The 288358-nt window shown below is 45.2% G+C and overlaps 15 protein-coding genes across 15 annotated transcripts; 14 read left to right on the top strand and 1 right to left on the bottom strand.

Annotated features, from left to right (window-relative positions):
• Nucleotides 1-40284: 40284 nt before the first annotated feature.
• adra1d (adrenoceptor alpha 1D) lies at nt 40285-51302 on the top strand (the record flags this gene model as incomplete). Its single annotated transcript, XM_084465700.1, has 2 exons — nt 40285-41245; nt 50704-51302. 2 exons carry the CDS (start codon nt 40285-40287, stop codon nt 51300-51302), a joined length of 1560 nt encoding a protein of 519 aa, XP_084321826.1.
• A 2906-nt stretch (nt 51303-54208) lies between these two features.
• On the bottom strand, nt 54209-55291 carry LOC311340560 (5-hydroxytryptamine receptor 4; the record flags this gene model as incomplete). The annotated part of the gene is made up of 1 exon (XM_084465423.1): nt 54209-55291. The coding sequence occupies one exon, from the start codon at nt 55289-55291 to the stop codon at nt 54209-54211; it is 1083 nt and encodes a 360-aa protein (XP_084321549.1).
• Nucleotides 55292-58951: 3660 nt separating this feature from the next.
• LOC311340558 (uncharacterized protein) lies at nt 58952-102482 on the top strand (the record flags this gene model as incomplete). Its single annotated transcript, XM_084465422.1, has 8 exons — nt 58952-58981; nt 59561-59637; nt 61352-62008; nt 62299-62611; nt 65912-65992; nt 66534-66660; nt 94315-95396; nt 101979-102482. Coding segments are annotated over 8 exons (2871 nt in total), but the record flags the coding sequence as incomplete, so codon positions are not given.
• A 369-nt stretch (nt 102483-102851) lies between these two features.
• On the top strand, nt 102852-104093 carry LOC311340557 (uncharacterized protein; the record flags this gene model as incomplete). The annotated part of the gene is made up of 1 exon (XM_084465421.1): nt 102852-104093. A coding segment is annotated over one exon (1242 nt), but the record flags the coding sequence as incomplete, so codon positions are not given.
• Nucleotides 104094-104510: 417 nt separating this feature from the next.
• LOC311340556 (uncharacterized protein) lies at nt 104511-107651 on the top strand (the record flags this gene model as incomplete). The annotated part of the gene is made up of 2 exons (XM_084465420.1): nt 104511-106484; nt 107373-107651. Coding segments are annotated over 2 exons (2253 nt in total), but the record flags the coding sequence as incomplete, so codon positions are not given.
• Nucleotides 107652-110522: 2871 nt separating this feature from the next.
• Nucleotides 110523-114265, top strand: LOC311340555 (uncharacterized protein; the record flags this gene model as incomplete). Its single annotated transcript, XM_084465419.1, has 3 exons — nt 110523-111584; nt 111963-112448; nt 114191-114265. 3 exons carry the CDS (start codon nt 110523-110525, stop codon nt 114263-114265), a joined length of 1623 nt encoding a protein of 540 aa, XP_084321545.1.
• Nucleotides 114266-114632: 367 nt separating this feature from the next.
• On the top strand, nt 114633-128349 carry LOC311340554 (uncharacterized protein; the record flags this gene model as incomplete). The annotated part of the gene is made up of 7 exons (XM_084465418.1): nt 114633-116721; nt 117088-117803; nt 118443-118511; nt 119055-119984; nt 122469-122657; nt 127122-127869; nt 128327-128349. 7 exons carry the CDS (start codon nt 114633-114635, stop codon nt 128347-128349), a joined length of 4764 nt encoding a protein of 1587 aa, XP_084321544.1.
• LOC311340423 (uncharacterized protein) lies at nt 121434-122279 on the top strand (the record flags this gene model as incomplete). The annotated part of the gene is made up of 1 exon (XM_084465326.1): nt 121434-122279. A coding segment is annotated over one exon (846 nt), but the record flags the coding sequence as incomplete, so codon positions are not given.
• A 494-nt stretch (nt 128350-128843) lies between the features above and the next one.
• LOC311340553 (uncharacterized protein) lies at nt 128844-287809 on the top strand (the record flags this gene model as incomplete). The annotated part of the gene is made up of 4 exons (XM_084465417.1): nt 128844-128905; nt 130382-130500; nt 276070-276749; nt 287804-287809. 4 exons carry the CDS (start codon nt 128844-128846, stop codon nt 287807-287809), a joined length of 867 nt encoding a protein of 288 aa, XP_084321543.1.
• Nucleotides 134826-156183, top strand: LOC311340422 (uncharacterized protein; the record flags this gene model as incomplete). Its single annotated transcript, XM_084465325.1, has 7 exons — nt 134826-135569; nt 138024-138116; nt 139869-139973; nt 140664-140732; nt 153417-153893; nt 154704-155816; nt 156169-156183. The coding sequence occupies 7 exons, from the start codon at nt 134826-134828 to the stop codon at nt 156181-156183; spliced, it is 2616 nt and encodes an 871-aa protein (XP_084321451.1).
• LOC311340421 (uncharacterized protein) lies at nt 157119-185901 on the top strand (the record flags this gene model as incomplete). Its single annotated transcript, XM_084465324.1, has 3 exons — nt 157119-157125; nt 180196-181766; nt 185896-185901. 3 exons carry the CDS (start codon nt 157119-157121, stop codon nt 185899-185901), a joined length of 1584 nt encoding a protein of 527 aa, XP_084321450.1.
• Nucleotides 188897-189535, top strand: LOC311340420 (uncharacterized protein; the record flags this gene model as incomplete). The annotated part of the gene is made up of 1 exon (XM_084465323.1): nt 188897-189535. A coding segment is annotated over one exon (639 nt), but the record flags the coding sequence as incomplete, so codon positions are not given.
• On the top strand, nt 238461-257361 carry LOC311340419 (uncharacterized protein; the record flags this gene model as incomplete). Its single annotated transcript, XM_084465322.1, has 14 exons — nt 238461-238490; nt 238583-238607; nt 242908-242963; nt 243249-243980; nt 244940-245004; nt 245131-245276; nt 248260-248272; nt 248397-248542; nt 250104-250116; nt 250225-250370; nt 253776-253788; nt 253915-254060; nt 257044-257056; nt 257181-257361. The coding sequence occupies 14 exons, from the start codon at nt 238461-238463 to the stop codon at nt 257359-257361; spliced, it is 1725 nt and encodes a 574-aa protein (XP_084321448.1).
• Nucleotides 265422-272510, top strand: LOC311340416 (uncharacterized protein; the record flags this gene model as incomplete). The annotated part of the gene is made up of 4 exons (XM_084465320.1): nt 265422-266513; nt 268344-269390; nt 270999-272048; nt 272496-272510. 4 exons carry the CDS (start codon nt 265422-265424, stop codon nt 272508-272510), a joined length of 3204 nt encoding a protein of 1067 aa, XP_084321446.1.
• Nucleotides 266838-267533, top strand: LOC311340904 (uncharacterized protein; the record flags this gene model as incomplete). Its single annotated transcript, XM_084465808.1, has 1 exon — nt 266838-267533. A coding segment is annotated over one exon (696 nt), but the record flags the coding sequence as incomplete, so codon positions are not given.
• Nucleotides 287810-288358: the final 549 nt, after the last annotated feature.

Genomic DNA, 288358 nt, shown 5'->3' with positions numbered 1-288358 from the left:
TATATATTTTTAAAGCAGATAATGGCAACAGATCCACAATGAAAGATTGAAGAGCTTACAAATTGTCCCTTTTGAAGGACATGCCTGCATGCATGTGTGCCATGTTAATTAATGTCTTCAAAAGGACATATTATATATAAATCATGTAGTTGAGGTATTTTCTTCTCGGGGGATCCCGCTGGAGTGTAAAATTTTGATCATTCAACATATATAGTAACAACCTGGAAGGGTGATATTTATTATAAACAGTGAATTGGTTAACTATTCGCTGTGATCCTAAACTTAATTTGCACAGATGGAGAGAGAGTTTAGGGTCAGGATTTATTTATCAATCAACCTTAACAACCCTTCACAATCTCTCTCTCTCTCTCTCTCTCTCTCTCTCTCTCTCTCTCTCTCTCTCTCTCTCTCTCATATATACATTTTAATAAAGACAACAATCCCCAAGCTGAGTGTAATCAACACACTAAGAGCTATTGCTTGCAGCTGTTGTTGAATTCAAAATAGTTGCTCTGCGGGCGTTCAGAATTAAATGGTAAATAAGAAGTGGTACAGGCTACAAGTTATGTTTTACAGAATACAAAGGAAACAGAATTTACGAAAATGTGATTTAATTAATTATTGTTGATATTTTATTTTCAAGACAGAGTGGGAGGAGACAGGACAGGTGAGAAAGGTTGTTCTGGCGGTTCGCAGGACTGAGAGTTCTGAGAATGGAGTGAAGAAAGCACATCCTCCCCTGATTGGGAGGAAGTATTCTAAGCTGAACAAAACACAGCAGGGGGAGGAAGCACACTTCAAAAGAAGCCAAAGCTTGGGCAAAATGTGGCTACTGCATGGTGACCTGGAAAATGACCTATTTCAAGAGGTTACAGCATAAAGCAGACTTTCAAATGTCTAATACGTGATAGAGAGAATGGGCGGTCAAAAGGACTGAAGGAATATCTAAACCCTGAATATTTGTGATGGCGTCTCTTTCAGATTTGATATTCTCATCATTTTAAAAACTGATTTCCTGCGGAGATTAGTCCTGAACCAGATGGCCTTGATACTACGATTGTTACTGAACTGTCGGTGGACTAAAGAGGGAAAAAAGTAGATGTGAGATGCTTGAGGAGGTCTTTATATCGTCTCACCACCGGTTAATAATACATCTGCTGATCCGCTGCAGGTGCTGAGCAGAACCACTTGATTAAAAAGCTTGAACAGAGTTCAGGAGGTGGTGGTGGGGCCGTGATGAGCAGGGGACGGTTATTTAATAGTCTTAGCTGGTTTGACTTGAGGTAACCATGTCTGTGTATGGATGTGTAAAAAAAGAGAAAAAAAACATGATATTATCCCACTGACACTTTTGTCCAAAGCGCCTTGCCGTGACACAGAGCCTAATCACAGCATACAAATACTACTACAAATAATATTTTACAAAGTAACATGCAACTACAAACAAAAAACAACCTGGATCAGTTTGAGAGGTGAGATGGAAGCAGTGATGCCACTAACGCGCTACTTAGTAACGCGTTACTATAATCAGACTACTTTTTTTTCAGTAACGAGTAGTCTAACGCGTTACTATTTCCAAACCAGTAATCAGATTAAAGTTACTTATCCAAGTCACTGTGCATTACTATTTTTGTAATTTTCCTTATTAAAAATATATATTTGCTTTCTTCTTGCGTCTCGGGGTGACGTACGCGACAAATCACGTTTCCGCCTGAGGACGTCAACTCACGTGTAGTAGGCTATACCGCGACAAAAACGTAATCAACAATGGAGGGAGGAGAGAGATGCGCGTTTTCCAGCTGGAAATACAGGCACTATTTTGAGTTTGTGTCAGCTAAAGTGTAATTTAATCCGGCCCGCCAAATAATATCTAATGTTTATCAGAACTTGCCCGGTTGACGCGCGTCTCGGCGCGGTACTGGCGCATCAACTCCGGCAGATCGCAATCCCCCCCCCGAATGTAACAAATAAAGTAACTTGTAATCTAATTTAGCTACTTTAAAAAACAAGTAATCAGTAAAGTAACTAAGTTTTTAAAGGAGTAGTCAGTAATTAGCAATCAGATTACTTTTTCAAGGTAACTGTGGCAACACTGGATGGAAGTGATCTTGGCAGAACTGCTGGTGCTTTACATGATTATGTGAATACAGTGCGTGATCAGTGACCAATTTAGATTATTTAGGGGGTTGCAGAGGTGATGACCCATCATAGCTGACAAGTGTCAAGAGTTAAGGGTCCTAATCTCCTACAGGAAGCTGCTGTGACCCCTCTAATTTAAAGGTGATTATCCAGAAAAGGGAATCATTGACACTACAAACAAGACATTGGTCATTGGTCAAATTTGTAATCTCAGTTTATTTCATGTGAAAGAAAGCAGCAAAATGTTTGATTTGAATCAACAGAGGCAGGAACTAAATTAAATCCTTAAAAATTAATCGTCACAGCTGAACAGTTGAATATATAATGTGCTTAGTCAGGCTTAGCAAGTGGATTCTACATTCATAGATGAAGGTACAAGGCGATCACTTTTTAATCTATGCAAGCTTTTTCTTTTTGATAACCTGTCCATTTCCTTGTCCTGATAATATATAACCAGGGTCTTTGAGGCCTGAAAAGTGCTATTCCTCAGTCGGTCTCTGTTAAGAAACCATGGCCGTATTCTGCATCCGGGGTGACCTAGAAATTCACCCCGACCCATCCCTCAGGCTCATTTATTACAGCCATCAGGAGAGGTCGAAGGTCGCCTTCAACCACCCGGACAAAGGGAGACTGAAACCCTTATTAAACCTCTCTGAAGATGCTTATCCCTGCTGTCTTTATTAGGATTAGGCTGATACAGGGGAGGGTATGTAAAAAATGTGAATTATATTTTTCCCCTGAATAGCCTCAGAATATAAGAAGAGCCAGATTGAGTTGATACGAGGTGGGTCTATCTCGTTCACTTTACACTCTGAGGAATAAATCAAATCACTTATTCAAACTTAGGTGTTACGATCATTTGAATTATTGCCGTAACCTGATTTAAACTGTTGCAGTGTATTGATCCACTGCTAATGTGATAATTAACAGTAATACAGTCCCTCCCTTAGGACCAGCAGAACGGTGTCTAGAACAGTCGGACCACCCATAGCGACACCAAGTAGATGGGGTCCCAACGCTTCAGAGGATATCTGGTTCTGCCTTGAAGCGTGGCCAAGCTTAGTTAACACAGGGCTCAGCCTAGGGAGCCAGAAAGCCCTTCTAAATGTTAGATCCTGCGGGCCTGACCACATGTTGACCTGGGTAATGGTATCTCAGGGAAATCTAGTGCACTCAATCAGTTTCCCCCGATTGAGACTGAACTGAACATACATTTTGCGTTTCCGCTCGAAATTATGATTGACACTGTAGCTCTCCAACAGACGCATAATGTTGTCTTGAAAAGTCACTGAAGAAAACAAAAGAAAAACAATATTCAAATGGGAAAATTGTTGCAACCTTTTTAGGCGAGAGGGACATTTTAATTTGGCAGAGAATAAGAACTGCATGAATGCAAGCAGAATGTCACCATATTTGTATTATAAGGTTTTTCTTAAAAAATTAAGTCAGGGCCGTTCTTGGTACCAACAAGTGTTTTTCTGGTAATAATGTTTCCTGGCACGGTCACCTGCGTTGGCTTCAGTTTGCTGTTTTATTCCTAAGTGGGAGTACAGAAGTGTGTGGGGATGAACTGTGCAGAATGCAGTGTCGGACCTTCATCATGTCCCCAGACGGTGAGTGGCCACCAGCCGGTTTACTGATGTGGTTGACATTCAGCAAAAGCTTATGTTTGAGGACTTCTGGCCACAGAGTTTTGTTTCACAGCATGTTGTGGTGCTTGTGCTGGTTCTCCTTCTGGATGGATGGTGATTGTGTGCTGGTTAGCTACGGCCACGCACACCATTTCAAACTGAACATGGTATTACACAATCATAGTTATAACTTGGACAGCTGGTATAACAATATTTATGAATGGATTTATGACTTAGTTCTTCTCATGGTGTTCTTTGTCTGACATGAATTGTCAATCTCATCAGATATCTATGAAATTGACTGTAAGTTGTATTTTACAGAGTAGAAGCAGATGGAATTAATATGAACGAAGCGGTTTAATGAAAACCATTGAAAATGATAATTTTTTCTTAGTCAACAGAATGATTTAAACTGAATAACATAATATATATAATAATTACCAAAATATGAACACAACTTGCTGCATTGTAAATTTTCCCACATTCAACAAGTCCCGTTGGATCCCTGGTCGTTTTCTGAGGACACAATCTACTATCTGCCAAATTGCCACACAAGAGCACTTAAACCACCAGACAAAGATTACCCGTCCATTAATCTCCTCCGCATCTTGACTCCTCCAACTGGTGAGACCGCCGTTGTGACCCACCACTTGGGGACAACCCTGGAGCGACCTCGGCATGATCCAACAGGAAGGGAATGCATCAGTCGGAGACGAGTTCCCACAAGCTTTTGACACGACCCCTTGACCCCGCAACATCCCAAGGGGTCTTCTGGCCAGAGTGTGTCCGATACGGGCCGGGCTCTGCTGGACAGGCAAAATAGAGGGCGCTGAGGGACAGCGAGCGGGCCCCTGTGAGAGGGACATGAGCCAGGGACAGGGCTGCAGCGATGGGACTCGTAGCGCGGGGACCTGCAGACAGTTCGACCTCAAAGCAATGGCCTGTGTACGAACCACAAGCATCCTCCTTTTGCATGTTGAAACTTTGTGTTTGGTCGAATAATTGTTAATATGGGCAGAATAAAGTATTGTGGACCCTTGTTTTTGTGTGTTGGGTGCACAATGTTTTAAGACTCTTTTCCTTATTTTTAAAGGCTCTATATTTTACCACCGGCTGTGAATGTGATAAGCCATTACAAGTGGTTTTTGGTGGTCTCTAAGGCACAGGGCAAGGCAGCTTTCCTCTACTGAGCCATTCATGGCTCTCAACCTACAGTGGATGAATTGGCCACTCCCCCCCAGACAGGCCATGAGTGGGCATGTTCAAACTGGCCACTATATGTGACCTCAAAACGGATTGACCTATATTATATCTCAGATAACAATTGATTTACATAGAGCGTTTCATGCAAAACTGGTATAATATGTGTTTTACAAGGGAGGGAGAACATACAATGTATAAATTCAACAATCTGAATCACAGAGATGAGGTAGACAGGTAAACTAAAATTATACTCTGCTTGAAGAAAAGGACCCTAAAAGCACATGTTTCAGGATTGAGTGTAGAACTATGAAGAGATTGCGATTCCCTCAGTACCCCTAGCAGACTGTTCCCAAGGCCGGGGGGGGGGGGCCGGGACCCCAGCTGCCATCCCACCCTCAGAACCCATCAGAGAGACCGATGGAGGAGCCCAGGCGGGGGGGGGGGGGGGGGGGGTTTGAAGAGTTCCGCTTGCTATCTGATTGCAGCAAACCACCTCTTTCATGTGTTTGCCATTTGGAAGCTGTCAGCGTGCACCGGTCCGGTGCCCTGAGAAGGTGACATGACAGAGAGACAGACGTCTCACCAGGGCCGCTCTTTTCCTGGAGCACACACACGTTTCCGGTGTACGTGAGACGTGTATGTGCTCCGTGTGGGGGGGAGCGTGTTGCGTTTCTAAACTGTGAACCTCTCGGATGTGCTGGATCAACACGCCCCCCCCCCCCTCCTGAATGTGTCCTGCCTTTAACCCCGGGCCTAACATCTGGTTTCTTCTGGAAATGAGTCAAAACCCAGAAGCAAGGATGTTGTCTCACTGCCTCTTTAAGGATGACAAATGTTGTTGTTTTTCTGCTTCATATTTCTTTGTGGTCGGCAACATTGGATGGACCCGAGTGTCTAAATACAGTATACGATTTCACTCAGTCTATCTTTTCAACTCTTTTAGCTTATTTTTATTGAAGATATTGGGTTTTAATGAGGAAAACGGTTTATATTGGCCCTGTTTACTTTGAAGTAGGAAAATGGTCCAAATAGGATTTGTATTTTTCGTTGGTTACATGAGACACAGATCTGAGCATAATTCATAATAGCATAATAACTGTTCACACCAACCTTTTTCAAACTCCCTAGATGTAACCACTAGTACTATTACTACAACTACAACTATTTAGTCACACTGTTATCCAAAGCGACTTACAGACAGTTCAGATGTATGTCGTTAGGTGCTAGCAGCTAGGTGGGTAGGAAGAGGATTAAGCATCTTGCTCAAGGGTACATACATAGAATGCTGACAATGGGAATCAAACCATGTAACTCTCATGCCAGCCACGCCACTATACTGCACCCGGATTAATTTGGAGACACTGCAGTGTGGTGAATTGTGGGACAGAATCCCAAATGTGTTGAGTCTGTTTCCGAAAGAAAGCAGGCACCTGGAGAGAAAGCAGGCACCTGTAAAGCATCCAAACCTTTTCATCCCAAGCAGAGAGACCCAATAGCAACAAGAGACATTTTATGAGGTCCGAGCCAAGGTGTACAGTGTACGTGTTGCCTCTTTTCCCATCCTGCTCACAAGATGAGAGTTGATACGAATGTTTCTCTTCACAGCGAGCAAGGTGTTATTGTTTGTTGTCCCTGCAGCTTGCTGCTCCACTTCCTGCTCACTGAGCTGTAGCCTCAGAGCGTTTATAGGTCAAAGCTGCGTAATCCTGTAGTCTCTGTGTTTGTTCAAAGCATAGTATGTCAACAAAATGTATGCAATTCATTGTTATTCTGAATTCCGTGTTTACCAAATGCGACGTGGGAAATCTGAGAATGAATGATAGACGAAGGCAGTTGAAGTTATGGAAATGATTGATAGACAGAAAATGCATGAATAAAAAAAAAAGTCCTGTTATGTCAACCTTTTTCTCTGGTGGTAATGGCTGATATTGACGAGTGGTTCCAGTGTATTATCAAAAGAGTTCACGTGGTTAAGTGGTTTTGGTGATGCCGCTAGACACCATCCAGCTCCCCTAGCTACCCAGCATCTGACACTCTGCCTCGCTCTGCACATATGATATGTTTTGAAGATGAGGCTTCCACTAAACCTCAGGGACCTTCGCAGCTCAACAACGTCACCTGGGTGCCCTGCGGTATACGTCTGACGGCCAGAAGAATCAAGAGGTGTCAATAGGATTCATTCTGTTCTTGGTTTGTTCACAAGCAGAGTGGGATTTTGGAGATTGGTCGCGCGTCATCAGCAGTGTTCTTAATAATGGAGTCTGATAATAAATGGCTAATAAAGGGTGAGATCTGTGGTTAACAACCTTTTTTGACCTGTGACAGCATTTTTCAGGACCCCAACTTCTTACATAGTAATTCATTGTTAACATGAATGATACATTTTGACCCCACCCTCTCGTTTGAGCACCATTTGTGAGTGTGACATTTTGATATTTCTTGTTTTTTTCCCTGTATTTTGTCTTGTTGTCTTTGAGTGCCTAGAAGAGTGAAATATAAATACAATTTATTTATTTGATAAGTTATTCACTGAATTTCTGTGGATACCTATTATAATGTATCATACATTTTTCTGTACATTTTTATTATCATCTGCTTCCCCGCAACATTAGACAGAATCATTAGATAGTTTTTTTGTTAATATGGGACCCTTAATAAATATGCAAAAAGGAATGTATATGAAAATATGTATAGCTTCAACCATCTACCGTGACCTACATCACACTAGGTTGGGGGACATCATGGTTACATAACACAGGATTGTCTGTGTGTTGTAAGCTTCTTGGATGCTCCAAATCCTTCCCTTTGTCCAGTTAATTAGTGGGGAATCCGAGGCAGGACTCGGGGGTAAAATATTTAAAAAACACAGAAGTACTTCACTGCAACAGGCAAGATTAAAAGGGAGACTGATTTTGCAAACCACCAACCAAGGAAAACAAGTGGAGCTAATAGTTAAGACTGAACATATGGTCTGAAAGAACCACCTTGTTACATATTCATGCATATTTGTATGCCTTGTAATTAGTTAATGAATGCTTTGCTTTGCTTTTTGATTGTCTTCTGCTCATCTTCCTGATTCCATTGTTTCTTCCTTCCCGTCGCTAGTTATATTTATTATATCCCTCCAATTTAATTTCCCCTTCTCGTGACATGTTCTCTTCTAAATTTCCCTTTTCTGCTTCTACCTGTGTGTGTGTGTGTGAGTGTGAGTGTGTGTGTAGGTGCGTAGGTGTTTGACTGCCTGCCTGCATGTGTATGTGATCCTATCTTTGTGCATGTATCCATATGAGGGAATAACAACGACTAAATGTCTCAAGCAACTTCCTTCTTGTCAGACTCGACCACCAAATCCTCTCCACCAGAGTGGTGCTCCTACCAGCCTCCAGTGGTTCTTTACATTCAGCTACAGCCCAGACAGGCAGGACTCTCAGCACACCAATAGCCCATAGCAGAGCGATCTGGTGCAGAATACGTCAAACAGGGAGTTCAACTATCATCTATGATGATTAAAACCTCTTCTTCTTGTCTGAAGAAATACTCATACTATTAAATGGTAATATAATTATACTAGACGTTTGTACGTGATTCATTAAAAGCATGCTTGTAAGGGAAATTAGTGTAATTATAGCAACTGAATGCAAGAGTCATGGCCCATGACCCATGACCTGACTTCCGAACTCCACCAAATGGCAAAAAGTGGACGTCATTTTTGAAAAGCCTCATCTGCTCGAGTTGCATTTGTCGAGTGCAGTGTCTGCTCCAGGATGATAAACTGTAGCTGCTCACCTGAGAGCTAGCAGATACAATCGACCTGCCGAGAGAGGAAGCAACAGCATGAAATACAGCTTGTGTTTCCATCTATCACCCACACCCTGGTCGCCTGTCAGCTGCTACAGCATAAACTATAATACTATACTTTTAGTGCACACACACACACACACACTTGCCCTTGGTCTGCTTGTATACAGTGCATCCTTGGCGAGATCACTAGTTCAAGCTGAACTTTATTTGTGCATCTGAAAACAAATGAGCAAGATCAACTTCCTGTTTGCCCCAAAGAAGATTAGAGCCCCCCACATAGTCTCTCCTGCCTGAACATTAAAGTGTCTCTAATGAGCTGGTATAAAGGCCCCCAATGAAAACAAGCTGCACTCCAAGTGGAAGAGCAAGTTGAGCGTGAGGCTGAAGTGAACACAACTGCAATAGCAAATACCACAACGACAACAACAATCGCAACAACATCCACACTTTTAGAGACTGTAATCTGCTCTGCAGCTCACAGACGGTCAACCCAAAGAAGTAGTATCAGCTCCCCACAGATGGATAGAGCAGAGAGGGTGAGACGAGGAGGTTTGGGTGGAGAGGTTGGGGGGAGGAGGTGAGGGGGAGGGCTCAACCTCCCTGCTCTTCTGATGTCAGATGACAGGTCTCGGCTGATACTCTCTGGTTCACCACCCTGTGACAGGTGACAGGTAAACTCACCACAGTGACATCAGCCATGACATTCAGCAATGTTAAAATGAGGGGATGGAGAGTTAGGTACTGATACCTTTCAACATTTGCTATAATTTCTCTGTCCCAAACCCATTTTGTATGTGCCACAGACATGCCAATTTATTTTGTTTTAAGGCGTGTGTGTGTGTGTGTGTGTTTGTGTGTATACATGTGTATGAGTGTGTGTGTTTGTGTATGTAAATGTGTTCATGCGCAGAGGTGTGTATCTTAATGCATGTGTGCATAACATGTACCGGTGTGTGTTTGTATGTTTGTTAATGCATTTGTGCGTGTCTGTGCATGTGTGTGTGTGTGTGTGTGTGTGTTTGTTTCCGTGCAGGCGTGTGAGTGTGGCTCAACCCATCGCTGTGATCTCTGGATGCTATCTGTGTGAACCCCCTCCGGGTCAGACATGATCTGATGACTAAAGTGCTACTTAAGTACTTAACACTGGCCTGGAAGTACTGTTGTAACTGTTGAACATGTATGCTAATGAGCCTGCTGGAAATGTTACCATAAGTGAACTCATCCTTCTTATGACATCATGCTAGATGGACAGGGAAGACACTGAGATGATGTGGGTTGATGATTCCTGCACACACTCTTCTCCCTTCCAGGTGTGTTTTGCATATTTTTTCTAAGTGATTGATTTTCGTAATTTGTGTTTCTTGATTGCCCTCCTTGTTAACTCTCAGATTACTGTGACATGCACTTCTGCAAAAAAAAGAAAATAATGAAGATTGATTACCTGATAAACGTCAGTATGTGTTAAAGGTCTGGTGAAAATTGTGTATGCAAATAGTAATTATCCACACATGCCCACCCACTGACCGTTAAAACGCAAATCCTAATTGCTTATTCTCATAATTCACAGGTTTACATAGAAAATACCGTGACACAAATAACACTAAGGCTGCACACAAAGACGATCACAAAGTTACCAAATTAAACAAAAAAAAAAAAAAGCCATCCATACGTCACATTTCTGAGGGTCATTTTTTCTTCAGTAAAACGTACATGTATGTGGATGTGTAAAAGAGAAAAAGACACTGCATTTTCTCAGCACACAAAGCACTAAAACACAGTTTCACTTCAATCCCTTAAGTACCCTTCAACAGACATTTTCTCTTCACTCAAGGATTGCACTTTCAAAGCAGAAGACTGCTTAGACTTCAAAAACATCCCCATTTATTTTCTATCAATTTCCAATCGCTGTCCTCATTGGAGACATCACCACGTCCTCAAGGTAAGTGGAAGGACATGATGTTCCACTCTGGCGATGGATCTAAATTTGACTCAATCTTGAAAGCCAATGAAGAGGAAACCCAGGAAGACCTGACGAGGCTTCACCGAGCCTCACTTCTTAATTGGGTTTTTCAGAATAAGGCCAGACTTTTCCCAGCGCTTATCTTTATTAAATTAAGATACAAGACCACAGCAGAACGCTGAGTGGATTCCAGTCCATTCCTCTGGAAGCTGATACTCAGGGCTGGAATTTGAAACAGATGAGCGTGGAATGAACATTGATCATGACAATGATCAATTAAAAAAGGAAACCGTTTTGTTTTTACTGCAAAGCCTAAAGTCTTGAAACCTTGGCAACTTAAGACAATATATGTCACTACTAATACATCTAAGACATTTCATTTGAGGGCATGTTGAAACTTTGGAATTCTATTTGAAATGCTCATGCTACTTAAAACCTAAGGCTTTGAGACTAGATAATTAATTCATTAAATTAATACGTCTCAGTAATTAAATCAAATAAGATCCACTCAAGCAGATAATGTGATCAAAGCAACAACCTATATTCAGTCACAAATAAAAGCACCAGACCTGCTTAGCTACATTTTGAATTAAAAAACTGCTGAAACTTTCAGAATTTCCGTCTTTGAAGATAAGACAAAAATGTACACTTTCCAGAAGGAAAATTCAGAAGTTTCTGTAGCAGAAATAACCAAAATCGGAGTATATGATTGCAAAAATATTCTCAAAAATGAGAATATGAGAACAATGTATGAATATACACAATCAAATAAATGGAAAAGAATAAACAATGATCAGTAAACTAGTATTCAGTAAAATGTATTTATTTGTAAGCAATTCCCATCATTTAAAGATTTATTTAGAGCAAGAGGATGTCATGCTGCCACTTTCAGTTAACATCGCTTGTATTTGGGAGTGAATTCACTGCTCATATCTGAACCTATTGTTGTATCGAGGTTGACAGGGGCTGCACTGAGATTAAGTTCACAGGGCCCTTTGTGCCTTACACGCCAGTAAAAAATCCTATTTACTAGTTGTATTTACTGATACAACATTTAAATTACAGCTATTTCCCCAAAACATATGAGCATTAAATAATGCATACTACTAGATTTACACAGTTAAAAATAGTGGAAAAATGAACAGGAAAGTGGTGTGAGATAAAGGGCATGCCGTTAGGGTTAGACTATACAAGTGAGCCACCAAACACCCCCAGAACACCTGTTGCCACCCGGGTGTGAGCTCCACGCGTCTCCCCAGTGTCTCTCCACCTTACCTGAGTCTAGAGGCCCCATCCTCCAGCCTTTGTAACCCGGACTAATGCCTCCTCTCAAGCTAAGTGAATAAATGGCTTGTGCGCTTCTCTTTGGCTCTCCATTTACCAGTCCACCCATCTAGTGTGATTAGTTGGGCCGATTTGCTAACCTGACCTCCGCCCCCCCATCCCCAATCCATCCTGGTGGTAATCATCCCAATGTAGCCCCCCCACAGCCCCTCACCCCCCCATCATCAGTCAGGGCCGAGAAGCTTGAGGTCCCCCCCTCCACAAGGACAGAAGCAAGGTGACTTATGTCTGCTATTAGGCTCACCATAACCCCCTCCCCTCGCCCATGTAAGTGGTGTGCGTGTGTGTGTTTGTGTGCCTGCCGGCATGCTTGCGTGCATGTGTGTGTGTGTGTGTTTGTTTAAAAAAGCCACTCTGGTACTGATACTGCCTGGCGTTGCACTTAAACAATGTGAACACAGAAACACAAAAACACACACACACACACACACACACACACACACACACACACACACAGTCTGTAACCACAGTAAATGGTGCAGAGAGCTAGATTGAAAGTCCATCTGCTTTAATTGAGCAGAATAATGTAAGAGGAGCACTACTCTTACAGTCCCAGTAATGAGGTGTATGGCTTGGCCAAAGATTTAGGCAGGTTTGTTTCTTACAGAGAGACAGACACACACAAACTCTCCCTTCCATTGTTTCTCCCCCTCCCTTTTTATGTTAAATATAATTAACTATTGTTGTTATTATAGTTCAATTTCATTCATCCTTACCAACAGTCAGTAAACAAAAATGTGATATAATATTTTGCATATTTTGTTAGAGCATTCCCTTAATATTGGAACTCGGATCAAAATCCAGAAAAAACAACAAAGCAAACATTTTGTCTTAAGCGTGATGCTAATTAGTACTTTGATTTTGTCCATAAGGAGCAGATGACTAATCAAAACTCCCCGGCGAGGAGATGTTTTGGACGGGAACGCTCCTGAACATGGTTCCAGATGTTGACAGTTAGCCCTCTGGTTCTCAAAGAAAATAAATCCTGTGCAATGGGGAAAACGCTGCGTACGTGTGCTCCATGGCACGGAGGCAGCGGCGGCCCTGCCAGCTCCTCAGCTCTGCTGGAGCCATCCAGCGCCGTGTTTAATGAGCCTTGCGCATCCCGGAAACGCCATCGCCACAGCCAATGGGATCCCACTCCGCTGCCCGTGTTGCTGCGGCTTCCCGTCCAAGCAACAACAACAACGAAAAATAATAGCAGAGCTGTGTTTCTCGATGGAGAACGTCGGCGCAGAATGATCGCGTTAACACTCCCAAGTGATGACATTGGTATATTCACATAGATCGTTTTTTGGAGCGTGCGGAGTGCACATAGCAACAGGTGAAATACACAGCCTTAATGTCTCAGAACCAGAGGTTGTCGCGGGGAGTAAAATCCAAACACAGAAAACCCTTGACCTCTGAACTGGACGTTGGCTGCATGGGTTCGTTATCCATCGCAATTAACTCTCCACTGTTCTATGTAGCTTGTTCTTCTTTCTGCCAAAAAAAACAAAACAATGTCGTTTTGAGGACAACATTGAAAATAATTAAAGGCCTATGTCAGGAATTCTAGAAAAGATGGAGTTTCTTCATGTTTCCAAAGTTGCATTGCTAAATAGTTTAAGAATAGTAAGTAAAAGTTAACTCAAACAACACAAGACATGATGTTAATTTATCAAATGAACAGAGTTTTCAGCAAGTTCTTATCAGTTAATGAATCACTATTGTACCGACTGGTCTCTACTGTATGGCGTCTGTGAATTTAAATGGGCCACCAAAAAGTTTGGACTTGCTTTGTTGTGACCTAATGGAAAATTAAATGTGCAAAGGAATGCATGCTGTTTTATCTTTCACAACTGGCAAACAAAAATTTATGTATAATTTTCTCTGCTACCAGCAGGGTAACAAAGTGAAATCTTCAAAGTCAAAGTCATAGCTTTATTGTCAGTTACTTGTAGACATACAAAGTAGAAGAAGACGTTGAGAAGACATTTCTCACTATCCCACAGTGAACAGATAAAGTGATAGACAAGACAACAGATAACACAAGACATTTCCTAACACTAAAAGCAAACATTGAAGTGCACACCAGAAGGAACATCTACTAATATAAAAAATATAGACAATTAAATATAATAAAATATTATAGAGTCTACTATGTACTACTCAGTTTGTTTTTACGTTTCGGCCACAACCAAACAGAAAAGGGGAGCTTGGCCAGACCAGGGTGTTACATTAACTAGCACCAAAAGGTGATCGGATGAAAGAATATCAGTGTTCAACAGAGGTATGAAAGGATTACCCAAAGAACAATTTGTGACATTTTGAGCACTAACATTAGTTTTGACAGCAGTCCCCATGGCTTCAGCTCCTCTTAAAACACCCCCACCGCTAGCTGTCTGGTTAAAGCTTCATGTCCATGACATGCTCAGAAAGAGCCCATGCAGCCTCAGCGTTGCGATGCATTCCCTAGAGGACGTGTATCGGATCTCAACAAGAGGGCTTGTGATTGTGTGCGTTAGTGCTTTAAGAATTCACATGTGCGTGAATGGCATGGCATGCTGGCCTGCCTGCTCCTTCTTGATATGTTATTATGCTAAAGCCTGGACAGCTCTTCATTTCCAGTAACACCCCATTTGATGACAACACTGCTCACTCGGGCAATGAGCTCTATGCATGCAACACTTCCTCATTGGTCTCAGAATGCTTCTACAAATCCGATTCCGGTGTTACACTGAATTCTGCGACCCACCGAAAAGTGTGACCCAAGGGGGCGCTGTTGAACATTTTCTGAAACATGCACGAGTTTGAAGCAGGCATGAAGTCGTTCTCGATTACTTTGTATGTCTACATTTGATTAGCATTTTACAGACCCATACTCTGGATCAACGTGCTATTGCCCTGTTTCACAAAACCAGGCAAAAAAAACAGATGACGATACAAATGTTATGTTTTAAGCTTGTGCATGTTTCCGCATGTGGACGACTTCATGCCTGTCTACGCTTCAAACTCGTGCATGTTTTAAAAAAAAAAACAGCACCGCCTTGGGTCACACTTTTTGGTGGGTCGCAGAAATCGGTGTAACACCGGAACCGGATTTGTAGAAGCATTCTGAGACCAATGTGGAAGTATTGCGTGCATATAGCCTATTCCTCACTGAGGAACCACCTCTGCAATACACACACAGCATAAGTCACATCTATTGTGCCCTCGGGCCAAATTAAATGACCTTTACAACCAAAGCTCTAACTTACAAATAAACAAAGCTAATTGTTACCATTTGAAACTGTGGACCTTACTGCCCGATGATTAGCTGCCTGGTGTAATATCACGTTGGACCATTACAGAAGAACATGCAACAACGGCGTTCAGTTGTGACAGCAAGGTTTTTCAACAGAGCCATGAATCATGTGTGTTGATTGGTGTGTTTTGGTGATCTCAATTTCCACGTGCATAAGATGCAATAACACATACATCCACGCCGCAACACTGCACTTGTATTCTCTGAGACTTCCAATACTCGGCTGAGAATAGGAACACATAGACATGTAGTGCAGAGAAGAGAGAAAGTGAATTTGGCGTTACATGGTTCATATGGTGTAATTTTGCAAATGAAAGGAACATACAATAATAATAATGTTTTTCAATTAAATTATAATGTAGCCTACACACGAAATAATCGAAGAAGCAAAAGAGCCCAAAAGAACCAACGAATTCATTCTTTAGAATGAAAATACAATTTTGACTTTGTTTCTGGACTATTTCTGCACTCTCTTTGTACATTTGTACATTTCCATGTTTGCTCCAGTGAACCAGTATTTATTTTATTTGACTGCAAAAATCCAGCCAGTTTGTTCCATTGTCTTTCCCATTAGCTGGAGTAGCAGCACTTGGCCATCGCCTTAAGAACTGCTGTTGTTTATCTGCCCTTCCATTTAAAACTTGCCTACCAAGCAGGTTTCGCCATAAGTAGTTGTCCTGCATTTTTAAACAAAACAAAAACTAAAGTCTGAATGCCACATTGAATAGGCCTACCTCTGACCAGCCTCCCATTTTCTGCAAAATCACTCCACTGATAATTACTCAACACATCCAATTATACTTATGTAGGCCGAAACTTACACAGACTTTTCCATAAAAAGGGCTTTCACTAAAACAAAGCATTCCTGTTCAAGGGTAATCACAATGCAGTACCGCTGTGCAGGCCAGTAGAAGTCAAGCACAACGCCATTAGTGGCCAAGCACTTAGTTAAGCTCAGTGAATACCAATGTTCAGAGTGGATGTATGAGTATAAATTTATGTGATTTATGCATATTTTGTTCAAACAATTTTAATTATAGTTTTAATAACCACCCGTGTCCTTCTTTGAGCTCGATCGATTTTGACTCTTTGACATTCAGCTTCCATGGCATTGGACATTGAATGAGAATTAGACATTGAATGTCAAATTTGAGCGATATTTATCGTCTTGACTAATGCCTCCTCTTCCTGGTGACCAGGTGCTCTGTCTCTGTGGACGTCCTTAGAATGACGTAGAGAGTGAGCGATAAACATATGCCATTCGCTTCACACTCTTCCGGATGGAACGAGGACAGCGGCTCATGTCAGAAGAACCCTCCTGAACTGGCACACAGGATTGCACTGCATGTGCATTTCTGCTGCACTCATGCATGTGTTTTTCATTCTTTAAGGTCTAGTGTTAAAGTCCCTTCGGAAAAAAACATTTGCATATTTAAAATATAGAAATGTACTTTACGTTGTCATATGTTATGTGGGGCTCCAACAGCTTCCCGTCCAAGCAACAACAACAATGAAAAAGAATAGCAGAGCTGTATTTCTCAATGGAGAACCTCGGTGCAGAATGATCGCGTTCACACTCCCAAGTGATGACGTGTATTCACATAGATAGTTTTTTGGAGCGTGCGGAGCACACATAGCAACAGGTGAAATCCACAGCCTTAATGTCTCAGAACCAGCGGTTGTCACGGGGTGTAAAATCCAAACACCAAAATATAGAAATGTACTTGTTATGTTATGTGGGCTCTCTTCGGGTGCATATTTATCCCTGGAGATCCCTATGTTCCCAGGGTCTTTTGTTTCCAGGGTTCTATGTAACCCAGATATAAATAGCTGAAAATGTGAAAATGACAAGGGGTCCAATCTTTCCTGGTTCCTATGTTCCCCAGTTGTACATATATGCTCTCCCAGGGTCCTATATTCCCAGGAGTCTACGTTCCTAAGCTCTATAAAGCACGTAATGAGAACCTGAAAACTTTTACTCCATCTCTGTATTCGCTTAGTATGACAGGGCTATTCCGGGAACTCTTCAAAGAGGTTTTTCTGTTCCCCAGCAATATTGAGAGATAGAGGCTCTGAATAAGATAGGCCTACACTTGAGGGAACAAATGTTTGAGAAATACAGCAGAGCTGTATTTCTCAATGGAGAACCTCGGTGCAGAATGATCGCGTTCACACTCCCAAGTGATGACGTGTATTCACATAGATAGTTTTTTGGAGCGTGCGGAGCACACATAGCAACAGGTGAAATCCACAGCCTTAATGTCTCAGAACCAGCGGTTGTCACGGGGTGTAAAATCCAAACACCAAAATATAGAAATGTACTTGTTATGTTATGTGGGCTCTCTTCGGGTGCATATTTATCCCTGGAGATCCCTATGTTCCCAGGGTCTTTTGTTTCCAGGGTTCTATGTAACCCAGATATAAATAGCTGAAAATGTGAAAATGACAAGGGGTCCAATCTTTCCTGGTTCCTATGTTCCCCAGTTGTACATATATGCTCTCCCAGGGTCCTATATTCCCAGGAGTCTACGTTCCTAAGCTCTATAAAGCACGTAATGAGAACCTGAAAACTTTTACTCCATCTCTGTATTCGCTTAGTATGACAGGGCTATTCCGGGAACTCTTCAAAGAGGTTTTTCTGTTCCCCAGCAATATTGAGAGATAGAGGCTCTGAATAAGATAGGCCTACACTTGAGGGAACAAATGTTTGAGGAATCATCAAAGGGCAGCTTAATGGCTCCTTAGGGGAAACTAGCCTAGTGTACATGTTTTGAATCACTATCACACAACTATCACACTTAACGTTAGTCTTTTCACTGATCATCAGACCATGACATAAGTGTCACCTTTTTCAAATTTAAGCTGCTGAAATGTCAAATGCCAATTCAGTGACATTGTTCTAATAGAACATTGGCAATTTTTTGTGACCTCCAAATCAAATTGGTTTTGTTGTGCTTTTGGAAGCCTTGTTCCAATAAAAACAACGGGATACTATATATTCAATATAGGAACATGATACGGGTCAGATTTGACCTGAAAACAACGGGATGGTTAATGTCTGTTAACAGAAAATGGACCTGGGGTACAGCCGAATATGAAGCTAGTTAATTTGTCGTTGTAGATAATGTTATTCAGAGGGTGTCAATTCCAGGTATACAAAGTCAAATCCCTGCCACATGAGCCACCCAGGCAGTGTACACAGGAATGACCCGTCATTAGCTGTGCCTCTAAGCCCTGCCAACCACTGTGCTATCCAATACACACAGTTGACTGAATATACCGGAGAGAACTTTTACTTTTCTAAAACCCAGCAGTTTCATCCAATAAAAACACAAAATCAAAGTCAAGGTGCTCCATCATTTAGTCAGGGCGCTCCAACATGTTCTTGGATTTGCAGCACGCATTGCTTTGAATGCTATGAATATTGCGTTACATTTGTTGAGAAATTACATTTTTCAGTTAGGGGTGCTTAACAGTTATTATTATCCCGGCCAACGGCTATCCATCTGGGACGCAACAGCGAGAGAGCAGAGCCCAAGGCCAAGCTGGATAAATACTTTATTCAAGCCACTTAATAATGGGACACGATGCAAAACCCCTTTTGGGAGCAGGCGTTTAGAAAAATCTAATTATTCTCAGGATTTGTTTTCCAGTGGTGTTGCAGCCGTCTTAAACTGTCGGTCCAGGAAGGACATGGTAAAGTACACAGGATTACCGCCGACGGCTCTGTTTTTGCCCATTGACAGAAGGCAGGGAGCCGGTCTTTCCAGCCGCCTACCACGGGGGAAGGCTCTGCTAACGCATCCCATCCAGCGCCTAATCCATGGATCAAGTCATACAAACTATTTATAACGTCAAACATAAAGCCTACAGCGGCTCAGCCCTCCTCGCCCCACTATCCTCCTCGCGTTGACATATTTATTCAGTCTCAGGTTCGCCGGATTCTGTGATCTGTTCTGTGTTGCCGTCAGCTGTCCCCTTCCTCCTTCCTGCAGGTCACCACAATAAGATCGGCTTGCTTTTGGGCCCCCTCACCTGGGAAGTTCTATGGTTTACCTCTGTGTTCCTGCAGGTTTTCGAGTGTCTGCCCTACACGGAAGGTCATGTAGTGTTGTCTTTATTCATCTATTGATCATCATTGGATATGTATCAGTGGTGGTACAACAGTTGTGATACAACAAATGTCATATAGTCTCTATGGAGGCAACATATATTCTTTATATTGTTATGCCATTTAAGAAAATATGAATGTCAATTTCAACAAGAACACAGAACTTAACAAGAACACAGTCACCGGAGCACATTGGTAAGCATGCTGCGTTGCCCTGGAGCTCCCTGAGGCTGGTCGCTGACTGATCCTGACCTTGTCTTAACCTTGTCCCCGCCATCTCCTCCTCCCCCGTCTCCTCCTCCTCCCCCTCTTCCCTTCCTTCTCCCACCTTCTCCTCCGCCTCCTTCGAGACTCCCAATGCGATCAGCATGAACAACCAAACACGTTTGAACCGCTGACGCAAACTATTAAACAAGATGGACCACTGCACTGAACAGGGATCAATCTCACTTAACGACCATTCAACATAAGATGTGTAAATACTGTACGTGGCTTGTTTTTATTATGATGATGATGGTTCACGTATGGTTAGGAGGAAAACAGAAATATGCATCATCTCAAACTAGGGTTGTTTGTCACATAAACAGCACAGCCAAGATTCCCATTGCAAGATTCCCAGCATTCCTACTGCAGATAATGTGTAGATCCATAGGGTCAGATTGTTCCCACGAGAGGACGGGACTTGTGGTCCCATTATGTCTACTTATGTCTACTAAGCAAAACAAACAGACAGACAGACTGACAGACAGACAGACAAACAGACAGACAAACAAACACACAGCCAGGCCAATAGATCGACTCAGACACTAGGCAAACAGACAGGCTTGGACAGACACACAATGAAAGCAGGCAGAGAGCTGGACAGACAGATATTCTGGCAGACCAACAGACTTCTTCAACAGACATACATACAGGCAGGCAGACAGATACACAGGCAGATACGCAGACAGATGCAAATATATTCAAATAAATTGCATCAAAGTCGGTAGGGCGCTGCAAACTACTATTTACTGATGACCTTTTAGAAAAAAGTAAAAACCCCTCAAATATTTACATGGGGAAGAGGAGGGGAGAGGGGGGGCTAGTAGCCATGCCCTCCAGCAGAGGAAATACCAGGAGAGCCACGCATCATCACCATCATCATCACAACAACACAGGAAGGAGAGCATCGGAGCAGCAGAGGTGGAAGAGGAGGGACAACATCACGTGCACATCAGCCCCCAGAGTTACACATCACTAATTTCCACACAAAGGAACAAACCCAACTTACCAAACACACACAAAGGACCAAAGAAATACACAAACCACCAATGAAATACACAAACCTTTAACCTATTAACCATGCTTGAACCAAAAGACACAAAATCAGGAAATCCTGACAAATCCCTGCTCCACTACTTAGTAGATAAAGCCTATAAAAACTCAAATATGTAACAACTGATAACACACCGTGTTATTGCTTATTTCTGGTCATGAATCATGAATTGTGTTTGCATGAACAGCCACAGGTGCTCTGTCTTTGGAGTATAAAATGAAGGGAATATTAACCAATACCTGGCCATCAATTATTAACCAGCTGCCCACAGCATAAACCTGTCCCAGCACCGGGGATGGCTCCCAGAAAGAGACGCTTGGTTATTGAACCTCTCGTTAAAGATTCTCCTCACAGGCACAAAGAAGGGTCAGTCCAGTATCGGCCATGTTTTTCAAATACATTTCCAACGACAGGAAGTGCACAGGCAGAATGAGGAAATTATGTTATGATGCACAGGGAATAGTTTATTATGTGCATTTCCTGTGCATCATTCACTTTGCTTGTTGTCTTGGTTGGTTGGAAGAAGACACAAGAAGTTAATGAGAGGTGTATGTATGTGTGTGTGTGTGTGTGTGTGTGTGTGTGTGCCTTTACATTTTTTTTTATTATAAATGTGGGACGAATACTGCAAGAATAGAAGGTAATTGCATAGAGAGAAAGAGATGAGAGAGAGAGAGAGGCCTGTTTATGCGTGTGTGTTTACAGTTAAGCAGGAGGTGGACCTGTGCTGGTGTGTTTGTGACACAGCTGTCTGTGTTTCAGTCTGGTCTTGTTAGCCACCCGCTGAGATGCAGGCGGGCGGTGGGCCCTGGGGGGTCTAAACACAACCTGCCTGTTCTAATGCTTTACTCAGTAGGAGCCTCTTACTGATGCTTTAAAACCCTATCATTCCTTCTCCTGGATACCTGTTAAGGACTTATTTTAAGGGTTCATTGAAGGGTTATTTAATAGTTATTTAAAATTTTACATTTAGGGTTCTTTAAAGGCTCTTCAAGGGTTCTTCAAGTGTTACTTTAAGAATTACTTTAAGTGATGCTTCAAGACCTATTTAAGCTTCACTTTGGGCAGTATTTTAATGGTCAGAAAGGCAAGTATGAAACACAAAGCGCATATAGCTTTGTGGGCGGATCTCTGACGCTGTTGCTATTTTAACGGCGGCTAAATAACTCTTGACACAAATCTAAAATGGGTTGGTCTGAAACCCGTAGGTGTGTTTTGGGTGTAATGTGCAATAAACCAATGAGAGTTCCATCTCCCATCCCCTTTAAGAGCCAGCGCATTTGATCTTGATGGGTTGATATTTTGACAGCGCATTTGCAGTCTCCGCTGAGACAGATGCATGACCACATGAATTTCAAACTTCAAATGGCTCAGTTTATGGCCAAATAATAAGCCTAATTCACAAATGGTATAGTGTTTTCTTTTTTGCGGCAAAGACAACACATATATGCAGACGCGGTCCTGTGGCCTCAACTGTAGGTCTATTTAATGATATGCGGCAATACATTAACAAACATAGTTTGTTACCAGCATTGTCGTTATCGTTATATCGTTACATTATCGTTATCGACTTGTGTTCATAATATGCATGTGATTTAAAAGTACAACTTACCGATGTATCAGCTGTTCCTTCCCAAATAATTAAACCAACCATTTACCCTAAAACAAGATTTTGTTTTGGAAGGCTGGGATATACTTTGCTTGAGTTTATTATTGTTATTATTATTACTTTAACGCATGGCATAGCCTACTATACAGTGTTCATTCATGCAGCCCCTATGGAAAAAAAATGTTTCCACAATCCACATGCTATTTCTATGCAGTTTCACACATATGAACAATCTTTGACATCATAATATTTCAATTAGGCTAATTGTTTGCATGTTTGTGCTGTGTGTAGCCTATGTGTGGGAAAGCTTATGTCGCAGTTCTGACCAGCCATGGCATGTCAAAATAACAACACCAACTGCGCTATCCGCTAGTGCATTTAGACCAGGTATTTTTCAGTCAGTGGTGCAATTGCAGTGGCGCAACTTTTAGATCACTCAAATAGCACCAAGTATCATTTGCGCCAGAACATGCCTCTGCTTTTCGCCGACACGCCTCTCCAGGCGCAAGTGTAGTGGCGCCTGTTTGCTGCGGGGGAAAATCAGCTTTGCACCGGGTGCAAACTAGCAACCACACTTGCGTCGGTGTAGAAAGTCAATTAAGTAAGTGCTTCTTCAAAGGTTATTTAAGGGTAACTTGAAGTGCTTCTTTAAGAGAGTTATTAAGGGTTATTTACTTTAAGGGATCATTAAGGGCTCTTTCAATGTTACTTGAGTTTCTTCAAGGGACGTTTGTGGTTTATTTTACTTACCCTCACCAGTCATCACCAGAATGGAGGGGTCTTTGTTGTCGTGGTCCACGTTAATATCCTTAAGAGCCAGAGCAAACAGTAGTAATGTTGGATCAAAACATCTTCTATCATCCATCTTCCATCATCCATCCATACATGGACAGACAAGTAATGTGAAAAAGCGGGGTGAGTGCGTGTGTGTGCGTATGTCCCAGAAAACAAGGTGAGTGGATGTTTAAGTAAAAGACACAGAACAGAAATGTCAGAGCATCATAGTGAAACGGTGTGGCTGAGTGGGAGAGACAGAGAGAGAGAGAGAAAGAGAGAGTGCGTGCGATAGAGAGACAGAGAGAGAGAGTTAAGCAGTCAGCCACCTATACCTTTTAGCCCCTACTCTCCCAACACACGTAGCTCTGCTTCCATTGTTTATTGGCAGTATTGTCGGGTTAAAAATGGAACTCTCTGGGCCCATTGCCATTCGATTACTGCTCTGGTGTTGGATATTTGAAAGCAACATTCTGCGTAGAGTTGAAAGCTGTTTAACCTGTGCTGTCCCCAGATGCTCCACAGCTAAAAGGCTGAGCTAACAGGGCTTTGTTTGGACTTTCACATGAAAAGAACCCTGACAAAACTGTGGAGGACAGTTTTACCTGCCCATTTTGTCCCCTGCTGGGGTTTTGTTCCAGTGTCAGTCATATTATCATGACATTTAGGGGTAATAGTTAGCATGTGGAGATAGTTCAGAGAGGGGATCTTGTCTTTGATACCACCAGGATTATAGAGATGAATCAAGCTCCCCTCACCTATCAATCATTGCTCAGGTAGTCATTAATACTTCATGGCAGACTGAAATCATGGCAGACTGAAGACAGATTCATAGTTTGATGTATGCCTGTATACATTATGTTACCCTTATGTGTTATTCAAATCGTTGAACATTTCAAAAACTGTAAACCATAACCCTGCAAAAGGAAGGACTTTAATGAGGTTGAGGTTGACGCTAGAGAAGGCTAGCCAAATTGGCTCTCAAAAATATGGTTGTTTGTAAGACTTGCTCTTGGGTAGCTGCTATTACAAGACATTCTAAATGAAGAAATGGATAAACTTCCCCATGCATTGGACAGCTGAAATCCAGGAATCAATTTCAGCCTTCGGCTAGTTATGGCTTAATAAATCTCTTTAAAGCGCTATGTGGACAGCAGGCTCCTAATGACCCAGATAACGGGGGGATTACTTGCCGTTAAATCATCACGATAACCGTTTCACCAACAGCATGGATATTCATACCTATAGGTGGACTGGAGGAAAGAGAAAGAGGGGTAAAAACCTTAATTAACTCATTAATGAATTAAGTCGTCATTCTAGAGGCTGAGTATTTTAATAGGTTATGAGTCATCCAATCAGTTAATTTGGGCACAGGTGTCGGAGCGGAAGGATCTTGGTCTGAATATCTAATCAGCTATTATAAATACGCAGAGCCCTTACCGCACACAAGAGAAGTGCTAATAAATTAATCATAGTAATAATGATATCCCACGTTAAATGTAATACACTGTTTCTTTGAGAGGTTGACCTTGCAGGCCATATGCCTTTCCCTTGTGCATGCTTTTATGGGTTATTATGAAGTTCATGTTCACAGTTCACAGTTACTGAACTGCTACATTACTACTTTGATCTTGAAGTGCCCGTCCTGGAAGATGTAATACAATGTCATCTCTTTTCATAGAAAGGAAAAGCCAGATTGCACCCTTGAGAATATAGGAGAGTCTGGTTGCTAATTATTATAATTTCCCTATAAGTGTACTGTGCAATATCCAATCTCTTTCTTTGCTGAGAGTCAAGAGGTTTTATAGGAGCAAGGAGATAAAAGTACTTATTAAAATATTTTTTTGGATCAGACTGGTCTGGATTATTAAAGCATCCTAACACCTCTCCTGGCTTCACTTAAACATCTGTTACTAAATAAAACTTTTCATAAACAAAAGTTCTTTACGTACCGAATCTGTTGACGAGTAATTACCGTGAGGCGAGCACACTCTCAGATGTAAACAATAGCAACATAGCACTTTCGTCTTTTGGAGTAAATGCACGTAGCTTGAGTACAGGTTTTGAGAAGTTTGTGGACAAAAGAAAACTGAATTTACATACAAGTACAAGACCACGATGCGACTGCTGGTGTTTACGTGTGTGGTGAGAGGGGGCTCACACAAAATGCGTTGAGCAGAATCGGCACAATAAAGTAATTTACTATGATTTGATCTGAGTAACTTGATAAGCTATAGAGATGGAATGTAGTATTCCTATTACTATAAAATCTTCTAATATAGAGGCTATAGATAACTATGTTTCAGAGGACAGCAAACAATGAGGCATATTCACATATGGTTCAGTGGTCTCCAAGCAACACACAACACACTTCAATACAGAATCCACCTCACACACACACACACACACACACACACACACACACACACACACACACACACACACACACACACACACACACACACATACACAGTGTTTGAGTTCCTTGGTCCAGTGTGTTTCAGTGTTGATTAGTCTAGCCGGGGTTCTTCAGGGAGGTGATAGGACTGGCTCTCAATGGAACAATTGAGAATCGAAAGAAGAGATATGATTCTCTATGCTTCATTGTCACCAAAACCAGATTACGACAAACAAAAACCAATAGGGGAAGGATCATACAGTAGATGAAGTGCTGCATACAGTGTATTGAGATTGAAACTGTGTGGTAATGAATGTCTTTGCCTTTTGCTAACTCACACAGACAAGCCCCTGTTGAGCGTGACGTTGATGACAATGTAGGCTATGTGACGTACGTACACGCATGGCTTTGGAGCCTCACTTAAAGTACCTCTTTGTGTAGCACATGCATGTATTTGATCCCTACCTGTTCTTGAAAACATCATCTCTAAACCTAACTGCAATATGGAGCTAGCAATAAATATATAGGATTACTTTTAAAGTATTTACAGAGCGCACATATTTTGACTCGCTTGGTACAGGACACAAGTCTATTTTTGTCGCAGATCCTACAACACTATATTGGGTGTTATTAGGCAGGCATGCTAAAAAGATTGCATATTTTGTTCACACAAACCCCACAAGCCCAGTTAATCAAGGCAATGATGTACGTACAAGCGCAGTAATCTGCATGGCTTTGTAGCCTAACTACAAGTCTTCTGAGTGGAGCACTCAGACAGATATATGCATATTTTGTTTTCAGCGAATCAACAATCAATTCAAGCATTACATAGATTCCATTGAACACACACACACACACACACACACACACACACACACACACACACACACACACACATACACACAAACAAACACAAACAGACTTAACATATAAATAATCTATTTAACGATGTCTGAATTTGCTCTTCAACCATCGACTGGATTTATGGCAACATATATTAGCCTTATTTGTATGAAGAGTGACTGACTTGGCAGTGTCTTTGCGCCGGTCGCTCTTGAAATACGGCAATTACACAGAGTGTGTGTCACGATGACTGCCGGGGTGGAGGGAGAGAAGGCAGGAGAGCGAGGGTAGGGCTCGTGGCGAGAGCTATTTCTCTTTCGAATGTCCATTATGGATGGAGCCATGCTGTATGCAATCACAATGAAGGTCTATTTATAGCTGCCCTCAGCCATCCCTCTTCACCACCACCACCTAACTTGGAATGAACCTCCCTCGCACCTCCTCTCCCTTTCTCTCTATCAAGCTCTCCCTTTCTCTCTTTTTAGATCTACCTTCTTCTCCCTCCCTCCCTCTCTCTCTCTTTTTTTCTCTCTTGTGCTCCCTCCTCCTCCCTTCCACTCTCTGTCCTTCCCACCCCCCCCCCCCCCCTCTCTCTCTCTCTCTCTAGCTCTTCCCCTCGCTCTCTATTGCGCAATCTCTCAGTACTCAACGACTTCACGCACACAGACACGCACACACAATCTGCCTCTTTTCCCTGCCTCTATCACTCCGTCTCAGAAAATATCAAACACTATCACCAAACATGGATGAGGAAGTGATTTAAAGTGAGAGTGAGCGAGTGAGGAAAGAGTTACAATATCGGTCAGTTCAGTAGTGATGCAAATTGAATATCTCCCGAACAAAGAAACACATGCAATCACAAGGTATAAAATAATGAGAAAGAATGAAGAAGAGAATCAAGTGTAAAAGTAAGTGAGCAAGTGCGATAACTAGGAGACCTGACAGCGGTGTTTCCTCTCTCTTCTCTCTAACGATTGCCCTTGTGAATAAAGCTGTAGAAGTATAATGAGGACATGGCCGTCTATGTCGTCTGACTTTGACCATAACAAGGTATCTTTTTTTAGACAGTTTTTACGTGCAAAGTTCCAAATCTCACAAAGGAGCGAGAACTTACTAGCGCCGCTCGAAATCAGTTGGACAAGACGACATTGTGTGTCAAACTGGAAACTGGATTTGGGAAGAATGGATTTAGGAAGAATCCCAGACCAGTAGGTGACGAAACACATTAAGCTGGATCTGGATGAACGCCTTGCAGGGACCAATGTTGTGTGGCTCCCTGAACTTCAACCTTTTCCCCTTGTCAAGCTGGAGTTATTATACATTATAACAGTTGAATCATTATACATAATACCAGTTTTACCATTATACATAATATCAGTTTAATCCTACATAACACCAGTTCAACAATTATGCATAATACCAGTTCAACTAGTATACATAATACCAGTTTAATCATTAATATACAATACCAGTTCTACAAAAGCTTCATACTATCAGTTGAACCAATTACACATAATGCCAGTTTCATAATCAATACATATTATGAGGATTTCAATTTAGTTTGAAGTTTGATGCGATTAGTTGAGTCACTGACTGAGCAAGGGAGAGAGAGAGAGGGAGAGAGAGCAACAGAGAGTGACAGAGAGAGCTGTGATGTTTCTTGCATTTTGTTGATCAGAAATAATTTTCAATTACTGGTTGGATAATAAAAACTCTGGAAACCCATTTCCCCTAGACAGACAGACAGACATGTTAAAGTTAACCAAATTACCCAAATAAAACTGGCTCCCCCCTCACTGTTTTCTTATTGGCCAAGACAGTGTGCCTGCCAGCTGGTGATGTCACTTACCATTACATCAGTGGTCCTTGATATCACCTGGATAGTTACTATCACAATGAGATAGTAAGTAAAGATGCTTGCCAACTAACGTGTGCTAAACAAAGAACCTGTTAGCAGCACACAGTTTGCTGCATTAACCTTTAAATAACTCTTAATTCTAGCAGTATATTGGCACCCAACACAAGATTAATAATTCCTTCCAACAACTGCAGAACACATTTTATGACCAAAATAAATAGTAAATATATTTTTGTACACTCAAACCCAGGATAACATACAAAAGAACAAGCGCCCCGGGTCTGGAAAAGGCAGCAGTGGAACTGTATGTAGTGTTGTGATTAGTTGTGTTTGGCAGGCGCCTCCAGATTATGGTAGCCTATTGGTCTAACAGCCATAGAAGCAGTGGCTCTGGGCCTGAGATACAGAACAGCCGTCTATGAGACCAGACACAGCGCCTCGCGGTTAGACTCACTCACTCACTGTGGGGCGAGTTGGAAGGGAAAGAAAAAACACACTGTTCTAGGACGTAACTGGATTATTACATCATCAGGTGAAGCTCTTTTAGAATACCAGATACATATTAAATAATACTTCATCACCCCTTTTTGTGCTATCTAAATATTGAGCAGATGCTTCTTTCTAAAAGGACTTCCAGTGATTTCAGATGCATGTCTTTAAGGAGCAGTCATCTTGCTGGACATTGGGGATCGAACCCATGTCCTTTCAGCTGGGAGTGGGAACACTCTGACCACTGTTGGGTGTTTCACTGTTAGTTAGTTAGTTAGTTTATTAGTTGTCCCCTAAGGGAAATTCTTTTCACAGTTTCCTTTTGTCATTTCTCATTTCTCGTCATAGGCACATAAAGAACATAGATAAAAAAATACTTATACATTTGACATAGATGACGACAGACAGAAGGGGGGCATAGGCACATGTTCACAGTCATTGTTGGGGTACCAGGGGATACATACATTGGGGTTGGGGTACAAGGGGATACATACATTGGGGTTGGGGTACAGGGGGATACATACATTGGGGTTGGGGGACAGGGGGATACATACATTAGGGTTGGGGGACAGGGGGATACATACATTGGGGTTGGGGTACAGGGGGATACATACATTGGGGTTGGGGGACAGGGGGATACATACATTGTTACATACATTATCTGTGGGGTTTTGCTTTGTTGAGTAATGGGATGGCTGAGGGGATATATCACTGATTAAATATTGTTTTAATTTCTCCATGTTGTACAGCACTTTGGTCCACCCTGGTTGTATTTAAAGGGGTATTCTGGAAGATTTTCATTTAAATGTCAGTTTATTCACTTACACAATGGTGATGGAACCCATGCCCCACTGATGAAAGCCCATGCATTGGCGGTACTACGAAAGTTATGTAATGATTGTGGGGTTGACCTGTTTGTATCTCTGGGGAAAATTAACGCTTCTCCAAAGAGGACGAAATGGAAATTTAGAGATTAACACTTTAAATGTGCATTAGAAATACAAATCAACTTACTTTAACCGGACTACCCCTACTCAATCCTGCCCCTGGGATCCATCACCTCCAGTCCAAACGTCTTGTAGAGAGCAGTCGGGAACCAATCAGAATACAGCCCCATGTGGTTGAATGACACCACAGGCTCTTTTCAAATCCCTAGTAAATATCCTGTCTGAGCCATGTAGTTGTGTTTTGCCCTTAATTTCTTTGTGTATTTGTTTGTTGGGGGGGAGGGGGGGCAGCCAGTGAGTTTTTAATTGAAATTAACCCCCCCAGCACAGAAGGCGCTGTTAGAGGTCTCTGATCTCAAGCCAAGGATAAGCTGTATCCCTGGTGGACTCCTCGTGTTTCCCCTTCCGGCTAGCTCTCATTACGACAGCAACAACAATGCATGTTGCCTTACTGAATTAATTCTTGTTTTGGGCCTCCCTGTATTTAGCGTTGTTTAAAACGCGCCGTTCGAGGTCCCACGATATGTTTGGGATTTAATATGAACTGAGCTTCAGGTTAGGAACGAATCATGATCCACAGAGACGCACACATCTCCTTTATAGCTCAGAGGCTTCTGAAATTATTTTGCAGAATAAATAACAAATACATATTGTGCTATTCGAATAACCATGGAAGTCTCATGAAGTATTGTGTAGTGCTGGACACGGTTCAAAGGATGTTCATACTGTGTAAATATGTAAGATCAGAGAAATGTGTGTGAAGTAATTTCCTTCAGTTGAACTCACCAGGGCAGATAATTCCAAGATGGCCAACCGACCTAGGGGTGTCACAACAAGGCTTCAGATGGAATTCATAGAATGGAATTGGAATTGGAATATGGAATTTATACATGTTGTCTGTTTTAGTGACGTCGTTAAAATGTTTTGATTAAAGAAAATAGGGTATATCCTCAGGAACACAACCGGAAGAATCATTAAGATCCAGCAGGTCCGGGCATGCTTTGGCACATTGGTATGCGAAGGACTCATCGAGGGTTGTGTTTGAGCAGGATTTAGCATTCATTTCCCAGGAAGGAATAAGCCTACCCTGCAAAACAGATGAAGAGATGCTAGTTCTGGCTCGGATTCAACCCATGATCAGTATGCAGTACCCTTCAGGACTTGGAGAGAGGGAGGGGGGGGGAGACTCATGTTGCCGTTGCGATTACCAGCCGTGGTGTGAGTATTTCAGCGTAGATTAGAGACGATACCAGCAGCAGAGCCTGTGAAATATCCGCACACAGATTGGGCCAGGGCCGCCAATAGGTGCAGGTTATGATAGTTGAGGGGAGTTGGCGGTGGTGGTGGTTTTGTATGCGTGCACTCGGGGTGAGTTTGGGTTGTTGCTGTCTTGTAACTTAGTTCACATGTGAACTAAGTCCTCGACCTCCTCGACCACGCCCCCTCTCTCACACATCCTGTGGAAGGAGTGCCTGGAAAAGTGCAATAAAAATGCAATGAATTATTGTTACCTTATCATCGTTATGCAGTTGCCTGTTGCTGTTGTTGTTTCTTTGATGGTTTTGCCCAGCAGTGTATTTAAATAAAACAACCGAATGGAATGAGGCATATATTATAATAGGCCAACTTACACTTCTCCTGTCACTGTCCCTACCTTTGAAATGTGAATGTTAAAAGTTATATTTAAATCAACGGTAGATCAGCATTCTGTCATTCTGTCATGTCTGTATTATTTACCTGACTTGTCAGGTAAATCATTTTGTCCCATTAATTTTTCTCCTGTATTCTCAATTTCTGCCTGTGTAAATTATTTTGGTCTTTCTTTGTGTCACATCTGCACACACACACACACACATACACACACACACACACATACACACACACACACACACACACACACACACACACACACACACACACACACACACATACGCACACACACACACACACACACACACACACACACACACACACACACACACACACACACACACTCATTTACATGCACAGCTTAATCCGATTAAAGTCATAGTTCGACTATGCTCTGTAATTGGACAACTGCAATTGTCCAGTTATACATGGCGGTGAGTAAATCAATCCATTGGCCGAAGCATGTCATGCCCCGCTACAATAGGTGGCGCTGTACCCATTTCAACTAGTGGTAATAGAGCCACCAGCTGACTTCCTTACGTCACCAGCAACAACAATCTCAGGCGGCATTCAAAAATATGTTTCAGTAGACAGCTGTCAGTTCAATTCGGGTCCATGTCACCTCAAAATAAATGTTTTTTTCTTCCAATGTGTTTTCGATCTTTATTCATTCATTGCACCGCAGCCGAACTGAAGGGGATATTCTCTGATGAATCTTAAAGACTGCGTCGGGTCTCCAACTCTCTGGTACTTCCACAACAAGTAAAGACGCCTAGTGGGGGTTATCTCGCCCATGGGGTAACTTAAGGAATTGGGGGAAAGGAACTTTGGCTTTGACTCTCTGAAGTCCAGATTGAAGCGAACATGGAGGAGAAAGGGATAGTTTTCGTATGCGGGCTCCACTGCATAGGTGATCCAAAAGCCGGTCGGAACAATGGGATGTCAGAGCGGAGGGTTTATTTTTTCTAGTGGGCTGTAGGACCAATGGGAATTTTTGGGGTTATTGAGAGGTTGGAACAATGGAGCGTCAGAGAAATGACATGGACCCGAAGTGAATTGACAGCTGTCTACTGAAAACAGCCCCTCCGTCGCCCGTCCGTATACGGCATTCCCCCAATTCCTCCTCCCCCATGGGCGAGATAACTCCCACTATAAGTCTTTACTTATAGTGGAAGTATCAGAGAGTCTGAGAACCCAACGCAGTCTTTAAGATTCATAATATCAGAGAATATCCCCGTCAGTTCGGCCGCAGCACAATGAATGAATAAAGATTGTTAACACTTCGGGAGAAAAAAACTTTTATTTTGACAGATGTGCCCGTTACAGTTACTACTTTACAACCTTGTTGATGACCCACATTTAGAAAAACATGTACTTTTAATTCAGCCTTGGGTGAAATCGAAGCGTAGTGTCTGTGTACTTCCACCTGCACTGAATGAAGGTGGACTTGAGAAGCTCAAGCAGTGATGAGCAATTGCTTGTGGAGCTTCAGCACATTAAGACCTGGAATATTGTATGCCATGCCAATGCGCGCTCTCGCGGCCGGGGATACAATTCTTATAGGGGGTAACTACATTCACCGGCTTCCTCCATCTTCTGCGCCACCTTTTTAAATACAACAACACGACTATCGTCTCCTTCTACTTCCGGCTCACAGCCCCCGGAAAAGATCTCGAGCATGTGCAGAACGCATAATCCAATCCCAATCCTTACATGCATGCTTAATGCGAATACTGTTGAATAATCTAGGGGTCTTAATTTGACTATGAGAAACCCAATTCGATTCAATTTTAGCTCAACTAAGGTGTATACATGCACTTAATAATGCTTAATAATGCACTTAATAATTCAATCATAGTTTGACTAACCCAATAATTCGACTTTCTTGAGTGTCATGTAAACGCACTGTGGAGCGGGAGACGGGAAACACATGCAGTGTAAATATGTCCTTCGAGTGACCCGGTAAATCTGAGTTGATTGCTGAGCATGACCCAGAGGGGGTCTCTAGGGTACACACTGTGCGTGTGTGTGTGTATGTGTGTGTGTGTGTGCAACCCTAATGCAATGGGACCCTTTCTCATGCCACTTTCTCTCTTGTGTGAGAGAGAGAGTCAGAGAGAGAAGGAGAGGAGGACACACAGACAAAGAGAGGGAGATATCCAAGGTAGCAGAGAGGGAGATATATAGGGATGAAGAAGGAGGGAGACATAGGGTAGAGAGAGAGAAAAAGAGCGACGGAGACGGGAAGGGAAAGGGAAGGAGCGAGTGAGAGACCCTGGGACAGAGAAGAGTGAAAGAGAGAGGTAAGAAGAGAACAGGAGAGAGAGAACATGTCTTTGTGTGCACTAGCTTCGGTCTCTGGGGTCCTCTATCATTATTATTATTATATCTCTTTCATTATTAGGGGGTCCAAACCAAAAGAATATCCTTGTTGTTGTTATTACGCATGTAGTCCTTTCACTCGATTACATTACCTAAGATTAGATCAGATAAAATGTGTTGTCATTATGCAGAGTACAGGTAGGAAGCCAATGAAATGCAGTTAGCATATAACCAGATGTGAAAATGTAGTATACAGCAAATGTGAGAGCTACAGCAATGCTTCAGTTTGAAGTTTATTGATTCATACAGCACCTTAAAGAAAACACATGCCACAACAATAAAGCACATACAGTAGCAGAAGAAGCAGCAATTAGGCAGGGAATCAGAATGAAATAATATGCAGGGAGACCACCACTTTGCATAAGAAACACTAGTATAAACCTTTTTTAGATTATTGCTGTGTGTGTGTGTGTGTCTCTGTGTGTTGATGCATATGTGTGTGCATGCATGTATGTGTGTGATTATGTTTGCATCAATGTATGTGTGTGTGTGTCCACCATGTTGTGTACAGTGGGCTCCAACTGGACAAAGGTCTGAATGATGTGACGTTCTTAAATTAATAAAAAAAGGTTGAAGGGGGAGTCAGAACTCAGACTGAGCTCGTGTTTGTCCTGCAGTCTGCTCGTTTCTGGAACATTCTCACCATAGCTACCAAACACACACACAGACACACACACACACACACACACACACACACACACACACACACACACACACACACACACACACACACGGCTCAAACAGCTTCGCAGGGTTCCACAGGAATCCCAAGACGTCTGAACATTGTGTTCTTGGTTCTCTGCTTGCCCCCTTAACATCCCAACATTTCCATCCACGGTGGTCGTCCCCGGCAACAGGCATAACCGCCCAATAACCTGTCCAATTACCCTTTTATGGTAATTGAAATTCCCTCCCGAAAGATTTATGAGAGAAAAGCATGTTTCATAGAGTTTTCTACGATTCCTCTTCAGTCATGAGGAACCAACAGTCATTAGCTCATTTCAGCTGATGGAGCACAGAGAGATGTTACACGCAACAGTTCACCGTCAGGTTAATGCATGGAGCACAGCCGTCCAATCAGAGCTCAGAGCTCCAGGGACGGCAGGAAGTGTTACCGTTGGTTCGCCCTGACGGAGGGTGAAAATAGTCTGTAAGTACTCTGAGTTTCACCGATGCGGGACTCTACGATTACAAAGATACTAATTAGTCTAATCAATAATCTGGAAAATATGAATTACGTCTGAATTATGTCTCAGGCATGACAGCCATTTTGTTTGAAACTAAAGGAGTTTCAACTGTCACAGGATTCATGTTTTCAACCAGAATATAAATGTGATTTGTTTGCAAAGAAATACCAAAAATAACTAGGAACATCTTTACAGAAATTGACAGACACAAATACTGCCATTTACAACATCTAGTATATTAAGGTGACCAGATTTCTGAGACAAAATCCGGGGACATTTTGGGTTCAGCGGTGTAAAAAACATGTGTTTTTGTCATAGAAAACTGAAACGGGGGTCGGACGGAATTGTTGACGGGGGGGTGCGAGTTTGTGGAGGGGGGGGGGGGGGGGGTGCAGGTTTGCGGGCGGACGGGATAGTTGACCGGGGGGTGGGGGGGGGGGACAGGCCGGGGACAGGTCATATACCGTCCAGGTATACCGACCAGACCGTCCCCGGAAACCAGGGACGTCTGGTCACCCTATAGTATATACCTATTAAATATCACAATGTAGATCCCCAGAAGACTTATAAAATAACTTTTGGAGGACATATGTACGTTATTTCCATGTAGTCTGCTTAGCAGGGCGGATACAATGAAACCATTTAAATGTCTCCGGTCAACAGTCTCCAAAATAATCTCCCAATGTCCCTTTTATGACAGTAATGACAGAAAGAATAATGATGTTAGTACATTAAAGAGATGAATAAAAAAACACTCTCAAAGATAGACAGACGGACAGACAGACACACACACACAACCACACACACAAACACACATACACACTCAAATAAACAAACACAAATCAATTACAGCCAAGCAACACACACACACACACACACACACACACACACACACACACACACACACACACACACTGCTCCATCAACAGGGAGAGTTGATCAATAGAGGCTGAAGGATGCCAAGTGACAGGGGAGCCATGGCCAGCTGCTGCTACGACTGGCGGGATTGGGACCACTTGCCTGTGGGAGGGGCTGCCCACACCACAGAGGACGTCAAAAGGTGGCCAGGTGTAGCATCTCAGGCTACTACTCAATCAGCTTTCGGTTCCCTCTCACCCAATCAATTGGGGTTCAGTCTCTCAAGACAAAGTTTTATGTTAAATATTCCAGATGCTGGACATCTGGACATGGCTACACCGGATCCAGAAATCCAGAGCCAGACCTGACCAATCATGACACGGTGTTATGCTATGCATTATAATAGCCTGCTATGTTTTCTGCAGAGTTCTACAAGTACAGAGTGTCGTGATTGGTCAAAATTGCACCTTGGACCTTGCATCCAGTTCTGGACTTCTGGAACCGGTGACGAGTCGGGGGAGGTCACTCTGGTTTGAGTCACTTTACTCTGGCTTAAGTCACTTTTCAGTCACCGGCTTGATTCATATCTCCCTTGATATCATTGTGGACCAAGGACCAAAAGTGGACCAAAATAAAACAGATGACATTGCGTGAATAGCTCCGGTGGACAAGTAGCACCGTGCAGGTTTGAATAACAAGATGATGAACTGTCTGGCAGCCAAGCTGTGGAAGAGCTGCACAGCTGTGTGTGTGACCCAGGTCTAGGCAGTTTCTGGGACCTGGAAGGTGGCTGATCAGAGTGGCCCCCAGAGAGAGTGGACCGGTCCCAGGGACAGACTGCAGCAGATGCAGGCATGTAGTTGGCCAAAATGGGATGGATTGATTTAGCCTGCCCTTCCACGGAGTTGGAGATGAGTGAACCTGGCAACCAGGCTGGAAGTCTTTTCACAAAAAAGTGGGAATTACATTTGTTCAAATATGATGAAAGCAAAGAATCAAGTGACGAGAGAACGAGACTGGCTTACATGTCCGGAGGCATTCTGCTAAACGGTGGGTTTGATTCTGACTCCCTACAATTTTCTTTGGAATGAAGTTAATTTGAGTATGGTACTTGGAGGAAATACATGAAAGAGGGAAATGTCCTGCAGTGAATCAATGTTGAACTCCAGTTAGAGATACCCCTCTTCTAAGACTCAGTTTTCTATGAGCTTTTGTGGGGTGCCCTGAGAATTAAATAACAGCAGTCTATCCTCAGCTCATCCTTAAACCCTGTGGGGTTTAAAGATGAGCTGAGGATCCTAGTGGAGTCTATCCTCAGCTACTCCTATTCATAGTGGAGCCTATCCGCCTAACCATGTTCCCTCACGCATAGTGGTGTCTATCCTAAGCTTCCCTCATTCATAGTGGAGACTTCCCTCAGCTTATCTCATTCATAGTGGAGACTACCCTCAGCTTATCTCATTCATAGTGGAAACTACCCTCAGCTTCTCTCATTCATAGTGGAGACTACCCTCAGCTTCTCTCATTCATAGTGGAGTCTACCCTAAGCCTCTCTCGTTCATCGTAGAGTCTATCATTAGCTAATCCTTTAACACTGTTCCTCTTTTTGCCTTTCTTCTGATCAACATCCAATCCACAAAATAAACAACAGATACACCAATATACAGTGCGTGTAAGTGTGTGTGTGTGTGTGTGGTGTGAGTGTGTGTGTGTGTGTGTGTGTGTGTCCTTGTTCCAGTGTTTTGATCTTCCATCTTGTGGTTCTGTCTTTAATCTCTACACCTTCTTTCATTTCTTGTTTTTCTCAGTCTTGCACTTTCATAATCTTTAATCTTCCTCTGATCGATTTGTTTTTCATCCTGTTAGGCTTCTTCCTATAACGTAAAGTGAAGCACTGGTAGTGTATTAGTACATTATTACATATTATTTCATAACATTATTGTGAATATTGTTATTAGTAGCAGCAGTAGTATTAGTATAAAGTATTTACCTGACATACAAGTGATTTTGTATATCAGCAAATTAATTACTGCCTTGTTCCTGACTACTTCTAGTGCAGCTACTACATAGAATACCATTTAGTTCATTGTATTATACGCAGCATATGGAATATTGCTTCTTCACACACACTCACACACACACACACACACACACACACACACACACACACACACACACACACACACACACACACACACACACACACACACAACCACAACCTTCATTGTCTCGATCAGATTTCCAACACCAGGTCAAGCAAGCCTCCTGAGGTCGCCACAACGGGAATAGAACCGGGTCGTCTGTCCTCCCACCAGCAACCACTGGCATTCAACAAACGTGTTCCTTCTACCACTAGGAAAAGACACACTAAAATACCACTAGGAAAACGACACAATAGATTACCTCTACCAATAGGAAAACAACACTATAAAGTACCTCTACCACTACGGTAACTACAATATAAAGGACCTCTACCACTAGGGTAACTACAATATAAAGGACCTCTCCCATTTGGAAAGCTACAAAAAAATACCTTTACAACTAGGAAAATAAAGAACAAAACTTGAATCTATTGTTTCCTGTCTTAAAAAACAAATATTTGTAATGTCTGTATTTAACATTATAGAAAAGTTTAAAATGTGTTGTAAAGTAACATGTTCACCTAATAAGTGTATACATTTGGATGTGATGTTACACATTTACAATCATTATAAACAAATCAAACTAGATGAAAAGTCTGAGTTTTCTCCCCTCCTGCAATAATAGCAGTTATTTCAGAATATAACAGGTTGAACCTGTAATATTTGGTCCAGTGAACACAAATGAGTCCTCATTTCCTTTGAGTGTTTATGTGTGTTTGCTATTTGCATACGAAAATAAACCAAAAATAAAGTAAGAAAGAAAAAGCCCAGAACAAAATTATACAAAACATTGCCATAATAGGACAGTGTTGGTTTAATCAGATCGCCTGGGAAGGAAATCAGAGTGGTGGGAGATGACCGTCCTCCTATGATTACAGATCAGGTTCACATGAAAATGTGTTTTCTTTACAATTTCTGTCTTCAAAAATGTAGTTAAATTTGTATTTTGTTACAGTAATTAAAGAAGGAAACTTGCCGCTACCGATTGAAAATCTGTCCAAAATCTGTCCTCAAGGTTCTTGCTTATCTTTCTGTGACCATTTTCTCACAACTGGAATCCGACAGGCAAACAGAAACACGTTGGTCTGTTGGGTTTCGACAGACCCTTGACCTTTGCCCTCTTTGACCCTGCCCATCTACCTCTGGCCCCAGGGGCCCCCAGGACACACGCCACCAGGGCCCCTCCCTACCTGGGGCCCACTCTGTACATCAAGCCTGCCCGGGGACTGCAGCTGCACAGCGTCACTGGACAATGTTCACAGCTGCCCGCCCCCCAACCCCCCTCCAACCTCTGCTGTTGGCTCTGAGCTGCACTTCAGTCCCATCTGGTCAGGCTAGCGTGTAAGCTACCAGTTTGAAGGGGCTAGGCACGCTAGGGTGTCGATTATAAAAAAAAATTATACAGCATTAAAGATTACATTTATTTTATTTAAATTCGTTTTAGGATTATGATGTAGGTATTTGAAGCTCCAGATGCTGGTCTCACTAACTTCCACTATAGGTTAGATAGGATCTAGGCCTACTTTATAGACGCTACAATGGGAGCCACGGCAGCAAGCACAGGACAATACAAAAAAAAGGAAGAAAAATAAATAGAAAAATAGAAATTGGGACCGAAAAATATAAAAATGTTTGCAGTAAATATTTTTAACTACAGTATGAGTATAATGAGTTATATGCCAACAGTACAGTATACAAACTATTAACGTCGCCATGAGCCCCATACATGTCCTACGTCGTACTACAACGAGCAGAAGGCTATTGAATCGTCCTGATGAATCAGAGTAGATCTGCGTGCCGCGCGTCACCACCGCTCGGGACCGTTATGACTCTGCAGGCTGCGTGACGCGCCAGTGAATCCACTTGGCGGGGAGGAGCGGACTTCAGGCACACTATGCGTGCAGGCGGTGGTAGTGTGGGGAGATGCGGGGAGAGTTGGTGGATAGGGTGCCCAGGACGCCACCAGCGGTGCGTCTGTGTGAGGACTTCACCGTGGCATTTTCTTGACCGTCACAATTTTTTTTCTTTTTTTTTTCCCAAATCGTTTACATTTTTTTTTACTACTTCAAAGCCTACTTATTGACCTATTTTTGGACCTGGCATTTTTAAGAGGAAAACTTTTAGCATTCGAACGCATGTGGCGCTTTGCCTCGTGCCGTTCTTTGTAGGAGACAATCTTAAGGAAAAACAAACAGGCCTACATTCTCGTCGCAAGAAGACCTGCACGAGTGCGTCATTGGACCGCAAGTTATTATTTCGCCAGTAGTAATCACTCAGGACTCGTACTACTATGATGTCAAGCGCCGCGCTGTTTTCGATGGGAAACAAACTTTGACCACCTCTTCATGGAGTTTCAAAATGACCCATTCTAACTTCACGGAAGACGGAAGCGACGATGGGATCTACTCGGGCGAGGCGCTCAACGCCTCCCTGGACAACCAGACGCACGCGGGCGGCAACCGCACGACCTGCAGACCCGCAGAGGTGGACTCCCAGGTCATCGTGGTCGGCGTGTTCCTCGCCCTGTTCATCCTGGTGGCCATCGTGGGCAACATCCTGGTCATCCTCTCGGTGCTGTGCAACAGGCACCTGCAGACGGTCACCAACTTCTTCATCGTCAACCTGGCCGTGGCCGACTTGCTGCTCAGCATCATCGTGCTGCCCTTCTCCGCGTCCCTGGAGGTGCTGGGCTGCTGGCTGTTCGGCCGTGTGTTCTGCAACATCTGGGCCGCTGTGGACGTGCTGTGCTGCACCGCGTCCATCCTCAGCCTGTGCGTGATCTCCATCGACCGCTACATCGGCGTGAAGCACTGCCTCAAGTACCCCGCGATCGTGACCGAGCGGCGGGCGGCAGTGATCCTGGTGGTGGTGTGGCTCTCCTCCATGGTAATCTCCATAGGACCGTTGCTCGGCTGGAAGGAGCCGCCGCCGGAGGACGAGCGCATCTGCAGGATCACGGAGGAGCCCTTCTACGCGATCTTCTCCTCGCTCTTCTCCTTCTACCTGCCGCTCATGGTCATCCTGGTCATGTACTTTCGGGTGTACGTGGTGGCGCGCCGGACCACCAAGAGTTTGGAAGCGGGCGTGAAGCGGGAGAGGAACAAGTCGATGGAGGTGGTGCTGCGTATCCACTGTCGCAGCGTGCTGGGCGACGTGCGTCCGGACGGCTCCAAGAGCAGCAAGCAGCACCCGTTCAGGAGCTCGCTGTCGGTGCGCCTCATGAAGTTCTCGCGGGAGAAGAAAGCGGCGAAAACCTTGGCGATTGTGGTCGGCATGTTCATCCTGTGCTGGCTACCCTTTTTCTTCCTTCTACCACTTGGTAACGTTCCTTCTCATTCTCTTTTATACAAAGGCTATATTGCCACAGGCTACGTAATATTGTGAGCGATGGTGATGGAATTCTCAGACAGTCAACGTAATGACACAAATCACATCCCATTAATCTTTATTTTTATTATATAATTAAATGATAGGCTTACATCAAAACACACACACACACACACACACACACACACACACACACACACACACACACACACACACACACACACACACACACACACACACACACACACACACACACACACAATCCATATAGCCAGGAGAAAATCTTCAGCCTGCATTAAAATGTGAACATCACTTAGGGTCAGTGATTGAGCTTTCACTACAGATCATTCACAGCACTGAGCATTTTAATTTTTTCATTAATTCAAATGTATTGCACTAAGCAATCAATAAGCAATTTCATGCTTGCTTATTGATTTGGCCCAGATGCATTTCACCACCAGTCAGATGTGATCTTGCTATCTGACATGGAGGTCTTCCTCAACCTTGAAGATCCAACAGTAGTCCTAGCATATTTAGCTGCTTATCCCCCCCCCCCCCCCCCCCCCCCATCTCCTCATACTCTTCCACACGTGCACACGTATACACGTCCCATCCCCAGAGTTTGACCTCCACCCCCCCCCCCCCCCCTGGTGTTTTATAAACTGGTGATTTATAAACTGGCTTAATGACAAGAGTAATTGACCCGAATGAACCAGTCACTTTCCTGGTATTCTTCTCAGTGAGAGGCTGAAAGAAAAAAACAGAGATGAGGAGCAGAGAGGAAGGAAAGGGAGGATGTAGCTCCGCTCCACACTTCGTAGATAACAACACAATTAGTGATTCAAACTCTGGGCTTCAAAAAGACTTAATACCCTTTTGGAAAATTACATGATTGTTATTCCTCATAGACGACAATTCTCTGTTTGATATTCTCTCTGTTTCTCTATGTGTGCGTGTGTGTGTGTGTCCGTGCGATGTCTGCGTGTGTGTCAGAGTGTTGGTTTAAAGTGCATTGGAGGGCATCATCTTAACAAAGGTGCATGCAGCAGGTCCCAGTGTTCTCTAACCAGTCCCTGTCCACATGAGTGTTCAGAGCTACCCTGTCTTGGCATCGCTACAGAATCCCTGCCAAATATCTACCATTTTCTATGGAGAAATTAAAAAGGAGAGAGAAAAAGGTTTGATTTTATAAGTAACTTTGGTCCACTGTTGTTCTGATTTCCCTTTAGATTGTGTTGGGCAGGAACAGAGGAGAATGGGGAAGGGGGGCTTGGCCAAAAGGAAATGCTTATCTGAAGAAAATAGCACTTAATCTACAATATATATTTTTTGTTAGATCTTAGGGTGTTTAAAGTGGCAGATGAATCAACTGCTTGCATATTTTAAATAAAGATTCTTCAGATCCTAAATGAATCTGTTATGTATTCAGTCAGCACTGCAGGATTCAGACTTACAGGGTTGTTTGAAACTACAACTTTTCCTATAGTGTTGTCTTGTTACGACCGATTTGCATTTAGCTCCTAGCTTTCAATACAGGAAACAATATTTTCTTGGATGTTGTGCGTGAAACACTTCCCAGAATGTTGAACCTTTCTTGAAATGAAAATCCAAATCATGTATTTTCAACATGAGAAAATACACATTGGTGTGTATGTAGCACTGGGGCTGACTATTTGGCCTAAAGTTAAGGTTTTTTATTTACAATATACTATTAAATATGTCTGATTCCAATGTGATGTAATTTGTACATAACATTAAAAGTCCCAATATATTGACATTGAGGTCTAAAATCCTGCTGTATGTCAAGGCGAAACGACAAGGTTCTGTGTGTGTACACAAATACATGCAGCCCTCTCAGAGCCTAGCAACGTGTCAGCCTTCTATGCAGAGGCTCACATCGTCACACAAATACAAAAACCCTTGTTGGACTCAACAGCCTCAACTCAGGCTAAGGCGTAAGGAAACATTCCTACTACCATGTTCTTGTGCAAGCACTGCATAGTGCCATGGCCAGATCTATAGGCTGGAAAGGGCCCGGTATGCTTAAAATTAAATGGAAATCAGCATGCATAGGCTGTTGAACATGTTCATTTTTACAGGGTACAATTTAGTCATAACATTAATGACAACTTAATGACATTAATGACATGAGTCGCCGTGGGAGAAGACTTGTCCCAGGTGACTACAAATGAAATCATTCATAACTGCAGGCAGTGGCGTAAAGGGGGAGGGGACATGTTGGAAAAAGTGTTCAGTACCCTTGCGCACACTAAAGTGATCAAAGTCCAATGTGCTGCTTTGATTTGATCCCAACCCTGCCATTTCTGTCGGTGCAAAAACTGCAACTTTCCCTATTGAGAAGACAATAACATTTATTGTGGTCTATTGTGCAATTGATTAGCTGTGATCCTTCTCGGTGCAGGGGGTCATCTTCCATCCCACCACATCGTCATAGCAGAGAAAGAATAGACCGGGATGAAGGAACAAGCCCAATCATAAACCAGGGCGATTGGAATAACTTTACAATGCCCTGATTGGCTTCTTCGTTTTCCTCCCCTCCGATGAAAACGCAATCATATTAAATATGCAGTCATTATTGTTCAAGGTCCTCCATTGCCAGTCCTTTCAACAATTGGCCTTTCTAGGTTTGAGCCTGACAGCCGTTCAGAGATACGGTGGTCGTATTTGTCGTATGACTCAAAGCACTGGGTGAGATCCCCAGTGTGAGCAGCTTATCTGTATCTCTACCTGAAATCATGTCCTTTTGGATAAAATAAAAACTTAACTCAATAGTAAATTTAGGGAAACATTACAGGACAAGGAGCATCGTAACATCTGCTAATAATGAATTAAATATAAATGAAAATATGTTTTGTCGTGAAACTGTTTGCCGTTTGATTTGAGTGCCATAGAGTTTTGGTTGTTGTCCTACATTCAATTACAACAGTTGACAAAGGCACATCCTGTTCCTTTGATCAGTGGAATTCATCATTTTGTCCAACATCCGTTATATTTGTACATTTTTGTCCAACATCCATCATACTTGTACTTGTTTCCTGTCTTTTGGTTAACAATGGAAGTTATGGGGTTTTGCCAATTTAACGTGTGTTGGACGGACAGCGTTTTAGATCCAAACACAGAAATCTGAAGGTTACGGCCATAAGAAAGCAAAAGAAGACGAGACATGCTGGCCTTGTTATTGAAGGCAAGCTCTGCAAGCGGAATCATTTGAACTAGACGGGACACTATATGTTTAAATATTTGTTTAGTCTGAGTCTAATTCTGTGATCCGTGATAAGATGCAACATTTTAAAGCAAAAATGTATCTGCAGCAAACAGGCAAAACCCATGCATGTAGGCGAATTTCAAACCCATAGAACATGTGTCTGGATGGGTGCATGCTGTGCATAGGCTGTGAGGAAGGAATTTTTGCTTTGCACCAGCTTGCGTAGTTTACTCACTGCAACTTTAACAGAGGTTTGAGTCCCATGAAGCATTTGGCTAGCAGCGCTTTACATGCAGCTACTCTCTGCGGCCCTGATCATCACTGATCACCACTGATCACCGATCATGAGTTAACCTTGCGTCTCCGAACGGAGGCGTGCGTAGGGACGGCGGTGGAACGTCAGTTCAGTCGAGAAGGGTACTCCCTCAGCAACATTACACTCTTATTGTAGGCCCGCTGTTCTCCAAGGCCATGTCCTGGCTCCAACATAGAAAATAAAATGTATTTTGCATTTCGAAAGTGTGAAGTGTGTGAACTTGCCAACTCATCTTAGCCCAATCTATGTCAAAAAGAAAATTCTCCAAAAGGCTGGATCTTGAAAACACACACACACACACACACACACACACACACACACACACACACACACACACACACACACACACAAACACCTTCATTATCTCCTCAAGTACCCCTCTCTTCAAAGCAATCAGCTTTCCAACACTGGATAAAAGTGTAATAATATTCTAACAGACAGTGGGCAGGTCAAGCAACTACTTATAGCCTCCTGAGTTTGCCATAACAGGAATTGAACCGGGTCCTTTGTCCTCCCACCAGTGCCCACCAGCGCCCACCGGCGCTCAACGAAGAAAGTTGTTTCTTCAACCTCTAGGAAAACTACACAATAAAGTACCTTTACCACTAGGAAAACAACACAATATAGTACCTCTTCCCACTAGGAAAACTACACAATGAAGTTCTTCTACCACGAGGAAAACTACACAATATAGTACCTCTTCCCACTAGGAAAACTACACAATAAATTACCTCTACCATGAGGAAAACTACACAATAAAGTACCTCTACCACTAGGAATACTACACAATAAAGTACCTCATCCATTAGAAAGAACGCAATGAACATATTTAAATGCTTACATTTTTTTAACTATATGTTACAAATATTTGTAGGAATTTGTATTATTATGGAGTAGTATTCAGTAGAAGCAGAATACCTTATGTCTATCATTAAACATTTATTGACATGCTGTAGTACCAGACAGTTGAATGTTTTTATGTTATGATTAAATTATTAAGCTATAAATATTAAATGTTATATTAAATATTAAATGTTCTTTTTTTTTTTTTTTTTTTTTTTCTTGTTTATTTGAAAACAGGGACAGTGCACATTAATAACATTACTGTAAATGCGCCAGAATTAGCCAAGAGGCTATTTTTCATCTGTAGTCCCCAGACGGATGTTAAAAAGTCACCCTTTTTCACCTGTTCTTTCACACACAGGCCCAATTTCCCATACAGTTCATGCACTTGAGTTCTCTCTCTCTCTCTCTCTAGCAAACAAACAAAAATGAAATGGTGCATGTGTATATATATATATATATATATATATATATATATTTATATATGTATGCACACGCAGCACCTTTTCATTTTTCTTTTGTTTGATTTTAATTGTCCTGATTTTCTTATCATCTCACCTCATCTTAGCCTGTGGATATTTATGGATCTAACCAAGAATCTAAGTGCTGGGAATAGAGCAGACTAAGCACTACACTATCCCACACCCCTTTGCCATCTCAGATGAAGATGGTAGGTGTGGTGATGCAGAACAATGAGCATGGGCCACAGAGGCATAGGTCACTGGTCCCCAATACGGCCAGGCTCTATAGCGCCACACCTTAAGGTAACAGCCTGGGAAAGGTAGCTTTTCTTTCGTGTGTAAGTGTGGCCATAAAGGTAACCGTTCTCTGGAGAACAACATTCATAATCCTCATGGGTAGCAAGTGAGAAGTGAATCACTGTGATTCTGTTGGGCAGGGTAGTGTTTAAGTGGTGGATAGGACGGTGGATATTCCCCTGTGGGGAATGGGGTATGAGGAATTGTTTGGATACCCGATTTGCGCAGCCTTAGCATCCTTTAGCGAGTTAGCTACAAGTACATAACTATGGGATTCCGCTGGTGAAGCAGAAGGCCTACAAAGTCCTTTTAATTTATTTATACAAAAATCATTAGGTTCGCCAAAAGCCTATGCTTCTTTCTTCATGTTTAGCAGTATTTCATCATCCTGTTCTTGAGTTAGATCGTGGGTGAAAGCTTATCCTGTAAAATCAGCATCCTGTCTTGAGCGGAGTGGTAGGCCTGCAGAACAGAGATTCCACCAAACAAAAATTTATTTTTGACTTTCTTCATAGGCAGGGTGCAGACGATGCGTGTATAAGTTCAACACTTGGCAGAAATACAAACACAGAGAACAACATCGACAGAACCGTGAGAAGACGTGAGAAGACATGAGAGACGCCTACTCGATGCGAAAAAACACCAGTGCCTGAGGTGACCTGGAACTGAGGGGTATTTAAGGGAGTGTAAAGGGATGAATGAACCACCGAGACACAGATGTCTGACACTGACATTCTGACACTGACAGTCATTCATGTAACATATATATAATCGTCTAACAAATAAGAAAATGAAAGTCTGAATGCAGACATGCTCACATCTGGGTGAGTCACTTTCTTTCGCTTCGTATTTGTTTGGACTAATCATGTTGTTTGAGGCGGGGATCTGTTAGCGGGTAATTGGCAAACACAAACTCAGCCAGTACTTGTAAACTGTAACAAAGTGTCTGTAAACGTTTCACAATCAACACTGTGTGGACTGCAAAAATATACTTACCAAATCCTCTTCTGAAAGCTTCATCCACTAATCAAATCAACCTTTTTCTTCGGTGGAATATCTTCTCATGAAAACAAGCGTCACGCCACCCCTTCCAGTTGTTCGTTTCTTAGCCCAGACTCTGCCAACTGCCTCCGGAAGTTCTGCTATAACATACTAGGACTGCTGGATCCAAGATTATCCAAGGCAAACAGACATTGGTGACTAGTTTGTGGTCATGTATTGATAATATATTATATTATCAATACATGATTTGCGGACATACTAGTTTGTGGTCATGTATTGATAATATAATATATTATCAATACATGACCACAAACTAGTCACCAATGTCTGTTTGCCTTGTTTGACACTAATATGTAGTATATTCATTAAAGTAGAGTGTGTATAAATGCAGCTGAAACAGGATCTTTATTAGAGAGCTAAAGGCCTTCATCATACGGGTGTAATAGTAGAGGCGAACACAGATGTATCTCACGACCTTACTAAAGGCCACTGGCATGCCTAGCCCATAATGAACTAAATGAGCTACACCTGTTTTTGCCCCCACTATTACACCTCGGTGATATATGCCTGGACATTGTTAGATAGCCTACAAGCTAAGATACATCTGTCCCATAGATATATATACTGACTAGATATCGCCTGAGCAGCGCTGTTCAGTGGAACGTATGCGTCAACAATGCCACCATCTTGCCGCAGGGTAACCACCCACCTGAATGAATGAAGTCCATGGGGTAGAGGTCCTCTCACACTCAAAATCACTCTAAATCCCCTTATTTTAAGGCAATCTTCAAGTGGGTTGGGTCAAACGTGTGTTTGTGGTAATGATAGTAAAAATAATTGATAAATATATATACTTTTTTATTATCATTACACGTCTGACGTATGTCAGAAACCCTTGAAACACTTGAAGATTGCTTAAAAGGAAGGGGATTTTGAGTGATTTTGAGTGTGAAAGGACCTCTGCCCCATCTGACTTCATTCATTCAGGTGGGTGGTAACCCCGCGGCAAGATGGTGGTATTGTTGACGCATGCTTAGAAGCCGAATGCAATATGTAGTCTGTATGTATATAATATATATATGTATCTCTCCAGCACAAAGAGTGCGTGTGTGTGTGTGTGTGTGTGTGTGTGTGTGTGTGTGTGTTCTGGGTCAGCTGGACGGCACACATAATCATGAGGCTATTTCAGATCCACAGAATCTTGCTTTCATCTGGGAGACGCAATTATGAGCAATTACCTCCCACTGACGTTCGCCAGGAAACAGTAGAGCTACTAGGCTCTGGGTGAACCAAGCATGCTAGCATGATGGCTAACAACAATGCTGTGTGGCAGCCTTTCCAAACCTTTTTAAGCCGGGGCCCAGTAGATCTTGACCCTCAGCCTCTGGGGCCCACTTAGACCTACATAAACAAACTTGAGTAGATATACAAAACTAGAATGACCAAATGAACACAAATGTCTTAATGAAGTGGATTTTAAGCTTTCAATCTGCAGAAGAAGTGCATGTTAAAACAGTCAATATAACTGTTTTTTGGAGTGTGGCCCAGGAGCCATGATCCACAGCTTGAGAAGCGCTGCAGTGTAGGGAAAAGTAGCTCTGTACTCTCACATGATGGGCCACACTAATATTTAGAGGAAATGGCTCTCCATGAACTGCACTTAGTTTTTACTGTTCGGCCCAATCGCCAAAACCTTCCAGACCTTGTAAGTGAGGTTAATTTGGGATTCAACAGCTGATATTGAATTAAATTAAGTATTCAGAGAATAAAAATATATAACTGACAAACTGTATTTGTCCTCCTTGTCCTTGTATATAATATACCACGGCTATGAAGGTCACTGGATGTAGCTGTTAGCTTAACCCACTGCAGGGACAAAGGGTGCCATAAGACACATTCTGGGACCAACTCGTTTTCAAAAATACAATAAAAATTTTTTTTAATATATTTTTATAATATTTAAATATATATGCATCCATAATGTAATAACATGTATAATACAAATGTTCTATCAACATACACATTATGCATTTATACTGAGATGAGTTCATTCCCCCAGGCAAAATTATTCCTCTGTTTGACAAACCATGCCAAACCTATTTTTGCCTCACATTAAAATTGAATCATCTAATTTTCCACCGTTTTTCTGATTATGATTTCCCTTTGGATGATGAATGTCCCTTTTGCAAATAACATTATTCCCCACATAAATTACAGCCTGCATTGGAAAATGAAAGTTTCAAAGAGGACTTTGGTTGTTTGATCAAATCAAAGCATGTATTAGTTGCAATAAATAGGCAGTTTTTTGAACGTAGCTCTTTATACATGCATTTGATTGTAATCATGAAGAGAAAGTGGTTAAAAAACTAAGGAACATTGTTGCAATAGTCCATCATGATCCAGCTTTACGTGTATGCATAATTTTTTGTGTGTGTTTGAATTGATAAATAACCTTTAATAGCTATATATCAATGTATATATTTGTTGATATAGTTCTCATCGCAGCTACTGTATGTATTTATATTTATGTCTATAAATATACAGTTTATTTCAGTTCTTATATATCTTTGTTATATATATATATATATATATATATATATTAGGGGTTGCAAAGACTGGTCGACCCTGCCAGGAGACGTCGACTAGTGTTTGGCACATAATTTCACACACTACCAATATGGCGGTTGCAGAAAAGACAGCAGTTGGTGACTTTTTGCCGCAGCAAACACAGACTTACACTTCAAGTGTGTGGAAATATTTCAAAAAAGATTACATAAATAGCATGGTTACCTGCAAAATATGCAATTCAGTTCAAGTACAACAAAAGTACAAGCAAAATACATTTTTGGACAGCCCTTCTATCTCCGTGTTTTTTTTTTTGTGTGTGTGTATATGTGATGACGTCATCGACGACTAGTTGACGACGTGTCGACTTCATTGATAGAAACGTTGACTTAAAAAAATTAGCAGTCGTGCAACCCCTAATATATATATATATATATATATATATATATATATATATATATATATAATATAATATAATCATGACATATGTTTTCATATGTCATGATTATATAAGTATATTTGTGTTCATATGTCATGTTATATAAGTATATATAAGTTATATAAGTATTTGTGTTCATACATGTCATGGTGATATAAGTTTATCTGTGTTCATATATGTCATGGTTATATCAGTTTATTTATGTTCATATATGTCATGGTTATATTAGCTGATTTGTGTTCCCATAAATCCTGGACCCATGTTGTGCTGTGTTCTCGTCCACCTCCCCCCGTCCCCTCAGGCTCCCTGTTCCCGGCGCTGAAGCCGTCCGACACGCTGTTCAAGGTGGTGTTCTGGCTGGGCTACTTCAACAGCTGCATCAACCCCATGATTTACCCCTGCTCCAGCCAGGAGTTCCAGCGCGCCTTCACCCGGCTGCTGCGCTGCCGCTGCCAGCGCCGCCGCCGCGTGCTGCGCCGCTTCTACGACCAGCGGTGGCGGACCGCCGTGAAGGGGATCCAGAGGGACCGCATGGGGGGGGGCTACGGGCCCGCCGCCGCCCTACACGGCTCCACCGGCAGCGGCGGTGGCGGCGTGGGGTCGCTGGTGTATGCGACGACGCCGTCGGCCGGGAGCTCTCTGCACTTCAAGGGCTGGCGTCTGTTCCCGCCCCTGCAGACCTCGTCCTTCCAGCTCAGGGAGAAGATGAACAGTCTATCGAGGAAGATCACGATGAGGGGGGGGGGCTCGGCGGGCGGGACCGGGGGCAGTGCCGGGTCCTCGCTGCACCGGAACGACATCGACACGGTTTCCATGAGGATGTACGGCGAGTGTGAACCGGGTGGCTATCAGGTCTGTGACTTCCCAGACTGCTACGACCTGAAGGAGACTGACATTTAAAGACTCGGGTGGAGGAGGAGGGTGGTGCTGATGGCCCTGAGACGGGGCACAGAGAGGAGGGTGGGGGATCGTTGGGAACCCACAGAGCCAGACATGCGGACGTAGCTCCTTGATGGTAGAAAGTATTTTACACTGTGACTTTGACTTGGGGTTTGGGGTTGAGCTGATTTGAGCTGCAACAAATGATTATGTTATTTATTACGGGGAAGAACGTTTAACTGCTTTGACAACCGCTGTTGGTCGACAGTTAGCAGTGAGCTCAATTTGACCGTCCTTGTTATGTTTAAGTATTTTGTTATTTCTTACAAAGCATTTGTCAATCCAGCTCTGTCAAATAAACAACAGGGGGATGGAAAAAAAGAATGACAATGTTATATATACATAAAAGGTGTGTGAGCTTTGAATAGCAGTGGAAGGAATTTATTAAGCTTGAAGCTTATTTTCCACCATGAATGTGCTGCAACATCATAATGGATTGAATGTGATTTTTGCGGGTGTTTGGTCGAGATATAAGAGATTAAATAGACTTCCTGCTACTGTCTGTTTTATGGGCCAACAAGCTTCATTCATCTATGATTGGAGACCTCACAGAGCTCCACTGTAGAATAAACCACCCTGAAAAAAGAAAAAAAAACATGCTTGGTTTCTGCTGCTTTCATCCGCTGATGGGCTTTGGGTTTTGTAAATATGAGGTGCGAAGAAAAAAATAAAAATGATAAACGTTTCGTTCTCTTGGATCTTATCCTCAACTGTTTTCGATAATAATAAATTGCATGTATACATCACTTTTAAACAGTGGTGGCAGTCTGGTTGATCAATGCAGCTTAACCGACGATGCTATCTTCACCCGTTACAAATATAATTAGTCAAAATCACTTCCTTTTGCAGATTCTTCCTAAGACAATTTTGCATTAACACACCTGCCACAAAGGTCATCATAGCAATGTAGCACGTTGGTCTTTGTGATACACCATTTTGTAAACTACTTGTATGGCGATTCACTGTTATTTTGTCCACCAACTAGAGGAAAGTGCTATATGGCCAATGTTTGCATTTGTGGCAGGGGTGCAAATGCTAAATGATCTTCAGCAGAATTGTTTCTTACAAGTAGTTTTGACGATTGATATTGTTACAGATGTTTTAGTGACTTAGAGACTAGCCAGGAGAGAAGGTTAGGATGGATCGATCAACCAGACCGGTATTGATCCAAAGCGCTTTACACAGTGTGTGGGGGATATCACTCATCCACCTTTCACTCTAGAAACATACGTCTTTATTCAACATGAATATTAAATATATTATCTATCACAATGGAAGGCTATGTCATTCCAACCAGAGCTTTGTCATCTTGCCCCGTTGGCACACAAAGGTCAAATAACTCAAGCGTCTTGTCTAGCAAAGTCATGATTAATTAAAAAGTCTTTGAATGATTGTACTAAAGAAATCAAGCAGGTTGACATTATGTGAAACACAGAAATACTATCAAGTAGTTCTGGGTTTGGATTCTTACTGAATTAACCTCAGTGTCTGTGTGTATGTGTGTTATGGAAGGTGTTATGGAAACCATACCAGTAGACCAACAAGGGATTTGCCATCACCACAGATTAAATATCCAACATATAGTTCATATTCTCATAGGTTCCTACAGTTGAACTGACTTGGCACAATACCCACTAAACTACCACTTTGCCCTGCCCTACTTATCTGAAGGGTTCAGCATTCTTCAAACACGATATATAACATTGACACCAAGCATTTCCAATGGGTAATGCAGTCCAAATTAAGAGTTAAGAGTTATTAAGAGTGAATTATGAGCTCATGTGGCGGCCGCCTTGTATTGCACAATTGAACAATTGCATCTTTAAGATGAACCTGTGTTTCAGCACGGCTTTGTTCATGATGCCGCAGGACGCTGTGTTTGTGTGCCAATTGGTTGAACATCTGGCAACCCGGAGTACTCAACACGAGGCCGAAACAAAAACAAACCTCCAGACATGGAACAGAAATTTCAAAGGAGAACAAAATGTTTGTTCATTTCTTTCTGATGACATATGCATTTTATGATTTAGTAAAGCTTATTTATTACATATATAACATCTTTAAATAAACCATGACAGCTGGGATTAAGGATGCTGATTATGTTAATATTTCTATGACATTTTGTGTATTATACCTGAGTCAGAGTCGGGCCATCTAAATAAAGTGAAGGGGCTAAAATGTTTGCATAACATTACATAACAAACTTTAGGATATTATTTGTTCTTGGGGCATTGTTCAGCATTATGTCACATTTCATGCTTTATGAAACAACTATTGAAAAGTAAGGATGAAAGCAAACCAGATTTCTTTCTTTCCTTCTGTCATTTTATAGTGTTAACTATATGAGCCATTATTGTTCCTGGTTTGCATGGCTCCAGCCCCTGGGGCTGACACCGGCTGTTGGGTCAGAGCCACTTCCCCACTGAACATCTCTTTCAGACACTCGTTGTTGGGATGCTACTTCCATGCAATTTTACATCAAAAGAAAATGGGAATCATGTCAACTTCAGAAATTCTAATAATTGTTGAGATATGAGGATAATTAAATTGAAGGTTTTATTTTTGAAGTTATGTCAGCCTAATGTTTCTGAAGTAAGACGACACATTGCAGCTTTGAAAATACTGGAGACACTGTACAAATCCACAATCACATAATCCACTTGTTCATCAGTTTTAGTGGGCTATTTTTTGCATTGCAAATGTGTTCTTTAATGAATTCCTTTATTTTCTACTTGTGTTTACACTCCTAAACCAATCTAAGATAAGCGTTTCGACTAAGGCCTTTGTGATGATGAACGAAATGGGACATAATAGGATCCTAAGTCCCTAAATCCAACACCAAACAAACAAAAGCAACAACATGCGCTCTACTGCTGATCAGTGCGCTCAGCCCCCTCCTCCCTGGTCTGAGAGAGGTCTATTCTGGGGGACGTGCCGGGCAGGCAGATCCTACAACCCATGATCATGAGGAAGGCCCTGCGGAAGGAGCGGTTGAACAAGCCGTAAAGGAAGGGGTTGAGGGAGGAGTTGATGTACCCCAGCCATAGGAACACGTCCCACACCAAGGCGTGGGTGCTGTGCTGGATGAAGGGGTCCACGATGTTGACGGTGAAGAAGGGCATCCAGAAGAGCAGGAAGACCCCCATGATGATCCCCAGGGTCTTGGCCGCCTTCCTCTCCCTCCGCATGGCGTTGCGGTGCCGCTGCTTCTTGCTCGAGTCCTTCCCCACGCCGGCCGCCATCTGGCTCTCCATGGCGCTGATCTGCATGGCCTGCCGCTTGGCCGCCTTGTAGATCTTCCAGTAGGCCACCAGCATGACTGCCATGGGCAGGTAGAACGCCACCAGGGAGGCCGTCACGGCGTAGGCGCGGTTCACCAGGAGCACGCACACGTTCGGGGGCAAGGGGACGTCCACGCCGGCCGCGTGCAGGCCCCCCATGATGGGGCCGAAGGAGATGAGCATAGGCACGGCCCAGCAGCCCACGGTGAGCGCCGCCACGCGGCCCCGCGACATCACCAGCGCGTAGAGCAGCGGGTTGCACACGGCGTGGTAGCGGTCGAAGGCGATACAGCTGAGGTGGAAGATGGAGGCGCTGCACAGCATGACATCCAGGCTGGAGTGCAGGCGGCAGAAGAGGGAGCCGAGGCGCCAGCAGCCGTCCAGGGTGCGCAGCATGCTGAAGGGCATCACCACCAGGCCCACCAGGCTGTCGGCCACCGCCAGGGACATGACGAAGCAGTTGGTAGGGGACTGCAGCTGCTTGAAGTAGGCGATGGAGAGGACCACCAGCAGGTTGCCGACCACGGTGCAGACCACGGCGGCGCTGAGGAGGCCGTAGAGCAGCAGGCGGGAGGCCTGGTGGCGCTCCATGGTGCAGGGGGGCGCGGTGCCGTGGAGGCCGGTGTCAGAGGGCTCGGTGGCCCGGGTGTTCAGGCTGCTGTTATCCATCTGGGTCTTGTGAGGGAAGAGAATCCAGGAATTGAATGAGGTCTGACCAGTTCAATACAGATAACATGAAATAGTAGGCGTAATAGCACAAAAACATCCCCCCACCCTCCTCCCCTGAGTTCTGTTACTTTTGGGGTCTCAAAGTGTAGCGAGATGGAAATTCCTTATTAGTTGGTTTCACAACCGTCTAAACATTTCTATTGATAGACACATTTATCTAAATCCCTGTTTGGTGATCTCACCCAAGTGAGACTATAAGCCTGTCAGACTGAAACGCTGCTCTCTTATCTCAAACATTCACCGTCTTGTTTGGTTGTCGAGGGAAACCAGATTCTGCTCTGTTTTATTCGATTGTCATTGTTTTGATACAAAAGAGACGTATGATTAACTTTGGCAAGCGTACTCTAAACTGGGGAGAGTTAAAGCTAAATCCATGTTAATGCAATCATGGAACTGATTTGCTGTCAAACGGTGCACTGGCTGTCATGGCCTGGAGACAGCCTTTTTTATAACACCGTCAGGTTGCGCAACTTTTATCTTGGTGCCGCTCTCAGTGGGAGTTTCCTGAATGCTCTCCCTTAAGGCAGCTGCCATCAGGTTTGTTAGAGCAGAACTCATTGCCCCGACAGACTGTGACAAACTTGTCATTCTCATACTACGGGATATATTTAAGGCATTTAATGATGCATTATATTTGATTATACTGTGTATTTATTTAGTTTACTGGTGTCATTTAGATAGATTATGTTTTTTTATCAATCAATCAATCAATGACAGAACAACCAATGAAAGGTACCTATATTTTTGTAATTTTGAGTTATTACATTGATATCAAAGTTACAAAGAAAGTTACCATGTTCCTGTTATGAAACACGTTTAACACGTGAGAATACACTTATAAGGTGCATTGGAAGCGAGGTCAGTACTAATGTAATATACCTTATTAATAGTTTTATATTAGTTCTTATTAATCATATAATTATCAGTCTGAATTTATATGGTAAACTCAATATACAACATATTTGTCATAGTTATCATTATCATGGTATCAGGTATCATTAGTTATTTATAGGTGCTTTGAGTTAACAATAGTAATTATAATACATCATATTTTTCTTTGCTCAGAAAACATATATTTTCCGTCAATTACGTTTTATTTATTTATTTCCGCTTCCAACTTCTTTGATCTCTAGCCCATCAAGGACAGATAAAAGCTGCAACAGGAATGGGAGACTGAGTGTCGAAGTTCACGACCTGATCAGAAATGACACTGCATCATCATTACAGAACTATGTGTGTGTGTGTTCTGTGTCTCAACACGGCAAGCAGACGCCTAGCCACACACCCTAAGGACCACTGTGACCAGTGTGTGTGTGTGTGTGTCTGTGTATACGTGTGTATGTGTGTGTGGATGTTTGTGTGTGTGTGTGTGTGTGGATGTTTGTTTGTGTGTGTGGATGTTTGTGTGTGTGTGTGTGTGTGTGAGAGAGTCTTATCTGTGTGGTGGTGTTTGTTTGCCTGACTGTTTGTAAGGATGTCTTGTTGTTTGTCTTTCAGTCCACCCGTCCCCGCAGGTATACTCTCGACTCATGTGATCATCAATTCTTCAGCCTTTTAAAAAAATAATAATAATAACCTTGATCAATAAGAGTTTGGTTTTGAAAATAAAACATAAATGCACTCAATGAACAACCAAACAATTCGTATTAGTCAAGGAACATTTTAGACGCAACATGATTACTTTAATCCTTATCCTTATACAAAGATACGTAAACCTGATGTATGTTTCGTCTCAATGCCAGCTCTGTCAAAACTAAACTTGGACACAAAATAGTACTTGTATATGGTCTGTCCCCAGTCTGTTTTCATAAGATTGCCTCCGTCCAAATTTCTCTGCCTATTAGTCTCATTGTGGAATAAAAAGAGGAGAACGCCTTCCACTCAGTAGTAAATCATGTATATTATGTGGAAACAAACTGTTCATCAACTCCACCATTTAACTTTTGAGAGTGTATCACCATCGCCTTGTCAACATGGTGTGAGATCAATTATGATAATACATATTATTGTGACGACAATCGTTTTGGTAGGTTATAATGTATGGGGTTGACAAACTGCCTTGTTCACAACATAATGCAAAAAGAAATAAAAGATTATTCTACGGCATTCTATCATGTCCAACTCATTTGTATTGAACAACATTCTTATCAGTTTCCCATACCCCAAACCCTTATCTTTACCCTCGTCAGGTTATTGTAATGAAAGGGAGAATGCATATGATCTTTATGATCAATAAGGAGGTTTTTACTTTACTTAGTATTTTAGGGTACCATTTTATAACTAGAAAATGCATTTTCTGCAGAAAATGCAATGAGTGCTGGAGTGCAAAGTGTGGTTGACATGTTTTAGTAAAGCCACATAATTTAAGACGTAAAGAAATGTTAAATTGCTTAAATTGAGTGAAGGGATTTTTTGAACAGTCTAAATGGAACCACCATTTAAAAAAATGGCAAATGGTTGGAAACAAATAAAGTGAAGAACTAAACAAATAGCTTATGTGATCAAGTTTGAAATACATTTGAGATAAAATATAGAATAGCTGAGCTGCTCTGATAGTGTGTGTGTGTGTGTGTGTGTGTGTGTGTGTGTGTGTGTGTGTGTGTGTGTGTATGTGTGTGTGTGTGTGTGTGTGTGTGTGTGTGTGTGTGATAGCTAGGGCTACTTGGAAAAGTATATCTGTATAAGCGTATCTCTGTGCGTATCTATTTAAGAGAGTAGCGGAGCCAGTGCGTAGTATGCGTACGGAATGAGTAGTGAGAGAGGGTGTGCAGTGATCGGAAAGCAATTAACGGGAAGAACAGAGAAGGGTGTTTGAGTTGTTAATGCAGCATACGTAAATGTACAGTTGTTTGCAGCTAAGCAAATAAAGCGGCAGCATCACAGAGAAGTTTCCAGTGTCTTGTTGCCAGTGGACTGATTGAACTGACAGGGTTTAGCTCCGTAGTGTCTAGAAATCTCCAGCCCTGGAGAATAACCTACCTGGGCTTCGCCGTCCTCCCATTGAAAAAAATAAACATTTAAAAGTAGAATATTTTTAAAAATATCTGAAAGGAAGCGCGTAATTACAATATAATCTGAACATTTACAATTGGTATGGAGTCTCTAGGTGAAAAAATGTGGAGATACGTCCCAAAGTTTGTATAGAATAAGAAGAAAGAAGGATGGAAAGAAAGAAAGAAAGAATAAAACTTAAGAAGAACAATAGTTGATGAATTCAGCCCCCCCCCCCCCCCCCCAAAGCATTGAATAGAGGTGTTTCATCCTTACCCTAACAGTTCACGTCAAAATAAACAGAATCATAAATTGAACACATAGATATTTAAACACCAGGAACTGGTGCAACAGGACAACAGACAACAGGCTATCAACCAACATTTTCTGTTATATAATAAAAATCACTTTCTTTCAACCTATCACAGCTTTTCAATCAAAAAATCACAAACGCAGTTCATATTATAAACAACATCAGTTTTTAATCAACTCACCTGCAAGGACACAATGGTTTGTTTTCATGATGGCGTCATCTCACAGCCGCTTAATCTTTCATAAGGTTCTGTAAACGGAGAGAACCTCTGCTGTAGGGAACATTCGCGACAACACATGCAGGAGCAGAAAGCGACGTGCGAACTGGTACAGGCACTGGCATAATCGGGCAGAACCTTGCACATCCGTGTGTGAGTGAGTGTTTTAACAGGCATCAGTGCATTGCCGCTGATGTGCAGCGGGGCTTTGGTCTCATGCCGGTCGCTTTGTGTCTGAATTTCTCAGTCATGTAAAATGCTGTTATTAAGGATATTAAAGACAAATTGACATGGTTGTTTTGAACATAATTGTGGAAACTATTTTATAGATTGTTGTTCAGGTAAAGAAATATGATGTAAGGAGGAACAAGACTTGTAATGCACTTACAAAAAGACAGGCACTACATAATGATAATATTTATCTCATAAATAAACAAAATCAAACATCAAAGCAACAAACAAGGAGAGATTGAAAATCGACACTAAATGTTGAGAAATATTCTACTACTATTACTACTATTACCATCCTACCACTGCTAGTAAAAAAGAATACTAATTACATTAATCATGCTCTATTAAATATAGTAGATGACATATAGTGCTCGAGGAGTGAGGCTGAAGCAGTAAGCCTACTTGCAGTGTATTCCTCCCGCGAGCATCCCTGATCACTCCCTTTCATGTGTCACAGTGTGCGTTGGAGCACGGCCAAGTGCACCGGGCCCTGAATACCTCGGGTCCGGGCCAGATGCATCTCAAGTGTGGCAAGTATGCTCTAATTAAACATCCAGGGATTTTCAAATGAAGGAGGATGCATTAAAAGGCAGGTTGGGTTGCGAGGGTTTTGTGTCATTCATATATCTAATGGTTGCACGCTCAATGGCTGATGGACGACTGGCTGCACATCTGCTGCTTTGTCCTGTGAGCGGTGAGCAAGTGGAGGTCGATCTCTGGCCTTTGTTTACCGTTGGCTGAAGAGGGGCAAACATAGAGAGTCCTCTTGCAGGATTAAACATATCATTAATGACAGAGCCCGCTGTTTGCTAACAGACACTTGCTGCTTGAGGAAGCGAAGCAGAGAGAAAGCGTTTTTCCTGAGTGTGTGTTCCTGAGTGTCAAGCCTCTTTTTAGAGACCATACCAAATGCTTTTTAGGTTAACAATCAGATGTTTATGTGTGATTTGGTATGCTTTGATTATTACCAGCCGTAATAATCTGATCAGTCAGTGTGTTAGTAGCTAGATATTTAGTTCTTCATAGTTAGTTAGTTATAGTTAGGTCATCTTTTCCTTAGTTGCAGCTATTTCATTCCTGAAGTGAGCTGAACTATTTGTTGTTGTTTAATTTAAATAATGAACAAGTTGATTGACAGTGTTTCAACATCTCCACATTTGTCAATACTTCGCTAACCATTCAGCTCTCACTTCAGCTGAGTATGACCAATCACGCTCCCTTCCTCTGGGGCTGACCAATCCATTCTTACCTGGATCAGAGAAGATCCATATTTCCCCAACAACTATGGACTTTTATGGACTTTATTTCAAGAGCTGAATTGAGGACAAAGGGCAAAGGTGTTTTGCTCCGGGGTTAATTCTTCGCCCTCTCTTAAGCAGCAGCAAGGAAAAAGGCCCCATAAACACATTATCGTGTGAGAGAAGCAGTGGATGTGATGCTAAGCCAGTAACTTAAAAAGTAGACTCATCATAAAATATTCTATATTTGAATTGCTATTTGAAATGTTCTAAACTGCTTTTAATCTCCAAGATGAAAAAAAAAATCCTAAAATATAGTCTAACACATCTGTCATAAGGTCTGCTTTAGTCCATGGAAACCTTCAGTTTCAAATAAACATTTAAATTTGTTGGCATTGAATAATTGAGCAGTTTTGTATCCATTCGGCCATTTCTCTTCACACATCTCACAGCCTCTCTCCTAGCGTACCGCATTAGCCAGAAGCCATCAACCTTTATGATGAGACAGTTTCCTAACTGTCGGTTTATATTGCCATTAATGATAAGATAATTTATGAGCCATGAGTTACGACCACGTTCACCCATTCACTCGAGAATGTGGCTAGATAACACCTTTTGTCATAAGGACCTGCTATAACACTCAAGACTGACCTGACAGTGATAGCATCCTCATCCTGCCTTCCCCATTCCTTCTTGCACCCACACTGAAAAAATTTAATTTGTGGTAGAGTAAAATATATTAAACTAACTGTCATAATTTCTACATTGTAATATTAAAATTCAATGAGCAAGAAAAAAAGGCTGGAGGATCACAGAAGGAGACAAAGGAACAGGCCAACGAGCTAAACCTGTTTTAACAGATTTAACTCACTCACCAACTGGGGCCAGACCAACACCCCCCTCCCCCTCCTGCACTACTCAACTCTCTGCTGCACCACAAGACCTGGGCATGGCAGCTTTTGCACCTCCCCTCCCAGCACCACCCTCTCTCTCCCCTTCCACACTACCAGGAAGGCTGGACTAATGTCCAGCCCAGAGGGCAGTCATCCCCTCACCACACCCCCAACTATCCCAACAACCCCAACCATCAACACCAGCCACGTGAGACTGCAGCTCACCAGGACCAGGACAAACAAGGCCAGAGGACTGGACGACATCAGCCCGAGGGTGCTCAAGGTCTGTGCAGAGCAGCTGGCAGGAGTGTTCACACATCTTTTCGGCCTCTCCCTGAGGCTGAAAAAGGTGCCACCACTCTGGAAGACATCCTGCGTAGTCCCTGTGCCGAAGAAGGGACGACCCAGCACTCCAAAAGACTTCAGACCTGTGGCTCTAAAGTCACAAGTCATGAAAACCTTCGAGAGGCTGGTCCTGAAGCACCTCAGGCCCTTGGTGCGGGACTGCCTGGACCCACTGCAGTTTGCGTACCAGACTGACATTGGCGTAGAGGATGCCATCATCTGCCTGCTTCACAGAGCTTACACACACCTGGAGAGGCCGCAAAGCATGGTGAGGATCATGTTCTTCGACTTCTCCAGTGCTTTCGACACCGTCCAGCCAGTCCGGCTGGCTGAGAAGCTCCAAGTGATGCAGGTGGATCCTGACATGGTGGCATGGATTACTAACTACCTCACGGACAGGCCGCAGTATAGCAGGCTGCGACACTGCTTGTCAGATGTGGTGACAAGCAACACCGCTAACCCTAACCCTAACCCCAGGGAACTGTACTTTCACCGTTTTTGTTCACCCTCTACACCTCGGATTTCTACTACAACTCCCGTTGGCCTCCATTGTTGGATGCATCACAGACAATAAGGAGGAGGAGTATAGGTAACTAGTTGAAAACTTTGTAGGATGGTGTGACAGGAACCACCTTCAGCTCTACACCGGTAAAACCAAGGAGCTGGTGGTGGACTTCCAGCCCAGAAAGAGCCCCCCCAATACCTGTTTCCATAAACAGGGAGGGGGTGGAGATGGTGGACACCTACAAGTTCCTTGGGGTGCATCCAAACAATAAACTGGACTGGTCAGACAACACAGAGGCCCTCTACAGGAAGGGACAGAGCAGGCTGTTCTTCCTGAGGAGGCTCAGGTCTTTCAATGTGTGCACTAGGCTGCTACAGATGTTCTACCATTCTGTGGTAGCCAGTGCCACCTTCTTTTCTGCAGTGTGCTGGGGAGGAGGTATCGGGAGCGGAGGTGCCAGCAAGCTGAATAAGATGGTGAGGAAAGTGAGCTCTGTGGTGGGGATGAAGCTGAACTGTGTGGAGGCTGTGACAGAGAGGAGGATGAGAGAAAAGCTGCAGGCGATCATGGACAATCCCTCTCACCCTCTCTACGCCGAGCTGAGGCAACTCAGGAGCACGTTCAGTCACAGACTCATTCAGCCACGTGCCTCAAAGCGCTTGGGGGGCTCTTTCATCCCATCAGCTATCAGACTTTACAACACCTCAACCCCCCACTCTCAACACCTCCAAGCCCCAACACCTCCTTTTTCTCGACTTGATTAAGGACTAAACCCCACACCTCAGGACTGATTGTTGTTTAAACCTTGTTATTTATTTCATTTTTCATTACCTCAGGAACCCTGCACATTGGCACATTTATACTTATAGTCATATTTATTTTTTAATGCACAAGTCACCTACAAACGGACAGTTACATGTATATAGTATGTTTATCTTATTCTAATAGTTTTTTATTATATTTTATTTCAAATTGGTAAATTTATTTGTATATATACTCTTGTTTTTGCACTCTCTTTTCCCACTGTACTGCTGGTCACTTGTGAATTTCTCCTAAGGGGGATTAATAAAGGGCTATCTACAGTATCTATCTATCTATCTATGAGAACTAGAATTTGTTAAGTAAAAATTTAAATTTATACTTTCTTACATATGTAATAAATGAACTGTGTGGGAAGAGTAAGTTTTATTATAGATTTACTCATACTATTTAAATATTTTATAGTCACTGCACATAAACCTAAAAGTACTAAGTACATTTTAATCTGAAAATATAGTGTGTTTAAATCCGCACATGCGCCTTTGGACAAGACAAGATACCCGCGATAGGCACAGAGGTCAGATGATTGGTGCTTAACGGAGGTGCTGCGTGGCTGAGTTATCTCGGGTAAGTTATTGCCTTTCTGTTTTAAATGTGTGATTATATGGCCAAACTATGGGTTGTGTGCATTTTGATAGTTTAATTCTTGTTTGTATGATGCAATATAACACTAATTAACTAACATCATGCAGGAAAGCTCCTCCATTTATCTCACTTCTTTAACATTAAAACTAACGTTAAAGGCATACAAGTTGCCATAGAGAGGGTTAGTCATTAGGAGAGGAGAATAAATGTAGTTAACGTTAGCCAAACAAGTCATCTTGTCAGGTTAACGTTAGAGTAACGTTAATTTAGCTGGTGATGATTAGGCTCAAGCTGCCTATTTCAGTGGCTAAGTTATTTAAAATGTGGTGCCAGTGTGTAACGTTTCTTATAGCTATTGAATATTGTGCAGCAAGTAACGTTAATTTATCGAAGCTAGTCTGCACAGTAAGGCATATATATACAGTCTATGAAGGAAACGAATCACGTTGTACCAGACGGCAGTACTAATGTCGCCGCCGCCATATCGGGCCGAGACTGGCTTGTTACAAGTAAACCCGCCAGGGGAGCTGCGGTTTTTCTGGATAAAAAGCACTATAACGTTTACATTTCTCAATCGATTTCAATGAGTCGTTTTTATCTAGGTGGAGTAGAAAAAACCCAGTTTACTTGTATTTGTTTACAGGCCAGTAAAATGACAAATAAATTAACCTTGAACCAATATGGCTGGGACATAGAAGCATGCAGCATGCAAGGGCCGAAGCAGCTCAACCCTTCACTGTATAATGTTAAATATATGATTATATCAACATACATTTTAATTTTGCTGCTTTTTATCAGTATATTAAACTTAATTGAATATTTAACCAAGTGGAAAGCCTCTCGTGTGAGTCCAGTCTTGTCAGTTAAGTTATAATACTTATTATTTAAGTATAATTAACAGGTTAGGTTAAAATGTTATAAACACATGTTTCTATCAACAGGAAGCAGTGAGTTGTGGTATTGCAGGATGAGCTAGTTGAGTGTAAATTGAGGGCAAGTAGGAGTAGTAGGAGGAGTGATTGGTCTACCACATTAGTCTCATTCAGGTAAGTAGAAATCTATGTATGCATGATATAATTTTGCTGTTGTTATCTTTCCCTATTCTTAACTGCGTAATGTAATATAAAATTGTGGCTAAATGTTTTATATAATTTTTTTGATATCACAAATTGTGTCTGTTCATTTACAGGGTGACCTTACTCTTAGGATGAGCACATTGGACAAGTCTAGGGAGGAGGACAGATTGACGTGTTTCAACGCTGGTGTCATCAGGGAGAAACAGTAGGCCTGTTATGAGATGGTCATGCAAAAAATGCAACTTTAGACTAACATCAGACTATTTGGCCCAGTTCCTGATGTTGTACTTGAAATCGTGAATCGTTTGTCAATTCAGATCAAGGAGGAATTCAGGAGAATAACTACAATTTCCCTGGAGCAGAGCTTCATGTACAAACTTGACCACTACACACCTAAACTTATGCCCTGATGAAGGCCAAGGGAGGTGTCGTGGGGACCAAGCTGAGACGTGAAGCTGTTATTGCCTGGTAAAGCTTTTACCTGGTAAAGATATATATATATTTTTTTTTTTTAATGACCTAATGTAGGGTCGAGAGGTAGGCAGACAAAGGTATGGAGATATTCCACTCAGTGATGGCCCAAATGGTACATTGAAAAAGCAAACAAAATCTTATATAATCTGGAAGAACAAACTAAATGGATATTTTTCAATGATTCAAAGTACAATCACAAAAATGAAACATGCTCTGGGGTTACAAAGCCATAGCACTGTAAAGGTGCAGAGGCACACAATTTATGGCCAGTGGTGGAAGAAGTATTCAGATCTGCTGTACTGCTTTACTGCTGTAATAGTACTAATACCACACTGTGAAAATACTCCTTCCTTGTGGCAAGCACAATTCACTGACATTTTAGTAGACATGTGGCTTTTACATCTCAGGTCATGTGATGATCATGTGACCTTTTTGCGTGTATTTCTTGCCAGAGTTAACTGATGATGGTGTTTGGATGAACACCAAAATGTCTTGTTGATTGTTTCTTTTTAGTCCAGTGATTTCATTCTAACAGTTTACAACCTGGATGTCTTAGAAAATGAATTTACATAGACACTTAGTCATTCAGTTTATCACAAACATTCAAATTCAAAATCACCACATTTGGAGATACGTGGTTTTCACTGGACAGGAAGGGGATGTAATAACTGTAGTAACTAAAAATCGGTCACATAAATGTAATGGAGTAAAAAACACATTATTTCCCTCTGATATGTAGTGGAGTGCAGCCATCTTGTGCCATTTTTGCAAATGTTTTACTAATACCAGCTCACTAAAATAGATTTGACTCAATTCTATTTTTATTTGTTTCTTAATAAAATTATCTTAATTTTTCTTGTAAATTGTATGCAGGAGGACAGCCGCAGTGATGCCACACAACACATCCTCAAGATCCTGGTCGTCCATGGTACTGATGGAGAGGATCCAGTGGATGTATCCATCCTTCTTGAAGGAAAGGAGATGTTGAAAGGATGTGGCAGTACTGCTAAAGCTTGCACATTTCTTATGGGGCTGATTTATGCCCTCAACCTTGCATATCCCCCAACACTGCGCTACACTTTTGAGGTGTTTCAGAAACTTTTGCTAGAACTGGATGGGATTAAGCTGTCCCCAAAAGTACAAGCTTTAAAGTTAAAGTTGCTGTCTTAAATGCTACCGCCATGGCAAGTACTGTACAACCTCGGCTGCTGGTAAAATCGGTCACATAAATGTAATGGAGTAAAAAACACATTATTTCCCTCTGATATGTAGTGGAGTGCAGCCATCTTGTGCCATTTTTGCAAATGTTTTACTAATACTAGCTCACTAAAATAGATTTGACTCAATTTAAGGTAATCTGAGCTATGTTTAATGATGTTTTTAGCACATGTTCATTCCGCCCTGATAATGAAGTCACTTTGAATGATTCAAACAATTCTATTTTTATTTGTTTCTTAATAAAATTATCTTAATTTTTCTTGTAAATTGTATGCAGGAGGACAGCCACAGTGATGCCACACAACACATCCTCAAGATCCTGGTCGTCCATGGTACTGATGGAGAGGATCCAGTGGATGTATCCATCCTTCTTGAAGGAAAGGAGATGTTGAAAGGATGTGGCAGTACTGCTAAAGCTTGCACATTGCTTATGGGGCTGATTTATGCCCTCAACCTTGCATATCCCCCAACACTGCGCTACACTTTTGAGGTGTTTCAGAAACTTTTGCTAGAACTGGATGGGATTAAGCTGTCCCCAAAAGTACAAGCTTTAAAGTTAAAGTTGCTGTCTTAAATGCTACCGCCATGGCAAGTACTGTACAACCTCGGCTGCTGGTACACCCCAACTCACTTCTCCATCTTGTAAAAGACTGGAACAACAACTTGCAAAGACAGCTCCATTGGACCCTCTGCTCACATACATCAGCCTGTCTTTATATGGACCTTCCACTGTCCAGATACATTTTTACATACATTTTTAATCACATTTATTTTACTTGCAATAAAACATTTTTTGATTGCAGTGTCGATAGTTTTGCTCTCAAATCTATTTTTTGATTGCAGTGTGGAAAGTTTTGCTCTCAAACCTATTCTGTTTGATTGCATAATAAAGACACAAATTTACTTCCATACACCCGGTCGTCCGGGTGTATATTACTATTACGCAATTAATAGTAATATAGGAAGGATTACTAGAGAAATTAATTAATTTTTCATGCCATTTACTTTCCATTTCTTTGAATATTCTTAATTAGGGAATTAATAAAATTAATGAAGGGAATTACAAAATTAAGCCAACGCCAAGAATACTACGCATTAGACTGGACACGAACACGGGTCTCGCGTATCACAGGGCAAGTGCTAGACCATCCACCCAACTGCTGATTGCTGATTAAGAAATAATACATAGATGTGTAAAAATGTGTTGAAAAAATAGCCACAATAACAATAGATAGCAATTCATTGAATTATTTCATTTGCGTCATTTAATCTTAGACCCTTAGTGAAAATATACGCTGTTTGTGTTCATATAGGCCTATGTACATTTATGACAAAATTGTGAGGACTAGGTTTGGCGGAACCTTCTGATGGTACAATTGTTGCTGACAGATGGATTTCTCTGAAACACTGCTCAAGTTAGCCTGACAGTTAACCTGCTCCCGACCAGGTTAGTTTGGTCGGATAAATTGCCATGGTTACTTAGCGGAGATTCCCTTAAGTCACGTTCATGGAATGCAACTCTAGCTGAAAGAAGCCCGGCTTTGCGTTTAGCTTGATGGTTGTTTGGTCAGATAAGTTGCCATGGTTACTTAGTGGAGATTCCCTTAAGCCACATTAATGGAACGCAACTCTAGCTGAAAGAAGCCAGGCTAAGCAAAATAAGCCCGGAATACCCCCCTGATCTTTCTGTCATTGATGTTTATTACAGGTAAGGAAAAAAATTAACATTTTATTCTTTATCTAGAACTGTTAACACCTTTTAGCTGTTGATGAAAATGTTTTAATGCATTAAGGTTTTAATTTTGCACTTAAAGTGCACTTGAAGTGCACTAGTCCAGAGTGCCGGTTTGAATGTCGCAATTGCACCATTTCAGAGGGCTGTAAGGTTTTGATTGAATATTTGAAAAGCACCATTCCAGATCTGTGTTGGATTTGAGCAAAGTAATTTTACCAAGCAGTTAAGCATTGGTTGTTAATGTTGCAATTCTAAAAATATTGCAATTTAGAATTTTTGTTATGTCAATACTACCTAGCTCTGTCAGGTTAAAACCTCATCTCCTGTTGTTTTTGTCATGTGATATGCCCTTCTAGATTTTATGCCTCCTGGGGTGAAAAACAAATGCCAGTCATGCCACTGTTACATTTATGGCTGCTGAGATTTAGTCGATTTGAAATAATGTTAATTCTACATGGTTGTTCCAAATGATCGGACGTTTACTGAATGCACCTTAAGTACTTGTTTCCAGACTTTACCAGGTGATGTGAACATTAGTGACAAAATAAACAGTTTAATGGTAATGGTAATGTATTTTAGTTGTGTGATTTGTGATAAAAGTATATTAAATGCATAGAGAAAATTATTACATTTATTTGGTCAAATTAGCAACATTTAGATAATTACAGTGGGTAATATAAATTCATACAACTAAGTAATTGAAAATGTCAAACTGTAAAAAATGTAATAAAATCGACTTATTTACTTCATAACAGTAAATATTACAGATAAATAAGATTTACTTAATATTTTGACGACAGCGACGTTCCTGTCTATGAAAAAAATAAATTTACTTTACTTAATTAGTTTAAATAAATATAACTTATAACTTAAATATAATTAAGTAACATTTACTTAATATCTTCAAAATGATAAGTTTAGTGGTAAGTACATTTTACTTGATACTTGCAAGTGAGTTGTACTTGATATTACAGCAGTAAAATTTACTTAAAAAGTACTAGTGCAAATTGTTACGAGGATTTTATCAAGTATATCCTACAAGTTCTTTTTTTCAGTGCATCTGCCCTGTATCAACTGTAGTTTGGGACCATAAAATCATTATTATGGTATCCCACCAATTTTGCTGATGGAGGGTAGGAGGGCGGGGGTAGATCCTCAATGGGCTCTTACCATCCTCATCCCAGGTTCTGATCGGCAAAGCGAATACAACTATACAGGCATCTCAATGGTTTCCATACGGAAAAAAAGTAAACCTGATCACTAAGAATGATCATTAAATGACCCGATTATACAGAAGATTGTACATTCCAATGAATTTCATTGTTGCTATAATTTGTAGTTTGACATCGATGATATTGTCAAAGTGTATAGGACATCCAGGGAAAATACAACAACGTGAAGGAAACAACTTGTATGGGGCGGAGACAGGAGTGTACTATGCAGAGATATTTCCCCATAGGACCAATTTTAGAGGAGTTCTGGACATGCAATTGTGTATTTTTTCAATATCCGGGTGAGCAGCCCCTTGGCTCAATGCTAGCTTCTGGTTGGTCAGTTGCTGGATTCTAAATTAGAAGAGCTTCCTTCCCCCTAACACCTAAGACTCTGACAACACATGGAGACGGTAACATGCAGAGAACAAAACTGTGACAGGCTTTGATAATTCCATATAAGTATCCTGATCTACATGGCTTATCTTTGTTTATTTGTGTTCATCTTATATGTAAAGAGTGCTCTTTTGCGATTTTTTTTTATTTGTAAGGGTTTCTTGCACAAGCCTACCTATAGCTAGACCGGTGACAGAAGGGTTTGACCCTACAACCTTTCAGGAGTCATTCACCCTAGACTATCCTGCCACTTTTCTAAATATAATAATATGTCAGGTAAAAGAGTGTTAAATGCATAGCAAGTGACCATTATATTTCCTTTCATACATTTTTACTGCACTTTTTCATTCAGTTTAATTGTGTCACCATTATCTATCTCTTTTTCCATTTTTAATCTCAAAATCCTTTCCAGCAGACATTTCCCTTTTACCTGTTACACTCAATCCTTGCTGCCAACCTTTTCTTCTTTTTATTCAAGATGGATGGCCATTGTGATAAAGCAGAAAGGGTGCTGTCACATAACAATGAGCCCAGCGTTTCAGATCCTGTCCGTGCTCATTTTAACTCCCTTTTTCTCATGCCGTCTTTACCCTTCGTATTTCGCTCTCGCATTACATCTATATTTCGTATCCTCCACATATCCTCCACTACCATCAAACATTGTGCTGATGAACTGACCTCAGTACTCACAGACATTTTTAACTGGTCTCTGAGGGAATGCAGAGTCCCTATATGTTTTAAGTCTGCTGTTATCATTCCTGTGCCCAGCATTACTTAATTACTTATTACTTAGAAAAGATTGTATGTGACTGTCTGTCCAAAGCGGTCAGTCTAGACCGCTTCCAGTTTGCATACAGGACAAACAGGTCCATTGAGGATGCTGTGACCCTTTGTATTCACTCAATTCTACAACATCTTGAGGTAACTACGCAAAGGTACTTTTTATAGATTACAGCTCTGCTTTTAATAGGATTTTACCCAGCAAACTTTTCTACAAACTCATTTCTACAAACTCCAAAACAGAACGTGTGTCCAGAACGCCTTGTGTCATTGGATTTTAGAATTCCTACTGCAAAATCAATAACAAGTTTTCAAAGATCAAGTACATTAGCACTGGTTCCCCCAAGGGGTGTGTATTATCACCACTTTTATATTCTCTGTACACAAACGATTGTGTATCACTCACTGAATCAGTGAAAATGTTTAAATGTGCTGATGACATAACTCTGGTAGGGCTGATTTCTAGTGGTGATGAAAGTGCCTACAGAAATGAGGTCATTTTGCTAACCGAATGATGTTCCCACCACAACCTAGAGCTAAATTTCACAAAAACTAAGGAGTTTGTGGTTGAATTCCGAAGGCAGGGGAAGGAGACCCAGCCCCTGTACATCAATGTGGCGGTGGTGGAATTCATTCATTAAGGAAATGAGAAATGTCCCAGATGAGCCCCTAGGACAACACCCATCTTACTTTCCAATTCCACTGGGCGGGGGGTAACAACAGCCATCCTTTCCAATGCACACCTTACATTCACATATTTGAAGGAAAACTACCAACTACCATAATAAGGATTGCGCCACCGAAACACAGTGCACGTCAATAACTTTCAAAACAGCTGCAAAAAAAGTTGAACGTGAAGATCATACATTGGAACACATTCAACACATTGGAAAAATATTAAAATTTGGGATCTGGATGGGGATCCTGCACAAAGACGGAGTACAAGCTGTGGACATTGGGGATTGAACCCAGATCCTCATGGCTGGGTGTTGGATGAACAGATTCCTGGTTTTGTTACCTCTTTACGACAAGGCTCCGGTGCTTGGCTCTGGCAGGACATCACCGCTGTCCAGCCTCTCTCTCCTGTCCTCTCCTGTCCTGTGCTGCTTCTGCTGGCTACAGCAGAAGCAGTACTCCTACCGGCCTTTGCCCTCCTCCACTCTCCCTGTGATAAGACACCAGGGATTAAAACTAATGACGTCCCGTCATCCCGGGGACGTAATTAATTGTCATCGGGAGGATCAGTGTGTGTGTGTGTGTGTTTGGATGTGTGTATACATGCAAAATGTGGTTAAACAGGCATATATTTGTTGTTAAACCATCACTTGCCCTAGCAAGATATTTATTTGCCACAACAGGGTTACATTTCTGCTGCACATCGGGGCAGGGGGAACATCATGCTGGCAGACATATCATGGCTAGGACGTTTTCCCTTGCTACATCCTAGTTGTTGAAGTAATATCTGGGGGAAGATGTGGAACTCAATGGTTGTCATTCTGCTTGTTGTCAATGAACCATCTGGGTTAACCCCTTTGGAAATCCACACAAGGCACGACAGGAATCAGCTACAGGGACGGACAAGGAATTTGCTGAAACTGGAATCGTATAGAACCGACATTGAAGCTAAACTCGAGGCTAACAAGGCTATACCAAAGTACTGTGATGGACCACATCCTTCCCAGGGAAAGAAGTATAACTGGGGGACAAAACCACATATCTTAATTTCTTCTTTGATCTCCTTTACCCCACTGTCAGAGGCAATACAACACTTTTAAAGGAGACTATTTGTCATCACTTAAGACTGCTCCCTTTGGCCAAACTGTCTGAGCTCCCTCCTTCTCTCTCTTTCTCCTTCTCACTGTCTTTCCGCATCCTGTAGAGCCCCTTTCCTTGCCTGCTTTTTCCTTCTCTCTGGTTTTTATTAAAGCGCTGTGAATGTATTATACTATAGGTCAGCGGTTTTCAAAGTGTGAGGCGCGCCTCCCCTGGGGGGCGCCAGAGGGTTTCAGGGGAGGCGCGGCGAGAGAAAAAAGAAAAGAAAAAAAACTGTAAACATCTGGCGAGTGGCAAAATGGATCGATTTTTAATATCTCAAGTGGAGAATGGCGAAACACAGCAACTCTAGCCTACTCTCAACCAAAATAAAACTAATCGCCGCCCGGTGCAGCAGTGTGAACTGCCCAGTTTTTAGAACGTCTCAGCCCGTCTCGTCGCAAGGAGTTGCGAGTTGCAAGCAGTTGCGTCGCGAATCTTTGGTCTGAACTGGGCTTTAGCATTATAAGCAGTGGCGGTTTTAGGCACGGGCGAAAAACGAGACACACGAGAAAGAAAATGATCCGCATTTTCTATTATAATACCTCAACAACTCCGCCAGCCGGTAATCGCGCCCCCCCCCCCCCCCCCCCCCCTCCCCCTCCCCCCCGTCAACAAATCCGCCACACATTGCTACCTGGTCTGTGGGAAACACTGGCAGTGGTTCCCACACATAGGCCAATGTGTTACCAATGTGTGGCGCTGCGCCACAGATTGAACAACGAGCGCCACAAATTGATTCCGCTTTTCTTATTTATTTTTACTTACGCGATTTTTAAATGTAACTCCGCCAGCCCGTAATCGCGCCCCCGTAATGCTGCCAGTCCGACATGTTCCCATTCCTACAGTCCTGTGCGCGTATGCAAATTAGCCATGTGCGCCAAACAGAAGAAGGGCCCTATCTTGCGCCCGGCGCAATTGACTTTCTACACCGACGCGTGTGTCGTTGCTTGCACCCGGCGCAAAGCTGATTTTCCCCCGCAGCAACCAGGCACCACTACACTTGCATGTTAAATATTATGTCAAAGATTATTCATACGTGTGAAACTGCATAGAAATAGCGTGTGGATTGTGGAAACATTTTTTTCCCTGCATGAATGAACATGAATGAAGTATAGTAGGCTATGCCATGCGTTAAAATAATAATAACAATAATACATTCGAGCAAAGTATATCCCAGGCTTCCAAAACGAAATCTAGTTTTAGGGTAAATGATTTGGGAAAGAACAGCTGATACAGCGGTAAGTTGTAGCCTACTTTTAAATCAATGCATCTGCAAACACCGTACAGCAAACACATATGTTCTTGACCCAGACATCGTGTACAAGCCCATTACTTTTAGGATTGATGAGTATTTGATCGTGAGAAAACATAGTTTTACCGCGAGTGAGTATTTAATAGAATGAATGAATGCGGGTGATGTTTGGTGCGCGTGTGTGTGCGCGCCCATCTGTCTAAACACACGCAAATTAAACACGTAAGTGTATGAGAAGGAAATCGAGTCAGTCGACCTGCGATAAGCAGCTGATTCTGAACGGACTCGTCTTCGAGATGGACGTGTTCTAACGCATTTTTAATCAATGAAATGTTAACACAACAGTATATATCTGACCATTTAATTTTCGAAATTTTAGGTGAAGCCGAGCTTCCCTTGCAGTAGAGAAGTCGCCACTACGAAAGAATGCAATGCAACTAGCGGGATCTAAACAAACTAAGCTCCAGCGAATTACTACAATGCAGAAGTAGTGGAGAATGGCGAAACACAGCAACTCTAGCCTACTCTCAACCAAAATAAAACTAATCGCCGCCCGGTGCAGCAGTGTGAACTGCCCAGTTTTTAGAACGTCTCAGCCCGTCTCGTCGCAAGGAGTTGCGAGTAGCTACTTGGTCTGTGGGAAACACTGGATTGTGTTTTAAAAAAAAAAAATTTAAACATACAGATGTTAAAATGTGTTAAAAAAAGATATTTAAGCACATACACAGATAAAGATGATTAAAATGTTTTTAAAATATGTTTAAGAACATACAAAAATGTTTAAGATGTTTATAAAAACAAAGATGTGTATAACATTTATTGTTTAAAACCTTCTTTAAGCCTGTGTGGAACATACAAAGCAACAACAATAACAGTAATAATAGCAATAATAATTAGGGGGGGTGAAGGGGGGGCGGTATGCTTTTGAGTTCTCTTAGGGGAGGCTCACTATCCCACACTTTGAAAACCCCTGCTATAGGTGCTATTTCTGCTGTTTGGGAGTGAAGGTGAAGTCTGGGGGTAAGAGTGTGACCTCCCTCACTAGAGTAACTCAATCACATAAATCCAGTAGTTTTGGTCTGTAAGGTACTACAGCCCTCTTCTGGTGTCTCTATTGTATTGCAAGTACCCTACACAGAAACCTAACTCTTAACTCAATCTTAACTCAAGGGCAATTAACACACAAAGGGACATTTTATAATGTCTGATCAACAAAACATTACAGTCCTAAGGAAATTATTACATGATCAGAACTTGGTGAATACAAGATACGTCTCCCAAATGCAAGACAAAGTCTGGGATTCAGCTAAAGAATGTCCATCTTATTTATTAACAAGCCATGTATTCTCAAAATGAAAAATATAAGGCACGCAAAGAACAACTAACAGAAAACAAATATGCATGTTGTAAGTAAAGTCTCAGATCCTTAATAAGATTACAGATTGCAGCTGCTAAATTCTGCACCGCAGTTAGGCCCACGTAATATTCAACTTATTAATAAAGGTGGCCGCATCTTACCTTTACTTGAAAAATAGAAAAGGCACCGCCTTTTCTATTGTGTTTCTACTGTGTACATTATATTGTGTTCTGTTTAGATTATGTTTCAATAAGCCTACATATATTTAAATTGAAGAAAGGCATAATATTGAATATAGCATACCTCATGAAGCTATATGATGCAGTTACGTCATACAACAAAGAAAAGCAATGTCATAAAACCAAGCATATTCGTATTGGAATGCAGCCTTACTGCCCTGCATTCCTGGTATGTTTATCCATCTCGTCAAGGACTCTTGTTCTGTATATTGAACCCTGTATTGTATTATATTGAATGTGTTCAATTAATTTAATGTACTATATTAAATAAATTAAGTTTACACCCTACCACTAGCTCCTCGTCACTTCCTTTGCTGTCCCATAACGTTTTCCATACGACCAACATGCTGAACCTTAAGGTGGATGTGCTGTATGAGCAGTAGAAGACCAAACTGGGTTTCACTCATGTTTGCTAACACCATGATACTGTGGCTACAGTGGGCACAGGCTCACCAGAACTTTTTATTTTTCTAGGTTTTTATTGGCTGGTATGGGTCAGAATTGTGTATTGGGTCACAATTCAATATATATAGAAAGTATTTTAATGGGTATTATTATGTTCTTATTATAATATAAGGATAACTTAGAGTAATGGAGTGACACAAGAATGCAGGTCGATTACCATCCAATTAATTCAGATTTACTCAGGGGAGACAATGTTACAGGTTACACTTAACAGGGGCCGTAGAGTGCCTAAGGCATGGAAAACCTGTTATGTATCCATTGCATACATAACAGGTATGACTCAAGAAATCTGGATCCAATATATGATTAACTCTGCAGTGTGTACCGAATAATGCCTGCATCCACTGTGGACTATAATAAAGGCTATATACCGATACAATTTATTATCTTGCTTGATAAATAGCTGCAGCAACGTCTTTCTGATATTTAAATTAGGCTATAGAATGTTCTGTGCTGAAAGGCAGATACAGATGATTTTTGTAATGTTATTTGTGTATGATGTTGAAAGATAAAAAATTAAAAAATCGAATCAAAGTCAGGCACCTGTTGTGTCTATTGCATTATTATTATTATTATATGAAATGTTCATTGATTAAATGCCTTTTCCCAAATGAAAAAAAAATGGTTCTAGCTCACAACTTATAAACATACCCTTAAGCAGTTTAGCATTCTTCAAGAAATTCAAATTCAGTTGGATAATGCAGGATATATCATGATTGGTCAATACCAAAATTGGAATGTGGTTCACTGAGAACATTTTGCTTTATAAAGAGAGGATTAAGTTGACAATAGAAAATGCATGACTAAAGAATGCTGTTGAAATATGAAGTACAGGCAGATCAGAACATCATCTTTATTGTGTGGGTATAGTGTTCCATTAACTTTTCTTTACCGTTTCTTTGAATCTTACCAAACATCTATGTTTAATTATGCTTGATTATTTGCACCTGTTCAAGTTTGTGAGGCATTCTGCTGTTGTTAGGGTCCGGGCAGCTAAGCTGCCGGGAACCTATTGTATTCCTAGGAATTCTTTCTTCTTCTTCTTCTTCTTCTTCTTCTTCTTTCTTCTTCCAAGGAAGTCATACTTCCCATGGGTGAAAACTCACCAAACTTTGCACAAAGGTCCAGTCCCATGCCAGATTCACTCAACTCCAAGGACATGTGCCCCCCCCTCCTAGGGGGGGCACAATAAGCGTTTAAATTTAAAAACTTAAAAAATTCCTACCAAACCAACGGTAGATGCTACAGTGTTGAAACTTCACCACAATGTAGCCTCAATACTGCTGAAACTTTAGTCCACTTAAACTCATTACAAATTATGAAGTCCATCACTCTGTTTTTTTCAATAACTGTAAAACTTTTAAAATGTATCTCCTCCCACAATTTTTGCTCAATTGTCACCAAACTTGGAACAGAGCATCTCCAGACCGTCCTCAACAAAAAAAAAACAAAACAACAAACTTGTTTCTCGGATTTTTGATTAAGCAAAAATTGATCCTACAGTGCATGAAAACGTATGACTGTAAACAGTACTGTAAACGTATACCATCAAATTCTTGATAAATACATTTTCAATCTTCCTGAAAAAAATTGAGAATATTCTGGAGTCATGGTTGATGAAGTTTGGCAAATATCAGAATTTTTGAGAACATTTTGAATTCTGCTCTCATGGGAACAACTGCAGCCAATGTGAGAGTGGAATTTTTAAACATCATATTTTCTCTTATGAAGCAAAACACTTATCATTAAAAACAAATCACCAACATTTCCATGCTGTCAAGATGCAATTTATGTATTATCAGATTTTTGTTTAGATGACTGAATTTCTGAAATTTTGACTGCACGACAGTGAATGGCTTACTCAATTTGTGAAGCCACTGTTGAAATGCCACTTACCAATTAGCCAATTAGCTCAGTGCGATAGACAATGGACTTTGGTTCCAGAGGTTGTGGGTTCAATCCTCAACTGGTGCAAATTGAACATTATAAGGTCAACTGTCCTGTCTTCCTGAGGGGTGTTCCACAAAGCCGGTTTTATCACTTACCCAAGTTAACCCAGGGTTAGCGGCAACCCTAGGTTTTCCGTTCCAAAATGACCACGGCATGTAAGTTGCTATGGAAACATATGCTCTCAATCAAACCTGAGGGGTGTTCCACAAAGCCGGTTTTATCACTTACCCAGCTAAGTTAACCCAGGGTTAGCGGCAACCCTAGGTTTTCCGTTCCAAAATGAACACGGTATGTAAGTTGCTATAGAAACATATGCTCTCAATCAAACCTGGTCGGAGCAGGTTTTGCGCAGGTTAAGTTTGGAAGATAACCCTGTTTTGCTCAGAGTAGGCTATTTAAACCCGCGTTTATCGCAGCTTTTACGTGTTCGCCTGTTGATATCGGAGCGCAAATAATTCGTGCAATTCACAGAGATTAATTAGACCACGGCTCGACATATTGTCCTCTCCGGATGACTTTTTGCTGGAGAGATATAGTTTTTCACGTGATTCTTTGATATATTTAAATAGCCTTCTCCAACCCTACATTGCAAATGTTACCAATCGTGGATCTGCCCTCAGTTCACTACAAACAATTTGCATAGCTTTCCGTTTTTTTGCGACGGGTAGCTTTTTGTACAGTGTAGGAGATGCTGAGCATAACCGGTGCTGTGGAACCGACAGCTCTGGGTTAGTCGGCACAGGATCGGACAACCTAGAGTTCAGCGTTAACTCTGTGTTTGTTAAACCTCCGTTCTTGGAACACCCCTCTGGTCGGAGCAGGTTTTGCGCAGGTTAAGTTTGGAAGATAACCCGGTTTTGCTCAGAGTAGGCTATTTAAACCCACGTTTATCGCAGCTTTTACGTGTTCGCCTATTGATATCGGAGCGCAAATAATTTGTGCAATTCACAGAGAGATTAATTAGACCACGGCTCGACATATTGTCCTTTCCGGATGACTTTTTGCTGGAGAGATATAGTTTTTCACGTGATTCTTTGATATATTTAAATAGCCTTCTCCAACCCTACATTGCAAATGTTACCAATCGTGGATCTGCCCTCAGTTCACTACAAACAATTTGCATAGCTTTCCGTTTTTTTGCGACGGGTAGCTTTTTGTACAGTGTAGGAGATGCTGAGCACATAGGCATACCGTCTGCCGCTCCGTGCGTCTGTCTTGCGCTGAAGCGGTTGTTGCGTAACTTCATGGAGTTTCACCAACTTGCAGGTCAGCATTATCTACTTTAAGTGTTCCCAAATGGCTCCGAAATTATCCTTGTTGACTTTTCATCTGGGTGTTATATTTCAGGATTTCCTAATGTAATTGGGTGCATTGATGGCACACATCCAATGTGAGCAATACATTTCAACAGGGTGCGTTGCATTATGAACATATCATAGACCTCATATAATTGTTGTGCTTGTGCAAGATAGCTCAAAGTTTGTATTTGATCGCAGGGCAATTCGATGGGGATCTCCTAGGAGATCGAGGGTATCAATGCCTCCCGACGCTCATCACCCCGTACCCTAATCCCGCTCCTGGACCACAGACAACATTTAACCTGGCACACAGCAGAACCCGCGTTAAGATTGAAAATACATTCTGGATATTGAAGTCCAGATTCCAATGCCTACGTGGACTAAGAGTTTGTCCGGAACGGGCATGCGATGTAATTGTTGCATGCGCCGTCCTCCACAATATAGCCACTCTGCGCAAAGAGATGCCTCCCCACTTTACCCGTTCCTCGAGGAGGAACACATTCGCAAATGTTTGTAAGGGCTGACAAAGGATGCGAGACCACATTTGCAGAAATCATTTAAATAAAAAACAATAAAAAAAAACACTTTTCTTCCATCATTTTTATTCTTTAGTTGCTGAGGGAGGAAAAAGAATAATTAGTACCTTGATCGGTAAAATATGCGGCCCGTTTCGCCATTTTGATCAGGATTTCCATGATCCATACATCACGTCTTTATAGGTTTGCCATGAACGCGCACAACCCTGTGTTAACCAACCCCGTGTTGATTGAACTAATTCATAACCGGTGCTGTGGAACCGACAGCTCTGGGTTAGTCGGCACAGGATCGGACAACCTAGAGTTCAGCGTTAACTCTGTGTTTGTTAAACCTCCGTTCTTGGAACACCCCTCTGTTCTCCTGTTTGTTGCTCAGAATTTGCCAAAATTAGCCCGGACCCGACCCATTGCTGCGCAGCAGCTATAATTTTGGTCTGTTATTGCTTGCTATATGCTATTTTTCACTGAGAACATTTGTTTCAGCTTTACGGAGCTACACAGAGAATGAATGCGTCACGTTGCGTTGGGTCACGAACGGTTCTGGGTTCAAACTCTAACCTGTGTAACCATCCGACAGGTGATATTGTTGACCATTTGTTGACCAGAATTATTAAAACAACTGCTTGGCCGGTAGAGGTTCTCACTTTGGCAGGTGAAAAAACATAAAATTCAAGTAGTTAATTTTGGACCCTGTCTGTGGTATCCTTTCACAATGTACAAAAACAAAAGTACAAATTTATTGACACAAATAAGAATGAACTTATAATACATTTATTTTCATTGAGTTCCTACAACAGTGACAACAACATCCTAAACACAGCAACATACACACAGCAAGACCGTAAGCTGCCGAGAGAGTTTGAAAAGGGAATCAAGGCTGCATTTACTGATTCAATGTCCTGAGGTAGGCCTACATTCCCGTTGACAAGAGAATGTCTCAAAGCTAGGGGCTTTTCCGAGGCTCTAAACATAAACCTGATACCCATCCACTAATGCTCACCTTAAACCCTGTATTATACAGCGATCATAACAATGTCAAGGTCAGACAATGAGTGTTATATTAGTCAGCAAGTGGAGCAAATCCTTAGTAGATTAACATTGACATTCCATGATGTTAAGCACAAGTGAGAACATAAGTTAAGCAGTGAGTGGAGATTAGAGAAGTTGGAAATAAATTGAAAATGTGTAAAGTGAAAAATAGGTTACTGCTGAAAGATTCAACGCCTTGATTTACTGCAGTCTAGTAGGCCTACTTAGCTTTTTGACAAAGCTTCTTAATTAGAGTTGTGTGGTTGAACCTGATGATCTAGGTAATTCTATGGTCATGAAACAGCTTAAAAGAATGCACAGGGGTCCCCAGGGGTCCGCGGTGCATTGCCAGGGGGTCTGTGAAGTGTTTGCTACAAAATATGTGAAAAAACAAAACTAACCCTTTCTGTTTAAGAGTATGGATTAGTGTCACCTTATATCAGTGCTTTTTTCTTGTCTGTTAACACTACTTGATTTGATCAATCAAAAAGTTGATGTTGCACTGTTACATTGTGTTCCACTGTGTTGCTACAGTTAATTGTACACTCACACACACGCACGCACGCACGCGCGCACGCACTCATGCACACACACACACAGAGACACACATATGAAAATGGCTAAACCTATATTTCCATAATACATAGTATTTAAGTATTTCTCAAAACATTTGATTCTCTATGTGCATTGCCTTTTACGGCATCCATGCATTTTCATTGTCTTTTAGCACTATACTTAACAAATAGCCTGTTGCACTATTATTGCACTGTTGTTGCTGTTCATTTTTACTTACTCACCCACCCCTTACCCTCTTAAACACACACACACACACACACACACACACACACACACACACACACACACACACACACACACACACACACTTTAGCTATGATTCATGATATACCTACTAAAACAATTGCCTCTCAATGCATTGGGTTTATTTGTGCAAAGTTATATTGTCTGTTACATCAATGGTTTTTGCACTGATTGTTGTCACTGTCCTTCATTGTTGTTTGCTGTGATGAATTACCAAATGTCCCAAATCTATTTGTATGTATGTGGCATAAATTTTGGTACACACAATTCATTTTTTTGTAAATCTATCTACATATTTAGCCTGGAAATCCAGACCTACATCTAGAAAGCTTTAGGGTCTGGCAACGAGTAATGAAAATGGCCTAACTCGAGGGGCGGAACCAAGCATGTGTGACCGGCTGAATCTGCATTGTGTATTTTTTTTTAGTAAAGAAGTGACCCGGGATCTCAGTCTGGACTGGACATCCAACGTCCATTTATTGTTTGCCGCTGAAGATAAATAATAAACAACAGCTTCCTTTCAGAAAGTGCCCTTAAACAATCCTCCAACTCCTATGCAAAGCACACAGAGGGGGAGGGGTACTAGCATGATTACACGAAGGTCAGGTGCATGCTAGCATATTGTAATAAAAGATAAAGTTCTCCAAAACACTGCAATCTATACATTGATATTTACATGACAGTTCCATTAAACAATGTATAGTCAAAATAATTAATATAAATAATGGTAAAATGGTAGACCTATAAGATGGTTAAAGATTTGATCACAAGGGGGGAAATAAATGCACACACCTCTTCCCAAGAGAATCAGAACAAAAGGGAAGAGGGCAGGGGGGGACAGGAAACTTCTGGGGTTCTCAGAAATGTGGGCGGGAGTACAGAAGGAGGTGGAGCTAAATCAAAGAACAAAATCAAATAGAAAGGGGCACATAAGGCAGCTGGAAAGCTAACCTTCAGGTAATACAACTGTAAAAGGCAATTTTGTGTAATTATAATTAAGGGATATTACACCCTGTTACACATGCATTTGAAAATATCACTGCACGCAATTGGATAACACTACGACCAATCGGAAGAATACAAGGGGTGACGTATCCAGAACAGCATTTTAAGCATTACATATAGGCTTGTCACAAGCCTATAGTAATGCTAGTAATGGTATAGTAATGATTAAAATTAAATAATTGACCAGAGGGGTATTCCATCAAAGTCGCTAACGAAAGCGGCGCTTAGTTGATTAAGCCCGGTTAGAACTAGCGCCAACTTCCACTTGAGGCTTAAGCCGTTCCATCAACGCAGTTCAGCCGCGCCTTGCTCAGGTTAGTTCAAGCCAGGCTAACGTTATCCTGGATTACGCGCGTTCACGAGATATGTAACCAGCCCATAACCGTGAATGTCGAATCATGGATCAAATTTTCCAAAATGGAAAATAAATGCCATTTATTTTCCATTTCTTTGAATATTCTTAATTATGGAATTAATAAAATTAATAAAGGGAATTACAAAATGACGCCAACGCCAAGAATAGGCCTACTATGAAATACTCGTCGCGAACTCGGGTCCGCCCACCCAACATTCACCCAGCCGCTGATTGCTGATGACGCGATAATACATAGATTTATATTTAGGCCTATATGATAATAGATAGCAATTAATTGAATTATTTCATTTGCATCATTAAATCTTATAGGCCTACCCTTAGTGAAAATATACGCTGTTTGTAGCTACTTCATATAGGCCTAGGCCTATGTACATTCATGACAAAATTGTGAGGACTAGGTTTGGCGGAACCTTCTGATGGTACAATTGTTGCTGACAGATTGATTTCTCTGAAACACCGCTCAAGTTAGTCTGACAGTTAACCTACTCCCGACCAGGTTAGTTTGGTCGGATAAATTGCCATGGTTACTTAGCGGAGATTCCCTTAAGTCACGTTCATGGAACGCAACTCTAGCTGAAAGAAGCCCGGCTAAGCGAAATAAGCCCGGCTTTACGTTTAGCTTGGTTGATGGAATAGCCTACCCCTCGGCGGGTCGGGAGCAGGTTAACTGTCAGGCTAACTTGAGCTGTGTTTCAGAGAAATCCATCTGTCAGCAACAATTAGGCCCCTACCATCAGAAGGTTCCGCCAGTCCTCACGATTTTGTCATGAATGTAGGCTACATATATGAAGTAGGCCTACAAACAGCGTATATTTTCACTATAAAGGGTCTAAGATAAAATGATGCAAATGAAATAATTCAATCATTTGCTATCTATTGTTACTGTGGCTATTTTCTAATACAAATCTATGTATTTTATAGCGAGAGCAGAGAACAGCGGTTGGGTGAATGGTCTAGCACTTACACTGTGATACGCGAGACTCGAGTTCGCGTCCAGAGTATTTCATCGTAGGCCTATTCTTGGCGTAGCCAGGCTTCATTTTGTAATTCCCTTTATTAATTTTATTAATACCCTAATTAAGAATATTAAAAGAAATGGAAAATAAATGGCATGAAAAGTTATTCGATTTCTCTAGTAGGAAGTAGGGCCTAATCCTACCTATGAACCCCGGACCACTGGGTGCAAGTCCGACACGTTAACTCGAGACTATCTCCCTGCATTCAAATCCGTGTTCAATATTAAATTAAAATATGTTACGATTAATAGGCCTACTACTTATGCATTCAACAGATCGCCGATTTTTGTGCCAGGCAGCCTCCCTGTTTGTATTAATGGTTACGGTGTTCCCTTTTTGAGTTATTATATGCGTGTCATAGACCTCCACAAGCAGCTTCTGTTCGCCGCTGGAAAAGATTCCGCTCGGTCCTTTTCGGACATTTGATCCATGATTCGACATTCACGGTTATGGGCTGGTTACATATCTCGTGAACGCGCGTAATCCAGAATAACGTTAACGAGGCGTAGCCACGGGAGGGCCTGGGGCCTGCCTAATTCTCTCTCTCTCTCTCTCTCTCTCTCTCTCTCTCTCTCTCTCTCTCTCTCTCTCTCTCTCTCTCTCTCTCTCTCTCTCTCTCTCTCTAAAATAAATCTGGTGAGTCGCTTTGGCGGCATGTGTGATTCCGATGACTTAACTTTGTAATTTAATTCAACATTAGGGTTAGTAAAATATAAATATTTAAATTAATATGAAAAAATATGGCTACATGGCTATAAAATACAGCCTGAAATAAATAGGCATAAATGCTGTTTAAGAAAAATATTCATTGGTTAAACTATATTGACACATTTATTTATTAACATTGAACATGCCAGACACCTAGTTCGCTCATGCGCTAATACAGACTAGTAAGACAGGCTATGTCAAAAGTCTGACTAACCTCAATGCATTCAGCGTCATATTCAACATTTTTTGGTTCCGTGTAGGCCTTTAGCTAGACAGACAGCTGCGAAGGAATCTGAATTCGTTAAATACATGCGTGTGGTAATAGGCCTACGTTTGTGTTTAAAATACCAAATTTAGACCAAACTTAGACTTACCAGATTAGAACTAAAAGCAATGTAATCGAAAAGGCACCACTCTTAAGAGTTTCTATCGATTAGTAGGCCTACAGTGCATTGTGTTCTGCTTAGATTAGGTAAGGCAAGGTGACTTTATTTATTTAGCACTTCATGCTTCACATACAATAAAATGAAGTAATAAAATATATGAGTAAAAGAAACAAAAGCAAAGTAAAATGAATACAATTAAATAATATAATAAAATAGCAAAGTGCAATGTAAGATTTAGAAGAAAGCTAAAGCAAACAGAAAAGTCTAGTCTAGAAAAGCAATAATAATCTATTACATTATATCATCTTGGAGCTCGGTCTCCGCTGATTGGACGAATACCAGACATTGGAATGCAGTCTTTCTGCACTGCATTGAGTTATGCGTGATGCTCTAAGATCAGGTATTTTGACGTTAACAATTCCGTAGGAGGGAAGAGCGTGAATTTGCAGGCGAATATATCCTGGCAAGTGTATTCAGATTGAAATAATATATGTATATTGCAATAGGACACATTTGTGTGGCATCCTAATCACAATTACAGGACTGATAAGGTAAGCTTAATGATTTCCATTAAATATGATGTTATGTTATAGGGGTAGGACTATATGCATTTGTAATCCATGGGGTATCAATGTTAAACGGTGAATGTGTCTCCTCATAAGCCAATTCAAAGGAACGAATGTTTAAACGGCATACAATATCGAAATAAAGTCAGTAGTCTACACATTGCCTGTATCTGGGCCTTTATGGTAGGCCTACCCATACGACCTAAAATAAATCTCAAAGTTGCATTTGTTGACTAATTATCAAATGTGGAAGAGGTGATTGCGTTCGCTCAGGGTAATCCAGTCAGGGCAGTAGGAATTCTGGGCCCCCTGAAAGAATATCGGTGTGGGCCCCTCTCCCCCATTCATTGCCACCTTAAATGTTCTATGCCAAATAATAGGCATAATTCACACATGGAATAGCGTTTTCTTCTCCAACTTCAGAAACACTGATTCGTCATGTAAATTGCGGCAAAGACAATAACACATAGGCCTACGTGCAGGGCAGTTGCTAGGAATTCTGGGCCCCCTGAAAGAATATCGGTGTATTATATATATGTGTATATATGTATAAATAAAATGTTAACCCATTACATATTTAGGATAATTTCAATGCATCATGTCAGTTCTATGTGGGTTATCTTATATCAGATATTTTTAAATATATTTTTTAGTCCTCTCTACCTGTCCCCTCAGCCTCTTAGCAGCATCAGACAGGCTGGACTGCTGCTCTGAGGCTACAAAATATTTTATATTTAATATAAATTACTATCTATCACGTTTGTTCTGTCTTTTATATTTTCCATGAAAAATGCTGTCTAGTATTACCTGTTCAGCATCGGACTGGCTTATCTCTTCTGATGCTACAAAAAAAAGAAGGGGTGACTTTATTGCTTGGACTAACTTACACAGATCATGCTTGAATTTACATGATGATTTTCACAAATTATATTTGTGATTTGTCATATGGTTTAATAAAATTAACTAGAATAATGATGAATTGGTTTAAGCTTGTATGTTTGCAATCGGCATTGCAAACATAGCACAAATAGCTAAATGATTTATGTTGCAAATTAATCATTAGATCCACCTCTCTCTACCGGCTGCAACTTGTGTCTGTCCTCTAAATAGGTAGTTTATTTTGGCACATGTGGCGGAATCTTCCTCCAGTGCCCTTATTTTTTTTAATCAGGCTTTTTCGGCTACTCCTTGGCTTTTTCTGCCCTCCACAATCAACGACGTCGCTTCTGTCCGCTGATTCTCTTCTGTTAAAGACGCTGTTAAAGACGCAACATGGGCCAAACCAACTAAAATAATTGGGAGGGGTGAACTACCGTACATTGTATAATCCATATTATATATACTGCGATGCTGGGGCTGAAATTTCAGATGAATTAAGTCTACTTTAGGAGAAGATAAAATAATGGTCAAAGTATTTTTTTTCTTTCACCCAAGCAGCCCAAAATACATTTGAAAGTGGACCGGCCCAACGGGAAACCTCCCGAACGTCCCGATGGCCACTCCGGGCCTGGGTGTGGGTATTTTATTGTATTTAACAATCAAGCACTGATATGCAAAAAACTAAGTGTCCTGGCTCAAGATAGTCCACATGTAAATATGTAGCATTTAACTTAAATGTGCAAGTGAAACAAAGAGCACATGGAATACGTTGTTGTAAAACAAATATCAAAAACAACAACAAGCCTAATCTAATCTCAATTAAAGTTTAAATTGGCTTGTTTGCTCACTGTAAGTCTCAACGCTCACTCACTTCCGATGAGGAAGAACCATGGGAAGAACCAGGCACGTGCACACATAGGGCCCTAGGGGTGCTTGAGCCCCTGCCCTTTTTGCCTCGTATTAAAAAGTGCCCTCTGAGTGTTCTTCAACAATCGCGCCCGCAATAGCGCTCGTCCGCGATCCAACCCCCGTTAACAATAGCCCCTCAAAACTCCTGACTGTGCACGTCCCTGGGAAGAACGAACCGCGGTGTGGACCAAACCATTTTTTAAGAAGGGGCCAAGGGGATTATTGAAATAATTAAAATTACAATATTGTATGATTTGTGGCTTTGTTTTAATTCGGATTCATTCATAGGAATATATATTAGTTCAGTGTATGCATAATCATTTTGTCATAGAGGCTACTGGGGGCTGTGTGTGGGCCCTAGCGGGCTGTGGGCCCTTATAATTGTCATAACCTTTCCCCCCTATACGACGGCGCTGCCTGCACTGCAGCTGCAGGGGGCGCCAATTGGCCAATTCTGCACACAGGGATATGATAGATAATAGAAAACCGCTTCGCGTGGCAGATAATTATTTTTAGTGCTCGTGCCGCCCCCCATGTGTCATGAAAAAATGTAATATTAATAATTTGTTATTTGAAGAAGGTATGGAATTCATCCAATTAAGTGAGGCTACATTCATGCAAGTAGAAATAACCCCCCTAGAAATAACGTCCTGGCCACGCCACTGGGTACAGGGGCAAAATACAACTTATATGTAGATCGATCCCAAGTGCAGATTATACATTTGGTCCCTCTACCCCTTTTTACGAGTGTTTGAAGAATACATAGCCTACGTAAGACGATTGCCCTTGGTTTAACAAACATGTGATTAAAACACATTTTCTAACATATCAAACAATAACTAATCATAATAATGATTAAAATAATGAATATTTTTATATATAATTAATACAATTTAAAGAGATGTTTTCGGGGTCATGGCTAAAGTCACATCACATAGCCGACTATACAGTGAAATGTTATATTACACCTATTTTAAACATGGTTTCATGAAGACACTCAAAATTAAAAGCCTAGAATATGGAAAGAGGTCAGACAAAAGGGAAGATAAAGGCTACTACCACATAACCGCTCTGCTTGGTGTAGCTCTATTTTTACATCTGCAATTGCTCACTGGATGAATCAGGGCATACATTTGGATGCTCTAGCCCTACAGGAAAGGCTAAAAAAGCATAATAAAATGCTCCATTGAAATGCATTGGAAACACAAGCTAGATATTCATCCAATTTCATAGCCAAGGGATCGTAATTTAGCCATAAGACCTTTCAATCAGGGGGCATCTTGGAAATGCTCTGTGAAAATCTTTGGTCGCTTAGTGAAAAGTTGGACCCTATCCCTAACCCTAACCCTAACACTAACCTTAACCTAGCATTTGCTGAGGCTTTATGAGTCACTTCTTTTAGGGCTGGAGCCCCCAAATTGAGAATAGTCTATATTTACTAATCTTATTAAATGATTAAATGATTTAGCCGGCTTTTTCCTCAAACCACAGTGCACTGGTTGCCATAATGACATTATGTGGCCGGAAATGGTTTTGTTTTTGACACAATCTAGGTTTCACATTTCTCTTAGTGACATATATAGCCCTCAGACTGATAAAGTATTTTATTAATTAAAATGTAATGCCGCCTCCAAAACGCTCAGAGTTTCCGGGAGTTTTGAAGGTTCAGACCTTAAAAGGAAAGTGCTTTGAACACTCCTTTGGGTCGGAAGTTTTCGCTCAGAGTTTCGTGCGGAAGCAAAGCAACCGGAGTCCTCCGAGTTCACGTCACAACAATGGATGCCCATTTCACTGTCATTACATTGATAGACTAAAGTGAACTTGCATTAAGCATTAAGAGGCAAACTTAACACCCATTCTAACATTTGCATTGCAATACATTGCTTACAATTATAAACAACCCCCTAATAAATTCTCAACCATCACAAGCAGTTCTAATAACTGATTCATCTGATTCAGCAAAGAAGCGCAAAGAGGCCCCTGCGGGCATCCATACTTGTTGTTGTTATGAAGTCTAGTCTCAAGAACTATTTTATGTCATAGCCTACTCACTTCTGAAGGGCGTTTCCTGAACGCTCTTATTTCGGAAGAAGGGAAGGTTTACGTAAAGACACGTAAGAGCTTCCGAAATGCCAAGCTGTTTTGAAGGCGATTTTTTATCTTTAGATTAGTAAATGACTGAAGTGCACTATTGGAGATAAAGAAAAACAAAAAAGTGAACTGTGTTTACATTGTATACATATATTGTATATATTGTATATATATGTATATATATATATATATATATATGTATATATATGTACCTCATCACAGCGTTCCACTCCTATCACAGGAAACAAGAATCAATCATTTCAGGGGTTGTTCCAAATATTGTGTTCATATTACATGTTCACGCTCATGTATTAAATACAGGATATATGTGCTGTATTTATGTATGTATGTGCATGTTACAGAAAATTGAATAATGGCCATTGGTCGCCAGTGGCCACAAACACATGGATATATACGAGAACTTGGGTGCAGGGGAATTCCGAACAAAAAGGTAGCTCATGGTTCCACATGTTTTAAATACATGTTGTGTAATAAAATATATAATTTTGGTAATTTCTTAAAGAGAATTTATCCTACTCCGATTTTATTCCCTCAAGACCCCAAATGAGCATGAAAAACGCCACGAGCAGTTTAACTAACCAATTAAACATCATATACAATCAATACAAAATTCTGGCAAGACCCAAAATAATATTTGTAATAACTTACAAACTGAATAACTTTTCGTACCATTGTATGAGGATACATCGCTGCAAAAGGACCAAAGGTTTAGAGCGAGGAGTGTAGCAATTTTAATAATTGTGTTATTGTGCTTCAATCGCTTGAAGTTTGTATCGCTGTCGCTATACTGCTATCCTGTCGCTATACTGCTATCCTGTGATATTTAGAAAAAATGGTGCGATGAGTAATCACTTTGACAAACGATTAAATGTTGGCTTATAGGTGTTGCATGACTAGAATGTCCTGCGGGAACTAGCTACGCATATAAACTTAACCTCATCCATGTTGACATGTCTGCCAATGTGTGTGTGTGTGTGTGTGTGTGTGTGTGTGTGTGTGTGTGTGTGTGTTTGTATAGGACTTAGAACAAAACTTGGACAATATTAAAATCATAAATTATATAGAGAGATGAAGTGACAATGGCTATTTAATGAAATGTATTCCACTGAATAATTTAGAAAGTGGAAACTAAATAATGAAGATATGCATGCACATTTAAAAATAACTTACCAACTAAGGGAAATAGGCATTGTTGTCGTCGCTGAACATAGGCTGTAAAAGGGATGCAAATGAACAGTAAGAACAAAATGATTAAAAATCAATGGGGAATGTAATACATTTCTTTAACTAATTTAATTGTTGGTAAAATGTTTAGCTTCATTCTCAAATACACAACTCACAAAGGGAGACCTTTCTCTGCAATAGTTAAAGCAGCTACGGACAACAATACTAGCCTGGGGACCTTCCTGATAACCTGACCTCACATTCTGTTTTGCTACACGGATCATTCTGAACATTCTGAAAACATGTGCCGCGATCACGGTGCACTATTCAGAATGGCGAAAATGAATTTTCCGCCAAGAAACTCTGCTGATGGATACCCTGTTATTTTTTAATAGTTTTTGATTAAGTATATTTCTGCAATAACTGCACTTAAAGCTGTGTTTACTTGACTTAGGTTAACGTTGATGCTCCTTGCTTCAGAAAACTCCATTTCTGTTTTATCAGCATTGGCCTGTATTTTACAACAGCAACTATGATGCAGTCCCTGATTGGCAGTAACATCATCAACTATGACTCAGTGCCTTATTGGCCCCATTTAAATTGTAATTTTAGGAAATCGGTGTGGGCAAAGAATGCTTCAGACTGATTAGTGTAGCGAAACAGCACGGCCTCCAGGCTACAAGAATACATTAGTTGTCATCTTTATGATTATTACATTATTGATACATATTTCTACAAACATTGAATAACATTTTAATGTGTCCTTAGGTTCAAAAGTAACACGTTTAAATATGAAGGCATTCAGAATCATATTTATAGGTAAGTCTTATAACAAAGTAAATATTTTCAGGTTGATGGTTAAATTAAAAAAAAATCTAAAACAAACATGCATTTACCAACCCAAGCAGTTTTAGGAATTGCAAATGCTACAGCAGAGGGTCCCACGACAGCTAATGCAGGGCCGACCTCTAGAACTGAAAGACCAACAAGTACATCTGAGGAAATCAAGACTAGTACAATGGGACCCCCCGTCATCACGCCAATACCATCAACAATAATCCAACCCGCAACTACAAGACCAACAAAAACTAAAGGACTCACAACAACTACTGCATCAAAAATGGCAACTGAGAGACAAACTATGACAAGTGTAACGACAGCAAGAACAACTGCTGCACCAACATCGACAACTGCTGCACCGACGACAACTGCTGCACAAACGACAACAACTGCACCATCTACAACTGCTGCACCAACAAAAACAATTGCTGCACCAACGACCACAACTGTTACACCAACGACAATAACTGCTGCACCAACAACAACTTCTGAACCAACGACAACAACTGCTGCAACAACAACAACAACAACTGCTGCACCAACAACAACTTCTGCACCAACAACAACAACAACTGCTGCACAAACAACAACAACTGCTGCACCAACAACTGCTGCACCAAGGACAGCAACTGCAGCACCAACAAAAACAACTGCTGCACCAACGTCAACAACTGCTGCATCAACGACGACATTTGCTGAACCAACAACTGCTGAACCAACAATGACAACTGCGGCACCTATGAAAACAACTGCTGCAACAACGACAACAACTGCTGCACCAACGACAACTGCTGCACCAACGACAACAACTGCTGCAACAACAAACACAACTCCTGCAACAACAACAACTGCTGCACAGACAATAACTGCAAGAACAACGACAACTGCTGCACCAATGACCACAACTGCTGCACCAACAACTGCTGCAACAACAACTGCTGCATCAACAACAACTTCTGCACTAACAACAACAATTGCTGCAACAATTACGACAACTGCTGCACCAACGACAATAACTGCTGCACCAACGACAACAACTGCTGCACCAACAATGACAACTGCTTCACCAACAACAACAACTTCTGCACCAACAACAATTGCTGCAACAACAACGACAACTGCTGCACCAACCACAACAACTGCTGCACCAACAACAACAACTGCTGCACCAACGACGACAACTGCTGCACCAACGACGACAACTGCGGGACCAACGACAACAACTGTGGCACCAATGACGACAACTGCTGTAACAACGACAACTGCTGCACCTACAACAAAAGCTGCTGCACCAATGACGACAACTGCTTTACCAAGGACAGCAACTGCTGCACCAACAACAACAACTGCTGCACCAACGAAAACAACTGCTGCACCAACGACAACTGCTGAACCAACGGCAACAACTGCTGCAACAACAACTGCTGCACAAACAAAAACAATTGCTGCACCGACGACCACAACTGTTACACCAACGACAATAACTGCTGCACCAACAACAACTGCTGCACCAACAGCGACAACAATTGCTGTACCAACGACGACAACTGTTTCACCAACAACAACTGCGGCACCAATGACAACAATTGTTGTACCAAGGACTACAACTGCTGCACCAACGACGACAACTACTTCACTTACGACAACAACTACTGCCCCAACAACGACAACTGCTGCACCATCAACAACTGCGGCACCAACGACAACAATTGTTGCACCAACGACTACAACTGTTGCACCAACAACGACAACTGCAGGACCAACAATGACAACTGCTGCACCAACAACAACAACTGCTGCACCAACAACAACTGCTGCACCAACAGCGACAACAATTGCTGTACCAACGACGACAACTGTTGCACCAACAACAACTGCGGCACCAATGACAACAATTGTTTTACCAACGACTACAACTGCTGCACCAACGACGACAACCACTTCACTTAGGACAACAACTACTGCCCCAACAACGACAACTGCTGCACCAACAATGACAACTGCTGCACCAACAACAACAACTGCTGCACCAACAACGTCAACTGCAGGACCAACAACGACAACTGCTGCACCAACAACAACAACTGCTGCACCAACAACAAATGCTGAACCAACAACGACAACTGCTTCACCAACGACAACAATTGCTGCACCAACGACGACAACTGCTGCACCAACGACGATAACTGCTTCACCAACTACAACAACTACTGACCCAACAACTACAACTGCTGCTCCAACTACTGCTGCACCAACAACAACAACTGCTGCACCAACAACTCCGACTGCTGCACCGACAACTGCTGCACCAACAACAACAAATGCTGCACAAACGACTACAACTGCTGCACCAGCAACAACTGCTGCAGCAACAACGACAACTGTTGCACCAACAACAACTGTTGCACCAACGACAACATTTGCTGCACTAACAACGATAACTGCTGCACCAACAACAACAACTGCTGCAACAACAACAACTGCTCCACCAACAACAACTGCTGAACCAACAACAACTCCTGCACCAACAATGAAAACTGCTGCAGCAACGACAATTGCTGCACAAAAGACGGCAACTGCTGCACCAACGACAACTGCAGAACCAACGACAACAAATGTTGCACAAACAATGACAACTACTGCAACAATGACAAGAACTGTTCCACCAACAACAATAACTGCTGCACCAACAACAACACCTGCTGAACCAACGGCAATAACTGTTGCAACAACAACAACAACGGCTGAACCAACAATAACAACTTCTGCACCAACAACAACTGTTGCACCAACAACAACAAATGCTGCACCAACTACAACAAATGCTGCACCAACGACAACAACTGATGTACCAACGACGACAACTGCGGCACCAATGACAACAACTTTGGCACCAACATCTACAACTGCTTCACCAACGAAAACAACTGATGCACCAACGACAACTGCTACACCAACCACAACAACTGCTGCACCAACAACGACAACTGCTGCACCAAAGACGACAACTGCTGAACCAACGACAACAAATGTTGCACCAACAACGACAACTGCTGCAACAATGACAACAACTGTTCCACCAACAACAACAACTGCTGCACCAATAACAACACCTGCTGAACCAACGGGAATAACTGCTGCAACAACAACGGCTGAACCAACAACAACAACTTCTGCACCAACAACAACTGTTGCAACAACAACGACAAATACTGCACCAACGACAACAACTGATGCACCAACGACGACAACTGCGGCACCAATGACAACAACTTTGGCACCAACAACTACAACTGCTTCACCAACGAAAACAACTGATGCACCAACGACAACAACTGCTACACCAACCACAACAATTGCTGCACCAACAATGACAACTGCTGCACCAACAACAACTGATGCACCAACGACAACAATTGTTGCACCAACGACTACAACTGCTGCACCAACGACGACAACTTCTGCTCCAACGATGACAACTGCTGCACCAACAACAACAACTTCTGCACCAACGATAACAACTGCTGCACCAACAATGTCAACTGCAGGACCAACAACAACAACTGCTGCACCAACAACAACAACTGCTGCACCAAGAACAACTGCTGCACCAACGACGACAACTGCTTCACCAACTACAACAACTGCTGCCCCAACAATGACAACTGCTGCTCCAACAACTGCTGCCCCAACAACGACAACTGCTGCTCCAACAACTGCTGCACCAACAACAACTGCGGGACCAATGACAACAACTGCTGCACCAACAACCATAACTGCTGCACCAACGACTCCAACTGCTGCACCAATGACAACTGCTGCACCAACAACGACAACAGCTGCTCCAACAACTGCTAAACCAACAATGACAACTGCTGCCCCAAGGACAGTAACTGCTGCACCAACAACGACAACTGCTGCACTAACGACCACAACTGTTACACCGACGACAACAACTGCAGGACCAACAATGACAACTGCTGCACCAACAACAACAACTGCTGCACCAACAACAAATGCTGAACCAACAACGACAACTGCTTCACCAACGACAACAATTGCTGCACCAACGACGACAACTGCTGCACCAACGACGATAACTGCTTCACCAACTACAACAACTACTGACCCAACAACGACAACTGCTGCTCCAACTACTGCTGCACCAACAACAACAACTGCTGCACCAACAACTCTGACTGCTGCACCGACAACTGCTGCACCAACAACAACAAATGCTGCACCAACGACTACAACTGCTGCACCAGCAACAACTGCTGCAGCAACAACGACAACTGTTGCACCAACAACAACTGTTGCACTAACGACAACATCTGCTGCACTAACAACGATAACTGCTGCACCAACAACAACAACTGCTGCACCAACAACAACAACTTCTGCACCAACGATAACAACTGATGCACCAACAATGTCAACTGCAGGACCAACAACAACAACTGCTGCACCAACAACAACAACTGCTGCACCAACAACAACTGCTGCACCAACGACGACAACTGCTTCACCAACTACAACAACTGCTGCCCCAACAATGACAACTGCTGCTCCAACAACTGCTGCCCCAACAACGACAACTGCTGCTCCAACAACTGCTGCACCAACAACAACTGCGGGACCAATGACAACAACTGCTGCACCAACAACCATAACTGCTGCACCAACGACTCCAACTGCTGCACCAATGACAACTGCTGCACCAACAACGACAACAGCTGCTCCAACAACTGCTAAACCAACAATGACAACTGCTGCCCCAAGGACAGTAACTGCTGCACCAACAACGACAACTGCTGCACTAACAACCACAACTGTTACACCGACGACAACAACTGCAGGACCAACAACGACAACTGCTGCACCAACAACAACAACTGCTGCACCAACAACAAATGCTGAACCAACAACGACAACTGCTTCACCAACGACAACAATTGCTGCACCAACGACGACAACTGCTGCACCAACGACGATAACTGCTTCACCAACTACAACAACTACTGACCCAACAACGACAACTGCTGCTCCAACTACTGCTGCACCAACAACAACAACTGCTGCACCAACAACTCTGACTGCTGCACCGACAACAACTGCTGCAGCAACGACAACTGTTGCACCAACAACAACTGTTGCACCAACGACAACATCTGCTGCACTAACAACGATAACTGCTGCACCAACAACAACAACTGCTGCACCAACAACAACAACTGCTGCAACAACAACAAATGCTCCACCAACAACAACTGCTGAACCAACAACAACTCCTGCACCAACAATGAAAACTGCTGCAGCAACGACAATTGCTGCACAAAAGACGGCAACTGCTGCACCAACGACAACTGCAGAACCAACGACAACAAATGTTGCACAAACAATGACAACTACTGCAACAATGACAAGAACTGTTCCACCAACAACAATAACTGCTGCACCAACAACAACACCTGCTGAACCAACGGCAATAACTGTTGCAACAACAACAACAACGGCTGAACCAACAATAACAACTTCTGCACCAACAACAACTGTTGCACCAACAACAACAAATGCTGCACCAACTACAACAAATGCTGCACCAACGACAACAACTGATGTACCAACGACGACAACTGCGGCACCAATGACAACAACTTTGGCACCAACATCTACAACTGCTTCACCAACGAAAACAACTGATGCACCAACGACAACAACTGCTACACCAACCACAACAACTGCTGCACCAACAACGACAACTGCTGCACCAAAGACGACAACTGCTGAACCAACGACAACAAATGTTGCACCAACAACGACAACTGCTGCAACAATGACAACAACTGTTCCACCAACAACAACAACTGCTGCACCAATAACAACACCTGCTGAACCAACGGGAATAACTGCTGCAACAACAACGGCTGAACCAACAACAACAACTTCTGCACCAACAACAACTGTTGCAACAACAACGACAAATACTGCACCAACGACAACAACTGATGCACCAACGACGACAACTGCGGCACCAATGACAACAACTTTGGCACCAACAACTACAACTGCTTCACCAACGAAAACAACTGATGCACCAACGACAACAACTGCTACACCAACCACAACAATTGCTGCACCAACAATGACAACTGCTGCACCAACAACAACTGATGCACCAACGACAACAATTGTTGCACCAACGACTACAACTGCTGCACCAACGACGACAACTTCTGCTCCAACGATGACAACTGCTGCACCAACAACAACAACTTCTGCACCAACGATTACAACTGCTGCACCAACAATGTCAACTGCAGGACCAACAACAACAACTGCTGCACCAACAACAACAACTGCTGCACCAACAACAACTGCTGCACCAACGACGACAACTGCTTCACCAACTACAACAACTGCTGCCCCAACAATGACAACTGCTGCTCCAACAACTGCTGCCTCAACAACGACAACTGCTGCTCCAACAACTGCTGCACCAACAACAACTGCGGGACCAATGACAACTGCTGCACCAACAACCATAACTGCTGCACCAACGACTCCAACTGCTGCACCAATGACAACTGCTGCACCAACAACGACAACAGCTGCTCCAACAACTGCTAAACCAACAATGACAACTGCTGCCCCAAGGACAGTAACTGCTGCACCAACAACGACAACTGCTGCACTAACGACCACAACTGTTACACGGACGACAACAACTGCTGCACCAACGACGACAACTGCTGCACCAACGACGATAACTGCTTCACCAACTACAACAACTACTGACCCAACAACGACAACTGCTGCTCCAACAACTGCTGCACCAACAACGACAACTGCTTCACCAACGACAACAATTGCTGCACCAACGACGACAACTGCTGCACCAACGACGATAACTGCTTCACCAACTACAACAACTACTGACCCAACAACGACAACTGCTGCTCCAACAACTGCTGCACCAACAACAACAACTGCTGCACCAACGACTCCAACTGCTGCACCGACAACTGTTGCACCAACAACAACAAATGCTGCACCAACGACTACAACTGCTGCACCAGCAACAACTGCTGCAGAAACAACGACAACTGTTGCACCAACAACAACTTCTGCACCAACGACTACAAATGCTGTACCAATGACGACAACTGCTTCACCAACAACAACTGTTGCACCAACGACAACATCTCCTGCACTAACAACGATTACTGCTGCACCAACAACAACAACTGCTGCACCAACAACAACAACTGCTGCACCAACAACAACAACTGCTGCAACAACAACAACTGCTCCACCAACAACAACTGCTGCACAAAAGACGGCAACTGCTGAACCAACGCCAACTGCAGAACCAACGACAACAAATGTTGCACAAACAATGACAACTACTGCAACAATGACAAGAACTGTTCCACCAACAACAATAACTGCTGCACCAACAACAACACCTGCTGAACCAACGGCAATAACTGCTGCAACAACAACAACAATGGCTGAACCAACAACAACAAATGCTGCACCAACTACAACAACTGCTGCACCAACGACAACAACTGATGTACCAACGACGACAACTGCGGCACCAATGACAACAACTTTGGCACCAACAACTACAACTGCTTCACCAACGAAAACAACTGATGCACCAACCACAACAACTGCTACACCAACCACAACAACTGCTGAACCAACAACGACAACTGCTTCACCAACGACAACAATTGCTGCACCAACGACGACAACTGCTGCACCAACGACGATAACTGCTTCACCAACTACAACAACTACTGACCCAACAACGACAACTGCTGCTCCAACAACTGCTGCACCAACAACAACAACTGCTGCACCAACGACTCCAACTGCTGCACCGACAACTGTTGCACCAACAACAACAAATGCTGCGCCAACGACTACAACTGCTGCACCAGCAACAACTGCTGCAGAAACAACGACAACTGTTGCACCAACAACAACTTCTGCACCAACGACTACAAATGCTGTACCAATGACGACAACTGCTTCACCAACAACAACTGTTGCACCAACGACAACATCTCCTGCACTAACAACGATTACTGCTGCACCAACAACAACAACTGCTGCACCAACAACAACAACTGCTGCACCAACAACAACAACTGCTGCAACAACAACAACTGCTCCACCAACAACAACTGCTGCACAAAAGACGGCAACTGCTGAACCAACGCCAACTGCAGAACCAACGACAACAAATGTTGCACAAACAATGACAACTACTGCAACAATGACAAGAACTGTTCCACCAACAACAATAACTGCTGCACCAACAACAACACCTGCTGAACCAACGGCAATAACTGCTGCAACAACAACAACAATGGCTGAACCAACAACAACAAATGCTGCACCAACTACAACAACTGCTGCACCAACGACAACAACTGCTGCACTAACGACCACAACTGTTACACGGACGACAACAACTGCTGCACCAACGACAACTGCTGCACCAATGACAACTGCTGCATCAACGACGACATTTGCTAAACCAACAACTGCTGAACAAACAATGACAACTGCGGCACCAACGACAACTGCTGCACCAACGACCACAACTCCTGCAACAACAACGACACCTGCTGCACCAACGACCACAACTGCTACACCAACAACTGTTGCACCAACAACAACTTCTGCACCAACAACAACAATTGCTGCCCCAAGGACAGTAACTGCTGCACCAACAACGACAACTGCTGCACTAACGACCACAACTGTTACACGGACGACAACAACTGCTGCACCAACGACAACTGCTGCACCAATGACAACTGCTGCATCAACGACGACATTTGCTAAACCAACAACTGCTGAACAAACAATGACAACTGCGGCACCAACGACAACTGCTGCACCAACGACCACAACTACTGCAACAACAACGACACCTGCTGCACCAACGACCACAACTGCTACACCAACAACTGTTGCACCAACAACAACTTCTGCACCAACAACAACAATTGCTGCAACAATTACGACAACTGCTACACCAACGACAAAAACTGCTGCACCAACGACAACAACTGCTGCACCAACAACGACAACTGTGGCACCAACAACAACTGCTGAACCAACGACAACAGCTGCTGCACCAACTAAAACAACTGCGGTACCAACAACGACAACTGCTGAATCAATCACAACAACTGCTGCAACAACTGCTGCAACAACAACGACAACTACTGCAACAACGACAACAACTGCTGCCCCAACAATGACAACTGCTGCTCCAACAACTGCTGCCCCAACAACGACAACTGCTGCTCCAACAACTGCTGCACCAACAACAACTGCGGGACCAATGACAACAACTGCTGCACCAACAACCATAACTGCTGCACCAACGATTCCAACTGCTGCACCAATGACAACTGCTGCACCAACAACGACAACAGCTGCTCCAACAACAACTGCTGCACCAACGACGACAACTGCTTCACCAACTACAACAACTGCTGCCCCAACAATGACAACTGCTGCTCCAACAACTGCTGCCTCAACAACGACAACTGCTGCTCCAACAACTGCTGCACCAACAACAACTGCGGGACCAATGACAACTGCTGCACCAACGACTCCAACTGCTGCACCAATGACAACTGCTGCACCAACAACGACAACAGCTGCTCCAACAACTGCTAAACCAACAATGACAACTGCTGCCCCAAGGACAGTAACTGCTGCACCAACAACGACAACTGCTGCACTAACGACCACAACTGTTACACCGACGACAACAACTGCTGCACCAACGACAACTGCTGCACCAATGACAACTGCTGCATCAACGACGACATTTGCTAAACCAACAACTGCTGAACAAACAATGACAACTGCGGCACCAACGACAAATGCTGCACCAACGACCACAACTCCTGCAACAACAACGACACCTGCTGCACCAACGACCACAACTGCTACACCAACAACTGTTGCACCAACAACAACTTCTGCACCAACAACAACAATTGCTGCAACAATTACGACAACTGCTACACCAACGACAAAAACTGCTGCACCAACGACAACAACTGCTGCACCAACAACGACAACTGTGGCACCAACAACAACTGCTGAACCAACGACAACAGCTGCTGCACCAACGAAAACAACTGCGGTACCAACAACGACAACTGCTGAATCAATCACAACAACTGCTGCAACAACTGCTGCAACAACAACGACAACTACTGCAACAACGACAACAACTGCTGCCCCAACAATGACAACTGCTGCTCCAACAACTGCTGCCCCAACAACGACAACTGCTGCTCCAACAACTGCTGCACCAACAACAACTGCGGGACCAATGACAACAACTGCTGCACCAACAACCATAACTGCTGCACCAACGACTCCAACTGCTGCACCAATGACAACTGCTGCACCAACAACGACAACAGCTGCTCCAACAACTGCTAAACCAACAATGACAACTGCTGCCCCAAGGACAGTAACTGCTGCACCAACAACGACAACTGCTGCACTAACGACCACAACTGTTACACCGACGACAACAACTGCTGCACCAACGACAACTGCTGCACCAATGACAACTGCTGCGTCAATGACGACATTTGCTAAACCAATAACTGCTGAAGAAACAATGACAACTGCGGCACCAACGACAACTGCTGCACCGACGACCACAACTCCTGCAACAACAACGACACCTGCTGCACCAACGACCACAACTGCTACACCAGCAACTGTTGCACCAACAACAACTTCTGCACCAACAACAACAATTGCTGCAACAATTACGACAACTTCTGCACCAACAACAACTGCTGAACCAACGACAACAGCTGCTGCACCAACGAAAACAACTGCGGTACCAACAACGACAACTTCTGCACCAACAACAACTGCTGAACCAACGACAACAGCTGCTGCACCAACGAAAACAACTGCGATACCAACAACGACAACTGCTGAATCAATCACAACAACTGCTGCAACAACAACGACAACTACTGCAACAACGACAACAACTGCTGCACCAACGACAACAACTGCTGCACCAACGACAACAACTGCTGCACCAATGACAACAACTTCTGCACCAACAACAACAACTGCTGCAACAACACCTACAACTGCAGCACCAAATACGACAACTGTGGCACCAACAACAACTGCTGCACCAACGACAACAACTGCACCATCTACAACAACTGCTGCACCATCGAAAACAACTGTTGCAACAACGACCACAACTGCTACACCAACGACAACAACTGCTGCTCCAACAACAGTTGCTGCACCAACGAAAACAACTGATGCACCAACGACAACAACTGCTACACCAACCACAACAACTGCTGCACCAACAACAACAACTGCTGAACCAACAACTGCTGCACCAACAACAACTGCGGGACCAATGACAACAACTGCTGCACCAACAACCATAACTGCTGCACCAACGACTCCAACTGCTGCACCAATGACAACTGCTGCACCAACAACGACAACAGCTGCTCCAACAACTGCTAAACCAACAATGACAACTGCTGCCCCAAGGACAGTAACTGCTGCACCAACAACGACAACTGCTGCACTAACGACCACAACTGTTACACCGACGACAACAACTGCTGCACCAACGACAACTGCTGCACCAATGACAACTGCTGCGTCAATGACGACATTTGCTAAACCAATAACTGCTGAAGAAACAATGACAACTGCGGCACCAACGACAACTGCTGCACCGACGACCACAACTCCTGCAACAACAACGACACCTGCTGCACCAACGACCACAACTGCTACACCAGCAACTGTTGCACCAACAACAACTTCTGCACCAACAACAACAATTGCTGCAACAATTACGACAACTTCTGCACCAACAACAACTGCTGAACCAACGACAACAGCTGCTGCACCAACGAAAACAACTGCGGTACCAACAACGACAACTTCTGCACCAACAACAACTGCTGAACCAACGACAACAGCTGCTGCACCAACGAAAACAACTGCGATACCAACAACGACAACTGCTGAATCAATCACAACAACTGCTGCAACAACAACGACAACTACTGCAACAACGACAACAACTGCTGCACCAACGACAACAACTGCTGCACCAACGACAACAACTGCTGCACCAATGACAACAACTTCTGCACCAACAACAACAACTGCTGCAACAACACCTACAACTGCAGCACCAAATACGACAACTGTGGCACCAACAACAACTGCTGCACCAACGACAACAACTGCACCATCTACAACAACTGCTGCACCATCGAAAACAACTGTTGCAACAACGACCACAACTGCTACACCAACGACAACAACTGCTGCTCCAACAACAGTTGCTGCACCAACGAAAACAACTGATGCACCAACGACAACAACTGCTACACCAACCACAACAACTGCTGCACCAACAACAACAACTGCTGAACCAACGACAACAACTGCTGCAACAACAACAACAAGTGCTGCATCAACAACAATAACAACTGCTGCACCAACGACGACAAATGCTACAAAAACAACAACTGCTGCACCAACAACGACAACTGCAGGACCAACAATGACAACTGCTGCACCAACAACAACAACTGCTGCACCAACAACAACTGCTGCACCAACAGCGACAACAATTGCTGTACCAACGACGACAACTGTTTCACCAACAACAACTGTGGCACCAATGACAACAATTGTTGTACCAACGACGACAACTGCTGCACCAACGACGATAACTGCTTCACCAACTACAACAACTACTGACCCAACAACGACAACTGCTGCTCCAACAACTGCTGCACCAACAACAACAACTGCTGCACCAAAGACGACAACTGCTGAACCAATGACAACAAATGTTGCACCAACAACGACAACTGCTGCAACAATGACAACAACTGTTCCACCAACAACGACAACTGCTGCACCAATAACAACACCTGCTGAACCAACGGGAATAACTGCTGCAACAACATCGGCTGAACCAACAACAACAACTTCTGCACTAACAACAACTGTTGCACCAACAACGACAAATACTGCAACAACGACAACAACTGATGAACCAACGATGACAACTGCGGCACCAATGACAACAACTGCTACACCAACCACAATAACTGCTGCACCAACAACGACAACAGCTGCTCCAACAACTGCTAAACCAACAATGACAACTGCTGCCCCAAGGACAGTAACTGCTGCACCAACAACGACAACTGCTGCACTAACGACCACAACTGTTACACCGACGACAACAACTGCTGCACCAACGACAACTGCTGCACCAATGACAACTGCTGCATCAACGACGACATTTGCTAAACCAACAACTGCTGAAGAAACAATGACAACTGCGGCACCAACGACAACTGCTGCACCAACGACCACAACTGCTACACCAGCAACTGTTGCACCAACAACAACTTCTGCACCAACAACAACAATTGCTGCAACAATTACGACAACTGCTACACCAACGACAACAACTGCTGCACCAACGACAACAACTGCTGCACCAACAACGACAACTGCGGCACCAACAACAACTGCTGAACCAACGACAACAGCTGCTGCACCAACGAAAACAACTGCGGTACCAACAACGACAACTGCTGAATCAATCACAACAACTGCTGCAACAACTGCTGCAACAACAACGACAACTACTGCAACAACGACAACAACTGCTGCACCAACGACAACAACTGCTGCACCAATGACAACAACTTCTGCACCAACAACAACAACTGCTGCAACAACACCTACAACTGCAGCACCAAATACGACAACTGTGGCACCAACAACAACAACTGCTGCACCAACGACAACAACTGCACCATCTACAACAACTGCTGCACCATCGAAAACAACTGTTGCAACAACGACCACAACTGCTACACCAACGACAACAACTGCTGCTCCAACAACAGTTGCTGCACCAACGAAAACAACTGATGCACCAACGACAACAACTGCTACACCAACCACAACAACTGCTGCACCAACAACGACAACTGCTGAACCAACGACAACAACTGCTGCAACAACAACAACGACAACAAGTGCTGCATCAACAACAATAACAACTGCTGCACCAACGACGACAAATGCTGCAAAAACAACAACTGCTGCACCAACAACGACAACTGCAGGACCAACAATGACAACTGCTGCACCAACAACAACAACTGCTGCACCAACAACAACTGCTGCACCAACAGCGACAACAATTGCTGTACCAACGACGACAACTGTTTCACCAACAACAACTGTGGCACCAATGACAACAATTGTTGCACCAACGACTACAACTGCTGCACCAACGACGACAACTACTTCACTTACGACAACAACTACTGCCCCAACAACGACAACTGCTGCACCAACAACAACTGCGGCACCAACGACAACAATTGTTGCACGAACGACTACAACTGTTGCACCAACAACGACAACTGCTGCTCCAACAATTACTGACCCAACAACAACAACTCCTGCTCCAACAACTGCTGCACCAACGACGACATCTGCTGCACCAACAATGACAACTGCTGCACCAACAACAACAACTTCTGCACCAACGATAACAACTACTGCACCAACAACAACAACAACTGCTGCACCAACAACGTCAACTGCAGGACCAAAAACGACAACTGCTGCACCAATAACAACTACTGCCCCAACAACGACAACTGCTGCACCAACAACAACTGCGGCACCAACGACAACAATTGTTGCACGAACGACTACAACTGTTGCACCAACAACGACAACTGCTGCTCCAACAATTACTGACCCAACAACAACAACTCCTGCTCCAACAACTGCTGCACCAACGACGACATCTGCTGCACCAACAATGACAACTGCTGCACCAACAACAACAACTTCTGCACCAACGATAACAACTACTGCACCAACAACAACAACAACTGCTGCACCAACAACGTCAACTGCAGGACCAAAAACGACAACTGCTGCACCAATAACAACTGCTGAACCAACAACGACAACTGCTTCACCAACGACAACAATTGCTGCACCAACGACGACAACTGCTGCACCAACGACGATAACTGCTTCACCAACTGCAACAACTACTGACCCAACAACGACAACTGCTGCCCCAACAACTGCTGCACCAACAACAACAACTGCTGCACCAACGACTCCAACTGCTGCACCGACAACTGTTACACCAACAACAACAAATGCTGCACCAACGACTACAACTGCTATACCAGCAACAACTGCTGCAGAAACAACGACAACTGTTGCACCAACAACAACTTCTGCACCAACGACTACAAATGCTGTACCAATGACGACAACTGCTTCACCAACAACAACTGTTGCACCAACGACAACATCTGCTGCACTAACAACGATAACTGCTGCACCAACAACAACAACTGCTGCAACAATGACAACAACTGTTCCACCAACAACGACAACTGCTGCACCAATAACAACACCTGCTGAACCAACGGGAATAACTGCTGCAACAACATCGGCTGAACCAACAACAACAAATTCTGCACCAACAACAACTGTTGCACCAACAACAACAAATACTGCACCAACGACAACAACTGCTGCAACAACAACAACAACTGCTGCACCAACAACAACAACTTCTGCACCAACAACAACAACTGCTGCGCAAACAACAACTGCTGCACCAACAACGACAAATGCTGCACCAACGTCAACAACTGCTGCACCAACCACAACAATTGCTGCACCAACAACGACAACTGCTGAACCAACAACGACAACTGCTGAACCAACGACAACAACTGCTGCACCAACAACAACTTCTGCACCAACAACAACAACTGCTGCACAAACAACAACAACTGCTGCACCAACAACTGCTAAACCAACAATGACAACTGCTGCACCAAGGACCGCAACTGTTGCACCAACGAAAACAACTGCTGCACCAACGTCAACAACTGCTGCATCAACGACGACATTTGCTGAACCAACAACTGCTGAACCAACAATGACAACTGCGGCACCAATGAAAACAATTGCTGCAACAACGACAACAACTGCTGCACCAACGACAACTGCTGCACCAACTGCTGCAAAGACAATAACTGCAAGAACAACTCCAACGGCTTCACCAACAACGACAACTGCTGCACCAATGACCACAAATGCTGCACCAACAACTGCTGAACCAACGACAACTGCTGCAACAACATCTGCTGCATCAACAACAACTTCTGCACTAACAACAACAATTGCTGCAACAATTACGACAACTGCTGCACCAACGACAACAAATGCTGCACCAACAACTGCTAAACCAACAATGACATCTACTGCACCAACGACGACAACTGCTTCACCAACTACAACAACTGCTGCCCCAACAATGACAACTGCTGCTCCAACAACTGCTGCACCAACAACCACAACTGCTGCACCAACGACTCCAACTGCTGCACCAACGACAACTGCTGCACCAACAACAACAACAGCTGCTCCAACAACTGATTCACCAACAACAACAACTGCGGGACCAATGACAACAATTGCTACACCAACAACCACAAATGCTGCACCAACAATGACAACTGCTGAACCAACAACGACAACTGCTGAACCAACGACGACAACTTCTGAACCAACGATGACAACTGCTGCACCAACAACAACAACTGCGGTACCTACAACAACAACTGCTGCACCAACAACTGCGGCACCGACGACAACAACTGTTGCACCAACGACTACAACTGCTGCACCAACGACAACAACTGCTTCACTAACAACAACTGCTGCATCAACGACAACATCTGCTGCACTAACAACAACAACTTTGGCACCAACAACTACTACTGCTTCACCAACGAAAACAACTGATGCACCAACGACAACAACTGCTACACCAACCACAACAACTGCCGCACCAACAACGACAACTGCTGAACCAATGACAACAACTGCTGCACCAACAACAACTGCTGCACCAACAACAACAATTGCTGCACCAACGAAAACAATTGATGCACCAACGACAACAACTGCTGAACCAACAACAAGAACTGCTGCACCAACGACAACAATTGCTGCAGCAACAACAACTTCAGGACCAACAACAACAACTGCTACACCGACGACAGCAACTGCTGGACCCACCACAACATTTGCAGTACCCACAACAACTGTTGAACCAACGACAACAACTGCTGGACGAACGAAAACAACTTCTGCACCAACATCAACAACTGCTGCACCAACGACAACTTCAGGACCAACATCGACAACTGCTGGACCCAACAAAATAACTGCAGGACCAACGACAACAGCTGCTGCACCAACGTCAACAACTGCTGGACCACCGAAAACAACTGTTTTACCAATGACAAAAACTGCTGGACCACCGAAAACAACTGATTCACCAATATCAACAACCGCTGCACCAACGACAACAATTGCTGCAGCAACAACAACTGCAAGACCAACAACAACAACTGCTGCACCCACTACTACAACTGCTTCACCAACAACAACAACTGCTGCACCAACGACAACAACTGCTGGACCAACGACAACAACTGCTGCACCAACGACAAAAATTGCTGCAGCAAAAACAACTGCCAGACCAACAACAACAACTGCTGCACCCACTACAACTACTGGAGGAGCAACAACCACAACTGCTGCACCAATGACAACAACTGCTGCACCAACGACAACTGCTGCACCAACAACAACAATTGCTGCACCAACGAAAACAATTGATGCACCAACCACAACAACTGCTGAACCAACAACAAGAACTGCTGCACCAACGACAACAATTGCTGCAGCAACAACAACTTCAGGACCAACAACAACAACTGCTACACCAAAGACGACAACTGCGTCACCAACGACAACAACTGCTGCACCAACGACAACAACTGTTGCACCAACAACAACAATTGCTGCACAAACAACCACAACTGCTGCACCAACGACAACAATTGTTGCACCAACGACTACAACTGCTGCACTAACGACGACAAATGCTTCACCAACGACAACTACTGCCCCAACAACGACAATTGCTGCTCGGACAACTGCTGCCCCAACAACAACTGCTGCACCAACGACCACAACTGCTGCACCAGCGACTCCAACTGCTGCACCAACAACGACAACTGCAGCACAGACACCGACAACTTCTAAACCAACAACGACAACTGCTTCACCAAAGACAACAACTGCTGCCCCAACAACGACACCTGCTGCTCCAACAACTGCTTCACCAACAACAACAACTGCGGGACCAATGACAACAATTGCTAAACCAACAACCACAAATGCTGCACCAACGACTACAATTGCTGCACCAACAACTGCTGCAGCAAGAACGACAACTGCAGCACCGACAACGACAACTGTTGCACCAACAACAACTGCGGTACCTACAACAACAATTGCTGCACCAACAACTGTTGCACCAACGACTACAACTGCTTCACCAACAACAACTGCTGCACCAACAACAACATCTGCTGCACTAACAACGATAACTGCTGCACCAACAACAACAACTGCTGCACCAACAACGACAACTGCTGCAACAACAACAACTGCTCCACCAACAACAACTGCTGAACCAACAACAACAACAACTGCTGCACCAACAATGACAACTGATGCAACAACGACAACAATTGCTTCACCAACAACAACTGCTGCACCAACAACAACATCTGCTGCACTAACAACGATAACTGCTGCACCAACAACAACTGCTGCACCAACAACGACAACTGCTGCAACAACAACTGCTCCACCAAAAACAACTGCTGAACCAACAACAACAACAACTGCTGCACCAACAACGTCAACTGCAGGACCAACAACGTCAACTGCAGGACCAACAACGACAACTGCTGCACCAACAACAACAACTGCTGTACCAACAACAACTACTGCACCAACAATGACAACTGCTTCACCAACGACAACAATTGCTGCACCAACGACGACAACTGCTGTACCAACAACAACTGCAGCACCAACGACGACAACTGCTTCACCAACAATAACAACTTCTTCACCAACGATAACAACTGCTGCACCAACAACAACAACAACTGCTGCACCAACAACGTCAACTGCAGGACCAACAACGTCAACTGCAGGACCAACAACGACAACTGCTGCACCAACAACAACAACTGCTGCACCAACAACAACAACTGCTGCACCAACAACAAATGCTGCACCAACGACGACAACTGCTTCACCAACGACAACAACTACTGCCCCAACAACTGCTGCACCAACAACAACAACTTCTGCACTAACAACAACTGCGGCACCAACGACAACTGTTGCACCAATGACTACAACTGCTGCATCAACTACGACAACTGCTTCTCCAACGACAACAACTACTTCCCCAACAACGACAACTGCTGCTCCAACAACTGCTGCACCAACAACAACAACTGCGGCACCAACAACTACAACTGCTGTACCAACGACAACTGCTGCGCCAACAACGACAACTGCAGCACCAACAACGACAACTTCTAAACCAACAACGACAACTGCTGCACCAACAACAAGAATTGCTGCACCAACAACGAATGCTGCACCAACAACGACAACTGCTTCACCAACGACAACAATTGCTGCACCAAAAACAACTGCGGCACCAACGACAACAATTGTTGCACCAACGACTACAACTGCCGGATCAACTACGACAACTGCTTCTCCAACGACAACAACTACTGCCCCAACAACGACAACTGCTGCTCCAACAACTGCTGCACCAACAACAACAACTGCGGCACCAATGACAACAACTGATGCACCAACAACCACAAATGCTGCATCAACTACGACAACTGCTTCTCCAACGACAACAACTAATGCCCAAACAACGACAACTGCTGATCCAACAACTGCTGCACCAACAACAACAACTGCTGCACCAACGACGACAACTGCTTCACCAACGACAACAACTGCTGCACCAACAATGAAAACTGCTGCAGCAACGACAACAAATGTTGCACCAACAACGACAACTGCTGCAACAATGACAACAACTGTTCCACCAACAACAACAAATGCTGCACCAAGAACAACACCTGCTGAACCAACGGCAATAACTGCTGCAACAACAACGGCTGAACCAACAACAACAACTTCTGCACCAACAACTGCTGCACCAACGACAACAACTGCTACGCCAACCACAACACCTGCTGCACCAACAACGACAACTGCTGAAGCAACAACGACAACTGCTGAACCAACGACAACAACTGCTGCACCAACAACTGCAGCACCAAAGACAACAATTGTTGCACCAACAATAACAACATCTGCACCAACATTGACAACTGATGCACCAACAACAACAACAACTGCTGCACCAACAACGTCAACTGCAGGACCAACAACAACAACTCCTGCACCAACAAGAAATGCTGCACCAACGACGACAACTGCTTCACCAACGACAACAACTGCTGCACCAACGACAACAACTGTTGCACCAACAACAACAATTGCTGCACCAACAACCACAACTGCTGCACCAACGACAACAATTGTTGCACCAACGACTACAACTGCTGCACTAACGACGACAAATGCTTCACCAACGACAACTACTGCCCCAACAACGACAATTGCTGCTCGAACAACTGCTGCCCCAACAACAACAACTGCTGCACCAGCGACTCCAACTGCTGCACCAACAACGACAACTGCAGCACAGACACCGACAACTTCTAAACCAACAACGACAACTGCTTCACCAAAGACAACAACTGCTGCCCCAACAACGACAACTGCTGCTCCAACAACTGCTGCACCAACAACAACTGCTGCACCAACGACGACAACTGCTTCACCAACTACAACAACTGCTGCCCCAACAATGACAACTGCTGCTCCAACAACTGCTGCACCAACAACCACAACTGCTGCACCAACGACTCCAACTGCAGCACCAACGACAACTGCTGCACCAACAACAACAACAGCTGCTCCAACAACTGATTCACCAACAACAACAACTGCGGGACCAATGACAACAATTGCTACACCAACAACCACAAATGCTGCACCAACAATGACAACTGCTGAACCAACAACGACAACTGCTGAACCAACGACGACAACTTCTGAACCAACGATGACAACTGCTGCACCAACAACAACAACTGCGGTACCTACAACAACAACTGCTGCACCAACAACTGCGGCACCGACGACAACAACTGTTGCACCAACGACTACAACTGCTGCACCAACGACGACAACTGCTTCACTAACAACAACTGCTGCATCAACGACAACATCTGCTGCACTAACAACGATAACTGCTGCACCAACAACAACAACAACTGCTGCACTAACAACGACAACTGCTGCAACAACACCGAGAACTGCTCCACGAACAACAACTGTTGAACCAACAACAACAACTGCTGCACCAACAATGAAAACTGCTTCAGCAACGACAACAAATGTTGCACCAACAACGACAACTGCTGCAACAATGACAACAACTGTTCCACCAACAACAACAAATGCTGCACCAAGAACAACACCTGCTGAACCAACGGCAATAACTGCTGCAACAACAACGGCTGAACCAACAACAACAACTTCTGCACCAACAACTGCTGCACCAACGACAACAACTGCTACGCCAACCACAACAACTGCTGCACCAACAACGACAACTGCTGAAGCAACAACGACAACTGCTGAACCAACGACAACAACTGCTGCACCAACAACTGCAGCACCAAAGACAACAATTGTTGCACCAACAATAACAACATCTGCACCAACATTGACAACTGATGCACCAACAACAACAACAACTGCTGCACCAACAACGTCAACTGCAGGACCAACAACAACAACAACTCCTGCACCAACAAGAAATGCTGCACCAACGACGACAACTGCTTCACCAACGACAACAACTGCTGCACCAACGACAACAACTGTTGCACCAACAACAACAATTGCTGCACAAACAACCACAACTGCTGCACCAACGACAACAATTGTTGCACCAACGACTACAACTGCTGCACTAACGACGACAAATGCTTCACCAACGACAACTACTGCCCCAACAACGACAATTGCTGCTCGAACAACTGCTGCCCCAACAACAACAACTGCTGCACCAACAACCACAACTGCTGCACCAGCGACTCCAACTGCTGCACCAACAACGACAACTGCAGCACAGACACCGACAACTTCTAAACCAACAACGACAACTGCTTCACAAACGACAACAATTGCTGCACCAACGACGACAACTGCTGTACCAACAACAACTGCAGCACCAACGACGACAACTGCTTCACCAACAATAACAACTTCTGCACCAACGATAACAACTGCTGCACCAACAACAACAACAACTGCTGCACCAACAACGTCAACTGCAGGACCAACAACGTCAACTGCTGCACCAACAACAACAACTACTGTACCAACAACAACTACTGCACCAACAATGACAACTGCTTCACCAACGACAACAATTGCTGCACCAACGACGACAACTTCTGTACCAACAACAACTGCAGCACCAACGACGACAACTGCTTCATCAACAACAACAAGTACTGCCCCAACAACGACTACTGCTGCTCCAACAACTATTGCACCAAAAACAACAACTGCTACACCAACAACAACAACTGCTTCAACAACTACAACAACTGCTGCCCGAACAACGACAACTGCTGCTCCAACAACTGCTGCCCCAACAATGACAACTGCTGCACCAACGACAACAGCTGCACCAACAACGACAACTGTTTCACAAAAGACAACTGCTGCCCCAACAACTGCGGCACCAACAACAACAACTGTTGGACCAACGACTACAACTGCTGCACCAACGACGACAACTGCTGCACCAACGACAACTGCTGCACCAAAGACAAAAACTGCTGCAACAACAAACACCACTCCTGCAACAACAACAACTGCTGCACAGACAATTACTGCAAGAACAACTACAACGGCTTCACCAACAACGACAACTGCTGCACCAATGACCACAACTGCTGTGCCAACAACTGCTGAACCAACGACAACTGCTGCAACAACAACTGCTGCACCAACAACAACTTCTGCACTAACAACAACAATTGCTGCAACAATTACAACAACTGCTGCACCAACGACAACAACTGCTGCACCAACAATGACAACTGCTGCACCAACAACAACAACTTCTGCACCAACGACGACAACTGCTGCACCAACGACGACAACTGCGGCACCAACGACAACAACTGTGGCACCAATGACGACAACTGCTGCACCAACAACAACAGCTGCTGCACCAACGACGACAACTGCTTTACCAAGGACAGCAACTGCTGCACCAACAACAACAACTGCTGCACCAACGAAAACAACTGCTGCACCAACGACAACTGCTGACCCAATGGCAACAACTGCTGCACCAACGACGACATCTGCTGAACAAACGAAAACAATTGCTGCACAAACGTCAACAATTGCTGCATCAACAACGTCAACTGCAGGACCAACAACGTCAACTGCAGGACCAACAACGACAACTGCTGCACCAACAACAACAACTGCTGTACCAACAACAACTACTGCACCAACAATGACAACTGCTTCACCAACGACAACAATTGCTGCACCAACGACGACAACTGCTGTACCAACAACAACTGCAGCACCAACGACGACAACTGCTTCACCAACAATAACAACTTCTTCACCAACGATAACAACTGCTGCACCAACAACAACAACAACTGCTGCACCAACAACGTCAACTGCAGGACCAACAACGTCAACTGCAGGACCAACAACGACAACTGCTGCACCAACAACAACAACTGCTGTACCAACAACAACTACTGCACCAACAATGACAACTGCTTCACCAACGACAACAATTGCTGCACCAACGACGACAACTGCTGTACCAACAACAACTGCAGCACCAACGACGACAACTGCTTCATCAACAACAACAAGTACTGCCCCAACAACGACTACTGCTGCTCCAACAACTACTGCACCAAAAACAACAACTGCTGCACCAACAACAACAACTGCTTCAACAACTACAACAACTGCTGCCCTAACAACGACAACTGCTGCTCCAACAACTGCTGCCCCAACAATGACAACTGCTGCACCAACGACAACAGCTGCACCAACAACGACAACTGTTTCACAAAAGACAACTGCTGCCCCAACAACTGCGGCACCAACAACAACAACTGTTGGACCAACGACTACAACTGCTGCACCAACGACGACAACTGCTGCACCAACGACAACTGCTGCACCAAAGACAAAAACTGCTGCAACAACAAACACCACTCCTGCAACAACAACAACTGCTGCACAGACAATTACTGCAAGAACAACTACAACGGCTTCACCAACAACGACAACTGCTGCACCAATGACCACAACTGCTGTGCCAACAACTGCTGAACCAACGACAACTGCTGCAACAACAACTGCTGCACCAACAACAACTTCTGCACTAACAACAACAACTGCTGTACCAACAACAACTACTGCACCAACAATGACAACTGCTTCACCAACGACAACAATTGCTGCACCAACGACGACAACTGCTGTACCAACAACAACTGCAGCACCAACGACGACAACTGCTTCACCAACAATAACAACTTCTTCACCAACGATAACAACTGCTGCACCAACAACAACAACAACTGCTGCACCAACAACGTCAACTGCAGGACCAACAACGTCAACTGCAGGACCAACAACGACAACTGCTGCACCAACAACAACAACTGCTGCACCAACAACAACAACTGCTGCACCAACAACAAATGCTGCACCAACGACGACAACTGCTTCACCAACGACAACAACTACTGCCCCAACAACCGCTGCACCAACAACAACAACTTCTGCACTAACAACAACTGCGGCACCAACGACAACAATTGTTGCACCAACGACTACAACTGCTGCACTAACGACGACAAATGCTTCACCAACGACAACTACTGCCCCAACAACGACAATTGCTGCTCGAACAACTGCTGCCCCAACAACAACAACTGCTGCACCAACAACCACAACTGCTGCACCAGCGACTCCAACTGCTGCACCAACAACGACAACTGCAGCACAGACACCGACAACTTCTAAACCAACAACGACAACTGCTTCACCAAAGACAACAACTGCTACCCCAACAACGACAACTGCTGCTCCAACAACTGCTTCACCAACAACAACAACTGCGGGACCAATGACAACAATTGCTGCACCAACAACTGCTGCAGCAAGAACGACAACTGCAGCACCGACAACGACAACTGTTGCACCAACAACAACAACTGCGGTACCTACAACAACATCTGCTGCACTAACAACGATAACTGCTGCACCAACAACAACAACTGCTGCACCAACAACGACAACTGCTGCAACAACAACAACTGCTCCACCAACAACAACTGCTGAACCAACAACAACAACAACTGCTGCACCAACAATGACAACTGATGCAACAACGACAACAATTGCTTCACCAACAACAACTGCTGCACCAACAACAACATCTGCTGCACTAACAACGATAACTGCTGCACCAACAACAACAACTGCTGCACCAACAACGACAACTGCTGCAACAACAACAACTGCTCCACCAACAACAACTGCTGAACCAACAACAACAACAACTGCTGCACCAACAATGACAACTGATGCAACAACGACAACAATTGCTGCACCAAAGACAACTGCAGCACCAATGACAACAAATGTTGCACCAATGACAACTGCTGCAACAAAGACAACAACTGTTCCACCAACAACAACAAGTGCTGCACCAACACCAACAACTTCTGCACCAACAACAGCAACTGATGCACCAACGACGACAACTGCGGCAACAATGACAACAACTTTGGCACCAACAACTACTACTGCTTCACCAACGAAAACAACTGATGCACCAACGACAACAACTGCTACACCAACCACAACAACTGCCGCACCAACAACGACAACTGCTGAACCAATGACAACAACTGCTGCACCAACAACAACTGCAGCACTAACAACAACAATTGTTGCACCAACAACTACAACTGCTGTACCAAGGACGACAACTTCTGCACCAACGATGACAACTGCTGCACGAACAATAACAACTTCTTCACCAACGATAACAACTGCTGCACCAACAACAACAACAACTGCTGCACCAACAACGTCAACTGCAGGACCAACAACGTCAACTGCAGGACCAACAACGACAACTGCTGCACCAACAACAACAACTGCTGTACCAACAACAACTACTGCACCAACAATGACAACTGCTTCACAAACGACAACAATTGCTGCACCAACGACGACAACTGCTGTACCAACAACAACTGCAGCACCAACGACGACAACTGCTTCACCAACAATAACAACTTCTTCACCAACGATAACAACTGCTGCACCAACAACAACAACAACTGCTGCACCAACAACGTCAACTGCAGGACCAACAACGTCAACTGCAGGACCAACAACGACAACTGCTGCACCAACAACAACAACTGCTGTACCAACAAAAACTACTGCACCAACAATGACAACTGCTTCACCAACGACAACAATTGCTGCACCAACGACGACAACTGCTGTACCAACAACAACTGCAGCACCAACGACGACAACTGCTTCATCAACAACAACAAGTACTGCCCCAACAACGACTACTGCTGCTCGAACAACTACTGCACCAAAAACAACGACTGCTGCACCAACAACAACAACTGCTTCAACAACTACAACAACTGCTGCCCGAACAACGACAACTGCTGCTCCAACAACTGCTGCCCCAACAATGACAACTGCTGCACCAACGACAACAGCTGCACCAACAACGACAACTGTTTCACAAAAGACAACTGCTGCCCCAACAACTGCGGCACCAACAACAACAACTGTTGGACCAACGACTACAACTGCTGCACCAACGACGACAACTGCTGCACCAACGACAACTGCTGCACCAAAGACAAAAACTGCTGCAACAACAAACACCACTCCTGCAACAACAACAACTGCTGCACAGACAATTACTGCAAGAACAACTACAACGGCTTCACCAACAACGACAACTGCTGTGCCAACAACTGCTGAACCAACGACAACTGCTGCAACAACAACTGCTGCACCAACAACTTCTGCACTAACAACAACAATTGCTGCAACAATTACAACAACTGCTGCACCAACGACAACAACTGCTGCACCAACAATGACAACTGCTGCACCAACAACAACAACTTCTGCACCAACGACGACAACTGCTGCACCAACGACGACAACTGCGGCACCAACGACAACAACTGTGGCACCAATGACGACAACTGCTGCACCAACAACAACAGCTGCTGCACCAACGACGACAACTGCTTTACCAAGGACAGCAACTGCTGCACCAACAACAACAACTGCTGCACCAACGAAAACAACTGCTGCACCAATGACAACTGCTGACCCAATGGCAACAACTGCTGCACCAACGACGACAACTGCTGAACAAACGAAAACAATTGCTGCACAAATGTCAACAATTGCTGCATCAACAACGTCAACTGCAGGACCAACAACGTCAACTGCAGGACCAACAACGACAACTGCTGCACCAACAACAACAACTGCTGTACCAACAACAACTACTGCACCAACAATGACAACTGCTTCACCAACGACAACAATTGCTGCACCAATGACGACAACTGATGTACCAACAACAACTGCAGCACCAACGACGACAACTGCTTCACCAACAATAACAACTTCTTCACCAACGATAACAACTGCTGCACCAACAACAACAACAACTGCTGCACCAACAACGTCAACTGCAGGACCAACAACGTCAACTGCAGGACCAACAACGACAACTGCTGCACCAACAACAACAACTGCTGTACCAACAACAACTACTGCACCAACAATGACAACTGCTTCACCAACGACAACAATTGCTGCACCAATGACGACAACTGCTGTACCAACAACAACTGCAGCACCAACGACGACAACTGCTTCATCAACAACAACAAGTACTGCCCCAACAATGACTACTGCTGCTCCAACAACTACTGCACCAAAAACAACAACTGCTGCACCAACAACAACAACTGCTTCAACAACTACAACAACTGCTGCCCTAACAACGACAACTGCTGCTCCAACAACTACTGCCCCAACAATGACAACTGCTGCACCAACGACAACAGCTGCACCAACAACGACAACTGTTTCACAAAAGACAACTGCTGCCCCAACAACTGCGGCACCAACAACAACAACTGTTGGACCAACGACTACAACTGCTGCACCAACGACGACAACTGCTGCACCAACGACAACTGCTGCACCAAAGACAAAAACTGCTGCAACAACAAACACCACTCCTGCAACAACAACACCTGCTGCACAGACAATTACTGCAAGAACAACTACAACGGCTTCACCAACAACGACAACTGCTGCACCAATGACCACAACTGCTGTGCCAACAACTGCTGAACCAACGACAACTGCTGCAACAACAACTGCTGCACCAACAACAACTTCTGCACTAACAACAACAATTGCTGCAACAATTACAACAACTGCTGCACCAACGACAACAACTGCTGCACCAACATTGACAACTGCTGCACCAACAACAACAACTTCTGCACCAACGACGACAACTGCTGCACCAACGACGACAACTGCGGCACCAACGACAACAACTGTGGCACCAATGACGACAACTGCTGCACCAACAACAACAGCTGCTGCACCAACGACGACAACTGCTTTACCAAGGACAGCAACTGCTGCACCAACAACAACAACTGCTGCACCAACGAAAACAACTGCTGCACCAACGACAACTGCTGACCCAATGGCAACAACTGCTGCACCAACAACGACAACTGCTGAACAAACGAAAACAATTGCTGCACAAAAGTCAACAATTGCTGCATCAACGATGGGAACTGCTGAACCAACAACTGCTCAACCAACAATGACAACTGCTGCACCAACGACAACAACTGCTGCACCAATGACGCCAACTGCGGCACCAACGACAACAACTTTGGTACCAACAACGACAACGGCTGCACAGACGAAAACAACTGATGCACCAACAACTACAACAACTCCTGCACCAACAACAACTACTTCTGCACCAACAACAACAACATCTGCTGCACCAACAAAGACAACTGCTGCACCAAGGACAACCAATGCTGCACTAACGACCACAACTGTTACACCAACAACAACAACTGCTGCATCAACAACAACTGCTGAACCAATGACAACAACTGCTGCAACAACAACTGCTACACCAACAACAACAACTTCTGCACCAACAACAACAACAACTGCTGCGCAAACAACAACTGCTGCACCAACAACTGCTAAACCAACAACGACAACTGCTGCACCAACGACAACTGGTGCATCAACGACGACATTTGCTGAACCAACAACTGCTAAACCAACAATGACGACTGCGGCACCAATGAAAACAACTGCTACACTAACAACGACAACTGCTGCAACAAAGACAACAACTGTTGCACCAACAACAACTGCTGCAACATCAACTGCTGCACCAACAACAACTTCTGCACCAACAACAACATTTGCTGCAACAATTACGACAACTGCTACACCAACGACAACAACTGCTGCACCAACAATGACAACTGCGGCTCCAACAACAACAACTGAGGTACCTACAACAACAACTGCTGCACCAACAACTGCGGCACCAACGACAACAACTGTTGGACCAACGACTACAACTGCTGCACCAACAATGACAACTGCTTCACTAACAACAACTGCTGCACCAACGACAACATCTGCTGCACTAACAACGATAACTGCTGCACCAACAACAACAACAACTGCTGCACCAACAACGACAACTGCTGCAACAACAACAACAACTGCTCCACGAACAACAACTGCTGAACCAACAACAACAACTGCTGCACCAACAATGAAAACTGCTGCAGCAACGACAACAATTGCTGCACCAAAGACGACAACTGCTGCACCAACGCCAACTGCAGCACCAACGACAACAAATGTTGCATCAACAACGACAACTGCTGCAACAATGACAACAACTGTTCCACCAACAACAACAAATGCTGCACCAAGAACAACACCTGCTGAACCAATGGCAATAACTGCTGCAACAACAACGGCTGAACCAACAGCAACAACTTCTGCACCAACAACTGCTGCACCAACGACAACAACTGCTACACCAACCACAACAACTGCTGCACCAACAACGACAACTGCTGAACCAACTACGAAAACTGCTGAACCAACGACAACAACTGCTGCACCAACAACTGCAGCACCAACGACAACAATTGTTGCACCAATGACTACAACTGCTGCACAAACGACGACAACATCTGCACCAACAATGACAACTGCTGCACCAACAATAACAACATCTGCACCAACAATGACAACTGCTGCACCAACAACAACAACAACAACTGCTGCACCAACAACGTCAACTGCAGGACCAACAACAACAACTGCTGCACCAACAACAACAACTGCTGCACCAACAACAAATGCTGCACCAACGATGACAACTGCTTCACCAACGACAACAACTACTGCCCCAACAACTGCTGCACCAACAACAACAACTTCTGCACTAACAACAACTGCGGCACCAACGACAACTGTTGCACCAATGACTACAACTGCTGCATCAACTACGACAACTGCTTCTCCAACGACAACAACTACTTCCCCAACAACGACAACTGCTGCTCCAACAACTCCTGCACCAACAACAACCACTTCTGCACCAACAACAACAACATCTGCTGCACCAACAAAGACAAATGCTGCACCAAGGACAACCAATGCTGCACTAACGACCACAACTATTACACCAACAACAACAACTGCTGCATCAACAACAACTGCTGAACCAATGACAACAACTGCTGCAACAACAACTGCTGCACCAACAACAACAACTTCTGCACCAATAACAACAACAACTGCTGCGCAAACAACAACTGCTGCACCAACAACTGCTAAACCAACAACGACAACTGCTGCACTAAGGACGACAACTGCTGAACAAACGAAAACAATTGCTGCACAAACGTCAACAATTGCTGCATCAACAACGTCAACTGCAGGACCAACAACGTCAACTGCAGGACCAACAACGACAACTGCTGCACCAACAACAACAACTGCTGTACCAACAACAACTACTGCACCAACAATGACAACTGCTTCACCAACGACAACAATTGCTGCACCAACGACGACAACTGCTGTACCAACAACAACTGCAGCACCAACGACGACAACTGCTTCACCAACAATAACAACTTCTTCACCAACGATAACAACTGCTGCACCAACGACAACTGCTGACCCAATGGAAACAACTGCTGCACCAACGACGACAACTGCTGAACAAACGAAAACAATTGCTGCACAAACGTCAACAATTGCTGCATCAACAACGTTAACTGCAGGACCAACAACGTCAACTGCAGGACCAACAACGACAACTGCTGCACCAACAACAACAACTGCTGTACCAACAACAACTACTGCACCAACAATGACAACTGCTTCACCAACGACAACAATTGCTGCACCAACGACGACAACTGCTGTACCAACAACAACTGCAGCACCAACGACGACAACTGCTTCACCAACAATAACAACTTCTTCACCAACGATAACAACTGCTGCACCAACAACAACAACAACTGCTGCACCAACAACGTCAACTGCAGGACCAACAACGTCAACTGCAGGACCAACAACGACAACTGCTGCACCAACAACAACAACTGCTGTACCAACAACAACTACTGCACCAACAATGACAACTGCTTCACCAACGACAACAATTGCTGCACCAACGACGACAACTGCTGTACCAACAACAACTGCAGCACCAACGACGACAACTGCTTCATCAACAACAACAAGTACTGCCCCAACAACGACTACTGCTGCTCCAACAACTACTGCACCAAAAACAACAACTGCTGCACCAACAACAACTGCTTCAACAACTACAACAACTGCTGCCCTAACAACGACAACTGCTGCTCCAACAACTGCTGCCCCAACAATGACAACTGCTGCACCAACGACAACAGCTGCACCAACAACGACAACTGTTTCACAAAAGACAACTGCTGCCCCAACAACTGCGGCACCAACAACAACAACTGTTGGACCAACGACTACAACTGCTGCACCAACGACGACAACTGCTGCACCAACGACAACTGCTGCACCAAAGACAAAAACTGCTGCAACAACAAACACCACTCCTGCAACAACTGCTAAACCAACAACGACAACTGCTGCACCAACGACAACTGGTGCATCAACGACGACATTTGCTGAACCAACAACTGCTAAACCAACAATGACGACTGCGGCACCAATGAAAACAACTGCTACACTAACAACGACAACTGCTGCAACAAAGACAACAACTGTTGCACCAACAACAACTGCTGCAGCATCAACTGCTGCACCAACAACAACTTCTGCACCAACAACAACATTTGCTGCAACAATCACGACAACTGCTACACCAACGACAACAACTGCTGCACCAACAATGACAACTGCTGCTCCAACAACAACAACTGAGGTACCTACAACAACAACTGCTGCACCAACAACTGCGGCACCAACGACAACAACTGTTGGACCAACGACTACAACTGCTGCACCAACGATGACAACTGCTTCACTAACAACAACTGCTGCACCAACGACAACATCTGCTGCACTAACAACGATAACTGCTGCACCAACAACAACAACAACTGCTGCACCAACAACGACAACTGCTGCAACAACAACAACAACTGCTCCACGAACAACAACTGCTGAACCAACAACAACAACTGCTGCACCAACAATGAAAACTGCTGCAGCAACGACAACAATTGCTGCACCAAAGACGACAACTGCTGCACCAACGCCAACTGCAGCACCAACGACAACAAATGTTGCATCAACAACGACAACTGCTGCAACAATGACAACAACTGTTCCACCAACAACAACAAATGCTGCACCAAGAACAACACCTGCTGAACCAATGGCAATAACTGCTGCAACAACAACGGCTGAACCAACAGCAACAACTTCTGCACCAACAACTGCTGCACCAACGACAACAACTGCTACACCAACCACAACAACTGCTGCACCAACAACGACAACTGCTGAACCAACTACGAAAACTGCTGAACCAACGACAACAACTGCTGCACCAACAACTGCAGCACCAACGACAACAATTGTTGCACCAATGACTACAACTGCTGCACAAACGACGACAACTTCTGCACCAACAATGACAACTGCTGCACCAACAATAACAACATCTGCACCAACAATGACAACTGCTGCACCAACAACAACAACAACAACTGCTGCACCAACAACGTCAACTGCAGGACCAACAACAACAACTGCTGCACCAACAACAACAACTTCTGCACTAACAACAACTGCGGCACCAACGACAACTGTTGCACCAATGACTACAACTGCTGCATCAACTACGACAACTGCTTCTCCAACGACAACAACTACTTCCCCAACAACGACAACTGCTGCTCCAACAACTCCTGCACCAACAACAACCACTTCTGCACCAACAACAACAACATCTGCTGCACCAACAAAGACAACTGCTGCACCAAGGACAACCAATGCTGCACTAACGACCACAACTGTTACACCAACAACAACAACTGCTGCATCAACAACAACTGCTGAACCAATGACAACAACTGCTGCAACAACAACTGCTGCACCAACAACAACAACTTCTGCACCAACAACAACAACAACTGCTGCGCAAACAACAACTGCTGCACCAACAACTGCTAAACCAACAACGACAACTGCTGCACCAACGACAACTGGTGCATCAACGACGACATTTGCTGAACCAACAACTGCTAAACCAACAATGACGACTGCGGCACCAATGAAAACAACTGCTACACTAACAACGACAACTGCTGCAACAAAGACAACAACTGTTGCACCAACAACAACTGCTGCAACATCAACTGCTGCACCAACAACAACTTCTGCACCAACAACAACATTTGCTGCAACAATTACGACAACTGCTACACCAACGACAACAACTGCTGCACCAACAATGACAACTGCGGCTCCAACAACAACAACTGAGGTACCTACAACAACAACTGCTGCACCAACAACTGCGGCACCAACGACAACAACTGTTGGACCAACGACTACAACTGCTGCACCAACGATGACAACTGCTTCACTAACAACAACTGCTGCACCAACGACAACATCTGCTGCACTAACAACGATAACTGCTGCACCAACAACAACAACAACTGCTGCACCAACAACGACAACTGCTGCAACAACAACAACAACTGCTCCACGAACAACAACTGCTGAACCAACAACAACAACTGCTGCACCAACAATGAAAACTGCTGCAGCAACGACAACAATTGCTGCACCAAAGACGACAACTGCTGCACCAACTCTAACTGCAGCACCAACGACAACAAATGTTGCATCAACAACGACAACTGCTGCAACAATGACAACAACTGTTCCACCAACAACAACAAATGCTGCACCAAGAACAACACCTGCTGAACCAATGGCAATAACTGCTGCAACAACAACGGCTGAACCAACAGCAACAACTTCTGCACCAACAACTGCTGCACCAACGACAACAACTGCTACACCAACCACAACAACTGCTGCACCAACAACGACAACTGCTGAACCAACTACGAAAACTGCTGAACCAACGACAACAACTGCTGCACCAACAACTGCAGCACCAACGACAACAATTGTTGCACCAATGACTACAACTGCTGCACAAACGACGACAACATCTGCACCAACAATGACAACTGCTGCACCAACAATAACAACATCTGCACCAACAATGACAACTGCTGCACCAACAACAACAACAACAACTGCTGCACCAACAACGTCAACTGCAGGACCAACAACAACAACTGCTGCACCAACAACAACAACTGCTGCACCAACAACAAATGCTGCACCAACGATGACAACTGCTTCACCAACGACAACAACTACTGCCCCAACAACTGCTGCACCAACAACAACAACTTCTGCACTAACAACAACTGCGGCACCAACGACAACTGTTGCACCAATGACTACAACTGCTGCATCAACTACGACAACTGCTTCTCCAACGACGACAACTACTTCCCCAACAACGACAACTGCTGCTCCAACAACTGCTGCACCAACAACAACAACTGCGGCACCAACAACTACAACTGCTGTACCAACGACAACTGCTGCGCCAACAACGACAACTGCAGCACCAAAAACGACAACTTCTAAACCAACAACGACAACTGCTGCACCAACAACAAAAATTGCTGCACCAACAACGAATGCTGCACCAACAACGACAACTGCTTCACCAACGACAACAATTGCTGCACCAAAAACAACTGCGGCACCAACGACAACAATTGTTGCACCAACGACTACAACTGCCGGATCAACTACGACAACTGCTTCTCCAACGACAACAACTACTGCCCCAACAACGACAACTGCTGCTCCAACAACTGCTGCACCAACAACAACAACTGCGGCACCAATGACAACAACTGATGCACCAACAACCACAAATGCTGCATCAACTACGACAACTGCTTCTCCAACGACAACAACTAATGCCCAAACAACGACAACTGCTGATCCAACAACTGCTGCACCAACAACAACAACTGCTGCACCAACGACGACAACTGCTGATCCAACAACTGCTGCACCAACAACAACAACTGCTGCACCAACGACGACAACTGCTTCACCAACGACAACAACTGCTGCCCCAACAACGACAACTGCAGCACCAACAACGACAACTTCTAAACCAACAACGACAACTGCTGCACCAACACCAACAACTTGTGCACCAACGACTATAACTGATACACCAAAGACGACAACTGCTTCACCAACGACAACAACTGCTGCCCCAACAACGACAACTGCTGTACCAACAACTGCTGCACCAACGACAACAACTTCTGCACCAACAACTACAACTTCTAAACCAACATCGACAACAGCTGCACCAACAACGACAACTGCGGCACCAACAACTGCTGCACCAACAACAACAACTTCTTCACCAACAACGACAACTTCTAAACCAACATCGACAAAAGCTGCACCAACAACGACAACTGCGGCACCAACAACAACTGTTGCACCAACAACAACAACTACAGCACCAACAACAACTGCTGCACCACCAACAACAACTGCTGCACCAAGAGCTACAACTGCTGAACCAACTGCAACAAGAATAAATGCTACACCAACAACGGCAAATGCTGCTGCAACGACAACAACGGTTGCACCAAAGACGACAACTGCAGCACCAACGACAAAAACTGTTGCACCAACAAAGACAATTGCTGCATCAACGACGATAACAGTTGCACAAACGACAACAACTGCTGCACCAACAATGACAACTGCTGCAAAGACAACGACAAGAAGTGCTTCACCAACAAAAACAACAACTGCTGCACTAACGACCACAACTGCTGCAACAATAACTACAACTGCTGCACCAACGACAACAACTGATGCACCAAAGACAACAACTGATGCACCAACCACAACAACTGTGGTACCAACGACAACAACTTTGGCACCAACAACAACTAATGCTGCACCAACAACGACAACTGCTGCACCAACGACAACAACTGGTGCAACAACAACGAAAATAAGTGCTGCACCAAGAACAACAACAACTGCTGCACCAACAACGACAACTGCTGCAGCAACGACAACAACTGCTGCACCAAAAACAACAACTGCTGTTTCAACGACGACAACTGCGGCACCAATGACAACAACTGCTGCAACAACAAAAACAACTTCTGCACCAACAACAACTGCTGCACCAATGACCACAATTGGTGCACCTTCAACAATTGATGTACCAAGAACAACAACCGCTGAACCAATGACAACAATTGCTGAACCAACGACAACAACTGCTGCAACAACAACAACTGCTGCAACAACAACAACAACTTCTGCACCAACAACAACAACTTCCGCACCAACAACAACTGCTGCAACAACGACAATTGCTGCACCATCGACAACTGCGGCACCAACGACAACAAATGCGGCACCAACGAAAACAACTGCTGCACCAACGACAACAACTGCTGCACCAACAACGACAACGACAACTGCTGCACCAACGACAACAACTTCTCCACCACCAACAACAACAACTGCTACACCAATGACAACAACTGATGCACCAAAGACGACAACTGATGAACCAACGACGACAACAGCTGCAACAACAACTGCACCACCAACAACAACAACTCGTGCAACAACAACGACAAGAAGTGCTGCACCAACAACAACAACTGCACCAACGACAACAACTGGTGCAACAACAACGAAAAGGAGTGCCGCACCAACGACTACAACTGCGGCATCAATGACAACAACTGCTGCAACAACAAAAACAACTTCTGCACCAACAACAACTACTGCACCAACAACAAAAATTGCTGCACCAACAACGAATGCTGCACCAACAACGACAACTGCTTCACCAACGACAACAATTGCTGCACCAAAAACAACTGCGGCACCAACGACAACAATTGTTGCACCAACGACTACAACTGCCGGATCAACTACGACAACTGCTTCTCCAACGACAACAACTACTGCCCCAACAACGACAACTGCTGCTCCAACAACTGCTGCACCAACAACAACAACTGCGGCACCAATGACAACAACTGATGCACCAACAACCACAAATGCTGCATCAACTACGACAACTGCTTCTCCAACGACAACAACTAATGCCCAAACAACGACAACTGCTGATCCAACAACTGCTGCACCAACAACAACAACTGCTGCACCAACGACGACAACTGCTTCACCAACGACAACAACTGCTGCCCCAACAACGACAACTGCAGCACCAACAACGACAACTGCTGCACCAACACCAACAACTTGTGCACCAACGACTATAACTGATACACCAAAGACGACAACTGCTTCACCAACGACAACAACTGCTGCCCCAACAATGACAACTGCTGTACCAACAACTGCTGCACCAACAACAACAACTTCTGCACCAACAACTACAACTTCTAAACCAACATCGACAACAGCTGCACCAACAACGACAACTGCGGCACCAACAACTGCTGCACCAACAACAACAACTTCTTCACCAACAGCGACAACTTCTAAACCAACATCGACAAAAGCTGCACCAACAACGACAACTGCGGCACCAACAACAACTGTTGCACCAACAACAACAACTACAGCACCAACAACAACTGCTGCACCAACAACAACAACTGCTGCACCAACAGCTACAACTGCTGAACCAACTGCAACAAGAATAAATGCTACACCAACAACGGCAAATGCTGCTGCAACGACAACAACGGTTGCACCAAAGACGACAACTGCAGCACCAACGACAAAAACTGTCGCACCAACAAAGACAATTGCTGCACCAACGACGATAACAGTTGCACAAACGACAACAACTGCTGCACCAACAATGACAACTGCTGCACTAAGGACCACAACTGCTGCAACAATAACTACAACTGCTGCACCAACGACAACAACTGATGCACCAAAGACAACAACTGATGCACCAACCACAACAACTGCGGTACCAACGACAACAACTTTGGCACCAACAACAACTAATGCTGCACCAACAACGACAACTGCTGCAGCAACGACAACAACTGCTGCACCAAAAACAACAACTGCTGTTTCAACGACGACAACTGCGGCACCAATGACAACAACTGCTGCAACAACAAAAACAACTTCTGCGCCAACAACAACTGCTGCACCAATGACCACAATTGCTGCACCTTCAACAATTGATGTACCAAGAGCAACAACTGCTGAACAAACGACAACAATTGCTGAACCAACGACAACAACTGCTGCAACAACAACAACTGCTGCAACAACAACAACAACTTCTGCACCAACAACAACAACTTCCGCACCAACAACAACTGCTGCAACAACGACAACTGCTGCCCCAACGACAACTTCTGCACCATCGACAACTGCGGCACCAACGACAACAAATGCGGCACCAATGAAAACAACTGCTGCACCAACAACGACAACGACAACTGCTGCACCAACGACAACAACTTCTCCACCACCAACAACAACAACGGCTACACCAATGACAACAACTGATGCACCAAAGACGACAACTGATGAACCAACGACGACAACAGCTGCAACAACAACTGCACCACCAACAACAACAACTCGTGCAACAACAACGACAAGAAGTGCTGCACCAACAACAACAACTGCACCAATGACAACAACTGGTGCAACAACAACGAAAAGGAGTGCCGCACCAACGACTACAACTGCGGCATCAATGACAACAACTGCTGCAACAACAAAAACAACTTCTGCACCAACAACAACTGCGGCACCAACGACAACAACTGCTGCGCCAACAACAACTGCTGCACCAACAACAACAACTTCTGCACCAACAACAACAACAAATGCGGCACCAACTACAACAACTTCCGCACCAACAACAACTGCTGCAACAACGACAACTGCTGCACCAACGATAACAACTTCTGCACCAACAACGACAATTGCTGCACCAACGACGACAACTCGTGCAACAACAACGACAAGAAGTGCTGCACCAACAACTACAACTGCTGCACCAACGACAACAACTGCTTCACCAAGGACAGCAATTACTGCACCAACAATGACAACTGCTGCACCAACGACAACAACTGCTGCACCAACGAAAACAACTGCTGCACCAACAATGACAACTGCTGCACCAACGACAACAACTGCTGCAACAACAACAACAACAACGGCTGCACCAATGACAACAACTGATGCACCAAAGACGACAACTGATGCACCAATGACGACAACTGCGGCACCAAAGACAACAACTTTGGCACCAACAACGACAACTGCTGGACCGACTACACCAACTGATGCACCAACGACAACAACTGCTGCACCAACAACGACAACAGCTGCAACAACAACAATTGCTCCACCAACAACAACAACTGCTGCACCAACAACGACAACTGCTGCACCAACGACAACTGCAGCACCAACGACAACAACTGTTGCACCAACAACAACAACTGCTGCACCAACGACGACAACTCGTGCAACAACGACAAGAAGTGCTGCACCAACAACAACAACAACTGTGCCAACGACAACAACTGGTGCAACAACAACGAAATTAAGTGCTGCACCAACAACAACAACAACTGCTGCACCAACAACGACAACTGCTGCAGCAACGACAACAACTGCTGCACCAAAGACGACAACTGCTGTTTCAACGACGACAACTGCGGCACCAATGACAACAACTGCTGCAACAACAAAAACAACTTCTGCACCAACAACAATTGCTGTACCAACAACAACAACTGCTGAACCAACGACAACAATTGCTGAACCAATGACAACAACTGCTGCAACAACAACAACTGTTGAAACAACAACAACAACTTCTGCACCAACAACAACAACAAATGCTACACCAACAACAACAACTTCCACACCAACAACAACTGCTGCAACAATGACAACTGCTGCCCCAACGACAACAACTGCTGCACCAACGACAACAACTGTGGCACCAACGACAACAAGTGCGGCACCAACGAAAACAACTGCTGCACTAACGACAACAACTGCTGCACCAACAACGACAACTGCTGCACCAACGACAAGAACTTCTCCACCAACAACACCAACAACAACGGCTACACCAATGACAACAACTGATGCACCAAAGACGACAACTGATGAACCAACGATGACAACAGCTGAAACAACAACTGCTCCACCAAAAACAACAACTTGTGCAACAACAACGACAAGAAGTGCTGCACCAACGACAACAACTGGTGCAACAACAACGAAAAGAAGTGCCGCACCAACGACGACAACTGCAGCAAACAAATCAGCAAAAATGACAATTTCTGGACAAAGAAAATCAACTGCAGGACCAGGAACAATAACTGCAGGACCAACAATGACAATTGAAGTACCAACAATGACAACTGTAGGACTAACATCTACCACTGAAGGACCAACAATGACAACTGCAGGACAAACATCTACAACTGAAGGACCAACGACGAAAACTGCAGGACCAACAAAAAATGCAGGACCAACAACAACATCTGCAGGATCATTAACTACTACAACAACACCCACAACAATTGCCGGACCAAATATTACAACTGCTGAACCAAAAACTAGTACAGCAGGACCAACAAAGTTGATGAACTTGGAACAAAGTTTATCAACTGCAGGCCCAAGAACAGCAACTTCAGGACAAAAAACTGAATTAGCAGGACCAACAACGACAACTACTGAGCAGACAACAACTACAGGAACAACCACAACTACTGTAACTACAGTAACTATAGAAGGACAAACAACTGCAAGAACAACAACTACGACAGCAAAACATGCAACAACAACTGAAGCACCAACAACAACTGCAGAATCATCAACCACTTATACAGCACCAACCATGACAACTGCTGAACCAACAACAACCACTGGAGGAACAATGACTACAGGAGGACTCACAACTACTACAGTCATGCCAAAAACTGCAGGACCAACAAGAAAAACCTCAAGATCAACAACAATTGCAAGACCAACAACGACAACTGTTAGACTGACAAGAACTGCCAGATTTAAATTTACTACTGCAGGGCCAACCACGACAACTGCAGGACTAACAACTTCTCAAGCACGACCTTCAACCACAACTGCAGGACCAACAACGACAACTGCAGGACAAACAACGATAACTGCTAAACCAACAACAACAATACCAATACCAGGATTAACGTCTACTACTGCAGGACCAACCACAACAATTGCAGGATCTATCACAACTGCAAGACCAACAATAAGAATTGCAGGACCCACAACAAGAATGGCAGGCCCCACAACTATAACTGCAGGACCCACTTACACTTCAGAAGAAGGGACTTTGGAGATGACATTTAGTTTAATGCAGAGATTTATAGAACAATACTCAGACCCTACTTCCACAGAATATCAGGTCCTTCATAATAATGTTACAACAGAGGTGAGATATTAATGGTCTTTTGACGTTTTACTCAAATCAATCATTTGCATTTTCTAGTCATTATTGCATGAATTTGATTATTAATCACAATATTATATTATCTACATTAGGTAGACAAAGGCTTCAAAGCACATTTCCCACAGAGTTTTTCCAGGAGTGAAGTTACATCTTTCAGGTACGTATTTAATAATTGTTTTAATCTTTTATTAAACGTCATAATCACCATCATAACGACGTCATTTACCCTTTCAGAAATATGCATTATACAAATAATAAAAATTCTGACAAATAAACTTGAGATGATTTACTTGAAAAAATCCTTTTCCTCTATTTCTTGTTTCTAGTAATGGATCAGTCGTTGTGGACTTGAAACTGATCTTTGAAAACACATCAGTTGTTCCCAGTGAAAGCATTGCAGTGGAGGCATGGAGGGACTCAATATCCAGTCGCTTTGTTAACCTTAATGTTGACATATCCACTATTGTGACAAGTAATCATGACACTACAACCACAACCATAACAATAGGACCAACCATTATTACTGCAGGACTCGCCGCTACTACTGTCAGACCATCAATAATTAGTGCAGCACCAACAACTACTACAGCTGGACACACGACAACTGCTGAACCATTAACCACAACAACTGCTACAGCAACAACGAGAACTGCAGGACAAACCACCAAAACTGCTGGACCCACCACAACATCTGCAGGGCCCACAACAACTGCTGAACCAACGACAACAACTGCTGGACCAACGACAACAACTGCTGCATCAACGACAACAATTGCTGCAGGAACAACAACTGCAGGACCAATAAGGACAACTGCTGCACCCACTACAGCAACTGCTGCACCAACAACAACAACTGCTGCACCAACGACAACAACTGCTGCACCAACGACAACAACTGCAGCAGCAACAAGGAGAAATGCAGGACCAACCACCACAACTGCTGGACCCACCACAACATCTGCGGGGCCCACAACAACTGCTGCACCAATGACAACAACTGCTGCACCAACGACAACTGCTGCAACCACCACAACTACTGCAGGACCAACAACCACAGCTGCTGCACCAACAACAACTGCTGCACCAACAAAGACAACTTCCGGACCAACAACGACAACTGCTGGAACCACCACAATAACTGAAGGACCCACAACAACAACTGCTGCACCAACGACAACAACTGCTGCACCAATGACAACTACTGCTGAACCAACGACAACAACTGCTGGACCAACGAAAACAACTGCTACACCAATGACAACAACTGCTGCACCAATGACAACAGATGCTGCACCAACAACCACAACTGCTGCACCAACAACAACTGCTGCACCAACTACGACAACTTCAGGACCAACAACGACAACTTCAGGACCAACAACGACAACTGCTAGAACAACAACGACAACTGCTGCACCAACAACCACAACTGCTGCACCAACGACGACAGCTGCTGCACCAACAACCATAACTGCTGCACCAACTACGACAACTGCAGGACCAACAATGACAAGTGCTGCACCAACAACCACAACAACTGTACCAACAACGACAACTGCAGGACCAACAACAATTGCTGCAACAACGGAAACAACTGCTGCACCAACGACATCAATTGCTACACCAAAAACAACGACAACTATTGCTGCACCAACGACAACAACTGCTGGACAAACGACAACAACTGCTGCACCAACGACAACAATTGCTGCAGCAACAACAACTGCAGGACCAACAACAACAACTGCTGCACCCACTATAACAACTGCTGCACCAACAACAACAACTGCTGCACCAACAACAACAACTGCTGGACCAACAACAACAACCGCTGCACCAACGACAACAATTGCTGCAGCAACAACAACTGCAGGACCAACAACAACAACTGCTGCACCCGCTACAACTACTGAAAGACCAACAAGCACAACTGTTGCACCAACGACAACAACTGTTGCACCAACGACAACAACTGCTGTCCCAACGACAACAACTGCTGCACAAATGACAACAACTGCTGCAGCAACAACGACAAATGCAGGACCAACCACCACAACTGCTGCACCCACTACAACAACTGCTTCACCAACAACAACAACTGCTGCACCAACGACAACAACTGCTGGACCAATGACAACAACTGCTGCACCAACGACAAAAATTGCTGCAGCAAAAACAACTGCCGGACCAACAACAACAACTGCTGCACCCACTACAACTACTGGAGGAGCAACAACCACAACTGCTGCACCAATGACAACAACTGCTGTACCAACGACAACTGCTGCACCAACAACAACAATTGCTGCACCAACAAAAACAATTGCTGCACCAACGATAACAACTGCTGAACCAACAACAAGAACTGCTGCACCAACGACAACAATTGCTGCAGCAACAACAACTTCAGGACCAACAACAACAACTGCTACACCGACGACAGCAACTGCTGGACCAACGAAAACAACTGCTGCACTAACGACAACAACTGCTGCACCAACACCAACTGCTGGACCCACCACAACATTTGCAGTACCCATAACAACTGTTGAATCAACGACAACAACTGCTGGACGAACGAAAACAACTTCTGCACCAACATCAACAACTGCTGCACCAACGACAACTTCAGGACCAACAACGACAACTGCTGGACCCAACAAAATAACTGCAGGACCAACGACAACAGCTGCTGCACCAACGTCAACAACTGCTGGACCACCGAAAACAACTGTTTTACCGACGACAAAAACTGCTGGACCACCGAAAACAACTGATTCACCAATATCAACAACCGCTGCACCAACGACAACAATTGCTGCAGCAACAACAACTGCAGGACCAACAACAACAACTGCTGCACCCACTACAACAACTGCTTCACCAACAACAACAACAACTGCTGCACCAACGACAACAACTGCTGGACCAACGACAACAACTGCTGCACCAACGACAAAAATTGCTGCAGCAAAAACAACTGCCGGACCAACAACAACAACTGCTGCACCCACTACAACTACTGGAGGAGCAACAACCACAACTGCTGCACCAATGACAACAACTGCTGCACCAACGACAACTGCTGCACCAACAACAACAATTGCTGCACCAACGAAAACAATTGATGCACCAACGACAACAACTGCTGAACCAACAACAAGAACTGCTGCACCAACGACAACAATTGCTGCAGCAACAACAACTTCAGGACCAACAACAACAACTGCTACACCGACGACAGCAACTGCTGGACCAACGAAAACAACTGCTGCACTAACGACAACAACTGCTGCACCAACACCAACTGCTGGACCCACCACAACATTTGCAGTACCCACAACAACTGTTGAACCAATGACAACAACTGCTGGACGAACGAAAACAACTTCTGCACCAACATCAACAACTGCTGCACCAACGGCAACTTCAGGACCAACAACGACAACTGCTGGACCCACCAAAATAACTGCAGGACCAACGACAACAGCTGCTGCACCAACATCAACAACTGCTGGACCACCGAAAACAAATCTTTTACCAACGACAAAAACTGCTGGACCACCGAAAACAACTGCTTCACCAACATCAACAACTGCTGCACCAACGACAACAACCGCTACACCAACGACAACAATTGCTGCAGCAAAAACAACTGCAGGACCAACAACAGCAACTGCTGAACCCACTACAACAACTGCTTCACCAACAACAACAACTGCTGAACCAACGACAACAACTGCTGCACCCACTACAACTACTGGAGGAGCAACAACCACAACTGCTGCACTAACGACAACAACTGCTGCACCAACACCAACTGCTGGACCCACCACAACATTTGCAGTACCCACAACAACTGTTGAACCAACGACAACAACTTCTGCACCAACATCAACAACTGCAGGACCAACAACGACAACTGCTGGACCCACCAAAATAACTGCAGGACCAACGACAACAGCTGATGGACCACTGAAAACAACTGTTTTACCAACAACAAAAACTGCTGGACCACCGAAAACAACTGCTTCACCAACATCAACAACTGCTGCACCAACGACAACAACTACTCAACCAATGACAACAATTGCTGCAGCAACAACAACTGCAGGACCAACAACAACAACTGCTGCACCCAGTACAACTACTGCTGGACCAACGAAAACAACTGCTGCACCAACGACAATAACTGCTGCAGCAACAAGGACAACTGCAGGACCAACCACCACAACTGCTGGACCCACCACAGCATCTGCAGGGCCCACAACTGCTGCACCAATTACAACAACTGCTGCACCAACAACAACTGCTGCACCCACCACAACTGCTGCACCAATGACAACAACTGCTACACCAACAACAACAACTGTTGCACCAACAACGACAACTGCTGGACCCACCACAATAACTATAGGACCCATAACAACAACTGCTGTAGCAACGAAAACAACTGCTGCACCAACGACAACAACTGCTACACTGACGACAACAACTGCTGGACCAACAAAAACAACTGCTGCACTAACGACAACAACTGCTGCACCAACACCAACTGCTGGACCCACCACAACATTTGCAGTACCCACAACAACTGTTGAACCAACGACAACAACTGCTGGACAAACAAAAACAACTTCTGCACCAACATCAACAACTGCTGCACCAACGACAACTTCAGGACCAACAACGACAACTGCTGGACCCACCAAAAAGACTGCAGGACCAACGACAACAGCTGCTGCACCAATGTCAACAACTGCTGGACCACCGAAAACAACTGTTTTACCAACGACAAAAACTGCTGGACCACCGAAAACAACTGCTTCGCAAACATCAACAACTGCTGCACCAACGACAACAACTACTCAACCAATGACAACAATTGCTGCAGCAACAACAACTGCAGGACCAACAACAACAACTGCTGAACCCAGTACAACTACTGCTGGACCAAAGAAAACAACTGCTGCACCAACGACAACAACTGCTACACTGACGACAACAACTGCTGGACAAACAAAAACAACTTCTGCACCAACATCAACAACTGCTGCACCAACGACAACTTCAGGACCAACAACGACAACTGCTGGACCCACCAAAAAAACTGCAGGACCAACGACAACAGCTGCTGCACCAATGTCAACAACTGCTGGACCACCGAAAACAACTGTTTTACCAACGACAAAAACTGCTGGACCACCGAAAACAACTGCTTCGCAAACATCAACAACTGCTGCACCAACGACAACAACTGCTCGACCAACGACATCAATTGCTGCAGCAAAAACAACTGCAGGACCAACAACAACAACTGCTGCACCCACTACAACTACTGCTGGACCAACGAAAACAAGGACAACTGCAGGACCAACCACCACAACTGCTGGACCCACCACAACATCTGCAGGGCCCACAACAACTGCTGCACCAATTACAACAACTGCAGCACCAACATCAACTGGTGCACACACCACAACGGCTGCACCAATGACAACAACTGCTACACCAACGACAACAACTGCTGCACCAACGACAACACCTGCTACACCAAAGACAACTGGTGCACCCACCACAACTGCTGCACCAATGACAATAACTGCAATACCAACAACAAGAACTGTTGCACCAACAACGACAACTGCTGGACCCACCACAATAACTGCAGGACCCACAACAACAACTACTGCACCAACGACAACAACTGCTGCACCAACGACAACATCTGCTACACCGACGACGACAACTGCTGGACCAACGAAAACAACTGCTGCACTAACGACAACAACTGCAGCACCAATGACAACAGATGCTGCACCAACAAAAACAACTGCTGCAGCAACAACGACAACTGCAGGACAAACCACCCCAACTGCTGGACCCACCACGACATCTGCAGGGCCCACAACAACTGCTGCATCAAGGACAAAAACTGCTGCACCAACAAGAACTGCTGCACCAACAATGACAACTCCAGGACCAACAATGACAACTGCTGGACCCACCACAATAACTGCAGGTCCCACAACAATATCTGCTGGGCCCATAACAACTGCTGCACCAAAGACAACAACTGATACACCAACAATGACAACTGCTCGACCAACGACAGCAAATGTTGCACCTACGACAACTGCTGCACCAACAATGGCAACTGCTGAATCATTAACAACAACTTCTGCACCAACGACAACAATTGCTGCACCAACAAAAACAATCGCTGCACCAACGACAACAACTTCTGAACCAACAACAACGGCTGCCACACCAACGACAACAAATGCTACACCAACGACAACAACTGATGCACCAACGACAACAACTGCAGGACCAACAACAACAATTGCTGCACCCACTACAACAACTGCTGCACCAACAATAACAACTTCTGCACCAACGACAACAATTGCTGGACCAACGACAAAAATTGCTTCACCAACAACAACAATTTCTACAGCAAAAACAACTGCAGAACCAACCACTACAACTGATGGACCCACCACAACATCTGCAGGGCCCACAACAACTACTGCACCAACGACAACTGCTGTACCCACCACAACTCCCGCAGGACCAACAACCACAGCTGCTGCACCAATGACAACTGCTACACCAACAACAACTGCTACACCAACAACAACAACTGCTGCACCAACAACGACAACTGCTGCACCAACGACAACAATTGCTGCACCAACGACAACAACTGTTGCACCAACTACAACAATTGCTTCACCAACGACAACAACTGCTGAACCAACGAGAACAATGCCTGAACTAACGACAACAACTGCTGGACCATTGAAAACAAATGCTGCACCAACATCAACATCTGCTGCACCAACGACAACTTCAGGACCAACAACGACAACTGCTGGACCCACCAAAATAACTGCAAGACCCACAACAACAACTGCTGCACCAACGACAACAACTGCTACACCCACTACAACAACTGCTGCACCAACAACCACAATTTCTGCACCAACAACAACTACCGGACCAAGAACAAATGCTGCAACCACTACAACTACTGAAGGACCAACAACCACAATTGCTGCACCAACGACATCAACTGCTGCACCAACAACAACAATTGCTGCACCAACGACAACAATTGCTGCACCAACAACTGCTGAACCAACAACAACAAATGCTGCACCAACGACAACAACTGCTACACCAACGACAACGACTGCTGGACCAACAACAACAAATCCTGCACCAACGACAACAATTGCTGCAGTAACAACAACTGCAGGACCAACAACAGCAACTGCTGCACCACAAACAACAACTGCTGCACCAACGACAATAACTGCTGTACCAATGACAACAACTGCTGAACCAACGACAACAACTGCTGAACCAACGACAACAACTGCTGCACCAACGTCAACAACTGCTGGACCAACGACAACTTCAGGACCAACAACAACAACTGCTGGACCCACCACAATAACTGCAAGACCCACAACAACAACTGCTGCACCAACGACAACTGCTGAACCCACTACAACAACTGCTGCACCAACAACAACAACTGCTGCACCAACGACAACAACTGCTGGACCAACGACAAGAAATGCTGCACCAACGACAACAATTGCTGCAGCAACAACAAATGCCGGACCAACAACAACAACTACTGAAGGACCAACAACCACAACTGCTGAACAAACGACAACAATTGCTGCACCAACGACAACAATTGCTGCACCAACAACAACAACTGCTGAACCAACGACAACAACTGCTGTACCAACGACAACAACTGCTACACCAACGACAACAACTGCTGGACCAACGACAACAAATGATGCACCAACGACAACAATTACTGCAGCAACAACAACTACTGAACCAATGACAACAATTGCTGCACCAAAGACAAAAACTGCTGCACTAACGACAACAACTGCTATACCAACGACGACAACTGCTCGACCAACGACAAGAAATGCTGCACCAACGAAAACAATTGCTGCAGCAACAACAAATGCCGGACCAACAACAACAACTACTGCACCCACTACAACTACTGAAGGACCAACAACCACAACTGCTGAACCAACGACAACAATTGCTGCACCAACGACAACAATTTCTGCACCAACAACAACAACTGCTGAACCAACGACAACAACTGCTGTACCAACGACAAGAACTGCTACACCAACGACAAGAACTGCTGGACCAACGACAACAAATGATGCACCAACGACAACAATTGCTGCAGCAACAACAACTTCAGGACCAACAACGACAACTGCTGGACCCACCAAAATAACTGCAAGACCCACAACAACAACTGCTGCACCAACGACAACAACTGCTACACCCACTACAACAACTGCTGCACCAACAACCACAATTTCTGCATCAACAACAACTACCGGACCAAGAACAAATGCTGCAACCACTACAACTACTGAAGGACCAACAACCACAATTGCTGCACCAACGACATCAACTGCTGCACCAACAACAACAATTGCTGCACCAACGACAACAATTGCTGCACCAACAACAACTGCTGAACCAACAACAACAAATGCTGCACCAACGACAACAACTGCTACACCAACGACAACGACTGCTGGACCAACAACAACAAATCCTGCACCAACGACAACAATTGCTGCAGTAACAACAACTGCAGGACCAACAACAGCAACTGCTGCACCACAAACAACAACTGCTGCACCAACGACAATAACTGCTGTACCAATGACAACAACTGCTGAACCAACGACAACAACTGCTGAACCAACGACAACAACTGCTGCACCAACGTCAACAACTGCTGGACCAACGACAACTTCAGGACCGACAACAACAACTGCTGGACCCACCACAATAACTGCAAGACCCACAACAACAACTGCTGCACCAACGACAACTGCTGAACCCACTACAACAACTGCTGCACCAACAACAACAACTGCTGCACCAACGACAACAACTGCTGGACCAACGACAAGAAATGCTGCACCAACGACAACAATTGCTGCAGCAACAACAAATGCCGGACCAACAACAACAACTACTGAAGGACCAACAACCACAACTGCTGAACAAACGACAACAATTGCTGCACCAACGACAACAATTTCTGCACCAACAACAACAACTGCTGAACCAACGACAACAACTGCTGTACCAACGACAACAACTGCTACACCAACGACAACAACTGCTGGACCAACGACAACAAATGATGCACCAACGACAACAATTACTGCAGCAACAACAACTGCTGAACCAATGACAACAATTGCTGCACCAAAGACAAAAACTGCTGCACTAACGACAACAACTGCTATACCAACGACGACAACTGCTCGACCAACGACAAGAAATGCTGCACCAACGAAAACAATTGCTGCAGCAACAACAAATGCCGGACCAACAACAACAACTACTGCACCCACTACAACTACTGAAGGACCAACAACCACAACTGCTGAACCAACGACAACAATTGCTGCACCAACGACAACAATTTCTGCACCAACAACAACAACTGCTGAACCAACGACAACAACTGCTCCAGCAACAACGACAACTGTAGGACCAACCACCACAACTGCTGGACCCACCACAACATCTGCAGGGCCCACAACAACTGCTGCACCAATGACAACAACTGCTGCACCAACGACAACCGCTGCACCCACCACAACTGCTGCACCAATGACAACAACTTCAGAACCAACAACGACAACTGCTGGACCCACCACAATAACTGCAGGACCCACAACAACAACTGCTGCACTAACGACAACAACTGCTACACAAACGACGACAACTGCTCGACCAACGACAACAAATGCTGCACCAACGACAACAACTGCTGCAACAACAACGACAACTGCAGAACCGACAACCACAACTCCTGGACCCACCACGACATCTGCAGGACCCACAACAACTGCTGCACCAACGACAACTGCTGCACTAACAACAACAATTGCTGCACCAACGAAAACAATTGCTGCACCAACAACAACAACTGCTGAACCAACAACAAGAACTGCTGCACCAACGACAACAATTGCTGCAGCAAAAACTTCAGGACCAACAACAACAACTGCTGCACCAATGACCACAACTACTGGACCCACCACAATAACTGCAAGACCCACAACAACAACTGCTGCACCAATGACAACAACTGCTACACAAACAACAACAACTGTTGCACCAACAACGACAACTTCAGGACCAACAACGACAACTGCTGGACCCACCACAATAACTGCAGGACCCACAACAACAACTGCTGCACTAACGACAACAACTGCTACACATACGACGACAACTGCTCGACCAACGACAACAAATGCTGCACCAACGACAACAACTGCTGCAGCAACAACGACAACTGCAGAACCGACAACCACAACTCCTGGACCCACCACGACATCTGCAGGACCCACAACAACTGCTGCACCAACGACAACTGCTGCACTAACAACAACAATTGCTGCACCAACAACAACAACTGCTGAACCAACAACAAGAACTGCTGCACCAACGACAACAATTGCTGCAGCAAAAACTTCAGGACCAACAACAACAACTGCTGCACCAATGACCACAACTGCTGGACCCACCACAATAACGGCAAGACCCACAACAACAACTGCTGCACCAACGACAACAACTGCTGCACAAACGACAACAACTGCTGCAGCAACAACGGCAACTGCAGAACCAACCACCACAACTCTTAGACCCACCAAAACATCTGCAGGACCCACAACAACTGCTGCACCAACGACAACAACTGATGCACCAACAACAACTGCTGCACCAACGTCAACAACTGCTGGACCAACGACAACTTCAGGACCAACAACAACAACTGCTGGACCCACCAAAATAACTGCAAGACCCACAACAACAACTGCTGCACCAACAACAACTGCTGCACCCACTACAACAACTGCTGCACCAACAACAACAACTGTTGCACCAACGACAACAACTGCTGGACCAACGACAAGAAATGCTGCACCAACGACAACAATTGCTGCAGCAACAACAAATGCCGGACCAACAACAACAACTACTGCACCCACTACAACTACTGAAGGACCAACAACCACAACTGCTGAACCAACGACAACAATTGCTGCACCAACGACAACAATTTCTGCACCAACAACAACTGCTGAACCAACGACAACAACTGCTCCAGCAACAACGACAACTGTAGGACCAACCACCACAACTGCTGGACCCACCACAACATCTGCAGGGCCCACAACAACTGCTGCACCAATGACAACAACTGCTGCACCAACGACAACCGCTGCACCCACCACAACTGCTGCACCAATGACAACAACTTCAGAACCAACAACGACAACTGCTGGACCCACCACAATAACTGCAGGACCCACAACAACAACTGCTGCACTAACGACAACAACTGCTACACAAACGACGACAACTGCTCGACCAACGACAACAAATGCTGCACCAACGACAACAACTGCTGCAACAACAACGACAACTGCAGAACCGACAACCACAACTCCTGGACCCACCACGACATCTGCAGGACCCACAACAACTGCTGCACCAACGACAACTGCTGCACTAACAACAACAATTGCTGCACCAACGACAACAATTGCTGCACCAACGACAACAATTTCTGCACCAACAACAACAACTGCTGAACCAACGACAACAACTGCTCCAGCAACAACGACAACTGTAGGACCAACCACCACAACTGCTGGACCCACCACAACATCTGCAGGGCCCACAACAACTGCTGCACCAATGACAACAACTGCTGCACCAACGACAACCGCTGCACCCACCACAACTGCTGCACCAATGACAACAACTGCTACACAAACAACAACAACTGTTGCACCAACAACGACAACTTCAGAACCAACAACGACAACTGCTGGACCCACCACAATAACTGCAGGACCCACAACAACAACTGCTGCACTAACGACAACAACTGCTACACAAACGACGACAACTGCTCGACCAACGACAACAAATGCTGCACCAACGACAACAACTGCTGCAACAACAACGACAACTGCAGAACCGACAACCACAACTCCTGGACCCACTACGACATCTGCAGGACCCACAACAACTGCTGCACCAACGACAACTGCTGCACTAACAACAACAATTGCTGCACCAACGAAAACAATTGCTGCACCAACAACAACAACTGCTGAACCAACAACAAGAACTGCTGCACCAACGACAACAATTGCTGCAGCAAAAACTTCAGGACCAACAACAACAACTGCTGCACCAATGACCACAACTACTGGACCCACCACAATAACTGCAAGACCCACAACAACAACTGCTGCACCAATGACAACAACTGCTACACAAACAACAACAACTGTTGCACCAACAACGACAACTTCAGGACCAACAACGACAACTGCTGGACCCACCACAATAACTGCAGGACCCACAACAACAACTGCTGCACTAACGACAACAACTGCTACACATACGACGACAACTGCTCGACCAACGACAACAAATGCTGCACCAACGACAACAACTGCTGCAGCAACAACGACAACTGCAGAACCGACAACCACAACTCCTGGACCCACCACGACATCTGCAGGACCCACAACAACTGCTGCACCAACGACAACTGCTGCACTAACAACAACAATTGCTGCACCAACAACAACAACTGCTGAACCAACAACAAGAACTGCTGCACCAACGACAACAATTGCTGCAGCAAAAACTTCAGGACCAACAACAACAACTGCTGCACCAATGACCACAACTGCTGGACCCACCACAATAACTGCAGGACCCACAACAACAACTGCTGCACTAACGACAACAACTGCTACACATACGACGACAACTGCTCGACCAATGACAACAACTGCTGAACCAACGACAACAACTGCTGAACCAACGACAACAACTGCTGCACCAACGTCAACAACTGCTGGACCAACGACAACTTCAGGACCAACAACAACAACTGCTGGACCCACCACAATAACTGCAAGACCCACAACAACAACTGCTGCACCAACGACAACTGCTGAACCCACTACAACAACTGCTGCACCAACAACAACAACTGCTGCACCAACGACAACAACTGCTGGACCAACGACAAGAAATGCTGCACCAACGACAACAATTGCTGCAGCAACAACAAATGCCGGACCAACAACAACAACTACTGAAGGACCAACAACCACAACTGCTGAACAAACGACAACAATTGCTGCACCAACGACAACAATTGCTGCACCAACAACAACAACTGCTGAACCAACGACAACAACTGCTGTACCAACGACAACAACTGCTACACCAACGACAACAACTGCTGGACCAACGACAACAAATGATGCACCAACGACAACAATTACTGCAGCAACAACAACTACTGAACCAATGACAACAATTGCTGCACCAAAGACAAAAACTGCTGCACTAACGACAACAACTGCTATACCAACGACGACAACTGCTCGACCAACGACAAGAAATGCTGCACCAACGAAAACAATTGCTGCAGCAACAACAAATGCCGGACCAACAACAACAACTACTGCACCCACTACAACTACTGAAGGACCAACAACCACAACTGCTGAACCAACGACAACAATTGCTGCACCAACGACAACAATTTCTGCACCAACAACAACAACTGCTGAACCAACGACAACAACTGCTGTACCAACGACAAGAACTGCTACACCAACGACAAGAACTGCTGGACCAACGACAACAAATGATGCACCAACGACAACAATTGCTGCAGCAACAACAACTTCAGGACCAACAACGACAACTGCTGGACCCACCAAAATAACTGCAAGACCCACAACAACAACTGCTGCACCAACGACAACAACTGCTACACCCACTACAACAACTGCTGCACCAACAACCACAATTTCTGCATCAACAACAACTACCGGACCAAGAACAAATGCTGCAACCACTACAACTACTGAAGGACCAACAACCACAATTGCTGCACCAACGACATCAACTGCTGCACCAACAACAACAATTGCTGCACCAACGACAACAATTGCTGCACCAACAACAACTGCTGAACCAACAACAACAAATGCTGCACCAACGACAACAACTGCTACACCAACGACAACGACTGCTGGACCAACAACAACAAATCCTGCACCAACGACAACAATTGCTGCAGTAACAACAACTGCAGGACCAACAACAGCAACTGCTGCACCACAAACAACAACTGCTGCACCAACGACAATAACTGCTGTACCAATGACAACAACTGCTGAACCAACGACAACAACTGCTGAACCAACGACAACAACTGCTGCACCAACGTCAACAACTGCTGGACCAACGACAACTTCAGGACCGACAACAACAACTGCTGGACCCACCACAATAACTGCAAGACCCACAACAACAACTGCTGCACCAACGACAACTGCTGAACCCACTACAACAACTGCTGCACCAACAACAACAACTGCTGCACCAACGACAACAACTGCTGGACCAACGACAAGAAATGCTGCACCAACGACAACAATTGCTGCAGCAACAACAAATGCCGGACCAACAACAACAACTACTGAAGGACCAACAACCACAACTGCTGAACAAACGACAACAATTGCTGCACCAACGACAACAATTTCTGCACCAACAACAACAACTGCTGAACCAACGACAACAACTGCTGTACCAACGACAACAACTGCTACACCAACGACAACAACTGCTGGACCAACGACAACAAATGATGCACCAACGACAACAATTACTGCAGCAACAACAACTGCTGAACCAATGACAACAATTGCTGCACCAAAGACAAAAACTGCTGCACTAACGACAACAACTGCTATACCAACGACGACAACTGCTCGACCAACGACAAGAAATGCTGCACCAACGAAAACAATTGCTGCAGCAACAACAAATGCCGGACCAACAACAACAACTACTGCACCCACTACAACTACTGAAGGACCAACAACCACAACTGCTGAACCAACGACAACAATTGCTGCACCAACGACAACAATTTCTGCACCAACAACAACAACTGCTGAACCAACGACAACAACTGCTCCAGCAACAACGACAACTGTAGGACCAACCACCACAACTGCTGGACCCACCACAACATCTGCAGGGCCCACAACAACTGCTGCACCAATGACAACAACTGCTGCACCAACGACAACCGCTGCACCCACCACAACTGCTGCACCAATGACAACAACTTCAGAACCAACAACGACAACTGCTGGACCCACCACAATAACTGCAGGACCCACAACAACAACTGCTGCACTAACGACAACAACTGCTACACAAACGACGACAACTGCTCGACCAACGACAACAAATGCTGCACCAACGACAACAACTGCTGCAACAACAACGACAACTGCAGAACCGACAACCACAACTCCTGGACCCACCACGACATCTGCAGGACCCACAACAACTGCTGCACCAACGACAACTGCTGCACTAACAACAACAATTGCTGCACCAACGAAAACAATTGCTGCACCAACAACAACAACTGCTGAACCAACAACAAGAACTGCTGCACCAACGACAACAATTGCTGCAGCAAAAACTTCAGGACCAACAACAACAACTGCTGCACCAATGACCACAACTACTGGACCCACCACAATAACTGCAAGACCCACAACAACAACTGCTGCACCAATGACAACAACTGCTACACAAACAACAACAACTGTTGCACCAACAACGACAACTTCAGGACCAACAACGACAACTGCTGGACCCACCACAATAACTGCAGGACCCACAACAACAACTGCTGCACTAACGACAACAACTGCTACACATACGACGACAACTGCTCGACCAACGACAACAAATGCTGCACCAACGACAACAACTGCTGCAGCAACAACGACAACTGCAGAACCGACAACCACAACTCCTGGACCCACCACGACATCTGCAGGACCCACAACAACTGCTGCACCAACGACAACTGCTGCACTAACAACAACAATTGCTGCACCAACAACAACAACTGCTGAACCAACAACAAGAACTGCTGCACCAACGACAACAATTGCTGCAGCAAAAACTTCAGGACCAACAACAACAACTGCTGCACCAATGACCACAACTGCTGGACCCACCACAATAACGGCAAGACCCACAACAACAACTGCTGCACCAACGACAACAACTGCTGCACAAACGACAACAACTGCTGCAGCAACAACGGCAACTGCAGAACCAACCACCACAACTCTTAGACCCACCAAAACATCTGCAGGACCCACAACAACTGCTGCACCAACGACAACAACTGATGCACCAACAACAACTGCTGCACCAACGTCAACAACTGCTGGACCAACGACAACTTCAGGACCAACAACAACAACTGCTGGACCCACCAAAATAACTGCAAGACCCACAACAACAACTGCTGCACCAACAACAACTGCTGCACCCACTACAACAACTGCTGCACCAACAACAACAACTGTTGCACCAACGACAACAACTGCTGGACCAACGACAAGAAATGCTGCACCAACGACAACAATTGCTGCAGCAACAACAAATGCCGGACCAACAACAACAACTACTGCACCCACTACAACTACTGAAGGACCAACAACCACAACTGCTGAACCAACGACAACAATTGCTGCACCAACGACAACAATTTCTGCACCAACAACAACAACTGCTGAACCAACGACAACAACTGCTCCAGCAACAACGACAACTGTAGGACCAACCACCACAACTGCTGGACCCACCACAACATCTGCAGGGCCCACAACAACTGCTGCACCAATGACAACAACTGCTGCACCAACGACAACCGCTGCACCCACCACAACTGCTGCACCAATGACAACAACTTCAGAACCAACAACGACAACTGCTGGACCCACCACAATAACTGCAGGACCCACAACAACAACTGCTGCACTAACGACAACAACTGCTACACAAACGACGACAACTGCTCGACCAACGACAACAAATGCTGCACCAACGACAACAACTGCTGCAACAACAACGACAACTGCAGAACCGACAACCACAACTCCTGGACCCACCACGACATCTGCAGGACCCACAACAACTGCTGCACCAACGACAACTGCTGCACTAACAACAACAATTGCTGCACCAACGACAACAATTGCTGCACCAACGACAACAATTTCTGCACCAACAACAACAACTGCTGAACCAACGACAACAACTGCTCCAGCAACAACGACAACTGTAGGACCAACCACCACAACTGCTGGACCCACCACAACATCTGCAGGGCCCACAACAACTGCTGCACCAATGACAACAACTGCTGCACCAACGACAACCGCTGCACCCACCACAACTGCTGCACCAATGACAACAACTGCTACACAAACAACAACAACTGTTGCACCAACAACGACAACTTCAGAACCAACAACGACAACTGCTGGACCCACCACAATAACTGCAGGACCCACAACAACAACTGCTGCACTAACGACAACAACTGCTACACAAACGACGACAACTGCTCGACCAACGACAACAAATGCTGCACCAACGACAACAACTGCTGCAACAACAACGACAACTGCAGAACCGACAACCACAACTCCTGGACCCACCACGACATCTGCAGGACCCACAACAACTGCTGCACCAACGACAACTGCTGCACTAACAACAACAATTGCTGCACCAACGAAAACAATTGCTGCACCAACAACAACAACTGCTGAACCAACAACAAGAACTGCTGCACCAACGACAACAATTGCTGCAGCAAAAACTTCAGGACCAACAACAACAACTGCTGCACCAATGACCACAACTACTGGACCCACCACAATAACTGCAAGACCCACAACAACAACTGCTGCACCAATGACAACAACTGCTACACAAACAACAACAACTGTTGCACCAACAACGACAACTTCAGGACCAACAACGACAACTGCTGGACCCACCACAATAACTGCAGGACCCACAACAACAACTGCTGCACTAACGACAACAACTGCTACACATACGACGACAACTGCTCGACCAACGACAACAAATGCTGCACCAACGACAACAACTGCTGCAGCAACAACGACAACTGCAGAACCGACAACCACAACTCCTGGACCCACCACGACATCTGCAGGACCCACAACAACTGCTGCACCAACGACAACTGCTGCACTAACAACAACAATTGCTGCACCAACAACAACAACTGCTGAACCAACAACAAGAACTGCTGCACCAACGACAACAATTGCTGCAGCAAAAACTTCAGGACCAACAACAACAACTGCTGCACCAATGACCACAACTGCTGGACCCACCACAATAACTGCAGGACCCACAACAACAACTGCTGCACTAACGACAACAACTGCTACACATACGACGACAACTGCTCGACCAACGACAACAAATGCTGCACCAACGACAACAACTGCTGCAGCAACAACGGCAACTGCAGAACCAACCACCACAACTCTTAGACCCACCAAAACATCTGCAGGACCCACAACAACTGCTGCACCAACGACAACAACTGATGCACCAACAACAACTGCTGCACCAACGTCAACAACTGCTGGACCAACGACAACTTCAGGACCAACAACAACAACTGCTGGACCCACCAAAATAACTGCAAGACCCACAACAACAACTGCTGCACCAACAACAACTGCTGCACCCACTACAACAACTGCTGCACCAACAACAACAACTGTTGCACCAACGACAACAACTGCTGGACCAACGACAAGAAATGCTGCACCAACGACAACAATTGCTGCAGCAACAACAAATGCCGGACCAACAACAACAACTACTGCACCCACTACAACTACTGAAGGACCAACAACCACAACTGCTGGACCCACCAAAATAACTGCAAGACCCACAACAACAACTGCTGTACCAACGACAACAACTGCTACACCCACTACAACAACTGCTGCACCAACAACCACAATTTCTGCACCAAAGACAACAACTGCTGCACCAACAACAACAATTGCTGCACCAACGACAACAATTGCTGCACCAATAACAAATGCTGAACCAACGACAACAAGTGCTGCACCAACGACAACAACTGCTACACCAAGGACAACGACTGCTGGACCAACAACGACAACTGCAGCACCAACAACGACAACTGCTGCACCAACACCAACAACTTGTGCACCAACGACTATAACTGATACACCAAAGACGACAACTGCTTCACCAACGACAACAACTGCTGCACCAACGACGACAACTGCTTCACCAACGACAACAACTGCTGCCCCAACAACGACAACTGCAGCACCAACAACGACAACTGCTGCACCAACACCAACAACTTGTGCACCAACGACTATAACTGATACACCAAAGACGACAACTGCTTCACCAACGACAACAACTGCTGCCCCAACAATGACAACTGCTGTACCAACAACTGCTGCACCAACAACAACAACTTCTGCACCAACAACTACAACTTCTAAACCAACATCGACAACAGCTGCACCAACAACGACAACTGCGGCACCAACAACTGCTGCACCAACAACAACAACTTCTTCACCAACAACGACAACTTCGAAACCAACATCGACAAAAGCTGCACCAACAACGACAACTGCGGCACCAACAACAACTGTTGCACCAACAACAACAACTACAGCACCAACAACAACTGCTGCACCAACAACAACAACTGCTGCACCAACAGCTACAACTGCTGAACCAACTGCAACAACAATAAATGCTACACCAACAACGGCAAATGCTGCTGCAACGACAACAACGGTTGCACCAAAGACGACAACTGCAGCACCAACGACAAAAACTGTCGCACCAACAAAGACAATTGCTGCACCAACGACGATAACAGTTGCACAAACGACAACAACTGCTGCACCAACAATGACAACTGCTGCACTAAGGACCACAACTGCTGCAACAATAACTACAACTGCTGCACCAACGACAACAACTGATGCACCAAAGACAACAACTGATGCACCAACCACAACAACTGCGGTACCAACGACAACAACTTTGGCACCAACAACAACTAATGCTGCACCAACAACGACAACTGCTGCACCAACGACAACAACTGGTGCAACAACAACGAAAATAAGTGCTGCACCAAGAACAACAACAACTGCTGCACCAACAACGACAACTGCTGCAGCAACGACAACAACTGCTGCACCAAAAACAACAACTGCTGTTTCAACGACGACAACTGCGGCACCAATGACAACAACTGCTGCAACAACAAAAACAACTTCTGCGCCAACAACAACTGCTGCACCAATGACCACAATTGCTGCACCTTCAACAATTGATGTACCAAGAACAACAACTGCTGAACAAACGACAACAATTGCTGAACCAACGACAACAACTGCTGCAACAACAACAACTGCTGCAACAACAACAACAACTTCTGCACCAACAACAACAACTTCCGCACCAACAACAACTGCTGCAACAACGACAACTGCTGCCCCAACGACAACTTCTGCACCATCGACAACTGCGGCACCAACGACAACAAATGCGGCACCAATGAAAACAACTGCTGCACCAACAACGACAACGACAACTGCTGCACCAACGACAACAACTTCTCCACCACCAACAACAACAACGGCTACACCAATGACAACAACTGATGCACCAAAGACGACAACTGATGAACCAACGACGACAACAGCTGCAACAACAACTGCACCACCAACAACAACAACTCGTGCAACAACAACGACAAGAAGTGCTGCACCAACAACAACAACTGCACCAACGACAACAACTGGTGCAACAACAACGAAAAGGAGTGCCGCACCAACGACTACAACTGCGGCATCAATGACAACAACTGCTGCAACAACAAAAACAACTTCTGCACCAACAACAACTGCGGCACCAACGACAACAACTGCTGCGCCAACAACAACTGCTGCACCAACAACAACAACTTCTGCACCAACAACAACAACAAATGCGGCACCAACTACAACAACTTCCGCACCAACAACAACTGCTGCAACAACGACAACTGCTGCACCAACGATAACAACTTCTGCACCAACAACGACAATTGCTGCACCAACGACGACAACTCCTGCAACAACAACGACAAGAAGTGCTGCACCAACAACTACAACTGCTGCACCAACGACAACAACTGCTTCACCAAGGACAGCAATTACTGCACCAACAATGACAACTGCTGCACCAACGACAACAACTGCTGCACCAACGAAAACAACTGCTGCACCAACAATGACAACTGCTGCACCAACGACAACAACTGCTGCAACAACAACAACAACAACGGCTGCACCAATGACAACAACTGATGCACCAAAGACGACAACTGATGCACCAATGACGACAACTGCGGCACCAAAGACAACAACTTTGGCACCAACAACGACAACTGCTGGACCGACTACACCAACTGATGCACCAACGACAACAACTGCTGCACCAACAACGACAACAGCTGCAACAACAACAATTGCTCCACCAACAACAACAACTGCTGCACCAACAACGACAACTGCTGCACCAACGACAACTGCAGCACCAACGACAACAACTGTTGCACCAACAACAACAACTGCTGCACCAACGACGACAACTCGTGCAACAACGACAAGAAGTGCTGCACCAACAACAACAACAACTGTGCCAACGACAACAACTGGTGCAACAACAACGAAATTAAGTGCTGCACCAACAACAACAACAACTGCTGCACCAACAACGACAACTGCTGCAGCAACGACAACAACTGCTGCACCAAAGACGACAACTGCTGTTTCAACGACGACAACTGCGGCACCAATGACAACAACTGCTGCAACAACAAAAACAACTTCTGCACCAACAACAACTGCTGCACCAACAACAATTGCTGTACCAACAACAACAACTGCTGAACCAACGACAACAATTGCTGAACCAATGACAACAACTGCTGCAACAACAACAACTGTTGAAACAACAACAACAACTTCTGCACCAACAACAACAACAAATGCTACACCAACAACAACAACTTCCACACCAACAACAACTGCTGCAACAATGACAACTGCTGCCCCAACGACAACAACTGCTGCACCAACGACAACAACTGTGGCACCAACGACAACAAGTGCGGCACCAACGAAAACAACTGCTGCACTAACGACAACAACTGCTGCACCAACAACGACAACTGCTGTACCAACGACAAGAACTTCTCCACCAACAACAACAACAACAACGGCTACACCAAAGACAACAACTGATGCACCAAAGACGACAACTGATGAACCAACGATGACAACAGCTGAAACAACAACTGCTCCACCAAAAACAACAACTCGTGCAACAACAACGACAAGAAGTGCTGCACCAACGACAACAACTGGTGCAACAACAACGAAAAGAAGTGCCGCACCAACGACGACAACTGCAGCAAACAAATCAGCAAAAATGACAATTTCTGGACAAAGAAAATCAACTGCAGGACCAGCAACAATAACTGCAGGACCAACAATGACAATTGAAGTACCAACAATGACAACTGTAGGACTAACATCTACCACTGAAGGACCAACAATGACAACTGCAGGACAAACATCTACAACTGAAGGACCAACGACGAAAACTGCAGGACCAACAAAAAATGCAGGACCAACAACAACATCTGCAGGATCATTAACTACTACAACAACACCCACAACAATTGCCGGACCAAATATTACAACTGCTGAACCAAAAACTAGTACAGCAGGACCAACAAAGTTGATGAACTTGGAACAAAGTTTATCAACTGCAGGCCCAAGAACAGCAACTTCAGGACAAAAAACTGAATTAGCAGGACCAACAACGACAACTACTGAGCAGACAACAACTACAGGAACAACCACAACTACTGTAACTACAGTAACTATAGAAGGACAAACAACTGCAAGAACAACAACTACGACAGCAAAACATGCAACAACAACTGAAGCACCAACAACAACTGCAGAATCATCAACCACTTATACAGCACCAACCATGACAACTGCTGAACCAACAACAACCACTGGAGGAACAATGACTACAGGAGGACTCACAACTACTACAGTCATGCCAAAAACTGCAGGACCAACAAGAAAAACCTCAAGATCAACAACAATTGCAAGACCAACAACGACAACTGTTAGACTGACAAGAACTGCCAGATTTAAATTTACTACTGCAGGGCCAACCACGACAACTGCAGGACTAACAACTTCTCAAGCACGACGTTCAACCACAACTGCAGGACCAACAACGACAACTGCAGGACAAACAACGATAACTGCTAAACCAACAACAACAATACCAATACCAGGATTAACGTCTACTACTGCAGGACCAACCACAACAATTGCAGGATCTATCACAACTGCAAGACCAACAATAAGAATTGCAGGACCCACAACAAGAATGGCAGGCCCCACAACTATAACTGCAGGACCCACTTACACTTCAGAAGAAGGGACTTTGGAGATGACATTTAGTTTAATGCAGAGATTTATAGAACAATACTCAGACCCTACTTCCACAGAATATCAGGTCCTTCATAATAATGTTACAACAGAGGTGAGATATTAATGGTCTTTTGACGTTTTACTCAAATCAATCATTTGCATTTTCTAGTCATTATTGCATGAATTTGATTATTAATCACAATATTATATTATCTACATTAGGTAGACAAAGGCTTCAAAGCACATTTCCCACAGAGTTTTTCCAGGAGTGAAGTTACATCTTTCAGGTACGTATTTAATAATTGTTTTAATCTTTTATTAAACGTCATAATCACCATCATAACGACGTCATTTACCCTTTCAGAAATATGCATTATACAAATAATAAAAATTCTGACAAATAAACTTGAGATGATTTACTTGAAAAAATCATTTTCCTCTATTTCTTGTTTCTAGTAATGGATCAGTCGTTGTGGACTTGAAACTGATCTTTGAAAACACATCAGTTGTTCCCAGTGAAAGCATTGCAGTGGAGGCATGGAGGGACTCAATATCCAGTCGCTTTGTTAACCTTAATGTTGACATATCCACTATTGTGACAAGTAATCATGACACTACAACCACAACCATAACAATAGGACCAACAATTATTACTGCAGGACTCGCCGCTACTACTGTCAGACCATCAATAATTAGTGCAGCACCAACAACTACTACAGCTGGACACACGACAACTGCTGAACCATTAACCACAACAACTGCTGCACCAACGACAACAACTGCTACAGCAACAACGAGAACTGCAGGACAAACCACCAAAACTGCTGGACCCACCACAACATCTGCAGGGCCCACAACAACTGCTGAACCAACGACAACAACTGCTGGACCAACGACAACAACTGCTGCATCAACGACAACAATTGCTGCAGGAACAACAACTGCAGGACCAATAAGGACAACTGCTGCACCCACTACAGCAACTGCTGCACCAACAACAACAACTGCTGCACCAACGACAACAACTGCTGCACCAACGACAACAACTGCAGCAGCAACAAGGAGAAATGCAGGACCAACCACCACAACTGCTGGACCCACCACAACATCTGCGGGGCCCACAACAACTGCTGCACCAATGACAACAACTGCTGCACCAACGACAACTGCTGCAACCACCACACCTACTGCAGGACCAACAACCACAGCTGCTGCACCAACAACTGCTGCACCAACAAAGACAACTTCCGGACCAACAACGACAACTGCTGGAACCACCACAATAACTGAAGGACCCACAACAACAACTGCTGCACCAACGACAACAACTGCTGCACCAATGACAACTACTGCTGAACCAACGACAACAACTGCTGGACCAACGAAAACAACTGCTACACCAATGACAACAACTGCTGCACCAATGACAACAGATGCTGCACCAACAACCACAACTGCTGCACCAACAACAACTGCTGCACCAACTACGACAACTTCAGGACCAACAACGACAACTGCTAGAACAACAACGACAACTGCTGCACCAACAACCACAACTGCTGCACCAACGACGACAGCTGCTGCACCAACAACCATAACTGCTGCACCAACTACGACAACTGCAGGACCAACAATGACAAGTGCTGCACCAACAACCACAACAACTGTACCAACAACGACAACTGCAGGACCAACAACAATTGCTGCAACAACGGAAACAACTGCTGCACCAACGACATCAATTGCTACACCAAAAACAACGACAACTATTGCTGCACCAACGACAACAACTGCTGCACCAACAACAACAACTGCTGGACCAACAACAACAACTGCTGCACCAACGACAACATTTGCTGCAGCAACAACAACTGCAGGACCAACAACAACAACTGCTGCACCCGCTACAACTACTGAAAGACCAACAAGCACAACTGTTGCACCAACGACAACAACTGTTGCACCAACGACAACAACTGCTGTCCCAACGACAACAACTGCTGCACAAATGACAACAACTGCTGCAGCAACAACGACAAATGCAGGACCAACCACCACAACTGCTGCACCCACTACAACAACTGCTTCACCAACAACAACAACTGCTGCACCAACGACAACAACTGCTGGACCAATGACAACAACTGCTGCACCAACGACAAAAATTGCTGCAGCAAAAACAACTGCCGGACCAACAACAACAACTGCTGCACCCACTACAACTACTGGAGGAGCAACAACCACAACTGCTGCACCAATGACAACAACTGCTGCACCAACGACAACTGCTGCACCAACAACAACAATTGCTGCACCAACAAAAACAATTGCTGCACCAACGATAACAACTGCTGAACCAACAACAAGAACTGCTGCACCAACGACAACAATTGCTGCAGCAACAACAACTTCAGGACCAACAACAACAACTGCTACACCGACGACAGCAACTGCTGGACCAACGACAACAACTGCTGCACTAACGACAACAACTGCTGCACCAACACCAACTGCTGGACCCACCACAACATTTGCAGTACCCATAACAACTGTTGAATCAACGACAACAACTGATGGACGAACGAAAACAACTTCTGCACCAACATCAACAACTGCTGCACCAACGACAACTTCAGGACCAACAACGACAACTGCTGGACCCAACAAAATAACTGCAGGACCAACGACAACAGCTGCTGCACCAACGTCAACAACTGCTGGACCACCGAAAACAACTGATTCACCAATATCAACAACCGCTGCACCAATGACAACAATTGCTGCAGCAACAACAACTGCAGGACCAACAACAACAACTGCTGCACCCACTACAACAACTGCTTCACCAACAACAACAACAACTGCTGCACCAACGACAACAACTGCTGGACCAACGACAACAACTGCTGCACCAACGACAAAAATTGCTACAGCAAAAACAACTGCCGGACCAACAACAACAACTGCTGCACCCACTACAACTACTGGAGGAGCAACAACCACAACTGCTGCACCAATGACAACAACTGCTGCACCAACGACAACTGCTGCACCAACAACAACAATTGCTGCACCAACGAAAACAATTGATGCACCAACGACAACAACTGCTGAACCAACAACAAGAACTGCTGCACCAACGACAACAATTGCTGCAGCAACAACAACTTCAGGACCAACAACAACAACTGCTACACCGACGACAGCAACTGCTGGACCAACGAAAACAACTGCTGCACTAACGACAACAACTGCTGCACCAACACCAACTGCTGGACCCACCACAACATTTGCAGTACCCACAACAACTGTTGAACCAATGACAACAACTGCTGGACGAACGAAAACAACTTCTGCACCAACATCAACAACTGCTGCACCAACGGCAACTTCAGGACCAACAACGACAACTGCTGGACCCACCAAAATAACTGCAGGACCAACGACAACAGCTGCTGCACCAACATCAACAACTGCTGGACCACCGAAAACAAATCTTTTACCAACGACAAAAACTGCTGGACCACCGAAAACAACTGCTTCACCAACATCAACAACTGCTGCACCAACGACAACAACCCCTACACCAACGACAACAATTGCTGCAGCAAAAACAACTGCAGGACCAACAACAGCAACTGCTGAACCCACTACAACAACTGCTTCACCAACAACAACAACTGCTGAACCAACGACAACAACTGCTGCACCCACTACAACTACTGGAGGAGCAACAACCACAACTGCTGCACTAACGACAACAACTGCTGCACCAACACCAACTGCTGGACCCACCACAACATTTGCAGTACCCACAACAACTGTTGAACCAACGACAACAACTTCTGCACCAACATCAACAACTGCAGGACCAACAACGACAACTGCTGGACCCACCAAAATAACTGCAGGACCAACGACAACAGCTGATGGACCACTGAAAACAACTGTTTTACCAACAACAAAAACTGCTGGACCACCGAAAACAACTGCTTCACCAACATCAACAACTGCTGCACCAACGACAACAACTACTCAACCAATGACAACAATTGCTGCAGCAACAACAACTGCAGGACCAACAACAACAACTGCTGCACCCAGTACAACTACTGCTGGACCAACGAAAACAACTGCTGCACCAACGACAATAACTGCTGCAGCAACAAGGACAACTGCAGGACCAACCACCACAACTGCTGGACCCACCACAGCATCTGCAGGGCCCACAACTGCTGCACCAATTACAACAACTGCTGCACCAACAACAACTGCTGCACCCACCACAACTGCTGCACCAATGACAACAACTGCTAAACCAACAACAACAACTGTTGCACCAACAACGACAACTGCTGGACCCACCACAATAACTATAGGACCCATAACAACAACTGCTGTAGCAACGAAAACAACTGCTGCACCAACGACAACAACTGCTACACTGACGACAACAACTGCTGGACCAACAAAAACAACTGCTGCACTAACGACAACAACTGCTGCACCAACACCAACTGCTGGACCCACCACAACATTTGCAGTACCCACAACAACTGTTGAACCAACGACAACAACTGCTGGACAAACAAAAACAACTTCTGCACCAACATCAACAACTGCTGCACCAACGACAACTTCAGGACCAACAACGACAACTGCTGGACCCACCAAAAAAACTGCAGGACCAACGACAACAGCTGCTGCACCAATGTCAACAACTGCTGGACCACCGAAAACAACTGTTTTACCAACGACAAAAACTGCTGGACCACCGAAAACAACTGCTTCGCAAACATCAACAACTGCTGCACCAACGACAACAATTGCTCGACCAACGACATCAATTGCTGCAGCAAAAACAACTGCAGGACCAACAACAACAACTGCTGCACCCACTACAACTACTGGAGGAGCAACAACCACAACTGCTGCACCAATGACAACAACTGCTGCACCAACGACAACTGCTGCACCAACAACAACAATTGCTGCACCAACGAAAACAATTGATGCACCAACGACAACAACTGCTGAACCAACAACAAGAACTGCTGCACCAACGACAACAATTGCTGCAGCAACAACAACTTCAGGACCAACAACAACAACTGCTACACCGACGACAGCAACTGCTGGACCAACGAAAACAACTGCTGCACTAACGACAACAACTGCTGCACCAACACCAACTGCTGGACCCACCACAACATTTGCAGTACCCACAACAACTGTTGAACCAATGACAACAACTGCTGGACGAACGAAAACAACTTCTGCACCAACATCAACAACTGCTGCACCAACGGCAACTTCAGGACCAACAACGACAACTGCTGGACCCACCAAAATAACTGCAGGACCAACGACAACAGCTGCTGCACCAACATCAACAACTGCTGGACCACCGAAAACAAATCTTTTACCAACGACAAAAACTGCTGGACCACCGAAAACAACTGCTTCACCAACATCAACAACTGCTGCACCAACGACAACAACCCCTACACCAACGACAACAATTGCTGCAGCAAAAACAACTGCAGGACCAACAACAGCAACTGCTGAACCCACTACAACAACTGCTTCACCAACAACAACAACTGCTGAACCAACGACAACAACTGCTGCACCCACTACAACTACTGGAGGAGCAACAACCACAACTGCTGCACTAACGACAACAACTGCTGCACCAACACCAACTGCTGGACCCACCACAACATTTGCAGTACCCACAACAACTGTTGAACCAACGACAACAACTTCTGCACCAACATCAACAACTGCAGGACCAACAACGACAACTGCTGGACCCACCAAAATAACTGCAGGACCAACGACAACAGCTGATGGACCACTGAAAACAACTGTTTTACCAACAACAAAAACTGCTGGACCACCGAAAACAACTGCTTCACCAACATCAACAACTGCTGCACCAACGACAACAACTACTCAACCAATGACAACAATTGCTGCAGCAACAACAACTGCAGGACCAACAACAACAACTGCTGCACCCAGTACAACTACTGCTGGACCAACGAAAACAACTGCTGCACCAACGACAATAACTGCTGCAGCAACAAGGACAACTGCAGGACCAACCACCACAACTGCTGGACCCACCACAGCATCTGCAGGGCCCACAACTGCTGCACCAATTACAACAACTGCTGCACCAACAACAACTGCTGCACCCACCACAACTGCTGCACCAATGACAACAACTGCTAAACCAACAACAACAACTGTTGCACCAACAACGACAACTGCTGGACCCACCACAATAACTATAGGACCCATAACAACAACTGCTGTAGCAACGAAAACAACTGCTGCACCAACGACAACAACTGCTACACTGACGACAACAACTGCTGGACCAACAAAAACAACTGCTGCACTAACGACAACAACTGCTGCACCAACACCAACTGCTGGACCCACCACAACATTTGCAGTACCCACAACAACTGTTGAACCAACGACAACAACTGCTGGACAAACAAAAACAACTTCTGCACCAACATCAACAACTGCTGCACCAACGACAACTTCAGGACCAACAACGACAACTGCTGGACCCACCAAAAAAACTGCAGGACCAACGACAACAGCTGCTGCACCAATGTCAACAACTGCTGGACCACCGAAAACAACTGTTTTACCAACGACAAAAACTGCTGGACCACCGAAAACAACTGCTTCGCAAACATCAACAACTGCTGCACCAACGACAACAATTGCTCGACCAACGACATCAATTGCTGCAGCAAAAACAACTGCAGGACCAACAACAACAACTGCTGCACCCACTACAACTACTGCTGGACCAACGAAAACAAGGACAACTGCAGGACCAACCACCACAACTGCTGGACCCACCACAACATCTGCAGGGCCCACAACAACTGCTGCACCAATTACAACAACTGCAGCACCAACATCAACTGGTGCACACACCACAACGGCTGCACCAATGACAACAACTGCTACACCAACGACAACAACTGCTGCACCAACGACAACACCTGCTACACCAAAGACAACTGGTGAACCCACCACAACTGCTGCACCAATGACAATAACTGCAATACCAACAACAAGAACTGTTGCACCAACAACGACAACTGCTGGACCCACCACAATAACTGCAGGACCCACAACAACAACTACTGCACCAACGACAACAACTGCTGCACCAACGACAACATCTGCTACACCGACGACGACAACTGCTGGACCAACGAAAACAACTGCTGCACTAACGACAACAACTGCAGCACCAATGACAACAGATGCTGCACCAACAAAAACAACTGCTGCAGCAACAACGACAACTGCAGGACAAACCACCCCAACTGCTGGACCCACCACGACATCTGCAAGGCCCACAACAACTGCTGCATCAAGGACAAAAACTGCTGCACCAACAAGAACTGCTGCACCAACAATGACAACTCCAGGACCAACAATGACAACTGCTGGACCCACCACAATAACTGCAGGTCCCACAACAATATCTGCTGGGCCCATAACAACTGCTGCACCAAAGACAACAACTGATACACCAACAATGACAACTGCTCGACCAACGACAGCAAATGTTGCACCTACGACAACTGCTGCACCAACAATGACAACTGCTGAATCATTAACAACAACGTCTGCACCAACGACAACAATTGCTGCACCAACAAAAACAATCGCTGCACCAACGACAACAACTTCTGAACCAACAACAACGGCTGGTACACCAACGACAACAAATGCTACACCAACGACAACAACTGATGCACCAACGACAACAACTTCAGGACCAACAACAACAATTGCTGCACCCACTACAACAACTGCTGCACCAACAATAACAACTTCTGCACCAACGACAACAATTGCTGGACCAACGACAAAAATTGCTTCACCAACAACAACAATTTCTACAGCAAAACCAACTGCAGAACCAACCACTACAACTGATGGACCCACCACAACATCTGCAGGGCCCACAACAACTACTGCACCAACGACAACTGCTGTACCCACCACAACTCCCGCAGGACCAACAACCACAGCTGCTGCACCAATGACAACTGCTACACCAACAACAACTGCTACACCAACAACAACAACTGCTGCACCAACAACGACAACTGCTGCACCAACGACAACAATTGCTGCACCAACGACAACAACTGTTGCACCAACTACAACAATTGCTGCACCAACGACAACAACTGCTGAACCAACGAGAACAATTCCTGAACTAACGACAACAACTGCTGGACCATTGAAAACAAATGCTGCACCAACATCAACATCTGCTGCACCAACGACAACTTCAGGACCAACAACGACAACTGCTGGACCCACCAAAATAACTGCAAGACCCACAACAACAACTGCTGCACCAACGACAACAACTGCTACACCCACTACAACAACTGCTGCACCAACAACCACAATTTCTGCACCAACAACAACTACCGGACCAAGAACAAATGCTGCAACCACTACAACTACTGAAGGACCAACAACCACAATTGCTGCACCAACGACATCAACTGCTGCACCAACAACAACAATTGCTGCACCAACGACAACAATTGCTGCACCAACAACAACTGCTGAACCAACAACAACAAATGCTGCACCAACGACAACAACTGCTACACCAACGACAACGACTGCTGGACCAACAACAACAAATCCTGCACCAACGACAACAATTGCTGCAGTAACAACAACTGCAGGACCAACAACAGCAACTGCTGCACCACAAACAACAACTGCTGCACCAACGACAATAACTGCTGTACCAATGACAACAACTGCTGAACCAACGACAACAACTGCTGAACCAACGACAACAACTGCTGCACCAACGTCAACAACTGCTGGACCAACGACAACTTCAGGACCAACAACAACAACTGCTGGACCCACCACAATAACTGCAAGACCCACAACAACAACTGCTGCACCAACGACAACTGCTGAACCCACTGCAACAACTGCTGCACCAACAACAACAACTGCTGCACCAACGACAACAACTGCTGGACCAACGACAAGAAATGCTGCACCAACGACAACAATTGCTGCAGCAACAACAAATGCCGGACCAACAACAACAACTACTGAAGGACCAACAACCACAACTGCTGAACAAACGACAACAATTGCTGCACCAACGACAACAATTGCTGCACCAACAACAACAACTGCTGAACCAACGACAACAACTGCTGTACCAACGACAACAACTGCTACACCAACGACAACAACTGCTGGACCAACGACAACAAATGATGCACCAACGACAACAATTATTGCAGCAACAACAACTACTGAACCAATGACAACAATTGCTGCACCAAAGACAAAAACTGCTGCACTAACGACAACAACTGCTATACCAACGACGACAACTGCTCGACCAACGACAAGAAATGCTGCACCAACGAAAACAATTGCTGCAGCAACAACAAATGCCGGACCAACAACAACAACTACTGCACCCACTACAACTACTGAAGGACCAACAACCACAACTGCTGAACCAACGACAACAATTGCTGCACCAACGACAACAATTTCTGCACCAACAACAACAACTGCTGAACCAACGACAACAACTGCTGTACCAACGACAAGAACTGCTACACCAACGACAAGAACTGCTGGACCAACGACAACAAATGATGCACCAACGACAACAATTGCTGCAGCAACAACAACTTCAGGACCAACAACGACAACTGCTGGACCCACCAAAATAACTGCAAGACCCACAACAACAACTGCTGCACCAACGACAACAACTGCTACACCCACTACAACAACTGCTGCACCAACAACCACAATTTCTGCATCAACAACAACTACCGGACCAAGAACAAATGCTGCAACCACTACAACTACTGAAGGACCAACAACCACAATTGCTGCACCAACGACATCAACTGCTGCACCAACAACAACAATTGCTGCACCAACGACAACAATTGCTGCACCAACAACAACTGCTGAACCAACAACAACAAATGCTGCACCAACGACAACAACTGCTACACCAACGACAACGACTGCTGGACCAACAACAACAAATCCTGCACCAACGACAACAATTGCTGCAGTAACAACAACTGCAGGACCAACAACAGCAACTGCTGCACCACAAACAACAACTGCTGCACCAACGACAATAACTGCTGTACCAATGACAACAACTGCTGAACCAACGACAACAACTGCTGAACCAACGACAACAACTGCTGCACCAACGTCAACAACTGCTGGACCAACGACAACTTCAGGACCGACAACAACAACTGCTGGACCCACCACAATAACTGCAAGACCCACAACAACAACTGCTGCACCAACGACAACTGCTGAACCCACTACAACAACTGCTGCACCAACAACAACAACTGCTGCACCAACGACAACAACTGCTGGACCAACGACAAGAAATGCTGCACCAACGACAACAATTGCTGCAGCAACAACAAATGCCGGACCAACAACAACAACTACTGAAGGACCAACAACCACAACTGCTGAACAAACGACAACAATTGCTGCACCAACGACAACAATTTCTGCACCAACAACAACAACTGCTGAACCAACGACAACAACTGCTGTACCAACGACAACAACTGCTACACCAACGACAACAACTGCTGGACCAACGACAACAAATGATGCACCAACGACAACAATTACTGCAGCAACAACAACTGCTGAACCAATGACAACAATTGCTGCACCAAAGACAAAAACTGCTGCACTAACGACAACAACTGCTATACCAACGACGACAACTGCTCGACCAACGACAAGAAATGCTGCACCAACGAAAACAATTGCTGCAGCAACAACAAATGCCGGACCAACAACAACAACTACTGCACCCACTACAACTACTGAAGGACCAACAACCACAACTGCTGAACCAACGACAACAATTGCTGCACCAACGACAACAATTTCTGCACCAACAACAACAACTGCTGAACCAACGACAACAACTGCTCCAGCAACAACGACAACTGTAGGACCAACCACCACAACTGCTGGACCCACCACAACATCTGCAGGGCCCACAACAACTGCTGCACCAATGACAACAACTGCTGCACCAACGACAACCGCTGCACCCACCACAACTGCTGCACCAATGACAACAACTGCTACACAAACAACAACAACTGTTGCACCAACAACGACAACTTCAGAACCAACAACGACAACTGCTGGACCCACCACAATAACTGCAGGACCCACAACAACAACTGCTGCACTAACGACAACAACTGCTACACAAACGACGACAACTGCTCGACCAACGACAACAAATGCTGCACCAACGACAACAACTGCTGCAACAACAACGACAACTGCAGAACCGACAACCACAACTCCTGGACCCACCACGACATCTGCAGGACCCACAACAACTGCTGCACCAACGACAACTGCTGCACTAACAACAACAATTGCTGCACCAACGAAAACAATTGCTGCACCAACAACAACAACTGCTGAACCAACAACAAGAACTGCTGCACCAACGACAACAAATGATGCACCAACGACAACAATTACTGCAGCAACAACAACTGCTGAACCAATGACAACAATTGCTGCACCAAAGACAAAAACTGCTGCACTAACGACAACAACTGCTATACCAACGACGACAACTGCTCGACCAACGACAAGAAATGCTGCACCAACGAAAACAATTGCTGCAGCAACAACAAATGCCGGACCAACAACAACAACTACTGCACCCACTACAACTACTGAAGGACCAACAACCACAACTGCTGAACCAACGACAACAATTGCTGCACCAACGACAACAATTTCTGCACCAACAACAACAACTGCTGAACCAACGACAACAACTGCTCCAGCAACAACGACAACTGTAGGACCAACCACCACAACTGCTGGACCCACCACAACATCTGCAGGGCCCACAACAACTGCTGCACCAATGACAACAACTGCTGCACCAACGACAACCGCTGCACCCACCACAACTGCTGCACCAATGACAACAACTGCTACACAAACAACAACAACTGTTGCACCAACAACGACAACTTCAGAACCAACAACGACAACTGCTGGACCCACCACAATAACTGCAGGACCCACAACAACAACTGCTGCACTAACGACAACAACTGCTACACAAACGACGACAACTGCTCGACCAACGACAACAAATGCTGCACCAACGACAACAACTGCTGCAACAACAACGACAACTGCAGAACCGACAACCACAACTCCTGGACCCACCACGACATCTGCAGGACCCACAACAACTGCTGCACCAACGACAACTGCTGCACTAACAACAACAATTGCTGCACCAACGAAAACAATTGCTGCACCAACAACAACAACTGCTGAACCAACAACAAGAACTGCTGCACCAACGACAACAATTGCTGCAGCAAAAACTTCAGGACCAACAACAACAACTGCTGCACCAATGACCACAACTACTGGACCCACCACAATAACTGCAAGACCCACAACAACAACTTCTGCACCAATGACAACAACTGCTACACAAACAACAACAACTGTTGCACCAACAACGACAACTTCAGGACCAACAACGACAACTGCTGGACCCACCACAATAACTGCAGGACCCACAACAACAACTGCTGCACTAACGACAACAACTGCTACACATACGACGACAACTGCTCGACCAACGACAACAAATGCTGCACCAACGACAACAACTGCTGCAGCAACAACGACAACTGCAGAACCGACAACCACAACTCCTGGACCCACCACGACATCTGCAGGACCCACAACAACTGCTGCACCAACGACAACTGCTGCACTAACAACAACAATTGCTGCACCAACAACAACAACTGCTGAACCAACAACAAGAACTGCTGCACCAACGACAACAATTGCTGCAGCAAAAACTTCAGGACCAACAACAACAACTGCTGCACCAATGACCACAACTGCTGGACCCACCACAATAACTGCAAGACCCACAACAACAACTGCTGCACCAACGACAACAACTGCTGCACAAACGACAACAACTGCTGCAGCAACAACGGCAACTGCAGAACCAACCACCACAACTCTTAGACCCACCAAAACATCTGCAGGACCCACAACAACTGCTGCACCAACGACAACAACTGATGCACCAACAACAACTGCTGCACCAACGTCAACAACTGCTGGACCAACGACAACTTCAGGACCAACAACAACAACTGCTGGACCCACCAAAATAACTGCAAGACCCACAACAACAACTGCTGCACCAACAACAACTGCTGCACCCACTACAACAACTGCTGCACCAACAACAACAACTGTTGCACCAACGACAACAACTGCTGGACCAACGACAAGAAATGCTGCACCAACGACAACAATTGCTGCAGCAACAACAAATGCCGGACCAACAACAACAACTACTGCACCCACTACAACTACTGAAGGACCAACAACCACAACTGCTGGACCCACCAAAATAACTGCAAGACCCACAACAACAACTGCTGCACCAACGACAACAACTGCTGCACCCACTACAACAACTGCTGCACCAACAACCACAATTTCTGCACCAACGACAACAACTGCTGCACCAACAACAACAATTGCTGCACCAACGACAACAATTGCTGCACCAATAACAAATGCTGAACCAACGACAACAAGTGCTGCACCAACGACAACAACTGCTACACCAACGACAACGACTGCTGGACCAAAAACAACAAATCCTACACCAACGACAACAATTGCTGCAGTAACAACAACTGCAGGACCAACAACAACAACTGCTGCACCACAAACAACAACTGCTGCACCAACGACAATAACTGCTGCACCAATGACAACAACTGCTGAACCAACGACAACAACTGCTGAACCAACGACAACAACTGCTGCACCAACGTCAACAACTGCTGGACCAACGACAACTTCAGGACCAATAACAACAAATGCTGGAACCACCAAAATAACTGCAAGACCCACAACAACAACTGCTGCACCAACGACAACTGCTGCACCCACTACAACAACTGCTGCACCAACAACAACAACTGTTGCACCAACGACAACAACTGCTGGACCAACGACAAGAAATGCTGCACCAACGACAACAATTGCTGCAGCAACAACAAATGCCGGACCAACAACAACAACTACTGCACCCACTACAACTATTGAAGGACCAACAACCACAACTGCTGAACCAACTACAACAATTGCTGCACCAACGAAAACAATTGCTGCACCAACAACAACAACTGCTGAACCAACAACAAGAACTGCTGCACCAACGACAACAATTGCTGCAGCAAAAACTTCAGGACCAACAACAACAACTGCTGCACCAATGACCACAACTGCTGGACCCACCACAATAACTGCAAGACCCACAACAACAACTGCTGCACCAACGACAACAACTGCTGCACAAACGACAACAACTGCTGCAGCAACAACGGCAACTGCAGAACCAACCACCACAACTCTTGGACCCACCAAAACATCTGCAGGACCCACAACAACTGCTGCACCAACGACAACAACTGATGCACCAACAACAACTGCTGCACCTACCACAATTGCTGCACCAATGACAACAACTGCTACACGAACCACAAATGCTGCACCAACAACGACAGCTTCAGGACCAACAACGACAACTGCTGGACCCACCACAATAACTGCAGGACCCACAACAACAACTGCTGCACCAAAGACAAAAACTGCTGCACTAACGACAACAACTGCTATACCAAAGACGACAACTGCTCGACCAACGACAACAACTGCTGCACCAACGACAACAACTGCTGTACCAACGACAACAACTGCTGGACCAACGAAAACAACTGCTGCACCAACATCAACAATTGCTGCACCAACGACAACTTTAGGACCAACAACGACAACTGCTGGACCCATCAAAATAACTGCAGGACCCACAACAACAAGTGCTGGACCAACGACAACTGCTGCACCAACGTCAACAACAGCAGTAACAACAACTGCAGGGCCAACAACAACAAATTCTGCACCCACTACAACTACTGAAGGACCAACAACCACAATTGCTGCACCAACGACAACAACTGCTGCAGCAACAACGACAACTGTAGGACCAACCACCACAACTGCTGGACCCACCACAACATCTGCAGGGCCCACAACAACTACTGCACCAACGACAACTGCTGCACCCACCACAACTCCTGCAGGACCAACAACCACAGCTGCTGCACCAATGACAACTTCAGGACCAACAACGACAACTGCTGGACCCACCAAAATAACTGCAAGACCCACAACAACTGCTGCACCAACGACAACAACTGCTACACCCACTACAACAACTGCTGCACCAACAACCACAATTTCTGCACCAACGACAACAACTGCTGCACCAACAACAACAATTGCTGCACCAACGACAACAATTGCTGCACCAACAACAACTGATGAACCAACGACAACAAGTGCTGCACCAACGACAACAACTGCTACACCAACGACAACGACTGCTGGACCAACAACAACAAATCCTGCACAAACGACAACAATTGCTGCAGTAACAACAACTGCAGGACCAACAACAACAACTGCTGCACCACAAACAACAACTGCTGCACCAACGACAATAACTGCTGCACCAATGACAACAACTGCTGAACCAACGACAACAACTGCTGAACCAACGACAACAACTGCTGCACCAACGTCAACAACTGCTGGACCAACGACAACTTCAGGACCAACAACAACAACTGCTGGACCCACCAAAATAACTGCAAGACCCACAACAACAACTGCTGAACCAACGAGAACAATTCCTGAACTAACGACAACAACTGCTGGACCATTGAAAACAAATGCTGCACCAACATTAACATCTGCTGCACCAACGACAACTTCAGGACCAACAACGACAACTGCTGGACCCACCAAAATAACTGCAAGACCCACAACAACAACTGCTGCACCAACGACAACAACTGCTACACCCACTACAACAACTGCTGCACCAATAACCACAATTTCTGCACCAACGACAACAACTGCTGCACCAACAACAACAATTGCTGCACCAACGAAAACAATTGCTGCACCAACAACAACAACTGCTGAACCAACAACAAGAACTGCTGCACCAACGACAACAATTGCTGCAGCAAAAACTTCAGGACCAACAACAACAACTGCTGCACCAATGACCACAACTACTGGACCCACCACAATAACTGCAAGACCCACAACAACAACTGCTGCACCAATGACAACAACTGCTACACAAACAACAACAACTGTTGCACCAACAACGACAACTTCAGGACCAACAACGACAACTGCTGGACCCACCACAATAACTGCAGGACCCACAACAACAACTGCTGCACTAACGACAACAACTGCTACACATACGACGACAACTGCTCGACCAACGACAACAAATGCTGCACCAACGACAACAACTGCTGCAGCAACAACGACAACTGCAGAACCGACAACCACAACTCCTGGACCCACCACGACATCTGCAGGACCCACAACAACTGCTGCACCAACGACAACTGCTGCACTAACAACAACAATTGCTGCACCAACAACAACAACTGCTGCACCAACGACAACAACTGCTGGACCAACGACAAGAAATGCTGCACCAACGACAACAATTGCTGCAGCAACAACAAATGCCGGACCAACAACAACAACTACTGAAGGACCAACAACCACAACTGCTGAACAAACGACAACAATTGCTGCACCAACGACAACAATTGCTGCACCAACAACAACAACTGCTGAACCAACGACAACAACTGCTGTACCAACGACACCAACTGCTACACCAACGACAACAACTGCTGGACCAACGACAACAAATGATGCACCAACGACAACAATTACTGCAGCAACAACAACTGCTGAACCAATGACAACAATTGCTGCACCAAAGACAAAAACTGCTGCACTAACGACAACAACTGCCATACCAACGACGACAACTGCTCGACCAACGACAAGAAATGCTGCACCAACGAAAACAATTGCTGCAGCAACAACAAATGCCGGACCAACAACAACAACTACTGCACCCACTACAACTACTGAAGGACCAACAACCACAACTGCTGAACCAACGACAACAATTGCTGCACCAACGACAACAATTTCTGCACCAACAACAACAACTGCTGAACCAACGACAACAACTGCTCCAGCAACAACGACAACTGTAGGACCAACCACCACAACTGCTGGACCCACCACAACATCTGCAGGGCCCACAACAACTGCTGCACCAATGACAACAACTGCTGCACCAACGACAACCGCTGCACCCACCACAACTGCTGCACCAATGACAACAACTGCTACACAAACAACAACAACTGTTGCACCAACAACGACAACTTCAGAACCAACAACGACAACTGCTGGACCCACCACAATAACTGCAGGACCCACAACAACAACTGCTGCACTAACGACAACAACTGCTACACAAACGACGACAACTGCTCGACCAACGACAACAAATGCTGCACCAACGACAACAACTGCTGCAACAACAACGACAACTGCAGAACCGACAACCACAACTCCTGGACCCACCACGACATCTGCAGGACCCACAACAACTGCTGCACCAACGACAACTGCTGCACTAACAACAACAATTGCTGCACCAACGAAAACAATTGCTGCACCAACAACAACAACTGCTGAACCAACAACAAGAACTGCTGCACCAACGACAACAATTGCTGCAGCAAAAACTTCAGGACCAACAACAACAACTGCTGCACCAATGACCACAACTACTGGACCCACCACAATAACTGCAAGACCCACAACAACAACTGCTGCACCAATGACAACAACTGCTACACAAACAACAACAACTGTTGCACCAACAACGACAACTTCAGGACCAACAACGACAACTGCTGGACCCACCACAATAACTGCAGGACCCACAACAACAACTGCTGCACTAACGACAACAACTGCTACACATACGACGACAACTGCTCGACCAACGACAACAAATGCTGCACCAACGACAACAACTGCTGCAGCAACAACGACAACTGCAGAACCGACAACCACAACTCCTGGACCCACCACGACATCTGCAGGACCCACAACAACTGCTGCACCAACGACAACTGCTGCACTAACAACAACAATTGCTGCACCAACAACAACAACTGCTGAACCAACAACAAGAACTGCTGCACCAACGACAACAATTGCTGCAGCAAAAACTTCAGGACCAACAACAACAACTGCTGCACCAATGACCACAACTGCTGGACCCACCACAATAACTGCAAGACCCACAACAACAACTGCTGCACCAACGACAACAACTGCTGCACAAACGACAACAACTGCTGCAGCAACAACGGCAACTGCAGAACCAACCACCACAACTCTTAGACCCACCAAAACATCTGCAGGACCCACAACAACTGCTGCACCAACGACAACAACTGATGCACCAACAACAACTGCTGCACCAACGTCAACAACTGCTGGACCAACGACAACTTCAGGACCAACAACAACAACTGCTGGACCCACCAAAATAACTGCAAGACCCACAACAACAACTGCTGCACCAACAACAACTGCTGCACCCACTACAACAACTGCTGCACCAACAACAACAACTGTTGCACCAACGACAACAACTGCTGGACCAACGACAAGAAATGCTGCACCAACGACAACAATTGCTGCAGCAACAACAAATGCCGGACCAACAACAACAACTACTGCACCCACTACAACTACTGAAGGACCAACAACCACAACTGCTGGACCCACCAAAATAACTGCAAGACCCACAACAACAACTGCTGCACCAACGACAACAACTGCTGCACCCACTACAACAACTGCTGCACCAACAACCACAATTTCTGCACCAACGACAACAACTGCTGCACCAACAACAACAATTGCTGCACCAACGACAACAATTGCTGCACCAATAACAAATGCTGAACCAACGACAACAAGTGCTGCACCAACGACAACAACTGCTACACCAACGACAACGACTGCTGGACCAAAAACAACAAATCCTACACCAACGACAACAATTGCTGCAGTAACAACAACTGCAGGACCAACAACAACAACTGCTGCACCACAAACAACAACTGCTGCACCAACGACAATAACTGCTGCACCAATGACAACAACTGCTGAACCAACGACAACAACTGCTGAACCAACGACAACAACTGCTGCACCAACGTCAACAACTGCTGGACCAACGACAACTTCAGGACCAATAACAACAAATGCTGGAACCACCAAAATAACTGCAAGACCCACAACAACAACTGCTGCACCAACGACAACTGCTGCACCCACTACAACAACTGCTGCACCAACAACAACAACTGTTGCACCAACGACAACAACTGCTGGACCAACGACAAGAAATGCTGCACCAACGACAACAATTGCTGCAGCAACAACAAATGCCGGACCAACAACAACAACTACTGCACCCACTACAACTACTGAAGGACCAACAACCACAACTGCTGAACCAACTACAACAATTGCTGCACCAACGAAAACAATTGCTGCACCAACAACAACAACTGCTGAACCAAAAACAAGAACTGCTGCACCAACGACAACAATTGCTGCAGCAAAAACTTCAGGACCAACAACAACAACTGCTGCACCAATGACCACAACTGCTGGACCCACCACAATAACTGCAAGACCCACAACAACAACTGCTGCACCAACGACAACAACTGCTGCACAAACGACAACAACTGCTGCAGCAACAACGGCAACTGCAGAACCAACCACCACAACTCTTGGACCCACCAAAACATCTGCAGGACCCACAACAACTGCTGCACCAACGACAACAACTGATGCACCAACAACAACTGCTGCACCTACCACAATTGCTGCACCAATGACAACAACTGCTACACGAACCACAAATGCTGCACCAACAACGACAGCTTCAGGACCAACAACGACAACTGCTGGACCCACCACAATAACTGCAGGACCCACAACAACAACTGCTGCACCAAAGACAAAAACTGCTGCACTAACGACAACAACTGCTATACCAAAGACGACAACTGCTCGACCAACGACAACAACTGCTGCACCAACGACAACAACTGCTGTACCAACGACAACAACTGCTGGACCAACGAAAACAACTGCTGCACCAACATCAACAATTGCTGCACCAACGACAACTTTAGGACCAACAACGACAACTGCTGGACCCATCAAAATAACTGCAGGACCCACAACAACAAGTGCTGGACCAACGACAACTGCTGCACCAACGTCAACAACAGCAGTAACAACAACTGCAGGGCCAACAACAACAAATTCTGCACCCACTACAACTACTGAAGGACCAACAACCACAATTGCTGCACCAACGACAACAACTGCTGCAGCAACAACGACAACTGTAGGACCAACCACCACAACTGCTGGACCCACCACAACATCTGCAGGGCCCACAACAACTACTGCACCAACGACAACTGCTGCACCCACCACAACTCCTGCAGGACCAACAACCACAGCTGCTGCACCAATGACAACTTCAGGACCAACAACGACAACTGCTGGACCCACCAAAATAACTGCAAGACCCACAACAACTGCTGCACCAACGACAACAACTGCTACACCCACTACAACAACTGCTGCACCAACAACCACAATTTCTGCACCAACGACAACAACTGCTGCACCAACAACAACAATTGCTGCACCAACGACAACAATTGCTGCACCAACAACAACTGATGAACCAACGACAACAAGTGCTGCACCAACGACAACAACTGCTACACCAACGACAACGACTGCTGGACCAACAACAACAAATCCTGCACAAACGACAACAATTGCTGCAGTAACAACAACTGCAGGACCAACAACAACAACTGCTGCACCACAAACAACAACTGCTGCACCAACGACAATAACTGCTGCACCAATGACAACAACTGCTGAACCAACGACAACAACTGCTGAACCAACGACAACAACTGCTGCACCAACGTCAACAACTGCTGGACCAACGACAACTTCAGGACCAACAACAACAACTGCTGGACCCACCAAAATAACTGCAAGACCCACAACAACAACTGCTGATCCAATGAGAACAATTCCTGAACTAACGACAACAACTGCTGGACCATTGAAAACAAATGCTGCACCAACATTAACATCTGCTGCACCAACGACAACTTCAGGACCAACAACGACAACTGCTGGACCCACCAAAATAACTGCAAGACCCACAACAACAACTGCTGCACCAACGACAACAACTGCTACACCCACTACAACAACTGCTGCACCAACAACCACAATTTCTGCACCAACGACAACAACTGCTGCACCAACAACAACAATTGCTGCACCAACGACAACAATTGCTGCACCAACAACAACTGCTGAACCAACGACAACAAGTGCTGCACCAACGACAACAACTGCTACACCAACGACAACGACTGCTGGACCAACAACAACAAATCCTGCACCAACGACAACAATTGCTGCAGTAACAACAACTGCAGGACCAACAACAACAACTGCTGCACCACAAACAATAACTGCTGCACCAACGACAATAACTGCTGCACCAATGACAACAACTGCTGAACCAACGACAACAACTGCTGAACCAACGACAACAACTGCTGCACCAACGTCAACAACTGCTGGACCAACGACAACTTCAGGACCAACAACAACAACTGCTGGACCCACCAAAATAACTGCAAGACCCACAACAACAACTGCTGCACCAACGACAACTGCTGCACCCACTACAACAACTGCTGCACCAACAACAACAACTGTTGCACCAACGACAACAACTGCTGGACCAACGACAAGAAATGCTGCACCAACGACAACAATTGCTGCAGCAACAACAAATGCCGGACCAACAACAACTACTGCACCCACCACAACTACTGAAGGACCAACAACCACAACTGCTGAACCAACTACAACAATTGCTGCACCAACGAAAACAATTGCTGCACCAACAACAACAACTGCTGAACCAACAACAAGAACTGCTGCACCAACGACAACAATTGCTGCAGCAAAAACTTCAGGACCAACAACAACAACTGCTGCACCAATGACCACAACTGCTGGACCCACCACAATAACTGCAAGACCCACAACAACAACTGCTGCACCAACGACAACAACTGCTGCACAAACGACAACAACTGCTGCAGCAACAACGGCAACTGCAGAACCAACCACCACAACTCTTGGACCCACCAAAACATCTGCAGGACCCACAACAACTGCTGCACCAACGACAACAACTGATGCACCAACAACAACTGCTGCACCTACCACAATTGCTGCACCAATGACAACAACTGCTACACGAACCACAACTGCTGCACCAACGACAGCTTCAGGACCAACAACGACAACTGCTGGACCCACCACAATAACTGCAGGACCCACAACAACAACTGCTGCACCAAAGACAAAAACTGCTGCACTAACGACAACAACTGCTATACCAACGACGACAACTGCTCGACCAACGACAACAACTGCTGCACCAACGACAACAACTGCTGTACCAACGACAACAACTGCTGGACCAACGACAACAACTGCTGCACCAATATCAACAATTGCTGCACCAACGACAACTTTAGGACCAACAACGACAACTGCTGGACCCATCAAAATAACTGCAGGACACACAACAACAAGTGCTGCACCAACGACAACTGCTGCACCAACGTCAACAACAGCAGTAACAACAACTGCAGGGCCAACAACAACAAATTCTGCACCCACTACAACTACTGAAGGACCAACAACCACAATTGCTACACCAACGACAACAACTGCTGCAGCAACAACGACAACTGTAGGACCAACCACCACAACTGCTGGACCCACCACAACATCTGCAGGGCCCACAACAACTACTGCACCAACGACAACTGCTGCACCCACCACAACTCCTGCAGGACCAACAACCACAGCTGCTGCACCAATGACAACTGCTACACCAACAACAACTGCTACACCAACAACAACTGCTGCACCAACAACGACAACTGCTTCACCAACAACGACAACTGCTGCACCAACGACAACAATTGCTGCACCAACGACAACAATTGTTGCACCAACTACAACAATTGCTGCACCAAAGACAACAACTGCTGAACCAACGAGAACAATTCCTGAACTAACGATAACAACTGCTGGACCATTGAAAACAAATGCTGCACCAACATTAACATCTGCTGCACCAACGACAACTTCAGGACCAACAACGACAACTGCTGGACCCACCAAAATAACTGCAAGACCCACAACAACAACTGCTGCACCAACGACAACAACTGCTACACCCACTACAACAACTGCTGCACCAACAACCACAATTTCTGCACCAACGACAACAACTGCTGCACCAACAACAACAATTGCTGCACCAACGACAACAATTGCTGCACCAACAACAACTGCTGAACCAACGACAACAAGTGCTGCACCAACGACAACAACTGCTACACCAACGACAACGACTGCTGGACCAACAACAACAAATCCTGCACCAACGACAACAATTGCTGCAGTAACAACAACTGCAGGACCAACAACAACAACTGCTGCACCACAAACAACAACTGCTGCACCAACGACAATAACTGCTGCACCAATGACAACAACTGCTGAACCAACGACAACAACTGCTGCACCAACGTCAACAACTGCTGGACCAACGACAACTTCAGGACCAACAACAACAACTGCTGGACCCACCAAAATAACTGCAAGACCCACAACAACAACTGCTGCACCAACGACAACTGCTGCACCCACTACAACTGCTGCACCAACAACAACAAATGTTGCACCAACGACAACAACTGCTGGACCAACGACAAGAAATGCTGCACCAACGACAACAATTGCTGCAGCAACAACAAATGCCGGACCAACAACAACAACTACTGCACCCACTACAACTACTGAAGGACCAACAACCACAACTGCTGAACCAACGACAACAATTGCTGCACCAACGACAACAATTTCTGCACCAACAACAACAACTGCTGAACCAACGACAACAACTGCTGTACCAACGACAACAACTGCTACACCAACGACAAGAACTGCTGGACCAACGACAACAAATGATGCACCAACGACAACAATTGCTGCAGCAACAACAACTGCAGGACCAACAACAACAACTGCTACACCCACTACAACAACTGCTGCACCAACAACCACAATTTCTGCACCAACGACAACAACTGCTGCACCAACAACAACAATTGCTGCACCAATGACAACAATTGCTGCACCAACAACAACTGCAGGACCAACAACAACAACTGCTGCACCACAAACAACAACTGCTGCACCAACGACAATAACTGTTGCACCAATGACAACAACTGCTGAACCAATGACAACAACTGCTGGACCAACGACAACAAATGATGCACCAACGACAACAATTGCTGCAGCAACAACAACTGCAGGACCAACAACAACTGCTGCACCACAAACAACAACTGCTGCACCAACGACAATAACTGTTGCACCAATGACAACAACTGCTGAACCAATGACAACAACTGCTGAACCAACGACAACAACTGCTGGACCAACGAAAACAACTGCTGCACCAACATCAACAATTGCTGCACCAACGACAACTTTAGGACCAACAACGACAACTGCTGGACCCATCAAAATAATTGCAGGACCCACAACAACAAGTGCTGCACCAACGGCAACTGCTGCACCAACGTCAACAACAGCAGCAACAACAACTGCAGGGCCAACAACAACAAATGCTGCACCCACTACAACTACTGAAGGACAAACAACCACAATTGCTGCACCAACGACAACAACTGCTGCAGCAACAACGACAACTGTAGGACCAACCACCACAACTGCTGGACCCACCACAACTTCTGCAGGGCCCACAACAACTGCTGCACCAACGACAACAACTGCTGCACCAACGACAACCGCTGCACCCACCACAACTGCTGCACCAATGACAACAACTGCTACACAAACAACAACAACTGTTGCACCAACAACGACAACTTCAGGACCAACAACGACAACTGCTGGACCCACCACAATAACTGCAGGACCCACAACAACAACTGCTGCACCAACGACAACAACTGCTGCACTAACGACAACAACTGCCACACAAACGACGACAACTGCTCGACCAACGACAACAAATGCTGCACCAAGGACAACAACTGCTGCAGCAACAACGACAACTGCAGAACCGACAACCACAACTCCTGGACCCACCACGACATCTGCAGGACCCACAACAACTGCTGCACCAACGACAACTGCTGCACTAACAACAACAATTGCTGCACCAACGAAAACAATTGCTGCAGCAACAACTTCAGGACCAACAACAACAACTGCTGCACCAATGACGACAACTGCTGGACCCACCACAATAACTGCAGGACCCACAACAACTGCTGCACCAACGACAACAACTGATACACCAACAACAACTGCTGCACAAACGACAACAACTGCTGCAGCAACAACGGCAACTGCAGAACCAACCACCACAACTCCTGGACCCACCAAAACATCTGCAGGACCCACAACAACTGCTGCACCAACGACAACAACTGATGCACCAACAACAACTGCTGCACATACCACAATTGCTGCACCAATGACAACAACTGCTACACGAACCACAACTGCTGCACCAAAAACGACAGCTTCAGGACCAACAACGAAAACTGCTGGACCCACCACAATAACTGCAAGACCCACAACAACAACTGCTGCACCAAAGACAACAACTGCTGCACTAACGACAACAACTGCTATACCAACGACGACAACTGCTCGACCAACGACAACAACTGCTGCACCAACGACAACAATTTCTGCACCAACAACAACAACTGCTGAACCAACGACAACAACTGCTGTACCAACGACAACAACTGCTACACCAACGACAAGAACTGCTGGACCAACGACAACAAATGATGCACCAACGACAACAACTGCTGCAGCAACAACAACTGCAGGACCAACAACAACAACTGCTGCACCAACGACAACAACTGCTGTACCAACGACAACAATTGCTGGACCAACGAAAACAACTGCTGCACCAACATCAACAATTGCTGCACCAACAACTGCAGGGCCAACAACAACAAATGCTGCATCCACTACAACTACTGAAGGACCAACAACCATAATTGCTGCACCAACGACAACAACTACTACAGCAACAACGACAACTGTAGGACCAACCACCACAACTGCTGGACCCACCACAACATCTGCAGGGTCCACAACAACTACTGCACCAACGACGACTGCTGCACCCACCACAACTCCTGCAGGACCAACAACCACAGCTGCTGCACCAACGACAACAATTGCTGCACCAACGACAACAACTGTTGCACCAACTACAACAATTGCTGCACCAACGACAACAACTGCTGAACCAACAAGAACAATTCCTGAACTAACGACAACAACTGCTGGACCATTGAAAACAAATGCTGCACCAACATCAACATCTGCTGCACCAACGACAACTTCAGGACCAACAACGACAACTGCTGGACCCACCAAAATAACTGCAAGACCAACAACAACAACTGCTGCACCAACGACAACAACTGCTACACCCACTACAACAACTGCTGCACCAACAACCACAATTTCTGCACCAACGACAACAACTGCTGCACCAACAACAACATTTGCTGCACCAATGACAACAATTGCTGCACCAACAACAACTGCAGGACCAACAACAACGACTGCTGCACCACAAACAAAAACTGCTGCACCAACGACAATAACTGTTGCACCAATGACAACAACTGCTGAACCAATGACAACAACTGCTGAACCAATGACAACAACTGCTGGACCAACGACAACAAATGATGCACCCACGACAACAATTGCTGCAGCAACAACAACTGCAGGACCAACAACAACAACTGCTGCACCACAAACAACAACTGCTGCACCAACGACAATAACTGTTGCACCAATGACAACAACTGCTGAACCAATGACAACAACTGCTGAACCAACGACAACAACTGCTGGACCAACGAAAACAACTGCTGCACCAACATCAACAATTGCTGCACCAACGACAACTTTAGGACCAACAACAACAACTGCTGGACCCATCAAAATAACTGCAGGACCCACAACAACAAGTGCTGCACCAACGGCAACTGCTGTACCAACGTCAACAACAGCAGCAACAACAACTGCAGGGCCAACAACAACAAATGCTGCACCCACTACATCTACTGAAGGACCAACAACCACAATTGCTGCACCAACGACAACAACTGCTGCAGCAACAACGACAACTGTTGGACCAACCACCACAACTGCTGGACCCACCACAACATCTGCAGGGCCCACAACAACTGCTGCACCAACGACAACAACTGCTGCACCAAAGACAACCGCTGCACCCACCACAACTGCTGCACCAATGACAACAACTGCTACACAAACAACAACAACTGTTGCACCAACAACGACAACTTCAGGACCAACAACGACAACTGCTGGACCCACCACAATAACTGCAGGACCCACAACAACAACTGCTGCACCAACGACAACAACTGCTGCACTAACGACAACAACTGCCACACAAACGACGACAACTGCTCGACCAACGACAACAAATGCTGCACCAACGACAACAACTGCTGCAGCAACAACGACAACTGCAGAACCGACAACCACAACTCCTGGACCCACCACGACATCTGCAGGATCCACAACAACTGCTGCACCAACGACAACTGCTGCACTAACAACAACAATTGCTGCACCAACGAAAACAATTGCTGCAGCAACAACTTCAGGACCAACAACAACAACTGCTGCACCAATGACGACAACTGCTGGACCCACCACAATAACTGCAGGACCCACAACAACTGCTGCACCAACGACAACAGAAGGAGAAACAACTTCAGGACCAACAACGACAACTACTGAACCAACATCAACAACTGTAGGACCAACAATTATCGCAACAACGACTGCAGAACCAACACCAACAACTGTAGGATCATTACCGACTAACACGAGACCCACGACAACAACAAAAAGACCAACAACTACTGCAGGACCAATAACATATGAAGGACCAACATCGGCAACTGCTGAACAAACAACTGCAGGAACATCAACAATTGCAGGACTCATAACAACTACTGCAGAACTAACCACAACAAATAGAGGAACTACAAAAACTGCAGGATCAAAAACAACTGCAGTACCAATAACAACAAATAAAGGATCAACGACTACTACTGTAGGACGCTCAACTACTACAGCTGGACCCACAACGAATACACAAGTACCCACAGCAGCGACTGCAGATTCCACTACTATAACTGCAGGACCCACTATCACTTCAGAAGAAGGGACTTTGGAGATAACATTTAGTTTAAGCCAAACATTTATCAAACAATACTCAGACCCTACCTCCACAGACTTTCAGGTCCTCTCTAATAATGTCACAACAGAGGTGAGATACTAATAGTCTTTTGATGTTTTACTTAAATCAATAATTTGCAATTTCCAGTCATTATTGCCTGAATTATAGTTCTAATCCCAATATTATATTTTTCACATTAGGTAGACAAGGGCTTTGAAGCCCATTTTGAAGATATTTTTTCCAGGAGCAAAGTTAAATCCTTCAGGTACGTGTTTAATATTTGTTAGTCTTTTTATTATTGTTATTATCACCATCACAAAAACCTCATCGTTATCCCTTTTACAAATATGCATTATACAAATAACATAAGTTCTGACAAATAAACATAAGATGATCACTAAAAAAAATGTTTGCTTCTCTTTGTTTCTAGTAATGGATCAGTCGTTGTGGACTTGGAACTGATCTTCAAAAACAAATCAGTTGTTCCCAGTGAAAGCACTGCTATGCAGGTATTGATGGAAGCAATATCCAGGGGCATCATCAACCTGGATGGATCTAATATTGTGACGAATACAACCACAACTGCAACAAAAGGACCAACACCTACTACTGCAGGACTCACCACTGCTTCAGCAGGACAATCAATAATATCTACAGCACCAACAACAACTACAGCAGGACCCAAGACTACTACTGTAGGAACCACATCAACAACTGCAGGACTAACAATACCTGCAGCACAAATAACAACCACTGCAGTACCCACAACTACTTCTGCAGGACTCACAACTACTAAAGCAGGAGACGCACCAACAAATTCAGGACCACCAACTGCTACAGCAGGACCAAATGAAACTGCAGAACCGACAACAACAGCTGCAAGACCATCAACTACTTCAGCAGGACTAGCAACAGCAACTGTAGGACCATCAACCACAACTGCTGAAACAACATCAACAACTGCTGCACCAACAACAACAACTACTGAACCAACGACAACAACTGCTGCACCAACGACAACAATTGCTGAACCAACGACAACAACTGCTGCACCAACGACAACAACTGCTGGAACAACGAAAACAACTGCTGCATCAACGACAACAACTGCTGCACCAACCACCACAACTGCTGGACCCACCACGACATCTGCAAGACCCACAACAACTGCTGGACCAATGACAACAACTGCTGCACTAACGACAACTGCTGAACCCACCACAACTACTGTAGGACCAACAACCAAACCTGCTGCACCAATGACAACAACTGCTACACCAACAACAACAACTGATGCATCAACAACGACAACTTCAGGACCAACAACGACAACGGCTGGAACCAACACAATAACTGCAGAACCCACAACAACAACTGCTGCACCAACTACAACAACTGCTGCACCAACGACAACAACTGCTACACCAACGACGACAACTGCTCGACCAACGACAACAACTCCTGCACCAACAACAACTGCTGCACCCACCACCACTACTGCTAAACCAACAACAACAACAAATGCTGGACCAACAAAAACAATTGCTGTACCAGTGACAACAACTGCTGAACGAATGACAACTGCTGCACCAATGACAACAACTGCTGGACCCACCACAATATCTGCAGGACCCACAACAACAACTGCTGAACCAACGACAACTGCTACACCAACGACAACAAATGCTACACCAACGACTAGAACTGCTCGACCAACGACAACAACAGCTGCACCAATGACAACAACTCCTGATGCAACAAGGACAACTGCAGAACCAACCACCACAACTGCTGGACGCACCAAAACATCTGCAGTACCCACAACAACTGCTGCACCAAGGACAACAACTCCTGCACCAACGACAACTGCTGCACCCACCACAACTACTGCAGGACCAACAACCACAACTGCTGAACCAATGACAAAAACTGATGCACCAACAACAAAAACCGCTAAACCAACAACAACAACTGCTGGACCAACAAAAACAATTGCTGTACAAACGACAACAACTGCTGAACCAATGACAACAACTGCTGCACCAACGACAACAACTGCTGGACCAACAACGACAACTGCTGCACCAACAACTGCTGTACCAACATCAACAACTTCTGCACCACCAACGACAACTTCAGGACCCACCACAATAACTGCAGGACCCACAACAACAACTGCTGCACCAATGACAACAACTGCTGCACCAACAACAACAACTGCTCCACCAACAACAACAAATGCTAGACCAACGACAACAACTGCTGAACCAACGACGACAATTGCTGCAGCAAGAACAAATGCAGGACCAACTACAACAACTGCTGCACCCACTGCAACTACTGAAGGACCAACAACCACATCTGTTTTACCAACGACAACAAATGTTGCACCGACGACAACAATTGCTGCACCAATGACAAAAACTGCTGCAGCAACGACAAATGCAGGACCAACCACCACAACTGCTGGATCAACCACAACATCTGCAGGGCCCACGACAACTGCTTCACAAACGACAACAACTGCTGCACCAACAACGACAACTGCTGCACCAACAACAACAACTGCTGCACCAACAACGACAACTGCTGCACCAACAACAACTGCTGCAGCAACAACAACAACTGCAGAACCAACCACCTTAACTGCTGGACCCACCACAACATCTGCAGTACTCACAACAACTGCTGCACCAATGACAACAACTGCTGCACCAACAACGACAACTTCAGGACCAACAACGACAACTGCTGGAGCAACCGCAATAACTGCAGGACCCACAACAACAACTGCTGCACCACCGACAACAACTGCTGCACCAACGACAACTGCTGCACCCACCACAACTGCTGCAGGACCAACAACCACACCTGCTGCACCAATAACAACAACTGCTACACAAACAACAACAAATGATGCACCAACAATGACAACTTCAGGACCAACAACAATAACTGCTGGACCCACCACAATAACTGCAGGACCCACAACAACAACTGCTGAACCAACGACAACTGCTACACCAACGACAACAAATGCTACACCAACGACGAGTACTGCTCGACCAACGACAACAACAGCTGCACCAATGACAACAACTGCTGATGCAACAAGGACAACTGCAGAACCAACCACCACAACTGCTGGACGCACCACAACATCTGCAGTACCCACAACAACTGCTGCACCAACGACAACAACTCCTGCACCAACAACAACTGCTGCACCCACCACAACTACTGCAGGACCAACAACCACAACTGCTGAACCAACGACAACAACTGATGCACCAACGACAAAAACTGCTGGACCAACGAAAACAACTGCTGCACCAACGACCACAACTGCTGCACCAACCACCACAACTGCTGGACCCACCACGACATCTGCGAGACCCACAACAACTGCTGCACCAACGACAACAACTGCTGCAATAACGACAACTGCTGAACCCACCACAAATACTGTAGGACCAACAACCAAACCTGATGCACCAATGACAACAACTGCTACACCAACAACAACAACTGATGCACCAACAACGACAACTTCAGGACCAACAACGACAACGGCTGGAACCAACACAATAACTGCAGAACCCACAACAACAACTGCTGCACCAACTACAACAACTGCTGCACCAACGACAACAACTGCTACACCAACGACGACAACTGCTCGACCAACAACAACAACTCCTGCACCAACAACAACTGTTGCACCCACCACCACTACTGCTAAACCAACAACAACAACAAATGCTGGACCAACAAAAACAATTGCTGTACCAGTGACAACAACTGCTGAACGAATGACAACTGCTGCACCAACGACAACAACAGCTGCACCAATGACAACAACTCCTGATGCAACAAGGACAACTGCAGAACCAACCACCACAACTGCTGGACGCACCACAACATCTGCAGTACCCACAACAACTGCTGCACCAACGACAACAACTCCTGCACCAACAACAACTGCTGCACCCACCACAACTACTGCAGGACCAACAACCACAACTGCTGAACCAACAACAACAACTGATGCACCAACGACAAAAACTGCTGGACCAACGAAAACAACTGCTGCACCAACGACAACAACTGCTGCACAAACCACCACAACTGCTGGACCCACCACGACATCTGCAAGACCCACAACAACTGCTGCACCAACGACAACAACTGCTGCACTAACGACAACTGCTGAACCCACAACAACTACTGTAGGACCAACAACCAAACCTGATGCACCAATGACAACAACTGCTACACCAACAACAACAACTGATGCACCAACAACGACAACTTCAGGACCAACAACGACAACGGCTGGAACCAACACAATAACTGCAGAACCCACAACAACAACTGCTGCACCAACTACAACAACTGCTGCACCAACGACAACAACTGCTACACCAACGACGACAACTGCTCGACCAACGACAACAACTCCTGCACCAACAACAACTGCTGCACCCACCACCACTACTGCTAAACCAACAACAACAACAAATGCTGGACCAACAAAAACAATTGCTGTACCAGTGACAACAACTGCTGAACGAATGACAACTGCTGCACCAACGACAGCAACTGCTGGACCCACCACAATAACTGCAGGACCCACAACAACAACTGCTGAACCAACGACAACTGATACACCAACGACAACAAATGCTACACCAACGACTAGAACTGCTCGACCAACGACAACAACAGCTGCACCAATGACAACAACTCCTGATGCAACAAGGACAACTGCAGAACCAACCACCACAACTGCTGGACGCACCACAACATCTGCAGTACCCACAACAACTGCTGCACCAACGACAACAACTCCTGCACCAACAACAACTGCTGCACCCACCACAACTACTGCAGGACCAACAACCACAACTGCTGCACCAACGACAAAAACTGATGCACCAACAACAAAAACTGCTAAACCAACAACAACAACTGCTGGACCAACAAAAACAATTGCTGTACAAACGACAACAACTGCTGAACCAATGACAACAACTGCTGCACCAACGACAACAACTGCTGGACCAACAACGACAACTGCTGCACCAACAACAACTGCTGTACCAACATCAACAACTGCTGCACCAACAACAACTGCTGCACCCACCACCACTACTGCTAAACCAACAACAACAAAAACTGCTGGACCAACAAAAACAATTGCTGTACCAGTGACAACAACTGCTGAACGAATGACAACTGCTGCATCAACGACAACAACTGCTGGACCCACCACAATAACTGCAGGACCCACAACAACAACTGCTGAACCAACGACAACTGCTACACCAACGACAACAAATGCTACACCAACGACTAGAACTGCTCGACCAACGACAACAACAGCTGCACCAATGACAACAACTGCTGATGCAACAAGGACAACTGCAGAACCAACCACCACAACTGCTGGACGCACCACAACATCTGCAGTACCCACAACAACTGCTGCACCAACGACAACAACTCCTGCACCAACAACAACTGCTGCACCCACCACAACTACTGCAGGACCAACAACCACAACTGCTGAACCAACAACAACAACTGATGCACCAACGACAAAAACTGCTGGACCAACGAAAACAACTGCTGCACCAACGACAACAACTGCTGCACAAACCACCACAACTGCTGGACCCACCACGACATCTGCAAGACCCACAACAACTGCTGCACCAACGACAACAACTGCTGCACTAACGACAACTGCTGAACCCACAACAACTACTGTAGGACCAACATCCAAACCTGATGCACCAATGACAACAACTGCTACACCAACAACAACAACTGATGCACCAACAACGACAACTTCAGGACCAACAACGACAACGGCTGGAACCAACACAATAACTGCAGAACCCACAACAACAACTGCTGCACCAACTACAACAACTGCTGCACCAACGACAACAACTGCTACACCAACGACGACAACTGCTCGACCAACGACAACAACTCCTGCACCAACAACAACTGCTGCACCCACCACCACTACTGCTAAACCAACAACAACAACAAATGCTGGACCAACAAAAACAATTGCTGTACCAGTGACAACAACTGCTGAACGAATGACAACTGCTGCACCAACAACAACAACTGCTGGACCCACCACAATAACTGCAGGACCCACAACAACAACTGCTGAACCAACGACAACTGCTACACCAACGACAACAAATGCTACACCAACGACTAGAACTGCTCGACCAACGACAACAACAGCTGCACCAATGACAACAACTGCTGATGCAATAAGGACAACTGCAGAACCAACCACCACAACTGCTGGACGCACCACAACATCTGCAGTACCCACAACAACTGCTGCACCAACGACAACAACTCCTGCACCAACGACAACTGCTGCACCCACCACAACTACTGCAGGACCAACAACCACAACTGCTGCACCAATGACAAAAACTGATGCACCAACAACAAAAACCGCTAAACCAACAACAACAACTGCTGGACCAACAAAAACAATTGCTGTACAAACGACAACAACTGCTAAACCAATGACAACAACTGCTGCACCAACGACAACAACTGCTGGACCAACAACGACAACTGCTGCACCAACAACAACTGCTGTACCAACATCAACAACTGCTGCACCAACAACAACTGCTGCACCCACCACCACTACTGCTAAACCAACAACAACAAAAACTGCTGGACCAACAAAAACAATTGCTGTACCAGTGACAACAACTGCTGAACGAATGACAACTGCTGCACCAACGACAACAACTGCTGGACCCACCACAATAACTGCAGGACCCACAACAACAACTGCTGAACCAACGACAACTGCTACACCAACGACAACAAATGCTACACCAACGACTAGAACTGCTCGACCAACGACAACAACAGCTGCACCAATGACAACAACTGCTGATGCAATAAGGACAACTGCAGAACCAACCACCACAACTGCTGGACGCACCACAACATCTGCAGTACCCACAACAACTGCTGCACCAACGACAACAACTCCTGCACCAACGACAACTGCTGCACCCACCACAACTACTGCAGGACCAACAACCACAACTGCTGCACCAATGACAAAAACTGATGCACCAACGACAAAAACTGCTGGACCAACGAAAACCACTGCTGCACCAACGACAACAACTGCTGCACAAACCACCACAACTGCTGGACCCACCACGACATCTGCAAGACCCACAACAACTGCTGCACCAACGACAACAACTGCTGCACTAACGACAACTGCTGAACCCACAACAACTACTGTAGGACCAACAACCAAACCTGATGCACCAATGACAACAACTGCTACACCAACAACAACAACTGATGCACCAACAACGACAACTTCAGGACCAACAACGACAACGGCTGGAACCAACACAATAACTGCAGAACCCACAACAACAACTGCTGCACCAACTAGAACAACTGCTGCACCAACGACAACAACTCCTGCACCCACCACCACTACTGCTAAACCAACAACAAGAACAAATGCTGGACCAACAAAAACAATTGCTGTACCAGTGACAACAACTGCTGAACGAATGACAACTGCTGCACCAACGACAACAACTGCTGGACCCACCACAATAACTGCAGGACCCACAACAACAACTGCTGAACCAACGACAACTGCTACACCAACGACAACAAATGCTACACCAACGACTAGAACTGCTCGACCAACGACAACAACAGCTGCACCAATGACAACAACTGCTGATGCAATAAGGACAACTGCAGAACCAACCACCACAACTGCTGGACGCACCACAACATCTGCAGTACCCACAACAACTGCTGCACCAATGACAACAACTCCTGCACCAACGACAACTGCTGCACCCACCACAACTACTGCAGGACCAACAACCACAACTGCTGCACCAATGACAAAAACTGATGCACCAACAACAAAAACCGCTAAACCAACAACAACAACTGCTGGACCAACAAAAACAATTGCTGTACAAACGACAACAACTGCTGAACCAATGACAACAACTGCTGCACCAACGACAACAACTGCTGGACCAACAACGACAACTGCTGCACCAACAACAACTGCTGTACCAACATCAACAACTGCTGCACCAACAACAACTGCTGCACCCACCACCACTACTGCTAAACCAACAACAACAAAAACTGCTGGACCAACAAAAACAATTGCTGTACCAGTGACAACAACTGCTGAACGAATGACAACTGCTGCACCAACGACAACAACTGCTGGACCCACCACAATAACTGCAGGACCCACAACAACAACTGCTGAACCAACGACAACTGCTACACCAACGACAACAAATGCTACACCAACGACTAGAACTGCTCGACCAACGACAACAACAGCTGCACCAATGACAACAACTGCTGATGCAATAAGGACAACTGCAGAACCAACCACCACAACTGCTGGACGCACCACAACATCTGCAGTACCCACAACAACTGCTGCACCAACGACAACAACTCCTGCACCAACGACAACTGCTGCACCCACCACAACTACTTCAGGACCAACAACCACAACTGCTGCACCGATGACAAAAACTGATGCACCAACAACAAAAACCGCTAAACCAACAACAACAACTGCTGGACCAACAAAAACAATTTCTGTACAAACGACAACAACTGCTGAACCAATGACAACAACTGCTGCACCAACGACAACAACTGCTGGACCAACAACGACAACTGCTGCACCAACAACAACTGCTGTACCAACATCAACAACTTCTGCACCACCAACGACAACTTCAGGACCCACCACAATAACTGCAGGACCCACAACAACAACTGCTGCACCAATGACAACAACTGCTGCACCAACAACAACAACTGCTCCACCAACGACAACAAATGTTGGACCAACGACAACAACTGCTGAACCAACGACGACAATTGCTGCAGCAAGAACAAATGCAGGACCAACTACAACAACTGCTGCACCCACTACAACTACTGAAGGACCAACAACCACATCTGTTTTACCAACGACAACAAATGTTGCACAGACAACAACAATTGCTGCACCAATGACAAAACCTGCTGCAGCAACGACAAATGCAGGACCAACCACCACAACTGCTGGATCAACCACAACATCTGCAGGGCCCACGACAATTGCTTCACAAACGACAACAACTGCCGCACCAACAACGACAACTGCTGCACCAACAACAACAACTACTGCACCAACAACGACAACTGCTGCACCAACAACAACTGCTGCAGCAACAACAACGACTGCTGGTCCAACAACGACAACTGCTGCACCGACAACAACGACTGCTGCAGCAACAACGACAAATGCAAAACCAACCACTTTAATTGCGGGACCCACCACAACATCTGCAGTACCCACAACAACTGTTGCACCAACGACAACAACTGCTGCACCAACGACAACAACTGCTGCACCAACCGCAACTGCTGCACCCACCACAACTACTGCGGGACGAAAAACCACAACTGCTGCACCAATGACAACAACTGATGCACCAACGACAACAACTGCTGAACCAACGACAACAATTGCTGGACCAATGACAACAACTGCTAAACCAACAGCAACAACTGCTGCACCAACAACGATAACTTCAGGACCAACAAAAACAACTGCTGGACCCACCACAACATCTGCAGCACCCACAACAACTGCTGCACCAACGACAACAACTGCTGCACCAACAACAACAACTGCTGCACCAACAACAACAACTGCTGCACCAACAACAACAAATGCTGAAATAACAACAACAACTGCTGCAGTAACAACGACAACTTTAGGACCAAGAACAATAACTGCTGAACCAACAACGACAATTGCTGCACCAACGAAAACAACTGCTGGATCAACGACAACTGCTGCAACAACAGTGACAACTGCTGCACCAACAATGAGAACTTCAGGACCAACTACGACAACTGCTGGACCCACCACAACAACTGCTGCCCCAACGACAACAACTGCTGAATTAACGACAACAACTGCTGCACCAACGACAACAACTGCTGCACCAACGACAACAACTGCTGCACCAACGACAACAACTGCTGGACCACCAACGACAACTGCTGCATCAACAACAACAATTGCAGGACCAACAACAACAACTGATGAACTAACGCCAACAACTGCTGAACCAACAGCAACATTTGCTGCAGCAACAACAACAATTGCAGGACCAACAACAACAACTGTAGGACCCACAGCCACAACAGAAGGACAGACAACTGCAGGACCAATAACAACAAATGCAATCCACACAACTACTACAGCACGATCCACAACTGCTACAGCAGGACTCAATACAACTGCAGTACAAAAAACAACTGCAGGCCCAACAACTACAACAGCAAAACCATCAAGAACAGCTGCAGAACCAACAACAACTACTGGACTATTAACTACTACTGTAGGATCCACAACATCAACAACTGCTGCACCAACGACAACAACTGCTACACCAACGACAACAACTGCTATACCAACGACAACAACTGCTCGACCAACGACAACAGCTGCACGAACGACAACAATTGCTGAAACAACAACGACAAATGCAGAACCAACCACCACAACTGCTGGACCCACCACAACATTTGCAGTACCCACGACAACTGTTGAACCAACGACAACAACTGCTGCACCAACAACAACTGCTGCACCCACCACAACTACTCCTGAAACAACAACCACAACTGCTGCACCAATGACAACAACTGATGCACCAGCGACAACAACTGTTAAACCAACAACAACTGCTGGACCAACGAAAACAACTGCTGCACCAACGACAACAACTGCTGCACCAACAACGACAATTGCTGCGCCAACAAAAACAAATGCTGGATCAACGACAACTGGTGCACCAACGACGACAATAGCTGCAACAACAATGACAACTGCTGCACTAACAATCACAACTGCTGCACCAAAAACGCCAACTGCTGCACTAACAACGGCAACTGCTGCACCAACGACAACAACTGCTGAACTAACGCCGACAACTGCTGCCCCAACAACAACATTTGCTGCAGCAAAAACACCAATTGCAGGACCAACAACAACAACTGTAGGACCCACAGCCACAACAGAAGGACAGACAACTGCAGGACCAATAACAACAAATGCAATACACACAACTACTACAGCACGATCCACAACTGCTATAGCAGGACTCACTACAACTGCAGTACAAGGAACAACTGCAGGCCCAACAACTACAACAGCAAAACCATCAAGAACAGCTGCAGAACCAAAAACAACTACTGGACTATTAACTACTACCGTGGGATCCACAACATCAACAACTGCTGCACAGATGACAACAACTGCTAAACCAACGACAACAACTGCTATACCAACGACGACAACTGGTCGACCAACGAAAACAACAGCTGCACCAACGACAACAATTGCTGAAGCAACAACGACAACTGCAGAACCAACCACCACAACTGCTGGACCCACCACAACATTTGCAGTACCCACAACAACTGCTGCACCAACAACAACAACTGCTGCACCCACCACAACTACTCCTGGACCAACAACAACAATTGCTGCACCAACAACAACAACTGCTGCAGCAACAACGACAAATGCAGAACCAACCACTTTAACTGCTGGACCCACCACAACATCTGCAGTACCCACAACAACTGCTGCACCAACGACAACAACTGCTGCACCAACGACAACAACTGCTGCACCAACGACAACGACTGGTGGTCCAACAACGACAACTGCTGCACCGACAACAACAACTGCTGCAGCAACAACAACAAATGCAAAACCAACCACTTTAACTGCGGGACCCACCACAACATCTGCAGTACCCACAACAACTGTTGCACCAACGACAACAACTGCTGCACCAATGACAACAACTGCTGCACCAACGGCAACTGCTGCACCCACCACAACTACTGCGGGACCAAAAACCACAACTGCTGCACCAATGACAACAACTGATGCACCAACGACAACAACTGCTGAACCAACGACAACAACTGATGGACCAATGACAACAACTGCTGCACCAATGACAACAACTGATGCACCAACGACAACAACTGCTAAACCAACAACAACAACTGCTGCACCAACAACGATAACTTCAGGACCAACAAAAACAACTGCTGGACCCACCACAACATCTGCAGCACCCACAATAACTGCTGCACCAAGGACAACTGCTGCACCAACGACAACAACTGCTGCACCAACAACAACAACTGCTGCACCAACGACAACAAATGCTGAAATAACGACAACAACTGCTGCAGTAACAAGGACAACTACCACACCAACAACGAAAACTTTAGGACCAACAACAATAACTGCTGAACCAACAACGACAATTGCTGCACCAACGAAAACAAATGCTGGATCAACGACAACTGCTACACCAACGACGACAACTGCTGCAACAACAATGACAACTGCTGCACCAACAATGAGAGCTTCAGGACCAACAACGACAACTGCTGGACCCACCACAACAACTGCTGCCCCAACGACAACAACTGCTGAATTAACGACAACAACTGCTGCACCAACGACAACAACTGCTGCACCAACGACAACAACTGCTGGACCACCAACGACAACTGCTGCATCAACAACAACAATTGCAGGACCAACAACAACAACTGCTGAACTAACGCCAACAACTGCTGCACCAACAACAACATTTGCTGCAGCAACAACAACAATTGCAGGACCAACAACGACAACTGTAGGACCCACAGCCACAACAGAAGGACAGACAACTGCAGGACAAATAACAACAAATGCAATACACACAACTACTACAGCACGATCCACAACTGCTACAGCAGGACTCAATACAACTGCAGTACAAAAAACAACTGCAGGCCCAACAACTACAACAGCAAAACCATCAAGAACAGCTGCGGAACCAACAACAACTACTGGACTATTAAATACTACTGTAGGATCCACAACATCAACAACTGCTGCACCAACGACAACAACTGCTACACCAACGACAACAACTGCTATACCAACGACGACAACTGCTGGACCAACGACAACAGCTGCACGAACGACAACAATTGCTGAAACAACAACGACAAATGCAGAACCAACCACCACAACTGCTGGACCCACCACAACATTTGCAGTACCCACGACAACTGTTGAACCAACGACAACAACTGCTGCACCAACAACAACTGCTGCACCCACCACAACTACTCCTGAACCAACAACCACAACTGCTGCACCAATGACAACAACTGATGCACCAGCGACAACAACTGTTAAACCAACAACAACTGCTGGACCAACAAAAACAACTGCTGCACCAACGACAACAACTGCTGCACCAACAACGACAATTGCTGCACCAACAAAAACAAATGCTGGATCAACGACAACTGGTGCACCAACGACGACAACAGCTGCAACAACAATCACAACTGCTGCACCAACAATCACAACTGCTGCACCAAAAACGACAACTGCTGCACTAACAACGGCAACTGCTGCACCAACGACAACAACTGCTGAACTAACGCCAACAACTGCTGCCCCAACAACAATATTTGCTGCAGCAAAAACACCAATTGCAGGACCAACAACAACAACTGTAGGACCCACAGCCACAACAGAAGGACAGACAACTGCAGGACCAATAACAACAAATGCAATACACACAACTACTACAGCACGATCCACAACTGCTACAGCAGGACTCACTACAACTGCAGTACAAGGAACAACTGCAGGCCCAACAACTACAACAGCAAAACCATCAAGAACAGCTGCAGAACCAAAAACAACTACTGGACTATTAACTACTACCGTGGGATCCACAACATCAACAACTGCTGCACAGATGACAACAACTGCTAAACCAACGACAACAACTGCTATACCAACGACGACAACTGGTCGACCAACGACAACAACAGCTGCACCAACGACAACAATTGCTGAAGCAACAACGACAACTGCAGAACCAACCACCACAACTGCTGGACCCACCACAACATTTGCAGTACCCACAACAACTTCTGCACCAACCACAACAACTGCTGCACCCACCACAACTACTCCTGGACCAACAACAACAATTGCTGCACCAACAACAACAACTGCTGCAGCAACAACGACAAATGCAGAACCAACCACTTTAACTGCTGGACCCACCACAACATCTGCAGTACCCACAACAACTGCTGCACCAACGACAACAACTGCTGCACCAACGACAACGACTGGTGGTCCAACAACGACAACTGCTGCACCGACAACAACAACTGCTGCAGCAACAACAACAAATGCAAAACCAACCACTTTAATTGCGGGACCCACCACAACATTTTCAGTACCCACAACAACTGTTGCACCAACGACAACAACTGCTGCACCAACGACAACAACTGCTGCACCAACGGCAACTGCTGCACCCACCACAACTACTGCGGGACCAAAAACCACAACTGCTGCACCAATGACAACAACTGATGCACCAACGACAACAACTGCTGAACCAACGACAACAACTGATGAACCAACGACAACAACTGCTAAACCAATAACAACAACTGCTGCACCAACAACTATAACTTCAGGACCAACAAAAACAACTGCTGGACCCACCACAACATCTGCAGCACCCACAACAACTGCTGCACCAAGGACAACTGCTGCACCAACGACAACAACTGCTGCACCAACAACGACAATTGCTGCACCAACAAAAACAAATGCTGGATCAACAACTACTGGTGGATCAACGACAACTGGTGCACCAACGACGACAACAGCTGCAACAACAATGACAACTGCTGCACCAACAATCACAACTGCTGCACCAAAAACGACAACTTCTGCACTAACAACGGCAACTGCTGCACCAACGACAACAACTGCTGAACTAACGCCAACAACTGCTGCCCCAACAACAACATTTGCTGCAGCAACAACACCAATTGCAGGACCAACAACAACAACTGTAGGACCCACAGCCACAACAGAAGGACAGACAACTGCAGGACCAATAACAACAAATGCAATACACAGAACTACTACAGCACGATCCACAACTGCTACAGCAGGACTCACTACAACTGCAGTACAAAGAACAAATGCAGGTCCAACAACTACAACAGCAAAACCATCAAGAACAGCTGCAGAACCAACAACAACTACTGGACTATTAACTACTACCGTGGGATCCACAACATCAACAACTGCTGCACAGACGACAACAACTGCTATACCAACGACAACAACTGCTTTACCAATGATGACAACTGCTCAACCAACGACAACAGCTGCACCAACGACAACAATTGCTAAAGCAACAACGACAAATGCAGAACCAACCACCACAACTGCTGGACCCACCACAACATTTGCAGTACCCACAACAACTGCTGCACCAACAACAACTGCTGCACCCACCACAACTACTCCTGAACCAACAACCACAACTGATGCACCAATGACGACAACTGATGCACCAACGACAACAGCTGCTAAACCAACAACTGCTGGACCAACGAAAACAACTGCTGCACCAACAGCAACTGCTGCACCAACGACAACAACTGCTGCACCAGCGACAACAACTGCTGGACCAACAATGACATCTGCTGCAGCAACAACGACAAATGCAGAGCCAACCACTTTAACTGCTGGACCCACCACAACATCTGCAGTACCCACAACAACTGCTGCACTAAAGACAACAACTGCTGCACCAACGACAACAACTGCTGCACCAGCGACAACGACTGCTGGACAAACAACGACAACTTCTGCACCAACAACAACAACTGCTGCAGCAACAACGACAAATGCAGAGCCAACCACTTTAACTGCTGGACCCACCACAACATCTGCAGTACCCACAACAACTGCTGCACTAAAGACAACAACTGCTGCACCAACGACAACAACTGCTGCACCAACGACAACTGCTGCACCCACCACAACTACTGCGGGACCAACAACCACAAATGCTGTACCAATGACAACAACTGATGCACCAGCGACAACAACTGCTAAACCAACAACAACTGCTGGACCAACGAAAACAACTGCTGCACCAACGACAACAACTGCTGCACCAACGACAACAACTGCACCAACAACGACAACTGCGGCACCAACAACAACAACTGCTGCAGCAACAACGACAAATGCAGAACCAATCACTTTAAATGCTGGACCCACCACAACATCTGCAGTACCCACAACAACTGCTGAACCAACGACAACAACTGCTGTACCAATGAAAACAACTGCTGCACCAACGACAACTGCTGCACCCACCACAACTACTGAAGGACCAACAACCACAACTTCTGCACCAATGACAACAACTGATGCACCTACGACAACAAATGCACCTAGGACAACAACTGCTGCACCATTGACAACAACTGCTGGACCAACAACGACAACTGCTGCACCAACAACGACAACTGCGGCACCAACAACAACAACTGCTGCAGCAACAACGACAATTGCAGAACCAATCACTTTAACTGCTGGACCCACCACAACATCTGCAGTACCCACAACAACTGCTGAACCAACGAAAACAACTGCTGCACCAACGACAACAACTGCTGCACCAACGACAACGACTACTGGTCCAACAACGACAACTGCTGCACCGACAAAAACAACTGCTGCAGCAACAACGACAAATGCAAAATCAACCACTTTAATTGCTGGACCCACCACAACATCTGCAGTACCCACAACAACTGTTGCACCAACGACAACAACTGCTGCACCAACGACAACAACTTCTGCACCAACAACAATAACTTCAGGACCAAAGAAAACAACTGCTGGACCCACCACAACATCTGCAGCACCCACAGCAACTGCTGCACCAAGGACAACAACTGCTGCACCAACAGCAACAACTGCTGCACCAACAACAACAACTGCTGCACCAACGACAACAAATGCTGAAATAACGACAACAACTGCTGCAGTAACGACGACAACTACCACACCAACAACGAAAACTTTAGGACCAACAACAATAACTGCTGAACCAACAACGACAATTGCTGCACCAACGAAAACAACTGCTGCAACAACAGTGACAACTGCTGCACCAACAATGAGAACTTCAGGACCAACAACGACAACTGCTGCACCAACGACAACAACTGCTGGACCACCAGCGACAACTGCTGCATCAACAACAACAATTGCAGGACCAACAACAACAACTGCTGAACTAACGCCAACAACTGCTGCACCAACAACAACATTTGCTGCAGCAACAACAACAACAATTGCAGGACCAACAACAACAACTGTAGGACCCACAGCCACAACAGAAGGACAGACAACTGCAGGACCAATAACAACAAATGCAATACACACAACTACTACAGCAAGATCCACAACTGCTACAGCAGGACTCACTACAACTGCAGGCCCAACAACTACAACAGCAAAACCATCAAGAACAGCTGCAGAACAAACAACAACTACTGGACTATTAACTACTACCGTGGGATCCACAACATCAACAACTGCTGCACAGACGACAACAACTGCTAAACCAACGACAACAACTGCTTTATCAACGACGACGACTGCTCGACCAATGACAACAGCTGCACCAACGACAACAATTGCTGAAGCAACAACGACAAATGCAGAACCAACCACCACAACTGCTGGACCCACCACAACATTTGCAGTACCTGCAGCAACTGCTGCACCAACGACAACAACTGCTGCACCAACAAAAACTGCTGCACCCACCACAACTACTCCTGAACCAACAACCACAACTGCTGCACCAACGACAACAACTGCTAAACCAACAACAACTGCTGGACCAACGAAAACAACTGCTGCACCAACAACAACTGCTGAACCAACGACAACAACTGCTGCACCAGCGACAACAACTGCTGGACAAACAACGACAACTTCTGCACCAACAACAACAACTGCTGCAGCAACAACGACAAATGCAGAGCCAACCACTTTAACTGCTGGACCCACCACAACATCTGCAGTACCCACAACAACTGCTGCACTAAAGACAACAACTGCTGCACCAACGACAACAACTGCTGTACCAGCGACAACAACTGCTGGACAAACAACGACAACTTCTGCACCAACAACAACAACTGCTGCAGCAACAACAACAAATGCAGAGCCAACCACTTTAACTGCTGGACCCACCACAACATCTGCAGTACCCACAACAACTGCTGCACTAAAGACAACAACTGCTGCACCAACGACAACAACTGCTGCACCAACGACAACTGCTGCACCCACCACAACTACAGCGGGACCAACAACCACAAATGCTGTACCAATGACAACAACTGATGCACCAGCGACAACAACTGCTAAACCAACAACAACTGCTGGACCAACGAAAACAACTGCTGCACCAACGACAACAACTGCTGCACCAACGACAACAACTGCTGCACCAACGACAACAACTGCTGGACCAATAACGACAACTGCTGCATCAACAACAACTGCTGCACCAACAACAACAACTGCTGCACCAACAACGATAACTTCAGGACCAACAACAACAACTGCTGCACCAACGACAACAACTGCTGCATCAACGACAACAACTGCTGCACCAACAACAACAACTGCTGCACCAACGACGACAACAGCTGCAACAACAATGACAACTGCTGCACCAACAATCACAACTGCTGCACCAACAACGACAACTGCTGCACTAACAACGGCAACTTCTGCCCCAACAACAACATTTGCTGCAGCAACAACAACAATTGCAGGACCAACAGGAACAACTGTAGGACCCACAGCCACAACAGAAGGACAGACAACTGCAGGACCAATAACAACAAATGCAATACACACAACTACTACAGCACTATCCACAACTGCTACAGCAGGACTCACTACAACTGCAGTACAAAGAACAACTGCAGTCCCAACAACTACAACAGCAAAACCATCAAGAACAGCTGCAGAACCAACAACAACTACTGGACTATTAACTACTACCGTGGGATCCACAACATCAACAACTGCTGCACAGACGACAACAACTGCTATACCAACGACAACAACTGCTTTATCAACGACGACGACTGCTCGACCAATGACAACAGCTGCACCAACGACAACAATTGCTGAAGCAACAACGACAAATGCAGAACCAAGTACCACAACTGCTGGACCCACCACAACATTTGCAGTACCCACAACAACTGCTGCACCAACGACAACAACTGCTGCACCAACAACAACTGCTGCACCCACCACAGCTACTCCTGAACCAACAACCACAACTGATGCACCAATGACAACAACTGATGCACCAACGACAACAACTGCTAAACCAACAACAACTGCTGGACCAACGAAAACAATTGCTGCACCAACAACAACTGCTGCACCAACGACAACAACTGCTGCACCAGCGACAACAACTGCTGGACCAACAATGACAGTTGCTGCACCAACAACAACAACTGCTGCATCAACAACGACAAATGCTGCACCGACAACAACGACTGCTGCAGCAACAACGACAAATGCAGAGCCAACCACTTTAACTGCTGGACCCACCACAACATCTGCAGTACCCACAACAACTGCTGCACTAACGACAACAACTGCTGCACCAACGACAACAACTGCTGCACCCACCACAACTACTGCGGGACCAACAACCACAAATGCTGTACCAATGACAACAACTGATGCACCAACGACAACAACTGCTGAACCAATGACAACAACTGCTGGACCAACGAAAACAACTGCTGCACCAATGACAACAACTGCTGCACCAACAACAACTGCTGCACCAACAACAACAACTGCTGCACCAACAACGATAACTTCAGGACCAACAACATCAACTGCTGGACCCACCACAACATCTGCAGCACCCACAACAACTGCTGCACCAACGACAAAAACTGCTGCACCAACGACAACAACTGCTGCACCAACGAAAACAACTGCTGGATCAACGACAACTGCTGCAACAACAATGACAACTGCTGCACCAACAACGACAACTTCAGGACCAACAACGACAACTTCAGGACCAACAACGACAACTGCTGGATCCACCACAACAACTACTGCCCCAACGACAACAACTGCTGAACTAACGATAACAACTGCTGCACCAACGACAAAATTTACTGCAGCAACAACAACAATTGCAGGACCAACAACAAGAACTGTAGGACCCACAGCCACAACAGAAGGACAGACAACTGCAGGACCAATAACAACAAATGCAATACACACAACTACTACAGCACAATCCACAACTACTGCAGAAGGACTCACTACAACTGCAGTACAAAGAACAACTGCAGGCCCAACAACTACAACAGCAAAACCATCAAGAACAGCTGCAGAACCAACAACAACTACTGGACAATTAACTTCTACCGTGGGATCCACAACAACTGCTGGACCCACCACAACATCTGCAGCACCCACAACAACTGCTGCACCAACGACAACAACTGCTGAACCAACGACAACAACTGCTGCACCAACGACAACAACTGCTGCACCAACAACAACAACTGCTGCACCAACGACAACAAATGCTGAAATAACGACAACAACTCCTGCAGCAACAACGACAACTGCCGCACCAACAACGAAAACTTTAGGACCAACAACAATAACTGCTGCACCAACAACGACAATAACTGCACCAACAAAAACAAATGCTGTATCAACGACAACTGCTGCACCAACGACGACAACAGTTGCAACAACAATGACAACTGCTGCACCAACAATCACAACTGCTGCACCAACAACAACAACTGCTGCACTAACAACGGCAACTGCTGCACCAACGACAACAACTGCTGAACTAACGCCAACAACTGCTGCCCCAACAACAACATTTGCTGCAGCAACAACAACAATTGCAGGACCAACAACAACAACTGTAGGACCCACAGCCACAACAGAAGGACAGACAACTGCAGGACCAATAACAACAAATGCAATACACACAACTACTACAGCACGATCCACAACTGCAGGCCTAACAACTACAACAGCAAAACCACCAACAACTGCTGCACCAACGACAACAACTGATGCACCAACAACAACAACTGCTGAACCAACGACAACAACTGCTGGACCAACGAAAACAACTGCTGCACCAATGACAACAACTGCTGCACCAACGACAACAACTGCTGCACCAACGACAACAACTGCTGGACCAATAACGACAACTGCTGCATCAACAACAACTGCTGCACCAACAACGATAACTTCAGGACCAACAACAACAACTGCTGGACCCACCACAACATCTGCAGCACCCACAACAACTGATGCACCAACAACAACAACTGCTGCACCAACAACAAAAACTGCTGCACCAACAACAACAGCTGCTGCACCAACAACGACAATTGCTGCACCAACGAAAACAACTGCTGGATCAACGACAACTGCTGCAACAACAATGACAACTGCTGTACCAACAACGACAACTTCAGGACCAACAACGACAACTGCTGGACCCACCACAACAACTACTGCCCCAACGACAACAACTGCTGAACTAACGACAACAACTGCTGCACCAACGACAAAATTTACTGCAGCAACAACAACAATTGCAGGACCAACAACAAGAACTGTAGGACCCACAGCCACAACAGAAGGACAGACAACTGCAGGACCAATAACAACAAATGCAATACACACAACTACTACAGCACAATCCACAACTGCTACAGCAGGACTCACTACAACTGCAGTACAAAGAACAACTGCAGGCCCAACAACTACAACAGCAAAACCATCAATAACAGCTGCAGAACCAACAACAACTACTGGACTATTAACTTCTACCGTGGGATCCACAACAACTGCTGGACCCACCACAACATCTGCAGCACCCACAACAACTGCTGCACCAACGACAACAACTGCTGAACCAACGACAACAACTGCTGCACCAACGACAACAACTGCTGCACCAACGACAACAAATGCTGCACCAACGACAACAAATGCTGAAATAACGACAACAACTCCTGCAGCAACAACGACAACTGCTGCACCAACAACGACAATTGCTGCACCAACAAAAACAAATGCTGGATCAACGACAACTGCTGCACCAACGACGACAACAGCTGCAAGAACAATGACAACTGCTGCACCAACAATCACAACTGCTGCACCAACAACGACAACTGCTGCACTAACAACGGCAACTGCTGCACCAACGACAACAACTGCTGAACTAACTCCAACAACTGCTGCCCCAACAACAACATTTGCTGCAGCAACGACAACAAATGCCGCACCCAAAACAACTTTTTTAGGACCAACAACAACAACTGCAGCACCAACAACGACAACTTCAGGACCAACAACGACAACTGCTGGACCCACCACAACAACTGCTGCCCCAATGACAACAACTGCTGAACTAACGACAACAACTGCTCCACCAACAACAACATTTGCTGCAGCAACAACAACAATTGCAGGACCAACAACAACTGTAGGACCCGCAGCCACAACAGAAGGACAAACAACTGCAGGACCAATAACAACAAATGCAATTCCCACAACTACTATAGCACGATCCACACCTACTACAGCAGGACTCACTACAACTACAGTACAAAGAACAACTGCAGGACCAACAACTACAACAGCAAAACCAGCAAGAACAGCTGCAGGATCAACAACAACTACTGGACTATTAACTTCTACCGTGGGATCCACAAAAACGGCAAGACCCACAACAACAACTTCAGGATCATCAACAACGGCAGGAAAAACCACAACAACAACTGCAGCACCAAAAACAACAACTGCAGTACCCACAACTACTTCTGTAGGGTCCACAACTACTAAAGCAGGACACACAACAACAAATTCAGGACCAACGACTGCTACATCAAGACCAACTGAAACTGCAGGACCCAAAACAACAACTGCAGGACCAACAACCACTGCAAAACAAGTAACAACTACTGCAGCAGGACCAACAACCAAAACTGAAGAACCAACAACAACAGTTAAAAGACCACAAATTACAACAGCAGAACACACAACTACAAACACAGGACCAACAACAACAGAAGGAGAAACAACTTCAGGACCAACAACGACAACTACTGAACCAACATCAACAACTGTAGGACCCACAACTACTTCTGCAGGACTCACAACTACTAAAGCAGGAGACACAACAACAAATTCAGGACCACCGACTGCTACAGCAGGATCAACTGAAACTGCAGAACCGACAACACCAGCTGCAAGACCATCAACTACTTCAGCAGGACTAGCAACAACAACTGCAGGACCATCAACCACAACTACTGAAACAAAATCAACAACTGCAGGGCCAACAACTACCAAAGCAAAACCCTCAACAACTGCAGGACCAACAACCACTGAGCAACAAATAACGACTGAAAAACGATCAACTACTGCAGCAGGACCAACAACAAAGACTAAAGGACCAACAACAACAGTTAAAGGACCACCAGTTACAACAGCAGAACACACAACTGCAGGACCAACATCAACTACAAACACAGAACTAACAACAACGGAAGGACCAACACAAACAACTGCAGGATCAACAACTTCAGGAGCAACAACACCAAATCCTGAACCAACAACAATTCATGGATCAGAAGCTACAACTGCAGGACCCACGACAGCAACTGCGGGATCATCGACAACTGCAGTGTCAACAACGACAACTTCAGGACCTATAATGACAACTGCTTTACCAGCACCAACTGCAGGACCATTAACAACAACATTAACTACTACTGCAGGATCAACAACAACAACAACAACAGCAGGACCAACAACGCCAAATCCTGAACCAACAACAATTCATGGATCAGAAGCTACAACTGCAGGACCCACAACAGCAACTGCAGGATCATCGACAACTGCAGTGTCAACAACGACAACTGCTGATCCCCCTTCAGAAAATGAAGGGACTATTGATTTAAGATTCAGCATGAGACGTACATTTATAGACGACTACTTAGATACAAGCTCCACAGCCTATGAGGAGCTGGCTGCTAATGTTACAACAGAGGTGAGATAATGATATGAAGATTTATTTCAGTTTGAATTATTAAAAATATTGAATTCCTGCATTTTAACATGAAAAACATAAAACATGTTGAATATTAATACATTTTATATCTTATAATAGGTTAACAATGGCTTCAAACCTAGTTTTCCTGCAACATATTCCAGGAGTACAATCAACTCTTTTGCGTAAGTACAACCAATTTTATTGAAATACTTTTTGCGTAAGTACCACCACTTTTATTGAATTACTTTCATGCTCTTTATTTATTAATGAATACCTTTATGTATATAACATAGATGATTGCCAATCAATATGATAGTGATAGAAAAGCTAAAAAGCTTTGAAACTAGTTTATCCTAATTCTGGTGTTTTTGTTTCATTTTCATTATCACATTTCTAGTAAGGGATCAGTCTTTGTGGACTTGAGGCTGATCTTCAACAAAGAATCTGCTGTTCCCACTGAAAGCCTTGCAGTGCAGGTATTGAAGGATGCACTGCATGAACAAATCACCTCCCTCGATGTGGACACTACTACTATTGCTGCAGGTAACTATTAACACTACAATTATAATTTCACATAAATTGCTAGTTTAAACACTTCATTAGCAAAGCAAGATGGGTGGGTTGTAAATAGTACTGTAAAAGGTTTCATTCACCTCAAGATAATATACTTAAATATAAAATCACTCCCTCTGCATGACCTACCTTAATAGGACCAACTACAACAACTTCAGGACAACCAACCACTGCAGGACGAGCAACAACAACTGCAGGACCATTAACTACCATCACGGGACCCACAATAACAACAACTGCAGGACCAACAACGCCAACTGCTGAACCAACAACAACTGCTGGTCCAACAGCTACAACTGCATTGCCAAAAACAACGACTGCAGGACTGACAACGACAACTGCTGAACCAACAACAATTGCTGGACCAACAACTTCAAATGCAGGACCAATATCGACAACTGCTTTACCAACAACTGCAGGACCAACAACAACAACTGCTGGTCCAAGAGCTACGACTGCAGGACCAACAACAACCACTGCAGGACCTACAACGGCAACTGATGAACCAACAACAATTCATGGATCTGGAGCTACAACTGCAGGACCCACGACAGCAACTGCGGGATCATCGACAACTGCAGTGTCAACAACGACAACTTCAGAAGCTATAATGACAACTGCTTTACCAACACCAACTGCAGGACCATCAACAACAACAACAACAACATTAACTACTACTGCAGGATCAACAACAACAACTGCAGGACCAACAACGCCAAATCCTGAACCAACAACAATTCATGGATCAGAAGCTACAACTGCAGGACCCACAACAGCAACTGCAGGATCATCGACAACTGCAGTGTCAACAACGACAACTGCTGATCCCCCTTCAGAAAATGAAGGGACTATTGATTTAAGATTCAGCATGAGACGTACATTTATAGACGACTACTTAGATACAAGCTCCACAGCCTATGAGGAGCTGGCTGCTAATGTTACAACAGAGGTGAGATAATGATATGAAGATTTATTTCAGTTTGAATTATTAAAAATATTGAATTCCTGCATTTTAACATGAAAAACATAAAACATGTTGAATATTAATACATTTTATATCTTATAATAGGTTAACAATGGCTTCAAACCTAGTTTTCCTGCAACATATTCCAGGAGTACAATCAACTCTTTTGCGTAAGTACAACCAATTTTATTGAAATACTTTTTGCGTAAGTACCACCACTTTTATTGAATTACTTTCATGCTCTTTATTTATTAATGAATACCTTTATGTATATAACATAGATGATTGCCAATCAATAGGATAGTGATAGAAAAGCTAAAAAGCTTTAAAACTAGTTTATCCTAATTCTGGTGTTTTTGTTTCATTTTCATTATCACATTTCTAGTAAGGGATCAGTCTTTGTGGACTTGAGGCTGATCTTCAACAAAGAATCTGCTGTTCCCACTGAAAGCCTTGCAGTGCAGGTATTGAAGGATGCACTGCATGAACAAATCACCTTCCTCGATGTGGACACTACTACTATTGCTGCAGGTAACTATAACACTACAATTATAATTTCACATAAATTGCTAGTTTAAACACTTCATTAGCAAAGCAAGATGGGTGGGTTGTAAATAGTACTGTAAAAGGTTTCATTCACCTCAAGATAATATACTTAAATATAAAATCACTCCCTCTGCATGACCTACCTTAATAGGACCAACTACAACAACTTCAGGACAACCAACCACTGCAGGACGAGCAACAACAACTGCAGGACCATTAACTACTATCACGGGACCCACAACAACAACAACTGCAGGACCAACAACGCCAACTGCTGAACCAACAACAACTGCTGGTCCAACAGCTACAACTGCATTGCCAAAAACAACGACTGCAGGACTGACAACGACAACTGCTGAACCAACAACAATTGCTGGACCAACAACTTCAAATGCAGGACCAATATCGACAACTGCTTTACCAACAACTGCAGGACCAACAACAACAACTGCTGGTCCAAGAGCTACGACTGCAGGACCAACAACAACCACTGCAGGACCTACAACGGCAACTGATGAACCAACAACAATTCATGGATCTGGAGCTACAACTGCAGGACCCACGACAGCAACTGCGGGATCATCGACAACTGCAGTGTCAACAACGACAACTTCAGAAGCTATAATGACAACTGCTTTACCAACACCAACTGCAGGACCATCAACAACAACAACATTAACTACTACTGCAGGATCAACAACAACAACTGCAGGACCAACAACGCCAAATCCTGAACCAACAACAACTTCAGTTTCAACAACTACTACATCAGTACCCTTGACAGCAACGGAAGGATTTACAACTGCAGGACCATTAACTACTATCACGGGACCCACAACAACAACAACTGCAGGACCAACAACGCCAACTGCTGAACCAACAACTGCTGGTCCAATAGCTACAAATGCATTGCCAAAAACAACGACTGCAGGACTGACAACGACAACTGCTGAACCAAAAACAACAACATTAACTACTACTGCGGGATCCACAACAAAGACTGCAGGACTACCAACGTCAACTGCTGGTCCAAGAGCTACGACTGCAGGACCAACAACAACCACTGCAGGACCTACAACGGCAACTCCTGAACCAAACACAACAATTGCTGGACCAAGAGCTACTACTGCAGGACCCACAACAACAACTGCAGGAACAACAACGACAATTTCTGAACTAACAACAACTCCAGGACCTACCACGTCTCTTACAGGACCATTAACTACTATTCCGGGACGCACAGAATCAACTGCAGGGCCAACAACTAATAAAGTATCTTCAGCTACAACTAGAAGGTCTACAACTAGCCAAGCAGGACTCATAACTACAACTGAAGGATCTACTGCTATCAGAGTAGAGCCCACATCTATGTTGAGGACCACATTTTCTACAACTTCTATAGTTGGACAAACGAGTCATGCTATAGCTCCCACAGTAGAACCAACTACAATAACTTCAGGACAAGCAACCACTGCAGGACCCACTTCTACTCAAGGGCAGAGTACAACTGCTGGACCAACATCCAGTGTGGCTACCACCTCAGGAGGACCCACTCTGAAAGTTACCATCAGAACCGGTGTTTGTTTACCCATCTTCTTTATGTTCATCAAAGGTCTGCTCTACAATATGTAGAACCCTGCTGGATACCAGTGTACCAAAATCTGAATAAAGTTAATCTAATTTACAGCTTTGACTCTGTGGTAACACATCTAATTCAAGGAGGTTTTGTTGATAAGTATTGTTTAAAATATGTTTGTAAATAAGGCTCTGTTCAGATCAGAGGGGTGTTCCACAAAGCCGGTTTTATCACTTACCCAGCTAAGTTAACCCAGGGTTAGCGGCAACCCTAGGTTTTCCGTTCCAAAATGACCACGGCATGTAAGTTGCTATGGAAACATATGCTCTCAATCAAACCTGGTCGGAGCAGGTTTTGCGCAGGTTAAGTTTGGAAGATAACCCGGTTTTGCTCAGAGTAGGCTATTTAAACCCACGTTTATCGCAGCTTTTACGTGTTCGCCTATTGATATCGGAGCGCAAATAATTTGTGCAATTCACAGAGAGATTAATTAGACCACGGCTCGACATATTTTCCTTTGTTAATCCTTTGTTAAACCTCCGTTCTTGGAACACCCCTCTGGGTGAAGAGAAGGGTAGGCTATTCCATCAAAGTCGCTAACGAAAGCGGCGCTTAGTTGATTAAGCCCGGTTAGAACTAGCGCCAACTTCCACTTGAGGCTTAAGCCATTGCATCAACGCAGTTCAGCTGCGCCTTGCTCAGGTTAGTTCAAGCAAGGCTAACTTTATCCTCGATTACGCGCATTCACGAGATATATAACCAGCCCATAACCGTGAATGTGGAATCATATGGATCAAATGTCCGAAAAGATCCCGAGCGGGATCTTTTCCAGCGGCGAACAGAAGCTGCTTGTGGAGGTTTATGGGGAGTACAAGCATATAATAACTCAAAAAAGGAACACCGTAACCATTAATGGAAACAGGGAGGCTGCCTGGCACAAAAATCGGCGATCTGTTGAATGCATAAGTAGGCCTAGTAATAAGCGTAACATATTTAAATTTAATATTGACCATGGATTTGAAAGCAGGGAGATCTCGAGTTAATGTGTTGGACTTGCACCCGGTCGTCTGGGGTTCAATCCCCACGCAATTAGTAATATAGGTAGGATTACTAGAGAAATCAAATAACTTTTCATACCATTTATTTTCCATTTCTTTGAATATTCTTAATTAGGGAATTAATAAAATGAATAAAGGGAATTACAAAATGAAGCCAACGCCAAGAATACTATGAAATACTCGAAACTATGAAAAAGTTCATAATTGCTGCACAAATAACTCTGAAACCAAGGATTTATGGTACCCTTAAAAGTTCAGCTCATACTAGACGCGCAGCTTGTGAACAGGCAACTGAAAGGTTGCCTAAGGATCGGTAAAGACATCAGACCGATGTTGACCCTTAATTTTTATTAAGAAATGAATGCATCCGCAGCAGACCACAGACGTGCAACGCGGAAGGTATGTACGTGCCTTTTAAACAGCCAACATGGACATCTCAGTAGGATACCACCCCCAAGAGGCCCTAGGTCCAACGATGGATTACCAGTGGCGGTTCTAGGATTTTTCTGAAACAGGGGCCATTAAGGGGCCACACGTTACATTCAGGGGCCAAGTAGGCCTAGGCTACATCAATAATTTATTCAGTACGGTGAAATACATTTTGACAGTCATACCTTTTTCAAACGCTCTAATAAAGAAATATGAGCCATTTAAGTTCTTAATGCAGTAATGTGTCAATGCAACTTAGGAGAAGAAGCGGACCTGTAAAGGTCTTGGCTTTATATTATCTTTTGCTTGAAACGTTTACTGTTAGTGGCTGAACGTTACCAGAGCCTGACATTCTCGGACATTATGCTAGGTGGGAGAAAGAATTAATCCAACTTGAAGAAAATTCTTGGTGAGTCACAAATCTTCGTGTTGGTCATTAATATATGAAAAAGTTTTTAGCTGCTGCTCTGTGCTGTGCTGTACTCAGCGCCGTCATACAGGGGGAAAGGTTATGACAATTATAAGGGCCCACAGCAGTGGCGGTTCTAGGGGGGGGCCAGTGCCCCCGTAACTCTGAGTCCGGCCCCCCCTGTGGCCCCCCCAAATGAGGCAACCCCACCCCCCATCAACAATCGCGCCCGCAGTAGCGCTCGTCCGCGATCCCCCCCGTCAACAATCGCACTCGCAATAGCGCTCGTCCGCGATCCACCCAACCCCCCCCCCGTCAACAATCGTGCCTGCAACAGCGCTTGTCCGCGATCCCCCCCCCCCTCAAAAATCTTGTTTGTGCCCCTCTTACAGAAAACCGGCCCCATCTCGGCCCCCCCGTTAAAACCGGTCTAGAATCGCCACTGGCCCACAGCCCGCTAGGGCCCACACACAGCCCCAGTAGCCTCTATGACAAAATGGGGGGGGGGGGGTGTTGGATCGCGGACGAGCGCTATTGCGGGCACGATTGTTGACGGGGGGGGGGGGGGCGTTCGATCGCGGACGAGCACTTTTGCAGGCGCGATTGTTGAAGAACACTCGAGGCAAAAAGGGCAGGGGCTCAAGCACCCCTAGGGCCCTATGTGTGCACGTGCCTGGTTCTTCCCATGGTTCTTCCTCATCGGAAGTGAGTGAGCGATGAGACTTACAGTGAACAAACAAGCCAATTTAAACTTTAATTGAGATTAGATGAGGCTTGTTGTTGTTTTTGATATTTGTTTTACAACAACGTATTCCATGTGCTCTTTGTTTCACTTGCACATTTCAGTTAAATGCTACATATTTACCTGTGGACTATCTTGAGCCAGGACACTTTGTTTTTTGCATATCAGTGCTTGATTGTTAAATACAATAAAATACCCACACCTATTTGTTGAGTGGTTAATTGAAAATGTATTTGCAATCAGAGGTGTAATAACGTGTTGCAAATCAGGGAAATGAGAATAAGACAATTAATAATACATAATTTACATAATAATACTCTGACTAGTTAAGTCGTTAAATGTAAAAAAGGAAACAAATTGGGTGTATTACACCAGGCATCGTCAAGAACACAAAAAAAAAGAACATTTAAGGTGGCAATGAATGGGGGAGAGGGGCCCACACCGATATTCTTTCAGGGGGCCCAGAATTCCTAGCAACTGCCCTGCGTCTACCACATGCATCGTGCTTCTTGATAATAATGAGAATATTGGTTTAATAAAGTTGTTATCTATCTATATTTAGAATAGATTACATCAATAATTTAGCTTTTATAAAAACATCCCATCGAATTGGTCTGGAACAGGCTATGGGCGCTTGTAGAACATCGTTTAAATCGTTAGCCAATTAAAAAAAGATGCCCAAGACTTCAACACTTCAGCAAGGATTCTCTTTAAATTGGTCTATCATATATGTGAAGGTACATCCCAACTCAAACTGTGCAGTGCACTGGCTTATCTGTCTTATAAACCAGAAATAGGGGTGGTTTATTAACTATGAATATATAATAACCACACATAACTTAGGAGTGTTTCTTCATTCCGTGATGGAAGAATGCAGGTCGGCCACTTGTTTGGAACAGTCTAAAGATTTAATTACTGGCATGTTCATAAGAACGTGGTTTTACAGGGTGAGGAAGAATGCACACGTCATGGTGTACACTTGCACACGGAGCAATTTCAAAATGTAGATAATTCTAAATCAAATTCAAATTCAAAAAAACTTTATTTGTCCCCAAGGGGCAATTGAAGACAGACACGTAAAGCAGCAACATTTACACAGGACAAGCTTAGTTGCAACATCCGACAAGACAAGACAATTGTGTTAGTTACTGACTGATAAAAACACAAGGCTTAGTTATTTACAAATATACAGAGTGATATATAAATAATTTATAAATAAATAGAGAGCTGATCTTGAAAGTTTTAAAAGTGTAACATAAGACTAAAGGTTGCAATGTATCAGATAAAAAGTATGCCAAGCTGATAAAGGAGAATTGAAGTATATTGTACAGTAAAAAAACAAAAACAATAATAATAAAGAGGTACAGCTACAGGACCCAGGTACAGCTACAGGACCCAGGTACAGCTACAGGACCCAGGGGGTAGAGGTACAGCTACAGGACCCAGGAGGTAGAGGTACAGCTACAGGACCCAGGAGGTAGAGGTACAGCTACAGGACCCAGGGGGTAGAGGCACAGCTACAGGACCCGAGGTACAGCTACAGGACCCAGGAGGTAGAGGTACAGCTACAGGACCCAGGACCTGAGGTACAGCTACAGGACCCAGGAGGTAGATGTACAGCTACAGGACCCAGGAGGTAGAGGTACAGCTACAGGACCCAGGGGGTAGAGGCACAGCTACAGGACCCAGGACCCGAGGTACAGCTACAGGACCCGGGGGGGTTAGGAGGAGTTGAGGAGGTAAACAGCCTTGGGGACAAAGGTTGCCTTTCTCCTCTGTGTCCTGCAGCCAGGGCAGCGAAGTCGGCGCCCTGAAGGGAGCCATTCAAAGGCGGGGTGTAGAGCATGTGAGGGATCCTGCATAATCCTGTTTGCTAACCTGAGTGTTTGCTGCTCATTGATGGAGGAAAGTGATCTTGTTGGGAGTCCAATGATCTTGGAGCAGACTCTAGCTATGTTCTCCAGGCGGTTTCTATTCTGGAGACTGAGGGAGTGGAACCAGCATGTTATGGAGAATGTGGAGATACTTTCTATGAAGGAGTAGTAGAAAGTTAGCAAGATGTTTTTCCTGACTCCAAAGGAATTGAGTTTCCTTAGGAGATACTGTTGCTGGTGACATTTCCTGAGAATCTCTTCAGTGTTAGAGGAGAATTTCAGCAGGCTGTCGAAGATGGTGCCCAGATATTTGTATGTATGTTGTATGTTCTACCGGCCTCCCGTGAATTGAGGTGATGCATGCTGTGGCCAGCTCTCTCTGCCTGTTAGAAAAAGTCACCACCATGTCTTTGGTTTTATTGACGTTCAGCTAAAGGCATGAGCTGTCGCACCACTCCACGAACTCCTGGAGAGCTGGTCCATGATGTTGTGAGGGACCTGATAGCAGGGACAGGAGAACTGTGTCGTCAGCATACTTCACCAGATGACACTGAGGCTGTGTACAGCCCAGTACAAGGCGGCAGGACAAGAGGAACGCATTGGCCTGGCCCAGCTAATGTGCATTCTTCGGAAAAATATCAGAGTTCTCCGCCGTGCAGAGTGGCATCGGAGGCGGCGACGCGAGAGGGCACGTAAGCGTGCTGCTTTCATCGCTAACCCCTTCATGTTCATGAAGGATTTGCTGGGGCAGAAGCGGAGTGGCAAACTGGTCTCCTCGCAGGAAGTCATAGACCAACATCTGAAGCAGACGTACAGCGACCCCGCAAGAGAGCAGGAGCTGGGAGAGTGCAACATCCTCATAGACCCCCCTGAACCAGAAGTGCAGTTCGACATGTCAGAGCTGCAGCTAAAGGAAGTCAGGGAGGTTGTCCGCAGGGCAAGGGCGAGCTCTGCTCCAGGTCCGAGTGGCACTTCATACAAAGTGTACAAGAACTGTCCCAAACTCCTGCTGCGTCTGTGGACAATCCTGCGAGTCTTCTGGAGAAGGGGAAGGATCCCTGAACAATGGAGAGTGGCTGAAGGGGTATGGATCCCAAAGGAGGAAAACTCCACTCAGCTAGACCAGTTCCGCATCATCTCCCTGCTGTGTGTTGAGGCAAAGGTTTTCTTCAGTGCTGTTTCCAAGCGGCTGTGTACCTACCTGGCAAAGAACACCTACATCGATACATCTGTCCAGAAAGGTGGCATTTCAGGAATTTCAGGATGTATGGAACATACCGGTGTGGTGACACAGCTTATTCGTGAGGCCAGAGAGAACAAGGGTAACCTATCAGTGCTGTGGCTTGACCTGGCAAATGCATTCGGCTCCATTCCACACAAGCTTGTCCAGTTCACTCTGACGAAACATCATGTACCCAGCAGATGCAGAGACCTCATCGCTGATTATTACAGCAATTTTAGGATGAGGGTCTCTTCAGAAGCAATAACATCCAGTTGGCACAAGGTGGAGATCGGCATCATCACAGGGTGTACTGTCTCTGTGACACTGTTCTCGCTAGCCATGAACATGCTCACAAAATCTGCTGAGCCAGAGTGCAGAGGGCCCCGCACGAACTCCGGACAACGGAAACCACCCATCAGGGCATTCATGGATGACCTCACAGTCACGACAGAATCAGTCCCAGGCTGCCGTTGGGTTCTGAAGGGACTTGAAAAGCTGGTGGCGTGGGCCCGGATGCGTTTCAAACCCGCCAAATCAAGATCTATGGTGCTGAGGAAAGGGAAGGTGGAAGACAAGTTCCGGTTCACCATCTCAGGCACAGCCATTCCATCGATCTCAGAGAAGCCTGTCAAGAGCTTAGGGAAGGTTTTTGACTGCTCTCTGAGAGACACAACATCTATCCAGTCGACATGCACTGAGTTGGATGGCTGGCTGAAATCCGTGGACAAGTCGAGCCTACCGGGGAAGTTTAAAGCCTGGGTATACCAGCACGGCATTCTTCCCAGGATCCTGTGGCCCCTCCTGGTCTACTCCGTCCCCATCTCGACAGTTGAGTCCTTAGAGAGGAAGGTCAGCAGCCACCTCCGGAGATGGCTTGGACCGCCAAAGAGCCTGAGCAGCATCGCTTTCTACGGTAACAGCAACAAACTGCAACTGCCCTTCAAATCCTTGGAGGAGGAATTCAAGGTCACCAGAGCCAGAGAAGTGGTTCAGTACAGGGACTCAAGTGATCCGAAGGTGGCTAAGGCAGGGATCGAAGTGAGGACTGGCAGGAAATGGAGGGCAGAGGAAGCGGTTGAAGAGGCAGATGCAAGGCTCCGGCACAGGTGCCTGGTTGGAGTGGTCACACGAGGCCGAGCTGGGCTAGGATCTTTTTCATCTCCCCAGCTGAACACCAAGGGGAAGGACGGGCGACGTCTTGTCCAGGATGAGGTGAGAGCAACAGTGGAGGAGACGAGAACCTGCAAGGCTGTGGGAATGAAGCAACAGGGTGCTTGGACAAGATGGGAGAACGCAGTTGAGAGGAAAGTGACCTGGGCAGAGCTTTGGAAAGCTGAGCCTCAACGCATCAAATTCCTCATCCAGGCAGTTTATGATGTGCTCCCAAGCCCCTCAAATCTGCACACTTGGGGCATAGCAGAGACACCAGCATGCCCACTGTGCTCCAAGCGAGGAACCCTGGAACACATCCTCAGTTGCTGTACAAGGGCACTTGGAGATGGACGGTACAGGTGGAGGCATGACCAAGTCCTTAAGACCATCGCGGAAGCCATTACCGCAGGGCTGGCATGGGCTAAACAGTTCCGCCCCTCCAATAAAACCATCGCCTTTGTCAGAGCTGGGGACAAGCCCACCACGGCCAGAAGAACAACATCTGCAGGCATCCTGACGTCTGCAAGAGACTGGCAGTTGTTGGTGGACCTTGAAAGACAGCTGAAGTTCCCCAGCCATATTGCAGCTACCATCCTGCGACCAGACATTGTCCTCGTGTCTGAGTCCACCAAACAAGCAGTGCTACTGGAGCTGACAGTCCCGTGGGAAGATCGCTTGGAAGAAGCCTTTGAGAGGAAGCTCTCCAAGTACGCAGGACTGGTCAGCGACTGCCAGCTGGCTGGTTGGAGAGCAAGGTATTTCCCTGTGGAGGTTGGTTGCAGAGGATTTGCAGCCCGTTCCTTGGCCAGAGCCTACAGTAGTTTAGGCATCGATGGAGAGAGGAGAAGGAGAGCCATCCGCAGTACCACGGAAGCGGCAGAAAGGGCCTCAAGATGGCTGTGGCTCAAAAGAGGAGATCCATGGAGTCATGGTAGCTAGCTAGCCATCTGGACACAAGCCGGGACTTGATCAACCCCGGCTGGGTCACCTGGAGGAGGGCGTATGATAGTTGAAAGACCCGAAACGTCCAGTGAATCCAGGAACATCACTGATGATGTGTCCAGACTAGGCATCAGTAGATGTATGTACACAGTGTGGATCTGCAATCATCGGTGTAGAGGATGAAGAGCAGAGGTGAGAGCACACAGCCCTGAGGGGAGCCTGTCGAGGTGTGTCGGAGGTCGGAGAAGGTGTTGTTTACCCGGACTCTCTGTGACCTGTTGGTTAGAAAGTCCAGTATCCACCTGGTGAGTTGGTCATCTATTTAGAAGTAGGAGGTGAGTTTATTGGCCAGGATGTGAGGCTGTAGTGTATTGAATGCAGAGGAGAAGTCTGCAAACAGGAGTCAGGAGTTTTTGGTTGCTCCAGATGTTTATGTATTGTGTCAATAATGAATGCTTTTGCATCGTCCACGCCTCTGCCTGTGCGGTATGCATACTGCAGTGAGTCCATCCGGGCCTCAGTTACTGTGAGGATGTGTTGTTTAACGACCCTCTCCATGGCCTTCATCGCCAGGGATGTGAGGGCTACAGGCCTGAGGTCGTTTAGAGAGGTTATTTTACTCTTCTTAGGGATGGGGGTGACTGTGGAGTGTTTAATTAAACCTAAGCAGCCAGATAGGCAAATTAGTGTTGCGATGCACTGCGTGCGTCAAGGAACGTGCCAATGCTAGGGAGCCTCTCATGCCCTCAGAGCTGCCCGACAGACCATGGCAGAAGCTATGGGCTGATTTGTTCACACTGAAAAATTGCAATTACCTACTGGTTGTGGACTATTTTTCTGGGTATGTCGAAATTGCCCAGCTGAGCCCAACGAGGAGCACAGACGTCATAGTGCACCTCAAGTTAATGTTTGTGAGGCACGGTATACCTGAGACTTTAGTCACTGACAATGGGCCACAGTTCTCGGGTGCTCACATGTCATCCTTCGCAGCAGAGTATGAATTTGAGCATATGACGAGCAGCCTGAGATACCCTCAAAGTCCAAACCATAAAGAACCTGTTGAAGAAGGCAGCAGACCCCTACCCTGCTCTGCTGGCCTACAGGAGCACACCTCTGAGCAATGGCTTCAGCCCAGCCCAGCTGCTCATGGGGCGCCGTCTGCGCACCACGGTGCTGGCTTTTCCAGCCATGTTAGATCCTGCCATCCCGGACCTGCATTCAGTCCAGCTCAAGGAAAGGGAGAAGAGATGGATGGATGCGAGCAACTACGACTGCCGACACAGAGTGAGGAATCTTTCCGACCTGGCACAAGGAGATTGCGTGTGGATTACATACACAAAGACTACAGGTACCGTGACAGCTGCTACCTCTACCCCCTGGGTCCTGTAGCTGTACCTGGGTCCTGTAGCTGTACCTGGGTCCTGTAGCTGTACCTCTTTATTATTATTGTTATTTTTTTTTTTTACTGTACAACATACTTCAATTCTCCTTTATCAGCTTGGCATACTTTTTATCTGATACATTGCAACCTTTAGTCTTATGTTACACTTTTAAAACTTTCAAGATCAGCTCTCTATTTATTTATAAATTATTTATATATCACTCTGTATATTTGTAAATAACTAAGCCTTGTGTTTTTATCAGTCAGTAACTAACACAATTGTCTTGTCTTGTCGTATGTTGCAACTAAGCTTGTCCTGTGTAAATGTTGCTGCTTTACGTGTCTGTCTTCAATTGCCCCTTGGGGACAAATAAAGTTTTTTTGAATTTGAATTTGATTTAGAATTATCTACATTTTGAAATTGCTCCGCGTGCAAGTGTACACCATGACGTGTGCATTCTTCCTCACCCTGTATAACCACGTTCTTATGAACATGCCAGTAATTAAATCTTTAGACTGTTCCAAACAAGTGGCCGACCTGCATTCTTCCATCACGGAATGAAGAAACACGCCTAAGTTATGTGTGGTTATTATATATTACACCACCCCTATTTCTGGTTTATAAGACAGATAAGCCAGTGCACTGTTGGGATGTACCTTCACATATATGATAGACCAATTTAAAGAGAATCCTTGCTGAAGTGTTGGACCAAGTGTGTGTGTAAAACGGGATTTCAAACTTATTGGAACATTAACAAGGTCTGTATTTAATATTAACATGATTGAAAATATTAAATAGTAATATATAGGCCTAGGCAATTTAGGCTATATTTTAAATGCAGTATCTTGGGCATCTTTTTTTAATTGGCTAACGATTTAAACGATGTTCTACAAGCGCCCATAGCCTATTCCAGACCAATTCGATTGGATGTTTTTATAAAAGCTAAATTATTGATGTAATCTATTCTAAATATAGATAGATAACAACTTTATTAAACCAATATTCTCATTATTATCAAGAAGCACGATGCATGTGGTAGACGGTGTAGGCGCGCACACTGGAGAGCTGCGCAAAATCAGCTGATCGCAACGTCCAACAACTCCACCCGCGGCCTTTATCATTATCAAAACCCCTGCCTTTAAATAAATGTGCCTTGTATTGCCTTCGTCGGAAAGGAGCACTATGAATAGGGCTGGTAGAGACGCAAGGCGAAGCCGTCCCCACGGCGACTAGTCAGTCAAGAAGAAGAAATCAGCCTTTATCAGCCCTCCCTTGATTTGATAACTGAAATGAATGCCAGAAAGAGCGCTTGAAATTCTAGTTGTCTCCCTCCGTGTTTTCTCTTTGTGTTTACAGCGCAAATGATTGAGCATCAAACTCGATTTCTGGTCGTATTTTATGACCGACTACACTCATTGACTTTATAACAATTATTTCACGCTTTCCCCTCTTTCATTGTGGTCAGATTTTGCCCATCGCCTTCCTAATATTTACCCCTACCCTCCTTATTCGACTATAGTTTCCTCCTTGTTTTTAGTTTTTTTTTTTTTTTTTTTGCCATTTCTGGTAATGTCTCATACCTCATGTTTGTGATCCACTTTCCTTCGAGATCGAGATCTCTATTCCTGTAAATTATCAGTTGGTGACTACCGCTTTGGAACCAATTTGTAAGAAGGAAATAGTCATTATAGCTAGGGTATATTTTCACTGAATACAATGTCGTGGCATAAGAAAGTCGGTTTGCGTCTGTCCAATAGGAAAAACGTGTTTTATAGATTTTGTGTTGAGAAGAACATCTTTCATTTAAACTATTAACTTAAACTCAACTATTGTAAGAATAACCAAGGCTCTTCTCTTTACAAATATTGCGATGGGGTGTACATCACAACACACGACCAGGGCAGTTGCTAGGAATTCTGGGCCCCCTGAAAGAATATCGGTGATGGGCCCCTCTCCCCCATTCATTGCCACCTTAAATGTTCTTGTTTTTCAGTGTTCTTGACAGTGCCTGGTGTAATACACCCAATTTGTTTCCTTTTTTACATTTAACGACTTAACAAGTCAGAGTATTATTATGTGAATTATGTATTATTAATTGTCTTATTCTCATTTCCCTGATTTGCAACACGTTATTACACCTCTGATTGCAAATACATTTTCAATTAACCACTCAACAAATAGGTGTGGGCAGGGCCGGAGTGGGACCCATTTTTGGCCCGGGAGTTTCAGGCCCACACTGGCCCACTTTTTTCAGTGATGGAAGAATTTGCATAAATGAACAGCACAAAACTCGTACTATCCCTTTTTGGATCAACGTTTGTCAAAAAAAAAATCCACCTCAAGGATCTGTTACTTTAACTATCAATTATATATATGTATATATATATAAATAAAATGTTAACCCATTACATATTTAGGATAATTTCAATGCATCATGTCAGTTCTATGTGTGGGTTATCTTATATCAAATATTTTTAAATATTTTTTTTAGTCCTCTCTACCTGTCCCCTCAGCCCCTCAGCAGCATCAGACAGGCTGGACTGCTGCTCTGAGGCTACAAACTATTTTATATTTAATATAAATGACTATCTATCACGTTTGTTCTGTCTTTTATATTTTCCATGAAAAATGCTGTCTAGTATTACCTGTTCAGCATCGGACTGGCTTATCTTTTCTGATGCTACAAAAAAAAGAAGGGGTGACTTTATTGCTTGGACTAACTTACACAGATCATGCTGGAGTTTACATGATGATTTTCACAAATTATATTTGTGATTTGTCATATGGTTTAACAAAATTAACTAGAATAATGATGAATTGGTTTAAGCTTGTATGTTTGCAATCGGCATTGCAAACATAGCACAAATAGCTAAATGATTTATGTTGCAAATTAATCATTAGATCCACCTCTCTCTACCGGCTGCAACTTGTGTCTGTCCTCTAAACAGGTAGTTTATTTTGGCACATGTGGCGGAATCTTCCTCCAGTGCCCTTATTTTTTTTAATCAGGCTTTCTCGGCTACTCCTTGGCTTTTTCTGCCCTCCACAATCAACGACGTCGCTTCTGTTCGCTGATTCTCTTCTGTTAAAGACGCTGTTAAAGACGCAACATGGGCCAAACCAACTAAAATAATTGGGAGGGGTGAACTACCGTACATTGTATAATCCATATTATATATACTGCGATGCTGGGGCTGAAATTTCAGATGAATTAAGTCTACTTTAGGAGAAGATAAAATAATGGTCAAAGTATTTTTTTTCTTTAACCCAAGCAGCCCAAAATACATTTGAAAGTGGACCGGCCCAACGGGAAACCTCCCGAACGTCCCGATGGCCACTCCGGGCCTGGGTGTGGGTATTTTATTGTATTTAACAATCAAGCACTGATATGCAAAAAACTAAGTGTCCTGGCTCAAGATAGTCCACAGGTAAATATGTAGCATTTAACTGAAATGTGCAAGTGAAACAAAGAGCACATGGAATACGTTGTTGTAAAACAAATATCAAAAACAACAACAAGCCTCATCTAATTTCAATTAAAGTTTAAATTGGCTTGTTTGTTCACTGTAAGTCTCATCGCTCACTCACTTCCGATGAGGAAGAACCATGGGAAGAACCAGGCACGTGCACACATAGGGCCCTAGGGGTGCTTGAGCCCCTGCCCTTTTTGCCTCGTATTAAAAAGTGCCCTCTGAGTGTTCTTCAACAATCGCGCCCGCAATAGCGCTCATCCGCGATCCAACCCCCGTTAACAATAGCCCCTCAAAACGTGTGTGCACGTCCCTGGGAAGAACGAACCGCGGTGTCGACCAAACCATTTTTTAAGAAGGGGCCAAGGGGATTATTGAAATAATTAAAATTACAATATTGTATGATTTGTGGCTTTGTTTTAATTCGGATTCATTCATAGGAATATATATTAGTTCAGTGTATGCATAATCATTTTGTCATAGAGGCTACTGGGGGCTGTGTGTGGGCCCTAGCGGGCTGTGGGCCCTTATAATTGTCATAACCTTTCCCCCCTATACGACGGCGCTGCACACGACACTGTCTAATATATAATAATATCACATAATATCACAACGCTGTATCCAGCTGTGGGGATTTCTATTGCTGTTACAGAAGCAAATCATAAAATTGAACGCTCGCGAATCGTTCACATATTATACGTTTCCCGCTTTCATCAATCGCTCAAATAGGTCATCAAATAAAAAAAAGACTGCGGCTGAGGAAAGCCTCCTTTAGCTATTTCCATCTGATATGGAGTTATGTTCAGCAATGCACTGTGACACTTTATAGCGGCCTTCTGTAGCTTGAATTAATTACTAATTATTAATTATTAATTAAACGATTCTACATTATCCAGGTTCAATTAGCCTACACAATAATTATCGACATTTTGAAATTGCTCCGGGTGCAAGTGTACTCGCCAGCGTGCCCATTGTGGCATGTGTCATTGTAATAACATGCCATGACGTGTGCATTCTTTCTTCAATGCACCCTGTAAAATCACGTTCATATGCCTGTAATTAAATCTTTGGACTGTCAATCACGGAATGCAGAGGCATGCCTAAGTGATGTGTGGTTATTGTCGTGTTGGGTTCTTTGTAATGGTAAGGAATAAAGACGAGACTGCACGGAGCTAAAGTTGATGTGACTTTACTGCAACCTCACTCCAGAAAATGACCCCTCGGGCATGCATTGCTCCCCACATAATCAGTAGAGCCCCCTCTAGTGTCTAACATACACAACTGTATTTTCAGATCACACGACATCTCCCTTTCTTAGCAGCAATACACTGTAACCTTCATTTTCATAACAGCTTTGCATGAACTACAATTCTTACTGAAATCATCATACAGTGTATTGGTTACTGAAACACTTTTCTTTTCAGAATATCCTGAACACTCTTACAACTATATGAACTCATGTCTGAGGCCATTCTTTTAATGACATAAGAACTCATGAAGGCCTGTTAAGCTATTTAACCTCACACCAAACACAGAACCATGTCCTCATCACACAACATGAACTTCCCCATTACTCCATACTTAACTTTTAGTTAACATCCCAACCTGTATCACAAACACATTTTATTACATTTATCTTTTATTTTTTTCACCTTTCACGTGTTTCATTTCAGCATTTCCGTTCTCACAGGTCTGGTCGATCTGGCTTTGTGACAGGTCTGCCAGACCTGGTTGTGGCGGGTTGTGGAGCACCCTGCCCCTGAGGTCCCCCAGGTGACACCGGGTCAGTGTCTTTTGGAGTGTCCTGCAGGTCTATTCCAGCAGCATGTTCTTGTGTCTTACTGCTGTTGTCTGCTGGCATAGGCACAAGGTGGCAACGATTCCTCCTAATAGTGCCTTGTGATCCAGTTCCGCTGACCAGGTAGGATCTGGGTGTGTCATGTGCAGCTGTCACGGTACCTGTAGTCTTTGTGTATGTAATCCACACGCAATCTCCTTGTGCCAGGTCGGAAAGATTCCTCACTCTGTGTCGGCGGTCGTAGTTGCTCGCATCCATCCATCTCTTCTCCCTTTCCTTGCGCTGGAATGCAGGTCCGGGATGGCAGGATCTAACATGGCTGGAAAAGCCAGCACTGTGGTGCGCAGACGGCGCCCCATGAGCAGCTGGGCTGGGCTGAAGCCATTGCTCAGAGGTGTGCTCCTGTAGGCCAGCAGAGTAGGGTAGGGGTTTGCTGCCTTCTTCAACAGGTTCTTTATGGTTTGGACTTTGAGGGTATCTCGGGCTGCTCGTCATATGCTCAAATTCATACTCTGCTGCGAAGGATGACATGTGAGCACCCGAGAACTGTGGCCCATTGTCAGTGACTAAAGTCTCAGGTATACCATGCCTCGCAAACATTAACTTAAAGACCGGGTAAACCAAGAATAATTATGGGTTTTGAGTTTATAATACCACAGGAAAATATATTATTAACCACCCTGCCAAATTTGAAGGACTAAAAAAATCGCGAAGTATATAAAATTATGCTTCAAAGTTGATGAAAAATGAGCAGTAATCCCTGGCTCAGGACGGTGGGGGCGTGTGCGCTGCAGGCCAGGAAACCACGCCCATCACCGGAGAGCCAACTGCAAACTGACAATTCAAACCAGACTCGTGAGCGGTAAAACCACGGGTGAAACCACAGAATGCTAGTGCGCGGTTAATGTATTTATACCTAGAGGGCAGCAGGGGGCGGGTTTATGTGAGTATGACCGCTTTACGTAAAGCGGTCATCGATGTAGACCCGCCCATTTTAAACCTGCACACAGAACATTCTCTGAGGCCTAGCTCCTCAAGGAAATGATGAATGGGAAAAATATTTTTTACATGTTTTGAGGGACACATTTAAGGCCTAATTAATATGATAAGAAGAAAAATACTGAATTTGGTTTACCCGGTCTTTAACTAAAATAGTCCACAACCAGCAGGTAATTGCAATTTTTCAGTGTGAACAAATCAGCCCCTAGCTTCTGCCATGGTCTGTCGGGCAGCTCTGAGGGCATGAGAGGCTCCCTAGCATTGGCACGTTCCCTGATGTGCACAGTGCATCGCAACACCAATTTTCCTATCTGGCTGCTTAGCCCCGGCCACCACATGGTTTGCTTGGCCCGTTCCCGACATTTATCCCTTGATGCCCTCGTGGATTTTCTCCAGCACAGTGTTTCTCATTGTTGATGGAATAACTAGCCTAGTGCCTCGTAGTAACAGTCCATTGTGTGTACTTAGAACAGCCCTCTCAGCCCAGTAGGGTCTTACTAGTGTGTCTAATCTGCTGCAATCTGGCCAGCCCTCAGCGCAGTACCTCATGACTTCAGAGCACACGCTGTCTGCGCTCAGCTGTTCACGCAGCTCATACAGGTAAGTCTCACTCGCAGGTAAGTTTCCACATAGATCCACATAGATGTTTGTTTCTTCCATCAGGTTGTCGCTGTCTGTGATGCCGCCGTCTTTCAATGGAGCCTGTGATGGAGCGTGTCAGCAGTGGTGAGACTCTTGCCTGGAACATGTGTGATAGTGTACCTGTATCTCATGAGTCTCATCCTGAATCTTTGTATTCTCGTGGGAGTGAATCCAAGCAGGCTCACTAGGGGCTTGTGGTCAGTCTCCAGCTCAAAATGGAGTTCGATGATGAAGTCGCTGAACCTTTCACATGCCCAGGTAAGGGCTAGCGCTTCCTTTTCCACATGAGCATAGCACTGTTCCGTGCTCGTGAGTGCCCTGGACGCATACGCTACTGGCGCCCAGGTTCCTTCCTGCTTCTGCAGAAGTACGCTGCCTAGCCTGTAAGATGAAGCATCAGCTGAGATCTTGAGCTCTTTGTTTGGGTCGTACAACTGCAGGACTGGCATAGATGACATTTCCTGTTTAAGGCTGGTGAATGCTCTTTGTTGATCTGGCCCCCAGTACCACTGTTTCCTTTTAGACAGCAGGTCTCGGAGAGCTTTGTCTTTTTCCACTAAGTTGGGCGCAAACTTGCCTAGTTGATTCACCATGCCCAGAAAGCTCCTGAGTTCAGTGATGTTCGTGGGCGGGTCCATCTCTCTTACAGCACGTGTCTTATCTGGATCTGGGCGTACCCCATCTGACGAAATGATGTACCCCAGGAACTTTACCTTTGTCTTGCTGAACTCACACTTGGCTGTGTTCAGTGTGATGCGTGCTGCCTCCGCCCTCTGTAGAACTGTATGCACACGGGCGTTGTGCACCGGCTGTGTGGAACCCCAGATTAGGACATCATCCATGTGGCAGACGACTCCTTCCAATCCTTCTGTCACCTCAGTCACCATCCGGTTCTGGTAGTGTTCCGGCGCGTCGTTACACCAAATGGAAGGCAGTTGAAAAAGTAGAACCCGAACGGGGTGATAATGGTGGTGTAGTGGGCACAGTCTTTCGTTAATGAGATCTGCCAAAACCCCATGTTGGCATCTAATTTCGAGAAGATCTTTGTACCGGACAGCATACCCAGTGTCTGGTCCACTGATGGGAGGATAAACTTTTGGCTTCATTGAGGGGCAAGAGGTTGACGCAGATACGGATGTCTCCAGACTTCTTTGGTGCAACTACCATGCCGGAGCACCACTCCGTAGGCTGCTCTATTCGGCTGATAACTCCTAGCTGCTCCATGCGCTGGAGTTCCTCCTTGACTTTTCCCATCAGAGGTATCGGGACACGGCGTGGTGCTTTTAGAGACACAGGCTTGGCATCAGGTCTGAGCTTGATTGTGTATGGTTGCTGTAAGAAGCCTAACCCATCACACAGCTTACAGTAGTTTAGCTTTACAGAGTCCATGTCGATGTTGTCTACCCTGGCTAATTTGAGACTAACTGAGGCAGGTATACTCATCAGTGCAGTGTTTAGGTGCTTCACTACATAAATGTCTTCCGTGGTGCATTTTTTGCCATGCTGCAGCTCTTCTCTGGCGACACCGACCACAGATAGAGGTGCACAGCCTGGCCCAAATAGAGCCTTTTTACCAGGGGCTAGATTGCATACCGTGCCCTGACATACCTGTCTATACACCTGCTCAGATACAACAGTAACATCTTCCCAGGTGTCTATCTTGAAATTTACCTTTGTGTTCCTGACTTTTAAGTCCACCATCCATGCATTTTCTCCTGCTTCCACCGTGCCAAGCAATATGTCCTCCTCATTTTCAGAGACAGCACTCACACTTTTGGAAGACTTTTCCATAATGCCCTCTTTTACCACAGTTGTGGCAGTCTGCATTCGTAGCTGGGCACTGGAATTTAGCATGCATTTTCCCACACCTTGGGCAAGACTTGTGTTCTGCTCCTGATTGTGTCTCGTACCTGTCTTTGTTCTGTTTATCTGGCTATCTCAGATTTTTCCAGGCTTTCTGCTTCTTTTTCATTGTGTGCACCGCATCCACTGTAGTCGTTGCTGCTTCACCTCTCAAGTCTGTTTGCTGTCTCATAATGTATTTGGCTTGTCTAACCATGTTAATCACTTTATTAGATCCAACCTGCTTTCCATCTGCATTTTCCACGACAGAGCACTGTCTCTAATACCACGCCTACCACGATCCTGTCTCTCAACAGTTCATCACGTAATGCCCCATACTCGCAATCATCAGCCAGTGCATATAATGCGGTAATAAAGGAGTCTGCCAATTCCGTAGCTGCTTGAGCTCGCATGTTAAATTTGGCACGCTGATAAATCACATTTTTCTTGGGCACAAAAAGTTTGTGAAGCCGGTTTTGACAGTGTCATACACTAATTTCTGATCTGCCATTAACACTAGTCCTTTCAAGACATCATCTGCCTCGTCGCCCATGCAGTATATTAGCGTGTTCACCTGATTAGCTTGTGACGATTTGTCCAGGTCACTTGCCATTCGGAAGCGTTCAAACCGTCTTATCCACTTTTCCCATTCTTGTGGCTTTGAGAAGTCGAAGGACTCTGTCGGGTTTATCAAGAATGTTGCAGACGGTTTTGAAGTGGTGCTTTAAGGTCCACGCTTGCACTCCATCCAACATGTTGAGCTTACTAGCTGAATTTGCCCAGGGAAATCCACTGACTTAGCCAACTTTCTATTTCAAACACGATTCTGCTTTCTCTCGTGTATCTCCGCACTCCTTTCTCTCACAGGCTCACTTCTGACACTATGTCCTGTTGGGTTCTTTGTAATGCTAAGGAATAAAGACGAGACTGCACGGAGCTAAAGTTGACTTTAATGCAAGCTCACTCACAGAGAATGACCCCTCGGGCATGCATTGCTCCCCAGATAATCAGTAGAGCCCCCTCTAGTGTCTAACATGCACAACTGTATATTCAGATCACTCCACAGTTATAATATATTCATAGTTAATAAACCGCCCCTATGTCTGGTATATAAGACAGATAAGCCAGTGCACTAGACAGTTTGAGTTGGGTTACGGATGTACCTTCACATATATGATATAATAACCAATTTAAAGAGAATCCTTGCTGAAGTGTTGGACCAACTGCGTGTGTAAAACAGGATTTCAAACTTATTGGAACATTAACAAGGTCTGTATTTAATATTAACATGATTGAACATATAAAATAGTAATATATAGGTCCTATAGGCTATATTTTAATTGCAGTATCTAGGGCATCTTTTTTTAATTGGCTCACGATTTAAACAATGTTCTACAAGCGCCCATAGCCTATTCCAGACCAGTTCGATGGGATGTTTTTATAAAAGCTCAAATATTGATGTAATCTATGCTAAAGATATAGATAACAACTTTAATAAACCAATATTCTCATTATTATCAAGAAGCATAATGCATGTGGTAGACAGTGTAGGCTTTAATCGAGGGGGTTAATGGTAATTAGATGGATTGGTCTCTAACTTTTAAAAAATAATTGTAATTGTATTTGGTGCTAAAACCGAAAGGCTTAAAGTAACCCAACACCTTCACTCTCTGTCCCTGAAAACCTCAATCAAAGCCAGAAATCTAGGGGTTATCATGGATTAAGATTTACATTCCAACAGTCACATCAAATCAGTTACAAAATCTGCATATCACCTTAAAAATGTAGCAAGGCTTAGAGGGCTCATGTCTACCTGTTGGGAAAAACAGTCTGTCTAGTTACTTGACCAGATGAAATGAGACGGAGAGGTAATAAAGTCTGTCAGCACGAGGGCCTCGGATTTATTGAGTAAAGTAGCAAAGGTGATACAGATTCATAAAGCGTGAGAGATCTAATATTTTCTAAGTCCCTAACAGCGCTGAGGTCGTCTGGAGCTTCGCCTCCGTGGAAGTTCTGCTTCAGAAGAGCATGAGGTGATCTGTGTGGTACAGTCTTATGCTGTATTTTCCCTCCCAACGAGGTGTGTGCGTTTAGGCTGGTGTGTGTGTTTCTGGATGTTTAGCTTGACCTTGAGCCTCCGGGCTCTGATATCTTTATGAGTGTCTTCTGTGTTTCTAACCAGGTGCGAGGGCTTCTCGAGGGGTATCTTGACCCTGAGTTGTGGCCGAATATTATCAGCAGACTGACTCCTGTTCTTGCGAATGTGTGGTACATTGTCTGAATCTCCAGCATCTCCCCTAGTTGGGACATGCGGCCTCCGGCTCAGGCCTTGACCTGAAAAAATAGCTGACTATGTAATGTACATGTGATATGTTCGTTAGTTTAGAACAAGAGTTAACTATATTCATAATGTACATGTCATGTGGTGTGCTCGTTAAGCTATTTTGCCCATCACTTAATCATAGGCCTATATGTCTTTATTAAAAAAAACTCATTTTATTATTATCTTCTAATGATCTGCCTTTTAATGTTTCCACAAATTAATTCTTTCTTTGGAAAGCACTATGAATGGCTTTGTGTTTGAACGTTGTAGTATAAATAAACTTGCTTTATATTGCCTTCGTCAGAAAGGAGCACTATGAATAGGGCTCACAAGCGCTAGAGACACAAGTCAAAGCCGTCCCCATGGCGACTAGTCAGTCAAGAAGTAGAAATCTGCCTTTATCAGCCCTCCCTTGATTTGATAACTGAAATTATTGCCAGAAAGAGCATTTGAAATTCTAGTTGTCTCCCTCAGTGTTTTCTCTTTGTGTTTACAGTGCAAATGATTTAGCATTGAACTTGATTTCTGGTCTTATTTTATGACCAACTACACTCATTGACTTTATAACAATTATTTCACGCTTTCCACTCTTTCATAGTCGCCAAATTTTGCCCATTGCCTTCCTAATATCCAGTGGCGGTTCTAGGATTCTTCTGAAACAGGGGCCATTAAGGGGCCACATGTTACATTCAGGGGCCAAGTAGGCTACATAAATAATTGATTCAGTACGGTGAAATACATTTTGAAGGTCATACCTTTTTCAAACGCTCTAATAAAAAAATATGAGCCAGTTAATTTCTTAATGATTTTCTCATTTATACTGTGCATAAAGGACACAATGCATAAAACTCATTAAATGCAATACATCACGCGCACACACACTTACCACAGCGAATTCAGAACAAAAAATCTATCAGAGATGGATTTTCCATTTCATGTGCTGGTTCATGACAGCGTTCTAAAAAAACATTGCTCGAAATCCTTCTAGTAGACCTAAACATTTATTCAACCATGGGCGAACATAGGAAAGCCTACACTGATTTAAAAAAAAAGTATAGAAAATATAGCCTAGAAACAGCGGAGGAGACAATCACATCCTTAATTACATCCGTCGCAGCCGTTCAAATGAGGATACTGATTTTCTGTTTACAAAAGGTGTCTGACTTATTATTCATGAAAATAGACATTTTGAAATGAAAGCTAAATTTTGAATAGTTTATTTAGGATATTATATAGGCCTGCCTAATACTGTTTATTCTAAGACTGCTTTGCTTTTTGCTACCTGTCTGTGTGTGGGCTTTGCGCACTGTCAAGGGAAAGATGCGGTGGTTGAAACAAGTCTTTCGACCGCTTATTAAGTTCACTCGTTGCTTATAATGGTTTATTTGTTTCCAAGTATCATTTCCTTCATTTAGAAGACAGTTTTGTTCATTTTTTAATTGTAAAATGAATACAATAATTTTTTGAAGTTGCAAATTTTTGAAATTATTAGAAGCGAGTCGAGCTGACCTCGCCTGCTGTACTGTATATGTACTGTAGGCCTACTGTATATTGGTGAAACACAACACTGCCAATGTGGCAGTTCCATGCGCAACTAGGATTTCTAAAGGTTACTGTAGGCCTACAGTGGCGGAGACGGTCGTCAGGAGCTGAACCATCACTACGGTAGAGCAAAAAAGGTTCTACAAACCTTTTCTGCGAAGGTTCTGCGCTTCAGACCAACCTTACCAACGAACGACATACGAAAGAGATTCGTGGCAAAGAACATTTCGGGAAACATGCGAGATGTTAAGGTAGAATTTAAAGTAGAGGTTACGAATGACGGAGCGTTAAGAAGGCTTAAGAAGGTTTCAGGAAACTGTAACATATTTCAGCCATAATATTCTCCCATAGCCACAGTACTGAGTAAACATAACATAAGCTGTAAGACTTGCGCATAGCCACAACCAGGCAGCAGCTGATCATACATAGATGAAGGGGGCGGGCTTTTAAAGCCACAGAACACGCCCACCTCTACCTGCCTATTTAACTCGGACTCCGCCATTTTAGATTCAGAATCTCTTGGGCGGCGTATCGATTAGATGTAAAGCTTAGAGACGCTCCGCGCGTGTTATATACCATTCCTCTCCTTTTGTTTCATAGACGATAGACAATAGACCAACCACCTTAACCCAATAAAGTGAGTTAAAAGCAATCCTGTCTCGGCGGCCTTTCCTGGACTAAAATATCATAACAAAACCGGGCCCTGGCCCGACAGGATTCAGTTTAGGACACCCACCCACCCACACACTAAGTACAGCACAGCACAGAGCAGCAGCTAAAAACTCTTTCATATATTAATGACAACCAACACGAAGATTTGTGACTCACCAAGTATTGTCTTCAAGTTGGATGAATTCTTTCTCCCGCCTAGCATAATGTCCGAGAATATCAGGCTCTGGTAACGTTCAGCCACTAACAGTAAACGTTTCAAGCAAAAGATAATATAAAGCCAAGACCTCCACAGGTCCGCTTCTTCTCCCAAGTTGCATTGACACATTACTGCCGCCAATAGTTGGGTGTGGAATTGCATCTGTGAACGTTGAATTCTCTGGTTGTTCTTCTCATTAATTGATTGACGGAACAGGGGCCAATCAGATTTCAGCAGAGGCCTGCTGAAGGCCCCCCTGTGGCCCCACCCCTAAAACTGCCACTGCTAATATCTACCCTACACCTACTTTTTCAAGTATATTTCCTCCTTGTTTTTAGTTGTTTTTTTTGCCATTTCTGGTTGTCTCATAGGCCTACCTCATGTTTGATGTTTGTGATCCACTTTCCTCCGAGATCGAGATCTCTATTCCTGTAAAAATCTGTTGCTTACTACCACTTTGGAACCAATTTGAAGAAAATCATCCTCATCTGCTTATCCGGGGTCGGGTCACAGGGGCAGCAGCTCAAGCAGGGGGCCCCAGACTTCCCTTTCCCGGGCCACATTGACCAGCTCTGACGGGGGGATCCCGAGGCGTTCCCAGGCCAGTGTTGAGATAAAATCTCTCCACCTAGTCCTGGGTCTTCCCCGGGGTCTCCTCCCCACTGGTCGTGCCTGGAACACCTCCCAAGGGAGGTGTATCAGACTGTACCAGACTCCCACGCAATGTTGAATAGGCGTGTCAACAATGACAGCCCCTCAACACCCAGAGCTTTTAGCATTTCTGGCTGGATCTCATCAATCCCTGGGGCTTTGCCACTGCGGAGATGTTTAACTACCTCAGTGACTTCCACCAGGGAAATTGACAATGGACCATCATCAACCTCAAGCTCTGCCTCCATCATAGAGGGCGTGTTAGTCGGATTCAGGAGTTCCTCAAAGTGTTCCTTCCAACGTTCGACTACCTCCTCAGTCGAGGTCAACATCGAGTCCCACCCTTACTGTACACAGCTTGGATGTTTCCCCATTTCCCCCTTCTGAGGTGTCGGATGGTCTTCCAGAAACACTTGTTGTGCAGACCGAAAGTCCTTCTCCATGTCCTCTCTGAACTTCTCCCACACCCGCTGCTTAGCCTCCGACACGGCAGCGGCTGCAGCCCTTCGAATCCGCCGGTACCCTGCAACTGCGTCAGGAGTCCTCCAGGATAACATACCCCGAAAGGCCTCCTTCTTCAGTCGGACGGCTTCCCTGACCACCGGTGTCCACCACGGTGTCCGAGGGTTACCACCCCTTGAGGAACCTAAGACCCTGAGGCCACATCTCACCGCCGCAGCTTCAGCAATGGAGGCTTTGAACACAGCCCACTCTGGCTCAATGCCCCCAACCTCCACAGGAATGCTAGAAAAGCTCCGCCGGAGGTGTGAGTTGAAGATCTCTAGGACGGGGGCCTCCTCCAGACGTTCCCAATTCACCCGCACTACCCATTTGGGCTTACCAGGTTTGTCCAGAATCTTCCCCTATTCCCTGATCCAACTCACCGCCAGATGGTGGTCGGTTGACAGTTCCGCCCCTCTCTTCATCCGAGTGTCCAAAACATAAGGCCTCAGATCAGCTGACACGATCACGAAATCGATCATCGATCTTCAGCCTAGGGTACTCTGGTACCAGGTACACTTATGAGCACCCTTATGTTCAAACATGGTGTTCGTTATGGACAATCCATGACTAGCACAGAAGTCCAGTAACAAACGACCACTCGGGTTTAGATCAGGGAGGCCATTCCTCCCCACCACGCCTCTCCAGGGTGTGTCCATCGTTGCGTTGAAGTCTCCCAGCAGAACTACGGAGTCCCCTACCGGAGTCCCATACAGGACTCCATTCAGGGTCTCCATGAAGGCTGAGTACTCTGAACTGCTGTTCGGTGTATATGCACAAACAACAGTCAGAGTTTTCCCCCCCACCACCCTTAGGCATAGGGAGGCAACCCTCTCGTCCACTGGGGTAAACAACAACACCGCGGCGCTCAGCCGGGGATTTATGAGTATCCCCATACCCGCCCGGCGCCTCGGGCCCTGGGCAACTCCAGAGAATAATAGAGTCCAAACCCTATTCGGGAGTATGGTACCAGAGCTGAGACTGTGCGTAGAGGTAAGCCCCACCAGATTTAACTGGTAATGCTCCACCTCCCTCACAAGCTCTTGTTCCTTTCCCCACAGTGAGGTGTCGTTCCATGTCCCCAGAGTCAGCTTCTGCCGCCCGGGTTTGGTCCGTCGGGACCCCTGACTTTCAGTGTCACCCATGTGGCAGCGCACCCGACCACAGTGGGTCTCCCTGCAGGTGGTGGGCCCACAGGACGAAGAGGGGGGGGGGTGCCACGTAGCTTTTTTCAGCTGTGCCCGGCCGGGCTCCGTGGCAAACCCGGCCACCAGGCACTCGCCATTATGTTTTTTTATGGGGTCTTTGTGAACCATTCTTAGTCTGGCCCAGGCCCGGTTCTACGGGGGTGCATAAGCATGCAATGCACCCCCAAAAAAATTGTTTGCACCCTCAATTGAAAAAAGGAGGGAGTGAATTATTATTATTTTTTTATAAATATGATAAAAAAAATAAAACACTTGCTCACAAAACTAATTGTTCCATTAAATACCGTTGTTTGCTGCATTTATTTTGTTCACTAAACCGATAAGAACGTTATTATTATTATGACAGGTGCGCGTGAACTGCGCCCCGTCCGGCGGCGCGCACGTCAGTGACATTAAACTTCTTCGGCAGCAACAATTAGGCATTTACAATGGATATCCGAAAATAAAAAAGAACACCGCAAAAGAATCCAATACATCAGACAGTATAACCGTTGTGAACACTAGCACTAGCAACGCTAGCTCAATCCTGCCCGACTCGCTGCCTTTGCCGGCGCAGCTCTCACTCCCGGACAAGCAGCCTTTGCCGGCGCCACTGTGTTGTTCATAAGAACCCATATTTGCCAATTGTGTTTTGATTGTATTTATTTACAATCTTGTGAACTTTAAGAAAGGCACTATGTATTACTGAATACTTTTTGTGAAAATAACATTCCTAATTGGGTTTTATCTGTCAGCATTAAAAGTTTTGGGCAGCAGAATAAGCACTTATTGACATTAAGTGGTTCACATAAAGGTGCATCTCATAATATTAGAATATCAGGGAAAAGCTACTTTTTTGTAATTTAATTCAAAAGGTTCCATATAATCTAGATGTATTAGACATGAAGTGATATATTTCAAGCATTATCTTGTGAATGATAATGTAAAATTATTTTGTGACATTTAGTGGTTCACTTTTATAAATACAGAGCATGTTTTATGTTTATGTTGTTAAATTATTTGGTCTCACAAGGCTACAGTGCTGCTTGAAAGTATGTGAACCTCTTGAGCCTTTTCAAATTTGATTTAATTTAACCATTATTAATTCATTCTCATATCCAAAGCTTGGATATCAATAAGCTAACGTTGCAGCTGAAATGTTCTCCACATCACAAGACATGATGTGATACCATCTTTTAAGCACAGTAAATGTTTTTGTCCCAACATGTCAGTACAACTACCCAGAAGTGCTTGTCTATCTACTGGTAGAAAGGCCTAGTGTAAAAAGCGAAGTCTGAACTGAAGCTGGGTAGCTGGTTTTACTATAGTACTGGTGCACCCCCTATAATCTCAGATGCACCCCAAGGCATTCTGTTCTGGAACCGGGCCTGGTCTGGCCCCTCACCTGAGACCACTCTGCCATGGGAGACCCTACCAGGAGCACATGGCTCCAGACAACACAGCCCTCATGTTCACAGGGACACGCAAAGCTCTCCACCACGATAAGGTGACGGTTCCAGGACTCAACTATTGTAAGAATAACCAAGGCTCTCTCTTTACAAATATTGCGATGGGGTGCACTGTAGGCTATCAACCTGTGCTCCTGCCCTGGTATACTTATTTGGGCGTCATAGGCCATTAAAGGGGGGAAAGGCTAAATCAGGCTGTAACTTTCAATTCAATTATTTGTTGTGGCGCTGTGAGAATGTGTTCTGCTTGCCTTCGCATGCGTCTGAATGAGACACATAGATTTTAGACAGCTTGACTCATTTCTGACTGATTGGTTTAGGGAATCCACGTTGCCAATCAATTACGGGTGCGTGAATGAAACAGCTATGATTGGCGGAGCAATACAGGGTGGGAGGGGGTTTGGACGTTATAATTGGACGTCAATAATTGTATGAGGTGGATATTGTGTGATTTCATTGAAAAGGAGATGGTGCTGTTTAGTGTTTGTGAAAAAATCATCACTCATCAAATGTTACATTTTGAATAGTAAATTATAATTTGACTTAAGCCTACCCCCGACTCCAAAGTAGCCTATCCCAGTTTGGGAAAACCTATTTAGCAATAGGATACTTTTAATAGCCTACTAGTTAAAGGATTCAAACCAACATGACAGACTTAATTTTGCTTGACATTTGGTTAAACTTTCTTACTGTTACTCATCATGCTCGGGGAGTTTAAGTACTAAGTACTACTATTTATCAAATGTTCTTAATACATTTAAGAACATTTGATAAATAGGCCTATCTCAAAGCTCATATATTTATTTATTACTTGGGTAGCAATTAAGAATAAGTGGAATAATATTGAATTAATCAATTATAAAGCATTGTTCCAACATGCATACTTAAAATGAATTAATTATCAGCTATAAATTATTAATAAGATAACATGCCAATGGTTTAAAAGAGCATTTATAATGCTATTGATTCAAAAACTATTTGCAATCTGTTAACAATACGTAATAAAACACTAATTATGCTGTAACTTATGATAAGTTCAGGTTGTTAGAAAGCATTTGTAACATTTTTTTGTCTAAGGAAATTCTAAAGTGAGAACCCTTTTGACTTCTTCAACATTGAGATTGGAAAATTAAAGGCTGGTTGATTAATTAATGTTGTTTGGAAGCATGAGTTTAACTTTTACCTGAGATTATCTTAAGCAACTTAACAAAGGCAGTCTAACTATTTGAATACATAATTAAGGAATGGTAATTGCTTGCACATCATTGTTACTCAATTTAAGCTTCATAAATAATTGTATTACTGATTATGAGTGGCTTAGTAATAAGTATGCAGGCAGGAGCAAAACTCCACTCATTACCATGTTATAATGCATCAAGATTGAAATCATTCTGAATTGCTACAAAAACATGTGATTTTTTCAAAAGGCACAACTCGAATGCCAAGGAATATGGATGCTTTTGGATTTATCTTCATTGGTAAGCATTTGTTTCTGAAAGTGTAAATTAAACAAAAGGACACAAAAAATGAATTTTGTTCATTGCAATACCTTACACTAAAGTATTAACTTACAAAAACAATAATTATTCTGATATGTGAATAATCTTCATCCAAAAACTACAGTCCTAGCCATAATAGCTAGCAATGAAGTACAAGCAACAACAACATCTGTAGGACCAACAACAACAGCAACAACTGCAGGACCCACAACAACGACTGCAGGATCAACAACAACAACTGCTGCAACAACGACAACAACTGCTGCACCAACAATGATTGCTGCAACAACAACGACAACCGCTGCACCAATGACAACAACTGCTGCACCAATAACGACAACTGCTGCACCAACGACAACAATTGCAGCACCAAAGATGACAACTGCTGCAATCACAACAACAACAACAACAGGGGGACCAACAGCGACAACTGTGGCACCAACAACAACTGCTGCACCAACAGCGACAACTGTGGCACCAACAACAACTGCTACACAAACAACGACAACTGCTGCACCAACGACAACAACTGCTGCAACAACGACAACAACTGCTGCACCAACGACAACAACTGCGGCACCAAAAACCATGACTGTTGCACCAACGAAAACAACTTTTGCCCCAACGACAACTGCTGTACCAACAACGACAACTGCGGAACCAACAACGACAACTGTGGCACCGACAACCATTGCTGCACAAACAACGACAACTGCTTCACCAACAATAACTGCTGCACAAACAACGTCAACTGCTGGTCCAACAACGACAACTGCTGCAGCAACGACTGCACCAACGACAACAACTGCGGCACCAACAACCACAACTGTTGCACCAACAACAAAAGCTGCAACACCAACGACAACTGCTGCACCAACAACGACAACTGCTGCACCAACGACAACAACTGTTGCACCAACGACAACTGCTGTACCAACAACAACAATTGCAGCACCGACAACAATTGCTGAACCAACGACGACTACTGTTGCACCAACATCAACTGCTGCACCAACAACGACAACTGCTGCACCAACGACGACAACTGCTGCACCAACAACAACAACTGCTGCACCAACAACAACAACTGCTTCACCAACAATAACTGCTGCACAAACAACGACAACTGCTGGACCAACGACGACAACTGCGGAACCAACAACGACAACTGCTGCACCAACAACAACTGCCGCACAAACAACAACAACTGCTTCACCAACAACAACTCTTGCACAAACAACGACAACTGCTGCAGCAACGACAACAACTGCTGCACCAACGACAACAACTGCGGCACCAACAACCACGACTGTTGCACCAACAACAACAACTGCAACACCATCGACAACTGCTGCACCAACAACGACAACTGCTGCACCAACGAAAACAACTTTAGCCCCAACGACAACTGCTGTACCAACAACAACAACTGCTCCACCAACAACTGCTTCACCAACAACGACAACTGCTGGACCAACAACGACAACTGTGGCACCGACAACCATTGCTGCACAAACAACGACAACTGCTTCACCAACAATAACTGCTGCACAAACAACGTCAACTGCTGGTCCAACAACGACAACTGCTGCAGCAACGACTGCACCAACGACAACAACTGCGGCACCAACAACCACAACTGTTGCACCAACAACAACAACTGCAACACCAACGACAACTGCTGCCCCAACAACGACAACTGCTGCACCAATGAAAACAACTGTTGCACCAACAACAACTGCTGTACCAACAACAACTGCAGCACCAACAACAACAACTGCTGCACCAACAACGACAACTGCTGCACCAACAACAACAATTGCAGCACCAATGACCACAACTGCTGCACCAACAACGACAACTGCTGCACCAACAACAACGACTACAGGACCAAAAACAACAACTGCTGCACCAACAACAACAACTGAGGCACCAACAACAATAACTTCTGAACCAACAACTGCGGCTCCAACGACAACAACTGCTGCACCAACAACAACTGCTGCACCAACAACGACAACTGCTGCACCAACGACAACAGCCGCACCAACAACGACAACTGCCGCACCAACAACGACAACTGCCGCACCAACAACAACTGCTGCACCAACAACAACAACAACTGCTGCACCGACAACAACTGATGCACCAACGACAACAATTGCTGAACCAACGACGACTACTGTGGCACCAACATCAACTGCTGCACCAACAACAACTGCTGCACTAACGACAACAACTGCTGCACCAACAACAACAACTGCTGCATCAACAACGACAACTGCTGCACCAACAATGACAACTGCTGCACCAACAATGACAACTGCGGCACCAATGACAACAACTGCTGCAACAACAACCACAACTGATCCACCAACGTCAACTGCTGCACCAACAATGACAACTGCAGCACCAACAACGACAAATTCTAAACCAACAACAACTGCTGCACCAACAACAACAACTACAGCACCAACAACAACTGCTGCACCAACAACAACAACTGCTGCACCAACAACAACAACTACAGCACCAACAACAACAACTGCTGCACCAACAACAACTGCTGCAACAACAACTGCTGCACCAACAACGACAACTGCTGCACCAACGACAACTGCTGCACCAACAACGACAACTCCTGCACCAATGACAACTGCTGCACCAACAACAACAACTGCTGCACCAACAACGACAACTGCTGCACCAACAACGACAACTGCTGCACCAACAACAACTGCTGCACCAACAACAACAACTGCTGCACCGACAACAACTGATGCACCAACGACAACAATTGCTGAACCAACGACGACTACTGTTGCACCAACATCAACTGCTGCACTAACGACAACAACTGCTGCACCAACAACAACAACTGCTGCACCAACAACGACAACTGCTGCACCAACAACGACAACTGCTGCACCAACAACGACAACTGCAGGACCAACAACGACAACTGCTGCACCAACAACGACAACTGCTGCACCAACAGCAACAACTGCAGCACCAACAACTGCCTCACCCACAACTACCAATGCAGCACCAGTGGACCCTCAAGACCCTCCTAAAGTAAACGAAGGTTCTCAAGATGTGTCATTCAGTTTGCAACGCACGTTTGACAACTCTTTCTCAGATTCTACTTCTGCAGAGTTCCAGACATTGGCTGATGAGGTCACAAGAGAGGTGAGAATTTTTTTTTACATTTGCATTAGCCTTACAACAATCACTATTTCCATGCAGCTCATTTCGATAAAAATGATTCGCTTATTTATTGACCTCAGGTAAACAAAGGCTACAAAAAGAGATTTCCTGACACTTTTTCCCGCTCTGTAGTTAGGTCTTTCAGGTAAGCATTTCATTCGATTCCTAAAATGTAATGTTCAACGGTGGTTCAACATTTGTTATACATATTGTATATATATATATATATATATATATAAATATTTGTTATTGACTTCCTTTGTGGTTCTAGGAGCGGCTCAGTCATTGTGGATTTGACTCTGGTCTACACCAACAAAAAAGTTGTTCCGAATGGAACCGTTGCAGTGGAGACACTGACTGAAGCATTAGCCACCGGCACCACCAACCTCAATGTGGACAGTTCTACTATTACCTCGAGTAGGTTCAACACTATATTGACAATTTTAGAGTAAAACCCAGTAGCACTGGCTGTCTTGAATAACACATATATCCTACAGATTAGGATTGATTATGATTGATGAGAACAAAATCTCTACATAGTTTATTCAAACAGCATTAACAACACTAACCCTAACTACTGCAGGACAAACAACAACAACTGCAGCACCAACAACGACAATTGCGGGACCAACGACAACTGCTGCACCAACAACTGCTGCACCAACAACAACTGTGGCACCAACGACAACAACTGCGGCACCAACGACAACAACTGTTGCACCAACGACGACAACTGCTTCACCAACGACAACAGCTGCTTCTCCAACAACCATAACTGCTGCTCGAACAACTGCTGCACCAACAACAACAACTGCTGCACCAACGACAACAACTGCTGCACTAACAACGACAACTGCAGCACCAACAACGACAACTTCTAAACCAACAACGACAACTGCTGCACCAAGAACGACAACTGCGGCACCAACAACAACTGCTGCACCAACAACAACTGCGGCACCAACGACGACAACTGCTCCAACAACTGCTGCCCCAAGAACGACAACTGCTGCTCCAACAACAACAATTGCGGCACCAACAACGACAACTTCTAAACCAACAACGACAACAGCTGCACCAACAACGACAACTGCGGCACCAACAACAACAATTGCTGAACCAACAACAACAACTGCTGCACCAACAACAACTGAGGCAACAACGACAGCTGCTGCTCCAACAACTCATGCACCAACAACAACAACTGCTTCACCAACGACAACAACTGCTGCCCCAACAACGACAACTGCTGCACCAACAACAACTGCAGCACCAACGACAACAACTTCTGTACCAACAAGAACAACTGCTGCATCAACAACAACAACTGCTGCACCAACGACAACAACTGCTGCACCAACGACAACAACTGCGGCACCAATGACAACAACTGCTGCACCAACATCCACAACTGCTGCACCAACAACAACTGAGGCAACAACGACAGCTGCTGCTCCAACAACTGATGCACCAACAACAACAACTGCTTCACCAACGACAACAACTGCTGCCCCAACAACGACAACTGCTGCACCAACAACAACTGCAGCACCAACGACAACAACTTCTGTACCAACAAGAACAACTGCTGCATCAACAAGAACAACTGCTGCACCAACGACAACAACTGCTGCACCAACGACAACAACTGCGGCACCAATGACAACCACTGCTGCACCAAGAACCACAACTGCTGCACCAACAATGACAACTGCTGCACCAACAACGACAACTGCGGCATCAATGACAACAACTGCTGCACCAACAACCACAACTGCTGCACCAACGTCAACTGCTGCACCAACAACGACAACTGCAGCAACAACAACGACAACTTCTAAACCAACAACAACTGCTGCACCAACAACAACAACTACAGCACCAACAACAACAACTGCTGCACCAACAACAACAACTGCTGCACCAACAACAACAACTACAGCACCAACAACAACAACTGATGCACCAACAACAACAACTGCTGCAACAACAACTGCTGCACCAACAACGACAACTGCTGCACCAACAACGACAACTGCTGCACCAACAACGACAACTACTGCACCAACAACGACAACTGCTGCACCAACAACAACAACTGCTGCACCAACAATGACAACTGCTGCACCAACAACAACTGCTGCACCAACAACAACAACAACTGCTGCACCGACAACAACTGATGCACCAACGACAACAATTGCTGAACCAACGACGACTACTGTTGCACCAACATCAACTGCTGCACCAACAACAACTGCTGCACTAACGACAACAACTGCTGCACCAACAACAACTGCTGCACCAACAACGACAACTGCTGCACCAACAATGACAACTGCTGCACCAACAACGACAACTGCGGCACCAATGACAACAACTGCTGCAACAACAACCACAACTGATCCACCAACGTCAACTGCTGCACCAACAACGACAACTGCAGCACCAACAATGACAAATTCTAAACCAACAACAACTTCTGCACCAACAACAACAACTATAGCACCAACAACAACTGCTGCACCAACAACAACTGCTGCACCAACAACAACAACTACAGCACCAACAACAACAACTGCTGCACCAACAACAACTGCTGCAACAACAACGACAACTGCTGCACCAACAACGACAACTGCTGCACCAACGACAACTGCTGCACCAACAACGACAACTCCTGCACCAACGACAACTGCTGCACCAACAACAACAACTGCTGCACCAACAACGACAACTGCTGCACCAACAACGACAACTGCTGCACCAACAACAACTGCTGCACCAACAACAACAACTGCTGCACCGACAACAACTGATGCACCAACGACAACAATTGCTGAACCAACGACGACTACTGTTGCACCAACATCAACTGCTGCACTAACGACAACAACTGCTGCACCAACAACAACAATTGCTGCACCAACAACGACAACTGCTGCACCAACAACGACAACTGCTGCACCAACAACGACAACTGCTGCACCAACAACGACAACTGAAGGACCAACAACGACAACTGCTGCACCAACAACGACAACTGCTGCACCAACAGCTACAACTGCAGCACCAACAACTGCCTCACCCACAACTACCAATGCAGCACCAGTGGACCCTCAAGACCCTCCTAAAGTAAACGAAGGTTCTCAAGATGTGTCATTCAGTTTGCAACGCACGTTTGACAACTCTTTCTCAGATTCTACTTCTGCAGAGTTCCAGACATTGGCTGATGAAGTCACAAGAGAGGTGAGAATTTTTTTTCTACATTTGCATTAGCCTTACAACAATCACTATTTCCATGCAGCTCATTTCGATGAAAATGATTTGCTTATTTATTGACCTCAGGTAAACAAAGGCTACAAAAAGAGATTTCCTGACACTTTTTCCCGCTCTGTAGTTAGGGCTTTCAGGTAAGCATTTCATTTGATTCCTAAAATGTAATGTTCAACGGTGGTTCAACATTTGTTATACATATTGTATATATATATATATATATATATAAATATTTGTTGTTGACTTCCTTTGTGGTTCTAGGAGCGGCTCAGTCATTGTGGATTTGACTCTGGTCTACACCAACAAAAAAGTTGTTCCGAATGGAACTGTTGCAGTGGAGACACTGACTGAAGCATTAGCCACCGGCACCACCAACCTTAATGTGGACAGTTCTACTATTACCTCGAGTAGGTTCAACACTATATTGACAATTTTAGAGTAAAACCCAGTAGCACTGGCTGTCTTGAATAACACATATCTCCTACAGATTAGGATTGATTATGATTGATGAGAACAAATTCTCTACATAGTTTATTCAAACAGCATTAACAACACTAACCCTAACTACTGCAGGACAAACAACAACAACTGCAGCACCAACAACGACAACTGCGGGACCAACAACGACAACTGCTGCACCAATAACTGCTGCACCAACAACAACAACTGCTGCACCAACAACAACTGCGGCACCAACGACAACAACTGTTGCACCAACGACGACAACTGCTTCACCAACGACAACAACTGCTTCCCCAACAACCATAACTGCTGCTCGAACAACTGCTGCACCAACAACAACAACTGCGGCACCAATAACAGCAACTGCTGCACCAACAACGACAACTTCTAAACCAACAACGACAACTGCTGCACCAAGAACGACAACTGCGGCACCAACAACAACTGCTGCACCAACAACAACTGCGGCACCAACGACGACAACTGCTCCAACAACTGCTGCCCCAAGAACGACAACTGCTGCTCCAACAACAACAATTGCGGCACCAACAATGACAACTTCTAAACCAACAACGACAACAGCTGCACCAACAACGACAACTGCGGCACCAACAACAACAATTGCTGAACCAACAACAACAACTGCTGCACCAACAACAACTGAGGCAACAACGACAGCTGCTGCTCCAACAACTCATGCACCAACGACATCAATTGCTGAACCAACGACGACTACTGTTGCACCAACATCAACTGCTGCACCAACAACGACAACTGCTGCACCAACGACGACAACTGCTGCACCAACAACAACAACTGCTGCACCAACAACGACAACTGCTGCACCAACAACGACAACTGCTGCACCAACGACAACTGCTGCACCAACAACGACAACTGCTGCACCAACGACAACTGCTGCACCAACAACAACTGCTGCACCAACAACGACAACTGCTGCACCAACAACAACTGATGCACCAACAACAACTGCTGCACCGACAACAACTGATGCACCAACGACAACAATTGCTGAACCAACGACGACTACTGTTGCACCAACATCAACTGCTGCACCAACAACAACTGCTGCACTAACGACAACAACTGCTGCACCAACAACGACAACTGCTGCACCAACAACGACAACTGCTGCACCAACAACAACAACTGCAGCACCAACAACTGCCTCACCCACAACTACCAATGCAGCACCAGTGGACCCTCAAGACCCTCCTAAAGTAAACGAAGGTTCTCAAGATGTGTCATTCAGTTTGCAACGCACGTTTGACAACTCTTTCTCAGATTCTACTTCTGCAGAGTTCCAGACATTGGCTGATGAAGTCACAAGAGAGGTGAGAATTTTTTTTTTACATTTGCATTAGCCTTACAACAATCACTATTTCCATGCAGCTCATTTCGATAAAAATGATTTGCTTATTTATTGACCTCAGGTAAACAAAGGCTACAAAAAGAGATTTCCTAACACTTTTTCCCGCTCTGTAGTTAGGTCTTTCAGGTAAGCATTTCATTAGATTCCTAAAATGTAATGTTCAACGGTGGTTCAACATTTGTTATACATATTGTATATATATATATTTGTTATTGACTTCCTTTGTGGCTCTAGGAGCGGCTCAGTCATTGTGGATTTGACTCTGGTCTACACCAACAAAAAAGTTGTTCCGAATGAAACCGTTGCAGTGGAGACACTGACTGAAGCATTAGCCACCGGCACCACCAACCTCAATGTGGACAGTTCTACTATTACCTCGAGTAGGTTCAACACTATATTGACAATTTTAGAGTAAAACCCAGTAGCACTGGCTGTCTTGAATAACACATATATCCTACAGATTAGGATTGATTATGATTGATGAGAACAAATTCTCTACATAGTTTATTCAAACAGCATTAACAACACTAACCCTAACTACTGCAGGACAAACAACAACAACTGCAGCACCAACAACGACAACTGCGGGACCAACAACGACAACTGCTGCACCAACAACTGCTGCACCAACAACAACAACTGCTGCACCAACAACAACTGCGGCACCAACGACAACAACTGTTGCACCAACGACGACAACTGCTTCACCAACGACAACAACTGCTTCCCCAACGACAACTGCTGCACCAACAACGACAACTGCGGCACCAACAACAACTGCTGCACCAACAACAACTGCGGCACCAACGACGACAACTGCTCCAACAACTGCTGCCCCAAGAACGACAACTGCTGCTCCAACAACAACAATTGCGGCACCAACGACAACTTCTAAACCAACAACGACAACAGCTGCACCAACAACGACAACTGCGGCACCAACATCAACAATTGCTGAACCAACAACAACAACTGCTGCACCAACAACAACTGCGGCAACAACGAGAACTGCTGCTCCAACAACTGATGCACCAACAACAACAACTGCTTCACCAACGACAACAACTGCTGCCCCAACAACGACAACTGCTGCTCCAACAACAACAATTGCGGCACCAACAACGACAACTTCTAAACCAACAATGACAACAGCTGCACCAACAACTGCGGCACCAACAACCATAACTGCGGCACCAACAACAACTGCGACACCAACGACAAATGCTGCACCAACAACGACAACTGCAGCACCAACGACAACAACAACTGCAGCACCAACGACAACAACTTCTGTACCAACAACGACAACTGCTGCATCAACGACCACAACTGTGGCACCAACGACAACGACAACTGCTGCACAAACAACAACTGCTGCATCAACAACAACTGCTGCACCAACGACAACAACTGCTGCACCAACGACAACAACTGCTTCACCAACAACGACAACTGCGGCACTAACAACGACTACTGCTGCACCAACAACGACATCTGCTGCGCCAACAACCACAACTGCAGCACCAACAACAACTGCAGCACCAACGACAACAACTGCTGCACCGACAACCACAACTGCGGCACCAACAACCATAACTGATGCACCAACAACAACTGCTTCACCAACGACAACAACTGCTGCCCCAACAATGACAACTGCTGCACCAACAATAACTGCAGCACCAACGACAACAACAACTGCAGCACCAACGACAACAACTTCTGTACCAACAACGACAACAACTGCGTCAACGACAATAATAATGACAACTTCTGGACCAACAAAGACAACTGCGGCACCAACAACAACTGCTGCAACAACAACAACAACTGCTGCGTCTACTACAACAACTGCTGCACCAACAACCACAACTGCTGCTCCAACAACTGCTGTACCAACAACAACTGCTGCAGCAATGACGACAACTGCTGCACCAACAACAACAACTGCTTCACCAACAATAACTGCTGCACAAACAACGACAACTGCTGGACCAACAACGACAACTGCGGAACCAACAACGACAACTGTGGCACCAAAAATAACTGCTGCACAAACAACGACAACTGCTGCAGCAACGACAACAACTGCTGCACCAACGACAACAACTGCGGCACCAACAACCACAACTGTTGCACCAACAACAACAACTGTAACACCAACGACAACTGCTGCACCAACAATGACAACTGCTGCACCAATGACAACAACTGTTGCACCAACAACCACAACTGCTGCACCAACGACAACTGCAGCACCAACGACAACAACTGTTGCACCAACAACAACTGCAGCACCATCGACAACAACTGCTGCACCGACAACCACAACTGCGGCACCAACAACAACAACTGCTTCACCAAAAACGAGAACTGCGGAACCAACAACCATAATTGTGGCACCAACAACGACAACTGGGACACCAACGACAACTGCTGCACCAACAACGACAACTGCTCCACCAACAACAACAACTGCAGCACCAACGACAACAACTGCAGCACCAACGACAACAACTTCTGCACCAACAACAACAACTGCTGCTCCAACAACTGCTGCACCAACAACTGCTGCACCAACGACAACTGCTGCACCAACAATGACAACTGCTGCACCAATGACAACAACTGTTGCACCAACAACCACAACTGCTGCACCAACGACAACTGCAGCACCAACGACAACAACTGTTGCACCAACAACAACTGCAGCACCATCGACAACAACTGCTGCACCGACAACCACAACTGCGGCACCAACAACAACAACTGCTTCACCAAAAACGAGAACTGCGGAACCAACAACCATAATTGTGGCACCAACAACGACAACTGGGACACCAACGACAACTGCTGCACCAACAACGACAACTACAGCACCAACAACAACTGCTGCACCAACAACAACAACTACAGCACCAACAACAACTGCTGCACCAACAACAACAACTGCTGCACCAACAACAACAACTACAGCACCAACAACAACAACTGCTGCACCAACAACAACTGCTGCAACAACAACTGCTGCACCAACAACGACAACTGCTGCACCAACGACAACTGCTGCACCAACAACGACAACTCCTGCACCAATGACAACTGCTGCACCAACAACAACAACTGCTGCACCAACAACGACAACTGCTGCACCAACAACGACAACTGCTGCACCAACAACAACTGCTGCACCAACAACAACAACTGCTGCACCGACAACAACTGATGCACCAACGACAACAATTGCTGAACCAACGACGACTACTGTTGCACCAACATCAACTGCTGCACTAACGACAACAACTGCTGCACCAACAACAACAACTGCTGCACCAACAACGACAACTGCTGCACCAACAACGACAACTGCTGCACCAACAACGACAACTGCAGGACCAACAACGACAACTGCTGCACCAACAACGACAACTGCTGCACCAACAGCAACAACTGCAGCACCAACAACTGCCTCACCCACAACTACCAATGCAGCACCAGTGGACCCTCAAGACCCTCCTAAAGTAAACGAAGGTTCTCAAGATGTGTCATTCAGTTTGCAACGCACGTTTGACAACTCTTTCTCAGATTCTACTTCTGCAGAGTTCCAGACATTGGCTGATGAGGTCACAAGAGAGGTGAGAATTTTTTTTTACATTTGCATTAGCCTTACAACAATCACTATTTCCATGCAGCTCATTTCGATAAAAATGATTCGCTTATTTATTGACCTCAGGTAAACAAAGGCTACAAAAAGAGATTTCCTGACACTTTTTCCCGCTCTGTAGTTAGGTCTTTCAGGTAAGCATTTCATTCGATTCCTAAAATGTAATGTTCAACGGTGGTTCAACATTTGTTATACATATTGTATATATATATATATATATATATATAAATATTTGTTATTGACTTCCTTTGTGGTTCTAGGAGCGGCTCAGTCATTGTGGATTTGACTCTGGTCTACACCAACAAAAAAGTTGTTCCGAATGGAACCGTTGCAGTGGAGACACTGACTGAAGCATTAGCCACCGGCACCACCAACCTCAATGTGGACAGTTCTACTATTACCTCGAGTAGGTTCAACACTATATTGACAATTTTAGAGTAAAACCCAGTAGCACTGGCTGTCTTGAATAACACATATATCCTACAGATTAGGATTGATTATGATTGATGAGAACAAAATCTCTACATAGTTTATTCAAACAGCATTAACAACACTAACCCTAACTACTGCAGGACAAACAACAACAACTGCAGCACCAACAACGACAATTGCGGGACCAACGACAACTGCTGCACCAACAACTGCTGCACCAACAACAACTGTGGCACCAACGACAACAACTGCGGCACCAACGACAACAACTGTTGCACCAACGACGACAACTGCTTCACCAACGACAACAGCTGCTTCTCCAACAACCATAACTGCTGCTCGAACAACTGCTGCACCAACAACAACAACTGCTGCACCAACGACAACAACTGCTGCACTAACAACGACAACTGCAGCACCAACAACGACAACTTCTAAACCAACAACGACAACTGCTGCACCAAGAACGACAACTGCGGCACCAACAACAACTGCTGCACCAACAACAACTGCGGCACCAACGACGACAACTGCTCCAACAACTGCTGCCCCAAGAACGACAACTGCTGCTCCAACAACAACAATTGCGGCACCAACAACGACAACTTCTAAACCAACAACGACAACAGCTGCACCAACAACGACAACTGCGGCACCAACAACAACAATTGCTGAACCAACAACAACAACTGCTGCACCAACAACAACTGAGGCAACAACGACAGCTGCTGCTCCAACAACTCATGCACCAACAACAACAACTGCTTCACCAACGACAACAACTGCTGCCCCAACAACGACAACTGCTGCACCAACAACAACTGCAGCACCAACGACAACAACTTCTGTACCAACAAGAACAACTGCTGCATCAACAACAACAACTGCTGCACCAACGACAACAACTGCTGCACCAACGACAACAACTGCGGCACCAATGACAACAACTGCTGCACCAACATCCACAACTGCTGCACCAACAACAACTGAGGCAACAACGACAGCTGCTGCTCCAACAACTGATGCACCAACAACAACAACTGCTTCACCAACGACAACAACTGCTGCCCCAACAACGACAACTGCTGCACCAACAACAACTGCAGCACCAACGACAACAACTTCTGTACCAACAAGAACAACTGCTGCATCAACAAGAACAACTGCTGCACCAACGACAACAACTGCTGCACCAACGACAACAACTGCGGCACCAATGACAACCACTGCTGCACCAAGAACCACAACTGCTGCACCAACAATGACAACTGCTGCACCAACAACGACAACTGCGGCATCAATGACAACAACTGCTGCACCAACAACCACAACTGCTGCACCAACGTCAACTGCTGCACCAACAACGACAACTGCAGCAACAACAACGACAACTTCTAAACCAACAACAACTGCTGCACCAACAACAACAACTACAGCACCAACAACAACAACTGCTGCACCAACAACAACAACTGCTGCACCAACAACAACAACTACAGCACCAACAACAACAACTGATGCACCAACAACAACAACTGCTGCAACAACAACTGCTGCACCAACAACGACAACTGCTGCACCAACAACGACAACTGCTGCACCAACAACGACAACTACTGCACCAACAACGACAACTGCTGCACCAACAACAACAACTGCTGCACCAACAATGACAACTGCTGCACCAACAACAACTGCTGCACCAACAACAACAACAACTGCTGCACCGACAACAACTGATGCACCAACGACAACAATTGCTGAACCAACGACGACTACTGTTGCACCAACATCAACTGCTGCACCAACAACAACTGCTGCACTAACGACAACAACTGCTGCACCAACAACAACTGCTGCACCAACAACGACAACTGCTGCACCAACAATGACAACTGCTGCACCAACAACGACAACTGCGGCACCAATGACAACAACTGCTGCAACAACAACCACAACTGATCCACCAACGTCAACTGCTGCACCAACAACGACAACTGCAGCACCAACAATGACAAATTCTAAACCAACAACAACTTCTGCACCAACAACAACAACTATAGCACCAACAACAACTGCTGCACCAACAACAACTGCTGCACCAACAACAACAACTACAGCACCAACAACAACAACTGCTGCACCAACAACAACTGCTGCAACAACAACGACAACTGCTGCACCAACAACGACAACTGCTGCACCAACGACAACTGCTGCACCAACAACGACAACTCCTGCACCAACGACAACTGCTGCACCAACAACAACAACTGCTGCACCAACAACGACAACTGCTGCACCAACAACGACAACTGCTGCACCAACAACAACTGCTGCACCAACAACAACAACTGCTGCACCGACAACAACTGATGCACCAACGACAACAATTGCTGAACCAACGACGACTACTGTTGCACCAACATCAACTGCTGCACTAACGACAACAACTGCTGCACCAACAACAACAATTGCTGCACCAACAACGACAACTGCTGCACCAACAACGACAACTGCTGCACCAACAACGACAACTGCTGCACCAACAACGACAACTGAAGGACCAACAACGACAACTGCTGCACCAACAACGACAACTGCTGCACCAACAGCTACAACTGCAGCACCAACAACTGCCTCACCCACAACTACCAATGCAGCACCAGTGGACCCTCAAGACCCTCCTAAAGTAAACGAAGGTTCTCAAGATGTGTCATTCAGTTTGCAACGCACGTTTGACAACTCTTTCTCAGATTCTACTTCTGCAGAGTTCCAGACATTGGCTGATGAAGTCACAAGAGAGGTGAGAATTTTTTTTCTACATTTGCATTAGCCTTACAACAATCACTATTTCCATGCAGCTCATTTCGATGAAAATGATTTGCTTATTTATTGACCTCAGGTAAACAAAGGCTACAAAAAGAGATTTCCTGACACTTTTTCCCGCTCTGTAGTTAGGGCTTTCAGGTAAGCATTTCATTTGATTCCTAAAATGTAATGTTCAACGGTGGTTCAACATTTGTTATACATATTGTATATATATATATATATATATATAAATATTTGTTGTTGACTTCCTTTGTGGTTCTAGGAGCGGCTCAGTCATTGTGGATTTGACTCTGGTCTACACCAACAAAAAAGTTGTTCCGAATGGAACTGTTGCAGTGGAGACACTGACTGAAGCATTAGCCACCGGCACCACCAACCTTAATGTGGACAGTTCTACTATTACCTCGAGTAGGTTCAACACTATATTGACAATTTTAGAGTAAAACCCAGTAGCACTGGCTGTCTTGAATAACACATATCTCCTACAGATTAGGATTGATTATGATTGATGAGAACAAATTCTCTACATAGTTTATTCAAACAGCATTAACAACACTAACCCTAACTACTGCAGGACAAACAACAACAACTGCAGCACCAACAACGACAACTGCGGGACCAACAACGACAACTGCTGCACCAATAACTGCTGCACCAACAACAACAACTGCTGCACCAACAACAACTGCGGCACCAACGACAACAACTGTTGCACCAACGACGACAACTGCTTCACCAACGACAACAACTGCTTCCCCAACAACCATAACTGCTGCTCGAACAACTGCTGCACCAACAACAACAACTGCGGCACCAATAACAGCAACTGCTGCACCAACAACGACAACTTCTAAACCAACAACGACAACTGCTGCACCAAGAACGACAACTGCGGCACCAACAACAACTGCTGCACCAACAACAACTGCGGCACCAACGACGACAACTGCTCCAACAACTGCTGCCCCAAGAACGACAACTGCTGCTCCAACAACAACAATTGCGGCACCAACAATGACAACTTCTAAACCAACAACGACAACAGCTGCACCAACAACGACAACTGCGGCACCAACAACAACAATTGCTGAACCAACAACAACAACTGCTGCACCAACAACAACTGAGGCAACAACGACAGCTGCTGCTCCAACAACTCATGCACCAACGACATCAATTGCTGAACCAACGACGACTACTGTTGCACCAACATCAACTGCTGCACCAACAACGACAACTGCTGCACCAACGACGACAACTGCTGCACCAACAACAACAACTGCTGCACCAACAACGACAACTGCTGCACCAACAACGACAACTGCTGCACCAACGACAACTGCTGCACCAACAACGACAACTGCTGCACCAACGACAACTGCTGCACCAACAACAACTGCTGCACCAACAACGACAACTGCTGCACCAACAACAACTGATGCACCAACAACAACTGCTGCACCGACAACAACTGATGCACCAACGACAACAATTGCTGAACCAACGACGACTACTGTTGCACCAACATCAACTGCTGCACCAACAACAACTGCTGCACTAACGACAACAACTGCTGCACCAACAACGACAACTGCTGCACCAACAACGACAACTGCTGCACCAACAACAACAACTGCAGCACCAACAACTGCCTCACCCACAACTACCAATGCAGCACCAGTGGACCCTCAAGACCCTCCTAAAGTAAACGAAGGTTCTCAAGATGTGTCATTCAGTTTGCAACGCACGTTTGACAACTCTTTCTCAGATTCTACTTCTGCAGAGTTCCAGACATTGGCTGATGAAGTCACAAGAGAGGTGAGAATTTTTTTTTTACATTTGCATTAGCCTTACAACAATCACTATTTCCATGCAGCTCATTTCGATAAAAATGATTTGCTTATTTATTGACCTCAGGTAAACAAAGGCTACAAAAAGAGATTTCCTAACACTTTTTCCCGCTCTGTAGTTAGGTCTTTCAGGTAAGCATTTCATTAGATTCCTAAAATGTAATGTTCAACGGTGGTTCAACATTTGTTATACATATTGTATATATATATATTTGTTATTGACTTCCTTTGTGGCTCTAGGAGCGGCTCAGTCATTGTGGATTTGACTCTGGTCTACACCAACAAAAAAGTTGTTCCGAATGAAACCGTTGCAGTGGAGACACTGACTGAAGCATTAGCCACCGGCACCACCAACCTCAATGTGGACAGTTCTACTATTACCTCGAGTAGGTTCAACACTATATTGACAATTTTAGAGTAAAACCCAGTAGCACTGGCTGTCTTGAATAACACATATATCCTACAGATTAGGATTGATTATGATTGATGAGAACAAATTCTCTACATAGTTTATTCAAACAGCATTAACAACACTAACCCTAACTACTGCAGGACAAACAACAACAACTGCAGCACCAACAACGACAACTGCGGGACCAACAACGACAACTGCTGCACCAACAACTGCTGCACCAACAACAACAACTGCTGCACCAACAACAACTGCGGCACCAACGACAACAACTGTTGCACCAACGACGACAACTGCTTCACCAACGACAACAACTGCTTCCCCAACGACAACTGCTGCACCAACAACGACAACTGCGGCACCAACAACAACTGCTGCACCAACAACAACTGCGGCACCAACGACGACAACTGCTCCAACAACTGCTGCCCCAAGAACGACAACTGCTGCTCCAACAACAACAATTGCGGCACCAACGACAACTTCTAAACCAACAACGACAACAGCTGCACCAACAACGACAACTGCGGCACCAACATCAACAATTGCTGAACCAACAACAACAACTGCTGCACCAACAACAACTGCGGCAACAACGAGAACTGCTGCTCCAACAACTGATGCACCAACAACAACAACTGCTTCACCAACGACAACAACTGCTGCCCCAACAACGACAACTGCTGCTCCAACAACAACAATTGCGGCACCAACAACGACAACTTCTAAACCAACAATGACAACAGCTGCACCAACAACTGCGGCACCAACAACCATAACTGCGGCACCAACAACAACTGCGACACCAACGACAAATGCTGCACCAACAACGACAACTGCAGCACCAACGACAACAACAACTGCAGCACCAACGACAACAACTTCTGTACCAACAACGACAACTGCTGCATCAACGACCACAACTGTGGCACCAACGACAACGACAACTGCTGCACAAACAACAACTGCTGCATCAACAACAACTGCTGCACCAACGACAACAACTGCTGCACCAACGACAACAACTGCTTCACCAACAACGACAACTGCGGCACTAACAACGACTACTGCTGCACCAACAACGACATCTGCTGCGCCAACAACCACAACTGCAGCACCAACAACAACTGCAGCACCAACGACAACAACTGCTGCACCGACAACCACAACTGCGGCACCAACAACCATAACTGATGCACCAACAACAACTGCTTCACCAACGACAACAACTGCTGCCCCAACAATGACAACTGCTGCACCAACAATAACTGCAGCACCAACGACAACAACAACTGCAGCACCAACGACAACAACTTCTGTACCAACAACGACAACAACTGCGTCAACGACAATAATAATGACAACTTCTGGACCAACAAAGACAACTGCGGCACCAACAACAACTGCTGCAACAACAACAACAACTGCTGCGTCTACTACAACAACTGCTGCACCAACAACCACAACTGCTGCTCCAACAACTGCTGTACCAACAACAACTGCTGCAGCAATGACGACAACTGCTGCACCAACAACAACAACTGCTTCACCAACAATAACTGCTGCACAAACAACGACAACTGCTGGACCAACAACGACAACTGCGGAACCAACAACGACAACTGTGGCACCAAAAATAACTGCTGCACAAACAACGACAACTGCTGCAGCAACGACAACAACTGCTGCACCAACGACAACAACTGCGGCACCAACAACCACAACTGTTGCACCAACAACAACAACTGTAACACCAACGACAACTGCTGCACCAACAATGACAACTGCTGCACCAATGACAACAACTGTTGCACCAACAACCACAACTGCTGCACCAACGACAACTGCAGCACCAACGACAACAACTGTTGCACCAACAACAACTGCAGCACCATCGACAACAACTGCTGCACCGACAACCACAACTGCGGCACCAACAACAACAACTGCTTCACCAAAAACGAGAACTGCGGAACCAACAACCATAATTGTGGCACCAACAACGACAACTGGGACACCAACGACAACTGCTGCACCAACAACGACAACTGCTCCACCAACAACAACAACTGCAGCACCAACGACAACAACTGCAGCACCAACGACAACAACTTCTGCACCAACAACAACAACTGCTGCTCCAACAACTGCTGCACCAACAACTGCTGCACCAACGACAACTGCTGCACCAACAATGACAACTGCTGCACCAATGACAACAACTGTTGCACCAACAACCACAACTGCTGCACCAACGACAACTGCAGCACCAACGACAACAACTGTTGCACCAACAACAACTGCAGCACCATCGACAACAACTGCTGCACCGACAACCACAACTGCGGCACCAACAACAACAACTGCTTCACCAAAAACGAGAACTGCGGAACCAACAACCATAATTGTGGCACCAACAACGACAACTGGGACACCAACGACAACTGCTGCACCAACAACGACAACTGCTCCACCAACAACAACAACTGCAGCACCAACGACAACAACTGCAGCACCAACGACAACAACTTCTGCACCAACAACAACAACTGCTGCTCCAACAACTGCTGCACCAACAACTGCTGCACCAACGACAACTGCTGCACCAACAACGACAACTGCGGCACCAACAACAACTGCTGCACCAACAACAACTGCGGCACCAACGACGACAACTGCTCCAACAACTGCTGCCCCAAGAACGACAACTGCTGCTCCAACAACAACAATTGCGGCACCAACGACAACTTCTAAACCAACAACGACAACAGCTGCACCAACAACGACAACTGCGGCACCAACATCAACAATTGCTGAACCAACAACAACAACTGCTGCACCAACAACAACTGCGGCAACAACGAGAACTGCTGCTCCAACAACTGATGCACCAACAACAACTGCTTCACCAACGACAACAACTGCTGCCCCAACAACGACAACTGCTGCTCTAACAACAACAATTGCGGCACCAACAACGACAACTTCTAAACCAACAACGACAACAGCTGCACCAACAACTGCGGCACCAACAACCATAACTGCGGCACCAACAACAACTGCGACACCAACGACAAATGCTGCACCAACAACGACAACTGCAGCACCAACGACAACAACAACTGCAGCACCAACGACAACAACTTCTGTACTAACAACGACAACTGCTGCATCAACGACCACAACTGTGGCACCAACGACAACAACGACAACTGCTGCACAAACAACAACTGCTGCATCAACAACAACTGCTGCACCAACGACAACAACTGCTGCACCAACGACAACAACTGCTTCACCAACAACGACAACTGCGGCACTAACAACGACTACTGCTGCACCAACAACGACATCTGCTGCGCCAACAACCACAACTGCAGCACCAACAACAACTGCAGCACCAACGACAACAACTGCTGCACCGACAACCACAACTGCGGCACCAACAACCATAACTGATGCACCAACAACAACTGCTTCACCAACGACAACAACTGCTGCCCCAACAATGACAACTGCTGCACCAACAATAACTGCAGCACCAACGACAACAACAACTGCAGCACCAACGACGACAACTTCTGTACCAACAACGACAACAACTGCGTCAACGACAATAATAATGACAACTTCTGGACCAACAAAGACAACTGCGGCACCAACAACAACTGCTGCAACAACAACAACAACTGCTGCGTCTACTACAACAACTGCTGCACCAACAACCACAACTGCTGCTCCAACAACTGCTGTACCAACAACAACTGCTGCAGCAATGACGACAACTGCTGCACCAACAACAACAACTGCTTCACCAACAATAACTGCTGCACAAACAACGACAACTGCTGGACCAACAACGACAACTGCGGAACCAACAAGGACAACTGTGGCACCAAAAATAACTGCTGCACAAACAACGACAACTGCTGCAGCAACGACAACAACTGCTGCACCAACGACAACAACTGCGGCACCAACAACCACAACTGTTGCACCAACAACAACAACTGTAACACCAACGACAACTGCTGCACCAACAATGACAACTGCTGCACCAATGACAACAACTGTTGCACCAACAACCACAACTGCTGCACCAACGACAACTGCAGCACCAACGACAACAACTGTTGCACCAACAACAACTGCAGCACCATCGACTACAACTGCTGCACCGACAACCACAACTGCGGCACCAACAACAACAACTGCTTCACCAAAAACGACAACTGCGGCACCAACAACCATAATTGTGGCACCAACAACGACAACTGGGACACCAACGACAACTGCTGCACCAACAACGACAACTGCTCCACCAACAACAACAACTGCAGCACCAACGACAACAACTGCAGCACCAACGACAACAACTTCTGCACCAACAACAACAACTGCTGCTCCAACAACTGCTGCACCAACAACAACTGCTGCACCAACAACGACAACTGCTGCACCAACGACGACAACTGCTGCACCAACAACAACTGCTGCACCAACAACAACGACTGCTTCACCAACAATAACTGCTGCACAAACAACGACAACTGCTGGACCAACAACGACAACTGCTGCACCAATAACAACTGCCGCACAAACAACAACAACTGCTTCACCAACAATAACTGCTGCACAAATAACGACAACTGCTGCAGCAACGACAACAACTGCTGCACCAACGACAACAACTGCAACACCATCGACAACTGCTGCACCAACAACGACAACTGCTGCACCAACGACGACAACTGCTGCACCAACAACAACTGCTGCACCAACAACAACGACTGCTTCACCAACAATAACTGCTGCACAAACAACGACAACTGCTGGACCAACAACGACAACTGCTGCACCAATAACAACTGCCGCACAAACAACAACAACTGCTTCACCAACAATAACTGCTGCACAAATAACGACAACTGCTGCAGCAACGACAACAACTGCTGCACCAACGACAACAACTGCAACACCATCGACAACTGCTGCACCAACAACGACAACTGCTGCACCAACGACTGCTTCACCAACAACGACAATTGCAGCACCAACGATAACTGATGCACCAACAAGGACAACTGCGGAACCAACAACGACAACTGTGGCACCAACAATAACTGCTGCACAAACAACGACAACTGCTGCAGCAACGACAACAACTGCTGCACCAACGACAACAACTGCGGCACCAACAACCACAACTGTTGCACCAACGACAACAACTGCGGCACCAACAACCACAACTGTTGCACCAAAAACAACAACTGTAACACCAACGACAACTGCTGCACCAACAACGACAACTGCTGCACCAATGACAACAACTGCTGCACCAACAACCACAACTGTAGCACCACCGACAACAACGGCAACTGCTGCACAAACAATGACAACTTCTGGACCAACAAAGACAATTGCGGCACCAACAACAACTGCTGCAACAACGACAACAACTGCTGCGTCTACTACAACAACTGCTGCACCAACAACCACAACTGCTGCTCCAACAACTGCTGTACCAACAACAACTGCTGCAGCAATGACGACAACTGCTGCACCAACAACAACAACTGCTTCACCAACAATAACTGCAGCACAAACAACGACAACTGCTGGACCAACAACGACAACTGCGGAACCAACAACGACAAATGTGGCACCACCAATAACTGCTGCACAAACAACGACAACTGCTGCAGCAACGACAACAACTGCTGCACCAACAACAACAACTGCGGCACCAACAACCACAACTGTTGCACCAACAACAACAACTGTAACACCAACGACAACAGCTGAACCAACAACGACAACTGCGGCACCAACATCAACAATTGCTGCACCAACAACAACTGCGGAAACAACGAGAACTGCTGCTCCAACAACTGATGCACCAACAACAACTGCTTCACCAACGACAACAACTGCTGCCCCAACAACGACAACTGCTGCCCCAACAACAACTGCAGCAGCAACGACAACAACTTCTGTACCAACAAGAACAACTGCTGCATCAACAACAAAAACTGCTGCACCAACGACAACAACTGCTGCACCAACGACAACAACTGCGGCACCAATGACAACAACTGCTGCACCAACGACAACAACTGCGGCACCAATGACAACAACTGCTGCACCAACATCCACAACTGCTGCACCAACAACAACTGAGGCAACAACGACAGCTGCTGCTCCAACAACTGATGCACCAACAACAACAACTGCTTCACCAATGACAACAACTGCTGCCCCAACAACGACAACTGCTGCACCAACAACAACTGCAGCACCAACGACAACAACTTCTGTACCAACAAGAACAACTGCTGCATCAACAAGAACAACTGCTGCACCAACGACAACAACTGCTGCACCAACGACAACAACTGCGGCATCAATGACAACAACTGCTGCACCAAGAACCACAACTGCTGCACCAACAATGACAACTGCTGCACCAACAACGACAACTGCGGCATCAATGACAACAACTGCTGCACCAACAACCACAACTGCTGCACCAACGTCAACTGCTGCACCAACAACGACAACTGCAGCACCAACAACGACAACTTCTAAACCAACAACAACTGCTGCACCAACAACAACAACTACAGCACCAACAACAACTGCTGCACCAACAACAACAACTGCTGCACCAACAACAACAACTACAGCACCAACAACAACAACTGCTGCACCAACAACAACAACTGCTGCAACAACAACAACTGCTGCACCAACAACGACAACTGCTGCACCAACAACGACAACTGCTGCACCAACAACGACAACTGCTGCACCAACAACGACAACTGCTGCACCAACAACAACAACTGCTGCATCAACAATGACAACTGCTGCACCAACAACGACAACTGCAGGACCAACAACGACAACTGCTGCACCAACAACAACAACTGCTTCACCAACAATAACTGCTGCAAAAACAACGACAACTGCTGGAACAACAACGACAACTGCGGAACCAACAACGACAACTGCTGCACCAACAACAACTGCCGCACAAACAACGACAACTGCTTCACCAACAATAACTGCTGCACAAACAACAACAACAACTGCTGCAGCAACGACAACAACTGCTGCACCAACGACAACAACTGCGGCACCAACAACCACGACTGTTGCACCAACAACAACAACTGCAACACCATCGACAACTGCTGCACCAACGACAACAACTTTTGCCCCAACGACAACTACTGTACCAACAACAACAACTGCTCCACCAACAACTGCTTCACCAACAACGACAACTGCTGGACCAACAACGACAACTGCGGAACCAACAACGACAACTGTGGCACCGACAACCATTGCTGCACAAACAACGACAACTGCTTCACCAACAACGACAACTGTGGCACCGACAACCATTGCTGCACAAACAACGACAACTGCTTCACCAACAATAACTGCTGCAAAAACAACGTCAACTGCTGGTCCAACAACGACAACTGCTGCAGCAACGACTGCACCAACGACAACAACTGCGGCACCAACAACCACAACTGTTGCACCAACAACAACAACTGCAACACCAACGACAACTGCTGCACCAACAACGACAACTGCTGCACCAACGACAACAACTGTTGCACCAACGACAACTGCTGTACCAACAACAACAACTGCAGCACCAACAACAACAACTGCTGCACCAACAACGACAACTGCTGCACCAACAACAACAATTGCAGCACCAATGACCACAACTGCTGCACCAACAACGACAACTGCTGCACCAACAACAACAACTGCAGGACCAATAACGACAACTGCTGCACCAACAACAACAACTGAGGCACCAACAACAATAACTTCTGAACCAACAACAACTGCGGCTCCAACGACAACTGCTGCACCAACAACGACAACTGCTGCACCAACGACGACAACTGCTGCACCAACAACAACAACTGCTGCACCAACAACAACAACTGCTGCACAAACAACGACAACTGCTGGACCAACAACGACAACTGCAGAACCAACAACGACAACTGCTGCACCAACAACAACTGCTGCACAAACAACAACAACTGCTGCAGCAACGACAACAACTGCTGCACCAACAACCACATCTGTTGCACCAACAACAACTGCAACACCATCAACAACTGCTGCACCCACAACGACAATTGCTGCACCAACGTCCACAACTGCTGCACAAACAACAACAACTGCTGCACTAACGACAACATCTGCTGCACCAACGACAACAACTGCTGCACCAACAACGACAACTGCTGCACCAACAACGACAACTGCTGCACCAACGACAACAACTGCTGCACCGACAACAACTGATGCCCCAACGACAACAATTGCTGAACCAACGACGACTACTGTTGCACCAACATCAACTGCTGCACCAACAACTGCTGCACCAACAACTGCTGCACTAACGACATTAACTGCTGCACCCACGACAACAGCTGCTGCACCAACAACGACAACTGCTGCACCAACAATGACAACTGCTGCACCAACAAAAACAACTGCTGCACCAACAACGACAACTGCGGCACCAATGACAACAACTGCTGCAACAACGAAAACAACTGCTGCACCAACAACGACAACTGCTGCAGCAACGAAAACAACTGCGGCACCAACGATAACTGATGCACCAACGTCCACAACTTCTGCACAAACAACAACAACTTCTGCACTAACGACAACATCTGCTGCACCAACAACGACAACTGCTGCACCAACGACAACAACTGCTGCACCGACAACAACTGATGCACCAACGACAACAATTGCTGAACCAACGACGACTACTGTTGCACCAACATCAACTGCTGCACCATCAACAACTGCTGTACTAACGACAACAACTGCTGCACCAACGACAACAGCTGCAGCACCAACAACGACAACTTCTAAACCAACAACGACAACTGCTGCACCAACAACGACAACTGCGGCACCAAAAACAACTGCTGCACCAACAACAACTGCGGCACCAACGACAACAACTGCTCCAACAACTGCTGCCCCAAGAACGACAACTGCTGCTCCAACAACAACAATTGCGGCACCAACAATGACAACTTCTAAACCAACAACGACAACAGCTGCACCAACAACGACAACTGCGGCACCAACAACCATAACTGCGGCACCAACAACAACAATTGCGACACCAACAACAAATGCTGCACCAACAACAACAACTGCAGCACCAACGACAACAACAACTGCAGCACCAACGACAACAACTTCTGTACCAACAACGACAACTGCTGCATCAACGACCACAACTGTGGCACCAACGACAACAACGACAACTGCTGCACAAACAACAACTGCTGCATCAACAACAACAACTGCTGCACCAACGACAACAACTGCTGCACCAACGACAACAACTGCTTCACCAACAACGACAACTGCTGCACCAACAACGACTACTGCTGCACCAACGACATCTGCTGCGGCAACAACGACAACTGCGGCACCAACAACAACAGCTGCACCAACGACAACTGCAGCAACAACAACTGCTGCACCAACAACAACTACAGCACCAACAACAACAACTGTTGCACCAACAACAACAACTGCTGCACCAACAACAACTACAGCACCAACAACAACAACTGCTGCACCAACAACAACAACTGCTGCAACAACAACTGCTGCACCAACAACGACAACTGCTGCACCAACAACGACAACTGCTGCACCAACGACAACTGCTGCACCAACAACGACAACTGCTGCACCAACAACGACAACTGCTGCACCAACAACAACAACTGCTGCATCAACAATGACAACTGCTGCACCAACAACGACAACTGCAGGACCAACAACGACAACTGCTGCACAAACAACAACAACTGCTTCACCAACAATAACTGCTGCAAAAACAACGACAACTGCTGGAACAACGACAACTGCGGAACCAACAACGACAACTGCTGCACCAACAACAATTGCCGCACAAACAACGACAACTGCTTCACCAACAATAACTGCTGCACAAACAACAACAACAACTGCTGCAGCAACGACAACAACTGCTGCACCAACGACAACAACTGCGGCACCAACAACCACGACTGTTGCACCAACAACAACAACTGCAACACCATCGACAACTGCTGCACCAACGACAACAACTTTTGCCCCAACGACATCTACTGTACCAACAACAACAACTGCTCCACCAACAACTGCTTCACCAACAACGACAACTGCTGGACCAACAACGACAACTGCGGAACCAACAACGACAACTGTGGCACCGACAACCATTGCTGCACAAACAACGACAACTGCTTCACCAACAACGACAACTGTGGCACCGACAACCATTGCTGCACAAACAACGACAACTGCTTCACCAACAATAACTGCTGCAAAAACAACGTCAACTGCTGGTCCAACAACGACAACTGCTGCAGCAACGACTGCACCAACGACAACAACTGCGGCACCAACAACCACAACTGTTGCACCAACAACGACAACTGCTGCACCAACAACAACAACTGCTGCATCAACAATGACAACTGCTGCACCAACAACGACAACTGCAGGACCAACAACGACAACTGCTGCACAAACAACAACAACTGCTTCACCAACAATAACTGCTGCAAAAACAACGACAACTGCTGGAACAACAACGACAACTGCGGAACCAACAACGACAACTGCTGCACCAACAACAATTGCCGCACAAACAACGACAACTGCTTCACCAACAATAACTGCTGCACAAACAACAACAACAACTGCTGCAGCAACGACAACAACTGCTGCACCAACGACAACAACTGCGGCACCAACAACCACGACTGTTGCACCAACAACAACAACTGCAACACCATCGACAACTGCTGCACCAACGACAACAACTTTTGCCCCAACGACATCTACTGTACCAACAACAACAACTGCTCCACCAACAACTGCTTCACCAACAACGACAACTGCTGGACCAACAACGACAACTGCGGAACCAACAACGACAACTGTGGCACCGACAACCATTGCTGCACAAACAACGACAACTGCTTCACCAACAACGACAACTGTGGCACCGACAACCATTGCTGCACAAACAACGACAACTGCTTCACCAACAATAACTGCTGCAAAAACAACGTCAACTGCTGGTCCAACAACGACAACTGCTGCAGCAACGACTGCACCAACGACAACAACTGCGGCACCAACAACCACAACTGTTGCACCAACAACAACAACTGCAACACCAACGACAACTGCTGCACCAACAACGACAACTGCGGCACCAATGACAACAACTGCTGCAACAACGAAAACAACTGCTGCACCAACAACGACAACTGCTGCAGCAACGAAAACAACTGCTTCACCAACAACAACAATTGCAGCACCAACGATCACAACTGCGGCACCAACGATAACTGATGCACCAACGTCCACAACTTCTGCACAAACAACAACAACTTCTGCACTAACGACAACATCTGCTGCACCAACAACGACAACTGCTGCACCAACGACAACAACTGCTGCACCGACAACAACTGATGCACCAACGACAACAATTGCTGAACCAACGACGACTACTGTTGCACCAACATCAACTGCTGCACCATCAACAACTGCTGTACTAACGACAACAACTGCTGCACCAACGACAACAGCTGCAGCACCAACAACGACAACTTCTAAACCAACAACGACAACTGCTGCACCAACAACGACAACTGCGGCACCAAAAACAACTGCTGCACCAACAACAACTGCGGCACCAACGACAACAACTGCTCCAACAACTGCTGCCCCGAGAACGACAACTGCTGCTCCAACAACAACAATTGCGGCACCAACAATGACAACTTCTAAACCAACAACGACAACAGCTGCACCAACAACGACAACTGCGGCACCAACAACCATAACTGCGGCACCAACAACAACAACTGCGACACCAACGACAAATGCTGCACCAACAACAACAACTGCAGCACCAACGACAACAACAACTGCAGCACCAACGACAACAACTTCTGTACCAACAACGACAACTGCTGCATCAACGACCACAACTGTGGCACCAACGACAACAACGACAACTGCTGCACAAACAACAACTGCTGCATCAACAACAACAACTGCTGCACCAACGACAACAACTGCTGCACCAACGACAACAACTGCTTCACCAACAACGACAACTGCGGCACCAACAACGACTACTGCTGCACCAACGACATCTGCTGCGGCAACAACGACAACTGCGGCACCAACAACAACAGCTGCACCAACGACAACTGCAGCAACAACAACTGCTGCACCAACAACAACTACAGCACCAACAACAACAACTGTTGCACCAACAACAACAACTGCTGCACCAACAACAACTACAGCACCAACAACAACAACTGCTGCACCAACAACAACAACTGCTGCAACAACAACTGCTGCAACAACAACTGCTGCACCAACAACGACAACTGCTGCACCAACAACGACAACTGCTGCACCAACGACAACTGCTGCACCAACAACGACAACTGCTGCACCAACAACGACAACTGCTGCACCAACAACAACAACTGCTGCAACAACAACTGCAGGACCAACAACGACAACTGATGCACCAACAACGACAACTGCTGCACCAACAACAACAACTGCAGCACCAACAACTGCCTCACCCACAACTACCAATGCAGCACCAGTGGACCCTCAAGACCCTCCTACAGTAAACGAAGGTTCTCAAGATTTGTCATTCAGTTTGCAACGCACGTTTGACAACTCTTTGTCAGATTCTACTTCTGCAGAGTTCCAGACGTTGGCTGATGAAGTCACAAGAGAGGTGAGAATTTTTTTTTACATTTGCATTAGCCTTACAACAATCACTACTTCAATGCAGCTCATTTCAATATAAATGATTTGCTTATCAATTGACCTCAGGTAAACAAAGGCTTCAAAAAGAGATTTCCTGACACTTTTTCCCGCTCTGTAGTTAGGTCTTTCAGGTAAGCATTTCATTAGATTCCTAAAATGTAATGTTCAACGGTGGTTCAACATTTGTTATACATATTGTGTATATATATATTTGTTATTGACTTCCTTTGTGGCTCTAGGAGCGGCTCAGTCATTGTGGATTTGACTCTGGTCTACACCAACAAAAAAGTTGTTCCGAATGAAACCGTTGCAGTGGAGACACTGACTGAAGCATTAGCCACCGGCACCACCAACCTCAATGTGGACAGTTCTACTATTACCTCGAGTAGGTTCAACACTATATTGACAATTTTAGAGTAAAACCCAGTAGCACTGGCTGTCTTGAATAACACATATATCCTACAGATTAGGATTGATTATGATTGATGAGAACAAATTCTCTACATAGTTTATTCAAACAGCATTAACAACACTAACCCTAACTACTGCAGGACAAACAACAACAACTGCAGCACCAACAACGACAACTGCGGGACCAACAACGACAACTGCTGCACCAACAACTGCTGCACCAACAACAACAACTGCTGCACCAACAACAACTGCGGCACCAACGACAACAACTGTTGCACCAACGACGACAACTGCTTCACCAACGACAACAACTGCTTCCCCAACGACAACTGCTGCACCAACAACGACAACTGCGGCACCAACAACAACTGCTGCACCAACAACAACTGCGGCACCAACGACGACAACTGCTCCAACAACTGCTGCCCCAAGAACGACAACTGCTGCTCCAACAACAACAATTGCGGCACCAACGACAACTTCTAAACCAACAACGACAACAGCTGCACCAACAACGACAACTGCGGCACCAACATCAAAAATTGCTGAACCAACAACAACTGCTGCACCAACAATAACTGCGGCAACAACGAGAACTGCTGCTCCAACAACTGATGCACCAACAACAACAACTGCTTCACCAACGACAACAACTGCTGCCCCAACAACGACAACTGCTGCTCCAACAACAACAATTGCGGCACCAACAACGACAACTTCTAAACCAACAACGACAACAGCTGCACCAACAACTGCGGCACCAACAACCATAACTGCGGCACCAACAACAACTGCGACACCAACGACAAATGCTGCACCAACAACGACAACTGCAGCACCAACGACAACAACAACTGCAGCACCAACGACAACAACTTCTGTACCAACAACGACAACTGCTGCATCAACGACCACAACTGTGGCACCAACGACAACAACGACAACTGCTGCACAAGCAACAACTGCTGCATCAACAACTGCTGCACCAACGACAACAACTGCTGCACCAACGACAACAACTGCTTCACCAACAACGACAACTGCGGCACTAACAACGAATACTGCTGCACCAACAACGACATCTGCTGCGCCAACAACCACAACTGCAGCACCAACAACAACTGCAGCACCAACGACAACAACTGCTGCACCGACAACCACAACTGCGGCACCAACAACCATAACTGATGCACCAACAACAACTGCTTCACCAACGACAACAACTGCTGCCCCAACAATGACAACTGCTGCACCAACAATAACTGCAGCACCAACGACAACAACTTCTGTACCAACAACGACAACAACTGTGTCAACGACAATAATAATGACAACTTCTGGACCAACAAAGACAACTGCGGCACCAACAACAACTGCTGCAACAACAACAACAACTGCTGCGTCTACTACAACAACTGCTGCACCAACAACCACAACTGCTGCTCCAACAACTGCTGTACCAACAACAACTGCTGCAGCAATGACGACAACTGCTGCACCAACAACAACAACTGCTTCACCAACAATAACTGCTGCACAAACAACGACAACTGCTGGACCAACAACGACAACTGCGGAACCAACAACGACAACTGTGGCACCAAAAATAACTGCTGCACAAACAACGACAACTGCTGCAGCAACGACAACAACTGCTGCACCAACGACAACAACTGCGGCACCAACAACCACAACTGTTGCACCAACAACAACAACTGTAACACCAACGACAACTACTGCACCAACAATGACAACTGCTGCACCAATGACAACAACTGTTGCACCAACAACCACAACTGCTGCACCAACGACAACTGCAGCACCAACGACAACAACTGTTGCACCAACAACAACTGCAGCACCATCGACAACAACTGCTGCACCGACAACCACAACTGCGGCACCAACAACAACAACTGCTTCACCAAAAACGACAACTGCGGAACCAACAACCATAATTGTGGCACCAACAACGACAACTGGGACACCAACGACAACTGCTGCACCAACAACGACAACTGCTCCACCAACAACAACAACTGCAGCACCAACGACAACAACTGCAGCACCAACGACAACAACTTCTGCACCAACAACAACAACTGCTGCTCCAACAACTGCTGCACCAACAACAACTGCTGCACCAACGACAACTGCTGCACCAACAACGACAACTGCGGCACCAACAACAACTGCTGCACCAACAACAACTGCGGCACCAACGACGACAACTGCTCCAACAACTGCTGCCCCAAGAACGACAACTGCTGCTCCAACAACAACAATTGCGGCACCAACGACAACTTCTAAACCAACAACGACAACAGCTGCACCAACAACGACAACTGCGGCACCAACATCAACAATTGCTGAACCAACAACAACTGCTGCACCAACAATAACTGCGGCAACAACGAGAACTGCTGCTCCAACAACTGATGCACCAACAACAACAACTGCTTCACCAACGACAACAACTGCTGCCCCAACAACGACAACTGCTGCTCCAACAACAACAATTGCGGCACCAACAACGACAACTTCTAAACCAACAACGACAACAGCTGCACCAACAACTGCGGCACCAACAACCATAACTGCGGCACCAACAACAACTGCGACACCAACGACAAATGCTGCACCAACAACGACAACTGCAGCACCAACGACAACAACAACTGCAGCACCAACGACAACAACTTCTGTACCAACAACGACAACTGCTGCATCAACGACCACAACTGTGGCACCAACGACAACAACGACAACTGCTGCACAAGCAACAACTGCTGCATCAACAACTGCTGCACCAACGACAACAACTGCTGCACCAACGACAACAACTGCTTCACCAACAACGACAACTGCGGCACCAACAACAACTGCTGCACCAACAACGACAACTGCTGCGTCTACTACAACAACTGCTGCACCAACAACCACAACTGCTGCTCCAACAACTGCTGTACCAACAACAACTGCTGCAGCAATGACGACAACTGCTGCACCAACAACAACAACTGCTTCACCAACAATAACTGCTGCACAAACAACGACAACTGCTGGACCAACAACGACAACTGCGGAACCAACAACGACAACTGTGGCACCAAAAATAACTGCTGCACAAACAACGACAACTGCTGCAGCAACGACAACAACTGCTGCACCAACGACAACAACTGCGGCACCAACAACCACAACTGTTGCACCAACAACAACAACTGTAACACCAACGACAACTACTGCACCAACAATGACAACTGCTGCACCAATGACAACAACTGTTGCACCAACAACCACAACTGCTGCACCAACGACAACTGCAGCACCAACGACAACAACTGTTGCACCAACAACAACTGCAGCACCATCGACAACAACTGCTGCACCGACAACCACAACTGCGGCACCAACAACAACAACTGCTTCACCAAAAACGACAACTGCGGAACCAACAACCATAATTGTGGCACCAACAACGACAACTGGGACACCAACGACAACTGCTGCACCAACAACGACAACTGCTCCACCAACAACAACAACTGCAGCACCAACGACAACAACTGCAGCACCAACGACAACAACTTCTGCACCAACAACAACAACTGCTGCTCCAACAACTGCTGCACCAACAACAACTGCTGCACCAACGACAACTGCTGCACCAACAACGACAACTGCGGCACCAACAACAACTGCTGCACCAACAACAACTGCGGCACCAACGACGACAACTGCTCCAACAACTGCTGCCCCAAGAACGACAACTGCTGCTCCAACAACAACAATTGCGGCACCAACGACAACTTCTAAACCAACAACGACAACAGCTGCACCAACAATGACAACTGCGGCACCAACATCAACAATTGCTGAACCAACAACAACAACTGCTGCACCAACAACAACTGCGGCAACAACGAGAACTGCTGCTCCAACAACTGATGCACCAACAACAACAACTGCTTCACCAACGACAACAACTGCTGCCCCAACAACGACAACTGCTGCTCTAACAACAACAATTGCGGCACCAACAACGACAACTTCTAAACCAACAACGACAACAGCTGCACCAACAACTGCGGCACCAACAACCATAACTGCGGCACCAACAACAACTGCGACACCAACGACAAATGCTGCACCAACAACGACAACTGCAGCACCAACGACAACAACAACTGCAGCACCAACGACAACAACTTCTGTACCAACAACGACAACTGCTGCATCAACGACCACAACTGTGGCACCAACGACAACAACGACAACTGCTGCACAAACAACAACTGCTGCATCAACAACAACTGCTGCACCAACGACAACAACTGCTGCACCAACGACAACAACTGCTTCACCAACAACGACAACTGCGGCACTAACAACGACTACTGCTGCACCAACAACGACATCTGCTGCGCCAACAACCACAACTGCAGCACCAACAACAACTGCAGCACCAACGACAACAACTGCTGCACCGACAACCACAACTGCGGCACCAACAACCATAACTGATGCACCAACAACAACTGCTTCACCAACGACAACAACTGCTGCCCCAACAATGACAACTGCTGCACCAACAATAACTGCAGCACCAACGACAACAACAACTGCAGCACCAACGACAACAACTTCTGTACCAACAACGACAACAACTGCGTCAACGACAATAATAATGACAACTTCTGGACCAACAAAGACAACTGCGGCACCAACAACAACTGCTGCAACAACAACAACAACTGCTGCGTCTACTACAACAACTGCTGCACCAACAACCACAACTGCTGCTCCAACAACTGCTGTACCAACAACAACTGCTGCAGCAATGACGACAACTGCTGCACCAACAACAACAACTGCTTCACCAACAATAACTGCTGCACAAACAACGACAACTGCTGGACCAACAACGACAACTGCGGAACCAACAACGACAACTGTGGCACCAAAAATAACTGCTGCACAAACAACGACAACTGCTGCAGCAACGACAACAACTGCTGCACCAACGACAACAACTGCGGCACCAACAACCACAACTGTTGCACCAACAACAACAACTGTAACACCAACGACAACTGCTGCACCAACAATGACAACTGCTGCACCAATGACAACAACTGTTGCACCAACAACCACAACTGCTGCACCAACGACAACTGCAGCACCAACGACAACAACTGTTGCACCAACAACAACTGCAGCACCATCGACAACAACTGCTGCACCGACAACCACAACTGCGGCACCAACAACAACAACTGCTTCACCAAAAACGACAACTGCGGCACCAACAACCATAATTGTGGCACCAACAACGACAACTGGGACACCAACGACAACTGCTGCACCAACAACGACAACTGCTCCACCAACAACAACAACTGCAGCACCAACGACAACAACTGCAGCACCAACGACAACAACTTCTGCACGAACAACGACAACTGCTGCACCAACGACGACAACTGCTGCACCAACAACAACTGCTGCACCAACAACAACGACTGCTTCACCAACAATAACTGCTGCACAAACAACGACAACTGCTGGACCAACAACGACAACTGCTGCACCAATAACAACTGCCGCACAAACAACAACAACTGCTTCACCAACAATAACTGCTGCACAAATAACGACAACTGCTGCAGCAACGACAACAACTGCTGCACCAACGACAACAACTGCAACACCATCGACAACTGCTGCACCAACAACGACAACTGCTGCACCAACGACTGCTTCACCAACAACGACAATTGCAGCACCAATGATAACTGATGCACCAACAAGGACAACTGCGGAACCAACAACGACAACTGTGGCACCAACAATAACTGCTGCACAAACAACGACAACTGCTGCAGCAACGACAACAACTGCTGCACCAACGACAACAACTGCGGCACCAACAACCACAACTGTTGCACCAACGACAACAACTGCGGCACCAACAACCACAACTGTTGCACCAAAAACAACAACTGTAACACCAACGACAACTGCTGCCCCAACAACGACAACTGCTGCACCAATGACAACAACTGCTGCACCAACAACCACAACTGTAGCACCACCGACAACAACGGCAACTGCTGCACAAACAATGACAACTTCTGGACCAACAAAGACAATTGCGGCACCAACAACAACTGCTGCAACAACGACAACAACTGCTGCGTCTACTACAACAACTGCTGCACCAACAACCACAACTGCTGCTCCAACAACTGCTGTACCAACAACAACTGCTGCAGCAATGACGACAACTGCTGCACCAACAACAACAACTGCTTCACCAACAATAACTGCTGCACAAACAACGACAACTGCTGGACCAACAACGACAACTGCGGAACCAACAACGACAAATGTGGCACCACCAATAGCTGCTGCACAAACAACGACAACTGCTGCAGCAACGACAACAACTGCTGCACCAACAACAACAACTGCGGCACCAACAACCACAACTGTTGCACCAACAACAACAACTGTAACACCAACGACAACAGCTGCACCAACAACGACAACTGCGGCACCAACATCAACAATTGCTGAACCAACAACAACTGCTGAAACAACGAGAACTGCTGCTCCAACAACTGATGCACCAACAACAACTGCTTCACCAACGACAACAACTGCTGCCCCAACAACGACAACTGCTGCCCCAACAACAACTGCAGCAGCAACGACAACAACTTCTGTACCAACAAGAACAACTGCTGCATCAATAACAACAACTGCAGCACCAACGACAACAACTTCTGTACCAACAAGAACAACTGCTGCATCAACAACAACAACTGCTGCACCAACGACAACAACTGCTGCACCGACAACAACTGCTTCACCAACAACGACAACTGCTGCACCAACAACAACTGCTGCGTCTACTACAACAACTGCTGGACTGGACACGTCTACTATTACCGCAAGTAAGTTGAACATAAGATTTACAATTTCAGTAATTACCAGTTGTATCAAACTACATTAAATAATAGTAGTAATGGTTTGGAGAGCCCAGTCAGACGAACGCAAAGCATAACTATTTCGCCAATGTTGTTTAGTAGGCTATTTAGAGATTCCGGTTCAAAAACAAAGTTACATGTAATGTAGACATATTAGCTGTAATGTATGTGGTTATTTTAATGCTACTTCAACTACCCCAACAGCAACAACAACCTCAGGAGGACCCACTCTGAAAATGACCATCACAACTGCATTTTGTTTGCCTTTCTTGTTGACGGTCATCAAAGGACTGTTGTTCAGCACATAGAACATTCATGTCTTGTATTATATTGAATGAAGAATATTTTTTGCAAGCTTTTATTAAATTATGTTTACCATGAAATCAACATATTTAATGGCAGCAACAATTTTTTGCATTGAGAATAGAATAACATAATGGTCATTAGTAAGCATCATTTTAGAAAATAGTATGAAGAAGTTGACAATTTACCATTTCCACTGCTTAGCAGTGTGATTTCAACAATAATTTAAATTTGTTTCTTCGCCACGATATAACAAAGTGAAAACAAAAATGCAAAATAAATCAAATTAATAACATTTGTCAGGATAAAATTAATTATTTCATAATTCACACATTTGGCCAAACAATGAAAAAACTAATAAATTGTATTATATTTGTCCTTTTCCAATAAAATGTATGTTGTAGGCTATCTGCATATTTCACTGCTCATTGATAAACACAATAAACTATAACCTATTGTAGCCTACTTGTATTGTATGTGGTTAATTATTGTTGGGGCCGTTAACAATATTCTTGTTCTTTATTGTGGGATTGATGTTGGGGTGTGGCCAGTGTGGACAGATTTGGTCTCCTTCCTGACTCCGCCCACACTTACTGCGTAGGCCTACATAAGCAGGTATTCGGGGTAGGGTGTGTAGGGGACGGGTGGTGGTTTCCGGAGGAGGAGCGGAGTTTGACTCAGCGCGCGGCTTGTTGGCGAACTTTGTTTACTGCATCGGAGAGGTTTGGGGCTGCTACGGATTCCGTATCAAATTGAAACTTTGGGACTGAATCGATCAAGGCTTCCCCGTGAGGGGATAGTTTTTGGGATGGCTTCGGGAGGTGGCCAAGGGGGAAAGGGAAACAGACAGAAGGATGAAGGCAATAAAAGGGACAGGTCGGATGAATCAAATAGTGAGGGGGACAGCGATCAAGGCAGCCGGAAGGTTCCAAAGGTCCAGGGAGAAGGAGAATACAAGTTTCTTGTTAAGTTCAAAGATAAAAATGATAAAGCTTTAAATCCCCTCAAACTGTCGGATGATATAAAAGATAAAATGGGAGGTGTACTCAATGTGAGAATGCTGAGGAATGGAAACGTTCTGGTTTTCTGTAAATCACATGGTCATAAAGCAAAGGCCATGAAAGTACGTCATTTACTTAACAGGCCAATTGAGTGTTTCGTTCCTGGGGGCGGCGGGGTTAAGGGAGTAGTTTACATTAGCCCCGAAATCACTGAGAGTGCTTTAATTGAAAGTTTAAAGGGAGCTGAGATTGAGTCTGCCCGCAGATTCAAACAAGATGGCACAGCGGTATTGCTGACCTTCAAGCAGGAAACCATGCCAGAACGAGTATTCCTAGGGTATATGAGTTTTACAGTGAGAGAATACAGGCGTCCACCATTGCGTTGTTACAAGTGTCAACGTTTTGGGCATGCAGCAGCTGCATGTAGAGGGGACAGGAGATGTGGAAAGTGTGGGGGGGACCATGACTTTAAGCAATGCCAGGTGGAGAAAACAAAGTGCTGCAATTGTGGGGGTAAACATATTACTTCCTTCAGAGGGTGTGAGTACCATATAACAGCTGTGGAAGTTGAGAAAGTAAGAGCTGGGAAGGATATGTCTTATGCAGAGGCAATAAGACAAGTTAAGGGCACAGGGGAAGATAGCAGGCCAGTGGGGACCAGTGCTCACCCGTTGCCAGGAAAAGGGGATATATTGCGGACAGACGAAAAAAAGTCACTTCTTGCATTCATGGTAGATGTTGTGTGGGCAGCAAGGAATATTACTAAAAGGTCTGATGCTATCAAAATTGTGGTGGAGGCGGCTGAAAGGTTTCTTGAGGAGGTTGAAATGGGCCCAGAGGAGTTACACACATTCATGAGGCAGAAGCTTGAGGTGCAGGAGAGAGGGAGGGAGAGAGAAGGGAGGGGCAAAGGCAGGAGTGAGGGAAATGGTAAAGAAGGGGAAATGGACATGACTGAATATGAAGATACTTAATCTGCTGATGTTTTATTTATTACAATGGAACGCAAGGAGCCTTATCGCTAATGGCCAAGAGTTTAAAAGATATGTTGACATTTTTAAAGGAGAGTATAAACCAGCTGTATTGTGTATCCAGGAAACTTGGCTCAAACCCTGTTTGGACTTTGTGGTGCCAGGGTATGAATGTATTAGACAGGACCGAAGTGGGAAAGCAGGAGGAGGGTGTGCAACGTTTATAAGATCTGAGGTGAAGTACCAGAGGGTGCAAATAAATTCCTCTCTAGAGTGCGTGGTGGTAAAGGTGTGGGAAAACAATAAGTGGGTAAATATAGTTAACTTTTATAATCCCTGCTTGCCAGTCAGCATAATAGATTTGGAGGAGATTATGGAACAGATAGGGGTACCGGTTATTTGGCTAGGTGACTTTAATGCACATAATCCTTTGTGGGGAAGCAGGGTAAAAGATACTAATGGGAGCACAGTGGAGGACTTTATGGACAAATATGGTTTAGTATGTATGAATGATGGCAGGCCAACTAGGTTTGAAATTAAGACGGGGGCAGTTTCATGCATAGATTTAGCATTAGCATCCAGTGAATACGCAAGGGTAGGAGAATGGGACAATATGGATAGGTACTCAATGGGTAGTGATCACTTTCCAATACTTTTGAAGTTTGGGAAAACTTTGTTAACTGAGGATCAGACTGGACCAACCTTTTTTAACTATGGGAAGGCAGACTGGGAGAAGTTTTCTAGTAAGTGTGATAGTGGTCTAGACAGTGTGAATGGAGAGGGAACAATAGATGAGTGGAACAACAGTTTGTGTTCAATGATATTAAGTAGTGCATATGAGTGCATCCCTTTAAAGAGAAACTCTAAAACTAGAGTAAGTGTGCCATGGTGGAATAGGGCTTGTGATAAAGCAGTGAGGGATAGGAACTGTGCATATAGACTATTAAGAAGGTGCCCGACAGAGAATAATGCGATAGAGTACAAAAGGCTTAGGGCTAAGGCAAGAAGGGTAATTAAGGTTACAAAAAAAGAGTGTTGGAGAAGATATTGTGGAAAATTGGGCGTGGATACATCAGTTGGTGAAATATGGGCAGCAGTTCACCGTATGTCAGGAGTGGGAAGAAAAAGGAAAATGCCAGTATTGGAGGAAAAGGGAGTTATAGCGAAAAGTGATATAGAGAAAGCCCAAATGTGTGAAAGTAAGTTTAAGGATGTACATAGGGGAGTAAACATCGGGGAGGAAGGCATTAGAAAGAGGAATGAAACGCTAAGAAAAAACGTATCTAAACTTGGGGTTAATGACGATAACACTGATTGTGTTAATTTGTACTTTTCAGTGGAAGAGTTGCGCAGAGCCATAAAAAATGGGGGGAAAACAGCACCAGGGAAGGATGGCATAAGCTATGAGGTTTTTAAAAGACTAGGTGATCTAGTGGTGGAAGAAATGTTAGCACTTATAAATAATGTTTGGAAAGAAGGAAGGCTTCCATTAGCCTGGAAACAGGCAGTGGTTGTCCCAATTTTAAAACCAGGGAAGGAAGCAGAGCATCCAGGGTCGTATAGACCTATTGCACTAACAGCAGTGATATGTAAAATAATGGAAAGAATGGTGACTGATAGATTAGTATACAAACTGGAGAAGGAGGGGTGGTTTACACTAATTCAAAGTGGTTTTCGCAGAGGAAGAAATGCCATGGATTCTGTGATCTCCCTGGATTCGGATGTAAAGAAAGCCATGGTAAATAAAGAGGCAGTAGTTGCAGTGTTTTTGGACATTGAAAAGGCTTATGACATGTTGTGGAAGGAGGGGCTCATCATTAAGCTGTATGATGCAGGGGTTAGAGGCCGTATGCTAAACTGGATACAAGACTTTTTAAAGAATAGGGTCATCCAGGTTAGGGTGGGGGAGGCGATGTCGAATGGAACATGCATTGAGAATGGAACGCCACAGGGAAGTGTAATAAGCCCAGTTTTATTTAACATAATGGTGAATGACATTTTTAAAGACATTGGTTCAGGTTTTGGTTTTGCATTGTTTGCGGACGACGGAACAGTGTGGAAAAGAGGCAGGAACATCAAACACATAACAGAGAAAATCCAGGAGGCATTAAATAAAATAATGGAATGGGGAAGCAGGTGGGGATTTAAGATTTCAACGGAAAAAACTAAATATGTTGTATTTGGCAATAAGAAAACTGAGGGTCAAGGTTTGCAAATGTATGGGCAAGCAGTAGAGAGGGTAAAAGAGTTTAAATTATTGGGAGTAATGTGTGATGAAAGACTGACTTATAAAAAGCACATAGACAGTATTGTGAGAAAGTGTGATAAAGTTATAAATGTCATGCGGTCCTTATCAGGAAGTTTGTGGGGTGCCGGACAGGATACGCAGATGATGATTTACAGGGCAATGGTTAGATCGAGAATAGACTATGGGTGTTTGTGCTACGGGACGGCAGCAAAAACAAATCTCAAGAAGTTAGATGTAATGCAGGCAAAGGCGCTGAGAGTCGTCTGTGGGGCCTTCCGTTCCACCCCAATTGCAGCCTTACTTGTGGAAATGGGGGAGACCCCATTGGGTATCAGAAGGGCTAAGCTGGCTATGCAGTATATCTGTAAATTAAGGGGACATCAAGGGGAGAATGTGGGGGAGCTGGCTCTGGCAGGTGCATGGGAGTGGGGAGGAGCAAGAGTGAAAAGGGAAAGTTTCATTTTTAAAGTCAATGAGGAAATGGGGAGGATGGAGTTTGGGGAGGAGGGGGTGGCCCCGGTAGTGTACTGGCCAACTATACCACCATGGATTATACCAGTGCCGGAGATAGATATAAGTGTGTTAGCTCATGAGAGAACTGCAACAGTTGGGGGAATTGTAAAGGAAAGACTAAATAACACGTGGGGACAGTACATACAAATATACACTGATGGGGCTCAAGACCCAAGGACTGGGAAGTCTGGGTTTGCTTTTTGCATCCCAGATTTGAATGTTGTTAAGTGTAGGCGAGTGTCTGAGGGGGTTTCAGTTTACACCACAGAGCTGCTCGCAATAATCTGGGCTATGAAGTGGGTGGAGGAGGTCAGGCCAGGGCCAGCTGTGATATGCTCTGACTCTGCGTCAGTGCTGATGACATTGAGGGAGGGAGGGCTTGGAGCCAGGTCAGACCTCATGGTCGAGCTTCTTACCCTGATGTACAGGATTGAGCAGGTGGGAGAGTCAGTGGGGTTTATGTGGGTCCCAGCTCATGTGGGGATAGAGGGGAATGAGTTAGCTGATGGGGCAGCAAAAAGGTCTTTAAGAAGGGAAGAAATCGATGTAAAAATGAGGCTGGGGATAACTGAGTGTAGATCAATCATCAAAAAGAACATCATGGCTGTGTGGCAGGAGGAGTGGGATAAGGAAAAGAAGGGGAGGCATTATTACAGCTTGCAGAATAGAGTGACAAAAAGCCAGTGTTTTTTGGGAAAGGAAAGGAGGCATACAGTCATGATGACTAGACTGAGGCTGGGGCATTGCGGACTCGCATGGGACCTACAAAAACTTGGGAAACATGAAAATGGACTATGTGGAGCGTGTAAAAAACAGCAAACAGTGAAACATATCCTGATGGAATGCACTGGTCTCACTCGACAGAGGGAACATCTGTATGCAGCTGTGGAAAGCCTGGGAACAGCACCGGTTACGCTAAAGAGCCTCTTAAATCCATCTGAGAACCAGCCTGGGACTATAAAAGCTGTCCTGGACTTCATAACAGCCACTGGATTACCCCTATGGAAATAGGATGGACTGACTGCGTCTGAAATATATATATTCATGTATATATATATATATATATATATCTTTTTATTTTTATTTTATTTATTTATTTTATTTTTATTTATTTTATTTAATTTATTTATTTTTGTTTGGTGGTTTATTTATTTATCTAATTATTTTGCCTGTGGGTGGCAGCAATGTGCCGCAAAGGCATACAGACTGCCGGAAATTAAAAGAAGAAGAAGAAGAAGAAGGGTGTGTAGGGGAAAGTGCTGACGAAAGCAGGATGACCGTCATTCGTGAATTATGAAGCATGACATGTGAAACGTGACTGTGAACATTGCCGTGGCCATCACGGATTATGTATTGCTTGTTTTTCCTACGTTAATAGGCATACACTTTAAGTTATTAAAGAGTCATGCGCGGGTCAGAAGGTATCCTGTCAGAGTGGCTCGCCGCAAATTGAAATGCGTGGGAAGCCGCAACAATTATTGTTTTTGTGAATCCATGCTAAAATACACATTTATACATTGAAAACACATTGACATTGAAAAATAAGAACCTTTCAATTAAAGCTTCATTCAACCACCTGGCATGTGGCACAGCAAAGGCAGAGTGGCAAGTATATAATAATTTAATTAAAATAGGTTTGAATAAATTCACTACTGAAAACAATTGACAAATTTACTGTTATCAATAATCTCAGCAAATTAGACTAGTAAACCGATTCCATTAAAACCCAAGGCTGTACAATTCTGTTTGGTAAATAATTGTTCCGAGGAACAATTATTTTCCACCAAACGCGTTGCCTCGATCATCGCCTCGCGAGGCAACGCTCCGCACTCTCTCTAGTGGCTGCTTCTGGGAGTTCACCACTTTGTCGATGGAAGTGCCTTGTAATAACTCACGGGAGGCTTCTTATTGCACATTGAAGGAGCTTTATTTCGTTCCTGACGAACACCGTATGCAGCTTAACTTAACATGGCAAAACAGGCGCATTCCCTGACTGAACTTGTTCTGTGCTTTACTGTAGGTTAACTCAACCGTAACAACAGAGGGTTGCTGCCACCTAGTGGACCAGCGGATTAACATGTTTTAATTACTCTGCCCAGTTATCACAGCCTAAGAAATTGAATTCCACCATGAGTCCCTACAGTCCGTCAGTAGGCCTACTCCGGATGTCGATTATCCAATCGCATGGCCGAACGCGCGCTGCAATACACATTCATTTATATAATGTTAACTGAAGTTCAACAAAACCAGTGCTTAAATTGTCTCTTTAGAATATATATATATATTTTTTTTTTTGCTTTTCCTCAGCTGCACAGCCCATTACCCAATGCACATTGCAGGATGCCCCAGTGTGGTGGAGTTCGTGGGTGAGGTGTATGGCTGTATGATTGGCAGAAGAAGCTTTGATTTTCCTCCTGAGACTAACTGCTTTACTTTCCTTACCTAAAAGACTCTTTAACCCTCCAACTTATTCTGTTGTATGTCAATTCCTCTCTAAAGCAGCCAGGCTTGTCCAAACATATCCATAAAGGGCTGGAGTAGCTGCAGGTTTCCATCCCAACTGGGCAGGATCACACCTAACACGACTCATTCGTTCAGATGAACTCAATTTTCACACAGTTGATTCGTCATATCAGGTGTGCTCTTGCTTAGTTGGAAATAAATTATGCAACCACATGTATCTACATCTATGATGTAGATACATCATAGATCTACATCTATGATGTAGATACAAAGTAGATACGATGTCCAGCCTGTCACCTGCCCCACTGCCCAACAACTTGCCAGCCCCACTGTCCAAGTCACAAGCCCCACGAGTCGCCAGCCCCACTGTCCTGACCGTTGCATGAAGCCTCACTTGTGAAGCCATGTTCTCTGACTTGCAATGCTAAAAGAAGTGAAGGAGACCCAACGGGTTCATGGAAAGATGTGAAACGCTCAGCTGAAGAAGCTAATGGATCGGTGGTAGAGGTCCCTTAAACAGACCCAAGCTGACATTGAGGTTCTTGATGAGAAGCTGAGGGGATTTATAGTCACGTATGCAAGTTTCGATTTATTTATTTATTTATACATTCATACACTTTTAACCGAGGCGACATGCACATAGGCTAAAGTAACATTCGATCATATACAGAATTGCATTACACTAAATAACGTAAAGGCTCCAACTTTAAATTATTTGTTGACTTTGAGGATGAATTGTTGAATCTTTGAAGCCTCCATGTAAGCCTGTTTTCCCCTCCTGCTGGCTCTCATCCTAAGGTTGCTATATTTGGCAGATGTAGGGCATAAGTGTTGATGATGCAACAAGAAATGTTAAAATATGTCTTATCAAATATGTTGTCATTAGAGTTCGGCCTTGTCGGAAAATAAGAGTATAAAGACTTTTTTATGGTAAGTAAATATACTGTTACATAAATTGTTAATTGCCTACTACTGAGTCCTCCTCAGTCAAGTCATCCTGCAACTCAACCAGAATGCAGTTATGAGACCGATTTGAAGCTTTGTATTTATTCCATAGTTAGTAGGAGGGGGCAGCGGGCTGATATGTCTTATATTTTATCAGTTTTATGATCAGGCAGGGAGAAGGCAAAAGGCATGAAAAGTCGGGAAAAACAAGCAGAAATCAAAAACCAGTCGCAATGAGATGGAAAGTTTGACACTGAGGAACAAAGACTAATTGGCACAGATGGAGGGAAAGCCACTGGCTATATACACTAGGATGGATGTGGTAGTGGGTGTAATGAATTAGCGACTGACTCCATTGATTGTTAGACAGTAATGCTTTGATGAAACCAATACATCCTACTTCCAGCTGCTAGCGTGTGATCATT

The sequence above is a fragment of the Micromesistius poutassou genome (assembly GCF_964030765.1).
Source record: "Micromesistius poutassou genome assembly, chromosome: 3".
NCBI lineage: Eukaryota > Metazoa > Chordata > Actinopteri > Gadiformes > Gadidae > Micromesistius > Micromesistius poutassou.
Note: the sequence above shows the minus strand (reverse complement) of the source record. Positions and strands in the feature narration are given on the sequence as shown.